This window comes from Rhinolophus sinicus, chromosome 1 (assembly GCF_057876585.1).
Source record: "Rhinolophus sinicus isolate RSI-liver-muscle chromosome 1, RSI-T2T, whole genome shotgun sequence".
Lineage (NCBI taxonomy): Eukaryota > Metazoa > Chordata > Mammalia > Chiroptera > Rhinolophidae > Rhinolophus > Rhinolophus sinicus.
The window spans coordinates 10,665,752-10,908,963 of record NC_142501.1 but is presented as its reverse complement, the minus strand read 5'-3'; the positions used below and the strand labels follow the sequence as shown (position 1 = coordinate 10,908,963).

The following is a 243,212-nucleotide window of genomic DNA, read 5'->3' as shown; positions in this document are numbered from 1 at the left end:
GTCATCAGGGGATGGGGGCCTCTGGGTGCCCCCCCAGTTACCTAAAGTTCATGCGCCCACAAGAGAAGATAGTACAGCAAAGTGTGTGGGCTTGGGCTTGCTCAGATCTGGTTTGAATCCTGGCTCCACATACTAGCTGTGTGACCGGGGGCCAAGTTACTTAGCTTCTCAATGCCTCACTTTACTCATCTATAAAATGGGGATAGCACCTGCCTCAGGATTCTTCTGTTGGTTAAATTATATAAAGTACTTAGCATAGCACCTGGCCTAGAGTGTGATTAGGGACTGAATTCATTATTATTCGCTGTCTGTGACATTGAAAGTCAGAGTCCTAGATTACAGAGGCAGAAAGGTCATGTGTGGATCAGCATGGCTGCTTTGTGATAGAGCTGGGCTCAGCCTTTCTCCATCTATTCTTCCATGGACCAAAGGCAGGCCTGTAGAGACAGTGTAGAGGTCGGTTCACAGAGAGGCTGAGGCACTTGTCTCGAGCTGGGTCTCACACAGTGGCAGCAGCAGGCATGGGGAGAGGCAGGGGCATTCAAGAGCAATTTGGGAGGTTACAGAGGACAGGGCTTGGCCATTGGCTGGATGTGGGGGTGGGGGTGGGAGAGATGCCCAGGCGTCTGGCAGTTGCTTCTGGGAGATAGGGTGGGTGGAGCAGGTGTGGAAGAGGAGGCATGTGCAGGTGGGTAGACAACTGGGTTCACACGAGTTTGAGGACTCCGTGGGAGATCCCAGTGGAGATGCCCTGGGCATACAAATTTGAGCAGAGGCAGTGAACAGCTGGGGCTGGAACACTGATCTTCAGACCCTGTGCTGAGAGCTGGTTTCTCGCCACAGACTGGCCTCTGGTGGCCGTGGCTTCCTCTCACAGTGTCTCTGGCTTCCTGATACACGGAACTGTGAGCCCAAGATAGGATTTCTGTTTGCAGTACGGCCTTGACCTTCGGTGGTTACTGACCATCTCATCTGCAAAATGAGGCAGTGAGACCAGCTGTTGCCTGAGGGCTGCAGCCCTGCAGTTCTAGAATTCTGGGTAACACCCAGAATTGGGCCAGGAGCCTCATGAACACTTGTGCAAAGAGGTAGCACTTGGGATCCATGGCCTTTGCCGTAAAGAGAATTTGTTGAATGAGTAAATGATAAAAGCATGAGGGAATGAGTGAGGATTGAATGAAACAAAACAGAAGGTGCCAAAAAAATACATAAACATTTTAAGAAAGGAAAAAACTGTTAAAATTGTAATAATATATACCGGTAACAAAAGATGAATACAAGTCATGTGTATACTTTTTTTGGCACCCTCGGTGTAAGTGTATAGCAGGTCCTTGAATAATGTTTTTCGTTCAACGTTGTTTCATTATAATGTTGATGACAAAAAAACAACCAACCAACCAATTCCCAGCCGTGCCACTGTCTGTGTGGAGTTTGCATGTTCTCCCATGTCTTCGGGTGCTCCGGTTTCCTCCCACATCCCAAAGACGTGCACGTGAGGTAATTGGCATGTCTGCATTGTCCCAATCTGAGTGAGTGTGAGTGGCCCTGTGATGGAAGGGTGTCCTGTCCAGGGTTGGTCCCGCCTTCCACCCTGAGCTTCTGGGGGAGGCCACCCGTGACCTTCAACTGAAATGAGAATGTTGGAAAATAATTTTCTTATTTGTTTTTATTAATCTTTCTTAAATGTATGTATAGCTCACATTTACTTCAGTGTTCAATATTAGAAGTGTTTTGGGTCCTCATGTAGCAGTTTGGTGATGTGTTTGTGACCAGAAATAGGCCATAGGAACTTAGCTCTTGTGTCTTGTCAATTAACATACAGTAAATTGGTACTGTTGTACATCGTTTCGCTTGAAGTCTGTTTCCAGGAACCTATCAACCACGTTAAGTGGGGACTTACTGTATGAATAAGTGATGAAGTGTGCCTTAAATCCCTTCTAGAACATAGAGGCGTAGAATGAATCAATGATGAATGGATGCACTGTCTGGTATAGTCTTTTAGCAAATGAAAACCGTGGCTTTGCTGTCACTGGCTCTTCCTATCAGTGCCTTTCATCCCCACCCCCAGCCTGCCCTGTGGACTGGCGGTGCGATGTGCTGGCTGTGCTGGCGTGTGCTGTGGCTGGGGGTCAGGAGCTGGCCTCCGGTGTGGGGGAAGGGCATCAGAAAGAGGCTGAGAGCACGGCAATTTGAAGTTCAAAGCCTGACCATCATTTCCTGATGTTTTCCAGAAGGAGGGGGTATGGGAAGCAGCAAATCATCTTGGTTCCTGTGGCTCTACGTTTCTGTCAAGCCTGCAGCTGAAAATCCCAGCGTTTCCTTGTTTCTGGCTCCACCCTGTCCTTATTTAGCCACTTGATCAAGGTCAAGGTACCTACCTTCTGCCCTCACCCCACCTCCCATATCTTTCCCTGGGCCAGTGGATATGGGAGAGTGGATTTCACTCTCTGGTCATGGTTGGGAAGTGGCAGGGAACTTAGGTTCAACTTGACGTTGCCGCCTTAGAAGCTGGGCGTTTTCAGACACGTTTAACTTCTGTGAGCCTCTCAAATGGAGAGAATAATTCTCCCCCACGTGCCTGGCTCTTCCAAGTCTCAGCATCTATGTAGCGTGATACAAGTGTTTGGTGTTACTCATATCCGTCCCAGTTGTGTTGTATTGTGTCACCTGGAGATGAGGTGTGCCTTCTCGAACCTCTGTCCTATTGAGAGGAAAAAGCAACTCCGCCTCAGAGCTTTAACAGATAAGTCTCACTTCCTGTTTTAGACAGGAAGAGCTGCTTTGCTCACTGTTCCATGTGGACAGTCAGGTAAATGGGACACAAACAGTCCTTTTCTAGCCTCTGAGACTTGTCAGGTGGTCTGATCTTCTGGCTGACTGACAGCTCCTGCCTTGTGGCTTACTCCTCAGAGGGGAGGTGCCCTTCCTATGTCAGGAAGGCTCAGTAACCATTTCCCACTCTGCCTGCTTTGGACTTTCAGAGCTGGCCAGGTTGATACTGAGGGGTAGTTGGGAGAGCTCTAGCCCCCATGATCTCCACCATAACCCCCAGTCACCCCTAATGAATCAAAGCGTAAGTAGGGGCTGGCTTTGCAGACCCAACCCTAAATCAGGCCCTCCAGTCTCTCTCCGGCTCCTTCCTGCCGAATTTCTCCCGAGCCCCTCCTGTGGAACAGCAGGAGCCCAATTACTAGGGCTTTGAATATACTATTTCAGCACCCAAGCACCAACCCTGCAGCCTGCTGGGAGAATCCCAGCACCCAGCGTGCTTATTACAGTTGGGAGTGAGAGGGGAGCATTTATGGGCAGGGCCTCCGGGGGCTGTAGAGCTGGGGCTCCTGGGAAATTCTTGCTCACCAAACTCACAGGTACATAACCATGAACGAATTTACAGTGCAAACTAGGTGTGCAGTGAGGAACTGGACACACTGCCTGCCTCAATACCCCAGTGACACGATTGTGGTGAAAGTTCTTTGTGAAGTCAGAAAGAGCTAGGCAGAGTTCTGACTGCACTTTTTGCCGACTGTGTGGCTTCAAGCAGGCTTCAATCTCTCAGAGCCTTATCCTCAACAGTAGATGGGGATAATGCGATAGTCCCCAGCTCATAGACTTGTGAGGAATCAAAGAGGTGGTGAAGGTGAACAAAACACACAATGTCTGCTATGTGGTTAGTGCTCATAAAGGTGAGCTATCAGTATCATTAAGGATCTCACAGTCCAGAGGGGAGAGGTACTTATGCACAAATGAATGCCACCTCCTCCATGCAGCCCTCAGTCCCCAGGCAGGAAATGAGAGGCTACTTTTGGAAGCCCTGTTGCACTTTGCTTATCACTCCGTCACATCCCCTATCTTCTCTTTCTGTGACTGTTTTTGCAGTTGTTTACATACCTGTCTTCCACGCTGGTCTACCAGTCCTCCCAGGGTAGGCGTGTGGAAATTCCTCTCTGAAATCAGCAAGGATATCCCCTCTGGGTCCCGTCTAATTCTAAGGGTGGGATTCTGTGAGAAGACCTGGACTCATGGTTTCTGTCTGGGCCTATTTGGGAAGGCTTTAGGGAGGAGGTGATGGCTAAGCTGGGCCTTAAAGCCTGTGTAGGATTTGGAATAGCAGCGATAGGCATTTCAGGGGCAGCCAAAGGGGCAAGGGACATTGTGGCAGGCTGAGGCCTCACCAAGCAGCCTGTGGCACAGAGAGTGAGGGTCGGGGGTGGGTTCCATCTCAGCTCCCCCTCTGTGCCTCTGCCACCCTGGGCAAACACACCTCTTGGCCTGGGCTCTAGTCTCCCCTCTCAGGCAGTACATGGTCTTCTCTGTTCTGGAGGGGTTAGTGGGAGGGTTGTTTGGTTTTAAGGGTAAAGACGCAAGCCCACTTGCCCAGTCCTGGATAGATTTTCCACAACGTGTCTATATGTATATGTGGGCAGAAGCATGGTTTATGGAGAAAGGCTTGAGATAGCCAAACTGTCCTCACATAGCTGGGATTCCAGGGGACCCAGGCCACATCTAGGCAGGCTGGGGCTCAGGACATCCTGGCACGCTCACGGCATGCCACTGGCCCTCCCAGCGAGGACAGAGGAAAGCTGCAAAGCAGCTGCCACTCCTGCCACCCGAGCCTCCCACACGCCTCCTGCTGCCCCCAGGCCCCTCCCCCCCCTCCATTTCCAGAGGTCTCACAATGCTCCTATTGTCTACAACTCTGCCAGGCTGCCCCCCAGGGAGCAGTTCAGAGCCCAGGGCTTGGGCAGGACCCTGAATCCTGAGGCACAGCTGGGTAGAAAAACACAATGGTCAGACCCATATGGGACTGAGAATCCTAGAATCTGGTGGTCAGGGAAGCTTAGAAAAATGAAATTCTGGAATTAGAAGACCGCAGGTGTCGAGGCTCCAGGCTGTCTGGACTGGACGGATGGCTCAGTTCCAAAGTCCCCCTCCCTCATCTTTTATTCTTTTCATATAAAATTCTACTTGCTCCACCTGACTTACCCAGATTTCTCATCTTGCAGTGATCTGTCTGTGGCCCCGGTGCTGTGTGGGCAAATTCTCTCTTGCTCATTTGAGGCTGGTTTTGTTTTCAAACTAGAGCCTGATTTGCTTCTAGCAATGTGAAACTGTAAACAATGTGTGTGGCTATGAGAAAATGAAAATGACTTTTTTTCTCCCTAAGTGACTGGTTAATACTGTGACCAGAGCAAGAGTTTAAAAATTAATCAGCAACACATACTTTATGATTCCACTTATATGTAGTACTTGTAAAAAATAAGTACTTGTAAAAAATGAGTCTGCCACACCCCCCAATCTCACTCCCAAGGTTTACCACTGACAGCATTTGGGCAGGTAACCTCTCTTCCCGACGTTAACAGCTGTGTGTTTTTCTGTTGTCCAGCTGTGCTGAAACTGCATCACCCAGTCCCCAGTGTTTTGCTGTGAACGAACAATGAACGTCTTTGTATGTACATCGGGGGCCACTGGGATAGTATTTCTGGAGAACAAAATCTAGAAACAGGCCTGCTGCATCCTAGGGTGGGCAAACCCCCACCTTTTACAGATGTTGACATTAAACCTTAGACAGGTGACATTCTTGTTCAGGGTCTTGCAGCAAGTCAGTGGCATAGAGAGTAGGTGGTGGGTGAAATGGGGCCAGCCAGGTATCACCTTCCACCCCCGGAAACACACACGCACCCATGGACCTCTGGCTCTGAGAGAGAAGCAGCCCACCGGCCTCTGAAAAGGTGCAGAATCTGGTGGAATCAACAGCCAGAGGTTCCCAGAGCACTGATGAAATTCGTTTTCCCCACAACCTCTCCAGGGCTCCTCCATGGCGGTTCCTATGCCTTTTACCTTTCTGAAACTTATCTTGAGATCTCTGTGTGAAAATAAATGTAAACCATAGGCCCTGGTTATTCATTGACTCATTCATCCCAGTGCTCATTCTGTGTTAACTTCTCTCCCTCCCAGTGGTCGGTCAGCTTGTCTTTGCAGCCCTCCTAACAAAGCAGGTTGGCAGAAAGAATGGTAAATGGAAAGCATGGCACCCTGACCCCAACGAATCAGGGGCTTCCTCTGGATGCTTGCTGTTCCCTGGGCTTCCTTTTTCCTTGCTGGACAGAGTAGCAAGGAGTCTGTCTCTCTCACCAGGATCCTGCCCACTACTGGTATATGTGTGGCTATTACCTGGAATTCATTAGAAAGGATTCAAGCTCTGTCTGCAATGACATCTCTCACTGGCTTGCATTCAGCTTGCTCTCTTGGGAGATGGGTATCATTCAACTCAAGTGTCCCCACCTCGAAGAGGCCTTCCCTGGCCGCCCTGTCGGTTCCATGGTTTCTATCACAGCACTTTGCTTTATTTTCTTCTGAGCACCTCTCACCATCTTTGTTGATTTGTTTGTTCCCTGCCCATCTTCCCAGCTAGAATGTTAGTTTCCTGAGGGCAGGAACCCTATCTCCCTTGGAGCTCCCCAGATGGGGAGCAGGTACTCAGTATTTGTTGGATCTGTGAATGTAAATGCTTGCACAAGGTCTGGAAGGCTAAGTTTCAAGCTGACAATGGGGGCTGCCACTTAGGAGGAGATTGAGCTTGAGAGAAGACAGTCAAGTAGGAACTTTAGGTTTACTTTATTTTTAAATATTTGATAAGGACAATGCATTCACTTCTTAATTGACAGTTAAACAAAATAAAGAAAAGCACTGAAATGAAGGGCCCAAAGCCCTCTATCCTAATCCTGAAATTATGACATGCTTTTGGACCAGTGACTCACCTGGCCGTCTGTGGCTTCTGACCTCACCTGTAAACACAGTCCCACCTCCTACCTGAACCTGGATTTACAGTCTGCACAGCATTTTTCCATCCATTATCTTACCTGATTACCCACAACCCTGGAACACAGGCAAAACAAAGATTATCATCTAGATTTTACAGGGTAGGAAATTGGGGCTCACAGGGGTGAGTCGTCTGGCCTGTGGTCACACAGGCCCTTATTTCCTATCATGGTGAGCTGACTCAGGAATGAGTTTATAAAACACAGAAATGGCTAATAGGGGCCCAGAGGGCGGTGCCATGTAAGCTATTATTACAGCAACGGGGATCAAGTCAGATCTGAGCCGTCTTCAGGGACCTGAAGGGAGCCCCTTAGGCTGGAGAGGACAGGGACAGGGATATAATACCTCCTGGTTTTTAATGAGAATCCTGGTGGACTTTGAAGGCCAAGGTGGGTGCTGGTATCAGGGTCCTGAGACCAGGCCCCTGATTTAATAAGCGTGCCTGGAAAGTTCCTTTCCTGGAGGTGTTTTCCCTTAGAGGACAGGGAAGGTGGGAGGTGGCAGCGCAGGCTGGTGAGGGGCCAAGCAGGCTGGCCAGGCATCCTGGCCCATGGCAGCCCCTTTCTAGGTAGCCTGACAGTCTACCTTCTGGGCCTAGGCGGTGGGCTTCCAGCCTCAGAGCCAGGGTGTTAGGCTGGCTTGGGTTCCCAAGGCCGGGATCCCCTTCCCCAGGTCATTGTATCCTGGGATGGGACTCAGTGGGCCTTTGAGGACGTGGGATTCTCCAAGTCGGCCTCTCTCCTTGATCATGTCCTCAAAAGAGCCCAAGTGACAAGCTGGGGACGAAATGTTCTCAGTCCATTTTACCACAAGTGCACTGGGCATCAGGTATCAATAGTTAGCATTTATGAGTGACGACTAAAGGATCAGGCACATTATATCTTAATTCTCTCAGCCACCTTGTAAAGAAGAAATTATCCCCATTTTTAAGATGTAGAAACTGAGGTTCAGGTTCAGGGCAGCTCAAGATTACACGTCTGGGAGAGTGGGGAAAGCCAGGATGGGAGCCTATGTCATTGTGACTCCCATACCCCCCCAGGGCTAGGGGTGACAGATGACTAAGATCCTGCTCCTTCCCTTGGGGGGTGGAGCCAGAGACCGATCCCAGCTAACTATTGCACTGGTCAGTGACATCACCGCCAAGGCAGCTGACAGCCAGCCCTGTGGAAGGCTGATGCATCTCCTGGAGGAGGAGAGGCCTCTGGGGAGGGGTCGCTTACCCAAAACTTTAAGGGGAAGCAAGTGGAGAATGATGCTGTGAAGTTTCCAGGCCAGACACCCGATGCCCTGCCAGCCAAGGGCCTGCTTCCCATGGTCCCTCCCCATAGGAGTCCAACCCACCACCACCCTAATCATGGCAGGAGAGGGGCCCCAGTGGGCAGTGGGCCTACAGGGCAGGGCAGGAGAACTCTGTAGGACAGGTGGTCAGGCTCAATACACCCCTGGGTGGACACCTGGACTGATGGTGGTGTGGGGAACATGGCGTCTCCCTGGCAGGCTATGGAGGAAGGCAAAATTACCTGGAGGTCAGGGATGTTTTGGAGTGATGAGATGGGGTGAGGGAAGCTGGTGATCATCTGTGGGTGCTTTGGGGTCTGCAGGGGCACCTCCTGAGGTGGGGGGAATGCCTCCACAAAGTTTCAGGCCAGGGGAGTTGGGTGGGGGATTTGCAGGTTCTCACGCCAAAGACTGGGAAGGATTCTGGATGGGAGGAAGAGGAGTTCCCGGTGGGCAGCCTGGTGCAGGTGGGGAGTGGAGGAAGTCATCATGGGAACCGGCTAGTTGCGGTGGGTAGGGGTTCAGGGCTGTCCCAGAGAGACTGGGGATCGCCCAGGATTGGGGCGGTGGGGTGTCGGGGCCTCTGTGTGTGTGTGTGTGTGTGTGTATGGGGGGGGGTCTGCGTCTGGGGGCGGAGCCATCGCTGGGTGTCGGGGCCTCTGTGTGTGTGTGTGTGTGTGTGTGTGTGTGTGTGTGTGTGTGTGTGTGTGTGTGTGTGTGGAGGGGGGGGGGTCTGCGTCTGGGGGCGGAGCCATCGCTGGGTGGGGCAGCAGGCCGCCGCCCCCTCCCCGCTCCCCGGCGGCGGCGGGCGGGGACCGAGGCCAGCGGGACGCCGGCGCCCGCGGCCGGCTCTTTGCAAGCGGAGCCGGCGGCATTGAGTAGGCGGCGGTCGGCCGGGCAGGTCCGGGCAGGTCCGGGCGGGGAGCAGTCAGCCGAGCCGGGACCCCGCGCCGGAGCCCGAGCCTAGGACACCGAGACCGCGGCCCCGCCTCCTCCCCGCCCTTTGCCAACCGGTCGGCGCCCGGAGCTCGGAGCAGCGCAGAGCAGGGCCGCGCCGGAGCCGCCCGTGGCGGGCCAGAGGGTGAAGCCTGATCCCGGCGGCGCCCGGAGCCGGGCCGAGCCCGGCGAAGCTCATGGCGGGGCCGCGGGGTGCGTTGCTGGCCTGGTGCCGCCGCCAGTGCGAGGGCTACCGCGACGTGGACATCCGCGACCTGAGCAGCTCCTTCCGGGACGGCCTGGCCTTCTGCGCCATCCTGCACCGGCACCGGCCGGACCTGCTGTGAGTGCCGGGAGGGCGGGCGGGAGAGTCGGGGCGCAGGGCGGCGGGGCCTGGGCCGGGGACCCCCGCCCCCCTTAGTGACGCGGTGCCCGGGCGGTGGCAGGCGCCGCCCCCCGGAGACCGAGACGCCGACCCTACCGACCGGCCCTGAACGCCTTGAGGGTCACTGAGACCCCCGAACCGCAGCACCCCCTCCTCCACCAGGCCTCTGACCCCGCCTACTGGAACTCAGAAGCCACCACCGCATGCTGGTCCCTCCGCGGCAGGGGTGGGAGGGGGGTGGCCCCGCCCACAGGGCATTGGTTTTCGCCAAAGGGACACAGCCCCCCAAGGCCTTGACTCTTTGAAGGGGCACCGAACCTTCCTTGGGGGAACCCTGGGCCTACACTAAACTCCTCTCAAACAGTCACACTGAGCACCCCACTCTTGGTGAGGCGTTGAGGCCTGTTCCCTCTGTGGGAGCCCCCCTTGCTCTGAGTGCAGTGAACCTCACTTCTCTGATTCTCCCATGCGATCTTTGTCTCTAGGGCACTAGTACAGTGCCTGGCACGGAGGGGCCCCTAGGTTAACAGTGGTTGGATGAATGGATGTACCCCCCCCACACACACATATACACACACACACAATTAGGACACAGGTCAGGTGTGTGCCCAGTGGCCCTGCCATCTTCAGTGGGGCAGGAAGGCCAAGTGAAGACTCACAATGTGTTCTATTGATAGCCGTCAATGGGCGCTCCAGGGTATGAAATGCCCCCTTCTTGCCCCCAGCTGTCCAGTGACGTTCTCATGGGAAAATTTATTCAGCTCTCCAGAGCAGTTGAAGTTGACTTAGGGCTTCTATCAGCTCCCTATGCCTTGGGCCCTGGCACCTCTTCCATCCATCCATTCATTCATTCATTCATGAAACACTAAGTGAAAGTTTATCTGGTGCCAGTCATTCTTTTTGCTTCCTATCGAATGTTCAATTTGGGAACAAGAGTCATGGTTCTTGCCTCTCTTGCCTACAGTCCCCGCACCAAGGGTGCCCCGAGCCTGGCAGGTCCTGGAGTCTCTGTCTGTTCCACTTCCAGACCTACTCTCCCCGAGGTTGGCACCTGGGAGGGCTTTGAGGAAGGAGGGAAGAAAGGAAAGGATTGCTTCAGGGATTCGGTGGCACGTGCACTGGTTTACTGTGTATTGTGTGGCACAATGTCTGTGGGTGATGGGTCGGGCCCTGTGTTGGGCCCTAGAGGAGAGTGTTTTGGGGGTGTGGATACAGAAGTAAACAAGATGAGGTGAAGATGTAGGTGGGCTGTGCCCGCTGGGTGGCATGGGACAGCTGCACTAGGGACTTGGACGGAGAAGGGCACCTGGATTGGAATGGAGGCTTGTTTTTGCTGGAGGGGCAGGTGGTGAGGCAGGAGGCAGAGGACATGGCCAGTGTGTGAAGAGACTTGGGTGTCAAGCGAAGCTGTGTGGTGGGCCTGAGCCTGCCAGCATCAAAGCTCAGGCTGCTTTGGTTTGCATTCAGCCCCTCCATGTCCCAGGTTGGCGGCCTTGGGTAAATCCCTCCAGGCATCAGTTTCCTCATCTGTAAAGTGGGGTTGATAATAAGACTGACCTCACAGGAGTGCCGTGAGGATTCAATGAGGTAATGAGCATTCAATTAACATGAGTTATTATAAGTAGTATAATTAGACAGTAGGGGGATGGTGGTGAGTGTCTTATTCTTTCATTTATTCAACAAGTATTTACAGAGTTACTGCTCTGTGCTGGGCACTGTGCCAGCAAAGAGACAAACCCACACGATCTCCCACAGCCTATGGGGTCACAGATATAAAAGCAGGGGATGATAATTCCCCGTGGGAAGTGCTGTATTAGAGGGCTGGGCTGGAAAGGCCTCCCAGATGTCACGTAGTCTTCAAGGAGATATCAAGAGCCAAGTCAGGGCTTTGGGGCAGAGGAAACACCTGAGCAGAGCCACAGGTAGCACTGCTGGAGCCCATGGCACAAGGCAGGGAGGGCCCGGAGCAGTAGCTGGGCCAGAGTGCTTCCCGCAAGGGGAGGGATGTGGCTGGAGTTGGTTTGGAATGGAGGGCGGCTCCCCTCCTGAGAAGATCCAGAATCACCAGCACCAGGGCTGCCAGCCCGTTGTTCCCCAAGACAGTCCTTTTGTCCTGCCACCCAGGACAAAAACTGAGGCCCGTGTGCCACATACGGCATAGAGTGGACCTCAGAGATGGATGGAGTGGCTTTCCACGAGAGTAGGGGTGGGGCAAGAATCATTTTCTGAAGTGGTTCAAGCTCCTGGCGCTGTGGGCCCTGGCTCTGCTGGGGGTGTGGCTATGCTGCGTGGTAAAGGGGCTGGTTCACTGCCCGCTTCCCCCAATCCAGGCGTCTTTAAGCTCCGTGGAGGGCAGACACCATGTGGGTTTCATTTTTGTGCCCTTCATCTCCCGCAGAGTCAAATAGAACTTCCCGGGCCTTTGAAAACTCTCAGAAAATCTGTGTTACTAAAGCCCAGATGTGGATTAGAGACAGAGATGGGGGTGGGGGAAAGGATGGAGGAAGAATTGTAGTATCTCCGGAGCCTGTATAGTTTTCACACTGCTTCCAGCATTTCTTCATTCAAAAAACATGTATTGAACACCTACTAAGTACCAAGAACTATGCAGGGTGTTTGGGGCACAGGGTGAACAAAATGTGACCCCAGCCTTGAGGAAACACTGTTGGGGAGACTGAAATAAACAGCTAGGTTGCTTTGTCTCATTTGGTCTGGGAACAAGCCTTTGTCGGAGGCTTAGGCTGGGGTCCCCTCACCCTGTTCACAGCGTTCACAGACCAGGAGGCTGATGGTTAGAGAGGTTAAATAGCTTGCTGAGGGTCACGCTCTCAAGCAGTGACAAAGAAGGGGAGTTAGTGACCCCGCTGAGGGGAGAAGGAAGCAGCCTGGCCAGAGGTGGCAAGAGGGTGCTGAAGCTCATACACAGTCACCTCCCCTCTCCCAAGCCTGGGGCACTTCCTTCCAGGGTTCTCATGCCACCCTTTCCTGCCTTCGCCTCCACTCACTATACCTGGATTCTGTCTGGAGAAGCTAGGGGGCAGGAGGGCACGGGGAGGAGGGCATGCCTGCCTGCTCTCTCACATCTGTGAGGCCTGCACTTTACCAATCCTGGACTCCACCAGTCCGGCTGTCGGTACTCGAGCCTTCACCAATTTGCAGATGGGAAAATGAAGGCCTCGCGGACTGCTTGCTACATGGCCAAGGTCATACAGCCCAGCCTGGAAGAGCAGGACCTGGGACCCAGACCTCAGGGGACGTGCTGCCTGCCCCAGCGTCGGGGCCCACTTCCTTGGGCTGTCAGGCTGCAGTTTTCAGCCATACAAGGGCAAAGCTTTGGGCGGGTGCACCCAGGAGGCTGCCAGCAGGAAGGCATGGCTGCCTGGTGTACCAGTTTCTGCCACTCCAGCAGCCTGGAGCAGGGAGGGGTGACAGGGATAAATAAAGCCAGCAGGATGGCCAGCTGTTCTCTCCCAGGGTCTCCCAGGCAGGCCCTGCTGCCTCTCTCTTGTCCTAGCTTAGAAACTGGGAAACCTCTGTTTCCCCAAAAGAAGGCGCCCCCAGGAGTGGCCCAGCAGGGTTCGCCAGCCATTCAGCAGCTCTGGAGTATGTATGATTTCCAGTCTTGTTCAAACTTGTTCTATTCCTGGCCCCATTAAAAAACCTGATTCGGGCCAGGTTGGAATTCAGCATGTTGCTGTGACTTCTCCAGGTTTGTGACACACGGCGAGAGGACCAGGAATGTGGATTCTCAGGGCTGGCTGGTTTCCCTTCTCTGGGCCTCAGTGTCCTTATCTGTAACGTGGGGTAAATAAATACCTGCCAGATAGAGCTGAAAATTATTTCAAGACAGGAGCTCAGCACAGTGCCACGTGAGGTCTGCAATCCATGGATGTCCCTTTTATTACAAGTATTCGTCCTGGTCTTATTTTTTTCTTTGTCGCTGACTCAGAACATGGCATCCTGGGGAAGGATGTCCAGAACTCGAAATGAGGGAAGGGATCTTCAACTCGAAAGCTTGAAGTTGAGCCCTACTGGTTGTGAGCGATTTGCAGTTTGCTTAGATGCTTCTGGGTGCCGTGAGCTCATCCTGTGCCCCCACAGGGCTGCCCTGGCTCTATGAGCATGTGCTTGTTGCCTCAGTTTCCTCCCAGACAGTCCACAGACCCCTCCCCCTGGGATGAGGTCACCTCCACCCAGCTCCTTCTAGACTCACACCCTTGCCCAGTCACCTTCTCAATGTTTCTCCTCCCTTTTGCCTCTTCAGAGATTTTGAGTCACTTTCCAAGGACAATGTCTTCGAGAATAACCGTTTGGTAAGTCCCCAGACAGATGGCAGCCCAAGAGGCTGTGTGAGGGGGGTGGGGGTGGGCAGGGGTCTTGCAGGGCAGGGGCTGTGTGGAGGGGCTCCTGGACCAGCTCCCAGAGGAGCTGCCTTGCACTCGGGCCCTGGCTGCTCCTCTCCCCCGCCCCCTGCTTCCCTCTGGCCCACTTGTGCCTGGAGCACCAGACCTCCAGGTCATCCTGTGGGGCCAGAGCTGAGGTGAGCCCATAGTCACCCCTGTCCTGGTCCCCGGATCCCACTGAGGGAAGCTGGACCTCAGCTGAGAGGTGCCCACTAACCGTGCCTCCTCATCGTCTTCCTGATGTGGCTGCTTCTGTCCCCATCCCAGGCCTTTGAAGTGGCTGAGAAGGAGCTGGGGATCCCTGCTCTCCTGGACCCCAGTGACATGGTCTCTATGAGTGTCCCCGACTGCCTCAGCATCATGACCTATGTGTCCCAGTATTACAACCACTTCGCCAGCCCTGGCCAAGGTGAGATGGGGACAGTCCTTCAGGGAGACTGGCCCTGGGGGCAGGGCTGGGGACGTGTGTCATAGTTTTCTGACCTGCAAATAGGCAGCTGGGGAGGCAGCTCATCATTCATTCGCTGGATCATTCATTCACTCCTTGAAATGCTGTTTATTGAGTCAAAGGCCACTGTGCTGGGGGTTTAGCTGTGAATGAGATCGCAGCCCTCCTGGAGCTCACACTCTTGGTGGGGGAGACAGACAACAAACACGGAAACCCACAACTGAGCAAAATAATGTGCATGCAAGGAGACAAAGCAGACTGCTGTCTGTGAGTTCATCTTTCTGTACCCACCCTCACTTCCTGTTTGCAGACACTTCCCTGAGGCTTTTCCTCCAGTGGAGAAGCGGCCCTGTGGGGATGTTGGACTGTGTCTGCCCCAGAAGTGACCTTTAAGACCTAAGAACTGAGAGGCTGAGGTGGTGGGGGCGGTGGGTAGGAGGGTGGAGGAGCACCAGGACACTTCTCTGCTCTGAGTCAGGTCACTGGGCGGTTACAGAGCCCCTGCCTGGAGAAGCCCCATGAGGAATCTCCTGGCAGCAATGGGCCTCTCCTGCAGAGAAAAAGTGGGCCCAGAGAGGGGAAGCAAGGAGCTCAAGGTTACGCAGCAAGAGAGCAGAAAGGCAGGGTTGGAGAATCCAGGTGGCCTGAGTCCTGTGCTGCTTACTGCTGTCCACTGGTCCTGAGAGGGTGGCGCCTGGCCCCCCCCACCTCATTTCAGTCCTGCCTACTGCCTCTGACCTCCCTGTGACAATCCCAGCCCATCTCTTAAAAACAGTGTTCTGTGAAATCAGATTTTTTTTTTCCTTTTTAAAAGTAAAACATGTATGGGGTGGCCGGTTAGCTCAGTTGGTTAGAGCGTGGTGCTAATAACGCCGAGGTTGGTGGTTCAATCCCCACGTGGGCCACTATGAGCTGCGCCCTCCTTAAAAAAATTAAAAAATAAAAGTAAAACATGTTTACTGTGCACAGTTTAAAACACAGAAAAGGGCGTAAATATTGAAATAATCTCCCCCACCACCCTGAGATAACACTAGGGATTAATATTATACTTGAACAAATAACATGTATTTTATAAAGTCTATGTCACACCAGTTAATATCGGCGTCACTTTTTTTTTTAATTGGGGAAGGGGAACAGGACTTTATTGGGCAACAGTGTGTACTTCCAGGACTTTTTTCTAAGTCAAGTTGTTGTCCTTTCAATCTTAGTTGTGGAGGGCGCAGCTCAGCTCCAGGTCCAGTCGCCGTTGCTAGTTGCAGGGGGCGCAGCCCACCATCCCTTGTGGGACTCGAGGAATCCAACTGGCAACCTTGTGGTTGAGAGCCCGCACTCCAACCAACTGAGCCATCCAGGAGGCATCTCAGTTCAAGGTGCCGTGTTCAATCTTAGTTGCAGGGGGTGGAGCCCACCATCCCTTGCAGGAGTCGAGGAGTTGAACTGGCAACCTTGTGCTTGAGAGCCCACTGGCCCATGTGGGAATCAAACTGGTGACATTGGTTTTATGAGCATAGAGCTCTAACCAACTGAGCCACCTGGCCGCCCCCCCAACTTTCTTTCTTACTCATCCTCTAATCTTCACATTTTGCCTCCTCCAAGCAGCCTACCCTGATATACTCCAGGTGCTCTTGTAGCACCCTGCCCCGTGGTGAACACATAAGGACTCTGGTTGTAATATCTTGATTCCTCCTTTCTCTTCCCCTGCAAACTGTCTCTGTCTAGTTCACAGCTATGTAGCTCCAGCACCTGGTACTTATTCATTTAACAAATATTTATTGAGCCCCTACTATGTGCCAGGCACTGTGCTAGGGAGAGAGCTGAGAATCAGACAGAGGGGAAGCAAGGAGCTCAAGGTTACGCAGCAAGAGAGCAGAAAGGCAGGGTTGGAGAATCCAGGTGGCCTGAGTCCTGTGCACCCATTGCAGTCTAATGGGTGGGGGAGAGAGAACAAAGTAATAAGTAATATAATTTCAGGAAATTCCAATAAGGAAACAAAATAAGGCAATGGGATGAAACGGAACGGGAGGAGGAAGTGACTACTTTAGATGGCCTCTACTTTAGGGAGGACCTCTCTGAGGCGGTGACATTTGAGCTAAGCCTTGAACAAGAAGAAGGAGGCCACCTGAAGGTCTGGGAAGGAATTTTCCAGGCAACGGGGCAGCAGGGGCCTGTGTGCTTCAGGGCGTGAGGGGGAAGGAGGAGATCAGGACGGGGGTGGGGGGGCGCTGAAGGGACTGGGAGTTGATTAAGCTGCTGGGTTTCCAAAATTTTTGACTGTGACTCATGGTGAGAAATACATTTCCCATCATAACCTAAGTTCATGCACATGTCTGTAAACTGAAAGAAGTTTCAGGAAACGATTCTTCCCCTTACAACATGGGATGCACGCAGATACTTTCTATTGTGTTCCATTTTTAAAATGTGCTGTTTGCAACCCACCAAATTTATTTCAGGGTCCATTCATGGGTTGTGACCTGAAGTTTGGTCAACGCTGTTTTAGACCACTGTAAGGAACTTGGGTTTTATTTTTGAAATGATCATACAATAAAAATAGGTCATACAGTAAAAATAGACATTGGTATACAGTACTCTGAATTAGGGGGTCTCCTGTACTCACTGGGTACAGAATAGGTGCTCAGTGAATATTTGCTGAAATAATGAGGGAGTGGTGTGTGGGAGGAGGCCGGTGACGTGGGACGGGTGGTTCCTTCTGGTGAGAGGGATGCAGGCCGGGTTCCGGGCCACAGCTGCCCGCCTGGGCATAGGCAGGGCGCAGGTTCCTTGTTGGTCCCCGGGAGCCAGCCCGTTGTCCTGGACCTTCAGGCCAGCACCGTGTGGCTCCTTTCTTTTCCTTCTCTTCAACCCCTTACCCTGGTGGGAAGGAAGCTACCTGTCCTGCCACATACTGGGCACTGTTAATTCTGTGACTGTACTGTCGCCATGTTGTTCACGCTGCTCTATGCAGTAAGAGTCACTTTGCAGAGGCTCAGCGAGGGTAAGTAGCTTGGGCTCAGCACTTAGTGTGGAAGTGGAGGCGTCCCCTGGCCTGTGTGAAGCAGGAAACTGCTCTGGTCCCACTGCGTTCTGCAGCCACCAAAGGGGATGGCTGCAGAGCTCAAATCTTAGACTAGGTGGGGGTCTCTTGGGACTCTGGGGTCTCCACTTGCCTCAGGGTCTCGTTCCTGTCTCTTGGCAGCCGGTGTCTCATCAGCCAGAAAGGGCCTGGTACCTTCCTCCCCACCATCCGAAGCATCTACTCCAGTGGAACCAGGAGATAGGGCTCAGGTAGGCAGACCCCTGGTGTGGGCGGGTGGGGTGGGCGTAGAGAGGGTGCCTGTTGGGGTGGCCAGCTGCCAATGCTGTGTTCAGAAGGCGTTCGGTCCTTTTCCCATTGGTTTTGGGAGTAGTCTTACAGGCCAGGGCAGGGGGCAGGTTCAGGAGATGCCAGGCCTGGGACGGGGGCATACAGCAGTCCACAGTGCTGGCTTTGCCATCCTGGGACTGACAGGATTCACATGGGTAATATGGCAAATACTCCCCTTGATTCCTGTTGAGACAGAGATTTTCACTTCCCAGGAGATTGTTTAATTCTCTCAGCAACTCTAGGAGGTCGGTATGATGTGTCCTGATATACGGATGAGAAAACTGAGGCTCAGACAGGCTTGGTCATTTGTTGAGGGTCTCTCAGCTAGGAAGTGGGGGGCCACACTGCCAGTCCCCTGCTCCAGGTGCTCAAAGGGGTGACCCCAGCCCTTCACATCTGGATAGCACTTCACAGTGTGCAAAAGACTCTCCCACCTGCTTCCATCTGTTCCTTGAGGGACAGGGCGCTCAGCCTCGGGTGGGTACCCAAGTGAGCGTGCGCGGGGCTGATACAGGCAGGGGTATCGGATGCCAATTTGCAGGTGGGAACCCAAGGCCTGGAGATGCCAGCAGCTTGCTCAAGGTCACAGTGCTTAGAAATAGAGAACCTGGGATTTAAACCTGCTGGGGCTCTAGGAGGGGAGGCAGAGAAGGCAGATGAGGTGGGCCTGAGAGGACAGTCACCCGTTGGGGCCCAACTTGCAGGAACAGGAGAGGGGCAAGAGTCGCCGAGGGGAAGGGTTTATTCAGCCAGGGGCTGCCTTTCTGGTGGGCAAGGCCTCAGAAACTGAAAGGCAGGACTTTCCCTGTTTCCATCCTGATGCAGTGACCTTGAGCAAGTCCTTCAGCCTCTCTGGGCTTTAGCTTCCTCCTCTGAGACTGGGGCACTCCCCCGCCCTCTGCCCCTCCAGGGCTCTGATGAAGTACGTTAGCACTGTGAAGCTCTGCACTTGGGGCCCCGCAGCCATTAGAGGTGGGAACAGGATGGCTGGTGACCACGCCTCCACCCCCAATCTTCTCGCCCTTGCAGGGTGAGGAGCTCTCTTCCGGCCACCTGTTGGAGCAGGGTGCCCACCGGACCCCCAGCAGCACGTGTGCGGCCTGCCAGCAGCATGTGCACCTGGTGCAACGTTACCTGGCCGAGGGCAAGCTGTACCACCGACACTGCTTCCGGTGAGTGGCTGGGGAACCTGGGGGCAGGAGCCTCACCCCCAGCAGCCCAATACCAGGGAAGGAGCATCCATGGATTCAGCACCAGTGTGCTAGGCCCCTTGGCAGGCTCTTCAGGTCAGAGCATCCTGCTTATCCCCATTTTACTGAGGGGTAAACGAAGGCCTAGTGAGGGCAAGAGACTTGCTCAGTCACATAACTAGTCAGAAATGGGGCTGGAGCTCAGGGGTCTGCCTCCAGTACCAGCGCTCTTTGAGGCAAACTACCCAGTGATGCTTAAGGAGCGGAATATGCTTTAAAAGCCACTGGGGAAAAAATGATTTAAAAAAAAGCCCCACAATAATAGCTTTCTTTCCGTGTGTGGCTCTCAGGAGAAGCCAGGTTCAAAGAAAATGGAGTAAGAGGTAAGGAAAATACAAATAACTTATAAAATGTGTGAAAACATTTTATATGTTACAAAAAGAAATCAGAAAAGAAAATTGAAGAGTCAAGGGGAGCTGGTGACTGAGAGTTGCCACATGTGCTCGACTGTGGTTTAGTGTGTGTGTGCGCGTGCGTGCACCCTCACGTACGTGCACGTGTGCGGTGGCTAGACCTGGAACCAGGGGACTTGACTGCAGAACTGAGGTGTCATCGGGGAAAAATCTCCAGGAGGGGAACCGTTACACCAACGCAGTCACATCTGGCCAGCTGTAAGCACATACCGGAAATAGAACTTGTAGAAATACATGCACAACTGGAAGTAGAGTTTCATAAGACAAGTGTGATACACACTGACATTTTCTTTTATTCGATTTCATTTTATTCTCTTCCATGAAAAAAAACAAAACAAAAAAACCCTGGTTGGTTGCAAACTACTGAACTGATTTCCTGAGCCGCTGGTGAGTGGCAGCCTGCACACTAGATGGTACCTCTTGGAGGGGGAAACCTTTGCTTCCTCTTGCAGCACAAACTGAAGGCATGTTTCACAATTGTGTTGCTGATTTCACATGGTTTTATTGTTCTACAATGATCCTGACATTTATCATTTTCGTTTTCCTCTGGGAAGTCCCGAGTATTGCGACAGGATCCAGGCTGGCGTTTGGCAGGAGAGAAGGGAGGGAACAGCTTTGGCTGCTGGAGGCTCGGTAGCCAGCCTGGCCAAGTTGAACACCCTGCCCCTGTTCTCCCTGCCAGGTGTCGACAGTGCTCCAGCACCCTGATCCCTGGGGCTTACAGGAGGGGGCCTGAGGAGGGCACCTTCGTGTGTGCAGAGCAGTGCGCCAGGCTGGGCCCAGGGGGGCGGTCGGGGGCCAAGCCCTGGTCCGCCCCGCAGCCAAAGCCACAGCAAGAAGAAGCAAAAGAAGCAGCAGAAGAAGCCAAGGATGTGGAGGGAGGCGGCCGCAGCCCTAGTGCGGCTGCAGGCGTGGAAGTGGACGCGCCCCAGGCCAGCCCAGAGGCCCGGACCCAGATTCCCACCAAGCCCCGGGTTCCGGGCAAACCACAGGAGCTGGCCAGCCCCCCAGCCGGTCGCCCCACGCCTGCGCCCAGGAAGGCCTCCGAGAGCACAGCCCTGACACCCCCCACGCCCCGGCCCCGGTCCAGTCTGCAGCCTGAGAACTTGGTGGAGCAAGGTGGCAGCAGCGGCCTGGTGAATGGTGAGCAAGGCTCTAGCTGGGGCCAGGAACCCGCTGTGGAGTGTCCGGTGTTTGCATGCACATGTGCACTGAGTATTCATGGGGCCACACTCTGTCTGTGTGAGCCTCGTATGGGGGCTGACGCTGTTTCTGATATGGTTAGTTCATGCAACAGATAGTGCTGAGGCCTCTATGCTGGGCTATGTTCTCCATGCGGGGGGTGCAGCTCAAACAAAACAGACAAGATCGTGCCCCAGGCTGTGTGCCTTGTGTGCTTCAGTTTCAGGGTATGTTACGACTGCACACAGTGTGTGCCTGTGTCCCGACTGTCTCTGGGACTGTGTGTCCTGGCAGTCTGATTGAATATCCCAGGTGACCTCCCCTCCCATGCCCAGCCCATGTGCTGGTCTGTGTCTGGATGTCTGGCAGGGGAGAGCTCAGGCTGGGGTCAGGACAGGAGAGGGTGTGTCCCTGGGAGGGGCCCTGGGAGCTGTCTTCCGGCCAGTCTGAACTGCAGTGGATACCCCGTTCCACCCCCTCATCACAGAACCTTCCCAAATGAGCTTCCTGAGCTTCCATGAGCTCATGGAAACAAAGTTCCTTGTAACCCAAGATGTACTGGGTAGCCCTTATCATTTGGTCGGGGAGGACAGGTAGGTTAGGAAAGACCGTGGGGGCCTGAGGGAGAGAGACTCCCTCCGCCTGTTTAGTTCTGTTCCACACCCATGGAGGTGTGCTCTGAGCCCCGCCCTGACATTGTTTAGACCTATCTGTGCTTTGAGGTGCTGCCAGTATCCAGGGGGAGACAGGCAGAGACAGGGATTTCAGTAGAACGTGGAAGTCTGTTAAGATGGGGGAAGCAGAGGCTGTTAATGAAATTCAGGAACATTTGGATGTTGGGAGGCTTCCAGGAGATAACGCTGGGGCTGAGTTGAGACAATGTTTCTGTTTGGAGAAGTGTCTGAGGGGTACTTGGGTTCCCCCTTCTCAACTGAACTGCAAATGGGGTCTCAGGTGTCCTGGCCTTGCCCCTTTACCCTTCTCTACCTGTCACCTTTGGTGCTTATCTAATCTCCCTGAGTGCTGGGCCGGGGAGGTGCAAGTGTGCGGGTGACGTTGCCATGGCCACCTGGAGTCTGTGGCCTGCCAGGTGGGAAGGAAGGGCACTCCTTGGTGTGGCAGGCACTCTGGCTGGCTCTCCGGGTGCCCCACTCTGCTGTCCAGCCCACAGCTGTCTGTCTATGAAGGCCTATCTTACTCTCCTTTCCCATTTAGGAAGGTTGCACGAAACCCCCGTCCCCAAGCCGAGAGGGACGCCCAAGCTGTCAGAGAGGTATGCTGGCCCTGAGAGGTTTTCAGGGCCCTGGCGGTGGGCATGGGGGTGCCCTGGGGGGCAAGGCTTCCTGCGGGCATGTGACCCACCCCACGCTCTCCTGAGAATGGGCAGGGCTCACCTCTAGCTGGGGCAGGAGTGCTGTGCCCACATCCCCTGGGAGCCCCTCCCCTGTGGGCAGCAGTGCCTGGTGGAGACAGCCTCCTCTGGAGTCCCTTCAGTTCCCCAAGCCCCTGCTGCCTCTGTGACATGGGAGTCCGAGGCCTGGCTCATAGAGTTGTGAGAATTAGCAGCCAGGTATGAAAGGCTCAGAAAAGCTCAGCCATATACCTGGCTCAGGTATTCCACCCTGGGACCGTGTGTCCCAGGCGAGGATATCTATTTCCAGCTATTCTTTGGAGCTCTGCTTCCCCTGTGTGGTCCGTGAGGGAGAGAGGTGGGCCACAGCCATAACCATAGTTAACACTAGTGAGCACTTGCTGTGCCAGGTGCTGTGCCCACTGGACCCTTAACATTGATCCCGTGGGTGAGGATGATTGTCCGCATTTCATGGGTGGGAGACTGAGGCAGGGAGGTCAGGTGACTTTCTCAGTATCACCCAGGGAGCCCCTTGTGGGTCCATTCCTCGTTGGGGCTAACAGAGGCTGTGTGACATGAAAGTTTACCTTTTCTGGGTCTCAAGGGGCCCAGTTGGGATGTGACTCTAATAGTCCATTTCAGCCTTGGGCCCAGGCTGGCCCCGCTGGGTTGGGGGTGGGAGAGGAGAAAGGTGCAGTTTCTCATCCATCCCCTTTGAAATGGACCCAGAACTGTCCAGAGTAAGAAGGACGCTGCCCCCCACCTCCTAATGGTTTCTGCCTCTTCCTGCTGCCCACCAGGATGCCAGCCCCCAGGAAGGACCCCCCATGGATCACTCTGGTACAGGCAGAGCCAAAGAAGAAGCCAGCGCCCCTTCCCCCAAGCAGCAGCCCTGGGCCTCCATGCCAGGACAGCAGGCAGGTAGAGAATGGAGGCATGGAGGAGGTGGCCCCGAGGAGCCCGGCGGGGGCTGGCCTAGAGCCCCAGCCCTACAACCCGTTTGAGGAGGAGGAGGAGGAGGAGCCGCCCGCTGCACCCAGCCTGGCCACTGGCGCTGCTCAGGCCCCCTTGGAGTCCACACCCAAGACCTTGCACCCCTGGTACGGCATCACCCCTACCAGCAGCCCCAAGACAAAGAAGCGCCCTGCCCCCCGAGCACCCAGCGCGTCCCCACTCGGTGAGTGCCATCCCTGGGAGCTCTGCTGCTAGTCGGAACTCGGGGGTCGGGCTCCTGGGTCAGCCCAGCCAGGAAGGGGGTGTGATGCAGCGGGATCCCCTTTAGGCCAGGTGCCACGTGTTTCACATGTATCTTCTCATTTGATCCTGGAGCTAACCTGTGAGGTAGGTGTCATACCCTCATTGCAGGTGAGGAAACTGAGGCACAGAGAGGGTAAGTGATTTGCCCCAACGACTCACAGCATGGAGGCAGGATTTGAACCTAGGCCCTAGACTTCATATGCTTAACCCTTTGTAACCCACCTCACAGGTCTGTTGTGAGAATTAAATACATTAGCTGGTGAAGTACTTAGGACCCACGGAAAGCACACGGCAGGGGTTAGATGGAATCCTGCCTTTCTAGTCACTCTCCTCCAGTTGCTGGCAACTGCTGGCTCTGACCTGGCTCTGTGTGTGTGACACGGGCCTTGTGACTTTGAGCAGTTCCTTCCTTGTATCTGTCCTCAGTTTCCCCACATGGAATATGGTGGTGGTGGGCCAGCTCCAGGGCATTTGCACCCCTCCACCCAGCACTCCCTTTCTCATCCAGACATGTTGCGTTTTTTTCACTCTCACCATCTTGCAGTCTTCTGAGGCCCTGGGCTTGGTCATTTTCCACCATGCCTGGGGTCCAGCTGCCTCCGAGACCTCAGTAGGAGCCGCTTAGACAGTGGGGCTGAGAGTATGTTCAAGATGATCAGAGGCAGGTGCTCAGGTGGTCTGGGGTCCCCCCACCCCCCCGGCCCCTGCTGGAGCCCTGGGATCCTCTAGCTGAGAGTAGTCAGCCAAGTGGAGGTGGTGGGTGGGTGCGGGGTGCAGCCACTGGGGTGAGCTCTGAGTCAGATACAGCTGGGTTCCACCCCAGCCTTTGGGGGCCAGTGCCTTCTCTCATCTGGAAAATGCACATGACAATACTTTCACACATGGTATCTGTCACCTGCAGGAGTGGTGCAGGGCAGTGCCTGGCCCAGAGCTGGCCACTGCGAGGTCTGCCCGCCCTTCCCCTCACCTGCTGCCCTCCCTCCCACCTCTGCTTTGGATCACAGGCACAGGAGAGGCCAGCCTCAGTTTTGTCTGCGCCCTCCCCTCCCCTGGCAGATTTGCCTTTTAAGTTCGTTTTGGCTTTGGCTCAGATCAGACATGGGAGGGGAGGTAGAAGTGGCAGCCATGCTGAGTGAGGAAGTGAGGGGTGGGTTCTCTGGGCCGTGGCTTCATCTGGACGCAGAAGGACATGGGTTTCCAAGGCCACCTGCAGCTCTGTTGAGAGTGGAGCGTGTCAGGTGAAACCAGAAGCCCTGACTATACCCCATCATGTGGCGCCCACTTTCTCATCTGTTTGTGCAGCTCTCCATGCCTCGCGTCTCTCACACTCGGAGCCACCCACGGCTACCCCATCACCAGCCCTCAGCGTGGAGAGCCTGTCATCCGAGAGCTCCAACCAGACCCCCAGTGCAGAGCTGCTGGAGCCCCCAGTTGTGCCTAAGAGCTCCTCAGAGCCTGCTGTCCATGCCCCTGGCACTCCTGGCACCTCTGCCAGCCTCTCTGCCAACTCCTCCCTGTCCTCCTCTGGGGAGCTGGTGCAGCCCAGCACGGACCGGACACCTCAAGCCAATCCTGGCCTTGCCCCCAATACGAGGGGCAGCTCTGGTCCCCAGCCTGCTAAGCCCTGCAGTGGAGCTGCCCCCACCCCTCTCTTGTTGGTTGGAGACAAGAGCCCCGTGCCTTCCCCTGGAACCTCATCCCCACAGCTCCAGGTAAAGGTGAGTACCTCACCCTAGCTAAAAGCTGCTGTCCTGTCTAGTGGATGGGGGTCTGGTCTCAGGGCAGGGATGTCCAGGGCCTTCTATCTTTGCTGGCCTTTGATTTCCTGACTGACCTTGGCAGTGTCCATCGACTCATTCACTACACCATTCACTGAGGCACAGATCCATCTATCCATCCTTCCATCCATTGGCCAGACCTCCCATCATCTACCTGTTCTCCTGTCCACTTGCCTGGCCCTCCATGCATTGATGCATTCAGGCACCTATTTACCTGCCTATCCCATGCACTTGTCCATTTGGGACCCATTCACCCAGCCACCCTGCATCTGCCTATCCTCTGTCCACCCTTCCATTTACTGAGGCCCTATTTATGCTAGAGGCCCCCTCCCAGGTCCGCCCTGCACTCCATCTTCTCTTGGGGGTGGAGTGGTCATGAGGCAACCCTCCCAGGGAGCTTGTTTTTCAGATGACCTTTGTGGGCTGTTTGCACACTTTGCTTGAGTCCCACGCCAAGACGGGGCTCACGAGGGGTCAGAACATTCCTCAGGGCATCTAGTTCCCGAAGGGGCCTCTATTGCAGCCACAGTCCCTTTGGGCCACCAGGTTCTGATGGTCCACTTTCGCCCCACAGTCTGCAGCTCTTTGAAAGCCAAAGACTCATCCAGTCCTAGTGGATGGAGTTAGGACAGCTCCCATGGGGTGACGAACCTGGGGTGACCAACCTACCTGACCTACCTGACAGAGGATGAGGCTGGGGAGGGGCCCAAGCTATTGGTCCAGCCCCTACCTGTGTGCCTTTCAGACATTTAACCTTTCTTTGCTCGGGCAACAGCCTCCTGTCCTGCTCTGCCACCCCCTTGCTGTGAGACCTTGAAAAGGGCTCCCCCCTTCTCTGGGCGTCAGCTGGCTCTGAGAAGCCCAAGGGTTCCTTGGTGGTGGGTGGTGGGACACCCCCCTCCTCCCTTCAGGCAACGCCCTTTAAACACCTGCTTCCTGTCCTGGGGTTGTGGTGGAAGGTCAGCTTGAAGGAGTTGTGTGGCTGAGAAAAGGCTGAGACCCCTTGAGGGGCTGGGGCTTCAGGCTGTTTGGCCCTGCTGGGCCCCTCTGGGTACGATTGTGGAAGGGAGGGGCAGAGCCCCAAGTGGACTTCCTTCTGGGGCATCCCCACACCTCATCCTAACCCCAAGATTAGGAGAGAAATCTCAGATGCAGTGGGGGCAGGAGACAGGGGTCTTGGGCGGGTGCTGCCCTGTGGGAACCAAACCCCGTCTCCCTGCCAGGCCTGGCTCAGAGCATCTGCTGGCCTGAGACCACCTCTGTGCGGCTGGTGCAGGGGAGGTGAGCAGGGCTCCCTCCTGCCTTCCCCAGCTGCTGGGAGCAAGCTGGGAAACACTCCAGGGAGCGCTCCACAACCTCAAGTGAGGCCACCCACCGAGGCTGTGGAGTGCCATCTAGTGCCAGCTGGATGCCCTGGAGCTGTGATGAAAGTGGTTGGAAGATGTAGGCATTGCTCAGGTGGCAGGCAGAGCCCTGTCCCAATGCTGGGGCTGCTCAGCTGTGCTGGCCTCGAGGGCAGGGCTCACCCCAAAGGGGCAGAAAGATGCAAGGCTCTGGGTGCGTGGAAGGGGGCAGCAGCGGAGAGGGGTCTTTCCTGGGCAGGGAGGGAGCTACCCTCCTCCATCCGCTAGCCAGATGCAAGGGGGGTTCTGTGCTTTCGTACTCCTTGCTGGGCGACACTCGGCAAGGAGCTGTACCTCTCTGAGCCTGAGAGTCCCTGCTGGGGAAAGGGTGGTTGTGAGGCCTGAATGAGCGACTGTAGCTGTCTAGCCCGCAACTCCTTGTCCTGATCACTGTCCCCAGTGCAGGATGGCTGCTCCGCCCGGAAACAGATTCTCGCCTTAGCTTGGGCCCTTGGGAAGTGCGGACCTTAACCTCTCTGAACTTGAGTTTTAGTTGTCAAGTGGGCATTACAATACTCACTTTGCGAGCGCTGTGAGAATTCAGTAAGAACGTAGGGAAGTCTCCAGCACAGCAACTGCACAGGGGAAGTGCTGGGAAATGGGGATGTTTGTTGAACTCAATGCTGGGCAGTTCTTCCTCTGTGTGAGCCCTCCTCTCCGTGCCCTCGGGGTCTAGCCTGCTTTCCATAGTCCCACGTGATCAGGCTGCGAGCGGTATTATGGCCGCTCCCCAGACTTACCCTCTGTCATGTGGCCCTGCCTTTAGTCTTCCTGCAAGGAGAATCCTTTTAACCGGAAGGCATCACCCACAGCGTCCCCAGCCACAAAGAAGGCCATCAAGGGATCCAAGCCAGCGAGGCCACCTGCCCCAGGACATGGCTTCCCGCTCATCAAGCGCAAGGTACCAGCTGGGAGCTCCCAGACTTCCTGGGCTCGGCCCCTCCTGGCAGCCTCAGGCTCCCCATGGGACACTTCGATAGGATGGGCTGTCGGGGCAGCTGCCCTCAGATGTCGGAGAGGGGGCACTTGGGTGGCCCCACTGGAAGGTTGAATTTCTAGCAGATCAGTTGTTCTCAAGCAGGAGCAAAGGGTGGTGCATTTAACTTGTTACTAATAATAGTTCAAGGATTACAGCACTCACATGATACATTTCTAGTTAAATAGATTAGAGTGTCCTCTAGTTAATCTTTCTAATAGGGTCACCCTCTCACTGTGATATCATTTCTGGAGTGGCAGAGAAGGGGGAGGGTTGCCATGAGAGGTAGGAAGTTGTGCCTCCCTCTGGGTGTGCCTGGCCAGGGGCACGCAGGGGTGGTGGGTATCTCCGCACCCTGACTTCCTCACACAGGGATCCTGCCTCTGGCTCCACTGGGGGGTGGGACAGCCAGAGTCCTGGGCCCATGGTGGCCAGTGCTGGCCAGAGAAATGACCAAGCTCCTGGCAGCGGGCAGGTGGGAGGGGAAGGCTGTCCTTCAGGTGACGGGTGCTGTCGCGCAGGTCCAGGCTGACCAGTACATTCCCGAGGAGGACATCCACAGAGAAGTGGACACCATTGAGCGCCAGCTAGATGCCCTGGAACACCGTGGGGTCCTGCTGGAGAAGAAGCTGCGTGGCGGAGTGAATGGTTCGCGCGCTGCTGGGAGGCCTGGTGGGTGGGACTTCGGGTGGCAGGAGCCTCGCTCTCTGGGGGGAGCCTCGATGGCTGCTTTGAGGGCCGGAACTGCTGCCAACCCTGGCCTCCCTGGGTATCTGGTTTCCAGAGGGCCGTGAGGACGACATGCTGGTGGACTGGTTCAAGCTCATCCATGAGAAGCACCTGCTTGTTCGGCGGGAGTCCGAGCTCATCTATGTGTGAGTTCTCCCGTGCCCCTTCCTGGAATCCATAGAGCGTAGAACAGAGAGTCCCCGTCTTCCTTCTCTCATCACTGACAGCACAGGCCAAGGCAGCTGCGTGGGGCTGAATTAATAGTCGGCTCCTTCCCACCTTCTAGCTTCAAGCAGCAAAACCTGGAGCAGCGGCAGGCAGATGTGGAGTATGAGCTCCGATGCCTTCTCAACAAGCCAGGTGAGTGCAGCCACGTCCGTCCTCCGGCCTCCTGCGCCAGGGCCTAGTGATACGGGGGAGTGGACAGAGCCCTGACACAGGCACACAGGCAGACCCTGGGAGTCGGGTCAGAGGAGAGAGCTGGAGGGGCCGTGATAACAGGTGATAAATGGGCTGAGCCCCGGTGGGAGTGTGGACACATGGTGTCAGAGAGCACCAGGCTCAGGAACACACCACCTGTGGCCGCCCCGGCTCCTGGATGTGTGGGTGGGCAGGGCCCCAGGGGGAGGGGCTTCAAGCTCCAGGGCCCATGGCTGCTCCTTGAGTAGGTGACAGCAGATGCGTGCCCAGAGGCAGCTCTGGGCTCCCGGCTCTCAGGCCCAGAGCATAGCAGGACTTTACTGGTGGAAGAAGGGAAGGTAGAGGGCCCCCTGCACGGCATGACTCTGGGCGGGACGGATAGGATGGGCTCAGCATGGTGGAAGGGCAGCGGGAGGGGTTGGGTGTGGAGTGAGACATTCCATGTTCAGGCCCTAACATGCTGGGTGCAGGGGAGAGCGAGGGTGGGCAGATTTCTGAGCCCCAGTGGCTCCAAGTGTAAGACGGGATGAAGGTACTCACCTCGTAGGGTACTCTTGGGACCAAGGGACTGTGGACATGGAAACACTGTGGCCTCTGAGGGGCTGACAGTGGTTATTATGTGGCTGAGTTGGGGTCTGTGGCCATGACCTGGAGTGAGCCGCTGCTGCAGGCCGAGAGAGACCGCAGGACTAGAGCGTCCAGAGCTGGAGCCAGGGCTCCTGACTATTTCCTATGGCCCAGGCGGCGGGCACCCTCATTCCCATTTAACAAGTGGAGAGCCCGAGAGGTGGGGTCTTGCCTATTATTGGTAGAGCTGGGCGTCTATGCCTCTGACCTGGGCCAGTCCCTACACACACAGCCTCTCCTGCCTGCGGGGATGGTGGCCCTGCTTCTCCAGTGACTGGGGAAGTTGGGAGGGTGGAGTGTCCGTCCCTGGAGAAGCCACGGAAAGTCCCAGCTTTCCGCTGCCATCCGTTGGTCACTGCCAAATCTCTGGGAGGCTGGGGCGTGGCTATCACTCAGAGGGAGCCATCCTGTGGCTGGAGTGGGCACAGCACCTATGTATCCCAGGCCAGCCTGGCCCTGGCCTGGCCCTCTGTGTGGTGGCAGGGCATCCTGGGCTTGTCAGATATTGTTTTTGCAGGGTGACACTGGTTACAAGGCCCCAAGTGGGTTGGAGATCTATAAGGGCTGTAGCTTGGGGGTGTCAGGCTGCTGGGTTCAAACATTGGCTCTACCCTTGTTGTGTGACCCTGGTCAAGGACTTAACTTCTCCGAGCCTCAGTTTCCCTTTATGTAGATTGGGGACATAACTTGCCCAGGCCCCAGATTTGGGAAGTGGCAGAGTAGGAGCTGGGGTGGTGACTCTGAAGGCCATGCTGTCCCCAGAACTATGCTGGGCCACCTGCTCCTGAGTTTTGACAAGGTGAGGTAGGAGGGGTTGGGCTGAGGGGGCCTCAGGGTGCTGTTTCAAGACAGGGAGGCCTTTGGTGGCAGATATTGTGGAGGGAAGGCCAAGTGTGGGCATCCACCCCCTGGGAGCCTGTGGGCTGGATGAGAGGAATACCAGGGGGCAGGTGGGCCCCTGAAGGTGGTCCTTGAGGGTTCTTGAGAGGAGGCTGGAGGGGCAGCAGGTGTCTGAGACATCAGGGACACCTCCTGGCTGGTCTCCTTGCCCCCAGCGTCCCCTCTAGTCTGCCTTCTTTCATGGCATTAATGTTCTTGGGTCCCATTGCTTCTCCTGCATGAGGACCCCTGGGGTTCCCTGTTTTGTTTTGTTTTTCCCACCCCTGCCCCTCTCTGGGCAGCCCACCTTTGGAGGCTCTCAGCAAGCCCAGCCCGAATCCTGCTTCCTCTAAGAAACCACCATGAACATTTATTGAATGAATGAATAAACAGAAGCAGGGAACCTGCTGGTATGCGCTGGTCTGTTCTCAGAGCAGGGGTTCTGCTGGCCCTGCTGGAGCCCCCTTGAAGGGTGTTTTTGGTAGGCAGCCTAGTATCCTTAGTCTCTTCTATAATAACCTGCATTTCTCCAAAAATGTGTAACCCTCACCCATCCGGGCGCCTCCTTCCTGCCCTCACGGGATCTAGTGTGTGGCTGACTGGCCCTTAGCACTTAGGTGTTGCTTCCTGGCTTCAGGGGAAGGCAGGAAAGTTTTCCCATCGCTCACACCCTTACTTTTATCCTTGGGCAGAAAAGGACTGGACAGAGGAGGACCGGGCCCGGGAGAAGGTGCTGATGCAGGAGATTGTGACTCTCATTGAGCAGCGCAATGCCATCATCAACTGCCTGGACGAGGACCGGCAGAGGTGACGTGGCTGGGTCAGGGGCTCCCCTGGGGGCTTCTGGGGGGAAGGGCCCAGAGCAGGCCAGGCCAGCCCTGCCCTCACCATCAGCGATCTCAGGGCACCCTTGCTCAACCTGTATGGAGTCGGAGGCTGGAAGGGACTGAGCTTTTCTGGTGCCTCCTCCTGTGGGATACTCAGTTTCCCTTTCTCGTTTCAGGGAGGAAGAGGAAGATAAGATGTTGGAAGCCATGATCAAGAAGAAAGGTGAGGCCCCTCCTGGGGCTCTGGCCCATTTGAACTCCTGGAGGGTGAGGGGCAGGCTGAACAGAGGGTTGGAGCTGGCGCTCCAGGGATGGGGTGTGCCAGCTCCCAGCCTGTTTTTCACTAGGAAGGCCCTGTGTGGTAAGTCAGGCCAGCCCGTAGCCAGGAAGGCTGTGGTCTGTGCTTGGAGGTGGGTGTGGAATGCCCTGGCATCCGTCCACGGGGAGGACTGGGGTAGAGTGAGCATTTCCCCTGGGTGGTTTGCCTTAAGCTGTGCGTCCCCCTTGAGATCTGCAGCTGGTCTTAGAGGAGTCTGTAGGCTCAAAAGGCAGTGCTTACCTGGAATAAGACAGTGCTGGAATGGTTAAAAGAGCACTGGACTGGGAGTCAGGGGCCCTGGGTTTCATCTTTGTTCCACTCATGACTCATGTTGTGGCCTGTGGTTAAGTCTGGACTCCAGTCAGACTGCTTGGGTTCCAGTCGTAGCTTTGATGCTTACTAGTGGGTGACTTGAGCCACCCACCTCACCCCTGTAGGCCCGAGTCTCCTTGTCTGCAGAATGGGGGTGATAGAGGCCCCCAGCTCCCAGGTGTATGCTGGGGAATGCTGGGATAATGTGTGTAAAGCACTTTGCCCAGGGCCTGGCACCTACAAAGAGCGCAGTTGGTGTTAGTCCATCATTGCAAACCCACATGTTCCTTGTCTGTAAAATTAGGGGCTAGGAGAGATGATTTCTGAGGTTTCTTCTAGCACCAACAGTCAGCGTTTGTGTTGTAACCCGCAGAGCTGTGGGAACCAGCCTGGGGAATCAGAATTTTAAAGATAAATGTCATGCTTCAGAGTCCCCAGATTGCTCTCACGTTCCTATGTCAGAGCCCTGCTGAGATGAAACCCTGGGTGAGGATATGGTTCCCATCTGATAGGTGAGGAACTGGAGGCTCAGAACGGTGACAAGGTGACATGACGTGCCAGGGTTCCCAGGAGGAGGTGCTGGAGCTGGGCCCAGCCCCTGTGGGCCGGCACTGCCCCGGGCCTGTCCCTCTTCCCCACGTCATTAAGACTCCCCTGTCTCTCCTGCAGAGTTCCAGAAGGAGGCTGAACCCCAGGGCAGGAAGAAGGCCAAGTTCAAGACTATGAAGGTGCTGAAGCTGCTAGGAAATAAGCGTGACACTAAGAGCAAGTCCCCCGGGGACAAGAGCTAACAATGAAGGGACTTCCACCCACACCCTCCTGGCTCAGCCCCGGGCTGGGCTCCGCTGGAGGGGGGCACCCTGCTTCCCTTCAGGACCAGTCGAGAGGAAAGATGACTTACGGGGAGGGAACCTCTGGGTGATGGCCTCTCCCTCCTCAGGGCCCTCTGGCTGCTTTGGGCCAAAGAGTTTTCTTCTCTTCTCTGAGCCACAGGCAGTTGCGGCTCGGCCCTGCCCAGTCTGGTTCTGATGACTCTAGATGCTGTAACGGAGCAAGCAGGGTCCTGGGTCCAGGGAGTGGCAGCGGCCAAGCACACTCACTCCCGCCCGGCCCTTGCTGTGATGGGCAGCTCTGGCTTCTTCCTGTCCCGGCCCTGGCCTTGCGTCCCTGTCCTCCTCTGCAGGGCACATGGCACTGAGTCTGTTTCTCCTCCGTCAGGAGCTGTATTTATGAAGTCCCTGATTCAGTGTGGGTTAGTTACTGTGTCCTCGGACGTCAATGGGCCTGATGGACAAAAGCCTCCCTCTCTCCCTTGAAGTTCTCGGAGCTGCTTTCCTCCTCTTCCCTTGCTTTGTAGGAAACCTCAGCAGGACGGGGCTGTGATGGCCACACTGGGTGGGTGGGTGCCCTGGTGCTGAGTCTCCCAGCGAGGGTCTCCGGGAGGCAGGCCCCCATTACATGTCTGGTCCCTGATCATCAGCTGAGGGGGGTATGCTTTACATAGGTGCAAATCCTGGTTCTTCAATGCACTGTAGTCTGACCCCTGCGTTGCCCGCCCCAGGGTGAGGGGATGATGGGCCCATTCCTATGTGTGGTCATCACCAGTCTGTTTCCTCACACTCATCTGTTCATTCTTTCCTGACTTGTTCCCATCGAAGGACTGATGGCCACTCGCCCCACTGGGATGGCTGTGGGAGAGGGGGAGCCACTGGGGACAACGCCTTTTCTCTAGGGACTGGGCCCAGCAGCCCTTGGTCGAAGCACTGTTACTATAAGCTATTGCTGGGGCACCTGTAGGGCCCCCTTCCCTCAGCACACTTCTGGGGAAAGAGCGTACTGTATTAACTCATGAGGATTTTCCTCACCAACAATAAATGGAGACCACCTCATTGCCAGTGCCCTGCAGACTTGGGGTGCTTTTCTCTTGGCCAGGTCTGCCTTCACTCCTGCCTCTTCTGTGCCTCGTGGCCAGGTATCTCTCGTGGCTGAGGAGGGGCCAGTAGGGGCTGTCCACCGATAGGGGCCCTGGCCCTCACTGCTATCCATCGGGCAGGACTCCCCACCTCTGCAGGGAGAGGTGACTCCTGCACCGCTGTAACCCCTGGCGGTCTCCTTCCAAACGTGCCTGTTGACCTGCAGCGGGGGTCACCACCTCCAGGGCCTTTCAGGGGCCAGGACACATGAACCAGGCTGGGTGTCACCTGACGGATGGTTCCATCAGTCTGTCTCGGTGTCAAGAGACTCAGGCGGCGGGGACTAGGGTGAACTGGGGTGTGTCTATGCCATAACCAAAGAGGGAAGTTCTTCCTCAAGTCAACTGTAGCCTGTGGGAATGTGACCAAGTATTGTCAGATCTTTCCATTTTTCAAAACAAGCTAGAAATCCAGATTGTGTGTGTGTGTGTAAATTGTAAATGTTGGCAACTGACCTGAATAGAAGTCAACGGTAGGCTGAATTTATCTACCTACTGGATGCTCCAGTCTGCTGCCTTTGAGCTATGTAGTGGGGTCTTCCAGGTGGAGGACAGCTGTCCTTACCACGTATCCTCCGCCCTCAGGTCTGGAGCGTGTGAGGACACAGGCTTCCCATGGAATGCTTTGGGGCTAGCCCTCGATCTGGCCCTCTCCGCTTACCTGTTTGAGGCTGCAGGCAGTGTTTATCCTGCAAACCAGAACTTAGGTCACGTGGCCTGTAGGATAATATGAATCCCTCCAGGAGGGAGCGTTGGCTGACATTTCCAAAATATTTTGATGTATGGGGATGGGAAAAATGACAAGCGTACTGGGGAACACCGGGCTCGTGGTTATCAGGAGGTCTGGGGACTGCCATGCGCTGTGTGCCAGGCCCAGGGGCTGCTCTTGTGGGCACATGTCTCCACAGCAGCTCTTTGAGGCCAGGCCTCCCAGGAGAGCAATCAGCGCTGAGGCTGGGGGGTTGCCCAAGGTCATGGAGCACAGGCTGGCACCGGAACGCTAAAGCCGGGGCTCTCGGATTCCTCCCGCCCCTTTGGGTTTCTTCTCCTGGGCTCTGGGTTTAGTGGAAAGACATAAAGCTAACTTAATCCTGAGTAGGCTACTTGCTAGTGAAATGACCTTGGTTACAGTATCTCAGTGAGCCTTAGTTTTCACGCAGGGATAATGAACCACTGCACGGGTTTACTAAGAGAATTAACTGAGAGTGAAATTCAGCACCTACCACAGTGCCCGGCCATGGGGTGCTCAGGAAGCGTTGGTTCCCATTTCCACTTGAAATATGCAAACAGCTAGAAACCATCTGTGCTTGAAAAACTCTAACTCCTTGAACAAATCAGCCTTATCCCTCTGAAAACAAAACGGTGTAATGACCTACATTAAATATGTTTTATTAGCCAATTAATCATAGCAGTTAAACATTTACCTAAGGCTGTAAGAACTCAAATAAGTAGGTCCTAAGACAAGTAGGAAGAAAGGAATCATACTTATTGCTAAGTTCAGAAAGCTCAGTGGGGACACAGTGGGTGGAGATGGTGGAAGGAGGGCCCATTGGATACTCTTAGGTAGTCGCCCAAGATGGTGGGACTTGGACCTTGCTTTCATTGCCTGTGGGGCTCTTCCCCTGAGAAAAGACTCGAAGTCACGCGTATGTGAATCTGTGACCGTGGGTCTCCGAGGCGCAGCTGACCCAGGATCCCTGGACAGTCTTGAGAACGGGCTCATTCTCTGATGTGGTCGATTTTCTAGGGTGCTGTATATGCCCGGAGTACCTGAGGCCAGGGCAGTGTTGTATGACCATTTGACATGGAGGAAGGCCAGGAGAGCTGGGCTGACCTGGGGATGACCCTGCCTGGCAATCAATGGGGTGGGCTCCAGTGGTCCAGGTTCGGCTGCTCTGCCCCCATCTCTGGAGACAGACTAAGTGGTGGCAAGTGACTGCCTAAGTTGCTCAGTCCTCTTCTGGTCAATGTCCTCCATTTCCCGTAGTTTCTGCAAGGGTATCAGGGAAAGCTGGGTATCAGGTTAGGAAGTTGGGGAGCCAACATGGGTGTGAGGCTAGAGCTGGCCTTCCAACACCTCGGCCACAGCTGACGCTTTATTTCTCCTCACGTCTCGTACTCCATAATCCTGGTGGATGCGTGCCCTCCCACGTCCCTGTTGGCTTCTCCTACCTGGGAGATTTCAGCGAGGATCATTCCTCGGTACTGCCTGCCCTGTCCCAGGGCCTCCATGTCAGCCAGGAATTCTTTCCTCTCCTGGATTTCCTTCACCACTGGACAGGGAGAAGGGTCATCAGTGGACAGGGTTTAGGGGCTTTCAGGCTCCGGGGAGGTGTGGCGGGGGCAGGGCTTGCCTCTCCTGGGGAGAGGAAACGGTTCTGTGGTCAGTGTTTCTCACTGGTTGGCCCTCAGGGATCACCCCTTCCTCTGACTCTGGGCCCCCTCCACACACACACCCCTCCCCTGCATAACTGGCCCATCAGTGGCTTACGTTCTTCAAACCGGTCCAGTTCAGGGACTGCGTCCTCCTGTCGTACAGGACGGGGCTTTCTTTTCCGTTCCTTTTTGTCCTTCCCTGTGGCAAAGATATTTTGGAGTCTTTGCTTCTCCTTCTCCAGATCTCCTGTTAAGGCCCAGAAATGGCTTAATTATGGCATGAAGGGCACCCCGATTCATGGTCTATGTTCCTAATTGGACATGCTTGCTCCAGGGTGCACCGGAGCCTGTCGTGAAGACAGGTAGAAAGGGAAAGGGGTTGAGAGAACCAAGAAGAGAGCTTTGTCAGAACCCGTACAGCGCTCTGTTGCAGAGCAAGGCTAAGAAGACTCAGTGACCACCACTGTGGCCTGCGTGTAGAGACTACGTGGAGTGTAGGAGGGTCTGGGCCACGAGTTATGTCAAGTGCCAAGGAGGAAGGGGATGAACTGCTCCATCCAGGCTGGCGTGCAGAAGGGCTCTGGATTTGAGGCACCGAGTGAGCTTAGGGAGCAGTAGCCATGAGACCTGCCAGCCAGCCATTTATCAGAGATTGGAAGAATCCAGTTAACTGCTAAAGAGGGTTCTGAAAAAAATTTTTTAGAAGGACCACCTAACTGGTTTCCCCTGTACCCCGAACACCCCCAGGCTAACATGTGCTAAGGCTCAAGAGCATTGGGATAAACATCGTGAGAATTTGATTAGATACATGTTCACCTGCCCGGTGGGCAGCTCGTCTCCCTGGACCCCTTACCCCCCTCATGGAGGGAGGGAGGTGGGAGAGGGGCTGCGGTTGAGGCCCTCCCACTTACGGGTGGCTTGAGGCTTGAACTGCTCCCGGCTGTAAGCCCCGTTGGCCTGGCACATGCTGGCAGGCCGGAGGTGGGATCGGGCCGCCAGGATGGGAGGCAGGTAGATGGCCGAGGCTGGCTGCCTGGAAGGCAAGACCCTCTGGCTGGATGTTGGGCTGCACTGTAGGGGCAGAGTGTCTCCTCCTGGGGAAGGAAGGGTTGGCATCGGGGAATCCACTTGGTTTTTTTTTTTTTTAATTTATAAAAGTGATACCTGCCTGTTCTAACAAGGCAAGCAGTACAGAAGGGTCTTTCCTTCTCTCCTCCAACCGCCCCGCACACACAATGAGCAGTTTGGTGGTCTCTGTCCATTCTTTTTGATGCGTATATAAGCGTTCAAAGATACATGTGCATATCTAAGATTCGTTTTTCAAACACTGGATCAGCAGACTCGTCACTTAACAGTTTATCATGGACATCATTCTGGATCACTCCTTTTATATATAACTTATTTTTTATAGCTGTATACTGGTCCTTAGAATGGCAACCTTATTTATCCAACTAGTCTCCTAACTTCAGAGATTCAGGCTGTTTCTGTTTCTTTTTGCTCCTTCAAACAATGCTGCAATAAACATTCTTGTACATCAAGCCTTCATACTGGTGCTTTTATTTCGATAAAAAGGATTCTTAAAACCGGCTTGGTCCATGGCAGGGAGGGATGGTTTGGATGGTGATAGCCACCAGTCTCTCCTGCTGTCCATGCCAGACCTGGGCTTCTCCTCCAGGCCAGCCAAGTATGTCACCTCCTCTCTGTTGATCACCATAAAGCCCAGCTCCGAGTAGTCCCTACCCACTGTTTCGATCTGGCCCCTACCTTTTCTACCTTCCCAGCCTTCTGTCACCCACCCAGCAAATACCTAATGAGCATCTACTCTCTGCCAGGCCCAGGACACTGTGGGTAAAGTGGTAAGACAAAGTCTTGCCCTCATGGCGTCTGCAGCTAGGGTGTGGATGGTGATAAAATAAGGAAAATATATTAGTATGTTAGGTGGTGACCATACAGAGGTGGAGCATAGAGTGTGTCACAGCAGGATTTACCACTTAAATAGGGGAGCCAGGGAAGGCCTCACGAAGAAGGTAACATTTGAGAAACGACCCAGAAGTGATGAGGGGCCAGCATTCTAGGCAGAGGGAACGAGTAGCTAAAGCAAAGGCCCTGAGGTGGGAATGTGCCTGGAGTGTCTTGAGGAACAGCCAGGAGGCTCGGGTGCCAGGAATGGAGTGAGCAAAGGGGCACATAGTGGGAGTAGAGGTCAGAGGTCATGGGGGCAAGCGAAGTACAGGGCCTTGTAGGCCTCTGGAAAGACTGGCTTTTACTTTGTGTGAGGTCAGGAGCCATTGGAGGGTTTTGTGCAGAGGAGTGACATGATCCCTTTGGTTGCTGTTTAAAATGCTGTGTTGGGGGCCAAGGGCAGAGGCCGTCAGGGTCAGGACGTGGTTTGAACGTCAAGCGGACAAGATTGCTGATGGGTCAGATGGGGGTCTGAGAGGAAGAGGCATCAAGGATGACTGAGGTGTCTGCCCTGAGGAATGGGAAGGATGGTGCTGCCGTTACTTCCCACTGACCCTTCCCTTCTCCCATCCTGTACCTGGGGGTCACGCGGCTTTACGTATCTCCCTTTTCTGAAGACATGCTGTGCTTCCTAGACTGTCCCTCCTGCTCCGTCCACTCCCTACTTCTGTCTGTCCAGTGCCAAATGCTACCTCTTCCTCTGGCCCGTTTTCAGCAAATATTTATGGCCCGAGTAATTCTAGGAGTTCCGGTGAAGGAGAGGAATTTATGGCTTGCCACAGAATTTGAACAAAGGCTCAAAACAACAGTAGGATTTGGTTAAGAGAAGAGAAGATTCTAGAAGAAAGCAGACTCAACACCAATGCTTGGAGGCAATTAAAAAAATAAAACTTCTAAGGGGAATAACACTGCCAGGTGAACCAATTACTCATGTTGGCCTAACCACTAATGCAGTCAGTCCTTCAATAAACATTGAGCAGCTTCAAAAACAAAAAACAAAACATTGAGCAGCTAAGTGCTGGGGCTACCGTGGTGAACACGACAGATATAGTCCTTGGTCTGCTAGTCTTTACTTTTAGTGAAATTTCTAGCATAATCTCTTTGTGGTCATGCTACAGGGGACACCAGTTTATTAGTAGATTGCTGAGCGTGGAGACTGAGTGGTGATTCAGATATGTTACGGCACTAGGCAGCCTGAGTTGTACTTTTCCACGATAAGGAAGGACATCTGACCTCTGACCTGGCTGATGGAGCCTCCCTCCCTCAGCCAGTGCTGAACAGGTGCCAATGTCTGACTCTCCCTTCCCTATGCTTCTGTCGTTGATCAAATGCCCTCCTGATAAGCACATTCTTTCTTGAAAGACGGCAACAGCTTTTAGTAGATTCAAGTAAAACTCGGCAGGGTTGGACCTTCTGGTATTCTCTCTCTTAAAGGCAACTTTACAGGTCTGTGTTCTGATCCATTAAATATTGATTGATTCAGTTACATCTCAGAAAGCAATGTTGCTTTCAAGATCTTAGAGGGCCCCTGGCTATTGTGCCCACGTACTTCCACTTTTTTGTTTTCCTCAAAAATAAATAATACAGGGGTGGCCGATTAGCTCAGTTGGTTAGAGCGTGGTGCTAATAACACCAAGGTTGCCGGTTCAATCCCAGCATGGGCCACTGTGAGCTGCGCCCTCCTTAAAAAGAAAAAAAAGAAAAAAAAAGTAATGTGTGGTCAGAGGTGAGCTATGGAAAGGCTTTGCATAATCTTCCTAAGTTGGAATTCTGCCAGTTTTCTTGTTTCTGCTAGGTAGGCTATGAATGAATAAAATGACAAATGAGACACATACACAGTCCTTTCCTCTGGAGAGCTCCTATGGTATGTGTGTAACAGGGAGGGATAGATTGCAGACAGGACAGTTTTGAGACTATTTTGGCTGGACAGGAAGTCTCTCCTGGGCTGTGATCTCTTGGGAAAGTCAGCTAGAGCCGAACTGCAGGAGACTGGTTGTTGTGCCAGGACCCGTGTCTGGGGGAAGAAACAAAGGCCGCCTCAAGGTCAATCCCCCAGATGCAAGGATCGGAAATACTACACTATACTATTTGGTCTTTTAAAATGATGTCCCCTACCTCTTAATATGGAGGAGCATGAAAAACGTGGCCCAGAATCCCTCTGCCCAGGAAGCCTCTGTGGACTGCCTCTTACTTTTCATGGTGTCCATGATGTGGCGCTGTTGGAATTTAGTCAGCCTGGATTCCTCCATCATTACTGCAAGATAAAGCACTTTTGTAAAACCTCCTGAATCTTCATCTCACCCACTGAAATTTAAAATTGTATCACCCCCTACCCCCCTTCTGTACCTGAATACTCCCTCTCTTCCTCCTCTGTCTTATTTTTTTCTGTAGCACTCATTACCATCTAAGTTCCACATATTTTACTTACTTATTATTACTTGTTGCCCTCCTACTAGGATATCAGCTCTATGAGAGCCAGAATTTTTGCTGGTTCATTTTTGTTTTTGTTTTTAATGCCGTATCCATAGCACCTAGAACAATGTCTAAAGCACATAGTGGGCTTTAAAATTTTTTTCGTTGTGTGAATGAATAAATGAATGAATGAATGACCAAGCATTAACCATGTGCCAGGGGCTGAAGCTGTAATGGTGAGCCAAAAGAGGAACAATCCCAGCCCTATTGGATTTCACCAGCTAGAGGGGTAGATGGATACTGATCCAATGGGACATACTGAATATCTGACTACAGGTTGCGCTAAATCCAATGAAGAAAAAAGTATTTGGTCACACAGCAGTTGGTTCCACTGTGGTGGTGGGTGGTGGTGGCGGGAGACAAAGCTTCCCAGGGGACATTGAAAGTGTGATCTAAGGGATGCACAATTGTTAACTACTCTAAAAGTCTTAGTTTTTTTTTACTTTTGGCCACTTGCAAGTTGTAGGACCTGAATCTTTCTGTAAAATGAAAATAGCAATTGCTGAGCCGCAGGTCAAAAGGGGAGGTCCGAGTCACGGAGGGTAACTGCTACCACCACTCTTGTCCTTTAAGCGCACTGACCTCTCAGGAGCTCACAGGTCCCAGGGGTATAAGTGGCCTGCTTGGGGCAGCTCCAGAACCCCGTTCCTTTGGTCACTGCCTCCATCTTCTCCTGGGAAGCCATGGCAGGGCCCTAAGGAGGGAAAACACACAATGACATACCCCGTGTCTCTACGAGGTCCGGCTGCAAGAGAATCGTGTTAACGCGTGTCACTATTGCGAGTGCCCTCCTCTCCCACCCGAAACAGGTAGACCGACACACACACACACACACACACACACACACACACACGAACGGAGACCTCATCTTAACCTGGTGCTCGTGGCAGGGAAGCCCTTTGGGGAGGAAGAGGGCCTTCAGATAGCTGTTGGAATTTAGTCAGGTTGGATTCTTTCATCATCACTGCAAGATAAAGCCCTGCTATGAAGCCTCTAGGGTGTTACGCCAAAATTGAAAGCTCACCCTAAAGTAAGACCCCGGCTGGGTGCACCCCTCCTCACAGAGAGCGGTGGCTGGGCTCCGGAGACCAAAAGCACGGCTCTACCGCGACATCGCGCGGGGACCCGGCAGAAACACTGCGATCGCTGTGTCGAGAGCCGGCAGCTGGACGCTCTGGCTACCATGGTAACGAGCCTGCATCTCGTCGCATGCGCACACTTACCACTCCCGCCTGCCTCCCGGAAGCGATTGCCTCTGGTTCACGGCGCAGGCGCAGAGTACGCGTGTCGCGGTGCTGGTGGGAGGCGCGCAGTTCGCGGATCTCCGTGCGGGTCTGGGGCGCAGAGCCGGGTCGCTGCTGCGCGGGCATCATGTCAGACAATGAGGACAAGTGAGTGCGGGAGCCAAGTGGCCTTTGCGGAGCCTCGGAAGGGGCGGGTGAAGCGGGAGTTTGAGTCCAAGGAGGCTGACGAGCCAGGCGTGGAGGGACAGTGTCCGAGGGGACTGGGGCTGCTGAAGGGGCCCGCGGAGCTGGAGAAGGGAAGGGCGCGGAACCAAGAGCATAGCCCGAGACTGGACACAGCAAGGCACAGGCGCGAGGGTGCAGAGAGGATCAGTGGAAAAGCCCATGTGCTCCCTTCTAGAAGAGGGGACAGATAACGTAGGATCGTGTGAGATTAGGCAGTAAAAGTGCGCAGTACAGCGGGTCCTCGAATAACGTTTTCTAACGTTGATGAGATGCGGGAGGAACCAGCCCTTAAAGTCGCAGAACCTATCGTGGGCATTAAATGAGGCCTTACTGTGTAGAAGTACTCCAGAGGAGTGGTGAGACAGGTGGCAAAGGTCTGGGCAGGTTGCGGTCGTCTGGTGAGAGAAGGTAGTGTGTTAGTAGTAGAGGAAGTGAGACGTGGTTTTGAATTCTGAGTTCATTTTGAAGCTGGGGCCAAAAAGATTTCCTGATGTGTGGGGTGGGAGCAGAGGTCTGTTCTGAAGATTAAAATAGGGGAATAGTCAGCATAAGTATATTAGTCAAAACTGAGAAACAGGTGACATCATCAGGGGGTGTCAGTAGAGAAGGGGACGTGACTGAGCGTTAGAACTTTCCAACAGGGAGTACTTGGGGTTGGGGAAGAAGAGACACCAGCAAAGGAGACTGAGAAGGAGCAGCCAGTGAGGTGGCGGAAATACCAAGAGAGTGAGGTGTCCTTGCAGTGGAGTGAGGAGGGTGTACTGAGCGAGAGAGAGCGCGGTCTAACGTGCCACTGAAAGGTCAAGCTAAATGAGAGCAAGAGTAGTCCATTGGTTAGCAACATGGAAATCATCCACAAACTTGAAAGGAGGAGTGGTTTTGATGGAGCCGTGGAGATGGAGGTCTTCTTGGAGTGAAACTGTGACAGAACGGAAAGGGAAGAATTGGAAACAGTGATGATGGACAGACAACTCTGCCATGAATTTTGTTCCCAAGCAGAGCATGGAAATAAGGCTCTGGGGGGAGAGAGGTTTTGTTTGTTTTTTTTAAGATGGGGAAAATGTTTGTGCTGATGAGAATGATGCAGCATAGAGAGAGAAGAGAGACAGTGGTGAAGAATGTGTCCTAGCCAATTTTGGGGGTTGATGGGGTAAATTCGAAGGAGTGAAATGGAACAGAAGTTTGATTCACTCATTAAGTAGATGTTTATGGAGCACCTCCTAACTATTGGCTGAGACACTCTTTGCCCTTTTTGATTCTAGTAAGTGGTGCTCTGACTAATTGGCCTCTTTCTTCTTGTGCAGTTTTGATGGCGATGACTTTGATGACGTGGAAGAGGATGAAGGGCTAGATGACTTGGAGAACGCTGAGGAGGTCAGTGTTTAGTCTTAGGCTCCCCCGCTGCAGCCCAGGCTGTCAAACAGGCTGCCCAGTGATAATTGCCTGAATGCATCTGCCTCCCGTTTGTGACCAAAGGCCCTGCCCCAGCCACCCCCACTTAGAGTGAGCAGAGTTCCAGTACTGGGTAGCGCAATAGCCCCAGAGGGTGGGCCTGCAGGCTTTTGGCCACTTGGACCACAGTCCATGGTTTCTGAGGCAGTTAGTTCACTGATGGGTGAGATGTCACATTCATTCATTCAGCAAATGTGTGTTGAATGTTTATTATGTGCCAGGTGCTCTGCAGTGTGAGGCTCCATAGGAGCAAGGGGGAGAGTGACCTTGAATAAAGCTGGCGAGGTAAGTGCCCAGATCAGGCAAGATTTTGTAGCCTGTAGGTAGAAGGAAGCCACTGACAAATTTTGAACCAGGGAGTGGCATGATCTAAAGTTTACACTTTAGAAAGAGCATGCTGACCTCAGAGTGAGGAGCGAAGCAGGGAGGAGCAAGCATGAAAGAGAGAGCGATCAATTCGGGGACTCTCACGGACCTCCAGGTGAGAGACCTGCAGCTTGAACTTGTGCACTGCTAGGGTCATGGATAAGAAAACAGATGGAAGAGATATTTTGGTGGATTGGATTTGGGGCTGAGAAAGTGGGAGATGACAAAGATGACCCCTAGGTTTCTGGCTTGAGCAACTAGGTGGGTGGGTTACTAGCTTCGTGAATAAAATAGGGCTTTCTGCCTTGGGTGACTGACGGAAGAAGATGTGCTTTATGTCTCCTGGAGAGTGATCCCTCTACTTTTTTAGTCCCCTTTGGCTTAGAAGCCAAAGCCCCTCTTTTTGAATTTTCTCTCTTCAGGACACTCAGGTACCCATATTCACCGTGTCAGAAACCTCTTTCTCCATCCTTCTGGTCTCCTTTCATTCCTGTCCCGTCAATTCTGGCTCCTTCATTTAGTTCAACGCTGTTCCGTTTCTTCATTCCTAGTGCACCAGCCTGGTTTAGATCTTTATTCCTTTACAACCACATTACTGCAGAAATTGTGTTCCTGGCTTTCCTGCCTTCCGTCTGCTCTGATTGTCCTTCTGCTGCCAGAGTCATCTCTCTTACCTGCCTACACGATACCCTCGGTCTTCCTAAATCGTCTCTCTGCTTCTGCTGTTGCCCTCTACAGAATGTTCTCAACAGAGTATCCAGAGTGATCCTTTCAAATCTTAAGTTAACTGATGTCTCCTATTTAGAACCCTCATCCAGTGGCTTCCCATCTCATTCAAAGTAATTGCCAAAAAGACGTACAAAGTTCTCCATGATCTGGCCACCTGCTCCCTCTGTGCTCTTATCTCTTCTCGCTGTCCTTGTCATGCCAGGCACACCCCTGCTCAAGACTTCTGACCATGCTGTTTCCTCTTCCAGGAACACTTTTCCCCAAGAAGCGCACATGACCCGCTCCTCACTTCCCTCTGGGCTTTGTCCAGGTGTCATCTCAAGGAGGCCTTCTGTGACCATCTTATTCATGTTTAAAATTGCAGCATTCTCCCCCTCCCCCCACACTACCTCCTTGGCACTCCCTATTTTTTTTCTCTGTTGTTATAATACTACGCATTTTACTTATTTTATTTCTTGTTTATCCCTTCTCACTATAGTATAAGCTCTATAGGGGAAGAATTTCATCTTACTGCTCTATGCCAAGCACTTGACATATAGTAAACACTCATTAAATATTTGTTGACTTAATTTTTTTTTTTTTAAATTGGGGACTATATTGGGGAACAGTGTGTTTTTCCAGGGCCCATCAGCTCCCAGTCGTTGTCCTTCAGTCTAGTGGAGGGCGCAGCTCAGCTCCAAGTCCAGTTGCCGTTTTCAATCTGTAGTTGCAGGGGGTGCAGCGCACCATCCCATGCGGGAATTGAACCAGCAACCTTGTTGAGAGCGCATGGTCCAACCAACTGAGCCACCCCACCGTCCTGTTGACTTAATTCTTTATTATAATGTTTATTCTCCTCCCTGTGACCCTATAAGCACCTTTGCTCTAATCATACTCCATAATTAGTTGTCCAAACCTAGTACATCACCTTCTCTGTGCCTTTGCACATTCAATTCAGCCTGCCTGGAATGCCCTTCCCTTCCTCATTGGCTTGGGAACTCCTACTCATCCTAGACAAGCTCAAGTCTCATCTTTGGACTGTCTCCCTAAGCCACTGTGGGAGTGAGGTGCCCCCCACCTGCTTGTTAACTTGGTTGCACACTTGCCTTCCTTCAAAGCACCTGCTGTTGTGTTTGTTCTTGTCTCCATCCCAGACCAGGGATTCTTGCTTTGAGAGCAACAGCTCTTAGCTTTCTGGCTCAGCGTCTATTATGATGTTTGGCACATGACAGATGCCTAATAAGTAATTGTTAAATATATGAACACACACACACACACACACACACACGGTGCCAAAAAAAATGTATACACATTTTAAGAAAGGAAAACTATTAAAATTGTAATACGCAACATATACCGATAACAAAAGATGAATACAAGTCACATTTGACTTCTGCAATTACAAGAGGTGCTCAAAGTGGTTACAATCAGTGTCCAGACACTTCTGATTACGGCGAACTATTGCTTGAGTAACGCTGACCAAAGTGTCCATGTGTATATATTTTTGGCACCCCCGGTGTATATATGAAAGAAACATATAGTATGTTCCTGCCTTCACTCTGACTTTTTAGCCTCTTGACCCATTGACTCAGTTACCCTAGCTGAAGATGGGTGCTTATTCCTTGTTTCCTGCTTAGGGTGATTGTTGTCTGTGCTCAGGACTTCTTTGTATGGAGTCAACGTTCTGGGCCCGGCCCATCTCCAGGCCCTCTGCTTCCTTCTTCTGGGTGAGGCAGCTGGCTTTGTCGTCCTGATCATGATCCCTCTCTTTTACTAGGTCTGAGACTTTGGCCAAGTTAAGTAACTCTCCAGGCCTCTGAAATGGGCACGGTAATCCCTACTCATAAGGTTATTGTGAGAATTAAATGAGGTGTCAGTAAGGCAGCTGCAAGGTCGCTGGCATGTGATTAGCAGTAGTAGTGGTTATAGTCATGGTCTCCTCCCCCTCCCTCCCCCCTCCCCCTCAGTAACGCCCCTGAGAGTTTCCCTCTTTCCGCCTTGGTGTCCAGGAGGGCCAGGAGAATGTGGAGATCCTCCCCTCTGGAGAGCGACCGCAGGCCAACCAGAAACGAATCACTACACCGTATATGACCAAGTATGAACGAGCGCGCGTGCTGGGCACGCGAGCCCTCCAGATCGCGTGAGTGTCCCCTTTACTGTCCCTCCCATCAGTCAGGCTACAGTGAGCCTCCAAACTGTCGACGTGGCCCAGCCTGGCCCCTGAAAACAGACTCCCTGCTTTCACGTGCTAAACAAGGCGGGGGGGGGGGGGGGGGAATGCGGTCCCTGTGTGCCAGGCACTGTGCTAGACCCCTGCCCTCAAGGAGTCTGATCCAACAGGAGAAATAGGCATTGAGCATCTGAGAAGTCAAATAACAGCACTGTAGAAGAATAACAGTAAAAATACAGAACTCGATGATTGCCTGTCAGGTTAGCGAAGCAAAAACGTGTGGACTCAGGGAGCCCTAGACCATTGTGGGCCAGTCAGTTGGGGGCGCTGCGGCAGTAATGCCCAGCTTAATGTGGTCCTTGAGTCAAGGTAGACGATGGCCAGCCCGGAGGAGTGGGAGAGCCCTGCCTCCACGTAGAAGCCACGCCAGAGGTGTGAAAACACAGAGCAGTGATGGGGTTCTGGGCACTTGAAATGAGCAACCTTTCCTTTCCCTCCCGAGTTTAGAACCAGGTGAAGGAGAACAAGGTTGAGGAGATAGCCAGTAGACAGGCGGAGATCCGAATGTGTGCCGAGGGCGTGCTCAGGCCTCCAGAGGCTGTGTCTGCAGAAGCAAGGCTGCCCGCTGAGTTTGTGGGCCTCGAAAGTGCCCTCTCTGCAGGCAGGTGGCTTTGTGAAAGCGGGGCCCCTCCAAGAGGCTGGGCCACAGATGCTTGCCTTTTCTCCCTGTCAGAGAAGTTACTCCCCCTTCCTGAGGAGGAGTAAGTGGGGGGACAGAGAGAGGGCAGGCGTGGTACTGTCGCTCTTGTAGACTGTCTCCCCAGGGAAACACAAGGCCGAGGAAAGGAGCCCTACCCAGACTTCTTAAAAGGCGGTGTGGGAAATGCTGGGGATCTGGAAGTGGAGGGGCTTCAAGCAGGGACTAGTGGAATACAGGCGAGAAGAAAGCTGGGGCCAGAGGTGTGGAGTTTTGTGTGCGGGAGGCGCAGGGAGGCTGAGTCTGTGCATGCCCCCCGGTTTTCAGTCAGCTTTGGACGTGCTCTGCAGTCCTGTGGGTGAGGATAACCACCGTGTCCACGTGACAAAGGGTTTTACAGGCGGGCAACATGGTTCCTCATCTGTTCTGCAGCAGCAGACCTCTTGCCAGCCTGCCCCCCTTGCTGGCCTGGCGGAAGGGAGAGCCGCACGCAGTATGATAATTTTGGTACCCCTGGGGTCAGGATCCTCTAGGCCTGCGCCATCAAGGATGGCGGCCACTAGCTCCATGTGGCCATTTCAATTTAAGTAACATTAAACCGAAGGAAAAGTTCAGTTGTTTGGGCTGATTAGCCACGTTTCGTGTACTCAGTAGCCACCCGTGGCCTGTAGTGGGTAGTGCAGAAAGAAGACACTCCCGTCTTGTTGCAAAGCATTCTGCTGTTTGCAGAGCACTCTATGGGTGCTCTAGCGCTGTCTCTGCTTCAAAGTGACCCGGCAGAAAGAACAGCTCATCAAGGAGTTTTCAGACAAGTAGACAGATTGTAAGTTCAAGTCTTTCAACATCGAATAAGATCCTGTGCTTGCACCTGTGGGGGATGTGAAGGTGAGTGAAGACACAAAGACACAATTGTCTTCCTGGTGTTTATAGCCTGGGGGGGGGGGGATGGACCCCTTCACAAATACCCCGAACCCAAGGCACATGGGAGTGGTGCTTGACAAGAGATGTGAAAACGGGGAGAAGGGAGTAATTGCTGGGGTGACTGGGGAAGCCTCATGAGGAAGTTAGAATTCAGGCGGGGACCGGGAAAGGAAGGTGGTTTTGAGGGCATCCCAGGGGCCAGAAACAGAACAAGGAAAGGTCCAGGTGGTGGCAGGTAAGCGTGGCTTGTTGCGGCAGAATGGCAAGGCGCTTGGGGCACAAGACTGGCAAATATGTCCCTAGTGCTTTGAGTGACAAGTTCAGAAGACGGTCATGCATTCGGTGGACAGTGTGGAGCGCTGAACAGTTTAGAGGCAGACATTCAGACCACTACCAAGTCCCACTGTCCTGCTTTTCTTTGGGAGCAAGGTGCAGTTCCACGTGGTGGGGCCTGTGGTGCTCCTGCTGAATAAGGGCTAGGACACTGTCCAGGGGTTCCCTGCCTGTTGGGGGGCGGTGGAGAGGCAGGGCCGTAGCTTATCCTTAGCGCTAGGCATGCAGCCTTTACTCAGATGAACAACCATTTCTTGGGTAGTTTGTGGATGACATCTCGCTCCGTTCCTTAGCACCACCTGGTGGCTGGTGTGGAGCATAGCCACTTCCTAAGGAGCGTTGCTGGGTTCCTGTGCGGAGGCTTTGGTACAAACCAATGACCTAAGGGCACACTCACACACTTCGCATATCGCCTGCACATAGTAGGGTTGGATGAATGAATGTTCTTGAATTACTCACGTCTTGAAGGAAGGAAGGCACCTACAGATCAGGAAAAGCATTTTGCCATATTCTTTAAAGCTTTAAATTGGGGGGAAATTGAATTATTTATTGAGAGAGGATATAGGGAAAGTTAAACACTTGGTCTCTGCTGTTGGGAAATGTTCAGGCTTTTGGGAGTAACACACCAAAATATTTAGCCATAAAATTAGTAAATTATTTGGTGTCACCTGTGGCTCTCAGGCTGGCTGATGGCCACAATCACCCAGGGGGCTTTGTAAATGCAGGTTCTCAGGCTCCTTCCCTAGAGATTCTATTCAGAGGACCTGGGAACCTGGATTTTTAACAAGCTCTCCTAGTAATTTTGATGATTATCAGGTTTGGGATCCGTTAGTGTAAACTTGAGCTGGAATCATCAGAGGTGGCTTCCTGGAGGAGGTGGGCCCGGAACTGGCACCCCGCCCATTTGTGTTCAGAGCCTGTGCTGTGGGTCAGGCCTTGTGATGGAGCATGTGGTCCTGGTCTCATGTGGGAAACATCAAACAAGTAGTTGCAGTACCGTGAGGTTGGTGCCAAGAGAAGCATATGTAAATGAGTCAGGGCACTGAGGAGCCAGCACACGATCTCCAAGGTGGAGACACTTGAGCCTCTCCCAGGCCTGTAGGGAGAGGAAGAGCTTGTAACAGAATGAAAAAGGAAACAACAGTGTCTTTCCAGGGAGCCGTAGGAGTTTGGTGTGGCGGGAACGCAGGATAAATATGGGCAAGTAACATGAGAAGGTGCTAGAAAGGTGAGCAGGGGCCAGACTGAGTTCTGCCTGTTGGCCATGGGGCATCGTGGAAGGATAGTAAGCAGGTGAGTGCCTGATGTAGGCCCGTAACGAGGCTGGAAGAGCAGGACTTCTGAGGGGGTGTTACCGAGAAGGAAAACGGGAGCTGGGCCCTGAGGCCGGGCCTGGGGGTGTTGGGTTAGAGCAGTCAGAAGGCGAGCCCTTGCACATGCCCTTTCTGTGTGCTTGGAATACTCTGGCATGGCCCCCGGGTTCAGGAATCTGCCGTAGGCCCTGGGAAAGGTCCCTGGTAGGGCAGCTGACATGGTGAATGTCATACGGCCTTGTGATGAAAGGTTACACTTGTCCCATTCTCAGTAGCTTTCTAAAGTTTATGGATCTTGAGCGTATAAATGAGTGGTGTTCTAGCACAGTGGGCAGGAGCACGCGGGGTTCAAATCTTGGCTCTGCCACTTATTGGCTGTGTGACCTTGGGCAGGTTACTGACCTCTCTGTGACTCAGTTTCCTCATCAGTAAAACAGAAGTAACATTACCTCAAATGAAATAATCTATGGAAAGAGCTGAGAGCAGCATATGGCACTTAGTGAGTCTTGGCTTGTTAGCCAGTAGTGTTTAAACATTGTTGTGTAGGCAAGGCAGGGCTTTTTGTCTTCATGTTCAAATCATGCTGAGAATTGGAGAGAAATTCAGTGCTTTGGAAGCAAAGCTGAAATCCGGCCTCCTGGCTCCCACCCGTGTACCCTCACGGTCAGTGCCCCTGAACCACCGCCTGTCCGCCTCGAAGGTGAGGACTAGGGTACCCATCCAGTCCTGTTTGTGACGTGAGCTCCCCGACTTCCTGCTGGACCCTTCTCCCTGTGTTTGCAGTCTCCCCAACACGTGTCCCTGTACCCACAGAATGTGCGCACCTGTGATGGTCGAGCTGGAGGGGGAGACAGATCCCTTGCTCATCGCCATGAAAGAGCTCAAGTAAGTCGCCCAGATCGCGGTTCGCGGCTCCAGAGCCCTGGGAGGCCTCCTGTGGGTTCTCTGCCCACCCCGATCCCCACTTCCTTGCTGGGGAAGTGTGGTGCTCGTTCCTGTGGATCCTTCGCTCGTTCAAGCGGCAGCCCACCAGGAAGGAGGAGGGCGGGGGTGGCGGGGCAGGCAAAGGGGAAGGCACTGATGAGACGTGCCCCTCTCATGGCCGGCAGAATTCCTTGTTTCTGCCGTGCTTGGCCTTACCAGTATCCGCCCACTCTTCCTGCCCCTCCGCCTTTCAGCCCTGGATGGCAGAGCCCTTGCAGACCCACTGCCCGTCACTCAGGGATTCCTGTAATTCCTTTCCTCCAGAGGACACTCATGGTCCCAAGCGGATGCGCCTAAGACTTCGCTTCCCTTGTGTCCTGCACACCGCCTGGCCCCCAGCCCTCATGTACTTGTGCCTTCTCCCCGCCACAGGGCCCGGAAGATCCCCATCATCATTCGGCGCTACCTGCCCGACGGGAGCTATGAAGACTGGGGGGTAGACGAGCTCATCATCACCGACTGAGCCGGACTCTCTTCCCGACGGTGCCTCATCCCCACTTCTAGTCTCACGTGCTTTATACCTGTAAATAATAAACTGTTCAGCCTTTCCACCCCGCGGTCTCCAGCTACCTGCTCTGCCCACCCACTTCTTCCCTGTTACTGCCCTGCTGCCTGAGGCTGCACCCATCTACTGGCCTTGTGACTGTCAGCTCTTTAAGAAGCACCAGGGGCCCTCACTCCCTGTGGGTACCCCGTATCCCTCCCTCCATCTCCCCTTCACCAGAGCAAAGGCTGCTGCAGGGAGACACCTCAGCTGCCTTCCCAGCAGACAGACGAGCCTTTGTGCCCAGGGAGCTGGTTGCCACGGAAACCCCCAATTTCCTTTCCAGTGGGGACTGACTGCAGGGGCTTCTCCCTTCTCAGGAGTATCACAGAGCAGGTCTCATCAAGCCACCCATTGTTTCCTGAGGACCTGCCTCGAGCCTCTTATCATGGGCTCGGATCCCCTTTCAGGAGCAGTGCCCCAGCAGGAAGCTTGGGGACACGGGATGATCTCCCGCCCTCCCCAAGCAGCGTACTACCGGGCAAGTCAGCAGCTGGAGCAAGGACCAAGCACCTGCCCACCCCCGCCCCCTTGGTCCCCATTCCTCAGGCCACTGCCCACACACTGTCCTCGTGGCCCACCTCTCTGGTCTGCCCCACCCATACCCTCTCCTTTCTGCCTCTGGAAGATCTTTTCCCTCCAGCCTCCAAGGCCTTGACTGGGATGGGTGCTGGGATGATGGTGGGTGGGGAAGCAGGGCTCCTGGGTTCAAGGCATACCATTCAATCAGGACTGGAGCTCACCTTGCTCTGCTCAAGTTCTAGTGGGCCCTGTTCTCTTCACCCTGCTTACCCAGCCTGTGGCAAGACCAATCACGTTGGTTCCTCCCTCCCTTGGGGTGTGTGTGTGGGGGGGCAGGGATAGGTTATATATTGACACCAACAGAGAGAGAAGGGAAAATTGGCTCCCTGAGTATTCCAGACTTGACCTCCATTCCGCTGCCAGCTCCCCTTCCAGGAAGAGGAGGAGCCAGGCTAGCCTGACCTCTGCAAGAGGCATGGTCCCCAAGGATGGGTGCACCCTGGACAAGGTGGGAGTGGTGAGCCGTCCCAGGGGCAGGAGGGGTGTTTGCTGCTCTGGAGAAGGGTTAATTCAGGGAGCAGTGGACTTTGCACCCCCTTCCACCCTCCTCCAAGCCTGTGGAATCCTTTAATCAAGTTGGGTGCTGAAATTTCAGCTCTGAAATGCCGCCTTTGTGCTGGCATCCAGGCGGCCGCCCCAGAGTGCGGGGGTCACTTTCTCGGCCCCGTTTCTCTAAATGGCCTCTTTGTTCCTGCTGGGCCGCTCAGTATCAGATGTGATTAAAGGGAGATGGGGTTTGGGTGGGGAAGAGAGAAGGGGCTGGGAGAGGGAGTAGGGGGTTAACCCTTAGGGGATAGGGTGTAGGGGAGATGGAGAAAGGGGTGTTTTGGTCCTTTATCAGGGAGTCAGTCCCTTGCTACTCACCTGGCCAGGCCAGGCATCGTCTCTTCAGTCCTCTCCAGAAACACCTGGCCCCTTCTCGCTACACGTGGAGCCACTGCCTGACTGAGGCCCCAGCACATCCGGAACTTTGGGTCTAAGGGTGATCACAAGGCAGGTCTCCCAGCTTCTCCAGGGTTATTTGTCCTCTCTGGGGCCATTTCCCCTCGTCCCCTATCTCCAGTGACTTCCCAGTCGATCTCGAGATGCAGGGGCCTGGTGGTGGGGGTTTCATCTTGATGGAGCCCTGCCCCCTGTCCTGTGGCTTCATGTCTAACCCCACCGAGAGCAGGAGCAGTGAACAGACTGGAAATGGACTAACATCCTATTTTTCAACAGAGGCAAAAGGGTGGACTAAAAATTATGAGCACATAAGGTTAGTACTGATCGACACCTAACAATTAGAGAATAGGTGACTGCGTATTTGAAAACATAATAAAGAGATCCAGGAACTGGCGTAGGGTTTGTTGCTAAGCATATCGCCGCGTGAACCAAATTGCCGTTTCTTCAGCGGTGACTGGTCTGGGAGGTCGGAGGAATGCCACAGATACAGCAAGTGTTGATTTTAGCAAGGTCCGTGTGGCTGTGACGGAGAAGTGTGTACCTGTGGTGCTGTAATTCGATAGAACCAGAATTGATGGGACAATCTTTCCCTGAGTGGAGACAACAGACCTGATGATGGAGAGGGAGTTAGTGGTGTACACAGGGCCTGCTCCTTCGTTTCAACCTTTTTATTGGCGATTTGAATGGTGACAAGGTTGCAGCTACATAAAGCTCGGAGGAGAGCTAGTAAGTCGTATTCAGGATTCCAGAAAGTTTAATCTAGGTGGGAAATGGTCAAATCCAACAAGATGAGACCTGTTAAAGATCGGTATAAAATCGTGCATTTATCTACAACAAAACCAACCAGCAGGGAACAGCCTATGTACAGTTGGGGTGATCTGATTTGGCAGCAGATACCGTCTGTAAGGGCAGGGTTTGCAGCTACCACTAAGCTTCATGGGAGCCAGCAGTTTGGGGGAGGTTATCTGAAGGGCTTCCATGGCACAGCTTCCAGATGGGAGTTTGGCCACCCTGGAGGACTGGGCTAGATCTAGGCACTCCCCAGCCCACCCCAGGTCCTGACTGAGAGGCGCGGTCTGGAGCAGTGAAAACAGCGTCACTTCAGATTAAAAGTGAAAGTAGGGCCCACAGACGTTGGGCAGGTGGAAGATGGTTCATGGTGCACTGAAGGAGTCAGCACTGCCTTCAAATTCCGGCACCAGCCTCCTTAGCGCGAACCTCTCAAAGCTTCAGTTTCCCCATCTGGAAAATGGGGGTACTGATCGGACCCACTCCTTCCGTCCTGCATGACATAAAGCCCTTGGCAAGGTACTTAGCCAGGGAGCACTCAGTACATGGTAGCTGTCACTTATTAGCTGGGGATAAAGAAGACTTCCAACCATTGGAGCCATCCATCAGTGGGACACGGACGGTGGTGAAGAGATTTCCTCTGTCCCGGAGGTGGAATGGCTCCTGGCCCCCAGCACAGCTTGGAATTCTGCTGAGGAGAGTTCTTAGGGAGTAAGCACTGAAGGGGTAGATAGCATGTCTACCCTCCTGGGTTTACACTTAGACACAGGCAACGGCTTTGAAGATGGGAGTAGGGATGTGTGTGCGTGTGGCAAATGGAAAGGTGCAGAGAAAGAAGGCCCAGCCACACATCCAAAAGGACCAGGCCTGCTGGCTGCAGACAGCAAGAAGTCAGGCCTGACCTGCCTCTTTCAAATATCTGTCCCTTGAATTCTTTGCAAGTCCCCTCCCCTCTGCTGGGCAAGCAAAGGGACTGCTTGGAGGCCCACTGACTGCATTCCAGCTTGAGCCAACACAGCGGGGCTGGGGGCACAGCTCCCATCTGAACCCTCAGCCTGGGCACAGACTGACCCCACTCCGATGCCAGTTGTCCTAACCCACTGCATTGCCACCACCTTCCTAGGGGAGACGGGAGACCTCTGGGTTATCTATCCTTTGCATTCCACCCCTAGCTACTTCCAGAAAGTGTTTGAGGAAGCACCAGTACAGGGATAAGAGACCAAGAGACAGGCCAGGTCAGTCCCACCAAGCAGGTAACTGGAACCTTTAATTTTATTATGTGGAATGCTTAATGCAGAGTTAATAGGGGCTGCAGAACCTAGGAAGGGGAGCAGGGAGAGGGAGCTACTGAGATAAATAAGAGGGGGGCAGTCATGAGTTACATGTGGATTGTGGGGGCTGCAGAACAGGAAGATAGGGGCAGACAGAGCTACATACTTTATTCAGATACCACTGGGAGGCATAGGGCAGAAGGCCAGGGCAGAATGTACACACAAGGGGTTTAGTGTCTTCAGCCTGTTGCCAGCGACCTGGGTGCTGGGCCCTGCATCTCCTCCTGGAGCAGAGGGTTTGGGCCTGAGAACCTAGCTCTCTGGGAAGCCCGAGGAGGTGGGGCTGACAGAGCAGGGACCACAGAGCCTGGTAAGGGAAGAGGGAGTTCGTGGGGAGTCGGGAGGAAGGCTCTGAATTGTCTCCGAATCGTTTCCTCACCTCTGGGGATGTGCCTCAAGGTCTGGGAGGTCTCAGTGGAGGACCGGGGGCCCTCTTTCTCCACTAGACAAAGAATGAGGTTACTGGCACAGAATTGGATCTGGGGCCTCTGTGCCAATTCCTTCCTGTGTTTAGCGGGGGAGGGGATGGGGGAGTGAGGAGACCTCCCTCTGAGACCCTAACCCACCCCCCACCCCCTCTAAGGCTGTTCAAGGCTGTCCTCAGCCCCCAAGGGGCAGACATAGCCCACTCCAGGCACTGATGCAGGTCTCTGGTTGGCCTTGATCTTGGGCACGTGGCACAGGTGGCAAGGGTTATGTCAGACCCCTCATTTTCCATGAGAGAAAACACAGGCACAGGAGTGGCAAGGCCTCGGATTCCCATCCGACCCTGGGTGCTTCCCCTCCCACAGGAGGGTGAGCGAGTCCTTCTCAGGTCCTGGGATCGAGGGTCATCCTCGGGGGAAGGTGCAGCCCCCCATCGTTCAGTCTAGGGGCAACAATCAACCTCCTTCTCCTCTGCCCAGCCTCGTAGGCCAGGGCTGTGCCTGGGCTGGAGCCTGGATAGGACGGGGTGGGGTCATCAAAGGCAGTGAGCCAGACAGAAAGCCTTCCCTCAGCTGTCAGCCTCTGCAGCCTCCTCCCCAGCCACCACCAGCCTGAGATGGGCAAGGAACAGGACATGAGGGCTGGGGGAGGGGCGTGCTACCCAGAGGGGCTGGGCAGGGCTGGTGGTTGCCAGGACCCCCTTTAAGGCCGGGACAGCGTCGTGTATACTGGCTGCTCCCAGTGTGTGGGGCTGTGGGATGGGGGCCCTGAGGGGCTGGGGTCAGAGATGGCTGTGTAGAGGGGCCGCTGGGAGGGCCCCATGTAGGAGAAGGCCGAGTAGAGGCCCGAGGCCTGGCCCGAGTGGCCGTAGTAGGGTCCTGAGGGCTGATGGTCAGAGTAGTCAAACTGGGGGCGGGAGATGGAGGGGAAAGCAGAGCCGTAGTGGGGCAGACTGAGGGAGGTGTAGGCGATCTGCGAGGTGGACGGCTGGTCGCTGTAGTGCGGGGGCCCCTGAGGCCCCGCGGTCTCCGTCTTCACCTGGGCTTTGGTATCCACACCAGGTGGCGAGACCGTGGGCAGAGCCACGCCTGGTGGCTTGGAGATCCAGGCGGAGTGTCCACTGGCCACAGCCAGGGCGCTGCCCAGCCCATAGCCAGCTGCCGAGTAGCTGCCCACGTGGCCCGGGTGCCCATTGGGCGGCAGGTACTGGTCCAACTCAGCCACATCAAAGGTCTCCATGTTGGACATTACCTCGTGGCTGATCTCGCCGATGTCCACGTTGCCAAAGTCGATGTGAGGCTTCCCGCCCTCCCCCAGGGAGCGCCCATCCCGCTTGGGGTCTGCCTTGCCCGACTGCAGCTCTGTCTTTGGGGTGGTCGGAGGGGTGGGTGGGCCATGGCTCTGGCCTGGGCGGAAGGAGACAGAGAGAGAAGCAGGAAATGAGGTCAGAGGCTCATGGATCCGGATGGTTCACCTTCAGACAAGAGGTTCACCTCCAGGATGCTGAGGCCTGATCCTTGCGTGACCTTGTACACTTTCCATGTTTGGGCAGCCTGAGTTGGGATTTACTTATATAACAGTCTTGGGTTGGCCTGCAGTTGTTCATGAAAGTCCCCAACCTTAGCGATGGGTTCTGCCTCCCACCCAGAGCAGGACTTCCTTTGTCCCTACCCCTTCTGGAGAGGCCTGCTTCCTTTTGAAAAAACCTTTCCCGTTGGAAAGGTTTCTCTCCCTGCTCCCATTGCTCTTTAGCTGCTGAACCCAGTGGGGTCTGGCTGTCCATCCTGCTCGCCTGCTGCCCTCCGTGCACGCTCAGCCTCTGCTGGCTGCTCTCCCTGCTGACCTCGCCTGCCTCCTCATTCTTGACTCTGCCTTTCTCTTTTGCTGGCTTGCCTGTGCCTCCTCCTGCCCTGGCTCCTGAACACAGATGTGTCCCTTCTAACCCCTGCCCTCCTCCCAGGGCCCCTTACTCCAGGAAACCTTCCCTCTGAGGCAGCCCCACTGGCCATCCTGGCGGTACCCATCACACACCACGCTGTCCATTGTTCCTCCAGCTGCTTTTCCCTGCTTGTTCAGGACAGCGCTGAAGTAACTGACCTGCTCCACCCCTGTTCTTTGTCCATTTTCTCACGCACATAGTCATTCAGCAAACACTTAGGGGACGCTGTGCCAGGCATGGGATACAAGTGTAACTAAAACGGGTCTTCACAAGCTCACAGGTTTAGGGAGACCCTGAGCCCCACACATGGCTAGAGTGGAGCTTCAGAAGCGCTGTGATGACGGGGCGTGCACAGGTTTCAGGAGACCAGCAGAGGAAGCCACACATCCTGCCCTGGGGAATTGGCCAAGGTGTCACTGAGGAGAGGTAGCTGAGCTGGGCTTTGAAGGCTGAGAAAAAACCCATGCTCACAGTTATGTTCTGAGGTGGTGGTTCTGTACATGGCCCAGGTAATCTGGTGTGTGTGTGTGTGTGTCCCTGAATCTCAGAGGGTGGTGTGTACATGTGTGGGGGAGGGCTGGCTGGACTGGGATTCCCTCAGAGACAGACCAGGAGCTCCTGGAGGGCAGGCCTGTGCCTTCTCCAAGACCAGAGGCAATGCCAAGTCCTGCACTGGCCAACTGCTCTGGACCTTGGGTTTCAATCCTGGCTCTGTCACTTACTGTGTGACCCTGGGCAGACCCCTATCTTCTCTTAACCAGTTTCCTTATCAGTAAAACAGAGACAACATCAAGCAGCTCAGACACAGCCTCCTTCCAGAAGCCTTCCTTGACCAGAATCTGGCAGGTGGCTGGCTATTTTTGGAGATATGGATGGATGGATGGTGGGTGACTCCTCCCTGGGGTCATGCCCCTCTGGGTCCTGGGTGGGCTTTGTGTGTACTTGCTTCTTCCTGTACTTAATTCAGGTGTGTTTATCCCTGCTCCTCCCTCTAGACCGTGGGCTCCTGAGTGTTTGCTCCCGGGCCAGGCACAGAAGACTTGGGACATATCTTTTGAAGGCAGAGCTCTACTCCCTGAGGCTTCCCATACGCGAGGCTTGAGCCATGCATGGCGTTCTCTATGTTACGAACACAGGCGAGGCAGCTGTGTTGCCATCAGAGGTCCCGGAGCCAAACGCCTGGGCTCAGACCTCAGCTGTGCAGCAAGTCACTCTTCATATGAGAGTAATGAGCCTCCTGGCTGAGGTCTGAGCCCAGGCAGAGTGGCTGCCTTATCCCAGTTTAGAATGATCGAGTGAGTTAATATACATACAGCAGTTAGCACAGTGCCTGGCACACAGTAGGTGCTCAATTAGTGTTAGCTGTTATTATCATTCATGAAACAAGAAGCCCTATGTCTGGCCCTTGCATGGCGTGTGCTCAACACCACATGCCGTGTCTCCCCCGTCAGACTGGGAGGTGGGGAAGTGGCAATGATCTCTTCCCCATCTGGCCTTCCATTTCTCAGAATCATCCTGTCCCGCCTTTCCTTGTTGTAGTTCTCTCATGGCCTCCTTAACTGGCCTGTTCACTCAGCAGCCGGGCCCCCTTCCATCAGCCAGAGCCATCTCGCCCAACTGCCTCCCCTGGCCCCTGAGTCCCCACTGAGCTCCCTTTGGGCCCCTGCTCCCCCGCTGGGGTGACTGCACAGCCTGGCAAGGCCTTCCCAGGGCTCAGGGTTATTATGGAGTAGCAGGGTCTCTCATGCCATCCAGTCTTTGCCTCTCTGCCTTGCCCAGGCTTCCCCACCCCAGCTCCCAGCCCAGCATTCACCTGATGGGTGCTCAGGGTTCCCGTCCGACATCGGGGAGCCCTCTCCAGGGTGCCGGTGGTCCAGGTGGGCGCTCTTGTAGTGGGCCTGGATGGCGGCAGCCCCGCCCTGCTCGGCCTCGCCGCCGGGGCACTCTGACTCCCCCTGGGCCGCTTTCCCGTTCTTCCGCCTCCGAGGCTGGTACTTGTAGTCCGGGTGGTCCTTCTTGTGCTGCATCCGGAGACGCTCAGCCTCCTCAATGAAGGGGCGCTTGTCACTTTCATTTAGTAGCCTGTGGGGGGGGGCGGTTGGGGGAGACAGCAGAGGGGCCAGCATGAGAGGCCTGGGGATGGGGAGCCCAGCGAGCAGGGCCCAGCATCAGAGCTTGCTCTTTGATTTATGGACTGGAAGATGTGAGGCCGAAGGAACCCCAGGCTCAGAGGGCTGTGATCTCACCCCCAAATCTCTTAAGCGCTGGGGTGTGAGAAGGGTCAGGCAGCTGCTCCTGGTAGCCTGAGGATGGAGTTCAAAGTAGGAATAGAGCTTAGGAGGGGCAGACGTCAGTTCATGGAGAGGAAAAACTCTCAGCATCAAAGCTGTCTGCAAGTGGAGCTAGCTGCCTGGTCAGGGGGTGAGCTCCCTGGCACTCAAGGTGTGCAAACAGACAAGCAGCATGGTGAGGGGGAGAAGCTCAGTCTCTGCTACTTACTAGCTGTGTGACCATGGGCAAGTCATTTCTCTGAGTCTTAGTTTCTTTACCTACAAAACGAGGATGACCATAACCTACTTCACCGGGTGTGGGACTGGCCAAGTGAATGGACGTGAAGCATTTGCACCAGGCCTGGGGTGGGGAGGCGGGCACTTGAGAAACAGATGCTATTCTAATGCTGCTTGGACAGGACGACCTGGGTGGGCCCATCTCGAGTCTGGAAAACTGATTCTGTAAACTCCAGCGTGCTGGGCTGAGGGGCCCTTCACTGCTCCCTGGGGAATCATATCTCCTTGTCCATGGGTGACAGAGAATAGAGGAAGCCAGATGCTCTTCCCAGACCTGGACAGGGGTAGACAAACCCTCTTCCCAGTCCGAGACCAGCCAATGGAGGGCAGCCCTGAAGGCACTGCCCCTGCCCACTGGACTCCAGTCTCGGGCCAGTGCTAGAGGGTGGGCAAGGGGGTGTTTTCAGGGCTTGGCTACCCCAGGGTGAGGAGGGCAGGATGGGGTACCTTGCAGAGGGTGCTAAGTGGAAAGGAACACACACCTAGACATAAGGGACCCTGGAGGAGCAGCTCTGTCCCTCTGCCCAAAGGGCGGCGCTCTCCAGCTGCCCCCACTCCCAGTAGGTGCCCTCTTCCCCCAGTCAGCAGGAGGTAGAGCCCTCCCCACCCAGGGTGGGAGCGGGTGGTCATACCAGGCACCTCCTTCCCGGGAGCAGCATTCCTCTGCAGCTTAGCCTCCCCCCTCTGCCCCCTCCCCCAGGCTATGGAGCCCAGCCCCAGCCCAGCTTTCTCCAAGGATCCCTCTAGCCCAGTGATGGGATGGGGACCCCAGAGCAGAGCCTCAGCGGTCAGGGTGTGGGACACAGTCTTCCTCCCACCAGCCATGCCCCCCAGCCAGGTCTCTGGGAGGCTGGGCCCAGGAGAGTGGGTGGGGCAGGCCCTGAAGGTGTGTGGGTGTGTGGGGGGTAGAATTGCACTTGAGGGAGCAGAGCAGGCTAGGCCAGCACAGAGGCTCCTGGGATGGCTGGAGCCACTGAGCTCAGTCTCCCACCCCAGACCTTCCCTGTGCACTCTGCCCAGCTGGCAGCTGAGTGTGAATCAGCAAGAAAACGGCAGGGGACTCAGAGGGAGGGCACAGGCCAGGCAAGAGGGAAGAGTCCAAATGCATCCCACTGTCACTTCCCCAGCTGGTCCGCCACAGTACCAGGTTAGCCTGGATAGAAACCTAACCTCAGGCCCCCCTGCCATCCCCAGCCATGGCCCTCACCCCAGCCCGGTCCCTCACTGGCTGCGAGGCTCACCCCACCTCGAACCGCAACCCCAGCCTCAGCCAGACTTCAGCTCTGTTCAGGCTTTTTCCTAACCCAAAAACCATCCTGCCCCACCACGGAAACCCAATCCCAAATCTAGCCTTGACTCCAGGCCGGCCCCCACTCAGCACGACACCCACAGCCGCCACCCACAGCTCTAACAGCAAACCCAATCCTCATGTGCACCTTCACTTCAGCTCTGCCCTCTGGGTCTCCCAGGTTAGGAATAGGGGTGAGGAGACGGCTGGTTCCCCACCCAAACTTGAACCCCCAACCTGAGGGGGTTCCAAGATGGGAACCCCCATCTACTCCTCCTGGTAGGGAAGGGGACTGTGGGCCTGGGCCGAGGGTGGGGGTGTCAGGGGAGGCTCCAGCCTGCGACTCCCTTTTAATCTCTTGGCTCTAATTATTCTCTCCAGGCAGGTCGACCAACACACAGCCAGCACCATGTGATCCGTGCCTAACAGTCCTCACCCAGGCAGGCGCCAAAGGTTAGCGTGACTGTCGGAGTTCACGTAGCCACTTAAGAGCCAGGACCTGGACGCTGATGTGTCTGTCCCCAACCCACTTCCAGCACCCCACATAGTCTGTCCGTCTGTCTCTCTTTTCAGGTTGAGGGCCCCTGTTCTCCAGTTTTGCAGGCCTAATCATCCCCCTTCCTGAAGGTCTGGGAGTCATGAGCCCGGCCAGGCCCTCAGCAGGAGCCCAGAGAGACCGGGCAGCCCAGCAGGGAGGGATCCAGATGCCTCTCATGATCCCGCCCAGGAACCAGGTAACCCGCCCACATGTTGGCATAGTTTTTGATCCTTGCCATTGTCCTGCCACTCTCCTACCCCTGGGATTGGCTCCCGAGCAAGCAGTGCCTGCTTTCCTCATTGCCCCACCCCAGGTTGGCCCCTGGGGGGCACCATGGGTCCCTGTGCCACCTTGAGTGGTGGCCAGGAACGAGTCCTCTTGAAGGAGCCCAAGCCCCGGGTTCTTGGCTGGGTGAACAGAGAAAGGGAGAGTGGAGGGTCCAATCTTAAATCCTTGGCGATGGGGTGGTGGGAGAAGTGGGGGTTCATCCTTGCTCTGAAGCTCTCATTGGACTCGTGCTGTGATCTGCTCACGGTCCCCAGGGCCTGCTCTGTCTGCCTGTCTGTCTCCCTCCTGGTCCGTCTCTCACTTGCTCTTCTCTGTCCCATGGCACCAAGGGTGCTGGCCTAAGCGGGTGAAGATGGACCTTGGGCAGAGGAGCTAGCTTTGACTTCTGCTCTCTGGGTCCCCACAGTAGGTCGGCTGCTGAGCCTGGGGCCTGCCCAGAATGAGCGGAACGCTGAGGGCTGAGGCGGGGAAGGGGCACCAGGCCTTCAGCAAACTCATGGCCAAGGACAGGGCCAGGGGGCTGGATGTGATTCTCTCTTGGTCTCTTGGGAGCCCTCCTGCGCCTTCCATCCCCCTAAGCCTTTGGCCTTCTAGACCCAATCCCCACTGTGCTGAGGGCAGCAAGCTCCTCTGACAAAGCCCTAACTTTCTGAAACCTGAGTGCGCCTCACTGCTCTCCTCTTCTTTGCCCCCACCCTCACAACCTTCTGACCATGCCTGAGAGTGAAGGGGGGACCCACCCTTGTCACCAAGGGCGGTATAGGGAAAGACCACTGGACAGAGTCAGGAGACCTGGGCTCCCGCCCTGGCTCTGCCACCAGCTGTTACGTGGCCTTTGCGGTCCCTTTGCCTTTTAGGGCTATCTCTTGGGCAGTCTAGTGGGGAATCGGGTGACCTCTGCAGGGTCGCATCTCCTGGAGCCCCTGTTCTCTTTGTGAGCTGCCCAGAACTCCCGGGATGGGGGTTGCCCTGCTCGACGTGTTCCCAAGGAGGCAGGGCTGAGACCCAGACCTGAGGGGAGGCTTGACCAACTTCTTCCTTGGGGAGATGTTTTTCCCCAGCCTGGGATTCTGAGGGACCCTGGGTAGAAAGGGGGCCAAGCTTTCCTCCTGGCCAGGGCTTGGCTCCCACTTCAGGGCTGGAGGGGTAGGAGGTTACTCAATGCTGGGTGGGGCCCTGGAAAGGAAGATGGCGCCGAACTGGCAGAGGGAGGGAGAAGGAGACAAGCCTGGCAGCTTTGAGAGGGGGAGGCTTTTTTCTGTGTGTCCACTTCCCTCGGGGAGGAATAAGCCTTGGCCTGAGGGAGGGTGGGGTCAGGAAGGCACAGTGAGGGCAGCTGGGATACGTCAGGATCGGGCACATTTGTCCCGCAGTAGTTCTCCATCCCTCACTCTTTCAAAGACTCCTGTCTAAATTCTTTGCTTTTCTTGAGCTTTCCCTACTTCTCCTGCTGACTGCCTCAGTTTCCCTGCCTCTCCAGCCAGGCCTTCAGTTCTTTCCCAAGCGTTTCCCCTGCATCCCACGCCACTGGGATCGGTGGCAGTGGCACCCGTGAGAGTGCGTGCTGTAGGAAAGCGGTTAGTGAAGGTCTGCGGTGCGAGCCCTCTGCCATCCTTCCCGCTTTTGCTCCCCCAGAAGCCCAGGCCCTACCGCCTGCCACCGACAGAATTCCAACCACGAGGGGGCGCCTTCCTGGCCGCTGCCCTGGGTGGGGAGCCAGCACCACCCCAAGGGGGTACTTGTAGGGGCAGGGCGGCTCTGATGCCCACACCTGGTCTTACAGCCCCATCAGAAGGTGGCTGTCCCCTGGAGAAGGGCCCAAGGAATGCCCGTCCTGCCTGAACCCACCCGCAGCTGGAGGGCTCGCGGAAGGTCCCGGAGGCGGGTGGGCGCTCACCTCCAGAGTTTGCCCAGCGTCTTGCTAAGCTCGGCGTTGTGCAGGTGCGGGTACTGGTCGGCCAGCTTCCTGCGCGCCGCCTGTGCCCACACCATGAAGGCGTTCATGGGCCGCTTGACGTGCGGTTTGCTCTTGCTGGCGCCGTTGACGCGCACGGGCATGGGCACCAGCGTCCAGTCGTAGCCGCTCAGCACCTGGCTGACGGCCTCGCGGATGCACACGGGGAACTTGTCATCGTCCGCCTCGCCATCCTGCTGCTCCTTCTTCACCTTGCCCAGCTCGCCGGGCCCCGGGCTGGCTCGCAGGCCCGATCCCCCGCCGCCACCGCCGCCGCCGTCGGGCCCCAGCGAGGGCGCGCTCCCCGGGGACAGGCAGCGGGGCTCCTCAGAGCCTACGGGGCTCAGCTCCACCTCGGAGAGGTCCTGCTCCTCCGCCATGTCGCCCCCGGCCACCGCCGCCTCGGCCGCCTCCCCGGGGCCCGCCGCCGGGGTCCTTGCGAAGAGTCCCACGCTCACCTGGACGGGAAGGAAGGCGGGATGGAGCGGTCGCTCGCGCAGCCCCGACGGCCGGCGGCCCGGGATACGACGCGGGCATAGCCCTGAGGTGGCACCCGCCTTGCTCCCCCCATACCCATTGCAGCCCCCGGGGCCCGCGCACATGCTAGACCCCGCTCGGCCTCCTACCTCCCGCCTCCACGTCTTCCCACCACCTGGTCCCAACCGTCTCTTGGTGTGGGTGGGTTTGGGTTTTTTTTTTTAACCTCCTTTTGGGTGGAGGTTTGTTGATGGAAGGGAAGAAAAACGGACTCTTTATTCTGCTCTAATCCTGGCTCCTGGAATTTCCCACCTTTTTCTCACCTTTCCTTCTTCCCTTCCGTCTGCCCCCACGGGGTCTTAGAGGAGCTGGGTGGGGGGCGGGTGCGGATGTCAGCCTCTCTCCACCCCACGCCCCACAGCAGGGTCCTAGACCTAGGCCCAGGAGCGGAGGAGCGGACTGCGCACTCACTCACCTCCTCAGACCTCTCCTCCAGCCTGGGGCTCGTCCTTAGGAAGTGGAAAACCGTGTCCCAAGGTGTGCGGTCCAGCTCGGGGCTGGAGGGTGACGCTGGTGGGCTGGGAGGGAGGGGCTGGGGGGCCCTGAGCTTCAGGCCACGGCCTCGTCAGGACGGAGCCTGAATCCTCACCGCCAACCACCCTGGCCGGACAGCCTGAGACTGACTGAGCACTGAGCTGCTGCCGAGGGCTGGGGAAGGAAGGAGGGGGAGAGGGGGAGGGGGAGGGGAGGGAGGGAAGGGCAGAAGGTGGAGCCTCCAGCGCTTTCCTTCGTCCCCAACACTCAGGACTCCTCCGTCAGGCCCCCCCACCCCAGCTCCTTGCGCTGCTGCCCCAGGCCCATCTTGGGGCCTGAGATTAGTTGGGGAGGTGTAGGAGCGGGGTAGTCAGGTCGGGAAAGCCAAGGGATGCAGGTGGGTGGGGTCAAGACCTGTTGCTTGGAGGAAAATTGGGCCCAACTGGGACCCCCAATCTCTGCCTCAGATAGCAGGATGGGCAGTTGGCAAAAGATTGGGGAAGGATGAAAGGAAGGCAGGTGAAGGTTCTGTTGACATGTGAGGGTGGCTGGCTTGTGTGGCTTCAGTGTGAGACGTGTTATGGAGTGCCGGTGGCCAGGCCCTGCTTCCCAGTATCTCACTGTGCCTCAACCCCCAATCAGGCTGCCCTCTCTGCCTCAACTGACAGACCCAGGCCTATACCTGCTATGGCAGGGTGCAGTTGGACACCCCCTGCCCAGTGCAGATGCCCCAGCCTGACCCCCGGTCCCTTCTCATTGGACACCTGCACAAGTAAGGGTGGGCTGGCTCAAGGTGGAGAGACGGCTCAAGTTCCCAGGAGGCTGGACTTGGGACTGAAGGGCCTCCTCAAGTAGCGCTGAAAGGCTTCCGGGGCCTGCCTTCCTGGGACCCAACTGCCTTCACACTGGGTTCACATTCTCTTGGTGTCGGTGATCCCAGTCCTGGTTGCCATGAAGTCCCCACTCCCCTGTCCAAGAAAGGGTGGGGAATTGCCCTGCCCCCCTCTTCCTCCTCTTTGTTCATTTCTCTCCTCAGCCCCCTCCCCAGCTGGATGACCCCCTCCATTTTTCTGTCCTGCTCATCATCCAAGGCTCCTTTTTCTCTCCACTCTCTTAGGTCTCTCCTCCAAAAGTCACAGCCCCTCTCTCTTCTTAATGGGTGGGTGTCGAGGCAGAGGTGGGGTGTACATGGAGGGACAGATGGAGCCTGGACCGCACTGGTGACCAGGTATGGTTCTGAGCTCCTCAGCAGCTGGGCAAGGCCCCAGGCCTACCCCAAGGGAGTCCTGTCTGGAGTGGGGCTGGAAAGGGGGTCTAGGCAAGGCCTCATGCTTGGGAAAGGCCAAGGGGGTGGAGGGGGGTGGGTAATGGGACACAATGAGGTAGTCACACGAGGCGAAGGCATGTTGGGGGTGGGGGGAGCGGACATTGGAACACACACACACACATGCTCGCACACACAACCAGCCAGACAATCGGGCCAGTGTGTCTGGGGCCTCGGAGCCCAGTGAATTAGGAGTTTGATAAGGGTTTTCTCTTTCTCTCGCTTGCCGGCCTTGGACAATCTCCCCCCAGTTTTCCTCGACGCCACCCCCGGCGCTGCCAACCCTCCTCCCCCCGCCTCCCTTCTCTTCCCTGTGCCCAGACTCTTGTTCGGGGCCTTGAAACAGTGAGCTGTCTTTGTTCGAAATACAGGTGAACGGCAATCATGTGATTAACACACACACACATAAAAAGCTTTTTAACAGCGCCCGCCCGGCTTCAGAACCGCCCAGAGAGGAGCCGCCCTGGATGGACAGAGGGACGGAGGGACGAGCATCCAGCCGGTCGTGTCCGGCTGCCCGCAGCAGTCTCCGACACCCGCTGCTGCTGCCTGCCTGCCTGGCATCTCTCGATCCCGGTGGGTCCCCATTCATCCTTCCACCCTTGGTTCCTCCTCTTCGAGGGAAGGGCCTCCCTGCCCCCTGTGGTGTCTGTGATTTGGTTCTGAGACCCCCTAGGGCAGGGAGGGGTAGCTGTGGAGGGTGAAGCCCAGGGTAGGAAGCTGAGTGTGGGGTCCACAGCTCCCCTCGCTGACTTCCCGCCTCCTCCCTTATCCTCCTTGGCCCAGCTGTGCCAGGATGGGGGTGGGGGTGGCAGTGGGCGCTCTGGGTCTGCAGAGAAGCCACAGTGGACAGAGGGGGCCTCTCTCTTCCCCTCCCTCTTGTTTTTCTCTCTCTCCCTCGCTCCCCCTATTTCCTCAGTGCTATGCTTGGGCTTTTCTGCTGAGAGGTGCTAGATGAGGCAGGTGGGCCTACAGGGGTGGGGGGAAGGGCTGTTAGAAGCTCAGGGCTGTGGGGGTGGGGACCCCCTGCTGTGAACACTTTTCCCCCACCCAACCACCATGCTAGCAACTGTGATCCCCTCCATCCTATCCTAAGCCCTGGGGGCCCAGCTTTATCCAGCAGGGGTGGGTGAAGGCCCCCATATTCATCCTGGGAGAACAGGGGGTTTGGAGAGGTGGGAGGGGTCCTGGATGGCGACACCAGGCCTCTGTCCTTGGCAGAACAGCCTGTGGGACCAGCACTGCCTTCTGCTCCCTTCCTTGCTCAGAGTGGGTGGGGTTCCTTTCCCCCTCGCTCCTGACCCTTCTCCGAGGATGCTCATCAGGACCCTCCCCTCCCCTCACCCCCATCCAGTCTGCGCATCCTCAGTGAGGTGTGGGGGCAGGTGGATTCTAGCCTGTCCTCTCTTCCCAACAGAGAGGGGCGCAAAGTGTGAGTGTACTGGTGGAGATTCAGGCTTCTTTTCCTGGGCGGAGAGGCCTTTCAAGAGCAACAGGGGTTTCCTGGGATCCAACCTGGGTGCTGCGGTCACTGGTCGCAGATTTACTCTTCAGCTGGCCTCAGAGAGGAGGAGAAAGAAGGAAATTCTGTCAGTCGAATGCAAAGCCCACTGATGACCCTGCCTGGCAGAGCTGCTTTGGTCAGTGGTGACCCTTAACCCTTTAGCTCCCTGAGCCCTCTTCCCAGGCTATTGGTCCTATTTTGTGGAAGACTCTGCCCTCGGTTCCCTGTCCCGGGCCCCACTCCCTCATTTGTCACCTGGGGCAATGACCACCCTCCTGCCCTGCCTGCCTCCTAGGATATGCTGAGATGAGATGGGGAAATCTGCTGTTCCCAGAGCCAGGGGCCATGCAGGGGTGAGGGGTAGAGCCTCTGCTCCAGCCTCAGTTTCCCAACTCCCTCAGAGGACAGGGCTGAGGACCAGATGAGGGGACTGGGAGTAAGCATTCCAACACCTCTAGGCGCTGTGTGGATGTGACCTGCTGGTCCTGGCTGTCTCCCTCTTCCTTCAGGCCTGTGCCCCCTTGCAGGGCCTCACACTGCCACCTCCAGTTCCCTGAGGGCCCTTTCATCCTTTCTGGCTTGTCTGTGGAGACAAGGTTGGCCTAGGGCAGTGCCTGGGCATAAAGGTGCACAGTGGCCTGGCTCCCATTCTTCGGGGCCCAGGTGGGGCCTGAGAGTCTGCATTTATGACCAGCTCCCTGGCAACTGTCTAGAGCACTGATTCTAACTCTGGCTGTACTTTAGAATCGGATGGAGTTATTAAAAAACACAGAAGCCCAGATCCCACCACACACTGGCTAACTCTGAATTTCTGGGGATGGGGTCCAGACATTTACATTGTGAAGCTTATTTGGGGCCTTGCCCACCCTCATTTGGCTCTCTGGAATCCTGAGGCTGTGATGACCCCTTGTAGAACCCAAAAATCTGCAGGGAGGGGGGGAGGGCTAGGGCTCTGGACCCCAGAGCTGGAGGCCAGAAGTGCCATCATCCCGGGGAGAGGCTGTGCATTGGAGAGGGACAAGGCTGAGGGGGCACAGGTCAGGGGTCAAGGGTATGGTAGCGACCAGAACAGAAGCTTAGCTGGGTGAGTATGGGGGCTCCTTCGAATGTTCCCTAGGCCACCCCCACCTCTGGACAGGCCGTGTTCTTGTCGGTTGGGGTGCAATAGACAGAGCACTGGACTTGGAGTGAGGAAGTCGTCCTGCTGGTATCCACATGGCCTTGGGCAGATTACGCTGGTGACCTCCCAGGACCTGGCTTTTGCAGGTGTAAAGTGTTGAGAATTTTCTATAGCACGATGTTTCCAAGCGGATGGCAGAATTAAGTAAGAACACACACCTATGTACCTAGCTCCATGTTTGGTACTTAGTAATACGTGGTAATTAGAAAAAGTACTTTATGTATTGGGAGATGGGGAAGAGTAATCACTTCAGTCCCAGTGCGCAGGTATTTACGGAGCCATCGCTGTGGACTTGCCTTCAGGAGTTTTTAATCTGCCCATTGACTCCCAGCCTCAGACCAGGAGGTGTGATAAGTTCTTCGTGGGTGGGCCTCCCCTGCCTGTGCTCCTTCCTTCTAGAGCCTCCCTGTGGGCCCCCCCAGCTCTAAGCACCTGCCACTGGACTCATTCGGTCTTCTCAACAACACTGTCAGTAGGTGCTGTAATTATTCTCCTTCTAGAAAGGAAATTGAGGCACAGAGATGTTCAGTGACGAGCCCGAGCTCACTCAGCCGATGATGGGGGGACGTGGACTGGTACCTGCAGTTTACCTCCCAAGCCCAGCCTCTGATCACTGAACTCTACTGCCCCCAGACCCCAGGCACAGTCCTGCGGGCCAGTCCCCTCCTGCTCCCTGCCCCCTAAGCCTTTCCACTTGCTCTGCCACCCCTGTCACTGCTTGCTGCCCAGCTCAGAGGCCTTCTCTTCAGGAGTGCACTCCTGGACGCATTGGTTGGAATTCTTTCCCTGTATTACTTTCCTGTGGAGTTGAGGCAGAAGCTTCGTGCCTGCCTCACCTCCTCACACACAGCCTGGCATCCAGGCCAGTCTCCACTTCCTTCTGGGAGCCCCTTGAGGGCAGGGTCATGCCTTCCTCTCAGTCTCAGCCTCTCCAGGCTCTAGCAAGACCTCTGAGAGTCTCCCCTGAGTTGAGTTGCTGGTATAGTTCCAAGGAGGAAAAGATCAGGGAGGCTTGAGCATGCAGGAGTGGCTTCCTGGAGGCGGAGGACCTGAGCACTCGGGGAGGAGGCCAGCATTCCAGGGCCTGTCCCAACAGGGGCTCTCGCCCGTCCTTGTTTCTGGTCCAAGCTGAGGGTCCCGGACGTGGGCCAGGAAGACAGCTCCTGGGGCCTAAGCCTTCCTTCCCCTCCCAACCTCGCTCTCTCTGGGAACAAGGAAGCTGGGGCTGGTGCCCAGTGCTGCCTTGGGGCAGCCAGCGTCTGCCCTCTTCTTAGAAGCCCTCAGAGAAGGAGACTGCTTGTTCCCATCACCCAAACCCAGCTGCCGAAAAGCCTTTCCTGGTGTCTCCCCTGAATCTCTCACACTGGTGAACTTTCTTGAATGTACCCTCTGTGCAGGGCACTGAGCCAGGAGCCGGGGGGGGGGGGGGGGTAGGTGATGGAGGCCAGAGCCTGGCTTTGAGGAGGTCAGGATTTGATAGGAGACAGCTACATGAAAACTCAGACCCCTGGCCACCCGAGGTCCTCCGTGGCCAAACAGGTGACTAGGACCCCAGGGGCTGGGGTTTAAGTCCCAGCTGGACTGTGGAGGCCATGTGTTGCCTCGGCCACCTTCTTCCCTCGCTAGGCCTCAGTTTCCCATCTGTAAAACGAGGGACAGGCTAGGTTACCTGCAAAGGCGTTTCCAGATTTAATAGCCCGTGAATTATATTTCAAAACAAGAGGCCAGTGCCTAACCCAGTATTTCCAAGGTGGTCGGTCCCTCAGCCCCTTGGAATTCCTAAGACATTGATCGCATCTCTTGAAAAGACAATTTTGTGGACAAAAAGTTTAGGAAGCACTGCTCTCCACTTCCTCTTTTTTGAGATGCAGGGCCTGTTAGGGTGTTAAAAGCCCTAAGTTTTGCACTTAAGAAATGGATCTTTGTTTAAAATTTTTCTCTCCAACTCCTCCTCGTCCTAACTCCTTTCCTCCCACTCTGGTCCTTTTCTCTCCCCCTTCCTCTCTCCCAAGAGTCAAGAAGAAGGTGGGGTACTCCCGTAAGGAGCTCTGACCCAGGGAGGACCTGGGCGTCCCTAAGGGTTTTCCCCTGCAATGCAGCACAGAGCTCCACACACCCCACGCCCCACCTTGCCCCCACCCCCTGCCCTTGACCTAAGCTGTAGCCACATCCACTCTGCCCACTCCAGAGGCGTGGCCCAAGCCCTGCCCACAGGACATTTTGCCTATTGGCCGAGGCCTGGAGCCTCCCCTGCCTCCTGCCTGGCTCACCTTTCCAGCAGGACATTGGGTCTGCTGGAGTTTGTACCTGTGAACTGCATCTGTGCCACCTTCCTCCACGATGCCAGGCACATAGAAAGTACACAATGAGTGACTTGCAGATAGATGAACATACACAGACAGCAAGGTGTGGTGCTCTGGAGTTTGGATCCTGGCACCCCTACTTCTTAGCTGTGTGTCCTTGGCAAATGACTTAACGTCTCAGTTTCCTTCCAGGTTGTGGTGAGGATTAAATCAGATAATATATGTAAACACTTAGGACTGTGCCTGGCACATACCAGGGCTCCGTAAATGGCAGCTATTGTTATTAGCATCTCGGGAATCTGCCTGCAAAGGGTGACTGTCGGGTGACCTTGGGATTGATAGTAGTCATTGCTTCTTAATCGTGCTGAAGTGCTGTTAGGGGATGTTCTCCCAGCGGCACCCAGTAACCCTGGGGACTGGCCCAGCCAGGGCAGGCTTGACATCCCGTTGAACAAAAGCAGAAGGGGAAGGGATGACTTTGATGGACTGAGGTCATATGACTGTTTGGTCGTGGAATTTGACTTCTCCGCTGTAACTTTATGCACCCGGCTTTTCTGAGGACCCGCCGTAGGCGAGGGTCTGCTCTCTGTGGGGTAATGAAGAGGACTGAGCACTCTGCTGTCTTCAGGGAGCTTGTTGATGAGCTGGGAGTGGGTTCATTCATTCAGTCACACATTCCCACACACTGAATAGGCAATGGGGTGCAGACGTGCCTGAGGATACAGGGAGCCGGGCAGGTGGAGGAAAGAAAGGAAAGGTGGGGGAGGGCTGAGGGTGGCCTGTATCAGATGCGACCCTTGGTGTTTCCACTGGAGGGGGCTGCTACTGTCAGAGCAGAGTGGGCTGTGCGTGGCTAATGAGATGCCTTTGTGCTTTGTCACCGCCAGGCAGCTGGGAGGCCTGAGGGGAGGGGCTTGTCCAGGTTGCCCAGTTTACAAGGTGACTGGAAAAACCCAGGTCTCCCCCCTCGATTCCCTGGCATTTCACTGTGTCACCCAGCATGTAACCCAGGACCAGGGCTATGGAGAGCAAAGGTCAGGGGATTGGGCTGCGTGTGAACAGACACCCCCTGAGGTCCGTGTGAGTGCACCTCTGCTCTCACAGGGTTATTTCTGTCCCCTGGAAGTGAAAATGCAGTGATCCAGTGGGATTTTAGTGTTTGCAGAGCTCAAAAGGGCCTCCCCACAATAAGATGACCTTATCCTTTGATGATGTCGCTCTGTAATGGAAAAAGGAGACAAGTGACGATACGTCTGAGACCTACAGCCAGAGAGGCAGAGTTCAGATCCGGTCCGTGTCCCAGTAACCCATGATGGGGTTGGACCAGCACGTGATTTTCCTGTGCCTCAATTTCCTCATCTTTAAAATGAGGGTGGCAATACTGCCTCGTGGGAATGTCACAAAGATGAAAAACAAACAAAATCGAGCTCATGCTGAGCACAGTGCCAGGGACAGAAGGTAGGAATCAGAATTGCCTCCTGTCCGTCATTTCTGCTGCCAGTCAATGTCCAACATTTTGCGGGTAGGATGGTCAACACATTGGGTATAATAATATTCTGGGTCTGACAGCGCCCAGGAAAATCTCTTCCCTTTTTAGGCGGGGAGAGTTGCCCTGATTGCAATTGGAGCAAAGGAGTCGGCCACAGCCCAGGGAGGCTCACACGTGCAGGTGCTTTGGTGCAAGTAGAGAGTGTCATATACCCGCGAGGCCACCAGGCGCGGGCATTTTCTATTTGTCTTGCCGCCCTACCAGGAGGCATGTTGAGAAGTCAGAGTTTGAATGTCTCCCATTCGGGGCTCAGGACACTGCAGTGAGGAGGGTACCACTGAGTGTGAGTCTTGGCTTTGGCAGGTGCAGTGTGAAGAGCTGATCCTGACCCTGCCAAGGTCCCGAGTCTTGCTGTGTGACCTTGGGGAAGTCAGCCACCCTCCCTGAGCTCACTGGAGCCTTCATCTGTATAATGAGGGAATTGCCCTGAGATCTCCAGGGGTTCTTCTTCTTTTTTTTAACTTTATTGGGGAGTACTGGGGACAGTGTGTTTCTCCAGGGCCCATCAGCTCCAAGCAGTTGTCCTTCAATCTAGTCGTGGAGGGCGCAGCTCAGCTCCAAGTCCAGTCGCCGTTTTCAATCTTAGTTGCAGGGGGCGCAGCCCACCATCCCATGCGGGAATTGAACCGCCAACCTTGTTGTTGAGATCTCTCGCTCTAAGCCATCCAGCCGCCCCAGGGGTTCTTTTACTCTCCGGGTTTTAGGGATTATAGGAAAAGGCCCACATCTGGTTTTGTCTCTCCGAGGCAGCTGCTCAGGGCTGGACATGTGAGCACGCAGCGTTTGCTCGGTAGTTGCTTGTTGGACCTCGTTGACCAGGCAGAGAACCCTCTAAAAACCCTGCCCCCACTTCTGCTGTCCCGAGAGAGCCTGTCCCTTCCCTGGGCCATATCACTCCTATTAGCTCTCTAGGGGTGGGACTCACATTCCCGCCCCACAGTCAGCCCTTTACTCATCTGTTCTCAGGCACACAGATGCGACAGACACACATGCACAGAGACAAAGAAACCTTCCAATCAGACGGATCACATCCGCACTTCCTTCTCATGGCTCTTAGGATCAAAGTCCTGTCTTCAGCCGGGCCCAGCACGACCCGCCCCACGCTCATCCCCGGACTCCAGCCAGTGTCCAGCTCCCACCTCCTCTAACTCAGGCAGCGCTTTCCCACCTCCGAGGCTGACGACGCGCTCTCTGCCGAACGCTCTGTCTCCTCATTGGCTCCTCTTTTGGGCTCAGTCCAAAGGTCACCTCTGCAGAGACACTTCCCGGTCCTTCATTATCAGTTATTTTCTCGACAGCACCCTGGCCTTTTCCTCTATAGCACTCACCGCAATTTATGATTATATATTTATTGTGAGATTATTATTATTACATAATATATATAATATTTATATATTTTACATATAATTATGTTATTATGTAATATAGAACATGTTATGTATTATTGTTTTATGTACTATATATATTACGTACTTTCCTGTGAAATTCATTGTCTTCCCACAAGGATATCACATTCATGCATCCTTGGTGATGAGCTGAGTGCCTGGCACACTGGAGGGGGCCAGTGAGTGAGGGAATGAATGAATGAATGAATGAATGTAGCTTCATGGGGAGGAGGCTGAGGGTTGGAGACTGGAGACTTGTCCAAGGTCTTATGTGATGGAGGCAGGCGTCTTGATTCCCAGTGCTTTTCCTTCTTTTGGAACTGGGGGCCACTGGAGGGACAGGCTGGGTGTACTGGGACACCAAGCCTCTGAGGACCTAGGACAGGGGAGGACGGGATGGGGCTCTGAGCCAGCTCCCCAGCCAGCTCCACCCCTTCCTCCAGCAGGCAGGATGGACCAGGCAGATCTGTCAGCTTCAGACACCACTGCCCCGGGGGACCCAGCCCTGAGCCCAAGGAGGCTGGGGAGGGGAAGAGGGGGGACAGGAAGCACCCAGGTCTTCCCCCTTCTCCCTCCTGCCCCACCCTCCGCCCCCATCCCTGGCTAGAGCTCGCAGCCCCGGGCCTTGGCACTCGGGGGACGGAGGCGGGGTGTGTGTGGAGGGAATGGGGAGAGCAATCCCATTCTGGCTCAATGCCTTGCTCTCTCCCATTTCATTTGTGGGCCTGGCAACCCCTGAAGAACTGGGCCTGGGCCTTGAGGCTAGAGGGATGGAGGGAAGGGGAGAGGGCACTGCCACTTAAGCCCTTCCTGTTTCCTTGGCACTGGGCGGACCCACCCAGCACCCTGGGCTGGAACCTGGGAAGCCTCACTGTAGTCCCGGCTCTGCAGGGGATTGCTGTGTGACCTTGGGTGGCCACCAGTGTCCTCCTCATCTGCCAGTGTGGCCCAAACCTGGTGTTGCTGCAAACTCATTGGAGAGTTTGCTGTGAATACTGATCCCAGTACCATCTGCGTCTTAGATTTGGGTGGGAATCTATTTTTAAAAGATCCACTGAGATTGCGATGCAGCTGGTGTGGGAACTGTTGGAATAGATGGTCTCTAAGGCCCCTTCCCCAGCCTCAAAAGTCCCACCTCTTGGGCAGGCAGCCCTCTGCAGTGCGCTCCTCACTGCTGGGTCCCCAGCAGACATACATGTCTGGTCTTACAAAGGCCAGGACCACGTCCTTCTGTGTGGCACTGGAGCACCGAGCCTGCGCAGGGAGCAGGGAGCCATGTGGGGGCTGCGCCGACCTGCCAGCGAGGGGGGCCTGGGAGGGGCCCTGCGCAGCCCAGCCAGGGCTGCCCCCTGCCTCCTTCCTCCTGTTCTTCTGTTTGGTTTTGGCTTTGTCCCCTTTCCACTTCTGTCTCTGCCTCTCGTCCACAGCCTTGTCTCACTCTCTCTGCCTTGATTTCCTTCCCTCTCGCCATTGCCTCCCCTTCCTCTTCCTCTTTCTGCCCACAGCCCCTCACCCCCAGCCTTATGATTTTCAGCCCACAGGTGGTTGGTTCTGTCTCTCGGTGTCCTTCCCTCTGGCCCTCCACATCTCTGTCCTTGCTCTCCCTTTTCTTCAGCCCCTGACTCTGTTCTCTATCTCCACCCCTGCATTTCTGTCTCCATGCCCCACCATCCCTCACCTACCCTGTCCCTGTCTACCTGGAAATATTGGGGGTTGCTGCCAGGGGGTGGAGGGTCCTGGGCAAATGAGAAACGAGGAGAGGCAATAATTTCCCCAAGGTTTGTGCGGACGACCGCAAAGCTCTCAGGACTGAGGGCGTCATGCCTCCTGTCTGACCTTCAGGGTCCTCCCCGCCTGGCTCCCGCCCACGTTTCCAGCTTGCTTCTCCTCAGGCCACTTTGCCTGGTCCACAGCCATGCTCTGGTCACCCTGCTGCTCCCTCGGGCCTGTGCCCAACACCCCATCTCCCTCTTCCTATTCCCAGCTTAGCTGCCACTGCCTCTGAGGCCCCTTTCCCTGTGTTCCCCAAGGCACTGTGTCCGGTGGGGGTGGGAGCAGAGGTGAGGACAGAGTATGAAGGGGATGGTGGCCTTTGACTCAACAGACCTGCTCCTCCTCTGTTCTCCAGGCTCAGAAGAATCACCTCTTGTCTTTCCTCAGTGACCTGCCAGGACAGGTGGTACTGGACCTCCAGTCCTCTTAACCCCCTCAGGGCCAGGGTTGGGCCAAGGGCTTGAGCCTCTCAGCTGCCCCTTAAAGGAGCCTCCCTGGGGACCAGAGACGTTAGGCTGGTCCCAGGGAGGCTGTAGGCCCTGGGCCTCCCACATTCCCGTGGAGAGGCCTTCTGGCCCCCAAGGCCTGGCCCAGAGCCTCAGGCAAGGAGCCTGGTCAGACTCCCTGGGGAGGCTGGGAAGGTCCTGCTCCCATCCTGGGGACTTCTTTCCAGGAGCTCTGGGCTGGAAGAACCCCCATTTCTTCCAGACACCCTCTCTGTGCCCCACCCCCAGCCAGCCCTATGGCCCTTGGTGTGGGGACATGCACAGGAGCAGTCAGGAGAAGGGTTAAGTCAGGAACTCTTGGGATGGCTTTGGCCACGGCTATTCCTCCGGGAGAGGAGAACAAGAGGCCCATTCTGTGTGTGGGAATTAATAGCAAGGAGTCATCTGGGGTGTCATTCAAGCCCTGATCGGCTCCCAGAGGAATGCAAGAGGGGGGAAGAGAGCAAAAGAGTTGGGGAGGCAGGGAGAGGCCTGAGGCAGAGATGTCAGAGGAAGGGCGTCAGGGTCCGGCTGGTCACAGGAGTCCGCCCCGCGGGTGGGCCCACGGCCCTGAGACGGGAGTCCTGCTTTGCATCACAGATGTACCTTGTCCCACCTCAGGATGGAGGCCCCCTCCTATGATTCCCTTACCAAGGGTCTCCCCTCTGTCTTCCTTCTTTCCCAGAATGTCCGCATTCTCCACCCCAATGGGACTGTCACCCTTGAGGCCCAGAGCCCAGCCTGTGCTGTGGGCCTGTCAGGGCGGCCGATGGGCCTGCTCTCCTGGCTGCCCTGTCTGTCCCCATCTTTGTCTGGGGGGTCTTTGGTGTTCCCTGTGGGAACAGTCCCGAGGCTGGCTTGTGGAGAGGCAGCACGGGCTCCCAGTTGCACCCTCTGTCCTACGGTCCAGTGGCCTGGCCCCAGATGCGCTCATATACGTCCCTGCCAGATGACCACAAGCACCGTACCTTCAGTTGCCTGCATGTGGTGGGCACTGGGGCCCTTGAGCCACCAGAGGAGCTCAGCCTCCCTCATCTGTGTCAGCTAGGCCACGGCCTGTGGGTGAGGTCCTGCAAGCCTCTGGAGACGTCTTGAATGTCACAGTCTAAGGAAGGTCCTTGGAGAAGCTCCAGGTCAAGCTGCTGGTTTTGCGATGTGCAGGCTGAGGCCGCAAAGGACACCCACCTGCCGCTGGGTCATCCACCTCTTAGCCCGTGCCATGCCTCTGCCCCCTACCAGGCATCAGCCAGGCCTCTGAGCTGAAATGAAATGAAATGTCCCTCGACTGGACTGTGTGGGGCAGAGAGAGACCACCTGCTAAGATGGGGGCTCAGTGCAGGGTACCCACTTCCTGCCCGTGTGACCTGGGGCGGAGCTTTGTCTCTTCAGCCCCGGGGATCTCATCTGCAAATGGGGTCATCTAACACTTACCTGGCAGCCTTGTTGTGAGGTGAGACAAAGGTAACAGGTGTAAAGTACTTGACACAATAGCAAACCACTGAGTGCTGTTGTTATTTTTATTGTGATTATTATTATTATTATTGGAGGTCTGGGTGACTTCCAGTGCCTTGGGCTGAAAGGCACACCATGTGCACCATCTGACTGTCTGAACCTGTGCCTGGCAACCTGTGCCCTCTTGGGCCAGTCCTAGGAATCCCGGCATTTCTCCTCCTCGGCTGTGGTTTCGTGGGGGTGTTTCCTGGCTCCCAACCTCCCTTGTTCCAGCATCATTTCCACACCTGGTGACTCATCCTGCCGGTCCTGCTGGAACGGGGTGCCTTTCCCCTGACAGTGTGGTGCGGGGACAGAGTGTGCGCCTCTGTGGGAGTTCTGGAAAGCTCCGGCCTCAGTGTCCTCCTCGGTAACACTACCAGCCTTCCTCACCATGGCAGGCTGTGCACATGTTGAAGCCTGAAGGGATCGCAGAGGTGGTGCAGCCGTGCCCCCCTATGGCACAGACGGGGAGCTGAGTTACAGAACAGGGGCCGTTCCGAGGTGGCGAGAGATGGACAGAGCTTGCAGACCCCCTGCCCCCCTCCACAGGGCTAGAGTCTGGACTCCTGGGTCCTGGCCTGAGCTTTGCCTCTAGGAGCCAAGTGGACTGGATAATTCCCTTAGCAGGGATGGGGAGAGGATGTACTGAAAGAAAGGAGGTGGGGCCTTTTCCAAACTGTAAAGTGCTCTACAAATGTGGGGTCACTTTGGCATATCCTGTGAATGTGTTGAGCCTCTGGTCTTGAGACCCTGGGAGGAAGATGGCAGGTGGGGTAGGCCTGCTTCTGTGCTCTTCTCCAAACCCTGTGTAGGGCTCTAGGGTGCCTGGTGCCCCCCAGCCCAGAGGGACATTCAATGTGGGTAGAGGTAGGGCAGCCCAGGGGGTCCCTGCCCCCTGTGGGGGATGTGGTAGGTCCTTGAATGTGACATTCTCCAACATCCTCAAAGTGAAGGGTGGGCTGACAAGGTCCTGTGTCTCTCTGGGCTGGATCTCTGACCTTGAGGAGCTCGTAGCCCGGTGACTTTGGCCATTCATTATTTTAATTCTTGTTCTCAGCATAATACTCAGCACATACTAGGTACTCAGGAAACATTTCTAGGATTGAATGAGGTGACGGTGTTGAGACAACCCCATTGCTGGCAGGATGAAGCGTGTGGGTGGAGGTGAAGTCTGTGTCTTGCCTGAGAGCAGAGGAATGGATAGGAGCAGGTGACGAGTGACGGCTGACAGCAGGGCCTGTGGCCGCCAGGGAGGGCCATTGAGGATGCTGGGGGACTGGGAGTCCTGAGTTTACCTCCTCGCTCTGCGACCTCTTCTTTGCAAGTTAGTTCCCTGCTCTGGGCCTCAGTTTCCTTAACTGTCAAGTAGGGATAATAGGATCTATTTCATGGAGTCGTCATGCGGCTCAGGACGGGTAACACACGGGTGCATAGTAAGCTCTCGACTGTGTACACGCTGGACACTCAGTGTGACATGAACAGGGATCTTTGGCGAGAACAGTATAAATGATAGAAGTAGTTTATAGGGAGGCAGTGACAGCTACAGAAATAAATACGAGTTGCCTTGTATTAGATTCATAGAGGAGAAAGATAGAGTTTTAGAGGAGTTGATGAATTTATTCATCCCGGGGCCAGTGCCGGAGTGCCTGCTCCACGCTGGCTGGCTGCTGGCCACCAGGGACACGCAGAGGGATCAGGAACTGCCCTTCGACCTTGACATTCATGGTAGGAGGAGGAGATAGGCAGATAAACACCTAATTCACTGCACCCAGCAGTGGTCAGCGTGGCGTGGAGACAGCACGTGGGGGCTCTTCCTACTGAGGCTCAGGGCCTAGAGGCTTTTCACTGGCTGGCAATGTCATTTGAGAACTAAAGAAGAAAGCACCAAAGTATGTGAGGAAAACAGCAAAATAGAAATTAATCAAAATTTCCAAAAAATAAAATAAAAATAAAAATCACAAAAATCCTTTAAATTTGTTTACAGCCAAATGATTATGTTTCATACGTGATGAGGGTGCATTTTATTATTTTTTAAATTTCTTTTTTCCAAAAGATTTTTATTAACATATGGCTACCATTCAATATTATATTAACTTCAGGCGTACATCATAGTTATTCAACAGTTATATACCTAAAGAAGTGGTCACCATGTAAGTCCAGCACCCATCTGACTCCGTAACATGCTATCACAACATTAACTATACTCCCTATGCTGTGTATTACATCCCTGTGACTCATTTGTTTCATACCTGGAAATTTGAACTTATTCCCCTTCACCTTTCCCCTCCCCTTTTTTCAATTACAGTTGACATTCAGTATTATTTTCTATTAATTTCAGGTATCCAGAATAATGGCTAGCCATTTATTACAATTTAAGAAGTGATCCCCCTGACTAGTCTAGTAGCCACCTGGCACTACACGTAGTTATTACCATATTATTGACTATATTCCCTATGCTGTACTTTACATCCCCATGACTATTTGGTAACTACCTATTTGTACTTCTTAATGCCTTCACCTTTTTCACCCTGCCCCCCAACCACCCTCCCATCTATCACCCCAATAAATCTAGTGCCCATCCTGACACCATACACAGTTATTACAATATTATTGACTCTATTCCTTATGCTGACCCCGACATCCCCGTGACTACTGTGTAACAACCAGTTTGTACCTCTTAATCCTTCCCCCCTTTTCACCCATCCCCAACCCCCCTCCCATCTGGTAATCATCCAATGTTCTTTGTATCTATAAGTTTGTTTCTGTTTTGTTTATTTTGTTCTTTAGATTCCACATATAAACAAAATCATATTGTATCTGTCTTTCCTTGTCTGACATAATTCACTCAGTACAATGATGAGGGTGCATTTTAATGTGCTTGATATGATGTGGGGTCAATGTGAGACCCACAAGGGTCTTAGGAAATAATTCTGTGAATCAGGGGCTCAAGGTTGCTCAGCAAAGGGAGCTGTGACTGGGGCAATCAAGGAAGGCTTCCCAGTGGAGGTGATATTTGGGTCAAACCTTAGAGAGAAAGAAGGATTTGAACAGAGAGAAAAGCAGCCTAATGGTAAGTGAGGTAAAAGGAAATGCGTGAGTGAAGGTATAGAGAAAAGAAACCACATGTAGAATTTCTGTGGGGATAGAGTCCCAGAGAGCAGTTTCCAGGCTCTTAGCTTCACATGGAAAGGTGCTGGCCCAGGTAGTAGATGGCCATCAGCTGTGACTAGTTGGCCATCAGCTGTTACCGTTTAGCCATTAGCCACTGATATTACTGCCGTGGCTATGCTGGTTGGTTGGATGGTTGACCTCTGTGGATGATGGATTGCGGATCATGTTGATTCTACTTCCTGTGTCTCACCCGGCCGCCAGCGAGATGGGGGTGCAGGAAGACCCCTTGTTGGGGTACTGGCGGATGTTTGCTTTTGTGTCCTGACCAACCACCATCGAGAATATAGTGGTGTGACTTCCCTATCCGTGGCTCCGTTTGTCCTCCTTTTTGGCCTCACCATATCCTGCGTTCTTGTGCGGGGAGTGGGAGCTGAGACCCTGCATGATGTGCACAATATTTGGAATGCAAGATATTTTGGATTTAGGGTATGGAAAACAGGGTAGGGACCAGAGTGACACTAGAAAGGTTGGCAGGGAATTCTTTTTTTTAAACTGGGGAATGTTGGGGAACAGTGTGTTTCTCCAGGGCCCATCAGCTCCAAGTCAGGTAGTGTCCTTCAATCTAGTTGTCGAGGGCGCAGCTCAGCTCCAAGTCCAGTAGCTGTTTTCAATCTTAGTTGCAGCGGGCACAGCCCACCATCCCATGCGAAAATTGAACCGGCAACCTTGTTGTTGAGAACACTCGCTCTAACCAACGGAACCATCCAGCTGCCCTTCCAGCAGCTCATTGTCTTCAATCTAGTTGTGGAGGGTGCAGCTCACTGGCCCATGTGGGAATCAAACCGGCAACCCTGTTGTTCAGAGCTCTTGCCCTAACCAACTGAGCCATCTGGACGCCCTGGCAGGGGATTTTATCCTAAGGACAAAGGAGAGCCATGAAGAAGTTTTAAGAAGGAGAAAGGGGTGGCAACAAGGTCAGACTTTTTTTTTTTTTTTTTTTTTTTTTAACTCACTCTCAAAGCTTCAGGGAAGCTGCATGGTTGGTAGGGAGGGAAGGAAGGTGCTCAAAGAGATTGGAAGCCAGGAGGCCAATTGGGATGCTGAGGTGTTAATCCTGGCGAAAGATGGTGAGGACCTGTGCTGGGACAGGGCCAAGGTGGGGAGAGAAGAGGAGGAGAGATTTGAGAACAAAGCGGGCAGTGGCTGGAGTGAAAGATGCTTGAAACAGGTGGTAATGCCGATCCCTGCAGTTCCCTGAATGCTCACTGCTGGCCTGGTGCTTTTGATGAGGTATCTCCTCGCTGTCTCCCCATAACTCCCCTGTGGAGAGAGAGATGGGAGGCAGGCTTCACTTAACTGAAATCTGTGCCATGTAAACCTTCAACTAACCAGAATCCTACGTGCCCTGCACTTACCAAACGATGTCAAAAGACAGAAGTGAGATGCATTCATTGTAAACAAATTAGAAAATAGAAACAAAAAGAAGAAAGTGAAACTCACTCCCAATCCCATTGTCCAGAGAGCAGTAACAGTTTGTGTAGATGTTTTCACACTTTTATCCTTAAGTGTGTGCAGCTATGTGTACACCTCACTGTGTGTGTGTGTCTGTCTGAGCAGTTCAGTGGACGGTAAGTGAGTTTGTCTCTAGATGGAGAATGGGATAAATGTTTGGGGTGCATCTGAGCACGTGTATGCCCAAGTACTTGGGTTTACATCAACTCCACAGTCAGCAGACTGTTCTAGATTCTTACTTTTGCTCACTTGATCTGTCAGGGGCTGAGAGAAGCAGGTTAAAATCTGCTATTTCAAAGGTCCTTCAATTGCTCCTTGAATGTACTGTTGTTCCTGCTTTATGGATGTTGGTGCTATGTTATTTGGTACATAAACACTTACATTTTATATCTTTATTGTGTTTAGCTTTCTAAAGTCCACTTTTTCGTCCTTCTTAATGAGTTTGGTCCAAATTTAACCGTGTCAGGTCATAAGCTTGCAATTTCTGACCGTCTGCGTTGGCTTGGTCTGCCTCAGATAGTTAAACACCTGACCGCCAGAGTCTGACAGAACTGATTGGAGCTCTGTGCTCTGTGTCGGAATCTGGATTCTGACACTCACTGCATGTGTGACCTTGGGTGAGTCCCTTCATATTTTAAAGATCCATGTTTTGACAAAAGAAGCTAATAAAAACTTCATAGGGTTGTCATGATGATGGGAGAAAAGTCTTGCATTAGAAATAAAAGATCGTTATGAGTGAGCACCCCTGTCCACAGGGCAGAACTCCAGGATTTCCGAGTGGCTGCTTACAGGGTCTGTGGGGCGAGAGCACATTCACAGGCAGAACTGACCACAGCGCCAGGTGGGACACCTGCTTCCACAAGAGTGGTGTGGGGGGGCAGAGGGGTCCCACCAATGAGACGTCAGGATGGAGTGGGTGACCGATTTCTGTGTAGGTGACAGGGGGAGGGTTGTCAGACAAAATGGGGAGGAGAGGGGTGATCCTAGCCCCTGATATGAAGAAATCTAGGGTAGCCCCTCTCCAAGTGAAGTCTCCAGACTGGTACCTTCCTTGAAGGAGTAAGTACAGACCTTAGAAACTCATGTAACAATCTGACATCGCTGCAATTTCCAAGAGCATGATCAGTTTTTAGTAATTAACTTTTATTGTATTTTGTAAAAGTATTGGTCCCCAAAGGATTGGTTTTTTAAAAGTTTCTCCTTCCCTCCAGCAAGCCAGGGAAGTGCTGGTCTAGATGGACAGCTGGTGTCCAGGAAGGGAAGTGAGTGGGCGTGTGCATGGCTGTGCACCCACCCAAGGGACCCTGGGATTATTTGTGGGGTCATACGGTCAGAGTGATCACGGGATGCTGACCACAGCCGCCCAGCCCATGGCCAAGGCCATCCTCTTTCAGCTATCCTCCTCTCGCCATTCACTCAGCCGACTATTTATGGAGCACACACTCTGTGCCAGGACAGGTGGCACAGCCCGTGTGGAGACTTTAGAGGAGAGTGAGCCAGGTCTGACCTTGTCCACCTGGAGCCAACACCCTCTCACTCCAGTTCTAACTTGAAGGGGTCAACTGGGCCCTGGGAAGGGGCTGGCGAGGGGAGCAAGGAGCAGCTTTTCCATTCCACTTGATCCATTGGCCTACTCACACAGGCCCCAGGAAAGGCCTGGCTCAGGGCAGGGGCAGTGGAGGGCAGGGGACAGAGCACAGGGCTTGCGTGGGCAGCTGTGATCCCAGCTCTACCACTTCTGCTGATGCTGTGACCCTGAGGAGGTCTGTTACCTGTTGCACCTCCAGCTTCCTCTTCTGCCCGATGGGAATCCGGGGGTCCTCTGTCCTCACCACGCAGAACTGAAACGAAAACAGGCACGCTGATTAGAAGGAGCTCTGGAGAGGGCAGTGGGTGACTTGGGCTCCCTGCTCGAGCTCCCGGGGTGCTCCCTGTTCCTGTCTTCCAGGTGTTCTGGGAAGCAGCAGGCTTGCAAAATTTGAAAGGAGCTTGGATTTTACTAGTTCCAAGTGCTCCATATTTTCAGCGAATAAAACCAAGAGGACGGAAGAGGCAGGGCATGTACCTGAGGTCACGACGGTGAGCAGCAGAGTGGGGACCTGAACCCGACTTGAGATCTGGCACCTGGCACCTTGGCACCGGGTGCCCTGGGGATCTGCAGGGAGCAGTGTGAGCGCCTGGACAGTAGGGACCATATCTCTGGCGGGGACCTCCCCTCCCCCCCTCTCCTCCTTGGGTCTCCTGACGGTACCTGTTCAGGACTGTACCACCAAGACACTTTTCTATGTCTGCAAGATGACGGAGGGGCAGGAAATCCCCTCCCAGCGGTTCTGTTGGAGGGCAAATGAGAGCCAGTGCCACGGGACCTCTGGTTCCCCAGGAGGCGGCCCAGGCACTCTGTCTCCTGGCACGGGCGTGCATACAGTAGGCGCCCTGTAAATGCTTGCTGAATAATGAACGGTGAATAAATGAATGTCTGAACGACAGAGAGAGAACGAAGCCGAGTGGCAGCCGTGGTGATTTCTGTGGACATGGTAGATTATGCCACAGAAGTTGGGCTGCCGGGACCTGTCAGCCGGCTTGGAGCCCCACACAGCGAGTGTGGTCTGCATGCGGGTCGCCCTTGTTTCCCCCCTGCACCGCCTTTTTAATGAAGCCATTTGTATTTGATGAACCCTTCTACTCTCCCTCACATCCGTTCTAGACCAAGGCCGAGAAAGCACCTAGGGGAACCAGGAAGGCTTATCGTTCCTGTTGTTAAAAGATTTGGTTCAGTTCCTGGAATGGGGTGGGGATGGGGGGTGGGGCTGGACTCCCGTTGCTGGGAGGAATGGCGTTGTAGATGCCAGATGTGATCAGAAGCTGTGAGCGACGACTGACGCGCTGGGGAGGAGATGGCAGAGCACCCTGGGCTGGTTAGGAGCAAACTCAGGCTCACTTAACCTCTGTGTGCCTCCGTTTCTCTATCTGTAACATGGAGAGCATTATCGCAACACTTCTGGGGCTTATTGCCATCTACAGAAAATGCTTGGAACAACACCTGGTACACATGAGACAGTCCTTTAACAAACATTTATTGAACATCTGCTATGGGCCCTCGGACCACATCCATGAACTGTAGCAAAAATACAACCCGTTGAGGGGCAACAAACAAAACCCAAAATAAATAAATTGTATGTGGTGTGATATGGGGGAAGTTGAGCTGGGAAAGGGATGTCATAGTTTTAGGTGGGTGACTGAGACGGGCCCCACTGAGAAGGTGACAGACAGAAGACCTGAAGTTGCTCTGGCAGTTGGGCATATGGGTTTCTGGGAAAGAACATTCCAGACAGAGGCAGCAGGCAGGGCACAGACCCTAAGGTGGGAGTGTGCCTGGGGCTGTTGAGGGACAGGAGCAGTGAGTGAGGGGTGTGAAGTGGGGGAAGAGGTCAGAGAAGGGCCTGAGAATGGCCTGGGGGCCCAGGCAGGCCCTGGGCGACCAGGGAACAGAAGCTGCTGAAATAATTCAGAGGACGAGACGGCAGTGATGGCCAGGGTAACCACAGTGTGGTGGTGAGAAGTTGGCAGATACCTAGTTGTGTTTGTTTCTTCTGTTTAAAAACTATTATTTTTAATAGCTTTATTGAGGTATAGTTGACATACACTAAACTGCACATATTTAAAATATCCACTTTGATGAGTTTTGACACGTCTGCATAACACACATGGAACCATCACCATAATCTAGAAAACATATCCATCACCCCAAGACTTTCCTCCTGCCCCTTGGTCATTTCTCCTTTCACCCCACCCATCCCTAGGCAGCCAGTGAGCTGCATTCAGTCACTGTAAATTAATTTGCATTTTCTAGAGTTGTATCTACATGAAATCATATAGTATATACTCTTTTTTTGGTTTGGCTTCTTTCACTCAGCATAACTGTTTTGAGATATAGCCCTGCCATTGTGTATATCAATAATTTATCCTTTTTATTACTGAAGAATATTCTATTTTGTGGATGGACCACAATTTGTTTATCCATCTACCTGTTGATGGACATTTGGGTTGTTTCCAAATTTTGTCAATTACAAATAAAGCTGCTGTGAATATTCCTGTAGAAATTGTGGTATAGACATATATTTCCAATAGGAAAATACCTAGGAGTGGAATGGCTGGGTTATGTTAAGTGTGCAGATATTTAACTTTTTAAGAAACTATTAAACTGTTTTCCAAAGTGGTTGTACCATTTACATTCCTACCAACAGTGCATGAGAGTTCCACTACCTCCACAGACGGACCGCCCCAGGGATGGTCAGCCTTTTAAATTTTATCCATCTAGATAATATGTAGTGTCTCATCCGTAGTGGTTTTAATTTGTGTTTCCCTAATGACGAATCATCCTGAGCATCTTTTCATGTGCTTATTTGCCATCTGTATATCTTCTTTGGTGAAATGTCTCTTCAAATTTTTTGCCCATGTAGACAGTTGGGTTGTTTGTTTTCTTATTATTGTGTTTTGAGAGTTCTTCATATATTTTGACTATAGTCCTTTACTAGATATACAATTTTAAAACATTTTCTCTCAGTCTTTGGCTTGTCTGTTCATTCTCTTAATGATGCTTTTCAAAACGCAAAATTTAAAAATTTTGATGAAGTTCAATTTATCAATTTTTAATTTTAGAGGTTGTGGGTTTAATGTTTTATCTAGGAAATCTTTGCCCAAGATCCTGAAGATTTTATCCTGTATTTCTAGAAGTTGTATAGTTTTAGATTTTACATTTAAGTCTTTGATCTGTTTTGAGCTAATTATTATTGTTATTTTTTTAAAGATTTTATTGGGGAAGGGGAACAGGACTTTATTGGGGAACAGTGTGTACTTCCAGGACTTTTTTCCAAGTCAAGTTGTTGTCCTTTTCAATCTTAGTTGTGGAGGGTGCTGTTCATCTTCAAGTTGTTGTCCTTTCAGTCTTAGTTGTGGAGGGCATAGCTTAGCTCCAGGTCCAGTTGCCGTTGCTAGTTGCAGGGGGCACAGCCTGAAAATCCCTTGTGGGAGTTGAACTGGCAACGTTGTGGTTGAGAGGACTCCCTCCAAACGACTAAGCCATCCAGGAGCTCAGCGGCAGCTCATCTCAAGGTGCCGTGTTCAATCTTAGTTGCAGGGGGCACTGCCTACCGTCCCTTGCAGGACTTGAAGAATCGAACTGGCAACCTTGTGGTTGAGAGCCCACTGGCCCATGTGGGAATCGAACCGGAGCCTTCGGCACTAGGAGCATGGAGCTCCAACCACCTGAGCCACTGGACTGGCAATAATAATAATAATAATTATTATTATTGGTATGTTGTGTGAGATAAAGGTCAAGGTTCTTTTTTTTGCATATGGTTATTCAATTGTTTGAAAACCATTTGCTGAAAAGATTCTCCTTTCCATGTTGACTTGCCTTTTGCCCTTTTGTTGAAAATCAAGTGACTCTATGTGTGGATCTAGAGTTCTCTATTTCTCCATAAATCTATATGTCTTTACTTATGCTAATACCACACTGTCTTGATTGCCTTATAATAAGTCTTGAGATTAGGTAATTTAATTCCTCCAACTTTGTTCTTTTTCAAAATTGTTTTGACTATTTGAGATCCTTTGCATTTCCACATACATTTTAGAATCAGCTTGTCAATTTCTCCAAAATAGCTTTTTATTGGGAACAATCCCAATAAAATCTCAAATCTATAGAACAATTTGGGGAAAATTGATATCTTAACAATATTGAGTCTTTCAATCCATGAATGTGGTATATCTCTCCATGAATTTATATCATCAGTTTTTCTCAGCAATGTTTTATAGGTTTCCTCTTTTGTCGAATTTATCCCTAAGTATTTCATATTTTTATGCTATTTAAGCGATAGGCTTTTTAAATTTTTTTACTTTTTAATTTGATATAATTTTAGATGTACAGAATAATTATAAAGACAGTACAAAGAGTCCCTGTATATCCTTCACCCAGCTTCCTCTAATGTCTTTTTTTTCTTGTTCCAGGATCCACGCCAGATCCCACATTGCATTTAGTTGTCATGTCTCCTTAGTCTCCTCCCATTTGTGACAGTTCCTCAGTAGTCTTTCCTTGTGTTTCATGACCTTGACATTTTTGAAGAGCACTTGTCAGGCATTTTGTAGAATGTCCCTCAGTGTGGGTTTTTCTGATGTTTTCTCTTTATTAGACTAAAGGTATGGGTTTTGGGAAATACCACATAAGGGATACGCTCTTCTCTTTGCATCATATTACAGGGTACATGATATTGATATGTCTTATCAATGGTGATGTAAACCTTGACCACTTGGTTAAGGTGGTGTTTGCCACATTCCTCCACTGTAAAGATACTGTTTTTCTTCTTCATACTCTATCTGTTAGAAGTGAGTCACTAAATCCAGCTCACAATTAAGGAGAGGGAAATTAAGCTCCAGCTCCAACACCACAGAGTTTATTCTAGCCTTCCCTAGTGCTTATTTGTAATTTCTTTCTCTGACAGTCAGAAACCTGGCTCTCGTTATCTATAGCATACTCGTCTATTTGTTCAAACTTAGTGTACGTGTAAAATGGTCTCAGAATTGCTAACACATACCTTGTGAGAAACAAATTTACCAACTAGCATACAGTATTTGTGCAGTTATTTTTGTTGTTAGCATTGTAGTACCTAGTAAAAACACCATTGTACAAAGTTATTTAGGTCAAGTCCTTTCTTCTCTACCCTCTTCAGTGTCATTGTGTCATACATTGGTAATGCACATTTATCCCTAAGTATTTTGTATTTTATGGTTTTATTTTAAATGATACATAAAAAAATTTAATTTCTGATTGTTTTTGCTAGTATCTAGAAATATAACTGTTTTTTAGGGGGTATATCAGCCTTTCAACCTTGCTAAACTCATTTATTTTATAGCAGTATTTTCTGTAGATTATTTAGGATTTTCTATGTAGATGATTACATCGGCTGTGAATAAAAATAGTGTTATTTCTTCCTGTCCCATCTATATACATTTTATTTCATTTTCTTGTCTTATTACACTAGCTAGGATTTCTACAATGTTGAATATAAGTGAGATTGGACATTCTGGATGTGTTTTGAAGATAAAGCTAACAGGATTTCCTAAAGGATTGGAGTTTAGTGATTATGAATGCTGAATTTCCTCTGTTGGAGAAAGACTCAGTGCCCACAGAAAGGGCCTGGGGCATGGTGGGGTGGTGGGATGGTTTGTGGGGAGCAGAGGATGGTCAGTAGGCCCTTGCTCAGCAGAGATGAGAGATGGGTGAACAAGAGACTTTCCTATGCACCTTCCTTCTGCTAGTTTGGGCTTAAATGTGAAGGGACTAAGAGGATGCCCTGTGATCGTTTTTTTTTTGTTGTTGTTTGTTTTATTTTGATGGAAGACATGCTAAAGCCGATTTGGGGATCAGCCCCCCAAACAGGTCATTTAGCATTTCTCTGACTCTCAATCTCAGATTCCTAGTTTTGGGTGTCTATACCAAAGCAGTAGAGTAGGCAGGAAAGAGTCTAGATTTGACATATGGAATCCTAGCTCTGTTAATGCCAGCCCTGTGACCCAAGGGATGACCCAGCCCCATCACCCCATCTGTGGGGGCCATGGAGTGAAGCTCAGGTAGTTATGAGCATCCACAACAATCACAACAACAAAAATAATGATGGCCACACCTATTGAACCTTACCATGTGCCAGGCTCTAAGTACCTTATTTGTATCATTTAATCTCCCCAAGTGCCCTGTGAGATACGTACTATTATTGTCCTCATTTTACTAACGGAGAAGCTGTGGTCAAGTGGTCAAGAGGGCATCTGATTCCCAACCTCTGTTGGGAACTGTCTGTCATGCTTTACTTGTGCTGCCTCCTCAGCTCAAGTATTACTTCCTCCCAGAACTCTCCCTTGACCTTCCTCCCTACTACCTGCCCAGCACCAGCAGCATCATGCCCACTTCCCACACACCCATCACCTGTGCTCCCCCAAATTCGGGACTGTGTCTTGCTTATCCTCACACTCTAGCATCTATCAAGGGACTCAACACCCACAAGGGCATCAGTGAATCTCTTTTGCCCTGAATGCACAGTTGGGCAGCAGCCTGAGTCGCCATCTTGTAGACCTAACTGTGGGCTCTGGCCACACCCTTGGGGGTCACTAAGAAGAAGGCCACCTGCAATGAAGCCATCACTCTGGATGAAGCCCCTGGCCTGAAGGCATCTTGGAGCCCACTCCTCCCTCTGTGCCACCACTAGCGGCCCCAGGATGCTCCAGGAAGTGCTGTGCATGACACCCGCCCCCACCCACCACCTCCTAGAGAAGGGACTATTGTGTCCGAAGGGTTAACGAGAGATGCAAGGAAGGGGCCCTTTAGCCATGATGCCCTCTGACCTTTCATAAATCAGAGAGGCTGGTGGGAGAGGGGGCTGCTTGGCAGGACTTGGTGGGGTGGGGGCTTAGAAGCAGCTGCGCGCGACGTTGACATTGTTCCCACCATTCTAAGTGCAACAAATCCCTCTTTTGTGTTCCTGGTTTATCTGGTTCCTCTTGTTTATTAGTAGGGCTCCTTTGGCAGCAGTTCCAGCCCTGGGCGGGTGGAAAGAGTGCTGGCACGCACCACGGGGGGAGGGAGGCGGGAGGGGGCTGCCATCAATGCCCGCATTGTCCCTGAGCTTTTTGTTTCTACTGTAATGACATGTTGGAAGAGAGAGAGGAGGGGAAAAAAAAAAAAAAGACTTGAGTTGGGGAGGGAAGAGGAGGGCAAAAAAGAAAGAGGGAGCAAGGGCCCTGGTGTGGATTGATGTCTGGGCCTGGGCGGATGTGCCGGCAGCTGGGCGGCCGGGTGGATGGAGCCAGGCTGGGGTGCCTGGGGGGGGGCGGCGGTGCAAGGGGCCATCCAGCCCCCCACCCTAGCCGCCTGGCACCAGGTCCCCCCACCATCCTCCAGCCCTCCTGGAGCAGCTGTGGGGCTGTGCCACAGTGGGGCAGATGCCAGGGTCTGGGGTCTGCATCCTGATGCTGGCTATGCCACCCAAGGCAGGCTGCGGAGCCTCTCTGGGTCTTGTGTCCAAGGTCTGCAGAATGGGCGTGCTGGGGGAGAAAGGGCGTTCTGGCATTTTGGAAATGGTGTCGTGTCCTCCCCAGTTCTGGGACTGTACTTCTGAGCCTGGGGCGGAGATCCCAGCAGTGCCCCAGAGAGACAGGCTGAGTGCCAGCTTGGCAAGGTGGCCTCATCTCCTATCTAGGCCTGGTCCAGACAATGTGGGTGGGGGCGGTGAGAGGAGCCTGAGTGGAACTGGGTGGAGCTCTGGCTCTACCTGGCCGGGCTGGAACTTTCCCTCTTCAGATGGCAGGACTCCAGGGCCCCTGCAGTTCTGGCTGCCAGGCCGAGGGGAAGAGCTCAGGGCACCTGAATGAGGTGTGAAGCCCCTCAACATCTGGGGGCTGGAGGGCTTTCTGAGGCCATGGGTCCTCCCTGTCACTTCCTGTAGGCCTCTCTGTAGCACCAGCCAACAAGTCATTCGCCTGTGCTGCCACACCTCCAGTGACACGGAGCGCCCGCTCTGCATGTAGCTCGTTCTGTCCTTGCCCAGCCAGGGGACGTTCTGTAGTCTGTCTATCTATAGCTTTGGCCTTTTAGTTCCAGTTACATTCATTGGAACCACAGGGAACAAGTTAAGCCTCCCTGAGAATCGGTTTCCTCATCTGTAAAATGGGAATGATAGTCCCTACTCTTCTGCCACATGACAAAGGCTGTGCGGTGGATCCTGTGGAAAGTTCTCCAGATCTTCCCAGGCTTCAGCTAGGATTTTTGTCCTTGGGAAAGGGTTAGGACCATTCCTCATGTGAATAAAGCTGGAGTTTTCTGAGAGAGTTAGCTTAGGGTCAGGGCTCAGGCTGAGGCCAAGATCAGGGTTCAGTCTGGGGTCAAGATAGGGGCTGTCTAGGGTTTCAAACGGCTCCATGTATAGACAGCGTCAGAGATGGTTTTTTCTGGAGTGAGGGTAAAGGCTCGGTCTGGGGTCAGGGCTCAGGCTGTGGCCAGGGCAAGTGTTCATTTTTAGAGTATGGATCAATGTCCAGGCTGTGGCCAAGATCAAGGCTCATAAACATTCATTTTGGGTTTAGTGTCAGACCCCAGGCTGGGGCCCGGGTCAGGGTCAGGTCTTAGGTCCAGGCTGGGGTCAAGGCTCAGGCTATCACCCAGCTTTGATGGACAATCTTTAACTAGAGTCAAGGCTCCATCTGTGGCTGGGCTGCAGTCAGGGCTCAGCGGTGACACGAGTCAGGACTGAGTTTGAGGCTGTGACCTAGGTTGGGGCTGCACTCCTTAAGGTCCCTCATGGCTCAGCTCACCAGGGTTTTCCATGGCAGACTCCTGTTTCCAGAAGTCGGCACCACAGCCAGAAGCTCCAGGGTGTGTGGGGAGAGCACAGCAGGAGGGCAGCCTGAGGGAGGAGGCCAGGGTGTGTTGTGTGTGAGATGGGAGCTGGGGGTCAGGTAGCAGGGAAGGGTTGGCCTCTGGAGGGCCAGGGTGACCTGGGCAGGTGAAATCCTGACTCTCTAGGGGCGTGAGAATCAGACCACTGGACTCAAGATTTCCAGCAGAGTCTTGGGGATGGTTTGGGTTTGGGAAACATGGCTGATATGAGAAGAATGACCAGAGTGGGACGGGGAGGAAGCCGGTAGGACAGGAGAGGAAGCCATCTCAGGGCCATCGGACCGCTTCCTGTGTAGAAAAGCCTTGTCTGGTGATGCACGGATGTGTGTGTAGACATGCATGTGTATGTGTATGTGTGTGTGCATGCACAGGTGCACACGCTCGTGCTGCGAAGGTGTCAGTGGGGACGCACTTGTGCCTGCGGGCATGTGTGTGTGTATGTTACTGGATCTGGGGGTGTGATGGTGACTACATCTGTGTTTGGGGTACAGGGCAAGGTCAGAATGGGGGTAAGGTGACACCACCCTCCACCCTCCCCATCCTTCTGTCCACAAGCTGCTGGGGCCCCTTCTTCAGCCCCTGAGAGTCCCGGCCATCCTCACGACTGGCATTGAGCCCCGGAAGACCCATCAGCTGAGAGCCCATGACCCACTGCCTGGCAGCAGGAGACACTCCAGGAGCACCCTCTCTGGAACAGTCCATGGCCTTGCCAAAGGTCTTCAGGAGGTGGTGGGGGGTGAGACTCGCAGGTTATGGGTCTTGGTTATAACCCCCGTGCGCCACCCACCTTTCCGCCCAGGTTGTCTAAGTGCAGCCTAAAAATGGCCCTGTTCCTAGACACCTGCCCAAGGCCAAGAGTCAGGTCCCATGGGAGGGCAACAGTGGGCCCAGATGGGGGCACAGCTGAGATCAGAGCGTGGTCAGAGACGAAGGTGCCAACACTGTCACACAGTGGAGGGGGCACTGCAGTCCAGGTCTTCAGTGGCCTTTCAGGTAGGTTTGGTGGGATCTGCAGGGTGCATGGTCCCCCAACTCCCATCGCCACTGTTTTCTTGGTCCTTTTCTGCTGTCACCATCCAGAGGCTCCGTGGGTGGAAGATGTCCCTTCGAAGTCTCCACGCCCTGTCCTCTCTATGTTTTCCTTTTTCTCCTCTTTCTCATCCCCCCCACCACCAGACCTCTGGGATTTCTTTCTAGTCTGAGGGTTGGCTGCACATTCACTGACCTTGGTCAGGGTCATTATAGGGTGTCAGCTCCAGAAGGGACCCGCGCCCCACACCTGTCCGTGTGGTAAGTGTGAAGGCTCCTCTGTGCGTGTCATTCCCGCCCCTTCACTTCCACCCATCTCCTGAGCCTTACTGGGTACCAGGCTGCTGGCTGAGCATCCAGGGCACAGAGGAGAGTCCTGAGGGCGTCCCCTGCTGCAGCTGGGGACAACAGCCAGCAGGGAGGGATGGGCTAGGGCAGCGCCCAGCTGGGGAAAGGCGACCTTGAACTATGGTGTGTAGATGAGGAGGAACTGGCCAGGCGGGGTGAGTATGCATGTGTGTTGTGGGGGAGAGGCCCAAAGTTTGCTGATAAAGAGGGAACTTGGCTCTGGAGCTGCCTTTGCCGAGCTCTTCCTTGTGGTTTGGCGAGAGGAACTCCAGTAGAAACAGCGCAGTTTTGGGGTTAGACCCAGGTGGATTTAATCTTTGCTCTGATGCTTTCTAGCCCTGGAACCTTGGAGAAGCTAACAAACCACTCTGGGCCTCAGTTTCATCATCTATAAAAGAGGGCAGTGGATTCTGTCTCTGGGGGGGCGATGTGAAAATGGTAGTCTCACTTCTCCCATCTCTTAAATGGGACCATAAGACTTCACTCCTCCAATGGTCTGAGCAGCTGTCTCTTTTTTCACTGTGTATCCTTCTCAGTAGAAATGTGAGGGCACAAAGTTCCAAAATATGTACAAATGTTCCTTCCTTTCAGAATCTGTTTGGCTCCTGAATTAGGATGGCAACAATCAGATGCCAGGTTTGATTATTGAGGCCATTATTAAAATGTTTTTGGTTCCTGAGGTTTGCATGATGAGGGATATAAAAAAGAATCTCCCGATCTCTTCAGTTCCTAAGTCAGATCTCAAGGCATAGGTTTATTTATTTACAAATTATATACATGTGCTATTATCTTAAATACATACAAAGTTGAAGTTTCAAAAGAATGAAAGTAAAACTGAAAATGGAAAGAACGCTAATATTCTTTTTCTGCATCGCACTGGGTCGTTCTGTGTTTTCCTGGAGTGCCCCACCCACCTGAGAAGATACCTGGGCTGAGATTGAAGGGTGTGGAGGGGGAAGGGGGCATCCGGAGTGGTCATCCCAGAGGCAGTAGGGTCTGAGGGAACGTAGTAGTGATAGAAGCCATTGCCATCAGCGTCCTTCCCTGTGTATCTGCCCCACCCCCACCTGTGCCCGGCCTGGGGTGCCCAGGAGAAGGAGACCTGACATATGCCTGGAGGGAGCCGGGATGGCTGTCTTTTTCTATTATTCACTACAGGTTGCACAGAAAGAAAAGTGTTTCTTAAAATCTAAAAAGAACTTCCTTGAAAAACTGTCTGTGCCTGGTGCCTCCTCTCCCCCCCTGCCCCCCAGTGGTAAACTGTACACAACATAAAATTGACCATTTTAACGATTTTTAGCTGTACAGTTCAATGGCATTAAGTACAGTCACATTTTATTTAACCATCACTACCATCCATCTCCAAAATTTTTCATATTCCCAAACTGAAACTCTATCCCCATTAAACACTAACTCCCCAGCCTCCCTCCCCTCCTGTCTCTGGCAACCACTATTCTATTTCCTGTCTCTGTGAATTTGATTCCTGTAGGTACCTTATATGAGTGGAATCATACACGATTTTTCCTTTTGACTCTGGCTTCTTTCACTGAGCATAATGTCTTCAAGCATCCATGTTGTAGCCTGTGTCAGAATTCCATTCCTTTTTAAGACCGAATAATATTCCTTTGTACGTATGTTCCACATTGTGCTTATCCATTCATCCATCAACAGACACTTGGGTTGTTTCCACCTTTTGGCTGTTGTGAATAATGCTGCTATGAATACCGGTGTGCAAATAAATACCTGTCTGAGTCCCTGCTTTCAATTCCTGGTGCCTTTTGTGGAGGGAATTCTTTGACAAGTTTTCCCATGGTTTGGGGTCTAGTGATCACAGTTTTGTAAATTACAGCACCGCATAAGAACTGTCATAGGTGTATATGGGAGCACAAGACAAAGTTATGGGGGTGCGGGAAGGCAGGGGAAGGCACAAGTGGGGGAAGACCCGCACCCGGAGGCTGCCCCAGGATTCCTGCAATCTAGGTGGGAAGGAGCAGTGTGGAGGTTGGAGGGGAGGCGGTGTGTCTCAGCAGGTGATTTAAGCTGGCTGAAGAGTGGGGTGTGGATGCGACTGGCAGCAGAGAGAAGCAGGGAGAACAGGCAGGGACCAGAGCGTGGAGTGTGTGGTTGACCCGACTGAGCAATCTGGGTTTCTCTATTGAGCCATGAAGATGCTTGGATGAGCGTGGGAGGGGGCCTCGGTAGGGTTTGTTCCTCCCCACGGTCCGGCTTAAGTGCTGGTACCCCCTTGAAGCAGGGGAGGCTGGGTGGAGACGAGGCCTCCACTCCACAGCAGGTTTCTCTCTCCTCTTTGGTGTCTCCCAGGCTCTTGAAGGCCCAAGGGGCTTTGTCTCCTTCCTGGTCCCTCCAGCCACCTAGAAAGGACATTCTGCAGGACCCTTGGCTCGTCATACATTTGACATTTCAAGGCCTAGCTTAATTGCCTTTCCCAAGAAGCATTCCATGTGATCCCATCACCACACACACATGCATACACTCTCACTGGCTCATATGCATTCACACACATGCACACACATGTACACATTCATGCATTCACACACGCACACAATCACAGTACACGCATGCACAACTCACCCACTAATGCACGGACACACAACACCTACTCACTCATACACATACATATACACACAATCACATACACTAATACTCGCACACTCACTCAGCCACAACACTCACATACCCTCTGTCTCACACACACAGTCTCCCCTCCCCCACTTTCTCCCACGTCTCTCATTTCTAGACTTCTCTGAGGGGCCAGAACTAACATTTACTGACAACCTATGGGGGACAGCCAAGGGGTCTGGTTCTTTCCACACTTCTCATGACAGTTTTCCTGGGTAGATATTATCACCCCATTGTACAGATGCATAAACTGAGACTGGGGAGCAGATGGGGCCAGGAGCTGAATGCAGGGTCCCAGGGCCCTGACTCTGCACCCTCCTTTTGGCACTTTTCATGTTCAGCTCAGTGTTTTCTCTATGTCATAAACTCACTTTGTCCAGTTGAGACGACCTTCAAGTCAGAACTGTGTTTTCTTCTTCTGTTGTGTCTCCTACATCTGAAGATGCTCAATAAATTCTCTTAAATTAACAGCTTTGAATTCTGATGTCAAAGGGTCGTCTCAAGAGCCAAGGCCGTGTCCCTCTGCCTGGAAAGTCCCCTCATCCCACTTTCAGACTCACCCTTCAGGGTCCAGCCCTGGAGCCATCCTCAGGAGCCCCTCCCCCCCAACTCCAGAATACCCTGTCCTCCATGTTTGCAACATGTAGTTTGGACCTCACCTCTCCATGGGATCCTTTCATGGTCATTTTTTTTTTTTTACTCATCCGTCTTCCCTGTGGGGCTAGACACTCCTTGGGGACAGAGCTGTTTCTGATTCACCTTTGGGAGCCCAGAGACGCTCCCTGGGCCCACACAGAGTAGGCTACTGGAGAACGTGAAAGGAAGTATCAGGTACAATCCTGACTGCACATGCGCGTTTGGTTCACTTCCTGGTCCAGGGGGGCCATGCTGCCTGCTCCTGGGAGAAGGCTCTAGTGGAAAACTCCCTTTGAGTGCCTCTTGCCTGACTCCTGCATGCCCCACGCGTGCTGGCCTTCAGACGCACAGGTTCAGGAGGAAGCGGGGCTTGGTTGGTGCCCTTATGCGTCTTCCTGGGCACTGACACCCTGAGTGGGCAGCTTTTGAGCAGAGCTTCTTTGTGTGTCCTTCATGCCCAGGACAGCTGGTTTGCTTGGCCTTGGGGACCCAGCATGGACAAGGCAGTGGATACAGACGAAAGAGTCCAGAGACTGGCATCAGACTTCCTGTGCTGCCGGCCAGCACCCTCTCTGCCGTAGTCACACCACCGCCCTGGACCTCAGTTTCCCTCTGTAACACCAGGAAGTTGGCCTCCCTGAGCCCAGGGCCCTCCCCCCAGCTGTGCCCTTTTGTCACTGTGAGATTCTGAGAGCAGAGGCGGGAAGGCGAGATGGCCTCTCTTTCCCCACCTCCTCTCCCTGTCCCCCAGGGTCACCCCAAAGCCGCCCCCTCCCCGTCTCCCTGGAACTTCCCTGCAGCTGCAGGCCTGGTGAGACAATTGGGTGTTTTAGAGAAATACATTTTTGGGCTAATTTGCCATGCATAAGTGTTTCTCTTACCCTTTAAAGGCGGAGAACAAAGAGGCCTTTCTGCACCCAGGCAGGCTGCTGGGGAGGGGACCGCAGCTGTACTGGGCCCACGACCCTCCTCCCCCCATCCCTGTGAGCGCCCCACCACACCGCTCACCGCCTCCCAGGAGAGACAGCCTGGACTTTCCCAGCCTCCCTCAGCCCCCTGCCCCGGCTGCCTCTGGGGCCCCTCTGGCCCTGCCCCGCCCCAGCCCCCACCCTCCCACCAGCTGCCCCAGGCAAGAGGGAAAGTGTGTGGGTGGGAGGGTGGATGGGGAGGGGGCAGGCAGGGAGACAGAGCAGCTTTCCACGTGGTGATGGCCAGGCTGGGTGTGTGTGTCAGTGTTCCTGTGGGTTTTGCAGTGTGGTCATGGGGTGCGGGATGGTCAGTCATCAGGTGAATCACCAGTGTCCAATGAGGCATTCACTTCATTCATTCATTCATTCATTCATTCATTCATTCATTCATTCATTCAACTAATCTCTACTGAGTTCCCCCCACGAGCAGGTCTCAGGGTGTGCCTGTCCTGGCAGCATAGGGAGGCACCCATCATTACCGTAAAGCACGCGAAGTTCATCAGCTTCTTAGAGGAGGTGACCCCTATGGCAGGGGGCTTCATGGACAAAGGTGCAGAGGCATGAAAAGCAGGTGCGTCCTGCTGCGTGGAGATGGGGGCCTGGTGCATAATGAGGCAGACAGGGAGCCGACAGCAGCTTCCCTCGCTGGTCGTGATGGTCCTGAAGCTGGTGCTTTCTGCAGCAAGCCTTCCCTGGCCACAGTTTACCATCCGTACCTTTGCTCAGGCTGTTCCTCACGCCTGGAATGCTCTCCTCTTACTCTTCGCTGTTCTGAGGCCACACCTCTTCTCTTTTGGGGGCTTCTTCTAGCTCCCCACCTTCTCCATCAGGACTCAGTCCCTCACTGTCCTTACCTGTTTCCCCTGGCACACCCAGAGACAGGTGCATGTGTGCGCACACATATCTCATGGAGGGCAGCGACCCTCCCCCATCTTCAAGAGCTCACTGGGGCAGGGACCTTAGGTATCTTCTCAGCGCCCAGCACAGGGTGAGTGCATGGCCCTCGGTGCTCAGGAAAGGAGCGTGGAGGGCTGGACTTCCCTCCTCTATACTCGTAATAGCCATGGAGAACGTTTATGAGCACTTAATACCTGCCAGACACTGCGGGCAACATAGCTTATCACTCAATAGTCGCAACTTTATGAGGTAGGCGCTATTACCTACCACGGTCCTACAGATGGGGCAACTGAGATATGGAGACGTTAGGATTTTGCTAAAGATCATCCAGCTTCCAGGCAGGAGGCATCAGAGTCCGGGCTGTAAACTTTTATGTCTCCATCACCCCAGAGCCTTCTGGGATGGATTCTCCTTCTGACATCTTGCTCTGTTCCTTCCATCCCTGGGCCCTGACTCTGCCCCATGTGTACGTGAGAGACGGTGAGACATTGAGGTTGAGTTGCGGGAGGTCACCCCATGAGAGTGGTGAGGGGCCTTGGGGTCTTAGAGAGGCAGGGCCAGCGTGGGAGGCTGGAGTCCCTCCTTTCCTGCTGCACGATGCTGCCTCGGGTGGCGGACAGCCCTTGGTGCTCAGATGTTAGGACCGACAACGGATTTAGAGCCCCTTCTAACAATCGCACGTGGACCCCTGCCATAAGCATACCCAATGGCATGACTGACACCTCCCATGCTCCAAATGTTGGCGCAGGGTGACTGATGTGGGGCTTTGGGGCCCTCCGTGTGCGTGAGTGTGTGCACGCTCATGCATCAGCCTCTGAGTGTGCCCACATATGGCATCCTGTGCATGTGTGTCTCCGGCTGTGCTTGGGAGATGGAGGGAGGACAGTGGCCCCACAGCCACCTGCATCCTCTGTGTGTGACAGAGGAAGGGGCAGCCGTTTACCCCCTGCACACTCCTGCACAGACACACCCTTGGAGGGTTGGAATAAAACAGGCAGAGACCTGGATGTGGCTGTTTGCCCCGGGGGCTCGAGGGGGAGCCCTTGCTGTGATGGGCAGGCAGCTCTGGGCCTGTCTGAACAGGGCCTCTGAGACTCGCCAAGGGCCCTGCAAGCCCCGGCCGCTCCATCACAGCCCACTGATGGGTACTTATGGGTGGTGCCTGTGCCCTGGCTTGTGAGCAGGGCCAGGGGTGGATGGGCAAGGCCTCTGCCCTTTCAGGGGAATCCATAACCTGAGAGAAAAGAGCACCCAGAAAAATGGAGTTCAGGGATCTGACTCATGAGCAGTGTGGTCTGTTGTGTGTGTGTGTGTGTGTGTGTGTGTGTGTGTGTGCGCGCGTGCGTGGGGTGATGGTGGTGAAGGCAGCTGAGGAAGGGGTGTCACCCACTGGAAGGCTGGGAGATTAGGGAAGGAGACCTGAAGGTTAGAGACTGATGGGGGGAGAGGGAAGGGTATATGTTCACAGAATCCTAGAATGTGAGAGGTGGAAGGTCCTCGGAGATTACTTAGTTCAAGTCTAGTTTATGCAGAGGGGGAAACTGAGGCCCAGGCAGAGGGGATGACTTGCCCAAGACACTGATGGGATCAATTCAATTCAACAAGCAGTTCCTCAGCCTGTGGGGCACTTAAATCAGGGCCTGCCCTGCCTTGCTGGCTGTGGTGTTGTGGGTCAGTGGACACACAGACATAAGCATAACCAATACCGTGAGTGTGGCCATCAAAGCATGTACAAGGCAGAGGTGAGGCGGGTATTAGAACTAATATCCGGGAAAGACCTCTTGTCAGAGGTAGCATCTGGGTTGGGCTTTGAAGGATGAAGAGGAGTTCAAAAGTCTGAACAGGGAATGAAGGGATTCGTTTCCAAGTAACCTGGGTGATTTGAGTTGGTTCCTGTTTTTGCCACCCCTTAGGGCAGATACCAATCTGTCCACCATTCCCACTCCATTCCCTCAGAGATTATAAGCAAGGTGGGATGGCAGGAGGCTTTGGGTATGTTTCTGTTCTGAGTCAGGGGATGGATTCAGGGCTTCCCAGGACCCCAGCCTCGGCCAAGACCCCAGTTCGGTCCTGGTTGCAGGGCCTCGATTCAACCCCCTTCCATTCAAAGAACATTTATTGGGCATCAATTATGAATAAACCTTACAGGACGGGAGGATTTCAAAATATGAGGGAAGCGCATTCCAGGAGAAGGGAACAGCGTGGTCAAAGGTGTGGATGCTGGAAAGCAAGGGCCTATTCAAGAAGTATCGTCTATTTTTGTGCTAGAGAGAGGGGTGGGGGCCATGGAGGGAGCAGTTCAAGATGCAGCTGGAAAGATTGGCTGAGGCCAGGGCTGGACAATCCAGGGAAAGAGTTTTGGTTTTAGTTTGTGGCAAGCAGGAGATGCTAATGGACTTTGAGCAAAAGTAACTCCCCAAAAGCCCAAGCCTTGGCTGGGAACTTGTACCCAGAAGCCTGCAGGGGAGCCAGGAGATGGGATCCCTGGATGATGGTGGGTTGGTAAATGCTTAACCACCAGCTCTGTCAGGGGAGGGGGAGGCCAGAGAGAGATGCACTGACAATTTTCACAATGTAAAACCTCCAACCAGGGCCAATTTCAAGCTTCCAAGGTGACATCAACAGGCTTGGAAAATTCCAGAGAATTTAACAATTGACTCTGATGAGCTGGTCTGAGCTGACTCCAGCACCCTGGGCCATAGGCTGTAGTTCTGTGTTCAACCCTCCTTCTCTCCTGGTTCATTCCCAGGGCCACCTGCAGACGGGAGCCGAGGGATGGAGAAGTACCCCGGAGGACCCACTCTGTGGTTTGTCCAAGCTCAGGGGCTCTGCCATGGTCTGAGACCCCAGGTCCTGTGGGCTTGTGCACGTGCTGGGTGTCTCAGGCCAATCCCTCACTCCTCGGCTAACTCCCTTTGTAGGATCACTGCTGGGTTGAGAAGATGACACATGGGGAAGACAGGGTGGGGGCAGCATTGAGCTGGGAAGGCTTCAGGGAGCATGGGCAACGGTTCCCTGGGGATAGGGGACAGGCCCTCATTCCTTCCCCACCCCCCAGCTCATTTGCCTGAAAATCCATCAGATCACCAGTAGGTGGTGGGGCAGGTAGGGTCCTGTGACGTGAGGGGACTGGGGACAGGGAAGGGGGCAGGGAAAGTCACACGGGAAGCCCAGGGCTACAGCTCACCAGGGCCTCAAACCCTGCCAATGGCAAGCTGGATTTCTGGGCCTTGATACATGTTAGTCCCATTGCCTGTTGCCACCCTCTCCTTCCCCGTCACTTGGAAAACTCCCAGTCATCCATCAGGCCTCAGTTCCAGCTGCCTCTTCCAAGTAGCAGGGGTTAAGAGCACGAGTTTGGGCATCGTCGGATCTGTGAGGTCCTAGACAACCGGCTTAGTCTTTCTCAACGTCACGTGTAAGATGGGGACAATGATGACACGTAGCTTGTAGGATGGTTACAAGGGTTACACGAAATACACTTGGCACAAATGGCCCCACTTCTGATAACTGGGATTATTATTTTCTCTTGCTTACTCCTCCCACTCCCACGTCTCCCCAAGGTAGTCTTGGCCCTCGGAGTCCTCCCCATGCCTTGTGGGCACCCCTTTGATCAGGTTGTAATTATGGCCCACGTCTGTCTCTCCCACAGGACAGTGAACCCCTGAGGGTGGGGACTGGGTCTGATTTGCCTGCGGGGCCCCAGAGCCCAGCCCAGGGCCGGCCCAGAGCAGGCTTCACACCATGTTTTAGGTGAGGCACTGACCCTGGCCAGGACCCAGCCGCAGCCCCGACACTTGGCACACGGGCCAAGTGGCTGCTCCGCGTGGAGCCTCACTTTCCTCGTGTGTGACCTGGATGATCTCAGGTCACTTCCAGCCAAAAATGCTATGAGTCTCTGTCCCAAACCCGCGTCACCATCCTGTCCCCAGAGCAGCCCCCACCCACTTCCCTGCCCTATCAATGGCTCCACTGTTCTCCCGAGACCCAGGCGTGAAACGTCGAAATCATTTTTGACTCATCCGCCCCTTCATCCCCCCATGGCTAATCATCGCCCGCGACAGTTTTTCCTTCAAATCGTTGCTCACATCCGTTGTCCCCTCCCTGGGATTCTAGTCCCCTCTGTCTGAAATCTGGTTGACATTGTCTACTTTCTAACTGGCCGTGTCCCCTCCCCTTCCATCATGGCATACCCCCAGCAGCGCGCTTGAAATTCCACCATCATGTTCCTCCTAGAAATGCACAGCTGCTACCTGGCAGGGGCTGGGCTGCCCTTGAATCTGTCAGCAAGGAACCAAACTGCTCCCTCAGGCTGAGCAGGACCCAGAGAGACTGGCGTCTGGGGCTTGGGGGTAGAAGGGGCCCTGAGTGGAGTATGGGGGACGCCACAGTAACCTTTGACCCTGCCCACATTGCCGCAGGCCACGTCCCAAGCCAGCTCTTCCAGCACTCACGCTCACACTCACGCTCGCACACGTCCACACGCACCTCCACTCAGGCACACCTGTGGAACTCTGTTTTGTTAGGCCGAGCATGAGGCAGGGACTCCAAGACCAGATTAAGACACGGGCCCTGCTCACACGCTCTCACACTCACTCTTGCTGGCCCACGATGGTGGAAATGGGACGTACAGCGTGGAGAACGCTGCTTATTTAGCCCGAATGAGGAAGCTTCACGGAGGAGAGACCGCTGAATGAGGTCTTGGAATTTGAGGAAGAGTTCTGGGAAAGAGTCATGTTTCAGGCAGGAGTGCGGCCTGCCCATGGAGTTGGCAGAGGGGCCGAAAGGCATTTGGGGTGGACGGTGCTGGGAGGGCTGCGGAAGGGGCCCCCCCGCCGGACAGAGGTATGTAATCTTAGGGACTTCCTATTGCCATCTGTAATTCATGTCTCCTGAATGGAGCTGACCCCGCCCCACCCCCCCTCCCCCCACACACCTGGGAGGCAACTCCTCTCTGTAAAAACCAAAGTGGCCATTTGTGGGCCCAGCACTTTCCAGCTGACCAAGTGCTGTCCTCCCCAGTTCCGTCTTTCTTTACCAGCACTGCGAAGTGGGACTCGCCAGGAACTATGGCTCCCACTTGACAGATGAGGAAGGTGACGCTTCTAGAAGGGGAAAGTGAGCAGCTCATCTTTGGCGGAGCAAGGCCTGGAATTTCCCTGACTCTGGACCCCAGAGTCTAGAGGTTGCAGGGGAAGGGAAGGAGGGTGGGGCTCAAGCTCTGGTGCCCAGGTCCTCCTGGGGAGGGGCTGGGTCTGTGGGACCAGATGGGGTGACAGGCCCAGCGGGGAGTCTTGGACGGACGATCATACCCACTGGGCCTTGCCAAGACCAACCGTGCTGGGCTGGCACGCTTCTGTGGCTGAGCCCCCTTGTGGGTGCTCTGGAGTGTGTGGGGGGGTCTGGCCTGAGGGAGCAGGAGGGACTGGGTGGCGGATTTGTGTTTCCACTTGATTTCCTCAGTTGTTTTCCAAGAGCTGGGGCAGGACGGAGGCGGGAGGCCACCGGAAGGCAGGCACTGTGGCCTGGCTGCCCGCTCTTCATGTGACTCCCTTGCCTGACGACAGAGCCTTGTGGAAGGGCCTCAAGGCTTCCGTCCTGCACTTGCCTGGCGGTTTGTGATGTGGACCAGGGCACAGGGCCCACACGGGGTGACTTCCCGCGTGACCCGCACTGTCTCCAGTGCAATTTCCATTGGGGCCTAACCCCTCTGACCGTGAAGCAAAAGAAGCCTGTGACTGCCGCCTGACCCCCCACTTCAGTGCAATCCCAGGGGGAAGTACCTGGGTGCCCTGAAACCCTGCGACCCCAGTTCTCCCAGTTCCCCACAGACCTGTCCAGTTGCCTCCTCTCAGCTCCGTGCCAGTTCCCCTTCCTCCTACTCCTCCCACCATTTTGGGCCTGCTGCCTTGCCAGCGGCCATCTGTCCCCTGACTTCCCCAGGCCTGGCCATGCTGGGCTCCCGTCCTCACTTGTTATCTTTCCTGCCTTCTAGAACTGCCTTAGTGCTGGTCGCTGGGCCTCAGGCCTGTCCTTTCACCCACGCATGTGTTCCAGTCCTGTTTGTGCTCTCAGACCTGGAAGAGTGGGGTCAGCCACTCCTGGCCTTACAGCTCCTTGGACCCCTCCTGGCTCTGTGGTGGCAGGAGAGCCCTAGCCTTCTCTGGGCTACAGCTTCCTCCTCTGTGAAGCGGGGGTGACAGGAAGGGAATCCCTCCCAGCGTTGGATCTAAGGAGACAGAGGTCATCTGGCACAAGGTGGGGGAGGGTGGGGGCGGTAATGGAAGAACTCAAAGGAGCCAGTCCTCTCTCCGAGTTAGAATCTCAGCTGTACAACTGGACAATGATGACATTGCTCTGAGCTTCACTTTCTCTTCTGTCAAATGGGCACAATAATAGTGCTTTCCCCTTGGGACGGAATGAACTACTCCTAGGGGAAGGATTCTCAACCCCGTTTGGGGTTCAGAGAGGGCTTCCTGGGGGGGCCGTGAGGCAGAATCAGCCAGCAAGGACACTGGGGGAGGGCTGGGCCTGAGCAGAGGCAGGAGGGGGAAACCAGGAGCTTTAAGCCGGAGGCTGGGGAGGTGGAGGTGAGACTTGGGGCTCTGGCCTAGGAGGAGCTGGGGCTTTCTGGGATCCCCCCCCAGTCTCCCCCGACACCTTCCCAGCCAGTGGGCTGGTGTCATCTTTTCTCCTCTCTAAGCTGGTTCCCTCCTCTGTGACTTTCCTTGTACTGGTCCTTCCGCCTACGAGCCCATCCACAGCTGTTGGCCTACTTATCCCCCATAAGCCACACACAACAACTGCTTCCTGCAGGAAGCCTTCCCTGCCCATGCCATGGCCATCTCTCCCTCCTCCCCCCACCTCTTTCGCTTTCTCCTTTGCAGCACTGCCTGTTGCACAAATCCACTGAGTTGGAGCATGTGGTAAATGGCACACAGGCCTGGAACTTGGAGCCCAATAAGTATGTATTATCCATCACTATAGCAGCCTCCATGCGAGCTTTTCTTCCACTGCAGTGCCTGCACACCTTTCACCTCACCTATGGGGCTAGAAGGGATGGGGGCCCATTTGACAGATGAGGATGCAGATGCCTGAGAGGCCAGGGGCTGCCTAAGAGCCCACAGCAAGTCAGGGGGGGCAGACAGCAACACAGGGGTCTCGCTCTCTCACCAGCCCCAAGGCGCCGGGCCCAGGGCTGGGGCCTAGTAGGGGCATGTTTCCTTTCCATTCCATTGGAACCCCTAAGTCTGTCATGTCTGCGTCCCTGTGGGCCGTGCAGCCTCCCTCTCTTACCCAATGGCCAGCCTGCCATCGGAAGCTTCTCTGATACTGTCACTACCTTCTGTAGCACCTGCCCTCCTCCACCCACTGTTCCAGCCCTTGACTGGGCTGAGCTGAGGCCCCACAGGAGCATTGGGAACACACAGTGGGCACAGGAAAGCCCTGGCACTAGGGCACAGGCGGTGCTGCCCTTCCCCTCTGGTGACCATGAGCCACCACTCACCTCTCAGAAGCTGTTTTCTCCCCTGAAGAATGAGCTGCCTTCTTTCAGGCACCCACCAAACCTGTGAGGTATGTGCTGTTTCACAGATGAGGAAACTGAGGCTCTGGGGGCCAGGAAGCTGCCGGAGGTGGAGGCAGCCACTGAGCCCAGCTTTTCTGGGCCATTTGTAATGTCACAGCACAATGGGGCTGGGGGTTGGGGGGAAGGGAACGTCCTGAGAGCTCTTTGTGAGGCTTTAAACACTGTCCGAAGAGGAGGCTTCGTTCTTCAACCGGGGCGTCCACAGGCAGGGTTCGCCCTCCCGTGGTGCCATCTCAGGTGCCAGGGACCCCACTGTTGTGTGGGGCAACCTTGGTATATTCTTAAAAGAATAGGGCCTCATCGGAACATTCTTCCCCTAGATAGCCTTCCTCTCTTCATTCAGAGCTTTGTCAAATGTCACATCCTGGCAGGGGTCTCTCCTGACCACCACGTCTAATGTCATACCCCTCCTGTCACTGTCTGCCTTTACCCTGCTTTGTTTGTCATCATAGAGCTTGTGGCCACCTGCCCGTCGTTGGTATATTCACTTGTCCATCTCTCTGACAAGAACATCTGCTCCCTGAGGGCAGGAGTGCTCTGTTTTGTCCACTGCTGTGGCCCCAGAGCTGGGACGTGCTGGGCGCACGGCCAGTGTTCAACCTATATTTGTAGAAGTAAAGGAGGAAGAAAGGAAAGGCGGCTACAAGGACCTTTTCCTTCAGCCAATGAGAGCAACCTACTGCCTTTTATTCATGGAGTGCCTCCCACGGGCCGTCTTGTGTTAGGTCCTTTTTGAACAAGCAGAGTCAGCAGAGGTGACAGCAGCTGGCCCGAGGTAACAGTGGTCATTAAGTGAATACATGTGAAGTGCCCAGAGCACAGTGGCTTCTTTTACTATCATTTGCCCTATTATCAGATGTGGTCTCTGGGAGCCTGAGAACCAGGGCTGGTGGGTAGAAGGTGGGGGAAGGGGAGAGAGCTGGGTGAGGATGAAAGAGATTTAATTAAATTTTAGGAAAAATGTTCTAACAGACAAAACTGTGCAAAAATGGTAAGGACTTCCTTACGAGGAAATACACTCCCTGTGTGCAAAAGGAGGCAAGGGGAAGCTGGGTGGCCTTGGACCGGGACCCTAGGACCTGAAGCCAGAGATGTAAGGATTCAGAGAGGTCCCCTCAAGGTTGGGTGGGCCAGGTCCCAGAGCTTGGAGTGAGCAGGGGTCACACATCTGACCAGGCCCGGGCAGTAGAAGCCATGGTTCCAGTCTCTGGGTCCCAAGGCTGCCAGGACTTGGCAAAGCGGCCATGTTGGGATTCTGGTCCCATCGATGCAGACCAGCCTAGGAGACAGGAAGTCACCCAGCTCCAGTCCAAAAGGCCCCCAAGTGCACCCTTATTCTCTCTCCACCTCCCACAGTGGCCTGGGGCCCATGGGGTTAAATCGCTCCCTGTCTCTCTCTGCTCCAAGTTGTTTTCCAAGCGAGGTAGAGAATGCTTCTCTTGTTACCAACATGGCTTCTGGGCATTGGGTAATGTGCTCGCTCTTCTCCCGGCCCTGCTCCACAAAGGGACCTTTTGTTCCTCTCCCTGCCCCTCTCTCTGGCTCTTCCCCGGCCCCCCACCCACCCCAACTCCCTCCTCCCTGCACCTCCCGCCCCACGCTGCACCCCTGGGCTGTGAAGAGTGACCGTGGCCTGGCCATGGTGCCCTCCCTCTCCCGAGGCGCCCTGGAAGGAGAAGGGGCCTGGTGGCCGCGGCGGCCATTTTGAAAGCCACCGTTCCTGGCGCCCCTGGCTTCTGCGAGGCCACAGTGGGACGGCTGAAGCTCGACGTGATGTCCTGTGGCACATCTCCTGTCTTCTGGGATGGGGGGACCCTCCCTGCCCTCAGCCCCCATCCCAGGCCCCCTCCGTGCACTGAGACGAGACACCTCCCCACCCACCATCTCGCTCGATCCTCACAGCGGCCTCGGAGGCGGGAGTGACACCCCGTCTTCCGGAGGCGGAGACTGAGGCTCAGCGGGGTAAGTGTCCGTGTGTCCCCGAGGCTCTGGGAGCGGGTGCCGCAGCTGCATGGAACTATGTGCTTCTCCCCCAAAACTCTCCAAGAAAGAGCCCTCAGAATATGCCCAGAGCCATGGGAAACACCGAGATGGGTTTGGGTCTCCAGCCAAAGCCCCAAACCAAATTTACTGGAATTTTTTGAACATGAAACAGAATGTGTCAGAGATGGGAGTGTCGGGAAGTCAGACATTGAAATGTCTTCTCTGTCCACTTTCACCTTCACTGTCCCTTCCCAACAGTCCTACAAAAGCAGACAGGGACAGAGTGACAATGCCATTTTTCTGATGAAGAAACTGAGGCACAGAGAGGATATACAGCCAGGACGTGTGACTCACCCAGTTGACTCTAGCTCTGGTCATCTCCGGGGTGGGTGCCCACCCCCCTTGAGAGACCCAGGTCCTGGGGAGGGGACTTAGGCAGCTCACAGCAATCCCGGCCCCCTTGTCTGGAATCACAGAAGCCAGGGAGCCCTGAGGAGGTTGTGCTCCAAACAGTCACTGATTCTCCCATCTCACAGTGTCCCTGCATTTATAGAAACATGAAACAGAGCATGGTGACTGCTCCTGGAGCACCTGCGTGGCGCTAGCAGTGTGTACTCACCTGTAACCACTGTGCTGGGGCTGGAGCTTTAGGCCTGGGTGAGAAGAGGTAAAATCGGTGGACTTGGTGATGGATGGGATGGAATACTGGGGGAACAGAGGAAGAGGGAGATTTATTGAGTTAAATACGCCCCTGGGCCTGCCCTCAAGGAGCCACAGTGCAGGAGGAGAGACAAGTCAGTAAAGAGCCAGTGTACTTACTACAAGACAGGGGGTCTGGGAGCTCATCACCCAGCTGGGAGGTTAGGGAACGAAGGCTTCCTGGAGGAGGTGACTATGGATGGGCCTCAAAAGATGAGTAAAAGTTCACCAGACAAGGAAATTGAGAGGATAGGAAAGGAGCTGGCATTGGAGGTGAGGCTGGGGACGAGAAGGTGAGTAATGGTGGAGAGGCCCCACCAGGCCTGTGTGCTGGAGCAGAGTGGAGGCAGCGAAGGTGGGAGAGGTGGGCAGAGGGGAGCAGTATGGGCTGCAAAGGGCAGTGAGAGGGGCCCCCTGAAGACCTAGGCTGCCCTTGTAAGGTATATATACTGGATCCTGCAGGCCGTGGCGTGGTCACTGAAGGATTTTAAAGGAGTCATATTTGTGTTCTAGAAAAATCATGTGGACCGGGTCTATGCTGGTCCGGTCTATTACTATTTTCCCAGTACCCAGCTCAGTGCCTGGCACACAGTAGGGGCTTGATAAATGTTTTCAATCAATACATTAATGCCAACAGTGGACCCTGAGGCAATGGTGAGCTCCAGCTGTGGGACTTTGGGCCTCAGTTTCCTCATTTGTAAAGCAAGGGTCACAGCACCTGCCTCGTGGGAGTATTGTGATGATGAAGGGAAGTACCCATGGGGGCTTCTCTCGGTGTCCTGCACGTGGTCACGCTCCATCACAGGTACCTGTGTGAAGCGTGTGCAGGCTGTGCTGTGAGCAAGATGGATGCAGGGACATGGGTTAGGAGCACAGGGTCATCCAAGTGAGAGAGTGATATTGACAACAGTAACATTGATCAAGGGCTTAAGCTCTGCCTATATTTTACTCATATGATCCTCAAAACAAGCCAGTGAAGACACTGTTTTCATCTTATATGATTGTCCAAGAAACTGAGGCTCAGAGAGGTGAGGTGCCTTGCCCTTAGCCCTGAGGCCAGTGAGTGGTGGACGGAAATACACTGGACACCAAAGCCCAGCTGTGACCACTGAACTGGTGAGGGAGACTGGTCAGGGCAGCCACAGGGGAGGAACAGGTGGGGAACACAGTCTACATTGATGGGCCAGGTGTGGGGGGCAGGCACGGGGAAGGAAGCGTCAAGGATGCCCCAAGATTTCTGGCCTGGGTGTCCAAGTGGAAGGTCATTCTATTTCCTGAGTGAGGGACACAGCAGGACCGTCAGGCTTGGGGAGGAAGGGCACGCTGAGTCTGGGGGCTGTCGGGATGTCTGGGTAGAGATGCTGGGAGGTCTGGAGACTAGAAAAGATGTCTGGGCTGGGGATCCGGACGAGGGCGAAATGAGCTTATAGAGCAAGTAGAAGGCATGTGGGCGGGCGGAGGAACCCCAGTCTCTGGAGATGGTGTCAAATAATAATGACAGTAGACGTCACAAAGCATTTACTCTGTGCTAGCCCTTGCATTCACTTGTATTTGAATCCTCGCAACAAACCCCATGAGGGGGCACCATTACCATCCCTGTTTTATAGATGGGGAAACTCAGGCAAGAGAAGTTAAGTCTGCAGTGTCCAGAATAGGTCCATCCATAGCGACAGACAGTAGATTAGTGGTTGCCTAGGGCACAGTGGGGGCGGTGATGACTAAAGGGTACAGGGTTTCTTTTTTGGGGTGATGAAAATGTCCTAAAATGATTGTGGTGATGGTTGTACAGCTCTGTGAATATATTCAAAATCACTGAATTGTATATTTTAAATGTGTGACTTGTATGGTATGTGAATTACCTCTCAATAAACCTGGGGTTGGGGGGGAGAGAGAGAGAGAGGAGTCACCCATTAAGTAGGTGGGGTAGGTAGGGTAGGTGGGGGGCAGGGAGGGGAGGAGGACAGGGTGCAGGAAGTCCGGGCGTGGGCAGAGGCACCGTGGGCTGGAAGAGGGTGCTGTCTGCAAATCAGCTGTTCCTTTTCTTTTTTGGAGGGCATAGCCCCCAGTGGCCCATGCTTGGGGATCAAACTGGCAACCTTGGTGTTATTAGCACCACGCTCTAACCAACTAAGCTAACCGGCCACCCAACCATCCGCTGTTCCTGACTGGTCCAGGAGATGAGACCTGGACGTCCCTTGGGGTTTGTCAGTCCAGGTTCAGGAAAACAGTTGCTAAAACTTAAAACTTTGCTAAGAGGGTCAATCTTATGGTCACTATTCTTATCACAAACAAACCAAACGAAAACCAGAGTTGCTCCTTGTTGATAACATTTGCAGTCTACTTTCAAGGGAGGACAAAGCCACTACATCACCCCAGGACACCTCTGGGCACAGCGAGGTGGCTGCTTATTGAATGACCCACTGGATACCCTCCTGGCTCAGTCGCTGCTCATGATTTGGTGCAAGGGGAGGCCGCATTTGTACCACACTTTGTTAAAGCAAACTAGGTATAAATCAAAAACTGTGCACAGATGTCTGGCAGCGCGGAGAACAGTCAACTGGCCACCACCTCATTGTTCAGCTGTAGGGAGTTGAGCAAATCACTCAGAATGACACAGCCACTAAAAATCATGCTTATGAAGGATTTTAGTAATCTTTAAAAATATATAAAATTATATATATATGTGTGTGTGTATATATATATATATATCTGTAATAAAAAGCAAAAAGAAAAAAAACTACATGCTGTGAATTCATCTTCATTTAAAAATGATAGGAAAAAAACTGAAAGAAAACACAAAAATGCTAACAAGTTATTTCTGGGTGGTGGGACTTTTAAATTTTTGAGTGACTTAAAATTTTTAGTGCTTCGTCTTTTTAGTGTATTTCCAAATTTCTACAATAAAGACTTTCAACTTTTAAAGTTATTTGACATGAAGGCATGGAGTGTAGCCTATATTTAGGAAAGTCCCATTTCTCTGGCAAATCATCTGACGTGGACATTTAAGATCTGGGCGTGTGTATTTATATATCTTCAGCTTGAGGTAAGGAGCTTGAATCAGTTAGAAATGCGTTTGACTACAATCACAGAAAACCCAACTAGCTCAGAGGGAGCTGCTTTTCCCCTGTCACAGGAAGTCGCCGCGAGGCCATCCAGGGCTGATGTGGCTCAATGACACTGTTTTGGACACTCCGATTGTCAAAAGTAGACGTCCTATTATTCACTCTGGAACCATCTCTTTCAAGCTTCTGGTCCCCATGCCATTTTTCAGCCTTCTGGGACTGAGAACAGCCCATGTACACCCTGCTCTGCCCCAGCCTGGGGACACCAAGGTGGCAGAGAATCTCAGGTGGACGTGTGTCTGTGTTCACCCAGCCCCGGTCTTCCAGGTTCCACTTGGGGGCTGGGACCAGGCCGCCTGGTGCCTGGCCTGCTTGTGGGAGGCTCTTCATGAGGAAGTGACCTGCCTGAGGATCACTAAAGACGGAATGACTAAAAATAAAAATAATGAAGCTGTGAGAAAACAAAAAAGAAAGAACGAATAGATGGATGGATAGAGGCAGGATGAGAACCTGGTTTTAAGCTCTTGTCCCCACCCGAGTGACAAACTGTCGAGTCTAAACATCTAACGTGGTATACGAGGCCCTGGAAAACCTGGCCCTGCTGACTACTTGACCTCATTTCTCACCACTGAATTGCTGTGGCTCACACACACCATGCCAGTTTTACTCTGTGCCTTTGCTTATGCTGTTCCTTCTTCCTGGAATGCCTTTCCTTGCTGCCCTCAGCCCTTTGGTGTAACTTTGACTCACCCATTTAGAATCAGCCCCCACACTACCTCCCTCTGGAAGCCTCCCTGACCTCCTGGCTGGTCTAAGGGTTCCTCTTCTGACACCCAGGGTACTGAATTTACCACTCTTAGTTATACTTTTTTTGTTCATATGCTCTCCCCTCCCCCCAGCCTGTGAGCCCCTCGAGGGAGGACTATGTCTGATTCACCTCAGCATCTGCACTGGCCCTGGTGGTAGCACATTTGAGCAGGAAGTCATAGGACCCGGCTGTACCCCACTCCTGCTCTGAAGACAGCCTTGACCGAGTCAGACCTCGCTGCTTCCCCGTCCAAAATGTGGGAGAGTTGGGCTTCATCAGATCACTTCTGAGGACCTAGCCATCCATAAGAGGAGCAAGGCTGGCGTGGGACAGCCCGGCCTGAGGGCCTCAGATTGGTCAGAACCTTCTCTGCGGCCACTTATGGTAGGGAATGGGGTGGGTGGGGAGTAGAGGAGGTGGGGGGCTGCATTCTGGGCCTCAGCAGACCAGACCCCACCGAAGAGGCTGGCCTGGTGTCCCCACAGTGGGGACAGTGGCCCCCAGCAGTTATCAAAGGCCAGCCGGCTCCTCCCCAAGCTGATGACTGGAAGGCGGGAAGGGGATCTCCCTGGGGCTGCAAACGTTCTGCCACTGCCACTGACAAGTGGGGCCATCCGTCAGCCCTGAGCACAATGGGGTCATTAACCCCTGACCCTGGCCCCTTTTTAGCCACTTCCTTTGGAGGGCTCCCCCTCCCCCACAAGGACAAGGGAGGGGAAGATTTCTGTGAAGCCTCCCTCTTCAGTGAGGGGCCCAGAAGCCATGTCACAGCTCTGTGGGCCCTTCCGAGGCTCAAGGTCCCGGTTCTTGAGCTCCCATCCTCTGTGGCTGCCTCAGGGGTCTGGGGGTACCTCCCTCCCTCTGCCTCCCACAGAGGCACCCCTCAAGTCAGATTGGTGTGTATGGGGGAGGGGACAGAGACACAGACAGAGGCTTTGTGAGTGTCACTTAAGGTCAGAGATGGCTTTTCCATTTACACAGTGTATTCAAAGGGACATCATAGACCAGTCCCATTTGTGAAATTCGATGCAAGAACCCCAAATAACATACTAACAAAACAAAACCAGCAATGAATAAAAAGGATATAGACATCATGGCAGAATTGGGTTTATCCTAGAAATGTGTTTTTATATTAAAAAAATCTATTAATGCCATTCATCACGGTACTAAATTACGGGAGGAAAGTCATAAGGTCATCTCGGCACTGGCAATACATTACGATCAAACTGTTCTAGCAAACTTGGGATTGAAAGAAACTTCCTTAAACTAATCAAGATTATCTACAAAAACCAGCAGAAACACAGTTCCCAAAAGGGCAACGGACACACATTCCTTAAAAGCGGCGAAGACGAGTTGGCCCTCGTCCATGCATCTGTCCAACATTATACCTGGGGTCCTAGCTGGGGCAGTAAGACATAAAACAACAGCAACAAGGTATAAGGATTGGAGAGGAAGAAGCACACTGTTATTATTTGCAGATGATAACACTGTCTACATAGAAAACTCAGAAGATCTACAGAGACATTATTGGAACTATGAAAAATTTAGCAGAGGTAGGATATTCCCATATCAAATCAATATCAAAAATGAATTGCAGCTACAGCATGTGACTAAACCTTGAAAATGTTATGCTAAGTGAAAGAAGTCAGTCACAAAATGCCACATTTAGGAGATTCCATTTATAGGAAATGTCTAGGATAGGCGAATCCACAGAGACAGAAAGCAGACTCATGGTTGCCAGGGGCTGGGGAGAAGGAGGGATGGGAGGTGACTGCTAATGGGAGGTGTCCCTTCGGTGTGATGGAAATGTTCTGGAATTAGACTGTGGTGATGGCTGCACACACAACCTTGTGAATACACTAAAAACCACTGAATTGCACACTTTAAAATGATGAATTTTAGGGTGCCAACTTTGGAAGAGGTGCAGTGAGTCTCCTAATAAGACAGTAAAAAAAAAAAAAAGACAAAATCTTTTAAAAAATGAATTTTATGGTGTGTAAATTATATTTCAATAAAAATTGCATTTATAAACATCAGAGCAACAAAGTGTAATTTTTAAAAATCCTCCATTTACAAATTTAACACAAATTGAATCTGACAAAATATTTATAGAGGAAAGCATAAAATGTGACTGAGATATAGCCACTCCGGAAAATAGTTTGGCAGTTTCTTAAAAAATGAAACATATACTTACCATGTGACCCAGCAACAGCATTTCTGGGCATTTGTTAGAAATAAAAAATTCATTTCCACACAAAAATATGTACACGATTGTGCATTGCAGCTTTATCTGTAAGAGTCAAAAACTGAAAACCTAGATGCCCGTCGGTTAGGACATGCAGAGTGCCACTCTGCAATGAAAAGGAACTAACTGTTGATACACGCAACCACCTGGATGGAGCTCGAGGGAACTGTGTGAAGGGAAAAAACCTGTCTCCAAAAGTTACATGCTGTGTGGTTTGTTCATGTCACCTTCTCAAAATGACAGAAGTCTAGCGATGGAGAACCGATTGGTGGTTGGAGGATTGGGGAGCAGAGAGGGAAGGGAGGTGGGTGTCACTATCAATGAGTAGCGCGAGGGGTCTTTGTGGTGGCAGGACACTTCTGCATCTGACTGTGGTGGTGATTCTATCAATCCACACAGGTGATGAAACTGCATGGAACACAACGCGCACGCACGAATGAATGCATGTAAAACGCCATCTTTAACCTGCGGATGGGACTGATGTCCATTTCCTGGTTTTGGTAAAGTACTGTGGTGATGTAACATGTCACCACTGGGGGAACGGGGTGAAGGGAACATGGACCCTCTCAGTACTATTGTTACAACTTCCTGTCTATCTATAATTATTTGGAAACGAAAGGTAAGACAAAAAATGTTATTAGAAGACATTAAAGAAGATCGCAAAGATTTGCTTCAAAATAACGAAGGCCGGGATGGGAGAATGGGCAGGAACGGACAGGGTTACGGCTGAAAATAGAGTGGCCGTGAGGAACAAGTGGTAAGGCTAGGTGTTGGGTAAAAGGAGCTGCATTCTCCTCTTCTAGTTTTGTACACACGAAATTTTCCTTAATAAAACGTAGAAGAGAGACCTAAATAATTGCAGAGAGAGAGTCATTAACTTGCATAGGGAGATTCAATGTCACAAAAATTCCCGAATTAATTTCTAGATTCAATTCAGTCCTGATCCCCCCCCCCCCCACACACACACACACACGCACAGGGTTTTGGTGGAGCTCGTCAGGATGATTCTGAAAGTAGCAAGAAAGGGCAAAGCACTAAGCATAGCCGAGGCTCCTGAAGAAGAACGAGGGAGGGGCAGTGCCCTACCAAATGTCAGGGCTGATCCTAAAGCTGTAGGCAGTGAGCCAGCGTGGTATTCATTGGTGCGAGATGGACAGCCAGACCGATGGGAGAAAACGGAGCCTGACACGTATGGATATTGAAGGTGAGGGTGTGGCAGGTCAGAGGGGAAAGAGGAAGAAGAAACAGTCACATCTGTGTCACACGTACTTTCCTGTGAGGCTGGCTTGGCTCTCAGCATCCCAGGAGTCCATTCCATACTTAGTGGAAGCTCAGGGCCAACGATGCCCGGGGTCTTACGTCTCTGGTCCCAGGCTCCTGCCAATGTAGGGTCCTGCCAGGCTTCCCAGCCCCATGTCTGAACCACGGGCCCCCGTGCTGGACCTGCCGATTCCTAATCTCTGGGGGTGCCCCAGCATCTGTGTGGTTACTAAGGTCCCACTTGAGTTGGAGAACCCCTGACCTACAGAAAGAGAAAGAGGGAGAATGACAGAGTGAGAGTCAGGGCGGAAAGGGGAGAGAGGGAATGAGAGAGCAAAGGGCCGGTCACTCCACAGACAGCGTGGCCGGGCCGCCAGGGGCAGGGAACAATCAGGCACTGTCCCTCTCCCTCCAACCCCCTGGGCTCCCACCAGCTTTCATCACTGACCTAACCCAGGGGGCAGAGCACTAGGCGAGGGGGAGGGGAGGTCAGGGGTCAGCCCATTATATGCCAAGTAAAGCCAGGAATAGAGCTGTTTTGGGGGTCGTTGGGGGGACTTCGGGCCCCATGGAAGCCCACATCCAACCTCTGCTCAGAGGCAGCCCAGGAGGCAGTTGAGAGTAGAGGGGAGAGCTGCCCAGTACCCCAAGGACAATGAGGTCCATGGCTCCATCAAAGCTGAAAGTGGGCTTCTGGAAGGATGCAAATGCCTCTGAGCAATGCCAATTCCCCTGGTCAGCCATTGCCGCCCAGGTGGGGGAAGCTTTCCTGTCCCTATGGGATCTGGCGCCACGGACACAACGACCACAGGGCTGACCCACCCAGCCAGGGCTCCCTTTTGCCTCCCCACCCCGGCTTCCCAGTCGAGCAGCCCCTGTCCCTGCTAACTCCCCTTGCTGCAGACTCAGGGAGGGAGGGACAATGCCCCCCATGTCAACCTGCTATGGTAGCCAGTGGGCTCCAGCCCGCGCACAGATCCAGCTGCTGTGGCTCTCGTCTGCCAGTCTCCCGTGGCTCCCCAGTGCCAGCCCAAGTCCAGATTCTGACAGAGGGCCTTGCTGACCACTGCCTAGTCTCTGGGCTCCTGCTCTCGGTGACATGGTTATTCGTTCACTCAGTAGGAATGCACTGAATATTCTTACAGGCCAGGCACTATGCTAGGTGTTAGCAATAGCGGTGTGACCTGAGCAGGCCAGGATCCTGCCCCCAGGGAACTTGCAGTCTGGTGGGGAGACAGCCAAGCAGCTGATTAAGAAGCAAACAAATGCGTCATCCCAAACTGTGCTATGAGCCCAGCGGGGATGAATGGGTGTTCTGACAGCGACCAGCCAGGTCTGTACTTGAGCTGGATGCTCAGGGAGGGCTTCCCTGACAAGGTAACATGAGGAGAGGTGAGGATAAAGTGAGGGAGTCAGCATGCCTGGGGGAAGAACATTCCAGGCAGAGGGACCTGTAAGAGTAAAGGCCCAGAAGTGGAAATATTCCAGCCTGTTCCAGGAACAGGAAGCAGCCAGAGGCCCTTGAACAGAAAGTGAACAGGAAGGAAGAGTGGGCGACATGCTGGAGGAGCAGCCAGGCCTCCATCTCTAGGTGAGGACCCAGGGTTTACTCCACGTGTAATGGGAAGACTTTGGAGGGGGTTGAGCGGGGGAGTGTCATGGTCTGACTTAACTTTAAAACCAACACTTGGTCTCTTATGAGAGCTATTTTGCTGTGGAAACCAAAGCTCAGAGAGGTCATATAACATTTCTGTGGTCACACAGCTGGTCTCAGGCAATGCTCTGTCCAGCCCACCACCAACTCCCCACAAGTCCACATTGGCACCCTTTCCCACTGGGCTCCCCTTTAGATTTGGGGCCTCGCCCAATGCACTGAAGTGGGAGGTCTTATCTAGTTTCAGGGTCTGTTGTGTCCACTCATGTCAGGGTGGGACCTTGCTTTTCTTGTTCCCTGAAATGTCCTCGCAGCCTGGATGTAGTAGGTATTAATACAGTTTATCGAATGAATGAATGAATGAATGAATGTATAGGTGAATGACTAACCTCACTTAAAAGGGCTGTGGTGAGGTTCACATGAGACAATGGAAGTGCCTTGGCAAGGGGCCCGATGCACAGTAAATGCCCAGTAAGTGTTGGCTGCTAGTATTAGTGTCACTATCTGTTCGATTTTAAAACCCATGCTCTAAGTATCTCAGCTGTATAGCACCCACCGACCCCTCGTTTCTTGCCCTTTACAGGAGCCTGCAAAGCCAGGTGTGAGTCAGGCCCTGTGCTGGGGCCACAGCAGTGCTGAGGGGTAGGCATGTCCAACACAGCATGGCACGCGTATGGCCAGCCTTATCCATCGCCTACAGGCTACAAAGCCTGAGCAGGGCTGGGCGGTGACAAGGACAGGAGTGGACAAGTAGGGGGAACTCTCCTGCCACTCTGGTGCCCCGGGGGTGTTTCTCCCGATGGCCACTGGGTGGCAGCACATCCCCAGGAATATTGGATTGGGGGTGGGGGCAAGCTTTTCCAGACTGAACCTGAGGTTTGGGAACTGAGGGGTGGAATCTTGCAGGGGACCCAGGCCCAAGAGAGATTGGGGTCACACAGTATTCAGTGGCAGGGCCAGGCCAGGTGAGAGGTCATCCGCCTGCCTGGATAGCCTCAAGAGCGGAGCAGGGGAGAAGGAGAAGGCGCAATCTTGGACAGAGAGGGTCTGAGGACAAGTCCTGGCTCAGCCTCCTGGAAGTGGGTGGATGTCCTCGCCCCCATTGCAACCCCTGCAATCCTACCCATCTTGAAGAAGGTGCTCAAACCTCCCCTCTGAGGCCCTTGTTGACCCCTCTCACCTGTGACTCTGGCAGAAATAACGGTTCTCCCCATGTTTCCACTTGTATTTGGTGACCTCATCACCCCTGTCACTGCCCCTACTGTCTGTCTCAGTCCCCCTCGCCCCACCACAGTGACTTTCTGAGCACAGGGACTGTACCTGGTAACCCCCACTGCCCGCTCCACCTGTGCCCTCTGCCGGTGTCACCCTGCCTGGGTACAACACCTTCCTCAGGACTCAGCTGAGAAGTCACATCCTCCAGGAAGTCTTCCCAGGCTTTTGGTTACTCCTAACATGAGGGCTCTGGGGCAGGGATTCTTGGCACCACAGGCCTCACACTCAGGAGGAACAGGCACACCGGCTGCACAGACACTCTACATCCTGAGCCTCTGAGACAGCCGTCCGTTGCAGTCAGCAATGAAGGTGCCCATGGAACTTTGTGAAAATGCAGCCTTCAAGCCCATGCAGCTTTGTGAAAATCCTCCTTCCCCAGAGATGGATCCAATAGGTTTGCGACAGAGCCCAGGAATCTGCACGTAAGACGCTTCCCAGATGAGTCTGATGCAGGGGCCTGAGCATCCAATGGCCCTTTAGGTGTGTCCTACGCCCAGCCCTCTGAAGCAGTCAGGCAAAATGATTACAATGAGGAATGACAACAAAAACCTCTGACGTCTGTGCCAAGTGAATCACTCACAAAGCACTTTCAGACTCGCTTTTCCCTTTTAGTTTCGTCTTTATAATTCCTATCTTGGAGGCATCATTCCCATTCTGCTCAGAGGAAAAGGGCAATTGGCCCAACATCCCCCAGCTACAAACTAGCAGAGCTCGGATTTGGTCTGGGGTCGTCCTGGGGTGGCAGAGCTGCAGGCTATGTTAAAACTCCTAGGTTGGAGGTTGCTGTTTGCTGAAAACTGAAATTCCAAAACTCAGGACCTATACTTGGTGATTCCAGCCCCATGGGGGACGCTCAGGCCACTGCCATTGTCCTGGTGGACAGGTTCAGGCCCTCATCATCTCGTTCCCTCTCTGCCCATTCATGTCCTCTCCTCCAGGGCCGAGGGACCGTCCCATCTCATATAAAGCCGCAGCTATTTCTATGCACTTCATCCACAGCCAGGTATCATGTGTCAGGTCTGTGCAAGATGCAGAGTAGGGCAAGATCTGCCCCCAGGCGCTTCCTATCCGGCTGGGGATGCAGAATTGATTACTTTGGTGATGGAACATGGTACTCCAATTTTCTTTCCCCTCAAATAAATTCATGGTCCCAACCTCACGCCCTTAATTGGCTGGAGCAGGTTCCATGCTGTGTGAGCTGACCCAGGAGACCCCCCCTCCACTGACAAATATAAAGTGGGTCATAATACTTTCACTCTACCAGGCATTACAAAGCAATCTGATTTTCTTTTTCTTGTCACAGTGACACTTACTGATGGATTCTTAGCGTCCTATGGAAGGTGTGAATGCCAGGAAGTATAAAGTCAGTATAGACAGGGAACACACGAAGAAGAGAGACAGGGAGAAGCAGTTTACAATTTGTCAAGATACGAGCCCTAGGTCCTAATTTTAAAGGATGAAAGCTTCCCCAGACAAAATACAAGCATGTAATAATAGTTAATGGCTCAGGGAAGCCCTGCAGGATTTCCCAAGGCAATACAAAATTAATTTTCAAGTGAACAATCTAAATAACAACTGTTTTAGGAGCTCAGAAAAAGGGGCAGCTTTGTGAGCTGGGATTGTCTGGTAAAACTTCCCAGAAGAGGTGGATTAGATAGAGCTGGGTCGGAAGATAAGAGAGGATAAAGCAAACAAGAGGGGTCTGGGCATCTTGCTCTCACCTGAGAAGAGGGTCCTGAGTAGGTTGGGGTCAAGAGGCCTGAGTGACATGTGTGCCATGTGAATTGTTTACAAAGCACTCACACCTGTTTCTCCTTTTTATCTTGACCTTCACAAGTACCTGTTGAGAGGATCACTGTCCCCGGTTTACAGATACCCAAAGCTCAGAGTCATGCAGTGACTTGTCCAAGATCCCCAGCTACAAAATGGCAAAGTCTGGGCTTGAATTAGGGCTATTGTGTGGTGGGAGAGCCACAGCCCATGTGAAAGTATCTGGGTCTGGAGGCTGCTGCTTTTTAAAACTGAAATTCTGGCCTGCAAACAGGGTTTGGAGGTTCCAGCCCTAGCTCTGCCTAGGACCACCTGTGACACGAGGGGAAGCTGTTTCCCTGAGCCTCAGTGTCCTTACCTGCAGAGTGGAGCTGACAATACTTGCTCTCCTCTCACAGGGCTGTGGTGAACTTTAAAATCCCATGGAAGTGATCTGAACTGCAGAGCAGTGGGTACGTGGGACAGGTTTTGCTATTGTGGCATTCTGAACATCTGCTGTGACTCAGATTGACTCCCTAAAGAGGAGGTGGGTGGGGATCCCATTAGGCTATGGGATATGCAGATAATCATCTTTGTGATTCTCTCCTTCCTCCAAAGCCCCTGGGGCAGCTAGGGAAGGAAGCTGGACAGGCCTGGGCCCAGGCTCCCTGGATGAGATGGATGCCAAAGCTGTGGCTCTGCGAGCACCAACCCCCTTTAGGGAACCCACTTTACACAATAGCTGTGGCTGCAGAGGTTGGCAGGGAGATGAGATTTGAACTCCTGGGCTGTGAAGCACTGATGGCATTTCCTGGCCCTCAGTGAGACCCCAGAGGAGCTGCTCCTGAGGGCTAACAAAGGACATGGGGTGTGAGGAATCTTTCACCGAATACCAGAGAAAGCATCCCTACCTCAATACTCTTAGATTGCATATGGGGAAAGGAGGCGTGTAAAGAGGAGGTAACTTGTCCAATGTGTCGTTAATAGCAGATCCGTGAACATAGGTATGCAGGTGTTAAAAGGGCACTGGATTAGGTGTCAGAGTCTCAAAGTCAAGATCTGGATCTTATACCAACTGCAGGTGGCTCCGGACAGAATCCCTTTCCCTCTCTGGCACTTAGTTTCCTGGTCTGCAAAAATGGGATTAGGCTGGCTCCGACATGTCATTCTATTAATAGTAATACCCTAGGACGGGGTGCTGAAAATGTGGAAGGGTTTGTAGGCCATTGGACTTCGCCGGAAGTTTCCCGACCCAGGATGCTTCTGTTGCCACGGCAACCACCGGGCTAGTGGTCCTCAGCCTCCCGCTGAGGAATCTGGGAAGAACCTTGCCCTTACGAAGATGGCGGCAGCCACAGGACAAGGGGTGTGGTTGAGCGCTGTCAGACTGTCCAGACCTTTCCTCTGTTTCCGCTTTCTCATGCTAACGGCGAGCTTCCGTCAATACTTGTTCTCTTTCCTGGTTCTGGGAGTCCCGGGAGCCAGGGAGGGAACAGTTGTTTGCAGGGACTGGAGTAAATATCCAGGCAGGGGAGGCGGGACTTCCGTGTTCTGCCGGAAGTGACGCGACAGTCACGGCCGCCGACAGGTGGAACGGCAGGTGGGTTCAGGTGCCAGCCTGGCCGGGACCCGGCTGTGGGACCGACGCTTCCGGTGAGCGACAGAGGCAGCCCCCAAGTGCCTGAAGACCCGGCGGAGAGATCTGGGATCTGAACCCAGCGTCCTGGCCTGGAGTCCCCCCCTATACCTAGTAAGAATCACCTACCCACTCGACAGGGATTACCCACGGTCCAGAGGGGAGTGGGAGGGCCTGGATCGCCAGGGTTGGGGTTGACATCTTGGCACTTGGGTTCCCTAAATCCTATGCTCCTTTCTCTCCCGGATCCAGTTCCCTATTCCCCTGCGGAGCTGGGCAGTTAGCCAGCCCACCTCAACTCTCCGAACCATGTTTGCAGATTTGGATTATGATATCGAAGAGGATAAACTGTGAGTATTTTGTTCCCCCAAGTCCCAAAATTGCAGGCGCCCCAGGTTCCCCAGATCCCAGACTTGCCAGTTCCACCAACCCTTGCTTTTCAGCGGTGGATTAGGTCTTGTAGTGTAGCAGAACCGACCCTTCCCTTCCAGGAGCTCACCACCTGTATGGGACTGTGGACACATCAACAGATGACTACAATTCAGGACCATAGGGCCTTAATGGAGAATCAGCTGGCTACAAGGAGAGCAGAGCAGATGGAGCAGTGCTTATGTAGGATGTTCAGGGAAGGCTTCACCGAGGAAGTGGCAATTGAGCCAGGTTTCAAAGAATGAATAGAAATGCCGTAAACAGACTGTCCTCCCCACTGCAGACGATTAGTGGGATACGTTTTCAAAAATTAAGTTAATCTCATTAGAATATATTCTCCTTCAGAGCAAGGCCTGGGTCCAATGCCTTTTTGTGTTCTCAGCACTTTATAAGGTGCTTGGCAGCAAGTAGGTTGTTAGCAAATGTTTGTTACGTGAAAAAGTGAGTGAATTAGAATATCTACCACAAAACATAAGTAAGTGCTAATTTATAGTGAAAATTGAGAGGTGATTGAGTAGGGCAATTGAGAGATAGGTGTTGGATAGTTTAGCAGGAGAAGACTTCCCAGAGGAGGTGGACATAATATTCCATTTGTGCCTGAGAAGGTGACAAGGACAGAGTCTGACTCAAATCTCAGCGGTAGAATGAAGAAAAGGAAGGGGGACCTATTTTTATGGGGTGCCTGATATGGGCTGAGTTGTTGGTAAGTGCCTTCTATGCACTCATTACAATAACTTTGATGAAGGAGCCATTTTTTCCATACCATTTTATGGATGAGGAGACTGAGCTGCAAAGAAGGTGACTTACCCAAGTCCCATAGTTGATTAATGGCAGAGCTGGGATGTGGTCCCACATCTGTGTGACTCCAAGAGCTGTGCACATTGCAGCACAAAATGCTGTCTCTCTGGCCACATGAGAAAGAGAAAAGGCTGTGCAGCATTTGGAGCCTCTTGGGGTTTTAGAGGCCCTGTCCCCTTCCCAATCCTGGCCAGTCATCCTTCCTCCGGGGGACTTGCCTCTTGTGCTTCTCTTTGCAGCGGAATCCCTACCGTGCCTGGGAAGGTGACCCTGCAGAAGGATGCTCAGAATCTGATTGGAATCAGCATTGGAGGAGGGGCCCAGTACTGTCCCTGCCTCTATATTGTCCAGGTATGGGGTGCTTTGGAGGTGGGGGTAAGGTCCTGCAGAGAGCAAGCCACCTCCCTACTTGGACATGACACGGGCAGCTCCTTTCTCTACTCTGTAGAGCTGGCTCCTTTTCATTCTTGAGGTCTGACCTCCTAAGAGAGGCCTTCCTGACCACCCCTTCTCAGTAGGGCTGCCCTGGTTTTTCTTTGTTATTCCAGTATATTCTTTTTCTTCTCAGTCCTTATCACCCCCTGTAATCATGGGTTTGCTCTTTCGTTGTTTTATATCTAGCTGCTTTTTTCAGGTTCTTTGTGCCTGAGGCAGGATCCCAGGTTGCTTTTTTATCAGCACCTAGTATAATGCCTGACACAGACTAGGACTTCAAGAAAAATGTCTTTAATGAATCAACAAAGCCACCAGCTTTTTGTACTAGCTCAAGTGAAGTGTAGTGGAAAAACTAAAAGACTGAAATAATATTGGCCTGAGTTCAAATGTAAGCTTCCCTGCTTATTAACAAGTGACTTAACCTCCCTGGGCCTCAGTTTCCTCACCTGGAAAGTGGGGATATAAAATATGTAGATATGAGCATCTTTGGGTTGTTATGAAGATTAACAAAACGACATGACACAATGTCCGGTACTTAATAAAGTACCACTCCTGTGACTCAGGAGTGGAGACAGGCAGGGACCTTTCTGTAGCCTTGGAAGGAAGCTTGCTGCCTTGGACATCCTAGGTGTGACAATTAAGTTCGCGAACTTGTTGCAACGGTGTTACTAAACTTTTGATATCAGAGGGATTATTCATTATGAATTTGCACCAACTGGGCAGTAACCAAGTTTACTATTTGGAAGAGGTGGAAAGCCTGCGTGAAAAAGTTAGGCGACCTGAACTTTTCACCAACAATTCATGGCTCTTGCATCACGACAATGCACCAGCTCACACGGCACTGTCTGTGAGGGAGTTTTTAGCCAGTAAACAAATAACTGTATTGGAACAGCCTCCCTACTCACCTGATCTGGCCCCCAGTGACTTCTTTCTTTACCCAAAGATAAAGGAAATACTGAAAGGAAGACATTTTGATGACATTCAGGACCTCAAGGGTAATACGTCGACAGCTCTGAAGTCCATTCCAGAAATAGAGTTCCAGAATTGCTTTGGAGGGTGGATGAGGTGCTGGTGTTGGTGCATAGCTTCCCAAAGGGGAGGACTTGGAACGTGACCGTAGTGATATTCAGCAGTGAGGTATGTAGCACCTTTTAAAGGATGAGTTCGTGAACTTAATTGTCTGACCTAGTATGCTCAAACTTGACCTGCTACCCTGTTCTGACCTGTTCTAACAGCTAAGTAGCTGTTGGTGGCAGATGGGAAATTTTGGTCTCTGAGGATCTTGCAAAGGATTCGCTTCCGGGCCTGGAAGACGGAGATTCCTGGAACCTAGTCTTGGCTGCTCAGGGTGCTGCCTTCACGAGTGATTTGGCCTCTTCCAGCCCAGGAGGTGTCAGGGAGGCCTCCCCCAGGCCTGGCCTCCTTGCCATGTTCCTGCTTAGCCTTGCTCTTCCAAAACCACTCTGCTTCTTCATCCCACATCTTCCCAATGTAGTTATTTTGCCATTTTTGGCTAAATCAGAATCACTCAGCTCAGAGCAGCATTGTTGGTCAAATCTATTCAAGAAATGACTTTGGAGGAGCAAAGGCTCAGATGGATGTGTGAGGTTTGGTGTATTTGACATTAGAGAAGGAAAGCCTCGTCGGGTCGCATTTACCTTCTGTTTTCCTTCTCTCCCCCTCCCCAAGAATGTGGGGCGATGCATTTCTGTCTGCTCAGCCATCTCTACCCTGCTCTGGGTAGCGGCCAGGACAGAGCCGGATGTCGGTCGGGGTGGAGGGAATGACTGTCTCCTGCCAGGTGTGTCTCAGTTCTCCCTTTCCTCCCCCACCCTGCCCTCCTTATGCATCCCAGGTATTTGACAACACCCCGGCAGCCCTGGACGGCACTGTGGCAGCTGGCGATGAGATCACTGGTGTCAATGGCAGGTCAATCAAAGGAAAAACTAAGGTGGAGGTAGCAAAGATGATTCAGGAAGTGAAGGTAAGGGCTGCTGGGGGGTGAGGACCTTGAGTGAGGAAAGCCATTTCTGAGACCTCCAACCTGCCCGAGGCCCCAGCAGGCCTGAGGCTCCCCTCCACAGAGCAGCGGGGTCTGGCTCACACCCCAGCCTCCCTCAGTTTCTCCTGCTTTTGTTCAGTAGATATTAATTATGCTCCAGGCCTCGAGCTGAGCCTTGGCCAGAGAGTAGGCACCAAGACTGAAAGGTCCCTGTCCTCAGGCTCTCAGGGAAACTGTCAGACTCGGAACCACACCTCAGGGAGAGCCAGTGTATCCCAGTTAGGGCTGGAACTGAAGCTAGAAGTCCAAGGTGAACTTACCTGGGTCATAGATACCTAATAGATGTCAGCTGAGCCATGCTGGGCCTGGGAGGGGGCAAGAGGGAAAGAGGAGCCCGTCTTGCCCGTCCCTGTAGGAACTTCTAGTCCAGTGGGTCCCCCTGGACTCACAGACCCCCAGGAATGCCTCTTGCGTCTGGGGCAGCTCCCAGTACAGCTGCTGGTCTTCTGTTCTGTAGATCACAGTCATGCGCTACCTGTTCGCTGCCCCCTCACCCAGCGGCTCCAGGCCAAGGCCGCTCCCGAATCACAGGTGGCATCCCGGCCCCTCATAGGCACAAGCGTGCAGCCCTTTTGTCATTTCCCAGAGATTTGCTGCTAGTAACTCTTGGGAAACCAATATGGTGAAGGAGTTGCAAAGCAGTAGGATAATTTAAAAGTCTGAGAGTCAAGGGTGCCATCTGGAAATGGAGCCTGGCCCAGCGTTTTAGCGCCCTCAGTCCCTCCATCCAAACCTCGCCTCACTGCCCCTCCATCTTCTGTGTCTTAAAGACCTGACGCCAACAGCCCCTCTTTCTGGCCTTAGCCCAGGGCCAGCGCCTTCCCCGCCTTCTCCCCTGTATTATCCTGTTCTACCCCTGCGTCATCCCGTCACTCTCCCTCCTGCCTTTAGGACGCAGAGTCCAATCCCATAGTTTCTCCTACTCCAGCCCCGTTAGCTGTAGGACAGATGGGGGCTCAGGGCTCTGTTGTATAAAAGGAAGTGACAGCGTTCGTTTAGGGCCCAGATGCCACTCCACCTGGTCTGGGTTTTACTGGGCCTGTTGGGCGGAGGAGCCCATCATGGAAAGGGGTGGGCAGTGTTTTTTATTCTGGTTCAGAACTGGGGTGTGCGCGCCCTTCTGGGTCCTCCCCTCGCCCCCTCACATCGCTGCTCCTCAGGACCCTCCCTCTCCTGCCTGGCGCCAGCCCCTGGCGTTTCCCTCGCGGACAGGAGCTCCTCGTGGGCATGCACAGCCTTGACGTTGACACAGGGATCTGCCCGCACTCCTGTTGGGTGCCAGGCAGGGACATTGTCCCTGTTTCGCTGGTGCCCCGAGGGAGCTGAAGGGGTTTGCTTGTGGTCGCACAGCTGAACTGGCACCCAGGGCTGACCCCTGCTGTGGTGCCTCTTCCCTTCCCCTTAACTGCTATCTGTGGTGGCCCCCAGCTCATGTGCTGCCTCCCGGGAGAGCCTCCTGCATCCACCCCGGACTCTGATCACATCGGGTTGTTTTGGTTTCCCTTCAGGACTCCATTTTGAAGTCCTGTCTTGTATTCGAATGGATTCGGTCCCAAGTTGAAGGGTCTTAGGATTGCAGGGACAGAGTGACCATAGTGGCCTCCGTGGTCAGGGAAGGCTTCTTGGGAGAAGCCGGCACCTGTCTTCCAGTCACTACCAGGGCTCAACGGTGGGACTTGCTGGTCCGCATGGGCCCTCCTGCTCCTTGGAATCCCAGCGCCCGGCACCGCGAAAGTGCTCAGACCTGTTCGCTGAGTGAGCGGAGGGACCCTGAGGAAGGGGATGATTTAGGTGCAGGAGAAGATGCTCTGTTTGAGGGCAAATGACGTAGCAAAGGTTTGGAGTGCGGTGTGGCATCGGAGAGGGCAGGGGACCTGATGTGGCTGGAGCACAGGACCTCAGAGACTGCCAGGCTGTGAGCTCTGGGACAGCAGGGTCCATGTCTGCCCTTGTCCTTGTTGGTTCCCCAAGGCCTGGGGACCTGGGAACAGACCAGCCACAGAGCAGGACCCTGTCACAGCCCTCGGCCCAACAGGGCTGAATTCATCATGCTCTGGCCCCTTCCTGGAGCTCAGGATTCTCCCATGGCCACAGATTCCAGGGCTCACAGGCCTCCCTGGGAAAGGGGTGTCCAGGAGGCTCCATCTCACCTCTGTCTGTCCTGCTTTTCCAGGGGGAGGTGACTATCCACTACAACAAGCTGCAGGCGGACCCCAAGCAGGGCATGTCCCTGGACATTGGTAAGCTGGGCCAGAGCGGTGGCGTGCAGTGGCCCCATGAGGCCACAGCCCATGGTATGCCTCTTGATGACCGTGCATCAGTAGTTTCGTGGCTGTGCTCTCGGGCTTTTGTGACCAAGCCAATCTACAGGGCGGAGGAGCGGGGGAGAATGGGGGGACGACCCGGGGGTGCCGTCCCTGCAGCTGTTCCTAGGGACCTGTCTCTGGTTTCTCATTGCCCCTGTTTCACCCCTCACCTACTCCCCGCCCTTTCCTCTGGGACCTTACTGTCCCAGGGTTGTCCTTTGTAAGCCAGCCCTTCAGCTAACCAGAGCCCAGGTACTCACCTTCTGACCGGAAGTACCCTGGCCTGGCACCTCGGGCTCACCTGCACACCCCCACTCCACCTGGGCCCCTTCTTTCACCTGGCACCTCCCAGGAAATCTCGAGGTCTGAACTGGACCTCGGGCCTTCGGCAGAGGGTCACAGGCCAGCCCCTCTCCCCAGCATGCCCTGGGACGAGGTGCCTGCTGCTGTGGGGGCTGGGCCTTGGTTCTATGGAAACTTGAAGACGAGCTGGGCAGCAGTAGAGGTGCCCTGGACCAGCCCCCTCATTACAGACAAGGCCTGGGACCCCGAGAGGGCTCTGTCCCCAGGGGACGCACAGGGAGATCTCTAGGCCCAGGCCAGCATCCTTTTCTGATACCCAAGGCCAGAGCTACCTCCTGGTTTTCAAGGAAAGAGGCCAAGGGCAGACTGAGTCTTTCCTGGGGTTCTTCATCTAAAACCCCTTGGTCCCACCCCAGTCTCCCTCCTAAGACTAAATATGCAACCACATGTACAATAACTGAGCCTGGGGTCCAAGGGTAGCTGCCATTGATGGTTACTCTGCCCGCCTTGTACCGGGCGCCCTAGGTCTGATGTGAAAGAGAGGCGGGGAAGAGCTGCTCCCTGGTTTACCTGCTCCGGTGTCGAGCCTGTGGCATCTGGGCTCTGATGGCCAGCAGCCACCTGGAGCACCTGGCTTTTGGCTAAGCGCTTTACATCGTGACCTCCTTCCAGGCTCCCACACCTCCCTGAAGTAGACAGTGCATAGGGCAGGGCCCAGCACCCCCATTGGGACACGCCACACTTCACAGTCACCCCACACCAAGCCCCACATCGGCCCCTTCTGCCCTTGATGTCTCCCCCAGTGAGTTGTGATGAGGTGGGGCAGGGATAGTTTGGGGATCCAGTGCAGACTGCACCTCACTGAGCCCCTTTCTCGCCTGGTCCCAGTCTTAAAGAAGGTGAAGCATCGGTTGGTGGAGAACATGAGTTCGGGGACCGCAGATGCGCTGGGCCTGAGCCGGGCCATCCTGTGCAATGGTGAGTCCCCTCCTGTCACCCACTTCTGGCTTCAGGGGTCTTAGCTGGGGCTTCTGGGGGAGGGCACTGTTTCTATCCACCAAGCTATTGTGGGTCCCACTGGCCCTGGCCTCCACCTGTGGGGCGATAGTCACCATCTCTTTGTGTCCCTGAAGGCCTGTCTGGCTTCCAGAGAGCGTCCACAGAAGTTAGTGAGCCTCTTACAGCCAGTGTCCCCCCACTGCCAAGCAAGGAGTCACAGGCCCAGGTTATAGATGAGACAGACCGCGGGGGAGGTGCCTCCTTCCAGCTCCCTGAGCTGGTGCCTTCCCCACTGGCCCCCAGCTGCTCTCACATAAGCAGGCCACAGCCCCTACCCCAGTTCCACCCAGTGCCCTCCTCTCTCCTCCTTGCTCTAGCATGCCCGTTGCTCTTGCACTGCCCTTCTGCCCTGCCTTCCTCCAGGAGGTGGCGCTGCTGCCCGTGTCTCAGCCCATCCAGCCCAGGGCTGGAGGTGGCTGCCCCGCCTCGCCCAGAGGGAACGCCATGTACACACACATTCACACCCCCACGTGTGCACACGCTCTCCCCCCAGGGTGGCCAGTGAAACTCTCGGATCTGCTCCTACCGTCACCAGCCTGAGTTTATAAACAGCAGCAGCTCTGCGTGGATGTGGGGGGTAGATATAAATACCTACCTAAATTGTAGGCTCAGCTGGGCACACGGCTTCATTGGCTGGGACGTAGGGGTGGGGTCTGAGCTTGTTCCAAATGGTGTTCAAAAGTGGTGGCTGCTATTTTCGGCCTCTCGGTGTCTATAAATCCCTGTTACTGTAGTCACCACGCGTTGAGATGGAATTAGAACCGGTTGTTGTGTTTTTCCCCCTAAACCTTGCAATTTCCCCAGCCTTAAATAGGGTTTCTAAAACTGAAGCTGTCATCATGTCCCATGACCCAGCTAAAAACAACAGCACGGCGCTTACGTGGCTCCCTCCCTGCCAGGCTGGCCAGGTGCCAAGGCTCTGGGGAGTCAGGGCCTGGAGGCCAGCCGGGTGGCCGAAGCCTCCTAAAGACCTCCCCTGTGCTCCCTCCTTTCCCCTACGCCTCAGCCTGAACCTTCCTCCCCTGACAGCCAATCACACAGCTGCCTTCCTTACCCAGAAAAAAGCCCAGATGTGGCCTCTGCTACTCCCCTCCTCCCATCCTGCTCAGAAAACCCTGACCCAAGTCAACACAGCACTCTGGGGGCAGAGAGCACGCAGGCTGAGACAGCCCCAGCTGTGTGCCTTTGAGCAAGTGGCTTTACCTCTCTGTTCCTCAGTTTTCTCTGTAAAATGCGGGAAGTAATCCCTGCCCCAAAGGCTCATGGAGTTAGGACTGAGATGTGTAGAGGGAGCCTAGAGTGGTTATGGCTCACAGCACAGTAACTCAAGGCCAGACCCTGCGTGGGGGGCAGCCTGGCGAGGAAGCCACCTACACGAGGCTCCTGGCCTGCAGTTGCTGCTGGAGCTCCCAGTGGGGAGATGGGTGCGTACCCCATCAGAGTGGAGGAAGCCCTACCCGTTCCAGCTCCTCACTACCCTGGCCCTTAGCTTGTCTGATCGCCCCCTGCCCTGTCCCTCCTTAATCTGGGGGACCTGCTTCAGCCCTGGCAATCCACTTGCCCCATTTCCAGCCCTTGAGGTGAGGCAGCTGTCGCCACCCCTCACCTTGCAGCCCTCACTGTCACTGCCAGTCATTGCCTGGCTGCTGTCTGGCTCCTCTACTAGACAGCCTTGAGGGTATGACGTGGCTCTCATTCACCGGGTCATTCCTGGAGCCTAACATGGTGTGTGCACATAGTAGGTGCTCAATAAGCACCTGTTAAGCAAATGAAAATGGCCCCACCCAATGCGCATTCTTCCTTGAAGCCCTTCCTGAATTTGTCTCTCCTCCCAAATCATTCTCCCCTCTGTGTCAGCATGTTTGCTTCTCCTGAGGTAGGAGCTGCATTGAGCCTACGTTACACTTACTGTCCACGTGTGTCGTCTCTCCTGCTTGTCCCTGACTGCCTTCCTCCTTGGCCGTCGGCAGGCTTTGTGTTAGAAGTATGGGGGGCCTTGACTGCTAGGCTGGCCATCGGGAGGCCCAACCATTTTCACTCATGACTTCTGGAAGTACCCGTGTCATCATCACCTCTGCACCTTTGACATGCCCCAGGCTATGGGGATGGGGACCGTCTCAGGACTGTTTGGGGGCTGCCCTGCCTCGCCTGGCTGTGCTGAGCTGTTTACACGACATCTGTAAACCCAGCTGACCTCGAGGCGCTTTTCCTTGGGGAGCTGCCTCTGCCCTCTCGAGCCTGGCTTAGGATACCCGGCTCTCTTGGCTCTCCCTGCGGCTCGCTGAGACCGGCTGACGTCCCCTTCTCTCTGCTCCCCACAGACGGGCTTGTCAAGAGGCTCGAGGAGCTGGAGCGGACCGCCGAGCTATACAAAGGTAGGCAGCGCACCTCTGGCGGCCGCCCTGTGGTGGGTGGGGGTGTCCCCGCCCAGGAAGGGCTGGCACTGGCTCTGCCCTGGGGTGCAGCTCTAGTGACCTGCACTAAAGATGGTGGTAGTGGGGGCAGGAATGCCAGCCTACAAAATTCTAGGACCGTGGCCCTTAAGAATTCTTAAAAAAAAAAGTCTAAGACGTACTTTTTCTGATTATGAAAGTAATACATCCCCATAAAAACACAGAGAAGAGCACGTGTACACATAGTGAGTCCCCAGAACGGCACGCTGTCCTGGAGGTAAAGCCCGTAAGAGGCCTGATCACCTCCTGCCCTGCAGGGTCCTGGCTCCCCTGTCTGCTGGGGTTGTGGCTGGGCCTGAGCCTGCAACCCTGGGCCGAGTGGGGCTGTGGGAAGAGTCAGCAAACCCAGAAACAGTGCAGCCTCAGGTGGTGAAGAGGGTTAGAGGCCGTGTCCTACGCCGGTGTGGTCCCCGCCACATGCCCGTTTCCCTCAGTGTGGTCTCTCCCACAGGGATGACAGAACACACCAAGAGCCTCCTACGGGCCTTTTATGAGCTGTCACAGACACACCGGGGTAAGGGCTCCCCCAAACTTGCTGCATGACGCCAGGCAAATCCCTCCCTTTCTGGGCCCAGCCCCCCCATACAGGGAGGGTGTGGCTGAGAGCTCACGGGGGTCATGCTCTTGCCCGTGCTCAGGCAGACACCGCTGCGGCTGACCGTGGGCCAGCTTTGGGCTGGGCGTTTTGGTGCTGGGAGGTAGCAGTGCTGGGGGCCGTGGGGCACAGTCGCTCATCCCGGCGCCATTCCGTTTATCTGTACTGCCGCGTACATCGTACGAGGCCCTTCCTGCTTCGTGGTCTCATTTCCTCAGAGTCCTTCAACTGGGCAGGGCAGCAACAGTTCACCCCGTTTGACAGTTGGGAATATGAAGCCCAGACGGGAAATGGTTGCAGAGCCCCTGAGGGGAAGAGCTGGCCTTGGGACCCAGGCATGCAGTTCCCGGACTGGTGCTCTGCCCTCAGTCGGTGCCACCTCCTCCAGCCCTGGCCTAGCCTCTCCCATGGTCTGCTCACTCGGGGGAATGAGGGCGGTGGAGACCAGCTCCTTCAAGGTGTGATCCAGCTCCCTCAGGGGTGTCAACCCAGATCCTTCAGGGATATAGACCATCTCCCTTGGGTGTTGACCCAGTTCCTTTGGAATATAGTCCCAGCTTCCTTGGGGGTGTAGACAATTCTGTCTTGGGGTCTACACCCTGTGCAGACCTCGGCCTCCAGCGCGCCATGCCCCTGCCCTCCTGGTTTCTGCATTAAGGGCCAAGTAGGGGCAGCCTTCAGGGCAAACTTGTCACGCAGCCTTTGGGGACGTGTTCTCCGTGATTGGGGTGCGGGAGCCCCAGCCGGCTGCGAGCGAGGCTTTTGTGAAGTTTGCCGACGCACACCGCAGCATCGAGAAGTTCGGCATCCGGCTGCTGAAAACCATCAAGCCGGTAGGTCATGTCGAGCAGGCGTGTGTCAGCACGTGAGGGGAGAGGGGACAGTGTGTCATGCAGAGAGGGGCCTGTCCTGGAACCGGAACGCCTGCGTGCGGGTTCTGCTCGGTCACCTGCACAGCTGGCCGTGGGAAAGTCATCTCGCCTCCTTGGCCCTTGGAGTTGACCTCCAGGCTGGTCTGTGGCCCTGGCTCCACCGCTGAGTTGCAGCTTGCCCTGGACCTGGCGTCTCTTCTCGTCCTCGGACTGGACAAGGCTGTCTGAGGGCGCCCTTTGGCTCTGACAGTCTGAGTCCGCTACAAGGACTGACGCATCAGTGCCATTCTTCGTCACCCTGGCCAGCCTGACCCCCTGCCCGTGGGGGGCTAAGCATCGCTTCACTCTCCCCCTCCAGATGCTGACGGACCTGAACACGTACCTCAACAAAGCCATCCCAGACACTCGCCTCACCATCAAGAAGTACCTAGACGTGAAGTTTGAGTACCTGGTGAGTGGGCTGCAGCCTCTGGGGAGGGACGGTCGGGCCTGTGGGGGTGAGTGCCCACCCGGAGATTGGCTCTGCTTCCGTATGATGGCAAGCTGTCACGTCTGATCGAGGACGTGGGACCAGGCCCTGGGAAGGCGTGGGGGAGTGGGCGGCAGCCTAGGCCTTGCCCCCACTGTTCAGAGCCTCAGGGAGGCGGGAGCCTGAGGGCGCCAGAGCCCTTACTCTGGACCGCTCTAACTCCCTGGGATTTTTTTGGTCACTTTTAACAATGGGTTAGACTAGGTCAGTGGTTATAAAGTGGGTACCAAGGGATGTTAATGAGTTTTATGTTTAAAATAATAATTTTATGGTCAAAAGCATTGAGGAGAAATGTTTATGAAACAAGCCAAGGCTCCCCTGCTGCAGGACTTCTCAGAGCCTTTGATAGGCCCATGTGCAGCCCGAGTCTACAAGGGTCTTCCCCAGCTCCTTTGACCATGGAACCCTTTTTCCCAGAGCATCTCTTGGGACTTGAGTTTGGTCAATGATGGGCTGCCCCTCAGGCCCTCCCCACCCTCCCAGATAAGTGCCCTCTCCCGTCTGCTGCCACCTGGCCCTGGGCCGCCCTAAGCAAGGGCCAGTCTGAATAACGTGCTCCACCCTCTGTGCTCCGAGCACTGCTATCCCAGCCGGGAGTGTACAGGGCCCAGGAGGCCTGGCATGGCCGCTCCCCTGGGTGGCTCGGGGGCAGTGTGGCATGGGGGGGGCTGGGGACATCAGGGTGATTATCCAGGAGGTTCAGCCACTCTGACAGCCTGGCCTCCCCTGCCCCACAGTCGTACTGCCTGAAGGTGAAGGAGATGGACGACGAGGAGTACAGCTGCATCGTGAGTGTCACGGGCTGAGGGTGACACAGCCCCGGGGTCAGAAAGGCTTGGCGTGCAGAACCTCCCCACCTGCCTCACAGTTCTTGGGTCTGCCAGGGACAGCAGGAGGATCAGGCCATCCCAGGAGAGGCCTGGGGGCTTGGCTGGGCTCTTGTTCCTGGAGATTGGGGCCACCCACCCCGCCCCGGCCCCTCTGGCCGCTTGCTGTGGGCCCGCTCCCCACGCCCACTCCCACTGTCAGCGAGAAACGGACTCTCCTCACTCCTAAGAGGCCTTCTTAGTTTTTCAATTTGTAATATTTTTGATACCAAGATCCCTCTTATGACTAAATGTTCATTTATTTAATGTAGCAAGGGTTTGGTTTGTTTGTTTTTTCCCAAAACTACTAAGTGCTTCTAGCAATCCCTGGCGTCTCAGAAATGAGGAACGCTGGTAGCTTTAAAAAGTGCCATGGGGTGCAGGGCTGTGAGCCTTCCTGCCTGTCCCTGCCCCTGCCCCATCTGTCCCAAAGCAGATCCCCATCCCAGCCACGCTCCCTGACGTGCTCTTCCCTGCCCCAGGCCCTCGGGGAGCCCCTGTACCGCGTGAGCACAGGCAACTACGAGTACCGCCTGATCCTGCGCTGCCGTCAGGAGGCCCGTGCCCGCTTCTCCCAGATGCGCAAGGACGTGCTAGAGAAGATGGAGCTGCTGGATCAGAAGCACGGTGAGGGACGTGGGCGGGCGCCGGGGGTCTGGGCCACGCCCTCCCTCATCTGCCCACACACCGTCCTCAGCCTGGTGGGGTGGGTGCCCTCTCCTCCTCACTTCAGAGCTGGGAAAACGGAGGCCCAGAGAGGACAAGTACTTAACCGCAGGTCCCAGGGCCAGGCCACGCAGGGCTCTGAGTCAGACCCAGGATGGAGAGCCCTGGTAGGAGCACACTCACCTCCCCAGAACCTGGTCTGGTCCACGTCCTGTGGGCTCCACACGGTGCAGTCCACAACCCACCCACCCTCCTCCGTTCCCTGAGCTGGGGGCTGGACACCTGGGTCTGTGTCGGGCTGGGCAGCCCTTGCTTTGCCCCGTCCCAGGGCCTGAGGGCTGAGGGAGATGCACGGTGGGAAGCCCAGGGCAGGGAGGCAGGCCCAGGGAGGCTGGGAGGGCCCACGAGGCAGGCAGCCACGGCCCACTGGTGTCTGTCCGCCCCCTGCCCCCCAGTCCAGGACATCGTGTTCCAGCTACAGCGCTTCGTGTCCACCATGTCCAAGTACTACAACGATTGCTACGCGGTGCTGCGTGACGCTGACGTCTTCCCCATCGAGGTGGACCTGGCCCACACCACGCTGGCCTATGGCCTCAGCCAGGACGAGTTCACTGACGGGGAGGAGGAGGAAGAGGAAGACGATGAGGACACGGCAGCCAGGGAGACGTCCCGGGATGCGCGAGGGGCGGCTGGGCCCCCCCTGGACAAGGGTGGCAGCTGGTGTGACTCCTGAGTGTGCCCCGGGGTGCAGATTGGGGGCGGGGGATAGGGTGAGTGGGAGGATGACAGCATGGGAGCGGGGCGCATAAAGGCCTGCTGGCTGGGGCCGCCTGCCTCCCTTCTCCTCTGTCCTAGCACAGTGAACCGGGCTCCTGCCCAGATAAGGCACCGGCCGTGACCTGCACCTGGACACTGGCCCCCCACCTTCCTTCCCCACCTGCCCAGTCAGAAGGTAGCTCGGTCTCCACTGCCCTGGGAAGGAGAGAGGGCAGAAAGGAAGAGGGATTGGAGGGGGCAGGAAGTCCAGGATCCGTTCCTTGTGGGCACCTCTGCTGGCCCCACCTGGAACCCGCTGGGATTGGGGGGCTGGGGGTAGACAGCCGAGGCTGGGCCAGTGTCTCATGTACACCCTCATTTCACCCCAGGTCGGCCCCACCCTAGTCCACGCTCACACCTCGGCGGCCTTTATTTATTTTATTCTCTTAGCTCAGCCCCTTTCCTGGGGAAGGGCTGGGCCTGTATTAAATAAACACAAACCCAGATGGAGCCGGGCTCTTTGCAGTGGCCTCAGACCCCCGTCTCCCTTTGACGCCCATCTTCTGCCTCCCTGATCATGAGTGGGTGAGCAACAAGGTTTACTGACATTCCCTTCATACACACCACTGTTGCTCACAGCAGCTCTGTGAATTAGCACTGATGGCCCCATTCACAGATGGGAAACTGAGGCTCAGAGAAGTATCTTGCTCCAAGCCTCCCTGTATTGGGACAGAGTGGGGTTTGAATGCAGATCTGTCAGGTCCAAAAGTCTCAACTCCCTCCCTCACCTGCCTCCCAGGCTTTGTTTTTTGGAACCCTTTACATCCGCCCTCATCTTGATCCTTCAGTGCTTCTGGCCACAAACTAAACCTTTATTTGGGAAAGGACAGGACAGACACTAGGTCAGGAGGACCTGAGGCCCCAAATAGGAGAGAGAATGTAAAGGGTGCCCCAGCCACTCTGGTGCACCCCTTCTGCCAGGGCCAGGGGGAGAAGCCTAGTGGAGAATGCTACCCAGTACTCCGTGCCTTTGCAAAGGGGTAGAAATAGGGTGACTGTCCTGCCCACCTGGACAGTCCCAGCCCACAGCTGTGGTCCCCGTGTAATTAGTAGTAGTGGCCCTGTTCACTTTCAGAGTGCCCGTTGGGACAATGAATTACATGGTCATCCTGAGAATGGGAGAGAATGCAAGAGTCCAACGTGGGGCAGAGGGTTTTGTCTTACTAGCTTTGAGTATGTGGGTCCCAGCCAGAAACCTGAATGGGATTGTCAGGTAGGAGTGGGAGCATGGAGGGAGGAAGGGACTGTCACCAGGATCTACATGGGTCCCTTAGAGCTGTCAGATTGCACCCCCTGTGAAGGGGCAGCCAGCATGGAGGTCAAAGGCACAGACTGGAACTGACAGCCTGGATTCCCGTCGCAGCCTCTGTGACCCAGGACTACTCCCCAGCTTCCCCGTGCCTCAGTTTCCCTATCTGAGTGTGACTAATAATGGTACCTACCTCATTCGGTTAGGAAGATTGGATGAGTTACCATCTGTAAAGGGCTTGGCACAGTGCCGGGCACAGTCGGAGCTCTTGGAGTGTTTGCAAAAGAAGACGTATTCACTACTCTAGGGTGAGGGCCAGGCATCTGCAGGGGCTCCCACACTTCCCTGGGGCCCGGCTGGAAAATGAGGCCAGCAGGGAAGCGTTCCCGTGGGATAGGCTCTGCCAGGGGTCTGCAGTGGAAGGCTTCTTCCTTCACTGGGGCCTGGTCACCACACAAGATTTGGAGGGAAGGAGGCAAAGAAAGGGGTGTCAGTGGGAAGAGGATACGTGCAGAGGGAATGAACCCTGAGTCCTCCCAGGCAGGATGAGACCTGCACTTGGATCAAAGTGTGAGGTCAAACGTTGAAGTGCAAGAGAGGAGACATCCTTGGGACTCCCCACGAGGGAAGCAGGTGCCAGGCAGCCCGGAGAGTCCCAGTGGTGTCCACAGGGACACGAATCTAGAGCAAAGTCCCCAGGATACCCAAGTTTATCTCCTAGAGAGACTTGGGGCTCAGCTGGGAGAGGGACACAGGGTAGGTGCTGGCCCCACGCTCCTGGATGCCACAGGATGGAGTCATTTACTGTCAACCTTCGTGTGCGAGAGGAGCCCAAGCCTCAGGACAGGAATTCTGCCCCAGCCCTCCACTGCGCACCTAAACTCTCTCACAGATGGTCCTGGGCCCCTCCCTGCAAGCAGCGCCACCCTCAAGTGGGAGGTGCTGCCAGCGGGCAGAGCTTGGGCTGGCAGGAGCTAAGTGCCAGGTGCACCCCCAGCCCTAGTGCCTCTCAGTCTGGGAACACCTTTCCCCACCCTTCCTCCATCTCTGCCACTTCCTCCCCAGTAGCTGCCAGGTCTGAGGGCCATGGGAGAGCTTCTCAGACACCGCCCCCCCCATACCCAGTTACAGCCAGAGCCGCAATGGAGGTGCAGGAACAGAACCTTCTGTCTTTCAGCTGAGCTTTATGAACTTGTTTCACATGGCCCAACTGCTTGACTGAGGGGGGACAGGACCTAGCCGTGGCCCACTGGGCAGATGAGGGACAGAGTCCCCACCCGAACCCCTGGGGGTGACCTCCCCAGAGCAGCCTCCCATGCCAGGCTCTCTTGGGGCAGCCGGGGCTCTGAGAGGGGAAGCCCTGTTCCTAGAGTCAATGGCCACCCAGCCTGGTGTACCCGAGCTACACAGACTCAGTCTAGCCCTGGCCTGGCTCTGCCTCCATGTCGGGTTCCGCTGGCCCAGTCCCAGGGCGCGGCACCTCCCGGGCCTCCAGACCACCAGGCTCCTCCGTGGACAGGGGCTCTGAGTCCCCTGTGGCCTCAGCGTCCTCTGTGTCACTGGCTCCACCCTCGGTGCCTGGGCTGGGTGGGGCATCCTGAGAGCTAGGCAGGCAACAGTTGGTGGCGACAGCCATGAAGACCCCGGCCAGGGCCACCTCAGAGCCAGCCAGGTAGAAGATGATCTCGTAGGTCTTCAGTGCGTCCACCAGGCGGCCTGGGGTGGGAGGGAGGGTGAGGTAAGGGTCTGTGGGGGACCTCACCCTTTACCTCCCACCCCACATCCCCAGATAAAGGGTGGTGCCCTCAATTTGGTGGGGCTCATGGGTGACACACACACTTGCCCAATTTTTATTCCCATTTTACAGATGCAAAACCCCATGCAGGCACTGCTATTTGATACCTTAAAAATGTCACTTCACTTCCCTGGATCTCAATTTCTTAAGTGACATGGAGCCTTTGGTGAGGCAGCACTTTTTACAGTTTACAAGGCAGCCCCTCTACCCTCAGATCCAAGCACACGTGTGCCCTGTGAGCTGCCCACCTGGGGATATTTGGGGTAGGAGTGGGGAAGGGGTACTGGGCTCAGCCTCACTCTTCTGGGGGCCCCTAACTCTTGCTCTTTCCACCTAATACTCAGGGGCCTGTCTCAGCTCTCCCACTGCCCCCTCCCCACACACCCCCAGGCCTGCACCTCTCAGAAAGCCCCGGACCCCACACTGAGCTCAGTACAGCTGGGGCAGGGTTTGTGAGTCAGTCCCTCCTTTTTCCTTCTCTTTACTTTCCAATTTTTCTATCCCAGGCACATTTTACTGTCAGGAAAATCTCTAAACTGCAAATATTTTCCCCTAAAGTGTGGTTTCTTCATGAGCTCCCCATTCTCACGGGGACATTCTTGTGGCTGTCCGCACAATGCTGTGACCCTCGGTCAGCACTTCTGTGGCCTGGGGGAAGTGGCCCTCTGAGCCCTCTGAGCAGTACTCCCCCAAACTTGCCTTCCTGGTCCCTATCCCACCAACACAGCCCTGTAGTGGCCTTCACCTTATCACTCATGTGCCTCTTCTGCCTATTAGATCCACCCCAGGGTCAAACATGAAAATGTAAGACGGTCTCTGAGCCTCTGGGGGCGGGGGGGCTGGCTTTGTGGCTTTCTGTGCTGAGCTCGGGGGTCTTCCACACACAAGTTCAGGGCCTTTGGGGTTCCTATGGGGTCGGGTGAGATGATGACGGCACTCAGCTAGCCCAGCCTTGGAAGGATGGGCTGCTCACCCCATCTCAGGTGCAGATGGAGCCCCAGCAAAAGTGGCCTCCCTCTGCCATTGCTCCACCCCACAACCGACCTCAGCTCCCTGCTCACAGGCAGACTTCCTGCTGCTTCAGCAATCACCCAACCCAGGAAGACCCTAATGTCCCCCACTCCACCATTCTGGTCCCAACTCCTGCCTTATTTCCCCCAGACATTTACCCTGCGCCCTCTTCTGTGAGGCTTGCCCTTGCCTGCAGGAAGCCCTCCCTGACCACCCTCATCAGGATATTTCCTAAGAGGTGATGAGTGTAGAGTGCCCTGCAGGCAGTGTGCACAGGGGAAGACCCCAGCACCCCTCTTTCTCCATGTGAGCACACTGAGAACTCCAACTCTGCTCCTGGCCCCAGGGCTGGTTCCCTGAAGACACTGTCCCTATTCCAATCAACCTTAGAGGCTGGGGAGATTAAAGCACTCAATACAGTGTTTCAAAGGTGTGGGCATTTAGCACTGGGCAGGGCCCTGCTCTCATTCTGGGACTGCAACTTGTACTGTGTCTCTGTGCCTCAGTTTCCCCATCTGCAAAAGGAGAATAAGTATTTGCACTTCACAGGCCTTTGTGCCAACAGCTGGAAATGACCCCGTCGTTCAGCAGCTATCGGTGTTGGGCTGTTCCTGGCACCTTTCCTGGTGTTTCCATCCCCACCCAGGTGGTACCAGCTTGGAGGAGGGGCTAATTGGCCATGGGAAGGGGAGTCCACCCCATCAGGCTATGTCAGAGGAGGGGTCCCTTCCCCTAATTCCTGTTCCATCTGGGACAGGAAGGCAGTTTCCCTTGGATTTAGGGGCACCAGGCCGCTCCACCGCCCCCCCCTCCTCCTGCCAGGCGCACCGGCAGAGGGCGGTCCGATGAGCACAGCCAGGGCTTCAACGAGCAGCACCAGGCCCAGCGCACTCGGAAAGCGGTGCGCACCCACGGCCGCCATGAGCACCTCGAACTGCAGCGCGCCCACCATGCCATAGGAGAGGCCGAAGGCGACGCAGAAGGCGACGAGGGCGCCATAGGAGCGCGCGCGCGCGCTGCTCAAGTCCGTGAGCCCATTGGCCAGCAGAGCCAGGCTGAAGAGGTAGGCGACGTGCGGCCGCAGCCGAGCCAGGCCGGCCAGGGCGCCGCACGCTGGCCGCGCCACGATGTCCACAAAGCCCACGATGGAGAGCAGGAAGGCGGCGTCGGCGTCAGGCACGCCCGCGTCCTTGGCGTAGTTCACCAACAGGATGGCGGGCACGAAGAGCCCTAACGCCATCAGGAACTTGGTGACCGCGTACACCGCGAAGGCGCGGTCGGCGCACACGGCCACGTCCAGCAGGCGTCGGCGGGGCCGCCCGCCAGGGGGCGCCTCGCGCAGGCTCAGCCCGGCGCGGTCCGCCTCCGCCTCCGCCTCTCCCGGGGCGTCGCTCGCGCTGTCCCGGCGAAGCCGAGGCCCGGGCCCCGGCGGAGGCCGCATGACCGCGCCGCACGCGCAGCAATGCAGCAGGAGGCCGCCGAGCAGCAGGAAGCCGCCGCGCCAGCCGAAGCGCTCGAGCAGCTGCTGGCCCAGCGGCGACAGCGCCGACAGGAACACGGGGCTGCCGGCTGCCGCCAGCCCGTTGGCCAGAGGCCGCCGCCGATCAAAGTACAGCCCCAGCATGATGAGCGACGGCTGGAAGTTGAGGGCCAGGCCCAGGCCTGCGGGCGAGGCGGCGCTGTGCGGGGCTCCCCAGGCTGCCACCACCCCATAACAGGAGGGAGGGGCGAGGCCCCACCTGAACCGGCGACCCCGGGGAACTGAGCAGATGGACTTGTAGGACGGCCTCTTGTGGGGAAACTGAGGACAGGAGTTCTTGCAGCAAGGGCTCCCAATCCCCACCCACAGCCCCGCAGGGGCGGAGAGCAGTGGGCACCCTCACCTGTCAGCACCCCAGCCGTCAGGTACAGTTCCAGGAGACTTGTGGCAAAGGATGCTAGGACCATGCCTGCCGAGGCCAACAGCCCACCCATTAGCATCACCGGGCGGCAGCCAAAGCGATTCACGAGGATGCTGGACACCGGGCCTGTAGGCAGGGAAGGGTCACCCCTCGGGCTGGCCCAGTCCTCTCCGTTGGACACACTCCAGGCTTTGCACCTCCCAGTTCCAAGTGTAAGGAACCCAGAGGGCGGTGTCTAGCCAAGGTCACACAGCTTGGCTGGGACAAACCAAGGAGACAGTACCCTATGGGGGACTCAGGAGGGACCTGTCCCAGCGCAGAGTTCCCCATCCCCACCCCTCGTGAGAACAGGGAACCCAGAGCATAAGGGTCAGACCCCACTGCCTTATCTTCATAGCTTGGAACCCTGGCTTGGCTGCCTTGCTCCCCAGCCTCCCCCACCCCTCATGCTGTTTAGCCGGGATAACTCCAGTAATAACCCTATCTCCACAGGTGGTTGGAGCCTGGGGGGAACAATAATCTCATTTAGATCTCAGTTTCCCCACCTGTAACTTAGGCAGGTGTTGGGCTTTTGGCAGGAATGGTGGGGGCCCTGCCACTGGTCAAGCTTTCTGGGGCAGCCACCTGGGTGCGGGCTCCACTTCCGGCTGCTGCCCCCTTCCTCCCCTCTCCTCCCCTCTCTCTGGTGCCAGCCTTCCCACAGGAAGGAAAGGTTTCTGTGTCCTCCCGAAGGGGCCCCGGGAGATTCTCAGGAGGTTGAGTGTCTCCTGGTCCCTAATCCGCACCCCCAGTCCTGGGCCTGGGGAGGGCGCACTGACCGGTGCCGTAGAGCATGGCAAGCATGATGGAGGACACCCAGGCCATGTCACTGTAGCCGGCACCGAAGTCACGCATCAGTGCGCGGAAGAAGACGCTCACGGCCTTGGGGAAGCCATAGGCGAAACCGGTGACCACGAAGCAAGCGCCTAGCACGGCCCAGCCCCAGCCGCCATCTGGGGGGCCCACGCCCCGCCCGGGACCACCAGCGCCCATCACCACTGCCTCTGCTGGAGGAGGGGAGACAAGAGTGAGCTCGAGTGTCTGTAGCCCAGACAAGGAAGGGGGATGAAGATGAAGCGGCAAAACCAAGGCACGGGCCTGCTCACGTGAGCCTTGCTCAGGGAATGAGGCCAGGCGGGTAAACCGTGCTGGGACCTCCCCTCCTCCAAGGGCTGTGTGAAGAAGGACAGGAGTATAGTAGATCCCTACCCACCTGAGTCTTGACTTCAGGATGGCTCACTCTGGAGGGTGGGCACTCCTTGCTCCTCAGGACCTAATGGTGGCAGGAGAGGGGCGGCCAGTGTGTGGGTGGGGACCTCTAGTGTTCCCAGTGTGCATGTTTGAGGGTTTCAGTGGAGTAGGGCCCAAGTGGGCCCCCTGTAGTAGGAACCCTGCCCCCATCCGGCTGGCTTCACTTTTTAGTTAAGCCGTGAATCACACCCGTGCAGCGTGAGCTCAGAATGCCTCCGGGATGCCCTGCCCTGGTTCCCGGCCAGCACCTTGTAGATGCTTGCTAGTCACAAACTCCATTGCTCAGCATTTTCCCCAGGTTACTCCCCCCACGGTTCTTGGATCCCTGGCACCACAAGAGATACGATGACAGAAGGGGGCATCATGAAAGAATACATCTCTGGGACTGTCCTGCAGCCTCTGGGAGAGTTCCCTGATTTTCCCTTAAATACCCCCAGCGGTCTGATAATGCGAGGCAGGTTTTGGAGGTGTTAACCCGCTGCCTTCTCAGACCACCGGTGCTCTGATAATAAACGCTTATTCTATGACCCACTCCTGTGTGGGTCTATTGGCTGAGCGGTGCAGGCAGCACCAGCCCCAGCCCCAGCTCGGTATGCCCTCCAGTTACATCAGGACAAAGGAACAAAGTGAGGGACAGGCACTAGCAGCAAACGGGTAGTTTATGTTCCTCCTTGGCCTTGTGGTGTGTTCCTAATTTTCCTCTATGATCCAGAGAGACTACTGTCATTAGAACATTATGGGGAAAAAACAAAAAGACATAGCAGAACATTAGCCTTGTCTCAGAAGCCATGGAAGCTGAATTCCAGTTCATCCCAGCTTGGCCGTGGATTTCCCCTGTGAGTTGGACAGGTCCCCAACCTCGCTGAGCCTCAGTTTCTGCACCTGTAAGATGAGTGATCACCCCAGGCCAGCAGAGAATCTTGGGGTGGCGGTTGGAGCTCTGGCTCCCACTGTACAGATGGGGATCTTTGAGGGGGCAACAGGAAAGAGACATTCTGCCCTGCAAACCCCTAGCAGCCTCCCAACCCCTAATATGCAGACACTGGCTCTGAAGCCTCTCACACTCCTGGAGCTTGGACCTGGGGTTCACACAGCATCCCCATGTACCCCCAGAACAGATGAAGAGGGTGGGCCTCAGAGACAGGACCGAACCCCTGCCCCACAGGGAGCCCCTCCACACCTGGGGTCTCCCTCAGCGTCAGACAATGCCAAGGACCTGTGGGTCTCTGGGACTCTGCCCCTCCCCCACCAGGACCAGGTTCTGGCTTTTCCTGCCTTTCGTCCTCTCGTTATGGGACAAGAGGGTGGTCCCTGGTAGCCCTCGCCCCATACTCACCAGAGCTGTCCAGCGGGTTTGGGTGTCTAGCCTCACATCTGAGGCCTGCAGGGAGGGGCCACCCCACTGGCCCCTCCGTGAAGCCTAGCCAGATGGAGGGGGGCACAGCTGAAGGCGTTTATTGATGGCAGATCAGCAGCTGGCCCGGCCTTCACCCCTACAGCTCCACAGCTAGCTACCCCAAGCCCGGGCTTAGAGTACTCCCCCACCCCTACCTCCTCTAAGAGGCTTTAGCCTGGGAGAGGAGAAGGGACAGGGCAGAGTCCAATCTTGGGGCCCCCTGTCCCAGGCCTGCCCAGGTTGAGCTACACAGATAAGGAGGTCCCGCTACCTCCTAGAGCCCCAGGTAGGCAGAGGACACAGAGAGCTCTGCCTTGGGGGTCCTAGTGGTCCTGGGGGCAGAGCCCTGCCTGGGAGAGACCCCCACCACTCCTAATCACCTGAATTCCTTGCCTGCTCCCCACCCCCAGGCCACATTCCAGGAGGGGCCTCTGTGGCTTTTCCCTGGATAAAGCTAATCCAGGAGGAGAGCCTGGGACTGAGGGGGTGGGAAAGGGCAGAACAAAGGGTGCTGTGTCTCAGGCCTCCAGAGGGTGACTTGCTGGTGGTCCTGGATCTTGGCCACTGCCACCCCTCCTGCTCTGGAGAGGCAACTATTTCCTGGGTAACCCACAGCAGAAATTAGGGCTGGAGCTAGAGCTCGAGGGCTTTAGGACAGACCTAAAGACTTGCTTAGGGCAGACAGGTGGCTCAGTTGGTTAGAGCGCGAGCTCTGGGCAACGGGGCTGCTGGTTCAATTCCCACATGGGCCAGCGAGCTGCGCCCTCCTAAACTAGAATGAAGTAAATGAGCTGCCGCTGAGCTCCTGGATGGCTCAGTTGGTTGGAGCGCGGGCTCTCAACCACAGGTTGCCAGTTCGACTCCCGCAAGGGATGGTGGGCTGCGCCCCCTGCAACTAGCAACAGCAACTGGACCTGGAGCTGAGTTGCGCCCTCCACAACTAAGATTGAAAGGACAACAACTTGACTTGGAAAAGTCCTGGAAGTACACACTGTTCCTCAATAAAGTCCTGTTCCCCTTCCCCAATAAAATCTTTAAAAAAAAAACCCCAAAAGACACAGTAAGCGCGAAACATATGAGGCTATGGTGGTATAACAGCGTACTGTGTTACAGCAAACTTAAAAAAAAAAAAAGACTTGCTTAAAAAGACGGATGTGAGGGGCTGGGAGTGAGGGAGGCCTCCCAAGCAACTACCATTGGTCTTCAGGACCTCCTGGACTCCGTTCTCTAGTGGGAGGTCTCTACCCCAACTCCTGCCCGGACCCCCAAATCAGACACCCCCAGTCCTGCTGCCATGTCCACTTGCTTTATTTCTCACTGTGTACAAAAGTTAAATGGGGACATGTGCGGGGCAGAGGAGGGGGTAAGGGGCTCCTCCCCACTGGGTTGGAGAAGGGGGAAAGAGGTTGGGGGCATGAGGTAGGCCCCCCAGGGAGAGTCCTGGGGCCCCTGGAGGGGAAGAAATGGTTCCGTCCCCCAATTCCGCCTGCTTTAGTTTGAAGGTCCCAGACCCCAGACCAGTGCCCTTGGAGCTTCTCAGTCTGGGGGTGCAGTTTGGGGAAGGGCAGCCACCCCCAGCATCAGGGCCCTGGCTTCTTGGATCCACTGCTGCTGCTTCTGCTGCCGCCATCTCTGGGCAGACCCTGGACAGGTGGGGTGGCGACCTCAGACCCCCGATGGAGGAAGGCGCCTCAGCGGATAAGGGGCGCTGAGCGGTCATTGGTGACAGTGGGACGCAGCTTTACGGTGGCAAAGGGGTTTGTGCCCCTGTGGGGAGAGAGGTTGGGGTGAGAGGGACCCAGGTCGTCAGCTGTCTGTGGGTCCAGGGAAGGCACTGGACACCTGAGCCAGGTATCCACCCCTACCTCCTGCCCCTATCCGGTCCCCTCCACTCACCCCTATCTTGTCTCGCCCCACAGCCCTCCACTGAGCCCGGTCCCCTCTGACCCCTGCTCAAGGACTCACCGAGGGAAGAGTTCTGGGGGGTGCTGCTCCCAGGACATAAGTTTCTGCAGTGGGGGTGGAGGAAGGGTTAAGTTTCGGGGCAAAAGAGCAAGAAAGCCCCTGTCCTTCCCTCTCCCGCTTCTAGAAGGGTAGAGAACTGGCCCAGAAGCCACTGCCGGGCTAGGCTTCTGGGAAACGCAGCCCCGGTATTCTGAAGCCCAGAATTCTGCAGGTTTCAGACCTGAGAAGCCTCTGGGCCAGAGACCATCTCCAGGGCTAAACATCGCCCCCCAAGATAAGATGGCGGGGACCACGTGGGAAGGTTCCCCCCAGGCTCTGACCCAGGACCTTGGTCTGGCCTCCCCTAGGGAGGCAGGGAGAACAGGCCTTTTCCAGTGCTCCCAGCAGGACACCTAGGCTCCCGTCCCTGAGACAAATGCTTCCCTCACCTGCTGCCCCAGACTCAGAGGCCCATCCCTCCCCTCCCTGCACAGATGGGCAGAGTGAGGCTGGGGTGGGAGGGCCCACTGCTAGACTCAGTGGCAAAGCAGAGAGGGTTACCTGGCCTCTGGTCCCTGTCCCTGGACAAGCCCAGGGTTGAGGACAGACTGGGGGAGGGGCTCACCTTGGCCTCACTGGCCACGCCCACGCTGCCCATGCTGCCTCGGCGGCTGCCAGGCAAGGGGGCAGGTGTGGGGCTGGGGGCGCGGCTTGGGACCCGGCTCTGGGTGCGGGAGCGGGACTGGCCGTCCCAGTACTCTGAGGACGCTGTGGAGTTGCCTGGCCGGTCCAGGAGGTCATCCAGGCTATGGCTGCCCCGGAGCGGGTAGGACCTGAATCCAGAGGAAGGAGAGGAGGGAAGGGGTCCAGGAGTCAGGTCCTGCTGCATCAGCCCCATCTGCTGGGCCCCTGCACCGTGTGAGAGGAGCCTGCTGGCCTGAAGGCAGTCCTGAGAGGAGGCAGAGGGCTGGACACCATGACCTTCATGGTAGAGAGATGGGGCGCCCTTGTCCAGAGGCTGAGGGGGCTGGGTCCACTCAGGACTGCAACTCACAGATACACCCCCTAGCGGGCGGGGCCACCCCCACTGGAGTCCCCACCCCTACTCCACGTCTGACCACTCAGGTACCTGGAAGGTAGCTCATTCATAGGGCTCATGGGGTTCATGGAGGTCACCGGGGTCAAGGGGTTCATGGAGGTCACGGGGTTCAAGGCATTCATGGGGTTCATGGAGGTCACAGGGCTCAAGGCGTTCATGGAGTTCATGGGGTTCAAGGCGTTCATGGGGTTCATGGAGGTCATGGGGTTCAAGGCGTTCATGGGGTTCATGGGCACTTCCAATGGCTTCACATAGGCCTCGGGGAACCAGCCACTCCTGCGGGGCGGAAGCAGACAGTCCCATAAGCAAAAGGCTCAACAACAGTGAGGCCCAAACACCACGTCTAAGAGAAGCACACAGCACTGGCCCTGCTGCTGCGGGCCTCGCTCCAGGGGCTTTGCAGAGAGTAACTCATTTAATCCCTTGAGGAGGTCGTGGCATTCAAGGCCACCGGTCCAGCCTCATGTCCCACCAGGGGCGGGGGCACCTAAGAGGAGGAACTGGAAGTCCGAGCAGGAAAGCAGTGTGTCCAGGGACCTACGGTGACCGGTGACCGCTTCATTTCCTGCTCACTGAGCACCCACCGCATGAGGGCCCTGAGAGCAAGGCCCAGCCTGGCAGAGAGACAGACACCTGAAGAGATGTTTAGAAGGGTGACAGTGAAGGGGACGGGGGAGGGGACATCACAGGCAACTGCAGGAGTCCAGAGGAAGGGGCACCTGAGCCCTGGGTGCCTGACTCCCAATCCTGTGCTCTTTCCTTCTCAGCCCAGCTGCTGCCCTCTGGTTCGGGGGACCCCAGGCACCTGCTCATGGAGTCTGCCTGGCCAGAGGCTCATTACTGCACCTTCAGAGCAGCCAGAGTTGAGGGAGAGGCACTATGACCGACGTTTCTTAACCTTTTCAGACTCCACAGAATCCATCAGATTCTTTCAGAACATCTAGGAAAATGTCCTCCAAAAAGTCACCAAAACCCAATCAACAACATTCTCACATAAAGGTAGAACTAACTGGAGGTCATTTCAACTCAAACTGACAGAATCAAACCATTGCAGTACATTTTACTTCTGCTTTCACCATAAAGTGCCTACTGATGGTAAAACTTGCCATCATTTTCCCTAACCTGTGAGTCATAGAAAGAATAATCACGTCCGAGGAATGTGGTTTGAGAGCACCAGTTAGAAGGTTTTATCATCAGGTACCCAGGAAGTTTGGTACACCTGTTGCAGGGACTTTCGGGGTGACACCCTGCTGCCCTCTGACATGGGTCTGCAAAGCAGGTGTTTCTGCCATTCGTGTGCTTAGTCATCTGTCTCCCACTGGCCCATCCTTCCATTCCTGCTCCGTGTGGTCACCTGCCATCCACCCATCTGCCCATAGACCTCTGTGCCTAACTGCAACATCCTGTCCAGCATCACCCATGTGTTCGTCCACTCACTCATCCCTGACCCATGTGGGCAACCAGCCATGGATCACGAATTTACTGTGTATCCACTAATCCATCCATCACCACTTGCCCACCTGCCTGCCCTGCCACCTATCAACCCATTCACATACCTCTCCAATCACCATCAGCCAATGCATGTACCCCATATGCCTCCTCCCGTGCCCCCAACCACCCATTCGATCCCCACTGATCCACCCCTTACCTATCTGCTCACACGGCTGCATCTACCTGCCCACAGGACAATCCCTTCTGTCCACCATCCCCTAACCCGTATGCCACCCTCGCATGTACTGATTCCTCCATCCATGCATTCATTCATTCATGCCTCGATTCATCCCTGTCTTCCTTCATTCCTCCTCCCTCAGCAGGAGTGGGAGGGGTCACATAAGTCTGCCTATAAAGCCCTGTGGGGGGCACTGCCTGGCTCCAGCAACCTCCCACCTTCCCCCTTTCCCCAGCAGAAAGAGTGATCCCTGCACACTTCCCTTTTGTCTGCCAGCCCTTGCTCTCCTCCAGGCTTGCTGGTGACCACAATGTACTTCCCCATCCCCCCTTCCACTTGTGGTGTCAGAAGCAGCCCCGGTTTAGGTTCTTTAAGGATTCCCATTGTGCATGAGTGTGAGGGGGAGAGCACACTTGGCCTGCAAGCTCCCAGCACCGCCTCGGTGCCAGCCTGCGGAGGCCCACCCCATCCATCCCTCCATCAGAGCTCTGGTTGACTCTCAGGGTACAGAGGGGAAGCTGCCCCTCCCTCACAGTGTCAGGTGCCCAGCAGGTACCCGAGCAGTAAGCTTTCCGTAACCGTGTGAGAGAGCTTTCCCATTCCCCATCCTCTACCACCCCCTCAAAGGCCGAAACCCCGACCTCGGTAAGAAGGCTCTTCCTACTCCCACTGAATGGATGAGGGAGGCAGAAGAAGCCTCCCTCAGGGAAGTCTCAGTCGGAGGTGGAGTTCTGGACTCCCGGGGTCCTCTTTCCAACCCACCCCACGCCCCGGGGCTCCCACTCACGTGGAGGAGCCCTCCAGCTTGCCATAGAGCCAGCCGTTCTGGGCCTCCGGCACCAGCACCTCCACGACGTCTCCGGCCGAGAAGCGCAGCAGCGTGTGGTTGGCGCCCTCCGAGTGGGAGACGAGGGCGCGGACCCTCCTGATGCCCCCGCTGCCGCTGCCCCCGCTGCCCGAGCCGCCCGGGCGCTCGCCGAAGGAGTTGGAGCGCGAGCGCTGGGTGCTGGTGTAGAGTGAGGCTGCAGGGGCGGGAGAGCGCAGCGGCATGTTGGTGGGAAGTTCTCCCTCGCGTCTACCCTTGATCCCTCCCGCTGCAGCGCAACCTCCGTTCCTTTTCCCGAACCCCTGGTCCCCACCCTGTGTCCCCGGCCCTCCCTCTGCGCTCCGAGCGCCGGCGACACTCACAGGCAGACGGCGTCCGGGGCAGGGACCGGCGGTCTGGCTCCAGCTGGGACGCGGACCTCGCCTCGGTGGGCTCCGGGCCGTAGGAGCCGGAGCCATGCCGGCTGCGTGGGGAGCTGAACTCTCCCAGAGGCCTCTGGGGCTGCGAGGGGAGATGGGCAGGGGAGGGTGGGGCGGGGAGGGGCGGGGCCGAGGCGCCCTAGTCCAGCCCCCACCCCCAGTCCCAGCCGTCGGCGTAAGGGTTCAAGGGCCTGCGGCCCAGCCACCAAGGGGGCGCCGAGGCCGCGCCGGGGCGGAAGGGCCAGCTGGGGGCTGCTGCGTAGATCGGAGCCCTGGGTGGGAGGAGGCTCCAGGCGGAGGGCCTCAGGCCCCAGGGCCCCGCGGGGGCTGCCGGGGGCAACAGGGGCGCGGAAAGCGGTGGGGGCGCGAGTGGCGGCGCGAATAGCGGCGGGGGCGCGAGTGGCGGCGCGAATAGCGGCGGGGGCGCCCAAGGCCTCACCATGTCCAAGCGGGTGGGCGTCAGGCGGCCCGAGGGGTAGGGCGGCCCCAGCACAGGGCCCAGCAGGCCAGGGGAATGGGCGCGCGACGGGCTGCGGCTGGCCTCCGACTGCTCCTTCCACAGCAGCACACGGTTCTGGAGCACCCCCCGAGCCTGGCGGGGTGGGGACACAGGAGTCAGCCAGATCTGAGCAGCCCTCAGAATCCTGGGAACTCAAAAGTGGGAACCCTAGGCCTGGGGACTTGGGCCCTGCAAGCTGAGGATGAAAGGAAGGATTTTCTAGCTGTTAGGAGCTAAAGAACATGGTGTTGTCACTTTGGGTTCCCCCACCATCCAACGTCCAACCATCCCCCTCTTTTGTCAAAGTTCCCTCCTTTCTCTCTGAGGAGCTTCCCCTGCCCCCTCTCTGTGCTTTGGGCAGAGTTCTCCCACTGCCCCATACAGGGGTAGGAGTAGAACCCAGGCTGGCCACTCAGATTGCTCCATCCTCCTGACTACAGTGATGGACTCAGGGATGGCACTTACCCAAAAACTGTGACCAAAGAATCCAATCCCAGTACTCACCCTGGAACAATCTGGAAAAATATATTCTTTCACCTCATGGGGTTTGCTAAATAGGTGTAGTGAAGCCAACACAGGAAACTACAACTAAGCAACAGAGAATGGCAAATTTCCAATGACATCTTGTCTGCTCCTGGATCCTGCCACACCTGAAACCCTTGAACTTCCCAGTAACTCATGTAATAAATACATTTTCTGTTTAAATAAGTTTGAAGAGTGCTCTAAAAGAGGGCTTTCAAATACAGTTTTCGCAGTGCATCCCTGTAATCTACATATACATCCCTTTTCTAGTATGCCCAACACATGGGCATCTAATTCTGCTTGAATACTTTCAGGGACAGGAAATTCAGCAGCTGGCCATACGGTCCATAACAACTCGGAGGTGGGAGGGCTTTCAATGGTGGACCTGCAGTGTGTATTATTCATGTGTTTAATTTTGTGTTTTTTATGGTGCTTTGACATCCTGGAGTCTTGCTATTCCTGGAGACACTGCCCCTCCCAGGCCTAAATAATTCCCAGTGATAGTAAACAGTTTGCCCCTGAGCACGCCTTTTGTATGCAAACCAACCAATCCAAACCCATATCCCCAACCACTTCCTTTAACCCACACCAAACAAGCCAATCAAGCCAATATTTCTCCTGCCCTAAATCACACCAGAGCCAGGTACCAGACAATAAACACCACCCCTACAGCCCAGACAGAGCTCATTGAAATGATGCAAACCAGCCAGTCCTAGACTTGCTTAAACTCGCCTACCTTGCTTTGCTCATTCCTTCTGCGGAAACCAGAATAAAGGTCTGCGCCACACTTTCCCTTCACCCCTTCTGCCTGTTGACTAGCATCTGGTGCTTCCCCAGGTGGCCCTGTGTGGCACGACGTGACCCTTCTCTTGGGAACTGTGATGTGTAATAAAACTTGTTTCAGTGGTATTAACCTCTCCGTGTTGTCACTCGTCACCTCAATAAATTAAATCCCATGTACAATCAAAACACTGTACTCTCCAGTTATAAAGGGCTCTCCCTTAACTATTCAAACATCTCCCCGAAGGCCAAACTCAAGACTCTCACCTTAGTAATAATAAAAGCTTCCCTTTGTTGAGTATTTACTGTGTGCCAGGCCCAGTGTTAAAGGCTTTATTTGCATTATCTTACTTGAGTTTCACAACAGCCTTGGGAGGTAGGTGCAATAGGTGCAATTATGATCTCCATTTTATAGGTGCTGAGGGTCAGAGCCATTAATGACTGGCTCAAGGTCTCGCATCCGGTAAGCAGTGGAGTGGAAGCCTCCTGTGACTGCACCTTTCAATGATTTCTCCCTTCTCCCTGGCCCAGCTGCCGAGAACCACATAGTGAGCTCAGGCAGCAGAACAGAATGGCTCAGAGCCTCTTGTCCACTTGGTCACTAGGTGGACATCCTTCCCTCGCCTTGCATAAATAATTAGCAAAACAGCACAATGACAAAACGCCACAGATCTTTGTGAGCTTGTTTTGGAGGCAGTAAGCAGAGCGAGACCATTACGTTCTGCATACAGTATTTTTAAAAGGGTTTTGGTCCAGTTTGGGAACATTCAGTGCAGAGCGACTGCCAGGTACGAAGGGGTTCTAGGAGTAAAGGCCACAGCACCGAGGCGGCCTGCACAACACTCAGCTTCTCTGTTTTCCCTCAGCCCTGCCCCCAGGCAGGAGCCAGTGGTTGGGAAGAAACACCATAAGGTTTTCAAACCGTAAAGGAGACCACGGGAGAATTTTCAAAACATTTATGGAGTGGAAAAGCCATTCTAACTATGATACAAACCCCAGAAGCTATAAAAGAAAAGGCTGATAGATTTCACTAAATAAAAATAATTTTTTAATATGGCAAAACCTACAATAAACAAAGTCAAATGATAAATGGCAAAGAGGGAAAATATTTGCCAAGAAAGGGCTGGTTTCAGGAACATATAAAGAGCTCCTACAAATTAATAAGAAACATGGAGGAAAAGATACTGACATGTCACAGTAAAGGAAATGAAATGTCTCTGAAACATGAAAAGATGTCAATATCACTTATAAGACAAGTATCAAGTAAAATGACAGTGAGATGCCATTTTTACCTTTCTGATTAGCAAAGATCCAAATTTCTGCTCACACTGTTGTCAAGGAAACAGAACAGGGACTCTCAGACATTGCTGGTGGAAGTGTAAACTGGTACAACCAATCCTATATTCTTGGACTCACCAGTTCCATTTCTAGAAATGTATCCTGGAGAGATACTTGAACAAATGCAACAAACCCTGAGAAGCTAAGGGTGAGGCAGAAAGGCGTGTTACTGACTAGATTTGGACGAAGCAGGCACTGATCATGGAGACGATGAGGACACCTTATGATGCCAGGCAGTTACAGTTCTTTAAATCTTCTTCTAAATCTTGTGCATTCTGTTTATAGATATAGTAACAGGTAAATATGTGTGCTTAACTATCTTAGGAGTTAGATCTTGTATGTCCTAAAGTCCAGCTGGGTCAGACAACAGGCTACCTCTCCCCCATACTTAGAGGAAGTCTGGCGCATTCAATGCACGGCGCTCTCTTGAGGGGAGTTCACCCAGCAAGACGCAGCCAATGGAGGGTCAGCTCTCCTCTTAATGTTGGAGGTTAACAGTTGAGGATATAGGCAGAAAGGAGTTGCTTCCAAAGAAGATACAGAAACAGCCAATAAACACATGAAAAGACTTCAGCATCATTAGCCGTCAGGCAAATGCAAATCAAAACAACAAGATACCACTTCACACCCACTAGGGTGACAGTAATCAACCAGATGAAAATAGCAAGTGCTGACAAGGAGGCAGAGAAATTAGAGCCCTCACACCGCTAGAGGGAATGTAACATGGGGCAGCCACTGTGGAAGAGTCTGGAAGTTCCTCAAACAGTTAAACAGAGTTACCATATGACCCAGCAACCCCGTTCCTATGTACCCATGAGGAATGAAAACACGTCCACACAAAAACTCAGTTCTACTACACAGATGGCCGTAGCAACATTATTCATATAGCCAAAAAGTAGAAACAACCCAGGTGACCATCTATTAATGAACGGATAAAGAAAATGTGGTCTATCCAGACAATGGAATACTATTCGGCAATAAAAAGGAGTGATGTACTGACACACGCTACAACATGGGTGAACTGTGATGCTCAGTGAAAGAAGCCAGTGACCCAGGGCCACATATTGTATGATGCCATTTATATGAACTGTCCAGAAGCGGCAAGTCTTACAGAGACAGAAAGTAGATTAATGGTTGCCTAGGGCAGGGGTAGGGATGGGAGGTTTGGAGAATGACTGTTAACAGGTAGTGTTTTTTTAGGGGAAATGAACATGTGCTAAGCTTGATCCTAGCAATGGATGCACAACGCTGACTATATTAATACTAAAAACCATGGAATTGTACACTTTAAATGGGTGACTTGCATGGCGTGTGAATTATATCTCAATAAAACTGTTTAGAAGAATAAGATCCTTAGAGGATCACTCTGGGAAAGAACGGGCCTGGGGCTGGGTGTAGTGGTGACAGTGGGAGAAAGTCAGCTGGACCCAGAGGTCAGCCATGGGATCCAGCTGTGCCTCCCACCTCTGCTCAGCACCAGGGGCCCCTGGGTTCAGATGCTGAGACTCAGGGAGGGGCCTGGCAGGTGTAAGGACCCTGAGGTGGGGAGGCAGGAGTCTGCTGCTGGCCGTTAGGGGCAGCTGACTGCAAGCAGAGGGACCTCCTGAATGGTGGCTTTGGTTTTCATCTTTGAAGGGATGAACACAGGGCCAGGAGGACAGGATTCCAGGTGCCATCACTGCATCAACCTTGAGGCTCAGAGAAATGAAATCACTTGCTAGAATTTGCAGCCAGAGTTCAGTGGTTGGGAAACTGAACAGGAATACAAAGAAATCAGAACGAACACTAAATAAGAAAACAAAGAAATTGGAAGTAATGGAAAGTGCAATGTGGCGGGGGAGGGGCAGAGGAGCCCATGTTTGTGGCATCAGGGAGGAGAGGCTGGCTGGCTGGGTGGGTCAGGGACCTGTGCACTCTCTCAGGTGCAAAAGAGAGCCAGAGTGTGGCACATCATATGGGCTCCAAACGTATTTGTTAAATTAGTGAATGAATGAACGATTGCCATTGGAAAAATGCAGGGACAAAGTCGTCAATTTATGCGTATGAGGGAATGGTGGGAAGATGGTGTCCCAATGTCCCTGGCACCTCGTGCTGCAGATCCCATCAGCCCTCTTTCTGGAGGGGTCAACAGCTAGGCCAGGCCAGGCAGCCAGGCAGGCAGGCAACTCCACATGCCAGGAGGGCAATTATGAGGCTTTGGCCCCTGTTAGACCTTTACAGAAGAGAGCAGGACACGAGTTTGACCGCTGCTGGGCTGGCAGGGACCTGAGGACTGGCAGCTGAAAGGCCAAGCAAGGACTAGGACTCGGGGGCCAGAGTGGCACAGCCCACGGAGGCAATGCCGAGTGTCCTTCCTGAGTGTATCCTGGGAGGGGCTGCTGGCTTTCCTGAGTTCCAGGGGTCCACTGGGCTGCTGCTAACGAACAAGGTACCTCTTTGTAATTTAGAGACAGATGTCCCCTCTGGATGGACAGAGCCTGGTGAGAGGATGACCTCTTTATGCAAAGAAAAAGGTGCTCCTTTCTCCAGGCAAACACAGTCTGCACCAGCATGTTCAGCTTGGAAAGCAGAGCCCAGCCCTTCCTCTGAACCAGGCATGATTGTGCAGTGCACAACCTGCACAACCTTCCCTAGCAGCACTGTCGGCAGTGGTTCCCCACTTGAGTAGACTACATTAATCTCTATCTCTGAGGCTAGCAAGAGCTCATGCTTGCAACAGGAAGACCTGAGGCAGAATGAGGTCCCACTGGGGTCGAGATTGCTCCACTCCCCCACCGCCACATTTGCCAGCACCACCGCCTGGGTCCTTGCAGTTCAACTCAGCCCAGAGAAACGACAGGACCACGAGGAGGCGTAGGAATAAAACAGGGCATCTAAGAGGACCCAGTGGTCAGGGAGGAGAGCCCAGCAGACCACCCAGGCAGCTGGGAGAAGGGGGTAACAAGAACTTCACTTGAGCACTTGCTGCATAACAAAGACCTTCTTACAGCAGACAGAGCACAATTTTAAGATTTAAAATTGAACAGATGAGCTAAAAGAGAAAACAGTTCCATTGAGAACAGAGTTGGTGGCCTGACAAGTCAAGGGAGAAATATCTCAAAATACGGAGCAAAAATAAGTGAAATAGACCTGGTCATAGATGTGGAGGCCCAAATGACTGGAGTTCCAGAATGAGAAAAAGGATGGCAGAGGCATAATAATAATTGAAGAAACAGAAGAGGAAACAGCTCTCCTGCTATGAAGGAAGACGTGAGCCTGCAGACTGAAATGGCACCGACGCACTCGCTTAGGTGGTACATGGACCAGTTCCCGAGTCCCAAGGACCCAAAGAAAATCTCCAAGCATCCACAGAGAAAGAGCCAGTTACTTACAAGGAAAGGAGACAGATCAGGACCCAACTTAGCACCTATAACACGGAGCATAGAAACAGGAGAACATCATCTTGGACCGTAAGAAAAAAGGCCTGTGACTCTGGAGTCCTGCAGTCAGCTTGTATGCCACTCACGGGTCAGGGTAAAAGCAAGACATTTGCAGATATGCAAGGATTCAGGCGGTGTATCTGTAGAAAATACTCTTGAAAGTTCTCTAGCCACAGTAATCAATTAAGACAGAAACCTCAAGACAGTGGGATATAAAAAGGAGTGGAAGTAGCGGTGAGCAGTGTATCTGATTATATGTATGTGGAATATTAGTGGATGATAGTGCACTGGGCAGTGGCAAGTATGTAATATAAGTAAAGGTTCGTGGAATAGAAGGGCCGTGGTGCAATGAAATAACTAGTGAGAGTTTGGAACTAAAAGTCCTGAATTTTCTTGGCAAAACCAAGAGGTGGGGGTCAGGGAGCATGAAGGGAGGAGTAAAACCTTTCCAAAGGCCTCATGTCAGAGTACCAGGGAGGGCAGGACAATCCTTCTCAAGGTCTCATCTTACGGGGCTGGGAGGAGCAATGGACCGAGTAGTGGGGTGGTGGTGGTTAGTATTTAAAAAAAAAAAAGATGAATACATGTGACTATGGGGGGGTCATAAAATTAGATTATCACAGGTAGCGGTGGAAAGAACAGTTGAATTTCCAAATTAATAAAGGGGGAAAGGGAATGTATCGTAACTCAACCAAATTGACAAGAATAAGAATAGGAGAAAAAAAAGGAAATGACGAAGTAAAGACAGTTAAATCAAGTTATCCAAAAAGAATAAAACAGGCATATCAGTTGTTAGGTTAAATGGAATGGACTGAATTCCTCTTTTAGAAGGCATAGACTGTCAGACTGGTCAAACATAAAAAAACTGAGCTATATCTTAGTAACAGAAAACACATTTAAAACCGAGAGATTTTAAAAAAGATAAAAAAAATAATAAATAAGTGAATAAATAAACAAATAAATAAATAAAATAAAACAAAGAGACAAGAGAAGAGTAAGTAGAAAGGTCAATATTAATCTCAAAGTGGAATTAAAAGCATCAGACTGGATTATGAGAGACATTAAGTTCATAAATGGCAATATTTACAGAGAACGTAAAATACTCAAAAACCAACAGCACTAAACAACATGGCAGCTAAATACAGAAAGCAAAGTCCATTAGAAATCCAACGAGAAATGAAAATTTCCTATTGGTCTAGCAGATAGAACAAAGCAAGAGCATAGAAAATATAAATAATATGATAAAACTAATAGACAATAACTGAACCTACAAGTTAATGAATTTGTGAATGGTGAGTATATGCAAGCAGGAATGAAAAATAGATAGTTCCCACGTGAATGAATAAATGCATGGATTAGTGAATGAGTACGTGAATAAACAAATCATGAACGAATAAATGAATATCTGATGATATGAATAAACACAAAAACGAATACACAAAAAAATAGATGGAGAGAGTAAATAAAAACAATAGAGGGAAAGGGGTGGAAGGGAAGGAACATCCTGGGAGCAGCCAGCTGGCAGAGCACAGTCCCTAAAAGAGCTCCATTCGCTATCCCCTGGCCCCAGCTCACCCGGCCAAAAAACTGTAGGAAGGTATTGGAAAGTAGCAGGTGCTTCTCCGCCAGGAAACGATAGCGCCGCTTCTCTTCCAGTTCAGCGGCCCGCTGACTCTCCGACACGAAGGCCTGCATCTGCGCATGCAGCCGGTTCACGCTCTCCTGGAGAAAAGGGGCTTCTAGCTGGAGGCAGCGGTAAGTGCCTCATCCCACCCACCGCAGGTGCCAGCTGTCCGAAGGCTCCAGCCCGTCCTGACCCAGCAGCCTCCTCCTAGAAGCCTCCCCTGAGCACCAGGCCCATCCCAGCTCCCAGGCCTGCCATCTCCTGGGCATCCTTATCCTCATGAGCCTGGGCATTGCGACCCCCTGGCCCAGGTGTTTCTCACAGGCAGGGCTGGCTTCTGAGCCATCCATCTGCCCCAGCAACCAGCTCAGGGCCCAGCACAGAGGTGGGGCCCAGCGAGGTTGGTTTGATGAAAGTTCCAATGAGTTGATTAACAACCCCCTACTTGGGGGCTGACAGGTGGCTCAGTTGGTTGGAGTGTATCCTCTCAACCACAAGGTTGCTGGTTCAATTCCTGCAAGGGATGGTGGGCTGCACCCCCTGCAACTAACAACTGCGACTGCACTTGGAGCTGAGCTGCGCCCTCCACAACTAAGACCGAAAAGACAACAACTTGATTTGGATGGAACTGATGAGAGTCCTGGGAAAAGCACACTGTTCCCCAACAAAAAGTCCTGGAAATACACACTGTTCCCCTTCCCCAATAAAATCCCATTCCCCTTCCGCAATAAAATCTTTAAAAAAAAAACAATAACAATCCCTACTTGGAAGGGAAGATTTTGAAGAGAGATGAGCTTATTAAAGGAGCCAGAGGAGGAGGCAGGGAGGGGGATGGGGCCTTGTGGATAGAGGCCAGGGGTGGGGAGGAGGGGCTCAGGAGGAGGGCTGGCCTTAGCCAGGGGGCACAGACCTCTGCCTGGGCGGGAGGGAGGGGGAGGATGGTGGGGCTGCTGCTGGCTGACGCCTTTGCTGCACGTTCAGGAGCAGCATGACTGATGGCCTCGGGTGAAGTAGGAGAAGTGAGAGGGGTGCCAGGGTTTTGGAGGAGGCCTGAGGCACCTGGGGAGGGCAGGAAGTGACAGGACAGGATGCAGAGCTGAGGGTGTCCCTACAACCACTAACGGGGCTGGCTGACCTCTCCAGCTGTGCTCACCTCAGAGGGTGGGGCAAGCCACAGCCCTGGAGCTGGGTTGGTGCTTGGTGGGGGAGTTCAGGAGGATGGTAGAGGGTCCCCCCGAGCCCAGTGTTGCCCCCAGCCCTTGTACCTTCATCTCCCGCACATTCTTGTCCCGCTTTCGCTCCATGCGCCACAGATCAGACATGCACTTCTCCAGGTTGGCGGCTCGGTGGCGGTACTCGATCTCATAGTGCTGACGGCTGTCCTTGGGTGGGGTGGAGAGAGGAGGGAGACCCCCATGTCAAAGAGCTCAAGGCACCTGGCCCACGGGTCAGAACACTGGACAGGAGCCAGGGGGCTCAGCTGGGAACGCGTATAACCTGGGGCCAGCGCCGACCTCAATGTGCCCATCTATCAAATGGGAAGAGGTGGTTTGCCTGTGATGGGCAGGGGGCCGAGGTGGGGCAGCCAGACTCACTTTGATGAACTGCATGTCCAGCTTTGTGTTCTTCTCCATGTGCTGCAGCAGGTCTCCGTGGAATGTCTGCACCTGTGTGGCATGCAGGGCGGGGGTGATCTGAGCAGCCCTGCCATTCCCATGTCCCAGCATCCCTTGCACTGGCCATTCAGATACATTGCCCACCGTGCTCCTAACACACCAATCGTCAGAGAAATAGGCATAATAAGAGCACCTGGTTGGAGGAAGGATTGAGTCGTTAAATATGCAAAACATTTAGTGAAGTATGTTGCTCGAAACAGCCTTGATAAATGTGCCAACAGCTCCTGGTTCTCACTCTTAGTCTTAGTCTGGGCTTTGGTGATGCTGCTCCCTGTGCCTGGAACTTCCCACCCATCTTCAAAACCCAGCTTCCCTGCCCCCTCTGCAGGGCGGCCTTCCTGACTTCCCCAGGCAGAATCCATCGCTCAATCATTTTGTTTCTGGAATGCGTACACATTTGTTCATGGTTCATATTTCCAGCCAAAGGACGGAATTTCGCACTGGGCGTGTTCAGCCCCTTGGTATGAGCAGCGAGCGCTGTGGGCATGAACCAAATCTGACCCATCTCTGTGTCCTCTGCATGTGGGCAGGGCTGGGCCCATGAAAGCGCTCAGGACTGTTCAGGCCTTAGCGGTGGGGGTCAGATTTTCAGTGACAGGTGAGAAGGAGGCGCTGACCACCTGGGTGACCAGGAAGGCTACCGGGTTCACGCTCAGAACTATGCCCTAGTTCTGGTTCTGTCTGCAATTTTCTCTGTGACTTTGGACAAGTTGCTGCCCCTCGCTGGGCCTCAGTTTCCCCACAGGAAAGGCTTGGCCAGCTGCTCTCTAAGCTCCAGCCCTATGATCTCAATTAGCTTTGATTCTGTGGGCTTCACTGGTCACCTGGCACATTCCCTTTGCGTCCCCCATCAGTGTTCCACGTTCCTGGGTCACTCTGCATGGTTGGGGTGTCGGACCTAAATCCTTCCAGCTGCACGGGGAGCACAGAGGAGCATCTGTCATCCCACTGTCCCTCCCCTCTGGGGACCCTTCCACCTTCTCTGTCTGCACAGCCTTTGCCCCTGGCAGCCCCCGCTCAAGAACCCTCCTTGGATCCTGCCTCCTGCCCTGGAGGTCCCCATGCTGTGCTGCGGGAGCTTTGCCCCTCGGGGTAGGGCTTTGCCCAGAAAAGGAATGCTGGCAATTTCCTCTCCGTGTGCAGGAAAAAAACAGTAAATTATAAAAGTTCTGAACTGTAAGTTTTTCTCCCACAATTGTTTCTGAAGCCTTGGTAACTGCTGGTCTGTGAGGGAGCTCGAGTTGGTCTCCCCAGAACTGGCCATGCCCTGAACCCGAGCTGTGGCTGCCACGGTGTATGTGAGTATGTAGGGGGGTCAGGGGTGTGTGTAGTGTTATGAGCTGTGCTGAGCCCACATTTCTGTCCCACGGCGGCCCTTTTCTGCTGGATCCAGTAGGAAATGAGGCTTCCCACCTGTGGGGCCTCCCAGCAAGGGCCTCCTAGGCGCGCCACCCCCACCCCCAGGCTCTGCCTCCCACTGAAGAGACAGTCCAGGATTTCTGCTCAAACACAGACTGTGTGCTTCCGAAAATCCCCAAGGCCTACAAAATTGCCCAATAGAAACAACAGGGCTCATGGGAGATGCGGGCTGGGGCAGACCCTCAAAACCCAGGTGACTTTGTAACAAATAAAGGTGGAGAATGGTGCCTGGAGAGACGAATGGGGACCCACAGAAGACCCCAGAAAACATTTTAAATGCACAAAACCAACAGAATGGACATGCGGATGATGCCTTAATTACTGCAATGCTGAGATGACGCAGGAGGACGAGGGGGTGTCACGAGGGTGGGCATGGGAGGCGGTGGTGACGACCTGTCCCCAGCAGAGAGCCCTGGGAGTCTGGGAGCTCTCTCCCCAGGGAGGCCAGGGTGCAGGAGCTCTTTAAAAATGTCCTTAAAATACTGACAGCAGACAAGCTGGGAGATTTCTCTCTTCTTCTTAATTCTGTTTCCCCTATCCCACTTCTCTTGCCCCCAGAAACAGCTTCTGAAGAAGGCATCTTCCATGCATACGATATCACTTCTTCTGTTTCCAGTCACATGTGAACTGAGGCATAAGAGCAGGACAGCAGGACTGTAATTCTTCCCACAGCCGCGCTTGCCAGTGGACAGAGGACACAGACCCAGGATGTCCCAATCAGATGGGACCCAGCCACCACTGGGTTCGTGGAAAGTCCTCCTCAAGCTGCTACAGAAATAGTTCTATTACAAGGCTGATGCCTGAAGTGGGTTTTGAGCTCTTGCTGTGAGGGAACCAGAGGACTGTCTATAATTAGCAGGTGGCTTCTGGAATAAGGAAGTCACCAACCCCAGGCAGGCTGAGGAACTCCTAGCAGGTCAGGACAGAGACTGCCCTCCCCTGCTCCCCCCTCCCAGGCACACACTTCATTAGTGAGGCCCGTAAGCCCCTCAGACAGAAGCTGAGGGCAGCCCCACTGTTGAAAACATGCACCGTAAGCTCCATGTATTGAGTTCCTCCAGCAACTGAAGAAACCCCTCTGCCAGAACTAGCCCCTTGAAATAACTGTTTCTGTGAGCTGACTCCAGCTCCTGTCCTCTCATGTGCTCTTGAATCCCCTCCAGTCAGGCTATGCTCCATCACACTAACTAAAATGTTGTTGTTGTTGTTTTTTAACAGGACTGTATTGGGGAACAGTGTGTACTTCCAGGACTTTTTCCAAGTCAAGTTGTTGTCCTTTCAGTCTTAGTTGTGGAGGGCGCAGCTCAGCTCCAGGTCCAGTTGCCGTTTCTAGTTGCAGGGGGCACAGCCCACCATCCCTTGTGGGAGTCGAGGAATCCAACTGGCAACCTTGTGGTTGAGAGGACGCGCTCCAACCAACTGAGGCATCCAGGAGCTCAGCGGCAGCTCAGCTCAAGGTGCCGTGTTCAATCTTAGTTGCAGGGGGCGCTGCCCACCATCCCTTGCGGGACTTGAGTTGTTGAACCGGCAACCTTGTGGTTGAGAGCCCACTGGCCCATGTGGGAATCGAACCGGCAGCCTTCGGCGTTAGGAGCATGGAGCTCTAACCGCCTGAGCCACCGGCTGGCCCCCATCTGAAATGTTTTTGTCAAGTCCCTGAGACTCCCTGTTGCTAAATCAATTCTCAGGACTCATCCCTCTTATCCTGTAGTCATCATTCAACATGGTTGACCACTCCCTCCTCCTGAAACACCTTCCCCCTTAGCTTTAGCCCAGCATCCTCTCCTGGTTTTCCTCACACCACCCCTAGCTGCTGCTTCTCTGCCCTTTGCTGATTCTCTCTCATGCCCCTGGTTCTTAGTGGTTAGGTTGACCCAGGTCTCAGGTCTCAGGCCTCTTCCCTTCCTTATGTACACGGACGCCCTCGGGGAGCTCACGCAGTCCTCATGCTGACAACCCCACCTGCACATCCCAGCCCAGACCCCGCCCCCAAACTCTGGTCTCATACACATAACTGGTGATTCCACTTCTCTGATTGGTTTTCTGATAATCATCTCAGATGTACCATGGGTAAAAGGAAGCCCCTGATCTCTCCCCTCAAACCAAACTGCTCTACACTCAATTTTTCCTGCCTCAGCTAATGTCTACTCCACCCTCCCAGCTCGTCAGGCTAAAACCTTGGCGTTATCTTGACTTTTCTCTTTCTTTTGCAACTGACATCCAGTCCATCAGAAAATCTTATTGGTTCTACAGTCAATCCCTTCTCAACACCACCACTGCTGCCATCCTTTCCCAAGCCACATCATCCATATCCTAGATTACTGCAAGAGCCTCCTAACTGCTATTCCTGCTTCTGCTTTTTCCCTCAACTGCTGATATTTTATTCTTAGTACAGGAGCCAGAGTGATCCTACTAAAATATAAGTCAAACAATGAACAAATGGGAAAGGAAATTTTAAAATGCCATTTACAAATGGCTTCAAAAAACATCAAATACCTAGAAATAAATCTGTCAAAAGACGTGCAAGACTGCTACACTGAAAATGACAAAACATTGCTATGAGAAATAAACGGAGAGGTATATTATGTTCATGGATCAGGAGACTCAATGTTTTTAAGATGACCATTGATTTACAGATTAATGCAAACCCTATCAAAACCCCAACAGGCTTTCTTAGGAAAATTGACAAGCTGATTCTACAATTTATATGGAAATGCAAAGGATCTTGAATGGACTAAACAATTTTGAAAAAGAAGAACAAAATTCTTAAGACTACTTAATTTCAAGACTCACTATAAAGTTACAGTAATGAATACAGTGTGGTATTGGTATGAGGACAGACAAATATATCAAAGGATCCGAGTAGAAAGTTCAGAAATAGACCCACACGTACATGACAAATCAGTTTTGACCAAGACACCAAGTCAATTAAATAGGGAAAGGAAAGTCTTTTTTAAATGGTGCTGGAACAACTGAATTATCTGTACAGGGGAAAATGAACCCTAACTCCCTCTCACTTCATACACAAAAATAAATCTGAGATGGATCATAGACACAAATAAAGCCCAGAATGTAGAGCTTCTACAAAAAAAACTTAGGAGAATATCTTTGCCATGGCGGTAGGCAAAGATTTCTTGGGTAGGGCTCAAGTACAAACCATTTTTTTAAAGGGCCATATTGCGCTTCAAAAATTTCAAAATGTCTGCTCATCAAAGAAACTATTAAGAAAATGAATAGACAGACTACAAATTGGGAAAAGCATTCACCATATATACATCTGACAAAGAACTCATGTCTTAACTATAGACAAATCTTCTAAAAGTCAATAATAACTGTAACCTAATAAAAAATGGCCAAAAGACTAAACAAACACCTCATGAAGGAAGTATTACAAATGTCCACAAGCCCATTAAAAGTCATTAGTCATCGGGATATGCAAAATATAACCACAGTGAGGTACCATTCCATACCCATTAAAATGGCTAGAATAAAAAAGACAGGCAGCATTGAACCTTGGCACAGCTGTAACCTAACAGTAGCTTTCATGCATTGCTAGTGGGAGTGCAGGATAGTACAAGAACTTTGGAAAACTTTTGCAGTTTCTTATAAAGCTAATTATATGTCAACCCTATGACCTATAATTTCCACTCCTAGGTATTTACCTAAGAGAAATGAAAACATCCACAAGGAAACCTCTGCGAGAATGTTCACAGCAACCTTATTCATAATAGCCCCAAACTGGAAGCAACCCAAATGACCATCAACAGAAAAATGGATAAACAAATTGTGGTAGATTCATACAATGGAATACACAGAAATCAAACAAAACAAAGCATTGATCTAATATATGGTGATGGAAGGAGAACTGACTCTGGGTGGTGAACACACAATGTGAGATATAGATGATGTATTACAGAATTGTACACCTGAAACCTATGTAACTTTACTAACAATTGTCACCCCAATAAACTTTAATTAAAAAAAGAAAAAGAAAACCAACAAAGAAACAAAAAACAACAACAAAGCATTATACATGCAACAACGTGAGTTAATCTTACAGACATCATGCTGAGTGGATGAAGCAGGACACAAAGAAATACATATTGTACAATTCCATTGGTATGAAGTTCTAGAACAGGCAAAATCTGTCTCTAGAGACGGAGGTCAGAAAGTGGTTGCTTCTGGGGTGGGATTGACAGGAAAGGGACACAATGGAACTTTCTGGGCTGATGGAAGTGTTCTAAATCTTGTTTACAATGGTGGTTACCTGGTGTATACAGTTGTCAAAACTCATCAAACTCGACAATCCTGACTGTGCATTTTATTGTATGTAAAGTTTACCTTGATAAAAACTAATTTCACATAAAAATGAGTAACAGAAAACCTTTGAAGTTAAATCCAATAGAAAGTTTTTAGGAGAAAAAGAGACTAAAGAACAGAATGACATTCATACAAGGAAATCACATCAGAAGGATAGGCCCACAAAACAGAAGAAAACTGTAACCTGCGGTTTAGAAGTGAACTAAAAGACATTAAGAAAATAATACAAGACAGGAAAAGAACATGGATATGAATTAGAAAAATTTAGAAATGAGGTGACAGAATTTGGGAAGGAATCAGAAATGTAAGAAGAAAACAACATAAATTTAGTAATGAAGGCAAAACTATATGGAACACAAAAGTAATAAACACAATAAAGAATATCTGAAGAGAAATAGAAAGTAAAAAGAAAAAAATTAAATAAAAAAGAAACAAAGAAATAGGGAGAATTATTTTTGGGGTGAGGGTGATAAAAATGTTCTAAAATTAGATAGCGGGGATGGTTTTAAAACTCTGTGAGTATACTAAAAACCTCTGAATCATACACTTTGAAAGGATGAATTTTATGGTATGTGAATTGTATCTTAGTAAAGCTGATGTATCTATATATCTATATCTATATCTATGTACTTATATGTCTATATGTCTATCTGTATCTATGTATTTGATGGCAATCCTATTATGGGTTCCATTCTCATTCCAGGTAGTAAATCATCATATTTTTTTTTAGGAGAAAAAAATGAAGAAAAAAGTAAAAATATCCAAGAGGAAGAGACAGATATTAAAAATACGCTATGGAAATCTAATGTACCGGGAATAGGAGTTTCCGAAGAAGAAATGCAAAAAAAGGGAACCCAAAAAATTCTAAAACTTATAATTTAACATAACTTTTCCTGAAAGTAAAAAAAAAAAAAAAAGATTTGAAACTACAGATGGAAAGAGTACACCCCATAACTGAGAATATTGACACAGACTGACCAATACCAAGACATAGTCTAGAAAAATTATTAGACTTAAGAAAAAGAAAGAAAAAAGTTTTTTGGGCATCTAGCCAAAATAAGCAAGTAATTTATAATGGAAAAAGTAGATAATCAGACTTTTCATTAGCAATGTATTATGTTCTATGTTAGAAGAAAAACATATTTAAGATAATCAGAAATGAAAGAAAGAGAAAGAAAGGAGGGAGAGAGACAGGAAAGAAAGAAGGAAGGAAGGGAGGGAGGCAGGGAGGAAAAGAAAGTCCCCCAAGGATTTTGTATCCAACAAAACTGACTTTATAAGAACAAATTATTATCTCCATGTCAGAACTCAGAGAACATTGTTCACATGAGCCCTTCTTGTGGGGACTATTAGAGAACAAGCTTCAGACAACCAAAATGACAAGCGACACTGACACTGACATAGGATTGCGGGTGAACATTAAATATGCAGCTACTTTAAACAAAAGTCAATGAGGGTCAAAGGGAAGCAGCAGGGAGTGTAACAGGGCTCTATGTTCTGACCAAGTAGAAACAGGACAACGACTTTAAAAGTGAAACAAGAATGGGGAAAGCAGATGCAAACCAAATCTGAACTGTTTTTAGAAACCATATTGGTGGTGGTAGAGTTACTAAGTTATCTGTCATTTGGAAGCTGTTGTGTGTGCAATGGGAGATAAAGCAAATGGTAATTACGGGATATTCTCATTATTTCACTTCTGTATCTTTGAGTATCAGAATTCTTGTTGTGGAACAAAGAAGATATTGGTCATATGGAAGAGGTGAAGTAAAAATCCTGTGGTGCTGAATTTGAAATGGCCGTGTCAATACAAACTTATGAAGTATTTTCTCTCTCTCTCTCTCTCTCTCTCTCTCTCTCTCTCTCTATATATATATATATATATATATATATATATATATATATATATATAGTCATGTATCTAGAGTGTATGTATCTATGTTTATATAATGCATATACTGAGGGTGCCAAAAAAAAAAGTATCCAAGTGGACACTTTGGTCAGCGTTGCTCAAGCAGTAGTTCGCCATCATCAGAAGTGTCTGGACACTGATGGGAACTACTCTGAGCACCTCTTGTAATTGCAGAAGTCAAACGTGACTTGTATTCATCGCTTGTTATTGGTATATATTGAGTATTACAATTCTCATAGTTTTTTCCTTTCTTAAAATGTGTCTACATTTTGTGGCACCCTCTGTATATGACACATACATAGACACATGTTTGTACGCATGTACGTACAGTACTGGCCACTGGGAAGGCCTAAAAACAATGAACACCCCAGTAGCAATGAACACGCTCAGTGCCCAGATTATGGTTTTAAAACACCACTTCCCACTAAAAACAAAAAATAAAAACAGGCCTTCATGGAGAGATGGCTGAGTCCATGTCTAGAGCAGCAAAAGTACCAGAGGAAGATGGACCATCTTGGCGGACTAGATAGGAAGGAGCTGTCAGAACTACTAGGGTCATTTGACAGGGACTCAGGAGTCAGATGAAGAGGGTCCTACTGGCCAAAGACGGGACATTTTCAACTGCAAATAAAGGTGATAATTGCAAAGGATTGAAACCCATGAAGTCTGTTTAAACCGATGATACTGATGATACTAAAACATATTCCAATAATGATGCTAGTTAAAAAAGCAAATAAAGCCGTTTGGTCACATTCAGAGGATGACAGCATAAGTAAAGGGTGAGCATAAGCCTTTATCCTGCTGTTCCCGGATGAAACGTGCCACTGGGTAACAAATAGCAGATAAGGACAGGTGACTCCTCTAGAACTATCCCAGTTAATAAGTGAAAGGGCATCAGAATTGCAGCATTTTGCAACTACCCGTGTGCAAATGCATCTGGACACACTGAGCCTCTATGGCTGTTAATATCACAGGACAGCAGACGTGACGGACCTCCCAGTGGAAGACCCAGCACCACCTCTAGTCTTGCCAGAGGGATGGAACCTGAGTCTGATCAGCCCTGGATCCAGAGGACAGAGGAAGAAGCTGAACTGCACCGGGAGTGTGCAACTAGCAACTTCCAGACTGGGAAAACCAACCAGTCAGAAGACCCCAGGGCCTTTGACTGACAAGTTGTAAGGAGAGGAGAGAGATGGAGGGGGAATCAGTAGATTAAGACAACCAAACACATATTTAGAACTAACAAACAAAACAGAGCAAGACCAAACTCTAGAGTCTAGAGAGGTACGCTTGGGTGATCAACGACGAAGGCACACACAGAAGGGTCAGCCCAGTGGTCGCTTTTGGAGGGAGAGCGGGAGGGGCAGTGATTTTGATGGGGGCACATGGGGGGGCTTCTGGGGAAGCTGCAAAGTTCTTTACCTGGGTGGTAGGTGCAAGGGTGGGTGTGCCTTATCGTGTGTCAGTCAAGTCTAATTTATTCAGTGAGATTTTCGGTGTCTGTGTATTCGTTTACCATAAAAACACCAAACTTAAGTCAGGTCCTGTCAGTCCTTTCCTCAGAGCCCTGAGAGGCTCCTGTTAATGGCTGGTCATCTGCCCTGCACTCGTACTCCAGCCACATGGCCTCTTCAAGTCCTTCCACGTGTTGTTCCCTCTGCCCAGAACACTCTTCCCTGTGTCTCCCTGGCTCACTCCTCACCTCCTTCAGGCCTTTTCTCAAGGTCACCTTTCTAGTGATGTTTTCCTTGAACATCTGTTAAAAATGGCACCCCTTCAGCATTTCCCATCCCCTTCCCTGCTCTTGTTTTTCTCCATGGCCTGTTTTGCATCTAACCTGTCACATATATATTCACTTGTCTTGGTTTTGGTCTGGTTCCTCTTCTGGGGAGGGCAGGGGTTTTTGTCTGCTGGACCCGCAGTGTCTACAACAGTGCCTGGCACACGGCAGTAAATAGTTGCTGCAGGAATGAGCCCGAGGGAGTGGAGACCTCTGCTGTGTTCGGCCGTATGGTGCTGGCTGAGGGCCCTGCCCAGCTGTCACAGCCAAGACACCGGTGCCCAGAAACGGCAGCTCTCCTTACAGAGCGGGCCTGGGTGATACTTGTCCCTGTCCAGCCCAAGGGTGCCACAAGTGACATGGAGAGACATCAAACACAAGGACAGGAAGTCCCAGGCTGCCAGGGGAGCTGGGCTCCATCACTCCCCACCCAAACCCCAGGAGATGGAGCAGGCTTAGTGCTACATACACCTCAGAAGGTCCAGGAGGTGGACCCAGGGGGAGGCTTTTATCTTGTGTTGGTGGATGCACAGTTTACGCTAGTAAAATTGTCCCGCACTTTGACATGGTCACCAAGCTGATGAGTATTTAACGGAGTCCCCCAAAGAGCACCCTGACTTTTGGGGTTCCCCATATACATGTTTGAGAACCACAGAGTGTCACAATTAAAATTTCCTCCCGAACTTTCCAAGGGCACTCGCCATCGGGTGGACCCTACGCCTCCCCCTTGCCCAGCCCCGGCTCTCTGGCTCACGTCTACCTGTTGGGGGCCAGGCTCACGCACGTGCTCGGCCCACTGCGCCCTCTCGGAATGCCCTCTCTCCTCCTCTCCCTCTGGCCAAGCCCCACTCCCTTCTCAAAGCTCATTCTTTCCTCCCACAGCCAGTGAAGCCCTGCTTGGTGCCAGTCCCCATCCCAGGCCCTGGACCAATACAGAGAAGAGCTCCACGTTGCAGCGGAGCTCCCAGGCTGGGCGGGGATAGACACAGGAGAGGACACTGTACTTCTGATTATTGCAGCTAAGCTACATGGAGAGCCCAGGTGCTGAGGCGAATGCATACTTATTCATTCACTAATCCTCACAAGAATCCTACAGGGCAGTTATTATGATTGTGTCCATTTCACCGACAGGTAAACTGAGGCACAGAAAAGTTAAGTAGCTCATCCAATATCACAAAGCCAGTAACTGGGGGAGCTGGGCTTTGGACCCAGGTGCTCTGGCTGTAGAACTCGCTTTCTTAACTGCCACGTGCTAAGAACAGATGGAAGCATCTGATGGAGTCTAGAGGGAGAAAGGACTGAACCTGCCCAAGGCGTGGGGAGGCTTCATGGAGGAGGGGGTGACTGTGCTGGATGGCAGGGGTGGGAGCTTCTAGGCTGAGGACAGCATAACAGCAGCCCAGCAGAGGGAACGTGAGGCTGTGTCTGAGGAGCATAGTTCTTCAGGGGGCCGGAGGGTGCCAGGCAGGGGCTACTAGGTCAGTAGGACCTGCAATTTCTCCCTGAAGAGCCTGGGTTTAGTTCTTCGGGTGGCAGGGGCACGGAAGTGTTTTTCTCACGGGTGGAAAAGGTAGGCCACTGGCTGCTCCCTGGAAGAGTGGAGGGCAGGCTGGAGGGAAGGAGGGGCACCTGGACAACAGCCCTTTCTCTCCTGCGCCTCCTCTGGAATCTTGGGTGAGTGGCTAGATCTCTGACACTCAGTTTCCTCCTCTGTAAAATGGGAACAAAGATGGCACCTGCCTCCCAGGTGGTTGGAGGCGGGAATAAGACACTGTAGGTAAATGTGGCCAGCAGAGCTGGGCCGGCAGGTCCCCGAGACGGCAGCCCGTCCTTCCTCAGAATGGCTGTGGGAGGGTGAGCCTTCGCCCTCTGCCTCCACAGAACACAGCCCACTGTCCTAAGTGACCCTCCCCCAGGCCGGACTCACCACCACCTGCAGGTCAGAGGTCAAGTGCCGCTGGGTATCTGACATCTGCACCAAGATCTCACCTGGAGGCATAGAGAACAGCTTCAGGGGGGAGCCTGCCCCTTCCTCCCTCCTCCCGCCAGAAGCTGCCAGAAGGGCCTGCCTGCGGCTGGATTTGGGGGCCAAAGTCCAGGGATTTCCCCTATTGCTCTGGGGCTGGCAGTACCTGGCCCAGCCCTGCAACGGCCCTGCAGGGAGTCTGGACTCTGGGCCCAAGCTGCAAGGCCTGTGTCTTTGGGGGGGGGGGACTCCCTGTAAGGGCAAGACTATAAAAGGAAACCCTCTGGGACCCAAGAACGGGAGCAAGGCAGGCAAGGGGGAGCGGAGGCACCAGGGATGCGGGCAGAGTGGCCTGGAGCACACTCAGCAGGAAGAGGCCGGGGGTGCAGGCAGGGCGAGGAGGAGTAACCCCCCGAGCCCAAGAAGCTGTGGGGGACAGCGCGGAAGAGGGGAGCCCCTCACCCAGAATCTGTGAGGTGGAACTCTGCAGGGCTTGCTCCCCAATCTTCTGGATGGCACTGAAGTACACCTCGGCCGCCTCGGACAGAGCTGCATGGGGAGAAGGAACAGGTCCAGTGCCAGGCGCCTCCTCCATCTGCCCCCATCCTTCTGGAGACCCTCCTTCCAGCAGGAGTGTGTGGAGGGAACAGTGTGGGATCTGGCGTAGGTGTACGTGAGAGGGCGGGGGTACCCTAGGTGGCGTGTGTAGAGATGTGGCGATGGCCAGAGAAGAGAGGTGTGGCATGCGATGGGTTCCTCCTGCAGGGTCAGGGCTTGGAACTGAGCAGGACCTTGGTGTGGCTCTGTTGTGGGTGTGGGTGCAGGCATCTGTGTGCCCATAAGGAGGGGTGGGCAGCTGTGTTGTGAGGCACAGGGGTAGGGGCACAGGGTGGGGGCAGGTGAAGGGTGGGCTCAGGCCACTGGTGTGGAGGAAACAGGCTTTGACTCCGAAGTCCTAAAAGGCTGGGAGGGACTGGGTGGTACTTGGCTTCAGGTATGTCCCTGGCCTGTCCCTCTTACAGATGGCTCGCAACCCTCTGTGGATGGCACTGGTGGAGGGGGCATTTCTGGGAAATGGTGAATGGCTGTCCGGTGTGGGGTGCAGAGAATATGGGTGGGGTGTGTGGGTGTCTGCGTGGAGGGGCCGGGTGAGTGGGTAGGTCTGTGGCCGGGCACTTACCGTGGAAGGCCCGGAGGTAGTTGTTTCCCAGGTACACCAGGTTCTCCAGGGCAGGGTTAAACTGCTCCATGATGCTCTGGACCCCGAGCGCAAAGAGAGAGCGTGGACATTGGGAGAGGAAGAAGAAGGATGAGCGCAGGCACGTCTCGGGGCCTCAGAAGCAGGGCACCCGCACCCCACTGAGAAGCTTCCAGGACCTGGGGGAGCCCACTGAGAAACCTGGAGGCACTCAGAACCCTGCAGGCGCCTCAGAGGCCACCTCGTAGGGTCCTGTTCTATGCCAGGCTCCTGCTCATACACCTACCCAGGTGGGCCCTTGCTCCCAAGACCATGCACGGGAGGGCTCTCCTCCTCCCACTGGGTTGAAGCCTGCCAGCCTGTCGCAGCCCTGAGCTGGGCACGGCTCAACCTGGGCCTGAGTCCAGGACTCGCTAGGCTGGATGCACAGACTGCCCACAGTCACCTCAGGGGCAAGAGCAGATCTTGCCCTCCTCAAATCAGAGTCCCCTGGGAGCAAGGCCACCCTAGGCCATGCCAGCAGGAGAGCGCTCTGGGTGGTGGAGACAACCCTGGGCTTGGACTTGGAATTGGGTCTTGGTTCAAATCCCTGCAGCCCCTCTGCCTCCCTTGGTGACCTTGAACAAGCTGTTTAACCTCTCTGGTCTCAGTTTTCTCATCTATCAAATGGGGTGATTATTTTCTACCCCCACAGGTAGGGTGCTGTGAGGCTTACGTGTGAAAAGGTACTGTGTACAGTAGGTGCTCAATAAATGTCTTTGGAGACTGCAGCAACCCCTCTGGAGTGAAGTAATTTGTTTGAGTGAGGGGCTCAGAAATGTGAGTGAGATAGAGACGAGAAACAGAGACAGAGAGGCAGAACAGGAAGATAGAGACAAAGAGAGAGAAACTCCCCCTTCTCAGGCCAGGAGGCTCTTTGGGGCCCCTACTCCCAGCTGCAGCCATGCTGGGCCCTGTCCTGCCTTGCTCAGTGTTTGGGAGTTGAGGCTCCTGCTAAGTACCTTACCAGCAGTCCTGTCACTCACTGGGTGACTGTGGACAAAGCACTCCCTGGGAGCCTCAGGTTGGGGCTGTGGTGACTGACTGCCCCCAGCTCAGCCCAGCCTGTGTCCACTGGGCCTTCCTTGCCAGAATGCGCTGCAGCCCTGCTCATGCTCTGTCCTACAGAGCTGGCCGGACCTTCACGCCCTGGGAGGGGGGTGTTCCGGCCCTGGGCCTGGGCTGTACACGTGCTCACCTTGTAGATGGCCATGGTGGACCTGTAGAACTGGTCCATCTCGGGGGCCATGGAGCGGGCTGCACCTGGGTGTTGAGCAGGAGGCTGGTGGCGCTGGCAGGGTGCTGGGGTCAGTGCCCACTGGTGCCCACTGTTCCGCGGGTGGTGAAGGAGGCTGCAGAGTGGGACCTGGAAATGGAGGGCCGGCCGAGGAGGAGGTGGCAGCTTAATTATTCACCAGCCAGGGATGTCAGAATGCGATCTGGGGCGTAACCAGACCCGGCGGGGAAGGCATCCTGTGACGCGGGCGGGTTCGTGTGACCTGCCCTTCAATTATTTACCCCTGAGCCGCAGACCGGTGGGCACGCGTGGATGAGTCACTCTCCTAGGTCACCTCCTCGAGGACAAGGCTTCCCCAGGCCAGCTGGGGACCCCTGGCTCTGAGTGGACCCCGGCCCTCTGCCCGTCTATACTGGGTATTGCCCACCCGATTGGGTGAGAACTGCTTGGTGCCTTCCTCCAGGACCGTCCCTAATGGACCCAGCCCGAGGCTGAATGCACCCGTGGGTCGTCACTGTTGTCAGGTCTCTTCTCTACCCTGAGCCCCTCAGACCTGCACCTCAAGGGCCAAGCCTCCCACGTCGGCTGCTGCCCACCCCGCCCCTCTGTATGACAGACAGGGGACAGCACAAACCCTAATGTTACACAGACCCGGGCAAACTTCGGCCATGCTCACTTGCTGTGTGACCATGACCGGCTGGAGCCCCCTGCCCTCTCTGGGTCTCATCTCCTCCCCCTGCCAGTGACGCTCTCCCTCACTTTCCACCATGGGGCAGGTGGCCTGGCTGCTCTGCGAACACTCTTGCCAGCCTGGTTTGGGGAGGCCTAGAGGAAAGAAGAGGTGTCCCTCCCCTGGGAGCCCAGGAAACAGTGCGGCTATCTGAGTGGGCACAGGAAGACCACGGTCAGGCTGAAGGTCAAGGCTGAGGGGCACTGGTGGGTAGGGGAACAGGGGACACTCACACCACAGTACACACAACTCAGGGGAACTGGAACCAAACCGTTTATTTCACAGCTTGGGGCAGCCCCGCCCCACTCATAAACCATTGCCTGTCGGGAAGAATAATTCAAGTCCCAGGAGCGACCTTTGAGAACTGAGGCGAGCTGGCAGGGTGCGGCAGCTCTGAGGGGTGCAGGTGCTGAACACCTATTGAGGGGCAAAGTCGAATGGGGCAACCCACTCCCAGAGCGTGGGCTTCTCCTGCTGATGGGGTGGGCAAAGGCCAGTTTCTCTAGCTGCACCCCCAGGGAAGGAGGGCTCAGGGTGGAAGGGGTGGCTGCACCCCCAGGGGACCAGGAAGAGCTTAGGGTCCTCTGGGAGGCAGGGGCTGGAGGCACAGCTGGGTGCCCGTAGTGTTTTAGCCGACAGGGCAAGGAGCCCCTGAGTTAATTGTCCTTGACGTCAGGGAGAAGGCCCCAGGGAGACTCTAGGCTTTCAAAGCCTGGAATGACAGAAAGTGCCCGAAGGCAGGGACAGAGTGGGAGCGAGGCCTTCAGGACCAGCCTCAGGCAGGAAGCCCAGCACTGTCTGAGGCCTGGTCTGTGGACAGAGCCACCTGGGCCCAGCTCACCCTCCTCCCAGCAGCAGTTGGGTGGTGGCGGGGGGTGGGGTGGGTGGATGGGGGTCTGGGGGGCCTGGTGGCCCTACGGTGACATCAGCAGTTGGATGAGCTTGTGGAACTGCTCCCGGTGCTCGTAGATATAGACCTCGGTCTCCCAGAGGGCGTTGACCAGTACCATGTCACTGACCTCATCCAGCATGATGTCCGTCCCCAGCTGGGGGTTCAATCTGTCCAAGTCAAGGAGGAGGGGTCACCCCAGAACTCTCGGCCTGGGTGCAGGACAAGAGCTAGGACTTGGAAAAGAAAGTCCATGCCAAGGATTGGGGTGGGGAAGGTCTCCAGGTCTGGCTGGCCAGGGAGTGGGGCTGGGGGTTGGGGGCTGGGGCCGAGCCCTCACCTGAAGTACTGGATGCCGACCATCTCACACCAAGCCCGGGCACGGTCCACAGCCCGCCCATCTGCATCCGTGCACTGGTGAGAAGCAGTCTCTGTGAGCACACAGCATACACCACACCCACAGTCCCTGCCTGGGGAGCCCCAGGTTCCAGTCTGGCTTCGCCACCCATCAGCAGAGTGACTCTGGACAAGTCCCGCTCCCTGGGCTGATGTGACTGTCCCAGTTGTGTGACCAGAGGGGCCTGGCTGTGGTTTACATGGTGGCTAAGCAGTGCCCATTCAGGGTAAGTGAGTGTGCTGGGAGTGGACAGGGGCTGAGTGGACAGGCCCCTGATATTCTGATATTCTAGGGTTCCACATGGGGCTGTTTGAAAGAAAGGATCCACAGCTAAAAGGCGCTTGAAACCCCCCCGTAGATGGTGATTGAGGGTCCCTGCCAGAACTGGGACTCTGAATCAGGGACCCTCCTCCCCCTTGAGCTGGTTAAAGAGGGTGAGCAAAGCGTCCCTGGCACGTAGGGTACTATGGAAGAGGGTGAAGGCGTCATGGGGCTGAGACCCCGAGGGAAGGGGGCTTGGGGAGGCCCATACTCACACAGTCCACCACCATCTTGCCCAGTTCCTTGGCCCCAAAAACAGTCTTAGCCAGTTCCCAGGGGTTGCTGGGACGGAAGACATCCACACAAGTCACGGGCACCTGCGGGGACTTCCCTGTCCCCAGAGAGACGACAATGGAGAGTTTCTTCACCTTGTTGCCCTGACCCTGTTGGGGACAGGACAGGGGTAGTCAGAGGATGCCTCCCCCTGGTGGACCTTTCTACGGGTGAAAGGCACCCAGGGGTGAGAGAGGGGGAGCATGGGAGGGAGACGGGCCTCCTGTGGCGGGAGCACAGCTGTGCTGCCTCCTCCTTTGGTCCAGAATGAGCTCTGCTGCCAATTAGCTGGGTGACCTTGATGAGACACTGTTACCCAGGCCGGTCATCCAATAGGAGACAGCTTAGATGGATGACATCTGAGGACCCTTCCCCATCCCACAGTCTGAATCCTTCCTCCTCCAGGAAGCCGTTCCTGCCCAGTCTGGCCCCTAGAGGGCGCTCGTCTCTCCGACGGCAGAGCCCCAGCCTCGCCACCCATGGGCTGCGTCTAGGACTTAGTGATGACTGCAGAGGGAATCACAGCCAGTACATGGGACAGGCACTGTCCTATACGCTTCCCAGATAGGAGCGCACAGATGCCTCCTGACAACCCCCAACCCCATTCAGTGGCTGAAGGGAAGCATGGGCAGATTCAGGACCCAAACCCAGAGGCCGTGTGGCTCCAGGACCCACGCTCAGACCACTGCACCACACTGCCTCTGCTTGCACGCATGGGCCTTGCCCACCTCTGCGCGAAGCTCCTCGGGCTGAGGGCCACTTCTCTTCCTCCAGATAACTGACTCTGCACTGCCCGACCCCAACAATCTCAGGATGGGGTCCCTTCCTCCGTAAGCCCTTTCCCAGTTCCCAGGTCTCCCAGCAGAGGTGATGCTCCTTCTGGGCCCCCCGCACAGTCCTCGGTCACAGCACCCGAAACACCAGGAAGGGCGAATACTTGTTCATGGACTGTCTCCCGAGATTAAGAAGCTCAAGGGCAAGTGTGTGTCCCCAGGCGGGGCGGAGTGGCTAGGGCTGGGACTGGCAGTTACTACTGATATGCATGCCGCCCTCTCCTAAAACAGCAGATGCTGTTAACTGACCATAACTCTGCACCACAGGTCCAGGCTGGGCCTCAGAACCCCTCTTAGCACAGTGCCTTGGGCAGATACCCCCAAACAGGTTCAAGTGTGAGATAACAAATCCATGAACGCGTGAACAAAAGCCATTTGCTTTCTTAGGAGTCAATCCTTAGTGAGGTTTGCTGACCCGGGGTGGCTGCAGCAGGTGGTCATGTCCGGCCCTTCCAACCTGGAGGTGGCCCTCACCTTGCGGATCATATCCTGGTTGTACTCATGGATCTCAGTCATGGCGTCCAGCGTGGGGTTGTTGGCCAGCAGCCCACCGTCCAGGAAGCGCCCATTAGGCCGGAAGTAGGTGGGGGCTGCCCCACTGCTCCGGGCTGCCCGCCACACCAGCTGCTCTGGGGTTGGGAAGGAAGGTGGCCCAGTGGGACAAGGGACTGGTAGAAAACCCACAGGCTTCAGATCTTGGTGCGCATGTGTAAGAGGGAGAGGCAGGGAGCTGTTCAGGAGCAGGCCCGACAAGGCCAGGCTGTCTCTTCCTGCCATCCTGATGGAAGGCAGGGTCTAGCTGAGGGCCTCCAGGGGCCTCCTATTGCCTGTCCAGGCCTGACAGCGCCCCAGCTCTGCCTGCCATCAGCTGACAAAGACAGGGCAGCAGGTGGGAGGGTGGTGGGCTGGGTATGCCCAGCGGCAAACCTACGACTCCCACCCACCACCGCACAGCCTCATGAGCCAATCACTTCCCATAGATGCATCAAACATGGTTTTAACCTGAGGGCTGAGTTAGAGGCTTTAGGTTAATATTCTGGCTGAAACGAGGCTCCCGTACACACTCCGGAGCGTCGTAATTCCGGAAGAGGTGGAGCTCAGCTGGCTGTCGGTCAGACAGCGTCCCTGTCAGCATCACCCTGAAGAGAAAGAAGGAGCAGAACACCTGATGTCACCGACCCATCCAATCTTTGGTAATCCACTTCTAGGAATCCATCCTAAGGTGCTCTCGCATGTGTGGAGATGGGCACACACGAGGCTATGAATAGCATTGGCTGTGAAAGCAAAAGACTGGCAACAACTGAACTGTCCGTCAGTGGGTCGTCATTGCCCCATAGTTCCCCGACCCAGTGTCACTACAGAAGGACTAAGAAGCACTTTACATCCTGACAGGCACTGAGCACCAAGATTGATGGCCAAGTGGGAAAACAAGATTTAGGACAGTGCGTGCAGCATGCCATCCTTGTTTAAACAACAAAACCCAAGAACACTTATGTACTTATTTGCTTAGTCCAAGGGTAACTCTGAAAGGGCCCCTGAGCAGTACCTAGCAGCAGTGGCTACAGCCCCAGAACAGGAGTGACGGGAGACTTCGCTGTGTCACCTTTGATACCTCTTCAATGTTCTATCTACCATGTGAGTCTATAACCTATTAAAGAAGACTTGTCTTGAGAGACGCAGACATCTTTGAAAGCTCTGGGGAGAATAGACCAGCACAGCCCCCTGGGAAACTCACATGTATTAATAAGTAAGATCTTTACTAATGTCCTGGCTCTTTGATCTGGGAACTCCATTTTGGAAAATCTATCCTAAAGGAATAATCTTAGTCCCAATGACAGCTTCTTGTATAAGGCTATTTGTCACAGTGTAATTTATTATACTGAAAAAGGAACCGCTCTAAATGGCAACAAGGGAAGGGAGTAAGTATACAATGAAGTGTTTTTCAGCCATTCAAAACTATGCTTGCAAGGAGTTCAGAGTAATACTGAAATATAGTTATTATATCGCAAAGATAGATACAAAGGAAAGGGGACAAAAAAAAAAAAAACACCTCTGCATGGGAAAAAAATTAGTTTTCCATCTTTGGTAATACTGTGGAAAGGTTATTTGAACAATCTTCCCACTGAACAAAAAATTAAATGTTGGAAAAATATATTTTAAAAAATCTACCTAGAAGCATAGGAGACCTGACACGATAGGAAGGGAATACCAGGGTAATTTCTGAGGATAAGCAAGAACCCAGAGAGGAAGTGGAGCACAGACCCAGCTTTGACCTAAGGCAGGTACCAAACTCAGTAAATCTGAATTACAGCGTTGATGGCCTCATGGGGCCAGAGGGACAAAGTTGAAGCCCAGGGCCCACTAAAGGTTAGGGGTCTAATGAGAGACCCTCCCTACATTAGGTAGGGACCCCAAAGGGCTATACTCTTGGATAAGGTGAACCTGCCCCTTTCCCACCCCTGCAGGCTATGAGGAAAGTTGCCTTGACACTGGACAAAGGAGGGAGAAAAAATTTCTGAAAATGAATAACTACAAACTAAAATGGCATCACATTCGTAGTCTAAATTCCCATCACTTGGGGAAAATCTCCAAACCTTCATGCCAAGAATTTAATTACAGTGGCCTAGATGATATTGTACCTAAGTACCTGAAAGAGACAACACAAGACACTTTGAAGGAAGATATTCTCATTATAGGCCTCACAGAATCTACACATACTATTTTTCAACACTAAAACACACAGTTAAAAGATGGGGAGGGGTACACAATGAAATAAAATACCATGAATGAGAGCCAGCATAAACCAACATAAACAATAAAACATATCTACATAGACAGCAGATATTTAAATCCTTAAACAAAGATAAAACAGCTATGCTTAAAATGTTTAAAGACATCAAAGACAAGCTTGATAATATCTTCAGGCAATAGGAAACAATAAGTAATAACCTAGAAGATTTGAAGAACAAAAGAGTACTTCTAGAAATAAAACAACAACAATAAACCAATAGAACAAAAAACTCAGTGGGTGGGTTAAATGGAAATTTAGATAAAAAGAGAATTCGTGAATTGGAAAATAGGTAAGAAGAAATTATCTAGACTGCCACATAGAAAGATAAGATGATAGAAAATACAGGAGAAGCTAAAAGACATGAAAGATAGAAGAGGTCTAAATATGTTTAATTGGAGTTCCAGAAGGAGAGGAGAGGGAAAATTATGTAGAGGTAAGAGGTGAAGAGATAATGAGTCAGGCTTCCAGTACTAAAGAAAGGCACCAACCCAAAGATTGAAGAAGACCAACAAACCCCATGCAGGATAAATTAGAAGGAATTCATATCTAGATATATCATACTGCAACTGTTGTGCACCAAAAATAAACAAACAAATAAATAAAAGCATCTAGAGAAAAAAGACCAATTACATTCAAAGGAGTAACAGATTGAAACTGACTTTGCAAGCGCAACAACGGAAGCTAAAAGATGACAGAATGATATCTTGCATGTTCACCAACCTAGAACTCTATACCCAACAAGAATGAGAGTGAAATAAAACTATTTTCAATTGATGAGAGTGAAATAAAAGTAGTTTCAACTGATGAGTGAAATAAACTTATTTTCAAATAATTCTGCAAGTGCAGAATTCACCACCAGCAGACACTCTACAGACAAGTCAAAAGAACGCACTTCAGGCAGAAGGAAAGTGCTCACAGATGGAAGTCTGAGATGCAGGAGAGAATGTGGAGCAAAGAAGTGATAGACACATATACATACACTAATGCACACACATACACATATATATACACACAAACATATATACCCAATGGTGTGCCAGAGCCAGCGTGTACTTGCTTGTAAGAAACTATTGCTAAATCTCACAAGCTGGTTGTTAAACTGTTGGTAGCGTGAAACTGACCATGGTGGGAGCATTTATGCCATGGGAACTGGCAAAGAGTATCCATCAGGGCTTCTCCCCCCAGAGATCTGGTTTACCGGTACGTTAGCCAGAATTACTAGATAAACCTAAATGAACATCAACTTCAGAAAACAATAATAATGTCTTGTGAGACTTTAAAAAAAGATAGATTTAAAATACAGAAAGTCAATTCTAGATAAGGAAAGGTATATGGAATTAATTAAATCAAGTTCACACGTGAACATGGATGCAAAATATTAGCATACTAAACCCATAGAATTCTCTCTGTAAAAGGGACCAGGAATCGAAAGCATAGACTTGAACAGGTACTTGCTCACCCAGGGGCACAGCAGCATTTTTCACAAGAGTTAACAGGTGGAAACGATCCAAATGTTCGTCAACAGATGAATGGATAAACAAAATGTGGTATATATGCGTGCGATGGAATATTATTCCGTGTGAAAAAGGAAGGAAATTCTGACACATGCTACAACATGAATGAACCTTGAGGACATTATGCTAAGAGAACTAAGCCAGTCACAGAGAGACAAATACTATATGATTCCATTCACATGACTTCCTTAGAGTAGTCAGACTCATAGAAATGCAAAGTAGAATGGTGGTTGGCTGCCAGAGGTAGGGGGAGAGAGAAATGGAGAGTTGTTTAATGGGTACAGTTTCAGTTTTGCAAGATGCAAAAGTGCAGGAGATTAGTGAGACAATGATGTGAATATACTTAACATTACTGACCTGTACCCTTAAAAATGGTGTGAAGATGGCAAATTGTATGTTATGTGTATTTTACCCCAATTAAATATTTTTAAATAAATGAATAAATAGTATTTCTAAATACCAGCTATAGTTAGAAAAATGAGTGTTTTAAAATGTATAATCTGCAACGGCACAAAACATATGCAATACCTAAGAATAAAAAGAAAAGATATGTAAGATCTCTTCAGAAATTGTAAAACACTACTGAGAAACTTTACACAAATGGTCTGTTTCACTACGTTCTCTAATTGGAAGAGTCAGTATTTTCAGATGTCAATTCTCCCCCAGATAAGCCCACAGATTCAGTGTTGGACCTCTCTGACACAAATCTCAATAGAAATCCGAACAAGATTTGTTATAGAATTTGCCACTGACGCTACCATTTATGTGGATGGACAAGTAGTGATATCTGACCTTTCTATAGCACTTCCAGGTGCCAAGTGCTTTTTCAGTACTTTATAAATATCAATGTTTTCACTCCTCAAGAAAAACCCCAGGAGGCAGGTAGCACATTCTTATTTTCAAGAAAAAACTTCAGGGCCCATACTCTTAAGCACTTTGCTACAGTGCCGCCAAGAGGAGCTACGACTCTTGAAGATGAAGGTCAAGGTGGGAGGCCTGGCTGCCCTGGAAACCAGGACTTAGTAAAACACTGTAGAATTAGGGAGGGCTCTGTGTTCTGGGTACAGGCACAGACATCCAGCCAGTGGAGGAGAACACAGGTAGGAACAGACCTGAGAAAGGACTCCTGACCCACCGCCAAGGAAGTAAGGCCTGCAGACAGGCTTCTGCACAGATGAGGCTGGGGAAATGGGTTATTCACGTGGGAAACATGAAGGTGGGTCTCCCCGGTACACAAATCAATTCCAGGTTGATGAAAGACCTCAACAAGAAAGGCAGATCTAGAGAGCTTTCCAACCTGACACAGGAAGCAGGAGACTGCTTCCTGCTTCGTGTTAAGGAAGGATTCTTAAATGAGACAGAAAAGCACAAACTAGAAAAAGGAAAACATTTATAAATTCTACCACATTAAGAGCACCCACCTGTTCACCAACAAAATACCATAAAGGAGTGAAAAGACAAGCCATGGAGTGAGAGAAAAGATTTCAAATCCATGTCTCCATCAAAGGACAAGTTTTCAAAATATAAAGGTCATTAAGAAGCCTCATAACCCAACAATCACGCAGCCCAATTTTGCCAAAAATAGGCAGCACACTTGAACAGGAACTTTACAAAAGAGGAAATCCAAATGGCCTTTAAAACTGAAAAGCTGCTCAACCTCCTTCGTCATCAGGGAAATGAAAATTCAAACCACAGACATTACCTTACCCCCCTCAGATTTGTAAGGACAGAAACATTTGACAATACGGAAACATTAGCCAGAATGCAAGGCCACAGGAACTCTCAAACTGACGCCCTGAATGGAGTAAAAATAGAAACCAGCACTTTGGAAAACGGTGGGCAGAACCTGAGAGTTGAGGCCATGCATCCGCCAGGGCTCGCCAGCTTTATTCCTAGGCATGTGCCCCAAGGACACCTGTACACATGTGGGTCAGAAAACAAGTCCCAAAACGTTCACTGCAGCACTCTGCGCAAGAGCTCTACTCTGGAAACAACCCAAGTGTCCGTTGAAGGTATGTGGAGAAATAAATTTTGGGGGTTGGTCACCTGAGGATCGAGAATGAATAACGTACAGCTACGCCCAACAGCAGGGACCACGCCAACAAAAGAAGTGAGGGAAAGAAGAGATAACGCACAAAATGATTCCATCGAAGCCCAGAGACAGGCAAGACAGTAACCATGCTGCTCGAGGCTGCATTCACAGGTGGTGAAACTATATAGGAAAGCCAGGAAATCCCATTTTACACCAGTCAGGAGAGCAGCTACCCCAGGGGGAGGGCACACACACGCAAGTGCTTTAGTCATGTGAGTGTTTGCTTTACAATTATTCATTGAACTGGTTTATGTACTTTTCTAAATGTAAGTTCTATTTCACTATAAAAAAGAGAAAAAAATGTCTATGATAAAATATACAAAGACATTTTAAAAACATCTTTCGGTTAATGAATCATGGGCAATATTTCCTCCTCTTTCTACTTTGTGTATTTTCCAATTTTCTTAAAAGACTATGTATTATTCTTCAATGAAAAAAAAAAGGCTTTATTATGAAAAAAAATCCTCCCCCAAACCCTCTAGGCCTCACTCACACTTCACTTCCTCCAGGAAGCCCTCCCTGACTACCTCACCCTCAGTCTTCTGTCCCTCTTGTTCCCACAGACAGTCAATTGACAAACACTTGTCAGTGGCTTGCTCTGGGAGAGGTACTGTGCTAGGTGCTGGGGCTGCTGAAAAAACAAGGTGGTCACATTCCTACTTCAGGGAGCTCACTGTCTAGCAGATGACACGGGCATCAGACTGACAATAGAGTAATTCTGGGGTGCGGAGTACTACAAAGAAGCAGCAGTATTCTAGGCACTTCTGGAACCTCCTAAGTAAGTGCTGCTGCCTTGCCTGGCTGCCATTATTTTTAGGTCACTTATCTCCCAACCAGATTGTAAGCCTTTCTGGATGGCCGCATCCAGAACACCCCCCACCCCCCACACACACACACAGTGCCAAGGGCAGAGCCATGCTCAGCAAAGAAGTTTTGAGTGTGTGCTGGATGAGAATCTCCTCCCTCTGACCCCAGGACGTGGTGTTGGTAGAAAAACGGCACACATGGGTCAAGGGTGTGTTGCACCTGTGACTCCAGCAGGACTCTCTCACTTATACAGGAAGAAGTGGCTCCCCGCCCAGCCCCCCAGTTGTAGTCAGACAGGACAGGGAGCCTTCTGCCCCCAGAACAGCGGAAGGGACACACAGCGGGGGCCAAACCCCAGGCCCACGGAGGAGGCTTACTTGGGCTTCTTGATGTCCGTCATCTTGGTGTGCTCGCCAAACTCCCGCTTCAGGAACTCCTCCAGGGGCCCCGACTCGTAGGGCCGCGAGCCCCGGAACACCTCATCCTTCATGCGGAAGTACACACCACGCATGTAGGCCATGGGCTTGCCTGAGAACAAGGGAGTCAGAGGTGGGGAGAGACGCGAGGGCCATGCCCAACAGGGCCTGAGCACAGGCCGTGACCGGGGGCAGGAGGGGGGTGGCTTTCCCAAGGCACTGAGCAAGCTCGGGCCCCTGGGCGCCTCCTCTGCACCCTCCCACACCAGCAGGTGACCCCTTCGGCAGCCCAGGGCTCTGCTTGATTCTGTAGTCATAATTCTGCAGTATTTTCCTTAAATGTGTATAAGCTTGGAAATCTAAATCCACCGTTTGTCATGGAAGAGGACTAGCTCTGTCCTCTGAGCCTCCGACAACAGACAGCGTCAAAGGGCAGGTTGCACCTCACACGATACTGAAAGTGCTCAGGACGCCTCACCCGCCTGGGGTGTACAAGCAGGCGGGCTGAGGAGAGGGGCTCTGCCCATGTGAGAGACTGAACTGGGTGATTTCTCAGATCCCTTCCACAGCCCTGGGAATCTGAAGACGCTGGATGGGGGACAAATGTCCCCTGAAGGAGGAAGTGACCCTTTCTGGAGGACAGGCTAGGATCTCTGCCCACTCTGCCCCGCCACCCACCTGATGCCCCCATGGGGGGCGTTAGTCCCGAGATGGCCCTTCTCTCGTAGAAGACAGAAACTGAAGACCAGAGAGGGGACGTGGGGCCCGGAGCCAGGGGAGAGAGCTGGGCATACAGATGGAGACCCAGGCCCGGCTCTGCCTGACTCACTGGGTGACCCTCCCTGGTCCTCAGTTTCCCCAGCTGTAACCTCGCAAGGCTATGATGAGAATCATCAAAACGATGTGAAATCCCAGGCAGTCAACTGTGGGGACAAAACCCTGGCAACTTACTGATGATGCTCCTCGCCCCAGAGCCCCAGAGGACGCTCACTGACTGTGCCCATGTCCCCACACACCCTGGATTGCCAGGCCATAGCGTCCTCCCTCAGTGAGCACCCAGATGTCTGTGCCTCCCCCATCGGACTGGGGCTCCCTGGGTGGGGCATGTGTCCCTAGCACCCAGCACAGGCCCGGCCCTGCTGCCTCGGGTGCAGGAGAGTCCTCTTCCGGTGCCTTCAGACCTAGAGGGCACTTAGAGAGTATGGGAGCCGACTGCATCGGCCAGCAATCACCATCAGGGATGCTGAGGCTGAGGCCAATTCCCACCTGGGTGAGGCTGGACCCTGTTCTGGGAGGTCCCCACAGGCAGTGTCACGCAGCCCGACCGCTCCAGGAAGGAGATACCACTTGAGTCGAGACAAGGTCTACCCAAAAGTTTGCAGGTCTCGACCCTACCCAGCCCTGCCCTGCTGCCCAGGTGGCTGCCCTCACTGTGTAGAACGGCCAGAGCCAGGATGCCCCCTGTGCTGGTCCCTGCCACCCAGTCAAAGAGGTCCTTGATGGCGACGCCCGAGGCCTTCTCAATGGCGATGAGCAGCTGGATGATGACCAGGCCTTTCACGCCCCCTCCGTCCAGGCAGAGCAGGTGGTCGTGGCTGTAGTGGGGACAACAGTGAGAGAGAACAGGGTCCATACAGCCCGGCACTTTACATCCGCACTTGAGCCTGTGTCCCTGGGCATCGGTGCCATGCCAGGCACGTGAGCACGTGAGACCAAGCTCTGCGCTACTGGGGCTTGGTGGGGGGGTGAAGTCATAAAGGAACAGACGTGTATTTCTGGAGGTGAAAAGCCAGGTAAGGGGCAGCAGGGGGCAGGTAATTAGCCAGCAGACACCTGGGGCTGTCCCCCACGCTGGGTGGGGAGCTCTCAGGGCAGCCAGCTCTGAGGTTTTGGTCAGGTCTACATTCCCACTCCCAGGCCTGACCTGAAGCAGGTGTCTGGTAAGTCTGTGTGAATTAAACGGGACTGGGCAGGGAGGGGTGCGGGTATCCTGCAGCTGGGTAAGAAAGGGGTGGCAGAGGAGGGTCAGGACTCTCCACCTAGGTGGGAGCAGCAAGGGAGGAGGGGGCGGGGGGAAGGACTCTATGTGCCAGGAGCTGTGGGGGCTTTTGCCAGCATGAACTCACTTCAGTGTTCCCAACCCCCCTGGAGGCGGACACTCCCTGTTACCCCTGTGCATGGCTGACAGAATGAAGCTCAGAGGTCAGGTGACTGCCACCGTCACATGGGTGGTAAGTGATGCCGGCTGGATCTGGACCCAGGTCTGCTGACTTCTGAGTCACGCATCTCCCACACGCCGTGACATGTCTCCCTCCGTCCTGCCGTGCCCAGCCCCCTGCCCCGGGGGGAAGGCCTCCATGGTCTGTGCACAGACCTGGAACCTTCCCTCTGGTCTCCTTCTCATCTTTCCATCTCAGCTTAAATGTCACTGCTGAGAGAAGCCTGTCCTGATGCCATCAGGACCCTCCAGCGCAACCTGCTCCTTCCTCCTCCACCCACTTCCTTCGCGCTGAGCACTTCTCGCTTCCATAAGCAATCGTTTTTTTATTCACTTGTTTACGATCTTTCTCCTCCACTGGACTGGAAACTCCCTGAGGGCAGGGGCCGCCTCTGCTCTGCAGCACTAAGTACCCAGTGCACACAGAAGGCATTCAGTAGACAGCTGATAAGTGAAGGAGGCCTGCATGTCCTGACTCCAGGGTCCCTCATCTTTTCCTGGACAAGCTGCCCAGCCCTGCAGCAAGCCCAGAGGGTGGCAGGGGAGGCCGTGCCATTCTGGAGGCCTATGGGGCCTGACCACGGAGGCAAACATGCCAGAGACCCTTCTGTGGATGCAGGGCTGGCGACGGAGGGATCAACCCAGAGGGAGCAGGGCTGAGCTGTGGCTCTCAGACACATGTGGGGGTGTCTGGACTCTCACCTCAGCCCTATCGCAGGAAGGGCACAGGGGGCACAGTGGGAGGGGAGGTTAGAACGCTGATGGGCAGGTGCACCCCAGGGCACACATTACAAGGTGGCCGAGAAAACAAGTGGGATAGGCCAAGGGGAACAAGGGGAAGCGCCCTTCGAGGAGCTGCAGAGCCCTGCTCCCCCCCCCCCGCCCCCATGCAGGTGTCTGGCCCTGGGAGCAGGGCTGATCTGCTTATGGGTGTGTTCCCTGTGGGGCTGGCCCTGGGACATGGCCAGGAGAGAGCCTGCAGCAGCAGCAAAGGCACAGACTCAGGGAGACCTGGGCCTGAGTCTCCGCTCTGACACTCAGTGTGACCTTGAGCAAGTCACTTAACCTCTTGGGGACTCAGGTTCTGCAGTTATTAATACCTCCCTGGGACGGCTTTTAGGCTTGTGGGAAAGTAATAAACAGACTAAACCACCTCTATTACCAACGGGAATGCAGAAAGCAGTTGATGGGAACCACGTCTGTCTTGCTAACCTTCTGTGCTGGGGCACTGGTCCTGGGCCCCAGAGGCTGTCCTCCGGGACAGGCTGTGGGCTTTGCTTTGTGCCCATCACCCAGGCCTGCCTCGTGCGATGGGCCTGGGTGCACACAGGTGGGGGGGCAAGCAGCTCTATGAAGGGGGGCGGGTAAGGAGCACGGTGCGTCAGAGGGAAGCAGGCCCTCCAGAGGGGAACTGGGCCGTCTCCCGACAACCGTGACAGGGCTGCAGGGAAAGGGACAGGACTGCAGCCAGCATCACGTCCAGCAGCATCGTGTGACCCAAGGCCTGCACAGCCACTGACAAAGGAGCAGACCCAGGCTCTCTAGAGACTCAATCTCCTCCTTGTGAGCTACAGAGGACGTGAGCCACCTCGCAGCCCCTGGGCCGACTGGACAGCAGCCCAGAGCCCGCTGCGGACACCCTGCAGAGCCTCACCCGTGTGGCCCCCCTTCCCTCCTCACTTACGTCCGCTTCTCGTCCCGCATGGAGCTCAGGATGAAGGATGGCTTCCGGGCTCGGGAGATGTGCGTGATGTCCTGCAGCTCTGCGGGGCACAGGGCATCTGGGCAGGGGCCAGGTAGGTGCTGGGCCCCCGTCCCACGGGTCTCGCAGCAAATCTGGAGCTGTGCCCACACCCCATTGTCCCCAGCAGGAGCATGTGCCTGCCACCCCCAGGAAGGGCTCTTTGTCCCAAGACACAGCTGAGCCAGAGGCCACAGGCCCCTCAGGGAGAAATGGGCTGGAACAGAGGGGAGTCCACTGCTTTGGGAGGGCCCACCCCACCTGTCTGGCCAGTGCCTGGATTCTCCTCAATGTCTTTACCCCAAAGCTGCGAAGCACAAGCACCCCAGTCGTGTCCTGTGCTTTGCAGTTTACAATGCGTTTTTTCCTGTATCAGGCTGGTGCTGCTGACGACCAAGCACCAGAATCGTTATTGAAATTTACAGAGGAGGCTCAAAGAGGTTCCATGAGTCCTCCAAGGTCACTGAGCCCAAAGGGCTGAGTCAGGATGCTCCTTCCTCAGGATTTAACTCCGTGAATGAAGGAAGCTATCCCAACCACTCTTCAGATGCCCCTCGCCCCGCTCCCAGCTCTGGAAACTTCCTTCACGACCACTATGTCCATGTTTTCGCCTGTGCCCGAGGCTCACCCCGTGCCCACCCAGTGGGTTAGCTGCCCTCCTGACAAGCAGCCCAGCACCAGGTTCCTGGCCCAGCAGTGCCACGTCATCCCATTCTGACGGGCCCTCCCCACCAGTGTGCACAGTCTAGAAGCAGCGAAGCAGGAAGGCGGGCTGCGAGGTGGTGGGTCTCTCCCTCACCAGGCAAGTACCCAGAGAGTGGGCAACAGAAGCAGGAGACTGGCCAGGAGAGGCAGTAGACAGAGTGTCAGGGAGAGAGTGGTGAGGAAGGGTATATGTGCTGGCATGCAGCTGAGAAAAAGGAGAAGAGGGAACTAGGGTGACAGCTAACTCGGGGTATGGCCAGGCTCTGTGGCTCCTCTAGGGCCAGGGCATTACCCATCTGACGCCGTGCCCCGGGCCACCATCCAGCCTGGCTTGGGTGACTGACTGCCTGTAAAACTGAGAGATAAAGATGGAGGGGGGCAGGTCCTGGACGGGGATAGGCAGGGGGAGCGGGGGGAACCAGAAGGACTAACTGGCTGCTGGCCCTGCCTCTCCTGAGCTCCAGGCTGGGCTGGGCTCTCCTGGCTGAAAGTGCTGGTGTCTAATACCCCAATAGCAAAAGAAAAAAAAGAAAAAGAAAAGGCTGGTTTGCCAAGGATCAGCCAATCCTGACTGCCCTGTTCAGGGGACCCCACTCCCAAACAATCTAGGGCCCTGGGTGGGCCAGCCCACAGGAGATTCGGGGTCTCCTTGAGGGCTGTCTCCACAGTACCAAGGATGAAGGGGGTACATACTGTTGCCTTGCCATGTTCAAAAGCCTGCCGATAACGGAAAGGGCCAGCGGGGGAGCACACAGGCCTCGGATCTGACAGAGGGTCAGCAGCGTAGCAGAAGCTCCTCACTGAAGCCCAAGGACCAGGGGTTCTGGGGCCCCCAACAGTACTACTTACTGCCCACCCTGAGCTTCCAGGGGGATGGAGAGGCCACGAAAGCACCCACCTCATGGACCATGGCAGATGCCCAGACCTAAGACCCATGTCCAGGGCGTCCTCTCAGGGGAAATGGACTATGGGCCATTAGCCAGGGACCCCACCGGCCTCTGGGCGCTATGGGCTGCTGGCTGCCCTCAAAGGCTAAGAAATCCTGCCCATCCTCCCTGCTCATTTCAATGACTTCCATGCTGGATCCCTGTTTTCTTTCCAATCAGGAGCTCTGATCTGAGGGCCTGGGAACCCGCTGGAGAGGAGGGGACCTGGGAGGGGCGAGGCCTACCTAGGTTGTTTAAGCTGACTGCTGGGGGCTGAGATCTTTCCAGGGAGAAGGAATGATGCGCTGCTGTGCAGCCCGGCTCCGCGGGGACTGCTGGGAGGAGTGGCAGGCGGTGGTCGGCCCCTACGGTTCTCAGCAGAGTTAAGAGTGACCTCCTGGTGACAACTTGTCATGGTTTGGGAGTGGGAGACCGCACAGGATCAGAAGTGATGTCATTATGCGTGAGAGGCCCCTCCTTCCCACACACGTCACCTCTCCCATCTACCAGGCTGCCTGGGAACGTGGGGGAACGCCTGACCCCAGCCTGATGGGTGTGCAGACTCTGATCTGTGACACCCAAAGCAGCTTCCTGGGGCCAGGGCAAGCACTGGGGGTGGCCCATGGAATATGGAAAGAGCACGGCAGTGTAGTTTGGGGACTCCCTCTTTCAACTCCACTCAAGAAAGCAGGACTCCCACCTCCATATTCAGCAATTCTCAAAACTGCCGAATGGAGAGTCCCTTTCAGAGCTAGAAAGTGACTAACCAGCCAGCCAGTGGGCACTGACTCCTACCTAACGGGTGGGAGAACTGAAAAGGATGCCATAAGAAGTAGCAGCGCACGTGCACGCTCGTGGACACGTAGGCTCATCCTCCCATGCACACGCTAGCAGGTACCCAGCAGCCTCTGCAGCCTGCAGAGGGGGCTCCAGGCTCCCAGTGAGGAGGAGCCGCCTTTTCCAGCCCTGAAGGCAAGGCTCACCACGCAAGCATGCAGTGCATGCAGCTGCCCGTGAGCATGAGGGCATGCACGCACATTTAGGTCGTGGTTCCGTCAGTGAAATCCCCGAGGGCGAGGGACAGGGCTGCTGCTGCTGCCTAGTCCCCTCCCCGCCCCCTGAATCTGGCACCTTGAGGTGGGATGGGGCGGTAAGCCCCCTGGTGGGCTCCATCTACTGGTCAGGGCCCCTGTTCTTGGGTAAAGGAAGCTTCCCCTCTCAGCCTCCCAGGTCCTCCTAGAAACGCTGTGCAGGGAGCCACTGGGAGTGGGGATACACAGGCTGCTGGGACCTGACAGCAGGGCTTCCCTCCTCCCCAGTCCCGAGCCCCACCCACCCCTGCCCCATGCTGGTCCCGAGCACATACGTTTGCTGATCTTGGAGGCTATGATGGCAGGAGTCTCCCCAAAGTCATTTGGGGTGTCCACCTCTGCCCCAAACACAATGAGGGCCTTGATTATCTCCACGTTGTCTTTCTGTTGGGAAATGGGGTGAGGGGGAAATACACAAGCTCAGCGAAATGAAGATAAAAAGGACCCTGTCTCTGCCACCCTACCCACCAACTCCATGGGCCTCTCCTCAGCTCGGGGAGAGACACTGGAACCTTTGATCTTCTACCTCCATCGATCTGACATTCTCAAGTCTACAATGTGAAGGCTGGTGCCCTGCTAAACAGGCTTACAAGTATCTCCAGGTGAGGGTTTTACAACCCAGGCAGAAACTGGAAGTGACTCGCCCAACCCCAGCCCCACTAGCTCCTTCAAAAAGGAAGCAATGTACCTATGACCCCCGACCCAGAAGCCAAGAGGACACTGAAGGGTCAGGGGCTGCTGACTGCTTTCAGGAGCGGCAGGAGAGAACGAGCAAGGAAAGGGAAGGCCGCCTTGCCCTTCCAGTCCAGGGTGCCAGTTCTGAGGGGGTAACTGAGCACACGTACTCGCCCCCCCCCCCTGGCAGCCTCCCTGCACATGACACGGCAGTTTGCATCTGCAGGCTGGGTGGGGGCAGGGCATGGCATGGTTTCTCAGGACAAAGCCACAATCAGGCTGCCAGGAGGCCTGAGCTCTGGCCTTACGACCGCCCCCCCTCTTCTCAGGGCCTGATTTCCTTGCCTAGAGAATGAAGAGGTATGTCTAGAATGCAGTCATCCAAACAGATGTTCATATATACCATTGGGATTTATAAGGGCACAGGCAAACACGTGTGTTTTCATTAGTTATGTGTTTCCTTTTTTGGCGCTGGTTTAACCATTTACAGTAGTGTTATAACACTTCCCTCAAAATAAATTTAAGTAAGTTTAAAAGCCTGCCAAAAGAAATGATGAAGTTCATCATTGTAAAAGCGGTTCATGAATGTGCCCAAAACTGTGAAGATGGGATTACATGGAAAATCATGAAGTGCGTACGTCAGCAGTTCTCAAAGTAAGATCTGTGGACCCCCCTTTCGGAAGGTTCGCGAGGTTAAAACAGTTTTCATAAAAAATAACAAAATGTTTGCCTTTGCACTGTACTGACTTTTGCACCGATGGTGTAAAAACAACGGTGAATGAAACTGCTGGTGCCTGAACCCTGAGCAAGGCAGACACATTAAACTAATAGTCATTATGGTTTTTCTTCTCTGCCATGCACTCGCAGTAAAAGTAAATAAATAAATTAAAAAGCCATTCACTTAAGAATGCCCTTGATGAAATAGTAAGAATTGTTCCATTTTACTAAATCTCAACACTTGTGTATTCTGTCATACAATGGAGTACAGACAAGGCATTTCTGTGGCATAACAAAGTATGATAGTGTCTTGAGGAAAAGCATTTTTGCAATTGTCGGAGTTGAGAGCAGAACTTTTTTGTTTTTTTTTTTTTTTAAACAGAACACTGTTTTTACTTGAAAGAATGACTGGCAGGCAAACTGCAATTGTTCAGCCTTGGTTACTGAGGAGACATTTTCTCAAAAATGAAAGCAGTGAGCCCATCACTTCAAGAAAAACAACTGGCAGTATTTTGTGCCAATAATAAAAATCAAGCTTTCATAAGTCCAGAAAACTCGTGTACGCCATGACGGGCTTGACAACTTCCTAAAATTTAAAGACTTTTCTGATGAGATTGATGGTGATATTTGCAAAGGTGGGTTTTTGATACTGTATCATGAAATGGGTCAACATTTTTGGAAGCTTTGCATACTGAGTGAACCAATATTTTCCAAGGATGACATGAAATCATGCACAGGTAAAAGAGCCATGCAAAGTGCAAGAGATGCCAGTGGATTTTCACATAACAATGTGGGAAAAGTTTGCAGAGATGGTTTCAAATTGTCCACTGTAACCAACTTGTCAGAAAATACTCCTTGTCGAGTTTTGGTGCAGTATCAAAGAATACCCACACTTATTTGAAAAGGTACAACTACATATCTTTTCCAATGACATATCTACTATGTGAGGCCAGATTTTCTTCATAGTCTTCAATATATCCAACAATACACTGCAACAGAATAAAGGCAGCACAAGATAGGAGAATTCATATGACTTCTCTGAAGCCAGGCATTAAAAAGAGTCGCAAAAATGTAAAATGATGCCAACTCTTCTCAGTCAATTAGGTTTTGTTTTGGCAAAAAAAGTTGTTTTTCATAAAAAATGTTATTTATGTTAGCACGTGATTGGTAAATTTTGGTTATTTGTAAATGAGTTCATAAGTATTTTGAAAATTTCTCCCTTTTAATTTCTAATATGATAAAAATAGATACAATTCATATAAATAAAAAGCCTTTGGGATCCTCAATAATTTTTAAGAGTACAAAGGGATCAAATAGACCAAAACATTTGCGAACTGCTGCACATAATTCTAAGGGCCCAGTCAGTACTAAAAATGTCCATGGTTTTATTTATAATTTCAGCCTCTTGCTCTACCATCATGACCTTTGGTATAAAAGAGGATGTCTTTGAATTTGTCCTAAAATGACTTTTAGAGTCCCGGGGATCTCTCTCATTCTATCACTCCCAGGCTTATTAGACGTACGTATATATGGTATTGCTGTCGTTGTGCACATCACACACACGCACACACGTGTCTGTCACAGAGGAGCATTCCCTCCCCTGCATTCAGTATGTTCAGACTGGAGTTGTGTGACCAGACATTAGGGCGTTTGAGAGCAGGACCTATGCTCTACAATAGACCAGCACACGTGACCAACACAGAGCACGGGCCACTCCGACGTGTAAGCAGGTCCTGCCTTCCAGGGACATAACAACATGCAGATGAATATTGTTCCCTAAAAACGCAGGGGAGGAGAATTAACATCTGTGGGACGTGCCAGGAGCTGCATGTGTCCTTGTAGACATTCCTCCTTGTTACTAAGTGTCTACCAGTTAATCCTCTCTACAGCTCTGCCAGGTGGGCACCAGCACCTCCATTTTCGAGATGAGGAAACCAAGGCTGAGAGAGGCAACAGGGTGGCCCAAGGCCACAGTCAGTAGCCAGAGCTGTACTGGCGCGTCACACCACGGGAGTGAGGGTACAGAGGACAGAAAAGGAGATGTGCTCTGGGCCTGCAGGCCTCTGGCATCCCCACCACATGGGCCGTCAGCTCGGGCGTCAGCTCTGGCTGGTGCTGGGGGGCAGAGCGGGTCCAGGACTCACCGACATGGCCACGTGCAGCGGCGTGTTGCCGTGCTCCCCGCGGGCATTGGCACTGGCCCCATGGGTCAGCAACACTATGATACAATCCAAGCGGCTGCGCATCACCGCCACGTGCAGGGCCGTGTTCCCCGCCGAGCTGGTGCTGTTCACGTCGCAGCCTCGTTTCAGCAGCATGCGGGCCATCTGTGGGAGGCAGGAGGTCCAGGCCCGACTCAGTGGGGCCCTCAGAGCAGCTGTGGCCGGAAGCACCTGGAGGCACCTGGGCACAGCCACTTTATCCCTCAGGCCTGCAGGGGCCTCTGGAAAGCTCTAACAATGGGAAGCGCCCACATGGCAGGCCCCAGCTCTGGGGGTGGCCCTCGACCTTGGCTCCCATACCACTGGCACCCACATCCTTCCCTGGAGCTCACAGGACCCAGTCCCGCCCTGCAAAGGTTCCTCCGGGCCCTGTCCCAGAACTGCCCCATTCCCCGTGGCCTTTCCTGGGACCTGCAAAGGTAAGACCCTTCCTCAGGACTTGGCAACACACACCCCTGCTCACCCAGCAGCCCCGGGGAGCCTGAGGCTATAGAGAGGAGCCTGGGTTTTGGAGCCCGACAGGCTCGAGCCATAAGCTCAGCCCTGCTTCATCCCAGTTGTCTGCGCTTGAAAGGGTCACTGCACCCCCTGTACCTCAGTTCTCTCTGCTGCGAAAATGGGAATGCAAGCCCCTACCTCACAGAGTGTGGCGACAATGAATGACAAAATATGCACGAAAGGGCCCGACTTGGTGGCTAGCTCCTGGCATGAAGAAGGTGCCCTGCAGAGGATGGCATCTCTTCCCTCCTGGCCCATGACCTTTGGGGCCCTCCAGCGTACTGCTGAGCTGTGCTTCCTGGAGACGAGAGACCAGCGGCCTCCATCCTCCCAAGGGAACAGAGTGTGGCTTTGGAAGAGACCTCAGAGGAGATGCCCAGCCAGCATCACCACCTTCTGTTTATGAGGCACTTGACAATTTAGGAAGAATTTTCTCACGCACTACCGCACTGATCTCACACCTCCAGGGCCAGGCCATCGGAACCCCAATTCATACAGGAAGACACCACACAGGGGACACCATCACCATGCCAGTGAGCAACAGAGCCACGCCAGGATGTCCCCTCCTTGGGTTTGTCTGCCTGGCAACCCCCTATGAGATCAACCCTCCAAGTGCCTCCTCAGAGTCTCGCAGGAACCTCCTTCCTCGGGCACGAGGAGAACAAAGGGCTGTGGGACCTGCCCCCTGCCTACCACTCCCCCACACTTGGCCTACCTCTGCGTTCTTGGCCCAGTGCAGGGGGCTGGCTCCATAGCGAGGGTCTTTGCTGTGGATCTGGTTGCTGTCCATATTAATGATCAGTTCGGCACACCTGGGGGGAGAAGAGCCCTGGCGTTGTGAGGAAGGCCACGGGCAGCCTGGTGCTGGAAGAGGTCATGACTAGGGGCTTCATCTACTGGTCAGGGAGAGTTTCTGCGAAGAAAGTTGCAACAAAACCAACCAGTGCGAATACCATGTTATGCCTAGGGTATCTTGAGCCCGTCAAGGCCTGGCACAAGCCCCTTCCTCCAGGAAGCCTTCCCTGATAACTCCAATCAGGAATGATCACTCTGACTGGCAGTGGCTTTGGAGTCTGACAGGCTTGAGGTCAAGCCCCAGCTTCCTCACTGATGACTGCTGGAAAGTGGCTGAGTCCATCTGCAACATGGAAACAGTCCTAACAGGACTGCGTGGGGATTAAAGGAAACAAGATGTTTCAGCACCTGGTTCTGGGCCTGGCACATAGCACCCTCCATCCCCCGACTGCCCACTGTTGGTGTTTCATTCAGTGACTGTCCCCCGAAGGCAGCAGTAAGCAGGGTGGTTAAGAGTACAGCTGCTCTCCACCCCTAGGGTGGAACCAAAGGAACTGAGCAGGGGCTCCAACAGATGTTTGACCACTGTTTACTGCAGCATTATTCACAACAGCCAGAAGGTGGAAGCTACCCAAGTGCCCACTGACAGAGGAATGGGAAAGCAAAATGTGGGATACGTAATGGAGTATCATTCTGCCTTAAAAAGGCAATTCTGATCCATGCTACGACACTAATGAACCTTGAAGACTAAGTGGAACGTGACGCCCAGGCCCAACTGGGCTGTGACACCCAGCTGAGTGCACGCAAACAGCAGAGGGGCTCCCAGACTGGAGCTGGGATGGAACCACTCTCGGTAACCCTAACACCTGCAGTTCTTAGAGAATGGCTGGTCCCATGGGGGCCAGCGAGGAACGCGGCTGCGTGCAGCAGTAGGGCATTCCTAAGGTATGAGACGACTTGCACCATCACACGTGCAATGAGCCTCTTTGACCTGAGTGGGCCCCACGGGGGAGGCCTGAGAAGGAACCTGACTGAGGGTGTCTGAGGAGGGAGCAACCTGGATCATACGAGGGTCCTGGAAGTAACCTGGACCAAGCAGGTAACTGGCGCTTAGCACACTGCCCAGGACTGAGGGACCAACTGATTCATTCATTCATTCATTCATTCATTCATTCATTCATTCATTCATTCTAGATACTGTACCTGCTGGGTGACATTGTGAGATAGTCATCTCTTTTATCCCACTCCACCCACGCTCCTCCCCCTGCTCCCCGCCCCCCCCCACACACCCCACATGGAGAAGAATTTTCCTGAAACCAGGGTTTCTTAGGTCTGGAGAGAAGGAAAGAAATGAGAGTGTTCTAGAGCTCCCTGAAACATGGGCCTGGCACCTGTGTCCCAGCAGTGCCACCAGCCAGGAAGGACAGATGCATCTAGGCAGACAGGGCCCTGGGCCACCCTGCCAAGCATCCCTGGGCTTTGAGTCGGCCACAGAAGCCGGGAGCACTGCAGCTGTGAAGGGGTTCAGATCAGGCTGCTGGGCTTGAGGGAAGATGACCCAGTTTGGGGGGCCCTCCAAGCCTTGGGGTTGCATGAGATTCTAACACTGAAGCACCACCTGGGGGAGCTGGATAGGGGGGGACCCCAGGGAAGATTAAGATTGCTTTTCTCCAGTTTGGTAGAGGGAGGTTCATGGTCAGAAATGAAGGTGAATTACAGAGCAATTTTTCAAGTTTTATTCTTTATACAGCAGAGTTTACGGACTGAGAGTCCCACCCCTGCACATTTATCAAGCACTTTATGCCAGGCCAGCCCTTGGTGCCAGTAGCTGACAGGCATCTAAGGAGCCTGTGGTCGCTACTCAGGACAGGCCGTGAGAGCTGAGGCCCAGCCGACCACGTGGGGTGGGGGTGGGGTGGGGTGGCGGTGCGTCTTACCCCTTCTGGGAGAACTTCATGGCTGTGTGGATGGGGTAGCCACCAGGCCCCATGATGTTACACCGAGCATTGCACAGGAGCAGCACACGGACCATCTCCTGCTTCCCCAACTGGCAGGCCAGGTGCAGCGGGGTCTGCCCTTGGTTATTCACCTGGTTCAAGCCGGCTGATGCATTCTTCCCTAGGAGCTGACAGCAAACAGCAGCGTGGGTCGCAGCCCAACACGGAGAAGGCCCTGCACGTCCCTCCCCTAACACCCACCGCGGCAACCTCTCTGGGGACTAAGGGGCAGGGAAGCTGGACTCCACTGAACACTGGTAAGACCTTAAAGAGAAGCAACAGAGAAAGGAGGACTTGGAGGGGAAAAGGAAGCCGACTGAGCCAGTATTGGCTGGGGCGCTGGTCGGGCATAACTGCAGTACGTATGAGAATTTCTGAATCAAGAAATTTAAAAGTTGGTTGTATCCAGGGATGAGCCCTGGGGGGCTGGGGGGTGGTGATTCTTGCTTGTCCTTGTATACCCTTCTGTGCTGCTTGAATTTTTTTTGCTACGTGCAGGTGTTATTTTTTCAATTAAAAAAATACCAGTATTAAAAAGCGAGTCGGAGGTTTTTTATTTCCTCACTTGTGGCTGAAGGCTGTCTCCCTGAGGTTAACTGCCATCCCTGTTACCTGTATGACCAGCTGGGCCTGTCAGCAGCCTGGGGACACAGCAGGGAGGCTCGACTCAAGGGCCAGCCCCACCACTCACAGCCCCACCACCCCTCCCTGGGCACACTTCTTAACGTCACTGAACCTGTTTCTTTAGCAAGGAGGAAAGGATAATGACCCCCACCCACAGAGGGGATTCTGAGAATTAACCAGAACACATACAACACTCAGTACAGGGCCAGGCATGAGACCAGCACGTGATACAGGACACGTACAGTTGTGTGCAGGGCTGTTGATAAGAGTGTGCATGCCCTCTGCCCTGAGGCAGGATGTGTGTGGCCCTGAGCTGGGCACTCAGTGGATTCTCAGTAAGGGTGGAGTTCCACAGGGGGTGTGGCATTCTCTTCCCTGAGAGCACTAAAGCATTAGCTAAGAATCCCTATTTTCTGGAATCATGTAGCTCCATTCTGATGCCAAGTCAGAGACAAAGATATAAACTTCAGAAGAATCATCTAATTCTAGGCAATAAAATATTGTCCAGCATTCTGTCTTTCCTACCTAATATGTAAAGTCGCCTTTTAATAACATCACTGGATCTACTCACCCACAACTTTTATTTTTATTTTTCTGCCCAGCTAATCCAAAATTGAACAGGAGTGCCTCTGGTGCAAATGCCCAAATGAGCCCGATAGAGTTTTGTTTTGTTTGTTTTGAGTTCCTGTAAAAAGTGAAGCTCAGGTCACACTGGACGATGAGCACCTCCAGGCAGGGGCTGAAATGCACTGACTCAGCCCAGGGTCCAGTTCACAAGAGGTGGTCGGGAAAAACCGAACTAAACTCACTGGCTGGACTGGGCCTTGAGTTTAGTTTGCTGGGTGGAGGACTTTCCCAGGGTTGTCAGAGCAAAGTGGCCGAGGATGTGTCTCCTTGACAAGTGTGGAGAGGGAAAAGCAGGTTGGAGGGTTGTACCCTCCACAAAGGAGTTCGGGCTTCAAGGACTAAGAAGGAACAGGGAGAGGCCCCGAGTTACATCTGAGCCCAGGGGCCCAAAGAGAGCTGTGGGCACAGCGGGGTGTCACTGGTGCTGGTTACCCTGTCCCCACCCCTGCTTACCTGCAGCACCTGGGAATTGTCACCCTGGACAGCGTAGTGGAAAGCCGTCTCTCCATTGTTGTCGGTGACGTCCATCTGGGCATGGCAGTACTGCACCAGCTCCACCACGAGCTCTCCATCACCCTTGCGGCAGGCCAGGTGCAGGGGTGTGCAGCCCTCCTCATTTTCTGTGCTGTTGGCGCAGCTGCAGGGAGGGCCGGGGAGGTGAGTGGGCAAGGCACAAGGTGAGCGGCGTGCTGAGACACCGACGTGCAGAGGGAAGTGGGCTAGGAGCGCAAGAACACGCGTGCCCTGCTCAAGCTGGTTCAAACCTAGGGATGCATCACAATTTATTTGTACCTAATGTGGTTTGTATCCGTGTTTAATTCATGGTGCACACCTGTAGGGGAGATGTGCCCCAGGGCCACACCCAGCCTGAAATGGGCAGCGGGTGGCAGAGAAAGGGTCGCAGAAGGCAGAAATCGCACTAATCGTGGGCAATTTACTTAACCTCTCTGGACTGCGGTATTCTTATCTACAAAAAAATGAAAACAATACCTGCCGTGCCTGCCCTAGGAAACAGACAGACTGTCGTGAGATTAGACACATGATGTCCAAGAACAGGCCTGTCAACTGTAAAGGGCAGCCAGGATTTTTGAGTTTTGGGCCTGGGCACTGAAGCAAGCTATCTGGGAGGAGAACCAAAGGAGGTGTGGCGACCTCGGGCAAGACAGCGGCTGCAACCCTATGACCAGCATGGTACCTTCACACGGGGCGCCCACTGAGACACATGTGGGATGAATGGATGTATGAAAGCAAGTGTTCCAGCTCCCCGACGGGCAACCAGACCTTTGGAAGAAGACATCAAGGATCTGAAGCCTGCTCGGCCCCCTCCCGCTAAGTGACCTTGCACAGGTCACATAACCTCTCACTGGGATGACGAGCTCCTGGGGGTGTTGGGAGGATTCAAGTTCATGGTGGGCATTCCAGAAATGTCACGTTTCTCCTTCTGACTTTAGTCAGCATCCCTACACTGTAACCCAAAGGCACTGCTGCCCCTTTTGAAGTCAAATATTCCGGGCAAGCTTTGAGTTTATGGAAGGGGACTGAGGCAAGACGGAGGAGACCGTCCCCACGGCCCCGCCCATCCACATACACTGTCCCCAGGGTCCTGCCCTCCTGCCCCACCTGATGATGCGGCTGTGATGGAAGCACTCTCGGATCCCCAACTCTACTGCCAAGTGGGCCACCGACCAGCTGAGGTGGCTGCGGATGAGATCGGTCAGCTGCTGCAGGACCTCGGCGTGTAGGATGCGGCTGGAGCTCTCATAGAAGGGCGGCAACTGGGAGGAATAGCGCTGGAAGTGCAGCAGGGCGTCAGCCTCTGTCTCCAGCTGGAAGAGTCTGAGGAGCCAGGACCGAGGAGGAAAACATGGAAATGAAGCCTTGGGTCCCTCCAAACAGGCCGCTGCCTACCTCAGGCTGTGCCCTGATCCGCTCCAGCTGGACTCCCCACACCCAACCCACACACACACATTTAAATGGAGTTGGGACTTTCTTTTTATTTGGAAAGATTTCCTTTTCTTTCTTTTTAAAAAATATTGTCATGTAGGACTGGCCCAGTGGCTCAGGCAGTTGGAGCTCCATGCTCCTAACTCCGAAGGCTGCCGGTTCGATTCCCACATGGGCCAGTGGGCTCTCAACCACAAGGTTGCCTGTTCAATTCCTTGAGTCCCGCAAGGGATGGTGGGCTCCAACCCCTGCAACTAAAATTGAACACGGTACCTTGAACTGAGCTGCCGCTGAGCTCCTGGATGGCTCAGTTGGTTGGAGTGCATCCTCTCAACCACAAGGTTGCCGGTTCGACTCCCGCAAGGGATGGTGGGCTGTGCCCCCTGCAACTACAGACTGAAAACGGCAACTGGACTTGGAGCTGAGCTGCGCCCTCCACAACTAGATTGAAGGACAACGACTTGGAGCTGATGGGCCCTGGAGAAACACACTGTTCCCCAATAGTCCCCAATAAAGTTAAAAATATATATATATAAGTGTTGTTTAACCTAAATGTCCAGCAACAGAATATAAATTGTCACATAAACTATGGTACATTTATGTGGTGGAATATTACGCAGCCATGAAAGTGAGACATTAAAAGAAAAGGGAAATGTTATTTTGTAATGTTATGTTAAAAAGCAGGATACAAATTTTGATGATATGTGATGAAACTGTATTAAAAAAAAAGACTGAAAGGAAATCCGTCAAATGTGCATGGTTGCATAATAATTTAAATGTTCTTTATCCATTATTTCCAAATTTTCTACAATGAATCTACATAATTTTTATGATCAGAAAAAACAGTTTTGGTCCCTTTTAAAGAGTTATGCTTGAGTCCAAGGGCTGCTGTTAAGTTGCTGTGTGTCCTGGGGAAAACCTCTTCCCTCTCTGAGCCCTATTTGAAATATGAGACTAATTGCCCCTGTCCTACCTACCTCAGAGAAGTGCTATGAGGATCAGATGAGAAAGTATTGTAAAGGCATTTTAAAAACTATAATGATTACATGTCAGTGATGGTTACTTGAACTTCTGAGCAGGGCTTTCAACATACCAGGTCTTTCCTACACACCTCCACAAGCCCGGCAGCCAGCTCAGGGAGGTAGTGCCTAGAAAGTGCCGGCTTGACACGGCCAGCCTGTTCTTTCCCAGAGACAGCAATTGCTTAGTAAAGATCTACTGAGCACCCGCTCTGTGCCTGACCCTGTTCTAAATAAAGGGGTAAACTAATCAACAAAACAGACAACATGCCCTGCCCTCCTGGAGTCCATGTTCTTATGGGGGAGGAGATCAACAAAATGAGTAAGGCAAAAATCAAAATATGGAATTATGTGAAATGGACTATTGGGTAAAAGGTGCTACAGGAAAAACAAAGTAGGAAAGGGGGGTAGAGAAGGACCCTTCCTCAGTTCTCCTCAGCTGGTTTTGTTTCATCTCACTAACCTCTTCCCATCAGAGCGCTGGAGTACTCCACATCAAATGTTGCTGCTATGTCAGATATAACGACAACTGCAAACTGGTCACTGGACTTGGCACCAATTGAGGCAGGAGTGACTCTGACAAGTGTATTTTTGTTGGAGTGGGGTAACCAAAGCTTGACTGGAATGGGTTTAAGAAAGAACCTGATTGGAGAAATTGGAGACGGCAAGTACAAACAATGCGGAGTTTTCTGTAGAGGGGGCAAACAAAGGTAGCTAATGGGGAAAGTGTAATCAGGCTGGTGGGAATAATCCAAAAGAAAATGGGGTCTCTCTGAGGACTGCCACTTCCATTAATGGCAGACTAGGTAATGTGAACCAGCCACCTGCTGGGGATAACTAGAAATGTTGGACAAAATACAAAAACCATCTGTTTGAGGTGCTGGATACTATCAGACAGTGATGAATTTCCAGGCTGGAAGGGATTATGGAAACCCAGGAAGTGAGCCCAGTGTTTAAGCTGCTTGAGAATTAAAAAATACAACTGTCCATACAATTGTTACTTGAAAGGCTGGAGGGACACACAGTAACATTAACAACCCACAGGCTCAGGGGACAGAGGCTGGAGGCCAGGGGTCTGCAAGGGGAGAGCCCTGATAACCACCTGTTACTCTGGGTTGGGATCCTAAAAGTCTACACCCTAGAAATAAGGGTGGGCTACAAGTAAACAGACCCTCACAGGGACTGCAGCTCAGCCTCAAATCATTTCAGTTCTAGAAACTGGACTGAGTTTATCCTGAGCGAGCATGTTCCCAGTACTGGGAGAAGTACACATAAAGGAAATATCAAACTGGGCTTCAAATGATTTCTACAGCATTATTGCAAATCCAAGGTCCGACACATAATCAAAACTCACCAGGCACGTGAGGAGATACGACAATATGAAAGAAAGCCAACAGAAACAGATTGATAAGTTGGGGGAGGGGAGCTGCAAATATTTAAGTCATCTGACACCGACTTTAAAATAACTGTGATACTAACCAAGAGGATAAAACAGAAGATTTACAATTTTGGCAAAAAAAAACACTTTAAACTATTAAAAAAAGAACCAAGTGGAAATTACAGAATTAAAAATACAATTGTCAAAATTAAGACCTCAATGCCTAGGTATAAACAGCAGATCAGACAATGCTGAAGAGAAAACTAGTGAATAGGAAATAGGTCAGAAAAGAGTAAATAGAATAGTGCATGGAGAGACAAATCTTGGAAAACACACACAGTAGATAAAAGATATAGATATGTAATGTAAAGACCTAACATACATATAAGAGGAGCCCCTACCCCCCAAAAAATAGAAAAAGAAGTGGACAGAAGCCATATGTGAAGAGTTAATAACTGTGAAAAACATTGATTTGCAAAACTGATGAAAAACTGATGAAAAACATTGATTTAAAATACCCTATGAGCCCTCCTCCACCAAAAAGGAAAAGAAGGAAGGAAGGAAGGAAACACACAATGTGATATACAGATGATATATTACAGAATTGTACACCTGAAATCAATGTAACTTTACTAACAATTGTCACCCCAATAAACTTTAATTTAAAAAAAGAAAGAAAAAGAAAGAAATCCATACTTAGGGACCTTGGGCAGGTTTTAAATGTGGCTCAAAATTCTTTGACACTCCTCCCATTGGGAGGAGCCTTTTCACCCTGTAATCTGGCTCTGTAACTGCTTTACCAACAGAATATGGTAGAATTGATGCTGTCCTAGGTTCTGGACCAAGACTGTAGGGACTGGAAGCTTCCACCTCTTTTCTCTTGGGACCCAGCCATCATGCCACAGGGAAAGTGAAGCATCCATGGAGATGACTACTGGCCTGGTATGAACTCCCAGCCAACAGCCAGTAGCGCTTGCCAGTTGTGAGTGGGTCATCTTAAAAGCAGATCCTGCAGCCAAGCCCAGGTAATGCCATATAGAATAGAATTAAGCCTTTCCAACTGGGCTCCACTCAAACTGCAGATTTGTGTCCTAAATAATTGTTATCATTTTCAATCACTAAGTTTTGGGGTAGTTTGTTACATAGCAATACTGGAGAAGAACACATATTGGTAAACGTATTGTAACACAGCAATAATTGACACGTGCCATATTACAACTGCTGAAAACAAAATACAAAGAGAAAAATTTAAAAATAGCAGAGGAAAAAAGGGTAATCTTCAAAGGGCAACCATGAGACTGACAGCTGGCTTCTCAACAATGGAAGCCACAGATAATGGAATCACATCCTTAAAAAGCTGAAAGAAACGCTACTGAAAATTCTGTACCTGGGGAGAAAAAAACCTTCACATATGAAGTTGAAATTACAACATTTCACCAAAGGGTGGGGGGAGGAGGAGGAGGAAGACTGACATTAACAGAAGGAAATATACAAAATATAAAAGTATTTTTGTCAAGTGGAAGGAACTTGATCCCAGATGGATGGTCAAAAATAATGATGGGGGTGGGGGGAGAATGAAGCACCAGGAAAAGAGTAAATATGTGAGCAAATCTAAATAAATATTCACAGTATAATGTCTTGTTGGGTTTAAAATAAAAATATTAATAAAAAAAACAGCACATGGCATAGAAGCCCAGAGGGGGATAAATGCAGTTAAAGGGTTCTAAGACTCATTTATTATTCTGGAAGATTCTAAAGTACCAATTATACTTCAGTAAGGCCAAGGATGTGTGTTACAATCTCTAAGGTTCTATCAAGAACTGTGAAGGGTTTCAGATTTTATCCTAGTTGCAAACTAACGAGTTAGCCTGACACAGTTTCATGGATGCTGGCAGGAAGCACAAGATTCCTGGATCAAAGACAAAGGGCAATTTATTACTCACAGCAATAACAGTAGCCAGAGTATCAGCATTTGTGCCAATTCCCTGGGATCCAGTTCCCACAGGGTGACATGAAAAGGATCAGGTGATACCTGCTCATGTTACATTAGAAGAGAGAAACCCTGAGTGCAGGGAATTTGAATCTTTTATAATTGTCAATAAGCAAATCTGTCTAAGCTTTATTCTGGAGGAGCAAAGATATTATCTTCATTATATAGGAGAGTAAGCAAACCTATGCCCTGCTCTAGAGAGAGACCCTATCTCTATCTTCCAAGTCTGTTCACCTTACAAACACCCCTGTAAAGATAGCCGGGAGCAAAGATAGTCAGTGTCTGCTGGTAAGATGTACAGAAACACGAGAGACCCATGGAGGACTGTCTCCCAACAGTTATCAATAAAAGATAATAATAGAGTATATACCTTCCAATCTAATAGAGAGGGAAAATGGAATAATAAGAAAACACTCAGTCATGAATTGCAAAGCATTATACTAAGTGAAAGAGAGTCAGATTCATAAGACTACATGATATATGATTAAAAGGTAAAACTGCAGTCATAGAAAGTAGATCAGTGTTTGCCAGGGACTTGGGACTCGGTGGAGGGGATTTACTGTAAAGGAGCATGAAAGAAATTTTGGGGATACCAGACATGTTCTTCATCTTGATTGTGGCGATGGTTACGTGAGTATGCACCTTTATCAAATTCATTGACAGGTACACTTAAAATTGGTAAATTCTATTTTTTGTAAATTGCATCTCAAAAAAGCTAACTAAAACAAAACAAAAAATAAATGAAAAGACAAGAAAAAAGGAATAAAGAAAACAAAATAGGTGGAACAATGAGAACAACAAAACAAACAGTAAGATGGTAGATTTAAACCCAAAGATATCAGAATTCCATTAAGTTTAATAGACTAAACGGTCCAAATAAATATAAGGGATAACAGACAGGATAATAGGAAAAAAAGACAACTACCTATTCTTTACAAGTTTAAAAACATAAGGAAATATGTTAAATAAATACTAACCCCCAAAAAGCTGATGACACTATATTAATATTAGACAAAATAGAGTTTAAGGTAAAAAGCATTACTGGAAAATATAGGGACAGTTCATAATGATAACTGTTTCAATTCACTAGGAAAATACGACAGTTATAAATTAATATGTACTTAGGACTAAAGTTCAAAATAAAGTTAAACTTGACAGAATTAAGAGAACTAGAGAAATCCATGATTACACTGAGATATTTTAATATCTTCTACTAGTTACTTAAATAGCAGACATAAAACACGCTATTGGACATAGAATAATTAGTAAACATGACCTAACAGACATATATAAAAAACACTATTGCTTTACCAGCTGACTGAAAAGTTTTGGTCAGGCAAGTTAACAGTTTTTATTGTAAGACAAAAGTTTATAAGGCTGAGCAAAAGATGGCTACAGCCCGGGCTGCATGTCTAAAGGAGATTTGCAGCCCCAAAGGAGGGGGTGAGGAGGGTTTTACAGGGGCGGTGCTGACAGGGTAGCATTGTTTAAACAGAAAATGTTGACTGCCTGCAAACCAGTAGCTGTTTTGTGGTGTTTTCTGTTATCGCAAGTTTGGCTCTGTCTGCAGGTGCAGGCCAGCAGACATTTTGTTGTTTTCTTGCAGACTTGGCTCTGTCTGTAAGTCAAGGTCTCTGAGACCTAACATTTAGAGACCTGCCATTAAGTCAAGGTCTCTAACATTCAGAGACCTAACACCCACCAAGTACAGAACACACGTTCTTTGCAAGCATCCTCATACAAAAATTATAAATAGTGGACCTATGCTGGGCTATCAAGCAAATCTGAACAAATTTCAAAGACCTGAAAATATTTCAACTATGTTCTCCTACCACAATGCAATTAAGCAAGAAATCAATAATAAAAAAATAACTAAAAATTTCCCTATGTTTGAAAATTAAGCAAGATACATATAAACTATCTGTGGTTCAACCAAGAAATCATGGTGAAATTTAGGAAATATTTTGACTTAATGATCATGTAAATATTACACATGTAAACTTGTGGGATGAACTTCCACTTCTGGATATGACAGAGAGCTTGTACCAGACTAGCCTTCCTGATGAAAACAAATATAGAGGCAGGATTAAATTCAGATAAGTATTAGAAGGCGCTGGAGAGAACCCAAGACAGGCAAGGCACACAGGGCCAAGATTTTAGTGAAAAGGGAACCACACTGATGTAAGCTCCACATTTTTACTCAGGGCACATTGGTCTCTGGTGCAGGATATAGAAGCCAAAAATAAAAACTGCACCCTAGTGCTTCTAGCACTCTTACTATGCCGGGTAGAGAGAGGCCAGCACTTAGAGTTTCCAAGATGGCTAGAACTTGAAGGAATCAAGTTCACTTGAAGGAGAAGTGAACCCAAAATTTTGCATGTAATTTTACCTCATCAGCCATGCAGAGCAAGATGTCAAGAAACCAAATAGAAAATAGCAGCAGGGAGGATACAGAGCTCAGCAGAAATTCTGGCACTTTTTCAGTACTTGGGAAATAGAGATCAGAGTTCAAGGTCTACCCAGGTGGAAGGACCTAGTAAAAGCAAGGCCTTAGTTTAGATTTAAGAACTTCAACCCTCTGAGAGTAAAGGTTATGATCTAGGCGTGAAGGCAAGTTCAAGACAGACCAACACTAACCAAGCCTGAAATGCAGCCTTAACTAAATCTTTTGAAGGAAGACAATGCCTCTATCGTTTTTCATGTACAATACCCAACATGCAAACAAAAATTATCGGGCATGCCCCAAAACAGGACCAAGTAACAAAAAGGTTCAAGAAGAAAAAGACAATGAAACAGAAACCACAGGTGATCCAGATAGCACAGGTATCAAATAGGAACTTGTAAAAATTTGATTGAAAATAAAAGATGAAATACTGGGGTCGCCAAAATACACATGACTTGTATTCATCTTTTGTTATTGGTATATATGGAGTATTACAATTTTTTAAAATTTATTGGGGTGACAATTGTTAGTAAAATTACATAGATTTCAGGTGTACAATTCTGTAATACATCATCTATAAATCCCATTGTGTGTTCACCACCCAGAGTCAGTTTTCCTTCCATCACCATATATTTGATCCCCCTTACCCTCATCTCCCACCCCCCAACCCCCTTACCCTCTGGTAACCACTCTAAATTATTGTCTGTGTCTATGAGTTTTTGTTTCTCATTTGTTTGTCTTGTTCTTTTGTTGTTTTTGGCTTATATACCACATATCAGTGAAATCATATGGTTCTCTGCTTTTTCTGTCTGACTTATTTCACTTAGCATTAAGTATTACAATTTTAATACAGTTTTTTTTCCTTTCTTAAAATATGTACACATTTTTTGGCACCCTCTGTATGTAACAAAAGAATAAATTGGACATTTTAGAATTGGAAAATACAATAACTGAAATTCAACAGATTGGTCTAACAGCTGACTAGACACAGCAGAAAAGATTAAAAAAATAGTTTGGCAAAATATATCCCAACTAAAGCAGAAAGAGAAAAAGGAAGGATAACACATTTTAAAAGATTAAGAGACATATGGGAAATGGTATAAACGTTTGACAAAGGTATAAATGGTATTCCAGAAGGAGGGTAGAAACAGAACAGAACAGAAACAATAAAAATACTGATGAATAATATTCCAAAACTGATGAAAGAATCAAGAAACAGATTCACGAATCTCTACAAACTTAAGAAAGACAAATAAAAGAAACAACCACCTGGGCATATAATAGTAAAAGTGCAGAAAATAAAAGACAAAGAAAACATCTTGAAAGCAACTAGAGGGAAAAAAGACATATCTTGTTTCCCTGAAAATAAGACCTAGCCGGACATTCAGCTCTAAAGTGTCTTTTGGAGCAAAAACTAATATAAGACTCAGTCTTATTTTACTACAATGTAAGACTAGGTCTATATAATGTGACGTGACGTGACGTGACGTGACGTGACGTGACGTAACGTAACGTAACATAATATAATATAATATAATATAGTACAGTATAATATAATGTAATGTAATATAACATAATATAATATAATATAATATAATATAATATAATATAATATAATATAATATAATATAGTACAGTATAATATAATGTAATGTAATATAACATAATATAACATAACATAACATAACATAACATAACATAACATAACATAATATAATATAATATAGTACAGTATAATATAATGTAATGTAATATAACATAATACAATATAATACCAGGTATAATATAATATAGTACTGCGTCTTATATTAATTTTTGCTTCAAAAGGCGCATTAGAGCTGACTGTCCAGCTAGGTCTTATTTTTGGGGGAACAGCGTATTATCTTTATTCATTTATTTACTTTCTTTTTTCATTTTTTTTATTAGTTTCAGGTGCACAAAACAATGTAATAGTTAGACATTTATCATTTATATCCCTCACACAGTGACAACCCCCCTCCCCCATCCACTACCCCTCTGACATCGCACACAGTCATTACATTTCCACTGTCTCTATTCCTAATGCTGTACTCCGTTTCTTGTAAATATACATATATATATATAATTGTGGTTGACATTCATTATTGTTCAACTTCAGTTTCAGGTGTACAGTGCAGTGATCAGGCATCTACATCATCCCTGAGGTGGTCTCCCTAATGAGACAAGTGTCCATCGGATATAGGGTATTATCTTTAAATAAGCAATAATAAGACTGACAGTTGACTGCTGATAGCAACAATGGAAGTGAGAAGACAATTAAATTACATCTTTAAAGAGATAAAAGAAAATAACTGTCAGCCTAAAATTCTATTCATTGAAGTTATATTTCAAAAATAAAGGTAAAATGCAGTCATTTTCAGACACCCAAAAACTGAGAGGATTCACTGTCAGCAGACTTACACAAGAGAATTACTAAAAGGGGTTCTTTAGGAAGAAAGGAAGCTATCCATGATGGAAGCATGATAATGCAGGAAGGAGTAAAGAACAATGGAAAGGGTAAATATGTGGGCAAAACTAAACTGACTGTTTATAAAAACAACAGTAATGTTTGGGGGTTAGATATATATACACAGGTATAGATATTTACATATATATTTAATTAAAATTAAAATACATCACAATAATATCACAAAAGGCGGATAAATGAGATGGATAAATGGAACTGAAACTGTTCAAAAGTTTTTGCATTGTCAGGGAAATGCCAAAGTATCAATTTAAGGTAGACTGTAATAAGTCATATTGCAATCTTTACAACTACTAAAACAATAAAACAGCTAATGGACAGAAAAATGGCATTAGTATATGTACAGCAGCATTTGGCTTAAACAAAGCCAAAAGTTGGTTCTTTGAAAAGACTTTGAAAAACCAATAAACCCCTAACAAATCTGAACAAGAAATAGAGCAAACACAAAGTACCATCTCTTCAAATCCTTCAAATATTAAAAAGAAAAGAACAGGATATTATGAACAACTTTATACCAATGAATTTAACAACTTGAAGTGAACAAATTCCTTAAAAACACAACATACCAAAACTGACACAAGAAAAAAGAAAAAAATTGGTAGTCCCATTTCTGTTAAAGAAATTGAATACATATTTTTAAAGCATCCCACAAAGAAAACTCTAGGCTCAGATGGCTTCACCCATGAATTCTTCCAGACATTTAAGAAAGTAATACCAGTCTTAAACAATTTTCAGAAAATTGGAGAAGGATTACTTCTCAACTCTTTTTATAAGTCCAGCATAAAGCTGACACCAAAAACTGATTAGAATATTTTTTTAAAAGAAAATTACAGGATGAGACCTCTCATAAATATAGATGCTGAAAATCCTAAAAAAGTATTCGATTTAATCTAACAATATAAGAAAAGGATACTACATCATGACAAGGAGAGATTTATTCCAGGAATATATATGGCTGCTTTAACATTTGTTAATTAACCAATCAATCAATGTAATTCACCACACTGAAAAAATAAAGATGAAAATAAAAAGCAAACAGGTGCAAAGCTCACCTGTTATAGTATTTGGATTTGAAAATATACAATACTCATTCATGAAATTTTTTTTTAAAAAGAAAGCTCTTAGAAAACTAGGAATAAGAAGGAATTTCTTTAATGAAACAGAGTGTATCTCCAAAAAGCTGGCAATGGGGATTTCCATCCCTCCCCCATCACAAAAAACAACTTGGTAGATTTAACAGAAGATTTTGAAGAACCTTAAAAGACTGATGTTGCTCAGTGTGGACCTGATTGGATTTGAAGCTAACTGGTATTTGATTATATATTATGTATATATTTTTTTCATTCTTAACTTGGAAATACTTTTCAGAAGACATTTATAAATTGTGTTTTTAATTAAACTTTAGAACAATTACTCTTTTTCACTGTAATATTTACATTTTTATATTTTTACTTAAAAAAATTTTTTTTTCTCTAAAGAGGGCACAGTTCATAGTGGTCCATATGCGGATCGAACCGACAACCTTGGTGTTATTAGCACCACGCTGTAACCACCTGAGCTAACCGGCCACCCCCGGAACAATTACTTTTAACGTTCCAGAAATTGGACTTCTATTAGGTAATAAAGCTGAACCTGGAACTGTGAAAAAATTAAAAAAAAAATAAAAACTAGAACAAACATCATACTTAATGGTAAAATGCTGAAGCTTTCCCCCTTGGAGATCACAAATGAGATAAGAATGTTTGCTTCACCATTTTACTGATTATTCTTACCAGCTCAATATGCCAAGAAAAATAAATAAAAGGTATAAGGATTGAAAAGGAAGAAACAAAACTGTCATTATTCATAGATGATACGATTGTGTTCTTAGAAAATCCAAAAAGTCCTACAGATAAATTATTAGAACTAATAAATGAGTTTAGCAAGGTTGCTGAACACAAGACGAATATACAAAAATCAACTGCATGGCTATATTCAGCAACAAAGAGAAAATTAAATTTTAATAATTTACAATCATTTACATTGAAAAATTTCAAACACTATGAATCAATCTAACAAAATATGTCTAAAAGTTCTATGCAGAAAACTATAAAGCATTGGGAGTAATTAAAGAAAACCTAAATAAACAGGAGTGGATTCCAGGTTTCTAGATCGGAAGACTAAATAATATAAAGTTGTCAATTGTCACCAAATGATCTATAGAATCAGTGCAATCCCAATAAAAATCTTTAAACCAAAAGGTTTTGTTTGTTTGCTTGTTTTGTGTGTGGAATTTTTTTTCTTGTAAAAATGCAAGGAGCTAAGAATAGCCAAAATAATCTTGGAGAAGATCGAAGTGAGAGCTTGTTCTACCAGGTACCATGTTTCCCCGAAAACAAGACCTAGCTGGACAATCAACTCTAACGCGTCTTTTGTAGCAAAAAGTAATATAAGACCGGGTCTTATTTTAGTATAAGACCCGGTCTTATATAATACAATATAATATAGTATAGTATAGTATAGTATAGTATAGTATAGTATAGTATAGTATAGTATAATGTAAAATAATATAATACCACGTCTTATATTAATTTTTGTTCCAAAAGATGCATTAGAGCTGAATGTCCAGGTAGGTCTTATTTTCGGGAAAACATGGTATCAAGATTTATTGCGAAGTAACACTAATTAAGACAGCATAACATTGGTGCAAGAAAAGAAAAACAGAAGTGACTAGAAACTGATCCATTCAGAGAGGGATACCGGATTTATGACCAAAATGGCAATCTAGAGCAGCGAAAAAGAATAGTTTGCAATAAAAGGGCCTGGGAAAATTGGATCCCCAGAAGGAAAACAAGAAAAAAGAAACCTGAGCCCTATTTCACACCATACATTTTTAAAAAATCAATTCCAGGTAGATATTATTCCAGTTATAAAAGACAAAATAAATAAAGCTTCTAGAAGATAACATAGAAAAATTTCCTCTTGACCTCATGATAAAGACTTTCTTAAACAGTACACAAAAGCAAACCATAAAAAAGATGAGTAAATTTAACTTCCTTAAGACTAAAGAACTCTAGTTTATCAATAGATACCATTAAGAAAATACAAAGGGAAGCCACTGAGTGGGTGACCACAACACACATAACTAACAAAAGGTGTGTATGTGGAGTACAGATGCACAAAACACCCCTGCTGAAATTCTACACAAAAAAAAACCATTTTATTTTTTAAATATTCAAGAGAATTGAGCAGGTACCCCTCCGAAGAGCATTGCCAACTGGTTAACCAACTTATCAAAAAGTGCTCAAGTTCATATGCAATCAGGCAACTGCAAATTAAAGCCACACTACTACACGCCCAACAGAAAGACTAAATTGTGTTAAACTGGCAATACTAAGTATCAGAGGATGTGAAGTAATAAGTCTCATTGGCTGCTAGGAGGAATTACCCACTAAAGCTGAGACTATGTATGGCCTTGACCCAGCAATTCCATTCCTAGATAGATGTGGAATAGAAATCCATGCACATATGCACCAAGAAAACTAGAAACCCAAATTCCCATCAACACTAGAGTGAAAAAGTAAAATTGTGATATAATTACACAACGGAATTCTACTGCACTGAAAATGACTGGCACAGCTACGTACAAAATCATATAAATATCATAGACACAATGCGCAAAGTCAGACACAAAAGCAATTACCAGAAAAATCAGGTTGATGGCTACCTTTCTTTGGTGGAAGGGGACTCAAGGGGGCTTCTGGGGTGTGACAGCTTTCTACTTCTTGACATGGGTGATAGTTACAGAGTTATTTGTAATAAATCATTGAGCTGTATGTACTTTTCCATAGGTGTGTTCTACTTCACTATTTTTAAAAAGTGTAGAAGAGAACAGGAGAGGAATTGAAGACAGCTGAATACAGGCAGTGCCTGAGGGGAAAGTGGAGTCAAGAAAGATGTTTTTTAAAGCACATTTGTATAGTGATGGAAAATATGCAGTGAAGGGGGGGAATTGTGTAGGTGAGAGAGGAAAGAACTGCTGAAATGATGTCCTGGACTGGAGGAGAGGGCATGGTGACCGTGACGGGGGAGTGGCCTCAATGAGACCTATGGATGGTACATCTCTACAGACGACAGGGAAGGGCCAGCACATGGGTGCAGGCGTGGGGCAAGGGGTGGAGAGATTGGCGTGGTCCTCTTCTCTTCTGGTTTTTGTTGAGTTCTGTGAGATAGAAGCCAGATCATCAGCTGAGGGTAAGCCTGGACAGGAGGGGCTGGAGGTGGAGGACTGACGACAAGGCATGCCTTCCAGGACAGCTAGGGACAGATGATCGGAGAAATGCAGGACGGCCACACAGGCTCACATGAAGCTCATGCTGATTTGAAAGTGAGGCCAGTCGGCGTGAAGGAGCGTTCCTTTAGCCATGGTGGAGAATTGCAATTAACTAGTGTCGGGGTTTTGCCAAGCAAACATGATGGAGAGAGAGCAACAAGAAAGCAGAGAGTGTACGCAAGGGTGTGATTATAATGACGGACCACGGTGTTGAAGCTGGGTAGGAAGTGACGTCCATGAAAGGGATGGGGACGTTAAAAGGTGGTAGGATGAGTCTGTGGTCTGCGGGGACAGAAGAACTTGGCATTCAGAGGACTAGAGAGAAGGAGCTGGAAGACAGGAGGCAGAGATTGGAAAGTCAGATGCTTGAAACTTGTATTTATGGCAGAGCTGCTGTTACTGGTGATGACACAGTCAGGGAATGGCCCTGTGGACCCGGAGGGGCCAGGCACCAATAGCCCTGGGTGTGAGGAGGGGCACCCTGTGCATATTAGTCACCAAGAGTCTGACAGGAGTTAGTGATGCGGAGAGGGAGCTGAGCCAGGGGCTCACATCTTGAGGACGTGGGGGTGCCCTAGGGTTGCAGATGTCTGCCACCAGGAGAGACCGGGGGCGGGGGTTTCATAGGATGAGGTAGGATTCAAGTCTGAGAGGTGAGGAGGACCCTGGCCCACCTCCAGGCCCAGTGGGGAAAAGACTGGGGGAGAAAACTCTCGCGAGGCCTATAGGGGAGGTAGTGTCCTCAGGGAGGGCCAGGTGTGGGTCAGAGCAAAGAGGGAAAGATCCAGAGAAAAGGCTGAGGATCGAGAAGACTGGGGTGGGAGCTGTGTCTTGGCTCTTGTCAAACTGATCCCCCAGATTGAAGCCGCCTGGCGTCAGCTCTGCAAAGCCTCTGCCTGGGGGGGAACAGCCTGAGGATGAGCCTCTGGCGGTCAGCAAACCTCGTGAAAGGGCATGCCGACGTGTGAATGTGCATTTGGGGGAAGAGAAGGTCCCCTGGAATTCTCAAGGGAATCCTGGACCAAAAAACGGCCAAGCAGCATTGGGCTAGAGGGGTTTCTAACTCTCCAGTTTCGGAGCAGAGCACAGGCCCTTCCCCACTGCTTCTCCTCCGTGCCTTTGCCTCTGACAGCCCTCGCCCCGCAGTGTCCTATCTCGCAGTCTTCTGCTGACATCTTCCACCCTCTTTAAGGTCCACCTCTAACCCACCTACCTGAGAGGCCTTTCCCAATCTCCCTCGTCAAGCCCACATCCAATGGTCATGGATTCATTCATCCAGTCAACAAGTACTTGCCGTGCACCTACAGGGTGCCAGCTCTACACTGGGCGTTACGGGAAAGGACTCAGAGCCAGGCCCTGTCTCTTAGGAGCTCTGCAGTCTGTTGCGGGAGACAGGTGTGCACACAGAACAGTGCTCAGGTAGCACAGAGGGGTGAGTACAGGCTCACAGAGCAGGGACCGTGAGTCAGGCAAAGGAGTAGGGGCAGAGCATTCAGAGGGGAAAGCAAGGGCAGAGAAAGAAGTGGACAGGGGTGAGTGTGTTCCGGGAACCTAAGAGTCTTCCTTACATGAGGCCATTAGAAATTTATCCCACTGAATGCCGGGTACACATCCACCTTTGCTGGCTAGTGCCTGACCTCCTGGTGGTAGACACCTGTCTGTCGTATTCTATTCTGCTCGGTGACGATGGGCAGTGGGCGAGATAAATGGGTGAGTGAGCAAATCACAGGGTATGTGGCCAGGACACGGGCCACTCAGCTCGTCGGAGGTTTCCTGACAGGCAGTCTCATAACAAAGTCCCGGGGCAGAACTGCAGGGGGCTTTAAAAGTCAGCCCCCTTTTGAGAAGTGAAGACCACACGTCCCACATGCTTGGATGGTTCCTCCCAGGATTCCTGGGAAATGCGGCCCTGCTTCTGCTGAGATACCAGTGAGGGCTGGCGGGTTCCATCAAATATCATCTGTCACAGTAAATGTCAGCAGTCAATGATTAATTTGTACCAGGAACACAAGTATGGACGTTATTATAATGTACACAGCAATGCTACAGGTGACCGCCCTGGGGCTCACAGCAGACGAGCCAGGGCCCTGGACCATATATCAGGGAGCGCCCAGGTGAGCTGAGCCCCAGCCAGCTGGCCACACAGCCAAGCGGCCCTGGCAGATTAAAAAGGAGGAGGTGGGTTCTGGAGCCAGAGAGCCTGGGACTGAATGCTGGCTCTTACTGACCAGCTGTGTGATGCTGGGCAGATTCCTTCAACTCTTTGAGCCATGTCTCCTCTATAAGACGGGGTCAGGAATGACCCCTCCTGAGGTCGTTATGGGGATAAAGGAAATTACCACTGCGAGGGTCCTCCCATGTGGGACGCGCTAATTATCCACAGATACCACCATTATAGTTGTTGCCCTCTGCAGCAGCCAGAGTCCAATCTGTTCACCCAGGAGAGGTGCTGTGGGACTCACCTGGAATAAAACCTGGGGACTCAGAAGATCCCAATTCGCGCCCCCCATCCTGAAGCTATGCCTGCCAGCTAACAGCAGATACAGGGCGACAGGAACACCTCTGCCTGGACTTAGGCTGGAAGCAGGACCGACCGTGACATCTACCTCTAACGCCTTACTTAAGCACGCAGGGACAGTTACAAGCTCTCCAGCAGGTAAAGGAGGAGACATTGAAAGGACAGAGCCTCAGCCCCTGAAGAGGACGTCTGGTATACTCTCTACAAACTACAGGGTGCCAGAGCAGTGGGGAGACCCCTGCAATGCCCACCCCCAGTGAGAACCCCAGGGCTCTGGCACAGCGCCCTGAGCCCACCCTCACTCCCGGGCACACCACAGGCCAGCTCTCCCCCTCAACGCCCCTGAATCCCACAGTCTCCCAGCTCTGACAGAGGGCCTGGCACACAGCGGCCCTCAGTAAACATATCACATTCAGCTCACAAACCTGACATGTGCCGGGCACCCTGCTGGGTGCGGGATTGTCATACGGGGATGAACAGGACAGACCCAGCCCCTACCCTCATAGGTCTGTGGTCACCAGGAAGGCGGTCTACTGAGCACACAGATGGGGTGCTATGGGGATACACAGCAGAAGCACCAACTCTGGCCTGAAGGCTGGGGAAGGGCAAGCAGACAGGAGGCTGGAGAAGGGGAAAGTGTTCCAGGCCGAGGCAAGAGTCAGGACGAGGCAAGAGTCTGGGCCAAGGCCAGGAACACAAGGTGGCCAGAGTTGAGACCAGAGGGAGAGGCGAGGCCCCAGCAGGGGTCCTTTCAAGCCATGCTAATCAGCTGATATGTTAAGGAAACAGAAAGCCCTCGAAGAGTTAAGCAGGGGAGTGAGATCGGCCCTCTAGAAAGATGATTCTGACAGCAGCTTGCAAGAGGATGGGAGGAGAGCAAGACTGCAGGTAGAGCAACAGGCTAGGAGGCAGGGAGCAAGGGTCCACCTACGACATGACCATGGCCCGGAAAGAGAGCCAGCAGCAACATGCAGAGTAAGAGCACCCCTGATTCGGGATTGGCATGTGGCTGTAATACAGGCTACCCTTCCCAGACTCCCTTGTGGTTCGTTTTGACCACGTGGCCAATGGGATTTCAGTGGAAGGCATGTGCGCCATTTCTAAGAAGTGTCCCAGAAGAGAAGGAGCATGGCCTTCACCCTGCCCTTCCACTTTTCTGCTGCCTGGAAAGGTGGCTGTGACGGCTGGACCTGGGATCATGTGGTGACCTAGAGAATGGAGGCCACACGTTGGGGAGCAACAACATAGGAGCCGGGGCCCCTGACGACTCTGAGGGGCAGAGCTGTCACACCAGCCCGACCTGCCGTGGCTGTCACTTAGGAGAAAACTTAAATTTGGTCCTCTTTAGCCACTATCATGTTGGGCCTTCTATAGCTCAAGCTGAACCTAATTGTCACTGATAAAGAAGCAGCAGACTCAAGCTATACAGAGGGGGCCAAAAAAATGTATACACATTTTAAGCAAGGAAAACTGTATTAAAATTGTAATACTCAATATACACCGATAACAAAAGATGAATACAAGTCATGTTTGACTTCTGCAATTACAAGAGGTGCTCAGAGTGGTTCCCATCAGTGTCCAAATACTTCTGATTACGGTGAACTACTGCTTGAACATAGATAACATGTCTTAAAATGTGTATACATTTTTTTGGCACCTCTGGTACGAGGGAGGAGGACCTGACAGAACTCAGTAAGAACCCAGATCTGGGGGTGCGGGAGGCCAAGGAATTAAGGATCACCCCTGGGTGTCTGGATTGCACAACCCCGTATGGATGGTGATGCCATTTGCTGACGTGGAAGTGCTTGTGTGGGAGCAGATTAGAGGGAAGAGCAGACTCCAGAGCCAGGTGAGGAATGTCAGGGATTCCAAGAGGAGATATGAGCTTAGCTTGAAACCCCACCCAATAATGCTCCTTATCTTATCTAAAAACGTGGACATAACAGAGTAGCACAGAAAGAGAAATGGATTAGAAACCAGAAGACACAGATTCTGCTTCTTCACTGCTTCCTGTGTAACCCTGCATGAATCATTTCTCATCCCTGAGCCTCAGTTTTCTCATCCATAAAATGGGATACTGCCTTCCTTGCTTACCTCAACGGGTCGCTGGAGGACGTACTAACAATATACCACACGTGAAAGGACTGTCATCTATGAGGTGCCACCCAATCAAAGGCAGTAGTAGTACAGGTGTGGTTAATAAACTGTTGACAAATGGTTTAACCCCCTCGGATGGAAGTCTGCCCATAGTGGGGCTCAAGCTTCCTGAGACAAATCTGGAATCCTGTCAAGGGATATTTATAATAGGACTTGGTGGTGATTTGCATGTGGAGAATATGGAGCCCCCAGGGCAGGGCACCTCAAAGGTAAGGATGAGTGGCCGTCCCAGGAGGGACCCATTTCCCTGGTCAGCTGTGCATTCCAGAACAGCAGCCCTCAGCTGCAGGCCTGTGGAAGGGTTCTGGAGCTGCAGGCGGAAGCCTGTCCTCTTCTGAACAAGGCGAGCAAGAGGGCTGTCAGCTCAGGCCCATCTGCGCCCGGTTTGGACTAGTCCTGCTGTGTTAAACCTGGCCATTGGACAGCATTCTTTGCCCAAGGCCTCTGCCTCCATTTCCCTGGGGAGCCAGGTCCTGAATTCTCACCTCATGGGCTGGGGTCCTGATACCCTGCCTTGCTCTTCTCCCGGTGGCTGGACCCTGAGGCCCCAGTTGCCACCTTCTCAGATTCCTGCTGCCATATCTCCTCAGTCAGAATGATTGTGAGGTGCCCTCCAGCCTGGCTTGTCACCAAAGCCCTACCGCACCCAGGACCCAGGCAGAGCCATCTGCCTGCAGGTTCCCTCCTCCATGCCTCTGCAGATGTGGGACAACCTTTTCCACTTCGTCCTACCCATTCTTCCAGACACAGGAGCCCGCAGGAAGTGATCGCCGCCTTGTGTCCCCACCTCTGTCAGCTCTCCTCACTGGGTACTACCTGGTTTGCAGGTGGCCTCCCCCAAGGACTGCAGGTTCCTTAAAGGCACAGAGCATGTTTCGTCATCTCACAGCACCAACTGGGCCTGGCCCGGGGCCCAAGACTCCAGAGACACTGGAGGTGCTCAGTGCATGCTGACTGGATGGATGGATGATGGGCGAGTCAGATGTATGAACAAACAGAAAAGGGGGCTCTCAGTACTGCCCCAACTCAAAGCCAACCTGCAGGAGCCCAAGCTCCTCTGGACCCTGTATTTTGGGGCCCTCGCCACTCCTCTTCCCTTTTCCCAAAGCCCTACACTTGGCTTCCTACCCTTCACTTCTAGCGCACAGGAGACCCTGAGCAGTGACAGCTGTCAGACCTTAAAGGCTCCTGGACACACCTTGCCAGTCCCTAAAAGGATGTAATGCCCTCACAGGTCCAGGGCTCCAGGGGGTTCCTGGGCCTTACCTTCTCAGCTTCCCCGCCTTCGTCCTTCCCTCCATCTGCATGGGTTAACCCTTGGGGCAGGAAACAGCCCGGTGTGCTATCCCCGTGCCCCCCACTGCCGGGACGCTGGGGGGCCAGGGGTAGAGTCTAGCAAACCCCTCCCTCCACTCAAGAGCAGTGCCCTCTCCCATCCCCCTCCTGACCCCTCATATGTCGACCCAAAGAAGCTGCTTCTCAGCCAAGGAATCTCCAGTCGGAGACCTGGGAAGAGTCAAAAGAAAGACTTGTGTGTCGCAGCTGATCATCACCCACCGGAATCCACTCTGCGAGTTCGTGGGGTTGACCAGGACGCAGTCCCAGGTGCGACTGGAAGCATTCTGGAACAGAATCAGCGGACCTTCCTCCCGAACCCGGACACTCGAGGTGTAGTCGGCCATCACCACTTCCTTCACCCGGAACGGGTTCGAGAACAGGTTGCTGACGCTACTGAGGGTGTTGACCAGGCGGCCGAAGAACTGCATTTTCCGTGGGGCTGGGGGGGACGCCCCACTGCCTTCCCCCTCAGTCTGGAAGAAAACAGGGTCTCTGGTCAGCGGGGCGGGGTCTGCCATGCCCACCTCACCAAGGACAGTGGCTTCCGCCCAGGCACCCAGATCACTCCCCACCCGCCCGGTCCCCCTGATTCTGGGCCTGGAGGGACCTGAAAAGGAGGGGAAAGAGAGAGAAACGGCACTGAGTGGGAGGTACGGTCTGCTGGGAATTGCAGAGCTGCCACTGTGCACAGGTGACCAGACTGTCCTGCTCCCTGACCCAGTTTCCCCAACAGAGACTCAGTTTCCTCATCTGTAGTGTGGAGCTGTAGTGATCAAAGGAACGGGTGTTACAGCGGATCCTGCCCTGGGCAAATGGAGGGCTTCTCCCTGCGTAAGGTGTGGAGTCAACTTTTTGGTACTCAAAGAGCTTGGTAGGGGTCATTTCAGCTCCAAAAACAAAGCCAGTGTCCCTCTCCAGTCGAAACCACGAGGAGACCAGGATCATCTCACACTGCATCGGGGGCAGGAGAACTGAAGGCATTTGTCTAAAGCCTTTGATACCTGCTACACTGGTTTCCCAAGGAGCTCGGAGGGAACACAAAACCCAGTCCTGCGGAAATGAATATGAGTGAAAAGACTAGGAACAGTAAACACGTGTTTGGGTGGAAATTTTACGTTTCATATTCACAGGGTCACAGTTTCTGCTATGGCAACTGTCCCCAGTTTGGATGACAGAATTAGAGTCTTGTTATTTCCTGGGTTCCCAGAAAGCACGCTGCCTTCCTAAGGCAGTGCCATCAAAGTCAGGTGACAGTTAGCTGGAGGCCACCCTCTGCCTCTGTGCCAGAACTTCACCTGCAAGAGAGCAGGTCAGACACTGAGGACAAAGAGTGGAAGAGTGGGCGCCCTGGGGGAGAGTGGATCAAACTTGGGGATAAAAGGAACAAGAGGCCTCATTTAATCAACAGGGAGTCAAGGTTGATAATGATAATTACATCAGGAGACGGGTACTGAGTGCTAATGAGGTAGTAGGCCCTGAGCTAAGCAGGCACATCACTGTCTCATTTAATTTTCCCAAAACCACCAGGCAGAGGCACTGAGCACACAGTACAGCTCTGGAGCAAAACTGTGTCCAAATCCTGGCCTCACCACTTACCAGCTGTGTGGCCTTGGGCAAGTTACTTAACCTCTCTGATCCTCAGTTTCCTCATGTGTTAAATGGGGACCATAACAGTACCTAATAGAACCCGGCAGACAGTAAATATTCAATAAACATTAGCTGTCTTTACTTCAATCACCCCCTTTTTACAGAGGCTAGATAACCATGCCAAAGCTTTGTAACATCCTTCCTTTATGATTAGTAGTAAGATGTGGTGTGAACAGACTGTGAGCCTGTTCTCCACCTTGAGAATGAGGACAATGCTCCCTTCTTGTGCGCTGTGAGGATAAAATGAGAACATTTGTGTGAAGGCTTAGACCTGTGCCAAGTTCCTTCTTTCTTCTGTCCTCAGAAACTGTAAGGACAGAAGAGCTGGGGTGTCTGCACCCCTCCCCATAGCCAGGAGAGAGGGGAAGGTGTGGAAATCGGTCCCAGGAAAAGAACCCCCCGAAATGGAAAACAAGCAGGAATGTCAGTGTGCACTATAATGACTTCTGTTTAGACACAGAAATAGAAGCAACTTCAATCCCCAACACGAGGGGAATTGTAAGATGATACGATTACCCCAGAGACACCGTGGTCATGAAAAGCTGTGACTGCGATGTTAACAACTCAGGGAAAGCACTGGCATTCTGTTACGGGCTCCGTGGCAGGGAGTCCCGACGCTGCCTGTGCCGTCTGTGGGCTGCAAACACACCTGGGGAGCCCCTGCGACCCGCGCAGCCTCTCGCGGCTCGTCCCCCTTGTCAGCTCCAAACCACGCTCGAGTCCAGAAAGCAATGCTGTTTCGTACCTGCTGGCCTGGCCACGATGATTTGTCTATCTGGAATGTCCTTTCTCGCGTTTTCTGTCTGGAAAAGCCCTGATCCTCCTGCCAGACTATACGCTTCCTAATACAGGTCACACCACCACACACTCACGTGCCTTTCTGTGCTCTGGCCCTGTTCCAGTTTACAGATATTAATCATTTTATCCGTACCACCACTCTAACGCTATAGAACTGTTACCATTGTTATTCTACATGTGAGCAAATCGCGGCACAGAGAGGTACAGTAACATGCCCAAGGTCACACAGCTAGTAGGTACAGGAGTGAGGACTGGAGCCCAGATGGGCGGGCTCTGGAGTCTGAGCTTCTTAAAGGCAGGTCCTACACCTCTGTACACTCACCCCTAGCACAAAGCTTGGCCCCCAGAAAGTCTGTTAAAACCCAATTTACAGATTTAACTGAGTAAAAATTATACAGAGAAGAAAGGAAGGAAGGAAGGAAGGAAGGAAGGAAGGAAGGAAGGAAGGAAGGAAGGAAGGAAGAAAGGAAGAAAGAAAGAAAGGCTGACAGAAAACATACCAAAATACTAAGCGTACATAAGCATATTGGGTTTATGGGTAATTTTTTCTTTTCCTTATTTTCCAAATAGTATGGAAAATGATTATATTTTTTAAAGAAGGTAGGAGTACAGGCTGAGTCTCCAAGGACTATGGCGGGAATATGGGGGCCCCGTGGGGGTGAGGCCTGGCTTAGAAAAGCAGCCCAGATGCTTCCCAGAGGGCAGGCCGGCTGCACCGGGAAGGGTTCTCACAGGAAGTGGGGGAGTCAGGAGTGTCCAGCACCAGGGCACCCACTCGGATTAAGGGGAGGAGAATCAGTGGGGGTGGGGTGGGGTGGTGCAGCTGGATGCAAGGAAAATACCCCGCCCCAGAGGAAAGACACCATCCTCAGGGTCCTGGAGCTGGTGGCAGGGGTCCCTTCCTACACTGACAGAAGCCCGGCCACTGACAGGAGTGCTGGCTGTCTTCCCGCCTTCCAGGCTGGTGTGAGGATGAAATGACACAATGTAGGGAAAGTGTCCAGGATGCTGGCCAACTGTGGGCACACAAACAGTGGCCATTGTTGTCACGAGGTAGAAGAAAGGAAATTAAAACCACCAGGCCACATCCTGGAACAATCATAACAGGCCAACGGGGAAAGTGACAAGCGTGGAGTAAAGAGCGCATGCTTGTGCTTCCTTCTCCTTTCTGTCACCTTCCTCCTGTCCCCACCACCTATGACCTCAAAGCCCAGGTTTTTTTCCAGCACAGCTGCAGGGGGAGGATGCTGGGCGCTGGGCGGTGGAGCGGGCTGCCGTTCCAAAGCTGTAAGGTCTCTCACAGCAGGACTCCATCGCCTCACTGCCCCCATCGCCTCACTTCCTCTCCCTTCTCACAGCTGCTTGCCCTTTGACCTCCCCAGTGTCAACATTTGCTTTCACCTACTGACAACTGTTTTTGCTCACTCCTCACCTGGGCTCGCTCCCTGCAGGGACCACATGCTCCTGGGCACCTGAGGCTGCTCCAAGCAGCTCTCTCAAATGCCACAAGCAGTAAGAGAGAAACCTAAGCGCTTCTGTGGTGATGGCAATGGGGACAGTTCTGCCTCTCCACTCCAGGCAATTTCCAGGCATCAATTCTGTCTCTCCTACAGGGAGGCTGGGTATCTGGAGACTGTTCTTAGTTTTCCTCCCCTGCCCCCTGTCAAAGGCCCAGTTTACTGGCTTGGTTCCTTCAGGGAAGACTTCCAGGGGATTCTGGGTGTGATGTAACCCTGGAAGAGCTGTAAGGCAGGAAAGACAAGCAATATTACGCCCATTTCAGAGATAAAGAAACTGAGACCAAGAGAGGCCTTAAATTGTGGGTGTTCAAAGGTCAATTTAAGAGGGACATGTGGCTATCCATCCAAAAAGAAAACACACAAATAGAAAAACCTTACTGGGATCAGAGGGTGATTGGAAAGAACAGGTAGAATTCTGGGGGAATTTCCTGGAAGTAGCTACCGTGTTTCCCTGAAAATAAGACCTAACTGGTCAATCAGCTCTAATGTGCCTTTTGGAGCAAAACATAACATAAGACCCGGTCTTTATAATATAATAATATAATATAATATAATAATACCAGGTCTTATATTAATTTTTGCTCCAAAAGACACATTAGAGCTGATTGTCCAGCTAGATCTTATTTTCAGGGAAATACGGTAGTTGGGTTCATACAATGAGTAGCCACAGGGGGACCCAAGCCCAGTCCCTGTCTCAAAAAGTGCAGAATCCCTTGGGGAGAAGAGTCCGGGAAGGATGGCTGGAGGAGGTGACTCTTGAGCTGAACTCTGAAATGGGGACAGGGCAGATGGAGCCGACAAGAACGTATGGATAGGTATGGAAACAGGAGCCTGTGTGACCCATCTGGGAACAACAAGCATTTTCATTGGGACTGGGCAGCATGTGGTGGGGGTGGGGGGTGGGGCAATGGTTACTGCTGCGGTCAGCATGAATCCTGGTCACCATGGAGTCATTTGTCCAGCATCTGTTATGCCAGCCTTGCTCATAACCACCCTATGAAGTAGGTTCTTTATCCCTAGTTTATAGACGAGGAGACAAGCTCGAGAAGCACAGAGGAGGGGGGCACTTGGGCGATTAGTCCCAAATATCTGGTTCCTCCTCAGCCATGAATTCCCTGAAGGATCGTGACAGGTCTCAGGCAAGAGAGGAAGTACAAAGCCACCGGGCCCTGGGCCCGCACGCTCTCCTCCTACTCTGGACAGTTATATGTGAAAACTGCTTCCCGAATGAAAGGGGACACTTCCTAACCTGTCGGACCTGGAATGCCCTCCCGCATCCCTGCCAGGACCTCTGCACGTTCAGAGCACTAGATCTGCTCTCCTGCCACGCTCTCCCTTCCAGCTCCCACTACAGCCTTTTCCATACAAACACCCCATCACAGCCAGGTCCACCCCATTCATTTCATGTCCCCTCTGCTTGCACGTGTCCAGTGGCTCCCCATCACCGTCCAGGGAAAGGATACAAGCTTCCACGTGAGCTGGCCCCGCCTACCCCTCCAGCCACCGAAACCTCCTGGAGCAGGCCACACTCGGGCCTGTGTCCCTGCACGCATGCTCCCCACCCCTCGCCCATCCTTCCTGTCTCGGAGGATGCTCTCAACAAAGGACTGGCAGACAAATAAACGATCCTTCTGGTCCTTCAAGACTCGGTTCACACACCACTTCCTCTAAGGACCATACTGTGTCTCCCCTCCTCTCAGCCCTGAGTGTCCAAGCTCCTTTCTCTGTACCCCGCACCGCCCACTGCACACCCCACTGCAGCACTTGTGACGATGAGAAGGTGACTGAGGGCTTGGGCTACCTGCCCAGCTCCCTTTTATGTGTTCATCCAAGCACCTCGCGTGCTGATCCTGACTTGCAGTAGGTATTTAATCAATGTTTGGGTGCATAAGAACAAGCGTATGAGCCAACTGGAAGCTACCACCGCCCACCTCTGAGGGACCCCCTCCTGCCTCTCAAATTGCCACGCAGGAGGTAACAGACCACACACCCTATTCTCCACCCACTCTGAGCTGCCCGCCGAGCTCATCACCACAACAGGAAGGCTCAGGGGGCACTCACCCCTACGCCAGGGAAACCTCTATCGGGCACCTGCTGGGCTCCCAGAGTGGCACTGAGCTTTGGTCTGGCAAGCTCAGCTTTATATGGCACCAGGGTGCGTGAAGCTGAGCTCATTCATACTCCAAGCAGGAAAACTCTGCAAGCCTTCTGCTTCCTTCTTGAAGAAGCCTGGCCAGAGAGACGGAACGGCTGCCTGCGAGGCAGGTGCGTGACAGGCTCCAGGCCGCCAGGCAGGAAGCTGATCTCACAGGCCTGGCCACGTGGGGATTCTGGGAGCACAGGCAGAGCTGCTCAACCTGGCTGCTTACGACAGGATGTCCCGTGATTGGAACAAGAGGCACAGGACAGCACCACACGCCTGTGCAGCCAATGTGTCCCCAGTCCACTGCTCTGGCAGGACAGGCGAGGACACGGGGTCCGTGCTGCCCACCATGAACCTCCTTCCTGCACCTCTCAGCACGTGAGTGCATCTCCACACACAGCCCTACATCCTGTCACAAGGCCACCATGCTTTACAGTTGGCAGGGAGTTTTCACATCTGCTAGCTGCCTTGAAGCTCACAAAATGCCGGTCCACGAGGGAGGGTGCATTTGGGAGGAATATGGGGAAACAGAGGCCCAGAGAAAGGAAATGGGCGGTGTTGCTTGGCAGCTGGACTCCTGCCTCCTTCCTCACACTCCCGAACTGCACTGGGCAGTAGGTGCTCAATTAGTGCAGGAGGAAAGACCGAATGAAAGTACAGGTCAAGTCAAATGTCATTTCCACCTCCCGTCTGAGCCTCTGGACCTCCAAGGCTGCATCCAAACCAACACATCCCTCCGAATGTTCACTCTGACCCCAGCTCGTCCCAACTCTTTGCTAAGCAAGTGAGGAATGGGGGTGTACAGCTCGCTCCCATCACCTTACACCCCACAACACTGCTGCATTCATTCAACACCCACTGAGTGCCTCACCAAGTCTTTGAGATAATTACCATATTTAATCCTCAAGACACTCATAAGAAGGTACACTTCTCCTATGTTACACCCAGGAAACTGAGGCACGGGAGGTTATGTAATTTGCCAGATCTAAACCCAAGTAGTTAGTGGAATCCAGAGAGCCAGCTCATAACCCTCAGACTGCCTTTAGGAGAAAGTCTGCACGGAAAGTGGCTGAGCAAGGCTCGGTTTTCCCTGTCCTCCAAAAAAGTCCTCCAAAAGCTAAGGCCCTCATCTAAAACTGCAGCCCTTCATATGCACCAGATCAACAAAAGGAAAAGGTGTCTCTCATTCACTCTGCTTGGCTGGACCACAGCTGAAAGCAAACTTCCCCAGAAGTGTTGTAGGAGCTTCCAAGGCCAGGCACACCGATAACTTTAAGAGCTCTTTGGGCTGGTGGCATGGCCATTTTATGCTTCACTCTACAAATATTTACTAAGGACCTGGTGGTCTCTGTCCCTGGTGAACAAGACAGAAAAAATCCCTGCCCTCCTAAAACTTGTATTTTAGAAAGGGCTACAAATAATAAAGATAAATAGGCAAAATATATACATAGGTTTTCGATGCTGATTAGTTGCTAAGGAGAAAAAACAGAGAAGATAGGAAATAAGAAGTGTGACAATTAAGTTCGCGAACTTGTTGCAATGCTGTTGCTGACCTTTTTGATATCGGAGGGATTATTCATTATGAATGTGTAACAACTGGAGAAACAGTTAACCAAGCTATTTGGAAGCGCTGAAAAGTCTGTGAAAAAGTTACACGAAAACGACCTGAACTTTCTGCCAACAATCCATGGCTCTTGCATCACGACAATGCACCAGCTCACATGGCACTGTCTGTGAGGGAGTTTTTAGTCAGTAAACAAATAACTCTTGGAACACCCTCCCTACTCACCTGATCTGGCCCCCAGTGACTTCTTTCTTTCCCCGAAGATAAAGGAAATACTGAAAAGAAGACATTTTGATGACATTCAGGACATCGACAGTAATACGACGACAGCTCTGATGGCCATTCCAGAAAGTTCCAAAATTGCTCTGAAGGGTGGACTAGGCGCTGGCACAGTTTCCCAAGGGGAGTACTTTGAAGGTGACCGTAGTGATATTCAGCAATGAGGTTTGTAGCACTTAATGAGTTCGCGAACTGAGTTGTCAGACCTCATATCCAGGTGGAGACTACAATTTTAAATAGGGTGAACAGGATCGTCCTCACCAAGAACTTGATCTTGAATAAAGACATAAAGGAACTGAGGGCAAAACTCATATAGATATCTAGGTGAAGAGTTTTCTAGGCAGACGGGAGAGTAAAGATCCAGGGGCTGGAGCATGCCTGGTGAATTCCAGGAACAGCAAAGAAGCCTGTGAGGTCGCAGAGAGCGATGAGGGGGAGGGGCACGTACGGCGAGAGGAGAAGCCATTGCAGGGCTTGGAGCAAAGGGAGTGACATTTCAACAGATCGCTCTGGCTGGATGTGGAATGTACAGGCATCAGGGATAATGTCACAGCTTTGGCCTGAGCCAATGGAAGAATATTGCCTGTCCTACAGATGGGAAAGTGAGGGGGAGGGACAGGTTTGGGTTGGGGGTGGGGAAGGGATGGCGGAGCTGAATTCTTAAATCTTTAAGTCTGAAATGCCTACGTTTCAGGTGTTACGTGGGCAACTAGATATGTGAGTCTATGATTCAGAGGAAAGGTCTGGACTGAACTGGACTGAACTGGTCTAGACTGGACTGGAGATACACACTTGGGAGTTGTCAGAGTAGAGATGGTACTTAAAGCTATGAGACTGGATGAGATTACCAACGACACAAGGACGGACGAAAAAAGAGAAGAGTCATTTAAGGCATGGAACTATTAAAATGTTCTCCCAGGGAGCCAACCTCTACAAAGTGAATCTTGTAACTCAAGGTATCTCTGTCCTTCACTACAGCACATGTACACACACACACACACACACACACACACACACACACACACACACTTACGTTCCTCCTTCCTCTCTATCACTGATGTCATTCTGCTGAGTGAGAAGGAAAATTCCCTTTTAGGGATATTGTCACCTAACAAGAAAGTAACCCATGGAAGGGAGAAAAAGTATCCTGGGCACAGAGACAACAGTAGTGACCCTTACACAGCAGGGCAATCATACAGAGCCTGTAAGATTGCCTGGCTGTGTAAGGGTCACTGCTGTTTTCAGATTCTAGCTCCAACCTTCACCAACTGGTGTAACCTCAGTCAACTCACATGCCCTCTCTTCTTTACGTTCAATGAGAATCACATGGCTACATCGAGGATAGCTTAGAACATAGTAAAAACAGTCCATCAATATGTTAAATAAATGAGGAATGAATGGTAAAGATAATCTATAAAAGAGCCTGACTTATAGTGAATGATCAATACACACTGCCAAATGGCTAAGTGAAAAACAATGTACGTTCTTCTTGTATTTCCCTCCTCGTTTTTTTCATTGTCCCTTTCCCTTTCCTGTCTATGACACAATAGCAATGCATTTGTACGGGACCAAACTGGTTACAAACTCTGCCTTCTACATTATCTCAAAACTTGAACCTCCCAGCAGCCTTCTGAGGGCAGGAAATACAATCCCCGTCACAGATGAGGAAACTGAGACTTGGATAGAAAATAGCCTCCTCCAAACTCCAGGAACATTTTGAGGCAGAGACAGTAACAAAAACACTGCATTCAGCCCAAGGGTGGAGCATCTGTTGCCAAACCAAACCAGCCTAACATCCTGTTGGGCGGGTAAGAGGCAGGTGAAGGAAAGAAGCTTAGGGGAAGGGAAGGTATTTGTTTGGTAGTCCATTTAAAAAATGGGCACAGATCCCTGAGCCCTGTGCCCTGCCTCTCCCACACCCACGGCCTGCCTGTCCCAGTCACATGGTCACATGGGTCACACACACCCTGTCACGACCAGCTTCCAGGTCATCTGTGGGAGCAGGAGGTGTAGAGGATTATTAGGCGGTTGGCAGACTCTAGGGTGAGGACGCCATGGGGAAGGAGGGAGCATGGTGGGGAGCAGGCATGGCACAGATGAAATATGGAGGTACATGAGACAAAAAGCAGGGAGAAGAGGTAGGGAGTTAGAAATGGGGAACAAGGGAGGCAAATGGATGTGAAGTGAATGGGTATGAAGTGGGGATCAAATGGGAATAGAGAGGCAGAAAAATCTGGGGCACTTAGAAAGGCACAGGAAGGAAGCTGGGTACCATCAGTGGGGCCAGAGTGAAAACGGGCCACTGCGGGGCACTGAGATGGAGGATCACGCATGAAGTTAAGGATAGAGGGGAGACACACAGGGGAGACACAGGGACTGACGGGAAACCCAAGACTGAAGCTGGGGTCCCTGGGGTGGGGGACACAAGTTCGAGATGACACAAACGGGGTCACGGAATGGGAGTTAGGAACGCTGGGGGATCAAAGGGCGGAATCTGGGTGTACTCAGGGGTCACACAAGAGTCAATGGAGGACATGAATGTGGGAACATGAGGGAGTTCCATGCAGGGACCGGGTAGAGACCACGAAGTCTGGGGCGCAGAGGAAGTTTGGGAAGGGCCCCCCAGGCCCCGCCTCCCCTGCGCCGTCACTCACCTCGGCTTACTCAGCACTTCTACTTCCTTCCACTTCCGCAAACAAAAGCGCCCCGGGCCACGTGACGGCCCACCGCTCTCCGCCAATCACGGAAGGCCGTGCCTCCCCAGCCGCCGCTGCGGTCCCGCCCCCCAGTCGGTGCCGCGAGCGCTGTGCGCGAACAAGGTGGGGACGGGCTCCTCCTTGTTTTATAACTGCCCAATGGGGCTATGGGCTGTAGCCAATCTTCGCCGGCGGAGCGCGGCCATGTCTGTGCGGGGCGGCAGGTCCACGTGATGGCTCGTTGGCAGACATGTTGATGAGGGGCAGGACTCTCCCCACCTTCTCCACCCTCTGCCTCCTTAAAAAGTGGGAGGCCTGATGTCTGAACCTACTGTTAATGACTGCTCGTAAACATAAAGCTAAAACCAACAAGACGTAGGACAGAACGGAGGAATCTGCTTTAATTTGTCGGGTACCCTCGAGCTAGGGTTGACAGATTTAGCAAATAAAAACTCGGGATTCCCAGTTAAATTTGAATTTCAGCTAAGCGACCAACAATTTTTTTGTATAAGTAAAAAATACTAAGCATAGTTATGCTAAAAAATTACTAGTTATCAGGCATCCCAACCCCAAGCCAATCTAAGGAGCTCTCTTAGCACTTTTAGTAGAAACTTGGGAAAATGACTTGGTCTCTGAATTTGTCTGAGAGGTGAGGGCAGTAATACCTGGCAGGGTTATAGTGCCAACTAGAGAAATTAGTCGCAGTGCCTACACATAGTGGGATTTCAATAAATGGTGGTTGTTACGGTTAGTACTGTGGGGAATGAGGTGGGCTGAAAACAAGCAAGGAGACTGGGTTTTAGTCACTGATCTGCTTCTGACTGAGCAGATCATGTCTCCTCTCCAGCCCACCGGGCTTGGTTGGACAACTTTTATTCCCCAACCCTTGGTCTAGGTGAATTCTCCAAACAGCTCTGTGTGTGTGTGTGTGTGTGTGTGTGTGTGTGTGTGTGTGTGTGTGAAGTGTAGTTGCTGTTGTCATTTCCGTGAAAAGGGAGTTGTGTCCTCAGCCTGTCCAAAGATACTAGTGCCCAGACTGGGGGCAGCCAATGCAACTGGAACAAGGCTTAGTTCAGAATCTAGACAGGTTAATAGACTCACCATAGTAACTAATATTTGTACACAGCTTTACCAGTTTAACAAAGTAACTGGACTTAACATCATTGTTGGGTTGAGTTACTCTTGTCAGCATTTAACAGATGTTGACATAAGAAAAGTCCAAACCTTTAGATAAATTTTATGAGTTTATTTGAGCCAAATGGATGACATATGCTGGGGAGCAAGATCTCAAATGCTCCTGAGAATAACAGTTTTGCAGTTTTTTTTAATGCATTTGAAATGAAGGAGGGGCCATAAAGATTAGAGAAAGCAAGGTGGGGATTGGATTACAGGTTAAAAAGATTATGTGCTCTCTTGAGGTCAATATCCCTTATGAGGGGTTACTTCTTATATTTCAAAGGTGTGTTAACCTAGATGCTCAAGAACAATGGACAGGGCTGTCTTAAAACCATTCTTTAATGAAGTTATAGGTGTGACTACCCACCATGACCTGTCCAGTTAGAAATTTGTGATCTGACCGCCCTGTGAAGCTCCTTTCAATAGAACTCCTTTTTTTCATCCACACAAGTGGGGAAACAGTTTCCTTAAACGGATTAAAAATTTGCTCAAGAGTTTCAGCTTGAAGTTGAAAGAATGGGATGAAGACTCAGAATTCTCAATGAAAATATCTTACCCTCCACACCCAAAACAAGTGAAGTTAGGGTGATGGTTATCAGGGAGCTTGAAAAAGGCCAGTCATTCCACCCACTCCCAAGCAATCAGACCCAAGAAAATGTGTAGGTTCAACAGGATGCGTCCCATTCTTCACCAAACACCCACCTTTGGTTTCAAGGTCGGTCTGCAAGGCAAGTTTGTCAACAGACACACAACTGAATCTGAAATGCAGAAAAGGCCAAGGGATGCTGATCAATCTTTAGACACACTCAAAGATCCATGGAAGAAATTAACTAAATAGAATCTCAGGACCTAATGAAGTTGAGTGCCCCTCCCCTAGGTATTTCTGGTGAAAACTGTTAAACGAGTAGATAAAGCAAGAGATGAAGTATATAGGATTGTTAGGTCATTGAGTGGGCAAGCAATGGACAGGGAGGGGCGAGTAAGCACAAGGGAATACATTCTGTTGGGTTTCTACTGGATTTTGCATTGGAGCAGTTCAAGTCCAAGCTTCTCTTGAGGGGTTATGGTAGGCGCTGCAGCTACAGATATCCTGGAGCAAGCTGTCTGCTTCTAAAAGCTCACGGTCCAGAGGGTCAGGCTAGATCAAGTCCCCTCCTTCAAGGGGTTAGATGGAAATTTAGCTGACATGGTACCAGTGCAATTTTACACTCTTGTTTGATCCTCACGAGAACCCTAAGAAGTAGTACTATTATCCCCACTTTATAGATAGAGGAAGAAACCAAGATTCTGCAAGGGGGAAATGATCCCCGGAATCACATGTCAGTAAGAGGCAGAACCAGAATCAGGACCTGTCTTATCTTTTCTTTCCATAAACTATAGATGTTTGGCAATGTTCTTGGCACTGATGAAACCACAGCAAACAAAATAAATAAAAGTCCCCACCCTCGTAGTGCTCATAGTCTAATGGGAAAGGCAGGCAATAAACAAGACAGAGAAGTCCAACACAGTGTGTTTTGCTAAAGTGTGGGGGTGAAATGTCATGATTTTCGCATCTTTCTTTCAAAAAAACCTTGAGTGTCGAGTCTGGGCTTGTGTATATGATCACCATGACACTAGTCCTTCCATTTTCTGCGTGTTTGCCCATTATTATAATTAAAAAGTTAAGAAAAATAGAGCGTGCTAGATACATGCTATGGAGAAAGAGCAGCGAGGAGAGGTAGGGGAGGGTTGCTGTTTTAAACAGAGTGGCCAGGGAAGGTCTCACTGAGAAGGGAGACATTTAATTAAGACCTGAGATTGGTGAGGGAGCAAACTGTGTGATAACCCAGGAAAGAGGGTTCCAGATAGAGGGAACAGCCTGAGCAAAGGCCCTGGGGCAGAAGTCTGTCTTGCTTGTTTAGAGCAAAACACAGAGGCTAGTGTTGCTGGAGTAGAGTGAGACAGTGGACGCGTAGTAGGCAATGAGGCTGAAGGACTATCAGGGCCTGTAGGACATTGTGGACCAATTTAAAACTTTGGCTTTCACTCTGAGGGAAATGGGGAGCCACAGAGGTTTTTGAGCAGAGAAGGGACCTGATCAGACTTACATTTTACCAGATCTATTACAGAATAGACTGTAAGGGCAAGACAGAGGCTGGGAGATCAGTGAGAAGGCGATTGCAGAGACAATGAATGGTATGACCACCGTGTCATTTAATCAACACGACGGTAGGAGCAGTCCAGATAGGGTTTGTGTTGTGCTAAACTGTGTAAGGTATAGAGCACATTGTGAGAAGGCATTGCTGAACTCTGTCCTGTAGGAAGCTTTCTGACATGACTCTTGAGCAGGGGTGGGCAAACTATCCTGCCTGCCACCTGTTCTTGTAAACAAAGTTTTATTGGCACACAGCCACACCATTTATTTACATATGTCTATACTTGCTACAATGGCAGAGTTTAGTAATCGTGATAGAAACCATATGGTCCACAAAGGCCTGAAATATTTCTATCTGGCCCTTTACAGAAAAAAAATAAATAAATTACCAACCCCTACCCCTGTTCTTAAGTTAGGCTTCAAAGATTGAATAGAAGGTTGCCAGCTGGAGTAGGAAAGTAAGAACATTCCAGGTGGAAAGAACTATATGGAAAAAGGTCAACATCATGAGATGGTGTGGGTTGTCTGGAGAACTGCAAGAGGCTGAACATTGCGGGAACCTGCTGTGTGAGCAGGTGAGCAGGCAGGTGAGACGCAGAGGCCCAGCATGGCAGGGGGAGCCCCGGAAGGGTTACAAGCAGGAAAATGACGTGTAAAAAACCCCTCTGCTGCTGTGGCAGGGGTCACTGAAGGGCACAGAGGTCACGAGGCAGCTATATAATGATTCCACTAATTCTGTGGCTTCTGACCTGACGAGGGGACCACTGGGTCTTGTGCCCTCCTCAGAAAGGAAATGAGTGCAGGTGACCTTGAGCGGGGAGGCAGCAGCCACATGTTCCTATCCTAAGGGGGAAAGCCAGTACTGACCAGCAAAGGCAGGATTTCCCCAGCTCCAGGGCTCACAGGACAAACTGTGGCCTGAGGAGAGGCTGGTTCTCAGGGCAGGAGACCAGGTGGCTTTGCTAGAAGCTGACCTGAACCTCAGTCCCGAAGGATGGTGAGGGTTTGGAGAGGCCAAGTGGAGGGCATTTCAAGGACACGCACCAGTGATCACGACGAGTCTGGCCTCTCAGGAGGGGAGTCCAGTGTGGGGCTCTTGAGGGTCAGAGTGTGCAATGCCTTGTCCCTTTCTTCTTTCTCCTGGACTTTTCATCCTCACTTCAGTTTCTAAATGCCCACTATGGGCATGGCCTTGGTCTTGACGGTATGGGGACACGAAAGATATCTCTATTCCTGTCCTTGGAGTTTCCAGTTCAATACAAACTTGCCTCAAACACACAGGTAATTGCTTGTTGTGAAAAAGCCTGGAGATACAAGGCAGATATGGTTTTCCTGAAGAAACCATGAAATGACAGTGATCACGTTCCAGACCCTATGAGGCAGGCTAGGCTAAGGAATCTTGTAGTAACAACCAACCCCGCGATCTCGTTGGCTTAACACAAGTTAATGTCTTTGTTCACACTATCTGTCCAAAGTGGGGAGGGGGGAGGGTTCTGTTTCTTGGCGTCACTCAGGAACCCAGGCTGAGGGGGCTCCTCCTCCACTCAGGAGCTTGTGGCAGGGGGTCAGCACGGATGAGTCAGACTCCAGCTCTTAAAGGTACAGACACAGGGAAATGGAAAATGCAGTCCTACCGTGTGGCCTGGAGGACAGGAACCAGAATAGTTGTGAATATAAATGACTTCTACGTTGATTAACAAGGCAACAAGGCTGTTTTGTTTGTGATGACAGAAACCTCCACGCTTCATCAACTACAAATCATATTCCCAGTCAGTCTTCAGCATAAAAGTTTCTAAAACGTACAAGGCATGCCAATTAAGTTCACGAACTCATCCTAGAAAAAGTGCTACATGCCTCATTCCTGAATATCACTACGGTCAACTTTGAAATACTCCCCTTGGGAAGCTATGCACTGATGCCAGCGCCGAGTCCACCCTTCAAAGCAATTTTAGAACTCTTTTACTGAAATGGCCATCAGAGCTGTCATTGTATTACTGTCGATGTCCTGAATGTCATTAAAATGTCTTCCTTTCAATATTTCCTTTACCTTTGGGTAAAGAAAGAAGTCATTGGGGGCCAGATCAGGTGAGTAGGGAGGGTGTTCTGATACAGTTATTTGTTTACTGGCTAAAAACTCCCTCACAGGCAGTGCCGTGTGAGCTGGTGCATTGTCGTGATGCAAGAGCCGTGAGTTGTTGGAGAAAAGTTCAGGTCATCTAACTTTTTCACGCAGCATATTCAGCACTTCCAAATACTAAACTTGGTTAACTGTTTGTCCAGTTGGTACAAATTCATAATAAATAATCCCTCTGACATCAAAAAAGGTTACAACATTGTTGCAATAAGTTCGCAAACTTAATTGTCAGACTTCGTATATAAATTAATTCAATATGGCAATGCAACCATATTTTTAGAGATTCCCGGAAGGGGGAACTGAATAGGAGGGGCAGGGTTCTATCGGATCAAGAAGACAGAGATTAGGAGGGCTGTTAGCTCAGTTGGTTAGAGCCCGGTGCTCGTAACAACAAGGTCGCCAGTTTGATCCCCACATGGGCCACTGTGAGCTGCGCCCTCCACAACTGGATTGAAACAACAGCTTGACTTGGAGCTGATGGGTCCTGGATAAACACACTTAAAATAAACAAACAAACAAATAAATACGTTAAAAAGGAAGAAAAAAGAGATTAGAGTGAGTAAGGACTCTCTTGATTGTGAAGTGACAGAAATCCAACCCAAATTAGCATAAATGACTGGTAAGTCATCAGAGAATCTCCCAGAATCCAATGAAAAGATGACCAGCTAAATGCCAGCTAAATGCTAGAGGGCCCGCAGGCCCTCCGTGGCCTCTGCCTTTCAGTATATCCATCTCATTCTCTTCTCTGGCTTCTTCTGCCCAGGAATGAGAAATGCAGCCCCCCACACTACCCACAGCTTTCACTGTCCGAAATGGACTGGCCTTCTTCCCCTAGTTCCTGGAAAGGACTCTAATTGGGCCATCTTGGGTTGTGTACCCACTCAATTACACAGTCAGCTCTGGCTAGGAGTCGGGAGCTATGGCACCATCAGCTCCTGTAGCCCCCACCATAGCTGGGAATAGGCAGAGTTATCAGAAGGGAGAGAGCACAACCCTTGAATCAGACTAGCCTGTGTTCAAGTCCGCCTCTGCCAGAGACTAGCTGTGTGATATTGGGCAAGTTCCTTACCTCTCAGAGTCTCGATTTCCTCCCCTGCAACATGGCGATGATAATGCCTACTCCTAAAATAGTGGGAGAGGATTAAGAGCCATCTGACACACCACACCCAGCAATGAGGGGTGCTCCTTGGGTAGCTGGTGAACCCCCAAATTGGTCTGCTCCTTCAGCTTCACAATCTGGCTGATCATATGTGCACCACCACTCAGCAGAAAGGGCTTTGTGAGAAGGAAAGGTTGAGTTATAAAGACACTGAAATGTGATCAAAGGACAATTTTTTTTTTTTGATAGTTGGTTTATTTAGCAGTGGAGAAAAGAACCAGGAAAATATATAGGATGCAAACAGGTCTTAGGCCCTTAGCACAGTGCCTGGCACACAGGAAGTGCCCCATAAACACAGTAATATTAATAACTATGTAGTAATAGCAATAAGCAGTAATAAGAAACTGGTAGGAGGTATGCGATGGTTGGAAGCGCCCAGAACAAGGTAAGGTGCCAGAAGGTGCTGAAAGAGATCCTTCTGACATCACTCCCAGCCAGCAGAGGGATCCATGGGAAATGTAGGACCTGGCCCAGCTGATGGAGGGCTGTCCTGCTGAGGTGGGCAGGGAAGGCCCAAGCCTGGGGACAGGGGACAGGACCTCATGAGGGCCCAGAAATCAAATCTCAGGGCAGGAAGGACCTCCATGGAACACCCAATGGGAAAATCTTAAAGCCAACCCTGGTCTCCTCTACCACAGCCCAGCTTCTAGCTGTCTTACAGTGGGGAACACACTGCAGAGTCAACCTTCATTTAAAGAAAGTTTACTGTGGTTTGAGGTTGTTTAAAAACCACTGACCTAATCCTACACTCTCACTGGCAGGTAACTGAAGCCAAAGTGAGGAAAGCCCGATAATGGGGTCAGCCAGGGTATGATCTGAGCTGCAGATCCGGGGCTCGGGTTAAGCTTGTCACTGTTACTGAGCACCTACTATGGGGCAAGGCACCTACTGTGGACCAGGGTCCCACAGGGACGTGCTTGGGTGCTGTCTGGTGATTTGGACTCCCGGGCAGGTGAACAGGGACTAGCTGGGCCAGTTAGAGTTCTGCTGGCAAAGAGCAGCTCCATCCCAGAAACTGGCAACAAGGCCCCTCTCTGTGGCAGGAGGTGGGGTCTCTCCAGGATGAGGTCATCACTGGCTTTGTGTCACTCATCAGGGAAGAAGCAGATTTCTCAGAGGGAGTGTCCCAGGGGACTCCAGCGGACACTCTCTCTCTCTAACCCAATATTTATTGCTCTTTTATTTCATACTAGGCACTGTGCCAAATGCTTATAAGTGGGAACATGTTAAATTGTTTCACAATTCACTAAGCAGGCACTGTTAGTACATGAAGAATAGCCCCTTCTACAAAGGAGAAGACTGAGGCAGGGAGAGGTGAAGACAGTCAGCTGGTAAGGGGTGAGGCCAGGATTTGAGCCCACAGGCGAACTGGAGAGCCCCTACTTTGGAGGAAAAAAAAAAACAACTTTTTTATTTAAAACAAATTTTTAGGAATAATAGAGAATTTCTGTATTGTATTCTTCCAGATTCCCCAATTGTTAATATTTCATCGCATTTTCCTTATAATCCTCTATCTGTCTGTCTGTTCATCTGTCCATCCACTCATCTATCTATCTTGCTCTGAACCATTTGAGAGTAAATTGAAGACACGATGACCCTTTACCTCTAAACTCTCCGGTGTGTATTTCCTAAAATCAAGGACATTGTCTTACATGACCTCAGGACAATGACCAAAGTCAGGAAATTAACATTGATACAATACTATAATCTACAACATTTATTTGAATTTTACCAATTATCTTAATAATGTCCTTATAGCCAAAGGAAATCCTGAGTTACACATTGCAATTAGTCATCATGTCTCCTTAGACTGCTTTAATCTGGAATAGTTCTCCGGTCTTTCTTTGTCTTTCATGATCTTGCCTTTTTTTTTTCAGCATCCAGTCCAATAATTTTGTAAAACTTCTTTCAATTTAAATTTGTCTGATGTTTCCTCACACTTAGATTCATTGTACGAATTTTTGGCAGGAATACCAACAGGAGTGATGCTGTGTCCTCAGGGCATCATTCAGGAGAAACTCAGGTCAATTTGTCCCTGATATTAACTTTGATCACTTAGTGACAGTGGTATCTTAACAGGTTTCTCCATTGCAGAGTTATCTTTCCATTTGAATTAATAATTGTCTGCCGGGCAATACTTCGAAACTACCATATGGAAACATGTTTCTCATAAAACTTTCTTATCCCTTGATAATTCTCATTGGAATCCATTATTACTATGGTGATTACCTAACGGTCATTTTCTAACTCTATCATTCCTTCTACTGGAAGGAGGAGCTTTCCCTTCTCCTCATTCATTCATTCAATCATTCATTCATTTATACTTGTATGGACTCACGGTTTCTTCTCTTATTCAATAAGTTATAATCCATAATTATTGTTATTTCTTTTGATGCTCAAATTGTCCCAGATTTGTCCAGTAAACCCCCTTCAAGAGAGAGCTCCCACTTTTAAATATGACATTGCACCATGTTCCTTAACCTTGACCAAAAATGGAGCCACATCTGTGGGATAAACAGTCCCCATTGGGTGGGTACTGAAGCACTGACCCCCTAATGCAGGCAGGCTGGGGGTGGGAATAAAAGATCTAGGCAGCATGGTGTCCAGGGGTGTTGTACAGTCCAACTAGTGGGGATTAGTTCACTAGTTGAGCACCTGCTAT

General features: G+C 52.3%; 8 protein-coding genes and 1 long non-coding RNA gene across 23 annotated transcripts; 3 read left to right on the top strand and 6 right to left on the bottom strand.

Annotated features, from left to right (window-relative positions):
* Positions 1-2,576: 2,576 nt before the first annotated feature.
* Positions 2,577-5,023, bottom strand: LOC141570174 (uncharacterized). The gene is made up of 3 exons (XR_012494125.2): positions 4,984-5,023; positions 3,889-3,944; positions 2,577-2,701 (listed from the first exon to the last, which is right to left on the bottom strand). It is a non-coding gene; the product is annotated as an uncharacterized LOC141570174 (long non-coding RNA).
* Positions 5,024-8,863: 3,840 nt separating this feature from the next.
* MICALL1 (MICAL like 1) lies at positions 8,864-37,239 on the top strand. 2 transcript variants are annotated; one of them, XM_074326383.2, is made up of 16 exons: positions 8,864-9,376; positions 13,683-13,731; positions 14,089-14,230; positions 17,463-17,551; positions 18,660-18,802; positions 19,976-20,436; positions 21,691-21,748; positions 22,627-23,003; positions 24,386-24,801; positions 27,031-27,165; positions 27,762-27,912; positions 28,025-28,115; positions 28,256-28,329; positions 30,588-30,702; positions 30,899-30,945; positions 32,023-37,239. In XM_074326383.2, the coding sequence occupies exons 1-16, from the start codon at positions 9,231-9,233 to the stop codon at positions 32,142-32,144; spliced, it is 2,616 nt and encodes an 871-aa protein (XP_074182484.2). In that variant the 5' UTR covers positions 8,864-9,230; the 3' UTR covers positions 32,145-37,239. The 2 variants fall into 2 exon arrangements, with proteins under 2 accessions (XP_074182484.2, XP_074182485.2); XM_074326384.2 differs by having other exon boundaries at positions 8,866-9,376; positions 27,762-27,888.
* On the bottom strand, positions 34,699-41,360 carry C1H22orf23 (chromosome 1 C22orf23 homolog). Of its 5 annotated transcripts, none has more exons than XM_074326389.2 (7): positions 41,160-41,357; positions 40,718-40,829; positions 39,855-39,917; positions 36,613-36,795; positions 35,817-35,900; positions 35,498-35,598; positions 34,699-35,315 (listed from the first exon to the last, which is right to left on the bottom strand). In XM_074326389.2, the coding sequence occupies exons 2-7, from the start codon at positions 40,818-40,820 to the stop codon at positions 35,244-35,246; spliced, it is 606 nt and encodes a 201-aa protein (XP_074182490.2). In that variant the 5' UTR covers positions 40,821-40,829; positions 41,160-41,357; the 3' UTR covers positions 34,699-35,243. The 5 variants fall into 5 exon arrangements, with proteins under 5 accessions (XP_074182490.2, XP_074182489.2, XP_088652627.1 ...); XM_074326388.2 differs by having other exon boundaries at positions 35,817-35,948; positions 41,160-41,355; XM_088796501.1 differs by lacking the exon at positions 41,160-41,357 and adding an exon at positions 41,010-41,135 and having other exon boundaries at positions 35,817-35,948.
* A 21-nt stretch (positions 41,361-41,381) lies between these two features.
* On the top strand, positions 41,382-51,099 carry POLR2F (RNA polymerase II, I and III subunit F). Of its 2 annotated transcripts, none has more exons than XM_088796511.1 (5): positions 41,382-41,526; positions 42,909-42,978; positions 46,140-46,270; positions 50,378-50,449; positions 50,847-51,099. In XM_088796511.1, the coding sequence occupies exons 1-5, from the start codon at positions 41,507-41,509 to the stop codon at positions 50,986-50,988; spliced, it is 435 nt and encodes a 144-aa protein (XP_088652637.1). In that variant the 5' UTR covers positions 41,382-41,506; the 3' UTR covers positions 50,989-51,099. The 2 variants fall into 2 exon arrangements, with proteins under 2 accessions (XP_088652637.1, XP_019608520.1); XM_019752961.3 differs by having other exon boundaries at positions 41,383-41,526; positions 50,921-51,099.
* A 3,560-nt stretch (positions 51,100-54,659) lies between these two features.
* On the bottom strand, positions 54,660-64,903 carry SOX10 (SRY-box transcription factor 10). Its single transcript, XM_019752958.3, has 4 exons — positions 64,689-64,903; positions 63,680-64,194; positions 58,915-59,183; positions 54,660-56,568 (listed from the first exon to the last, which is right to left on the bottom strand). Exons 2-4 carry the CDS (start codon positions 64,114-64,116, stop codon positions 55,865-55,867), a joined length of 1,410 nt encoding a protein of 469 aa, XP_019608517.1. The 5' UTR covers positions 64,117-64,194; positions 64,689-64,903; the 3' UTR covers positions 54,660-55,864.
* A 1,600-nt stretch (positions 64,904-66,503) lies between these two features.
* PICK1 (protein interacting with PRKCA 1) lies at positions 66,504-137,924 on the top strand. Of its 3 annotated transcripts, XM_019752959.3 has the most exons (15): positions 66,504-66,647; positions 116,111-116,211; positions 123,238-123,399; positions 123,538-123,635; positions 124,752-124,863; positions 126,803-126,931; positions 129,183-129,249; positions 130,507-130,596; positions 132,999-133,052; positions 133,582-133,644; positions 134,425-134,558; positions 134,956-135,048; positions 135,864-135,914; positions 136,475-136,619; positions 137,114-137,924. In XM_019752959.3, exons 4-15 carry the CDS (start codon positions 123,595-123,597, stop codon positions 137,389-137,391), a joined length of 1,257 nt encoding a protein of 418 aa, XP_019608518.1. In that variant the 5' UTR covers positions 66,504-66,647; positions 116,111-116,211; positions 123,238-123,399; positions 123,538-123,594; the 3' UTR covers positions 137,392-137,924. The 3 variants fall into 3 exon arrangements, with proteins under 3 accessions (XP_019608518.1, XP_074182488.1, XP_088652622.1); XM_074326387.2 differs by lacking the exon at positions 116,111-116,211 and having other exon boundaries at positions 66,510-66,647; XM_088796496.1 differs by lacking the exons at positions 66,504-66,647; positions 116,111-116,211 and having other exon boundaries at positions 122,149-123,399.
* A 1,994-nt stretch (positions 137,925-139,918) lies between these two features.
* On the bottom strand, positions 139,919-144,462 carry SLC16A8 (solute carrier family 16 member 8). Its single transcript, XM_019752956.3, has 4 exons — positions 144,249-144,462; positions 143,413-143,556; positions 142,358-143,191; positions 139,919-140,439 (listed from the first exon to the last, which is right to left on the bottom strand). The coding sequence occupies exons 1-4, from the start codon at positions 144,460-144,462 to the stop codon at positions 140,141-140,143; spliced, it is 1,491 nt and encodes a 496-aa protein (XP_019608515.3). The 3' UTR covers positions 139,919-140,140.
* A 2,944-nt stretch (positions 144,463-147,406) lies between these two features.
* On the bottom strand, positions 147,407-176,119 carry BAIAP2L2 (BAR/IMD domain containing adaptor protein 2 like 2). Its single transcript, XM_019752980.3, has 14 exons — positions 175,761-176,119; positions 174,506-174,581; positions 173,788-173,874; positions 173,287-173,348; positions 161,851-161,922; positions 161,521-161,637; positions 160,207-160,353; positions 152,513-152,665; positions 152,017-152,155; positions 151,616-151,850; positions 149,190-149,435; positions 148,686-148,893; positions 148,082-148,125; positions 147,407-147,883 (listed from the first exon to the last, which is right to left on the bottom strand). The coding sequence occupies exons 1-14, from the start codon at positions 175,809-175,811 to the stop codon at positions 147,808-147,810; spliced, it is 1,713 nt and encodes a 570-aa protein (XP_019608539.3). The 5' UTR covers positions 175,812-176,119; the 3' UTR covers positions 147,407-147,807.
* A 660-nt stretch (positions 176,120-176,779) lies between these two features.
* On the bottom strand, positions 176,780-234,058 carry PLA2G6 (phospholipase A2 group VI). 7 transcript variants are annotated; one of them, XM_088796476.1, is made up of 18 exons: positions 233,906-234,058; positions 223,520-223,773; positions 203,319-203,534; positions 202,152-202,335; positions 200,388-200,575; positions 198,371-198,467; positions 197,080-197,262; positions 193,819-193,927; positions 192,698-192,859; positions 191,819-191,881; positions 190,765-190,843; positions 188,294-188,457; positions 186,824-186,974; positions 180,245-180,381; positions 179,717-179,871; positions 178,352-178,519; positions 177,759-177,832; positions 176,780-177,588 (listed from the first exon to the last, which is right to left on the bottom strand). In XM_088796476.1, the coding sequence occupies exons 2-18, from the start codon at positions 223,726-223,728 to the stop codon at positions 177,444-177,446; spliced, it is 2,484 nt and encodes an 827-aa protein (XP_088652602.1). In that variant the 5' UTR covers positions 223,729-223,773; positions 233,906-234,058; the 3' UTR covers positions 176,780-177,443. The 7 variants fall into 7 exon arrangements, with proteins under 7 accessions (XP_088652602.1, XP_088652604.1, XP_019608535.3 ...); XM_088796478.1 differs by having other exon boundaries at positions 192,698-192,817; XM_019752976.3 differs by lacking the exon at positions 191,819-191,881.
* Positions 234,059-243,212: the final 9,154 nt, after the last annotated feature.

What these genes read in the sequence shown, in the direction of transcription:
- MICALL1 (XM_074326383.2), top strand. Translation starts at nt 9,231, where the DNA reads ATGGCGGGGCCGCGGGGTGCGTTGCTGGCCTGGTGCCGCCGCCAGTGC. An exon ending in CGGCACCGGCCGGACCTGCT is followed by an intron (nt 9,377 to 13,682) that starts GTGAGTGCCGGG and finishes TTGCCTCTTCAG; the next exon opens with AGATTTTGAGTCACTTTCCA. An exon ending in CCCCACAGCTCCAGGTAAAG is followed by an intron (nt 24,802 to 27,030) that starts GTGAGTACCTCA and finishes CCCTGCCTTTAG; the next exon opens with TCTTCCTGCAAGGAGAATCC.
- C1H22orf23 (XM_074326388.2), bottom strand. Translation starts at nt 40,820, where the DNA reads ATGGCTTCCCAGGAGAAGATGGAGGCAGTGACCAAAGGAACGGGGTTC. An exon ending in ACTGGACCGGTTTGAAGAAC is followed by an intron (nt 35,599 to 35,816) that starts GTAAGCCACTGA and finishes CTCCCTGTCCAG; the next exon opens with TGGTGAAGGAAATCCAGGAG. An exon ending in TCCTCGCTGAAATCTCCCAG is followed by an intron (nt 35,316 to 35,497) that starts GTAGGAGAAGCC and finishes ATACCCTTGCAG; the next exon opens with AAACTACGGGAAATGGAGGA.
- POLR2F (XM_088796511.1), top strand. Translation starts at nt 41,507, where the DNA reads ATGTCAGACAATGAGGACAA. An exon ending in ACTTGGAGAACGCTGAGGAG is followed by an intron (nt 42,979 to 46,139) that starts GTCAGTGTTTAG and finishes CTTGGTGTCCAG; the next exon opens with GAGGGCCAGGAGAATGTGGA. An exon ending in ATCGCCATGAAAGAGCTCAA is followed by an intron (nt 50,450 to 50,846) that starts GTAAGTCGCCCA and finishes GATGCGCCTAAG; the next exon opens with ACTTCGCTTCCCTTGTGTCC.
- SOX10 (XM_019752958.3), bottom strand. Translation starts at nt 64,116, where the DNA reads ATGGCGGAGGAGCAGGACCTCTCCGAGGTGGAGCTGAGCCCCGTAGGC. An exon ending in ACGCTGGGCAAACTCTGGAG is followed by an intron (nt 59,184 to 63,679) that starts GTGAGCGCCCAC and finishes CCCCCCCCACAG; the next exon opens with GCTACTAAATGAAAGTGACA. An exon ending in GAACCCTGAGCACCCATCAG is followed by an intron (nt 56,569 to 58,914) that starts GTGAATGCTGGG and finishes CCTTCCGCCCAG; the next exon opens with GCCAGAGCCATGGCCCACCC.
- PICK1 (XM_019752959.3), top strand. Translation starts at nt 123,595, where the DNA reads ATGTTTGCAGATTTGGATTATGATATCGAAGAGGATAAACT. An exon ending in GGGCATGTCCCTGGACATTG is followed by an intron (nt 129,250 to 130,506) that starts GTAAGCTGGGCC and finishes GCCTGGTCCCAG; the next exon opens with TCTTAAAGAAGGTGAAGCAT. An exon ending in GCTGCTGGATCAGAAGCACG is followed by an intron (nt 136,620 to 137,113) that starts GTGAGGGACGTG and finishes CCTGCCCCCCAG; the next exon opens with TCCAGGACATCGTGTTCCAG.
- SLC16A8 (XM_019752956.3), bottom strand. Translation starts at nt 144,462, where the DNA reads ATGGGCGCTGGTGGTCCCGGGCGGGGCGTGGGCCCCCCAGATGGCGGC. An exon ending in TGCCATGCTCTACGGCACCG is followed by an intron (nt 143,557 to 144,248) that starts GTCAGTGCGCCC and finishes CCCTGCCTACAG; the next exon opens with GCCCGGTGTCCAGCATCCTC. An exon ending in GACGGCTGGGGTGCTGACAG is followed by an intron (nt 143,192 to 143,412) that starts GTGAGGGTGCCC and finishes CCTCGCCCGCAG; the next exon opens with GCCTGGGCCTGGCCCTCAAC.
- BAIAP2L2 (XM_019752980.3), bottom strand. Translation starts at nt 175,811, where the DNA reads ATGGCCCCCGAGATGGACCAGTTCTACAGGTCCACCATGGCCATCTAC. An exon ending in CTACCTCCGGGCCTTCCACG is followed by an intron (nt 173,875 to 174,505) that starts GTAAGTGCCCGG and finishes CTCCCCATGCAG; the next exon opens with CTCTGTCCGAGGCGGCCGAG. An exon ending in GCGTGGCCAGTGAGGCCAAG is followed by an intron (nt 148,126 to 148,685) that starts GTGAGCCCCTCC and finishes CCCCCACTGCAG; the next exon opens with AAACTTATGTCCTGGGAGCA.
- PLA2G6 (XM_088796476.1), bottom strand. Translation starts at nt 223,728, where the DNA reads ATGCAGTTCTTCGGCCGCCTGGTCAACACCCTCAGTAGCGTCAGCAAC. An exon ending in ACTGGGCCAAGAACGCAGAG is followed by an intron (nt 197,263 to 198,370) that starts GTAGGCCAAGTG and finishes TGCCTCCCACAG; the next exon opens with ATGGCCCGCATGCTGCTGAA. An exon ending in ACGGACATCAAGAAGCCCAA is followed by an intron (nt 180,382 to 186,823) that starts GTAAGCCTCCTC and finishes CTTTCTCTTCAG; the next exon opens with GGTGATGCTGACAGGGACGC.